Here is a 257706-nt window from a genome sequence, read left to right as displayed (position 1 = left end):
AGATTCCATGTTGTGAAGATGTCAGCTCTCCCCAAGCTGATCTATCGGTTCGACTCAGGCCCAACTGATATTGCAGCAGCCTTGATTGTAGAAGTTAACAAGAAGATTCAAAAGCACATATGGAAATGTAAAGACGCAACTGTGAAAAGAACAAAGGTGGAGAGTGTATATCTGACTTCAAGACATTATAAAGCTTCAGTAATCAAAATAGTGTGGTAATGATGACAAGATAGACAAATAGATCAGTGGGACAGAAGAGAAAATCCAGAAGACCCTCACATATGGTCAACTGATTTTCAACGAAGGTGCAGAGACATTTCAGTGGAGAAAGAACAGTCTTTAAACTAAGGATTCTGGAACAATTAGATATCCATATGAAAAAAAAAGTGAACTTTTATCCATACCTTGTTCTTTATGTAAAAGTTATCTCTTCAATCTATAAAACTTCCAGAAGAAAACATAGGGAAAAAAAAAATCTTTGTGCCCTATGATTAGGTTAAGATTTTTCAGTTATAACACCAAAAGTACAGTTTATAAATGAAAAAAGGATAAATAGAAATTTATGAAAATTAAGAACATCTGTTCTTTGACAGACACTGTTAGAGAATATTTGCAAATAACATATATGATAAAAGACTTGTATCCAGAATTATATGAAGAACTCTCAAAACTCAATAATAAGAACTAACTTTAACAATGGACAAAAAGTTTAAATTTATATTTCATTCAGGAAGATATATCAGTAACAAGCACATGAAAAGATGCTGGGCATCATTAGGAAAATTGAAATTAAAACCATAATGATGACCATGACATATCTGTTAGAATTAAAAAGACTCACCATACCAAAGGTTGGCAAAATGTGGAACACTTACACTTGCTATGCCAATATGAAATGGTTGGAAAAGGGTTTGGTAGTTTTTTAAAAAGTTAAACATAAGTTAAGCATATTGCCTAGCAATAATGTTGAGAGAAACAAGTCAGACACAAAAGAGTTCCATTACTCTACAATGCAGTGTGTGTGTGTGTGTGTGTGTGTGTGTGTGTGTGTGTGTGTATGATGACCAAGAATTGGCAAAATTAATGTGTGGTTAAAAAAAAAAGTCAGAATAGTAATATGTATGGAAGAAGTATCTGCTGAGGAGTACAGGGGAGCCTTCTTAGTGCTGGAAATATTCTATGTTTTGACTGGTGGTTACAGATGTGCATATATTTGTAAAAGGCTACCAAGCTGAACCCTTAAGATTTGTTCATTTTACTCTGTGAAGTTATACTTCAGTTAATAAGGAAAAATAGATGTCTTGCTCCCTGTGCATTTTGAAGTTTTAAAATACATTTGAAATAATTCATTGATCAAAGAGAAAGTTTAAATAACATCTAAAATTCTATAACTTACTAGGTGGAACAATAGGAGTTAAAATCTAAGTCTGATTCTAAAATCCCTGTTTTTAATTATAAAGCTCTCTGCTTCCTGCCTTCTCCTAATCCCAACAAAATTTTTAAAAATGCTATATGCAACAACTATAGCTTTTGAAAAAGAAAAGCAATGAAATAGTTGTATATGGAAATTCTTAAGGTATCAAGGTTGAAGAGAAATGGAAATAGCTAATAGTGAAAGGAGTGTAGTGGCTCTCAGTGAACTTCACAATTAGCTGTTCAAATGAAAGGCAACTTGGTAAGAGATTGGTCTGGCCTACAGTCTCAAAAGAGGAAGGATCGTAAGAGAGACCAGATGATGATCAGGACCAGATGGTTGTTGCCAGGGCCATGCTCAAGTTAGTGTGAAATAAGGGGAATCATGACAAGGTTATGCAACACCAATCCCACGGCAATTACTGTTTTTGAGCCTAGGCTACATTTCCTCTTTATTTATAGGAAAGTGTGTGTGTGTGTGTGGCTGCAGGGAATAGCAAAGAGCAGTTCTGAGAATAACTAATCAACATTTGAGAGTAAGATTGATCTATATTTAGATAAGCATAGTTGTTTTCAGTGGAAAAGTTTTTCTCATACTTTTCTCCCTCCCTTTATTATGGTCTCAGCACTTATCTGTCCACTGTTCATAAAAGACCTACGGAGGGGCAGTGCATTTGGCAGGCTGAATTTGGCACTGGTCAGATTGTCTCAGCAGAGAAAAAGACCAGAGGAAACTAAATTCTGTTCAACCCCATTTATTGAGTTTTTGGGAAATGAAATGGGACTCTTGAGAGCCTGCTTCTAGGGAGTGAGAAGAAAAAAACCACAAACTATACTTGTGCCTTGGTTCTCAGGTGGAAGTCAGAAACTCTAACCCCATAGAGAACAAAGTTGTAAGACTAACCACTTTGCTTATTGGCCTCTTCTCAGTCAGAGAAGAGAGTATCAAATTAAAGGCCCATAGTACTCTTTTGACTAATAGCTATCAGGTAAGCTTTTTTTTGGCCTCATCCTATCCTTGTATTCGTATTCACGCCTTCCAGTAAGTCCCAGGGACTTGTTTCTGGAGCTTCCTGGAATCCTCCAGAATGTGGTGGCAGCCCTTGATCCCTTGCTTGTTCTCTCTGCCCTGCTGTCAAGGGGGCTTAGAGCAAGCAATACTCGAGGGTAGTTTTGAGGTCATATCTAAAGTCCTAGAGCAGAATGTATTTGCTTAAGCAGATTTTTATGGCTTGATGTTTCACTTATTTTCTGACTGCATTATAGGCTAGTTCCTGTGATTCAGCTGCCCCCCCGGGGGCCTTTTCCTGGCCAGTTGTGTGTGGTTCTTGGCCTCATAGCCTTCCTGCTAGGGTTGTTTCTGTGCGGTAGAGGGCAGCAGTTTCAAATGCTTAGCCGCTTAAGGAGAAAACTAGGAACTTGAGTTTGAGAATAATGGGTCATGTATGTTTATCTCAGAATGCCAGCATAAATGCTGCATTATGTTATCCACTCCCAACCCCAGATCAGCATTTCAGGAGGAGTCCCACCACAGTTTGGCCCACACAAACCTGTCTCCTTCATTACCATTCTCTTTTGCAGAAGGCCTAAGAGATCACCTGGTCTGAATACCTCACTTTACAGACAAGGCAACCAAGGGCCAAAGAGAAGTGACTCCCTCAAAGTCACACAGCTAGTTAGTGACAAAATTCACACTAGATTCTAGGTCTGAGCTAGAGTTAGGATCTGGGGCTCATCAGTTTATCGAGAATAATTAAAGATCTCAACGTGGATAAAATGGTAGAGACTATTTAGAGAGTAAGACAAGGGAGAACAGGGTAGGATGGGACCCAGGACCGAGTCCCATAAGGAATACCAAAGGTATGGATTAAAAAATTAGTGAGATTTTCTTATTTTTATGTGCTCTCTCTAGATTTCATTCCAACAAAAGACCTTTTGCAAAAAGTATCTAATAAATTCATTAATAATAGAATGTTACTTGACAAATCTCTCTCTAGATTTCATTCCAACAAAAGACCTTTTGCAAAAAGTATCTAATAAATTCATTAATAATAGAATGTTACTTGACAAATTAAATTTGTTACTTCTCTTGATGTGTTTAGAAAATTAAATGATAGGATTATTAAACAGTACTAATCTTCTGCCCCACTCCTACTCAGCTTCTCCCCAGTTCCTTTCCATAGAAGTAACCACTTTAAATTCTTGTAGTTTCATATTCTGGTATTTACTTCTATATTCCCACATACAGATTTTCCCCAACTTGCAATGGAATTTTGTACTGATAAATCCACCTCAGTTGAAATATCCTTAAGTTAAAATGCAGTTAATAAGTTCCTCTTTATATGTTTGGTAGAATTTGCCTGTAAAGCCATCTGGTCCTGGACATTTATTTGTAGGGAGTGTTTTTATGATATATTCAATTTCATTTCTAGGTGAATTCTACCTAACATACAAAGAGGAACTTATACCCATGCTTCTTAAACTTTTTCAAAAGGTTTAAGGAGCACTCTCAAAGACATTCTATGATGCCACCATCACCCTAATTCTAAAACCAGACAAAGATACCACCAAGAAAGAAAACTATAGGCCAATATCTTTGATGAATATAGAAGCAAAAATTCTCGCAAAATTATAGCCAACCAAATCCAACAACATATAAAAAAGATCATACACCACGACCAGGTGGGATTCATCCCAAGTTCACAAGGATGGTTCAACATACACAAATCAAAGTGATACACCACATTAACAAAAGAAAAGTCAAAAACCACATAGTCATCTCAACAAATGCAGAAAAAGCATTTGACAAAGTCCAATATCCATTCATAATCAAAACTCTTACTAAAGTGGGTATAGAGGTAACATATCTTAACATAATCAAAGCCATTTATGACAAAGCCACAGCAAATATAAAACTCAATGGGGAAAAGCTGAAAGCCTTTTCACTAAAGTCTGGAACAAGACAAGGATGCCCACTCTTACCACTGTTATTCAACATAGTACTGCAAGTCCTAGCCACAGCAATCAGACAAACAAAAGAAATAAAAAGCATCCAAATAGGAAGAGAAGAGGTAAAACTGTCACTGTATGCAGATGACATGATACTATATATAGAAAACCCCAAGGACTCAACCCAAAGACTACTTGAACTGATCAACAGATTCAGCAAAGTAGCAGGATATAAGGTTAACACTCAGAAATCAGTCACATTTCTGTATACTAACAATGAAATATTAGAAGAGGAATACAAAACTAGAATACTTTTTAAAATTGCACCCCCAAAAATCAAATACCTGGGAATACACCTGACCAAGGAGGTAAAAGACTTATATGCCAAGAGCTATAAAACATTAATCAAGGAAATTAAAGAAGATGTAGTGAAATGGAAAGCTAGTCCATGCTCCTGGGTTGGAAAATTAATATTGTAAAAATGGCCATACTACCCAGAGCAATCTATGTATTCAATGCAATCCCTATCAAATTACCCATGACATTTTTCACAGAATTAGAACAAACAATCTAAAAATGTATATGAAACCACAAAAGCCCAGAATTGCCAAAACAATCCTGAGGAACAAAAACCAAGCAGGAGGCATAGCTTTCCCAGATTTCAGGCAATATTACAAAGCCACAGTCATCAAGACAGTGTGGTACTGGTACCAAAACAGACATACAGACCAATGGAGCAGAATAGAGAACCCATAAATAAAACCATATACCTATGGTCAATTAATCTTTGACAAAGGAGGCAAGAACATCAAATGGGAAAAAGTCTTTTCAGCAAGCATTGCTGGGAAACCTGGACAGCTGCATGCAAATCAGTGAAATTAGAACACACCCTCACACTATGCACAAAAACTGACCAGCTTTTGCACAGCAAAGGAAACCAAAGAGAAACCAAAAAGACAACTTATAGAATGGGAGAAAATAGTTTCAAATGAGGCAACTGACAAGGGTTTCATCTCTAGAATATACAAGAGACAAATATTTCTTAGAGAAGACTTCTACATGAAATATGTAGATACATGCTTCTTTAGGAGGCCAAGCTTAATTATCATCTACCTCACCTTGAGAGTGGGCTAGATTTAGCAGTTCACCTCCAAAGATTAGAGTAGGGAAGAGGGACCCTACTAATTTAACAGTGGAGAAACATTACAAACACTAGCTTAACCAAGTGATGAAATTAACATCACCAGTCATCATATATGAATGTCATCTATCATCTGATATGCCAAAAGACAGACAACTTCACCTCTGAGCTGTGTCTTCCAAAAACAATCTCAGTACAATCATGAGAAAAACATCAGACAAATCCAGATATTCTACAGCATACTTAGCAGTACTCCTGAAGACTGTCAAAGTCATGAAGAGTAAGGAAGAACTGAGAAACTGTCACAAACCAGAAGAGATGTGACAAGTAAATGTAACATGGTACCCTGATTTGAATGCTGGAAAAGAAAGAGGGCATCAATGGGAAAACTAGTGAAATCCAGATCAATGAGGGGTTTATTAACAATAATGTCCCACTACATTTGGACAAACTTAAGAAGTTAACAAGGAGGGAAACTGTATGAGGGTCATATAGGACATCTCTGTATTATCTCTGCAACTTTTATAAATGTAAAGTTATTCCAAAGTAAGTTTATCAAAAGGAAAAAAATTATAAGTCGGAAAGAGAAAGACAAATACCATATGATATCACTTACATCTGGAATCTAATGTATGGCACAAATGAAACTTTCTACAGAAAAGAATCTCATGGACTTGGCGAACAGACTTGTGGTTGCCAAGGAGGAGGGGGTGGGAGTGGGATGGACTGGGAGCTTGGGGTTAATAGAGACAACTATTGCATATGGAGTGGATAAGCAATGAGATCTTGCTGTATGGCATTGGGTCATATCTAGTCACTTATGATGGAACATGATGGAAGATAATGTGAGAAAAAGAATATGTATGTATGACTGGCTCACTTTGCTGTACAGTAGAAATTGACAAAACACTGCAAATCAGTTATAATACAAAAAATAAAATCATAAAAATTTTTTAAAAAGTACAGTAGAAAAAATTTATAAAATACTTCTATAAAATTTATACTTCTATAATTTATACTGGAACAATCTGTATGTCTTTTTTCCTCTGCTCTCCTGCTTTTGAGGAGAATTGCTTTTGAAAGGAGTTAATCCGTTTCCTTAGAATTTGCCAAGCCAAGCGCTCCTTCTCTATCTCAGTTTTGTGAAATGCCTACAGGCCTTCCCATTTTTTAAAAAAAAATTATTTATGCTGTGGAGAAAGCTGCCAAATTCATCTACCCTTAAAGCCAGTTCAAGTTAAACGTAATGAGTAAAATACACCTGCCCACCACGGGAGATGTGCTAACATCATCCATGCTTACATTCATCTGCTTTATTCCAGCAGATTAAGGGAATTCAGAGAAACTCGGAAATGCAGAGAAATTGAAAGAATAAAGTCATTTCTCTAATACCGCTGCTACTAATGTTTTGTGTATTTTTCTCTGATTTTTTTTCACATCCTTTAAAGAAAATCTTTACATAATTAACAGGATAGTATAAACATTTCCTTATACTGTTATTTAACATTTATAATCCTAATTCGTATGGGTTCGTTAGTCTAAACTTTTCCTTAGTGTTGAACATTAATATTTTTCTTCTAGCTTTTGCCACTGTACATAATGCTGTGATAAACATTTTTAATAAGAGATTTCCCACATTTATGACTATTTCCTGAGTATATATTCCCAGAAGTAGAATTATTTGGTTAGAGGATATAAATATTCTTGAAGTTCTGATTACGTTTTTTTTTTTTTTTTTTGTCTTTTCTACGGCCGCACCCGTGACATATGGAGGTTCCCAGGCTAGGGGTCTAATTAGAGCTACAGCTGCCAGCCTTCGCCAGAGCCACAGCAACGCCAGATCCTTAACCCACTGAGCAAGGCCAGGGATCGAATCCGAAACCTCATGGTTCCTAGTCGGATTCGTTAACCACTGAGCCATGATGGGAACTCCCTCACATTCTTGTAGTCAGCTGTTGATTTATATTTAAGAGGAAGCAAACTACAGCTGCCTGGGAGCTCTGTGATTGTTTTTTTCTCCTGGCAGTCTTCATTTTAGTAGAGATAGGCAAAGCATAAACTGTTAAACAGTAGTACCTTCCAACTAACGTAATGTAAGTACTATGTGAGTACTGTAGCCTTATAGTAAGTTTTGAAATTGGGAAATGCCAGTCTTCCAACTCTATTCCTTTTCAAGATTGTTTTGGCTATTCTGTGTCTCTAGCATTCACATTGTTGTTGGATCAGTTTGGCAATTTCTGAAAAAAAAAAAATGCATGGTGGGAATTTGATAGCAATTGTGTTAAACCTGCATATCATTCTAGGGAATACTATCAACTTAATGATATTGTCTTTTGATCTATGAGCAAGGAGTATCTTTCATTAGGTCACTTTTTAAGCAACTTTTATTTGCAATTTTCTTTGTACAAGTCTTGCACTTCTTTTGCAAATTTTTTCGTAAGTATTTTTCTCTTTTTGTTATGATTATAAATTAAATTATTTTAATTTCATTTTTGGAGTGTTCATTACTAATGCTTAAAACTACAATTGATATATAATATATAACTACAATGGTATACCATATGCTATTTTTGTATATTGATCTTATACCTGCAACCTTGCTAGCTTGAACTTGTTCCTTAGTTTCAACAGTTTCTGTGTGTGTGTATGTGTGTGTGTATTGTTAGTATTTTGTATATACAAGATCATGTTACATGAGAATAGAGCTGTTTTTTCTTCTTCCATGCTGAGGTAGATTCCTTTTATTTCTCTCTCTTTTTTTTTTTTTTTTTTTTTTTCCTAATTCCTCTGAACCTCCAATGTGATGATGAATTGAAGTGGCAACTGTGGACATCCTTGTCTTGTTTCTGATCTTAAGAGGACAGCTTTCAGTCTTTAACCATCGAGTATGATGTTAGCTCTAAATTTGCATAAATGCCCTTAGCAGATTAAGGAAGTTTCCTTCTAGCTTGCTGAATGTTTTTTTCATGAAAGAGTGTTGGATTTGTTAAATTCTTTTTCTTCATTAATTTGGATGATCATGTGCCTTTTCCTCTATTCTATTGTTGTGATGTATTACATTGAATGGTTTTTATATACTGAATCACTCTTTCATTCCTGGTAGAAGTACCACTTAGTTATGTGTAAAATCCTTTTAGTATACTGTTGTATTCATTTTACTAGTATTTTATTTGAGGGATTTGTGTCTATATTCGTAAAGGGTATTGTTCTATGGTTTTCTTTCCCATGATGTCTTTGTCTCACTTTAATATCAGAGTGATGCTGGCCTTATCAAATGAGTTTAAAGTGGCTCCCTTTCTTTACTGTTTTGGAAGAACTTGAAAAGAATTGATATGAATTCTTCTTCACATGCTTGGTAGAATTCACCAGTGAAGCCATGTGGGCCTGGGCTTTTCTTTGTGGGTAGTTTTTTGATTAGTAATTCAGCTTCTTTGATTATTTTACATCTATTCAGATTTTCTATTTCTTCTTTAGTCAGCTTTGTGTTTTACTAAGAAATTGTCAGTTTCATCTAGATTATCCAATTTGTTGGCATACTATTGTTTATAGTATTCTCATAACATTTAAAAATTATTTTTGTAAGGTCAATAATAATGTCCCTCTTTCATTTCTGACTAGTAATTTGAGTCCTCTCTTTTTCCTCCTGGTCAGTCTAGCTAAAAGTTTGTCAATTTTGTTGATCTTTTCAGAGAACCAACACTTGGTTTTGTTGATTTTCTCCATTGTTTTTTATTCTCTATTTTATTTATATCTAGTATAATCCTTATTATTTACTTGCTTCTGTTTGCTGTGGGTCTAGTTTTCTTTTCTTTTTCTAATTAATTAGAAGTTAGAAGTAGAATTTAGGCTATTTATTTTCAATATTTCTCTTTTAATATGTAAATTTACAGTTACAGATTTCCCTTTAAGCATCTTTTTCTCCTTTAACTTTAATCTGTGTGTGTATTTGAATCTAAAGAGTGTCTTTTGTAGATAGTGTGTATGTATTTACATAAAAAATATATCTATTTAATCTTGGCCTTCTGATTGGATGTTTAATTCATTTACATTTAATGAAATTACTAAAATGTAGGATTTAGAGCTGCCATTTTGTTTTTATTTTTTAGTTGCCTTATTTTTTTAACCCTCTATTCCTACATTAATACTTTATTTTTTGAGATAAACAGATATTTTCTAATATACCATTTTAATCACTGCCTTAGCTATATCACCTTTTTGGCATGATGTGTTTTCATTTTATTACTCTCCAAATATTTTCTATTTTCTTGTGATTTCTTGTTTGATTCATGGATTACTTTATGTAATTTTCACATTTTATGAATTTCCCCAAATTTCCTTATGTTATTGATTTCTAATTGAAATCCACTGTAGTCAGAGAACATACTTTGAATTATTTCAATATTTTTAAATTGAGTAAGACTTGTTCTGTTCTTAACATATGGTCTACCTTGGAGAATATTCTGTGGGCACTTGATTAGAATGTGTATTTTGCTTTTGTGGCATGAAGTGCTCTATAGATGTCTGTTAGTGCTACTTGGTTTTTATTGTTGTTCAAGTCTTACATTTCCTTGTTAGTCTTCTTCTTGGTTGTTCTACCCATTATTGAACATGGAAAATTTAAGTCTCCAACAATTATTGTTCAATCACCTATTTTTCTCAGTTTTTGCTTTATGTATTTTGGAGCTTTGTTATTAGGTCTACATTTATTTATAATTATTTATAATCGTTACATCTTACTGAGGGATTACTCTTTTTATCATTATAAATGGATTTCATCTCTAATAATGTATTTTTGTTTCAAATTCTATTTTTTCTGACATTAGTTAAGCCACTCCAGCTCTCTTTTTGCTATTGAATACATGATATATCTTTTTCTGTCCTTTAACTTTAATCTATGTGTGTGTGTTTGTTTGTTTTTTGTCTTTTTGCCTTTTTCTAGGGCTGCTCCTGTGGCATATGGAGGTTCCCAGGCCAGGGGTCTAATTGGAGCTGTAGCCCCTGGCCTACACCAGAGCCACAGCAACATGGGATCCGAGCTGCACCTGCAACCTACACCACAGCTCACGGCAACGCCGGATCCTTAACCCACTGAGCAAAGCCAGGGATTGAACCTGCAACCTCATGGTTCCTAGTTGGATTCGTTAACCACTGAGCCACGACGGGAACTCCTATGTGTGTTTTTGAATCTAAAGTATGTCTCTTGTAAGTAGTGTTTATACACACACACACATGCAAATATACATATATTATTTAATTTTGATTGGATGTTAAATTATTTACATTTAATGAAGGTACTAATAATGTAGTATTTACGTCTGTCATTTTGTTATTATTTTCTATTTGCCTATGTCTTTTTTTAACATCTATTCCTATATCAATACCTTCTTTTGTAGCTTAAATATTTTTTATTTTTTAAATTAGTTAATTTATTTTTATTTATTATTATTATTTTTTGTCTTTTTAGGGCCACACCCATAGCATATGGAGGTTCCCAGGCTAAGGGTCCAATCAGAGCTGTTGCTGCCAGCCTGTACCAGAGCCATAGCAATTCTAGATCCAAGCTGCGTCTGCAACCTACACCATAGCTCATAGCAATGCTGGATCCTTAACCCACTGAGAGAGGCCAGGGATCGAACCTGCAACCTCATGGTTCCTAGTCAGATTCGTTTCTGCTGCATCACAACAGGAACTCCTGTTAAATATTTTTTAATGTACCATTTTAATTCCCCTTTTTTCCTTTTATTATATATTTTAATTATTATTATTTTTTCTTTTTATGGCTGTACTTATGACATATAGAAGCTCCTGGGCCAGGGATCGAATTGAAGCTGCAGCTGAGGCCTATGCTACAGCCACAGCAACTCTGGATTAAAGCCACATCTGTGACCTGTGCTGCAGCTTGCAGCAACAAGAGATCCTTAACCCACTGAGTGAGGCCAGGAATCGAACCCTCATCCTCACCAAGACAACATCAGGTCCTTTACCCATTGGATCATGACAGGAACTCCTATTTTCATTATTTTTTAGTGCTTTCTCTGGGAATTGCAATGAACATGTTAATTTAAAATAATCTAGCTCAAATTAATGCCAACTTAATATTGGAGAGGATGTGGAGAAAAGGGAACCCTCATGAACTGTCAGTGGGAAGGTAAATTAATGCAACCACTATGGAAAACAGTATAGAAATTCCTCAAAAAATCAAGACTATAACTACCATATGATACAGCTATTCCATTTCTGGGTATCTATCTGGAAGAATATAAGAACACTAATTCAAAAAGATATATTCACTCCACATTCATTGCAGCATTATTTACAATATCCAAAATATTAAAAATACTGAAGTGCCATTGATTGAAGAATAAAGATATTTTATACATACACACACAGAACAGAATACTGCTCATCCATAAAAAGATGAAATCTTGCCATTTGTGACAACACAGACTTGGAGGGTATTACGCTAAGTGATAAATAGTCAGATGAAGAAAGACAATAATGTATGATTTCACTCATATGTGGGGAAAAAAAAGAGAATGAAATGAAAGCAAACACATAGATACAGAGAATAGATTAGTGGTTACTAGAGGGGAATGGGGACGGTGGAAGGGAAAAATGTATAGAGGGGATCAATGTATGGTGACAGGTAGAAACTAAACTTTTCCCAGTGAGCACACTGTAGCATATACAGAGATTACATTATAATGTTGTGCACGGGAAACTTACATCATGTTATAAACCAATGTCGCCTCAGTAAAAAACTACCAATTTAATTTAGTATACAAAATTAAAATATACAAAAATTAATTATATAAGTCCATCAACATATCTTTACAAGTCTTGCTTACGTAGTTATCTTCTAAATCAACAAGAAGAGGATCTCCCTGGTGGCTTAGTGGATTAAGAATCTAGCATTATCACTGCTGTGGCTCAGGTTACTGTTGTGGCATAGGTTCGATCCCTGGCCCTGGGAACTTTTGCATGCTGAGGGCATGGCCAAAAATAAATTAGTAAATCAACTAGAAGGAAAGTGTTTAAAAAAATAGATTTATGCTATTTTCACCTATACCTGTGTGATTACTTTTATCAAAGCTTTTAATTTCTTCATATGGATTTGAGTTTCTGCCTACAGTTCTTTCATTTGTACCTAAACTACTCCCTTTAGTATTTCTTTCAAATAATATTCATTGCTAGCAATGAATTCTTTCAGTTTTAAAAATACTTGATAATATCTTATTGTCTTCTTCATTTTTGAAGGATAGTTTTATAGGACATAAAATTCTTAGTTGGCATTCTTTTTATTTTAGCACTTTAAATATGTTACCCTACTCCCTTCTGACCTCCATGGTATCTGTTGAAGAGTCAGCATTTAATCTTAATTTGTATCTCTTGTTATGGTGAGCCATTTTTCTCTTGATACTTTCAAGATTCTGTTTTAGTCTTCAGTGTTCAATGATTTGACTATAATATGTCTAGATGTAGATATTTTACATTTATTCTTCTTGGAGTTCATTAGTCTTAGATGTGTTGACTAATTTTTATCATCAAATTTGGTATGTTCTTGGGCATTATTTGTTCATATATTCATCTTGTCCTTTTCCTCCTCCTTTTCTTCCAGGATGCCAATTATGCATATGTTGGTACACTTGATAGTGCCCCATAGGTCTTTGAGGCTCTGTTCTTTTTTCTTTATTATTTTTATTTATATTTCTCTGACTGGTTAATCACAATTGGTCTCTCCTCAGGTTCACTCATTCTCACTTCAGCCAGGTCAGATCTTCTGTTGAACCCCTCTAGTGAATTTTTTATTTCAGTTATTGTATTTTTCAACTCCAGAGTTTCTACTTAGTTGTTTTATTTTTAAACCTCTGTCTCTTTACTTATATACTCCATTTGGTAAAATGTGATTCTCATACTTTGGGTATAGTTTCCTTTAGTTCTCAGAAAATATTTATAGTAGACAGAGTTCCCAGTGCTACACAGCAGGATCCCATTGGTAATCCATCCCGAAGGCAACATTCTGAGAAAAAAGAATGTATACATGTAAGTGTAACTGGGTCACCATGCTGTACAGTAGAAAAAAAAAAAATATATATATATATATATAAATGATTAAAAATAAAATAAAAATAAAAAATAAAAATAGTAATGAATAAAAAAAACCCAATTATTTAATCATATAAAATGTATTCACTTAGGTTAAATATACATACTTTCCAAAAAAGGGGAAGATATGGTATATATACACAATGGAATACTACTCAGCCATAAAAAAATAACAGAATAATGCCATTTGCAACAACATGGAACTAGAAACTCTCATACTATGTGAAGTAAGTCAGAAAGTGAAAGACAAAAACCATATGATATCTCATATCTGGAATCTAATATATGGCGCAAAGGAACCTTCCCACAGAAAAGAAACTCATGGACTTGGAGAACAGACTTGTGGTTGCCAAGGGGGACGGGGAGGGAGAGGGGGAAGGAGTGGGAAGGATTGGGAATTTGGAATTAGCAGATGCAAACTATCAACTTTGGAATGGATAAGCAATGAGATCCTGCTGTATAGCCCTGGGAACTATATCTAGTCACTTATGATGGAGTATGATTATGTGAGAAAAAAGAATGTATACATGTATGTGTGACTGGTCACCTTGCTGTACAGTGGAGAACTGACAGGACACTATAAACCAGCTATTATGGAAAAATAAAAATCATTAAAAAAAGAAAATGTTTATAATAGCTGATATAAGATCTTTGACTAGTAAGTTCAACATTTGGTCTTCCTAAAGGATAGTTTAAAAAATTTTTTTTATTATAGTTGATTTTTTTTTTTTTTGTCTTTTTTAGTGTTGCTTCTAATGCATATAGAAGTTCCTGGGCTAGGGGTCAAATTGGAGCTGCAGTTGCCAAGCTATGCCACAGCCACAGCAACACGGGATCCGAGCCGTGTCTGTGACCTACACCACAGCTCACGGCATGCCAGATCCTTAACCCACTGAGTGAGGCCAGGGATTGAACCCGCATCCTCATGGATCCTAGTCAGTTTCATTACTATTGAACCACAGCAGGAACTCCTTATTATAGTTGATTTACATTGTTCTGTCAATTTCTGCTGTACAGCAAGGTGACCCAGTCATACATATATATATATATATATATGCACATTCTTTTTCTCACATTATCCTCCATCATGTTCCCTCACAAGCAGCTAGATATAGTTCCCAGTGCTGTACAGCAGGATCTCTTTGCTTATCCACTCCAAATGTAATAGTTTGCATCTACTAACCCCAAACTCCCACTCCATCCCACTCCCACCCCCTCCTCCTTGGCAACCATAATTCTGTTCTCCATGTCCATGAATTTTCCTTCTTTCTTTCTTTTTTTTTTTGTCTTTTTTTGCCTTTTCTTGGGCTGCTCCTGTGGCATATGGAGGTTCCCAGGCTAGGGGTCCAACTGGAGCTGCAGCCACCGGCCTACGCCAGAGCCACAGCAATGCAGGATCCGAGCCACGTCTGCGACTTGCACCACAGCTCACAGCAATGCCAGATTGTTAACCCACTGAGCAAGGGCAGGGATCGAACCCTCAACCTCATGGTTCCTAGTCGGATTCATTAACCACTGCGCCACGATGGGAACTCCTGAATTTTCTTTTTTTCTGTAGATGGGTTCATTTTTGCCATAGATAAGATTACAGATATAAGTGATAATCATATGGTTTTTGTCTTTCTCTTTCTGACTTACTTCACTAAGTATGAGAGTCTCTAGTTCCATCCATGCTACTGCAAATGGCATTATTTTATTCTTTTTTATGGCTGAGCAGTATTCCATTTTGTATATATACCACATCTTAATCCATTCATCTGTTGATGGACATTTAAGTCATTGCCATGTCTTGGCTATTGGGAATAGTGCTGCTATGAACATAGGGGTACATTTAGTTTTCTGAGGTAGCTTCATACTCTTTTCCATAGTGGTTGTACCAGTTTACATTCCCACCAACAGTGTAGGAGGGTACCCTTTTCTCCACACCCTCTCCAGCATTTACTTGTTGACTTGTTAATGATAGCCATTCTGACTGGTGTGAAGTGGTACCTCATTGCAGTTTTGATTTGTATTTCTCTGTTAGTGATGTTGAGCATTTTTTTCATGTGTCTATTGGCCATCTGTATATCTTCTTTGGAGAAATGTCTATTCAGGTCTCCTGTGTATTTTTCAATTGGGTTGTTGGTTTTTTTGTTGTTGAGTTGTATAAGTTGTTTGTATCTTTTGGAGATTAAGCCCTTGTCTGTTGCATCCTTTGAAATTATTTCCTCCCATTCCGTAGGTTTGTTCTTTTTGTTTGTTGTTTTCATGGTTTCTTTGCTGTGCAAAAGCTTGTAAGTTTGATTAGGTCCCATTGGTTTATTTTTGTGGTTTTTTTTTTTTTTTTTTTTTTTTTTTTGTCTTTTTGCTATTTCTTGGGCCGCTCCCGCGGCATATGGAGGTTCCCAGGCCAGGGGTCCAATCGGAGCTGTAGTCTCTGGCCTACGCCAGAGCCACAGCAACACGAGATCCGAGCCGCGTCTGTAACCTACACCACAGCTCAGGGCAACACCGAATCGTTAACCCACTGAGCAAGCGCAGGGACCAAACCCGCAACCTCATGGTTCCTAGTCGGATTCGTCAACCACTGCGCCACGACGGGAACTCCTATTTTTGTTTTTATTTCTGTTACCTTGCAATACTGACCTAAGAAAACATTATGTATAAGTCTTTGAGTCATTTTGAGTTTATTTTTGTGCACGGTGTGAGAGTATGTTTTAGTGTCATTGATTTACATGCAGCTGCCCAGTTTTCCCAGCAGCACTTGCTGAAGCTACTTTTTCCACTTTATATTCTTACCTCCTTTGTTGAAAGTTAATTGGCCATAGGTGTCTGGGCTTATTTTTGGGTTCTCTATTCTGTTCTGTTGGTCTGTATGTCTGTTTTTGTACCAGTACCATACTGTCTTTATTAATTCCACAGTCTGTAGTCTTTGCATTTGTAGCAGTTGGAATCTGTGCTATATTATCCTAGAGGTTAGTTATTGATTGTACAGAGCTTTCCTTAAATGCTTTGAGCCAAAAAAAGTCTCCCATTCTTTGCTGAGGGGCTTTGTCTTGGACACATCTTCAGTGCATTGGCTAGCACATTATAATTCTTTGCTCCTCAGTTCCTACTTCTGTAGAGCCTTGATATTGGTCAAAGGTGAGAGTTTAAGTCTTTCTCAGATCTTCCCTGAGCATGCCTACATATTAATACATATGTGTGGCCTTCTAGGAATATGTTGAAGCTTTTATTTCCCCCCTTTTTAGGGCCACACCCACAGCATATGGAAGTTCCTAGGCTAGGGGTCGAATCAGAACTGCAGCTGCCACCCTGTGCCAAAGCCACAGCAACAGCCAGATCTGAGCTGCACCTACAATCTACACTGCAGCTTGTGGAAATGATGGATCCTTTAAACCCCTGAGCAAACCCACATCCTCATGGATACTAGTTGGATTGTTAACCCCCTGAGCCACAGCGGGAACTCCTGTTGAAGCTTTGCAAAGTCCACTAGGTAGATAGCATACAAGCTTTTCCTTTTAAGTCTCTTGGCCAGCCTCTTGTTTGTCCCAGCTAGTATTGCTGTCTTACATTACTGCAGTGTTAAACCACTTCCACTGATTGTTTTTGACAAATGTCTTTGGGATAGGGTTTTATTAATGATTGAAATCTGAGTCAGATTCAGCCCTGTGAATGAAACTTTTCTATAGAGTTATCAGACAGGTAAAATAGTGGCAATTTTTTGGGATTGTTGCTTTTTGGAGAGCGCCAAACCCTTCTGCCCTTCTAGTGGCTACTAGGGTGCTGTTTTTCACAGGTATCATGGTTTTGAGGCTGCTGGGTTTTTTTTCTTTGTTGTTGTTTGTTTGTTTTAAACTACCACAGAGCTGGGAAAAACAGGATGAGTCTATAGCAAGTTAAAGATCTACAAAGCTCACTATTCTTACCTGGTTTTAGCCATTTTTCTTCAATAAGTTCTCCTCAGATTGCTGCAAGTCTTTGGTTAATTTCCAGTTTCGAAAAAGTTGATTTTGACATTTTTCCAGTGTTTTGTTTCTTTTTTGGAGTATAATTTTGAAGGTGCTTACTCTACCACTCTGGAAGTGCTTCTCTTTTTCCTAACATTTGGATGCAAACTCAGGTGGAAGAAGGTAGTAATTACATCATCTTTAAATGGCTAAATTAATTTTTGAAAAGTGAACCTCCATATTACTATTCATCTTGTAACATACTGGGATCAACACATCTCATACAGGGAAATTATTTTATAATCATGTCTCAAGGTTTGTGAACATAACTTCAAAACCTATGTTTGTAGCTTAAAACAAAACACATCTCATGACTGATTCAGTGACACTTATTTTTGGAGAGAATACAAACTGAAGGATGGCAATGCCTCCATATGCCTTATTTTTAAAGGATAACATTTAGAAGACACAAATATTTTTTCTCCCTTGATAGTACCCTTAAATATATACAGAAATTTTCCTTAACATTCATTTTTATAAGGGAACAATCTGAAGCATTAAATTTCATGGTTCAGCAGTTCCCGTCATGACACAGCAGAAATGAATCTGACTAGGAACCATGAGGTTGCAGGTTTGATACCTGGCCTCACTCAGTGGGTTGAGGATCCAGCATTACCATGAGCTGTGGTGTAGGTCGCAGACACGGCTCAGATCTTGTTTTGCTGTGGCTGTGGTGTAGGCCGGCAGCTGTAGCTCCAATTAGACCCCTAGCCTGGGAATCCCCATGTGCCGCGGGTGCAGCCCTAAAAAGCAAAAATAAAACAAAATTAAATGAAACCCAAAGCTTAAAAAAAGTATTTCACGGTTCAGGACAGAATAATTTATAATTTATAGTTAGCTAGGAACCATAAATCTTTGAGCCTTTGTTCATCTTACTTGGTTTAGGTAAATGAACCAAAAAGGATCTAGTGAGTAGTTTAAGTTGGACCCAGAATTTTGCTGAAACATTATAGGAATATAAAAGGTAAGACCCAGAGGTTGCCATTTCTGCTGTCCGTAAAAAAATCTCCCATCATGTTGTTTTTCTTACTTTCCATACTTTCCAGAAGATTCTCTATAGGAAAAAGCTGTTTGACTCCTGGAACAAAACTCTGCCTAGTATTTACAAATAAACCCTTGACTGAGAACATAATGAAAATATCAATTTTCAGTTGGCAGACCAAATAAGAGTTCTATTTTAGACACTTTTTTCTATTTTTTCAAGTATATGGCTGAAATTATGATGGTAGTTTCATATTTCTATAATCTTTTTTTTTTTTTTTTTTATATTGGGCCTGTTTAGGTCACCAAACCCAGGATACTAATTTTACTTCCATTTGATATTTTTTTGAAAACTGCAAATTAAGTCCTTTTATATTATTCCAAAAACAGGCTTCCTTTCTTTTCTCCATCCCTGGTTTCTCAAATAATTACTCCTTTGTAAATAACTGAACAATAGCAAACCACTGGTAATCTGTTCCTGGTTAAATCCTATATTTAACCAGCAAGTTGTTTAATCAGAAACATAGTCTGACCTATTGGGTAACCAAATTTTGTTTAATATATCTCAGAATAATATATCTCCATTTCTAACTGAGACATTCTCATCGAGTTTTCCATAGACAACAGAGACTTTTTAGTACAAAACAGGATATATCAAAATTATAATCATTTGACAAAAATTTAAAAGTAGAAAATTAATTTTACTTTTATTTAAAAATTTTACTTTTATTTTTATCACCCCACAGAAGGTTTTTGTGTGGTTGCTTTCTCTACTTTTTTTTTTTTCTTTGAGACATTTTTCTCAAATGAACAATTTGGGATATGATTATCATAATATAACATTGTTTTTCAGATTTGGATACTTTGTGTGTTGTTTCTAGAGACACTGTCTTTTAGACTCATTTCAAAATAAAAATGAAAATGCTAGAGGACTGAAACTGAGAGAAAGGAGGCCCATTCAGTGCAACTTGTCCTCAGTAACCTTCACACCTTAACTTCTGTGTCTCACTCTTATTCTATTGGTAAGTCACTTCAGATCTTGATCAGCTGGTTGGGTCACCTTTACAGCATTTTCAATGAGATGGTTGCTCCATACTAGATTGGAAATCAAGATCCTCAGGTCCTCATCCTGTCTTGTTATTAATCAGAGTGACTTGGAGCTAAATTATTTATTCTTCCCAAGGTTTTCTAATCTATAGAATGGAGCAGAGTGTGTGGCAGGGAAAGAGTTGGGTTCAATGAGCTTTAAGTATATTTTTCTATGACTCAAAAGAGAAATATTTCTAGTTATGCAATATAAGATTTAATAATCCAGTGCCTTTGACTTTTCCTAATTTCCTTGATAGTCATCCTCTTTCTATATATTTCTGTGTGGGTGTATTTCTTTCTTTTATATTCTAGCTAGTAAACATTTTTTTTTTTTTGTCTTTTTGCTATTTCTTTGGGCCGTTCCCGCGGCATATGGAAGTTCCCAGGCTAGGGGTCCAATCGGAGCTGTAGCCACTGGCCTACGCCAGAGCCACAGCAACGCGGGATCCGAGCCGCGTCTGCAACCTACACCACAGCTCAGGGCAACACCGAATCGTTAACCCACTGAGCAAGGGCAGGGACCGAATCCGCAACCTCATGGTTCCCAGTCGGATTCGTTAACCACTGCGCCACGACGGGAACTCCCTAGCTAGTAAACATTTATTGAGTGGTTACTCTGAGGCAGATGCTCTTGTAACTGCTTTACATTTATTAGCTTATTTATTCCTCACAATAAGCATCCAAGCTATGTGTCATGAAAATGGGGCACAGATAAGTTAAATAAGTTGTTCAAGATCACTCTGATGGCAAGTAGCTGAATTAAAATTTAAACTCAAGTAGCCAGGTACCAGAATCATGTTCTTAACCACTGTATTGAACTACTTTTTGTGTAAGAGTCCTATGTAACATCTTAATATAACTTCAAACTCCTATCTCTTTATTCTTTGCCTTTCACTATAAAATTATATAAAATGTTATTTCTCACTCACTGTCCTTCCTTTCCTCCGAATACTCATTATTCAACACCTCGCAAGGCGACTCTTCATTCCCATTTTTAAGAGATGTAACACCTGGAGTTCCCATCATGGCGCAGCAGAAAGGAATCCTATTAGGAACCATGAGGTTGTGGGTTTGATCCCTGGAGTCACTCAGTGGGTTAAGGATCCTTCGTTGCCATGAGCTGTGGTCTAGGTTGCAGATGCTGCTTGGATCTGGCATTGCTGTGGCTGTGGCATATGCCAGCAGCTGTAGCTCTGATTTGATCCCTAGCCTGGGAATCTCCATGTGCCATGGGTGCGGCCCTAAAAAAAGCCAAAAAAAAAAAAAAAAAAGAGAGAGAGAGAGAGAGACATAACACCTTATTCGGTATGACTTTCTCTTCCACATTCTGCTGTTATCTTCTCTGATAATACCTGATTCTTACTTTTGCTCTGCTTATCAATCACAAATGACTTCCTCTCTTCTCTGCTTCGGATGCATATAGAAATAGCATTTTGGACCTTGTCATCATTTCTTTTGCCTCTAGAATGTGGTCTGCACTTTCTGGCCTTGATATCTTTGTCGTCTTAGTTCTATCTACCTGGAATTCCAAGTTGTATTTGTTTTCCAAGGCCTTTACTGCATGAAACCTTTGTGATCTACCCAATAGTAAGTTCTGTCTTCCTCTAAAATCATATAACATTTGCTTTAAATCTCACTAATGGCATTTTTCTACCACGTACTATAATTCTTCTGGCATGGATTGAATTCCTACAATGATCTAGAGATACTGGAGGTATAAAGATGAATAAGGCATAATATTAACTTTCAAGAGGTTTTGAGGCTGATAGAGGAGACATGCACTTGAATATTCAACATGAAAATGTGGGAGGAGAGGGAGAAAGGACTATGACAGGTAGGGATACTGAAACTAAAGCTTCACTGCAAATATGCATCCTTGCGTGGGTTTCCTAGAGTGACTAATGGGTCCCAGTAAATCATCATGCTCTGCGGCTGTGTAGAGGACCCTTCTTCATTTGGGAAAATATCTGGCAGAGACACTTTAGGCTTATTGTAGTCATTTAGGAAAGTAACTGTTGTCATTTCCAGGTGGGATCATTTACACTTGAGAAGTAATTAAGATACTCTTATTAACTTAGATTAATAGGTTTGAAGAAAATTGTAGATAGGAGCCTGGAGTGAGCAGAAAGACTAGAGGAATTGAGTAAGGTTGCATTTAAAAATAATAATCATAGGGAGTTCCCGTCGTGGCGCAGTGGTTAACGAATCCGACTAGAAACCATGAGGTTGCGGGTTCGGTCCCTGCCCTTGCTCAGTGGGTTAACGATCCGGCGTTGCCGTGAGCTGTGGTGTAGGTTGCAGACGCGGCTCGGATCCCGCGTTGCTGTGGCTCTGGTGTAGGCCAGTGGCTATGGCTCCGATTCAACCCCTAGCCTGGGAACCTCCATATGCCGCGGGAGCGGCCCAAGAAATAGCAACAACAACAACAATAATGCCGCGGGAGCGGCCCAAGAAATAGCAACAACAACAACAAAAGACAAAAAAAAAAAAAAAAAAAAAAAAAAAAAAAAAAAAAAAAAAAAAAAAAAAAAATAAAAATAATAATCATAAAGGTAATATATAATTATAATAATGCCTAATACCAAGTGAGGAATTCTAGATCAATTAGAGATTCTTGAAGTATACTAACTCATTTATACCTATTAACATTTACACAGGATAGATGCCATTAATATCCCCATTTTACAGATGAGGAAACTGAGGCCCAGAAAGTTTAGGTCACAGGTAAAATGACTTCCTCTTAAGTTGCATGGAATCCTAGAATGGAAATCTGCCTTGCTCATTGTGAGAATTTTGATAAAAGTCTTGCCCAGATTCTCATGGTTAGTAAGTGGCAGAGCAGAGAAAGAGAAATGAGTCAAGGGGAACAAAGGTCTAGTTATGCAAGGTATATAAGTTCTGGATATCTACGTTATAGTAGTATGAATATAGTTAATAATACTGTGTTGTTTACTTGAAATTTGCTAAAGGCTATGTCTTAAGGGTTCTCACCACACACACAAAAATCAACTATGTGAAGTGATAGATATATTAATTAGATTGATTGTGGTGATTATTTCGCAATGCCTGCATATATCAAAACATCAAATTGTACACATTAACTGTGTATATTTTGTCAATTATACTTTTATAAAGATGGAAGGGAATGGCAGAACTTAGATTAAAATGCAGTATTTCTCAGGGACCAGTCTAGTCACCTGATGGGAGCATGCTCAGGGACCTGGCAGAAGCCACACTCAACCGTATCCCTGGTAGCAGGTTTGCCAACTGCAGATCTGACTTTGGACCCAGCAATAGCTATAAGACCTAGCTTCAACCTCGCTTGAACACAATTCTGTAGACATTCCCATTAGTCCAGGTATCCAGAAGGAAAAGATCTTCCAAAACCAGTCTATAAAGATTGAAAGAGGTGTCTGCTCTTGCAAATGCACAGACACCAATGCAAGACCACATGGATCATGATGAATTAGGGAAGCATAACACCAAGAAAGGAAACTAATAAAGCTCCAGTGACCAAACCTAAAGAAACAGAGAGCCATGAAGTGCTAACAAAGAATTCAAAAATAATCATCTTAAAATGAGCTGCAAAATAAAACAGGCAACTAAACAAAATCAGGAAAACAATACATGAACAAAATGTTTAATTAAGAAGTAGGAACTATAAAAAAGACCAAAAAGAAATCTTAGACACAAATAAATGGAAAGATGTTCTGTCCTTATGGAGTGGAAAAATTAGTATTGTTAAAATGTCCTTACTACTTAAATCAATCTACCGGTTCAATGAATGCAAACCAGGTCAAAATTCCAAGGGCATTTTTCATGGAACAATTTTTAATTTATTTGGGACCACAAAACACCACGAATAGCCAAAGAAATCTTGACCAAGAAGAGAAAAGCTGGAGGCATCACACTTCATGTTTTCAAACTATTTTGCAAAGATATAGTAATCAAAATAGTATGATATTGGCATAAGAACAGATACATAAGAGAATGGCAAGCCCAGAAATAATCCCATGCATTTATAGTTAACTGATTTTAGACAAAGTTGCCAAGAATATACTGTGGGGGAAGTATAGTCTCTTCAATAAATGGTACTAGGAAAAGTGGACAGCCACATGGAAAATAATGAAATTGGACACCTATTTTACACCATACACAAAAATCAACTCAAAATAGATGAAATATTTTAATATAAGACTTGATACCCTAAAACAAGTAGAAGAAAACACGGGAGAAACCATATTTGACATTGGGATGGATGAGGATTTTTTGGATATAATCTCCCAAACAAAGGTAACAAAAACAAAAATAGACAAGTGGGATTGCATCACACTAAAAACTTCTGCACAGCAAACAGCAGAATGAAAAGACAACCTTTGAAATGGGAGAACATATTTGCAAATATATATCTAATATGGATTACTATTCAATAGTCAATATATATAGGAAATTCACACACTTCAATAGCAAAAAACCAAATAACCTAATTTTAAAATGGGCAAAGGATATGAACAAACATTTCTCAAAAGAAGATATATTAATGGCCAATAGTTCTATTAAATATTGCTTAACATTACTTAGGGAAATTCAAATCAAACCACGAGATGTCAGATGACACCTGTTAGTGTGGCTTTTATCAAAATGTTGAGATAATGAGTACTGCTCAGAAGATGGAGAAAAGGAAACCCTTGAATACTGTTGATGGGAATATAAATTGGTATGTCCATAATAGAAAACATTATGTAGTTTCATCGAAAAATTAAAAATAGGAGTTCCCGTTATAGCTCAGTGGTAACGAACTGGAATATTGTCTATGAGGATGGGGTTTGCTCCTAGCCTCGCTCAAGGTGTTAAGGATCCAGCGTTGCTGTGAGGTGCAGTGTAGGCCACAGCTGTGGCTCGGATCTGACGTTGCTGTGGCTGTGGCATAGGCCGGCAGTTGTAACTCCAATTCGACCCTTAGCCTGGGAACTTCCACATGCTGCAAGTGCAGCCCTAAAACAACAACAACAACAACAAAATTAAGGATAGAAGTACCATATCATCCAGCAGTCCCACCTCTGGGTATGGAAAATGCACTGTAGAAACAACTTAAGTTTCTATTGACTGATAAATGAATAAAGAAAATATGAAATGCGTACACACACAGAATGGGATATTATTCGGCATTTAAGAAGAAGGAAATCCTGTTGTTTGCAACAACATGGATGAACCTAGAGAAAATTATGCTAAGTGAAGTAAATCAGACATAGAAACACAAATGTGATCTCACTTATATGTGGAATCTAAAAACGTTGAACTCGTAGACACATAGAGGGTAGAATGGTAGCTTCCAGGGATTGGATGGTGGGACAAATCAGATGTTGGTCAAAGGGCATAAAGTTTCAGTTATATGGGATAAATTATGAAAATCTAATGTATAGCATGATAACTATAGTTAATAATTCTGTATCACATACTTGAAATTTGCTGAGAAAGTAGCCTGGAACTATTCTCATCACACACACACACACAAAAGGTAACTATGTGAGGTGATGTAAATATACTTAGCTTGATTTTGGTAGTTGTTTGACAATGTACATGTAAATGAAAACATCACATGTAAACTTCAAATATACATAAATTTTACTTGTCAATTATACTTCAATAAAGCTGTTAAAAATAAGCTCTATAATTCTCACTGTAATGTTCCTAACTGCTCAGTTCCCTGTACTGTTTTGGACTTTTCCTGCTGCTGGTGAAGTGAGGGGACCAAGGCTACCTAGCCATCGGCTTTTATTCCTCCCTGGTTAGAATGCATTGGCAGGTGAGCAAGATAGGTGGAATTTTAGGAGGCAGAGAAAGGAGAACCGGGGTTCAGGGAGAGCCCTCTTAGAGAAGTATTAGGACCAGGCTGGCCCCTAGTTTGGGTCCCTCCATCACTGAATCTCAGTTACTGGCATAGGGAGAACATTTCCTAAGCACTTCTGGGGTTTTAGGCCCCATCATGTTTTTCTTTAAGTCATTGTGACTCACCCTCCAGTGATGGGGACATAGCAGGGTGAAATGGTGGCTGGAATACTTCATTCCTGAGTGAGAAAATTCTATTCTCGCCTACTTATGCAAGCCTAACTTGTTTTGTGGACTCATAGCTTTCCTGGGGGTGTGCTGGGATTTTTCTGAAGGGGTGAATGTCCTGTTGCCTGCTAAGCCCCAAAGTCTCCATCCCATCCACATCCTGATAGCCTACTGCCCCCATACTGCCATGTACATGCCCCTGCTTCATCCTTATCTTTTAACAAATTGTCCTTCACTATGAGGTTTGTTCCTTCATGCTACACTAGCTCATTTGACTTACTGCAGTAAGAGCTATTAAAAGAACTGGGTACTCTTGACCTCTGCCTTTCCGCTCACCTTGTCCTTTTCAGTTCTCATTCCAGGATGGCCCTGAGGGCTCTAGGAAATTTGATGCTCATCTCTCCCCAGCTGCTCCCAGAGGTGATTTCTAGGATGGGCAAAAGATACTGCCTCTGATTTCTTTCTGACTTCTTTGTTTAGAACACAAATATTTCCAACTCTCTCAGGTCTTATTGCAGGCATCCTTTAATTCATTCATTCAACATTCAATAAATGTATATGAGTTCCTTCTATATGCCAAGAACAGTTATAGACATTTGATAATATGGTATTAAACAAAATGAATAGTGTTTATATTCTAGTTGATATGAAGAATTAAGCACATAAGTGTTAATTGGCTCTAGAATGATTTTAAAAAGAAAGGCAGATAGAGAATATAAGTGAGGGTAAAATATTATGGTGGTCAGAGTTCATTGAAAAGTGGCATTTGAGTAAAGTCTTTAGGAAATTAGGGAGCAATCCAGCTGACTAGATGGAGAAGAGTATTTCATGTAAAGGGAATAGCAAGTGCAAAGGCCCTGGGGCTGGTTTTCTCATATAAGGAGGTACACTGACATGTTGAAATAGTTGAAGCAAGTTGCAACTGCCTTAGAAGGGCCATGGTTTCAGGTTAGGAACATTCTGTGGAGAGGAATGGTGCCTTGTACACTGTACTAGGTATAGCCATTGAAAGATATAGGTGTCACAGCAAAGACTGGCATCTAAGGAGGGAGGACACATGGACAATAATCTAGACAAGACATTGGTAATTAGTGGAGAGTGTGTCCAGGTTGAGGTGATTTGTACCTCAGCTTTAAATCCATTTTTCTATGCTCTGCTCTGGGATGCTGGGATTGGGTCTCTGCAACTACATTCAGGGACTCCCTTACCAACAGACCTCCTTTTAGATACTCCCAATAGGAGGCAGGAGATGAAGATTGAAAGCTGGGAGGAGGAAAGAAGACACATGTTTCCTGGCATCAGTGTTGTTACTCCAGTAGTGACCCTTATCTCCAGCAGTGGCATTTCATGCCACCATAGCAGTTTGTTCCAGCTTCCAGCTTCTTTCCAGACTCCTAGAACCAGACTCAACATGTGGTATCAGTGGTACCTTGAGAAACCAGATTATGAACCACCTTAGAGATGTGAGCTGTAGTTACATGGTGCCCCCTCTTTCCAGCTCCCAAGTTCTCATAGCCCCAAACTTTCTCTTTTTATTCTCCCAGTATTGGGGTGGTAGCTGCTTTCTGTAGTTATTACTTCTGATTGGTCAGTCCTCCAACACCTTTATGATCAATTCCTAATATAAGATCCCTTCTGTTGAAATACCTAGTATGGTAGCTTTTTCCTGATATAGCAGTAGAGCTCACAGCACAGCACTTAAGAAGGAGATATTACTTCAGAATACAGGCAAATAAGTAGTTGGTCAACAAGTAGATAAAAATCACTGGGAATACCTCTGTTATTCTCTGAGTGAGTTTTCTTGTCCATTATAATTGGAATAAGGATACCCATCTTCCATTCTTTTTTTTTTTAATTGTTATTTCCCCCAACACAATTTCTTTTTCCTAATGTACAGCATGGGAACCCAGTTACCTTCTATTCTTACTGAGGTGTTAATTTAGAAGAGATGCCTGTGCAGAAACATAAAAGGAGTGTGACAGAAGCCTACTTGATGAAGTTTGAGCAACATGCAGGAATGCAATATAAGGATACAGAGCATCTTGTGGGAATCCAAGAGCAGAAAATGCATCCTGACCCTGGAAAGAGCTTGGAAATTGGAAGCAGACAACTGCCAGGATTCTCACCTGTCCTTGCATTTTTTGCACATTGACTTTGTTCTTTTCTCGCTGTAGAAAAGCTTTCTCTGCTGCCATGGTCCATTTTATGCAGAGAATATTACCACCTGAGATTTCAGAGTCAATATCTCCTCTTTCTAAGAAACTAATCCAGACTGGATTTGCAATTCCTTGACCCATTTTCAAATTTTATGAAACGATTTCTTGCATTTTATGAAACAGAATTCAAAAAGTAGCTTGGGTCAGCTGTATATTCCCGATCCCTTCAATTATGGCCACTGAAATGGAGGTTATGTAATACAAGCATGGATTCGGTAGTCCACCCTTGCAGGAGAGAGGGCGGTACTGAGGTCACTGTGGATTGAGCAGACCTACAAATATTTACTATCTTGGGCCTCAGGAATGTTGATAAAACTTGGAATCAGGACCATGACCAGATGTAGGTCTATAATTAAAGACAGACCAGCCATGACATCACGATTCCTCCTCCATGAGGCTCAGAGTGATTCTAGCAAGGTGGTGGAAGGGGAGGTGAGACTGAGTCTGCAGGTGAGGATCCAGGGGCCTTCACTGTAAGGAGTGGAAGGGATGCAGAGTCCATCTCTCCATTCACCTCTGCCAGATCTCTCTCTTGTGTATTTGGATTTCCATGAAAAAAATAAGTCTACCTCTAACCTTCATCCTGTTGAAGAAACTGGGACTGCCAAAGGCAACACAAAGAACAAGAAATTGCAGGACTTCATCTGTGTTCTCAGAGGCTGCTGACATCTCATGGGGCGATCTTCCCCAGATTCCGTTCCCATCTGGCCATTCCCTGGCCCTCCATGGTCTACAGATGCTTCATCTACTTTTTCCTTTTTGTTGGCCTTAAATCTTATAAATGTTTAGAGTAAGAGTATTTTGGGACGTTCCCATCATGGCTCAGCAGTAACAAACCAGACTAGTATCCATGAGGACATGGGATTTATCCCTGGCCTCACTCATTGGGTTTAGGACACAGGTTCAATCCCTGGCCTTGCTCAGTGGGTTAAGGATCTGACATTGCCGTGAGCTGTGGTGTAGGTCACAGACATGGCTTGGATCCTGCATTGGTGGTAGTTGTGGTGTAGGCTGGCAGCTACTGATCCAATTCGTCCCCTAGCCTGGGAACTTCCACATGCCATGGGTGTGGCCCTAAAAAGACCAACCCCCACCCCCCAAAAAAAAAAACCAAAAAGTGAGAGAGAGAGTATTTTGTGCTGCATGATGTTTTGTAAAGAATTATGGATAGGGTCTCAAGAGAGGTGAGTTCTATGCTGTGCTTTCCTCTCTGCTTTGCGTGACCTCAGGCAAATCACTTAACTCTGCTGGGACTCAGCTGTAAAATGAGGGCACTATGCTGGTTGACCTCTAAGGCTCCTCCCAGCTTACACTGAACTGAGGTCAGGGTAGAAGACTTGCCCTTGTTTTGTGTTGCCCCAGTCTTAGAACTGAAACTTATCTTGCTGGCTGTGAGAGCTCTGGCAAAAGGCCACTGGAGAATTCTGACGGAGTCTGGCTTGATATAAATGATTCCTCTCTGGGATATGAAGGGCCCTAGAGAAGGCAGATTCCAGCCGTAAGACTAACATCTGAGATTTCCCAGAAGCACACGAGGATTACATAGAATCAGAATCTGGTCTTTATCTTGAAAGGCAATTTGAGTGCTGCTGGACATTCCAAACTGGAATTGTACATGGAAAAATAACATTGGCACTATAAATTCCTTTCTGCTTTGAAATATGTTGTGTATTAGAAACAGAGAGGTGGTGTTTATGGTGTAACTCAGGGCAATGGGATGGAGTTATGCATTGAGAAATGAATGATAGGGCATTAAGCAAACAAAGTCTCTAAAGTGAGATGTTTTAGAGGATAAAATAATATTTAATAATTATGTATAGCCCTCGCCCCTTGGAACATAGATACTAAACTCTCAGGCTTCTCAATGCCCTCCAGAGATACACAAGGAAAGGACGATGAATCCCTAAAAGTGAGACTAAAATAACTAAGAAGTCCTTTGATTTTTCCAAGCTTCTTGGATCCCTAACAGGACAGTCAGTGGGGATTATGCTGTTTCTCTTCCAGACGCCGGAAAAACCCCAGCCCGGACGCGAGGCAGCTGAGGGTCTTCAAATTTCATAAGGAGGGTTATCATTATGTATAAGATGATTGCTCCAAACTGGGCCTGAGCATGGAAAAATAATACTGCTGTTCAAACTCCACTCTGCTCTGAAATATGTGTATGTGTGTATAAGGAGCTGGGAGATAGTTTAACTTGCTGAGGGTTGTTTCCACTGCATTCAGGGAGGAGGCATGAGGCAAAATGGGAGATGAGGAGATTCGGGATAGGCAAAAAGCAGAATTTTTGACACTGAGTGTTGATAAATACTCGAGCTGTTGAGAGATCCTGTTGCCTTGGAGGTATTTAAAAGTAGTTTACTTTCTTATATGACCAGATAGTTTAGGTTTCCAGACTTGAGCCGGGAGAAGTGTTACATTCCTAGGATCAGGATGTGAAATGCATTGTTTTAAAAGCTCTCTTTGTAGCCCTCACTCTCCTCAGGGAATCTAAGGCTGAGTTCCACCTCTGAGTTCTCTGTGCCTATTTTCTCCACCCCTCATCTCAGATTTTCTGCCGAGGTGAGGATTTGTTATTCTTTCTCCACAGTGAAAAAGGAAATGGAAGAACAGCAAAGCAGGCAGGGAAGCTAGATAACCTAGTTCACTAGGATTGGGTGTCAGTCAAGGGTCTGGAGGCTTTTCAGGTTTGTTGTTGATGCCAAAGGGGCAGAAAGCACCCTGAGAATAAGAAATGGATTCAAACTCAGATTCTGCCATTTACCGACAAAAACCTTCAACAAAGTTGCTACTTCCGTGAGCTTCATTTTCCTTATTTGTCAAATGAAGATATTAATATCTGCACTGAGTACACACTGAGGCGGTCGGAGGATCAGATGAAGTCATGTCTGTGAAAGCACTCCTTTAAACTGTGAAATGCTATATGTGGTATTGTTAAAAACACAGACAAATAAGAATCTTATTTTGGCCATTAACCTCAACTTCCTCTTGTCTTGACTTTTCAGCTGGTCCATGGAAGATTCACAGACAGAATCACTTTAATTTTTTAAAAAAATCTCTCATTTCTTTCTCTGATGGAAGTGCTAAGAAGCAGTGACACAAGGATGGGCTTCTGGGGGGTGGGTGGGGGAAAGGATAGAAAGGAAAATAACGTAGATGATTCTCCACATGGATCATAAGACTTCAATCCCTGAAAAACTAAGAACTCTTTCCCACCCACTCTGCATCTTTTCTGTTCACCTCATAAACACACACACACTTTACTATTAAAAAAGCATATATATGTGTGTGTGCATGTGTATACATATGTTATATACACACATACATATAGTCTAACTCATCTAATGTATGATCTTGGGCAAGTTAAGTTTTTTGGTGCATTAATTTCCACATATGGACATTGGGTAAATAATAGTACCTACCCTATAAAGTTCTTTGGAGAAGTAAAATAATAAACATAAACTTCTAAGAAGAATGCCCGACATCAACTAAGCACTTGATAAATTATTCTTTCCTGATCTCATTTTATTCTTACAACCCTGTGAGCTGTTCATTCATATCATCCCTCATTTTATAGATGCACAAGTTAGTGACTTGTTCAAGGTTACTCTGCTCACAAAGGGTTTAAACTTGATCATCTTCCATTAAAGCCTGTCACAGAATAACAGTGTCTAGCAGCATGTGTGAGTAAGACCCAGCCCATAGAAGGGAAAATCTCTTAGGGTTGATATTACCTTTGAGACATTTGAATTGCTCATAAAGATAGTATTCATACTTTTGTGGATACAACTCCATAAGATAACTCTTTTTTTTTTTTTTTTTTTTTTTTTAGGGCCACACCTTCGACATATGAAAATTAAAGTTCCCAGGCTAAGGATCGAATTGGAGTTACAGCTGCTGGCCTACACCACAGCCACAGCAATGCCAGATCTGAGGCTTGTCTGCGACCTAGACCACAACTTGTGGAATCCTTAACCCACTGAGCAAGGCCAGGGATTGAACCTGCATCCTCATTGATACTAGTTGGGTTCGTTTCTTCTGAACCACAATGGGAACCCCTGCCATCAGATAATTCTTAAGCACGCTAAGATTCTTAAATTGTGAGCTAAACCACTAAGTGAAAGTCCATATGCAGCTGTCTGGACTTTAAGACCATTCTGCTTGTGAGAAAACTGAAGATTTTCTGTTGTTTATCAAGACTTCCTCTGTATTGATTTTAAAAATTAAGCCTTTGTGACTTAATATATGTCAATGGAAGTATCTATTAGACAGGTTAACCAATAAAAGACATTTTAAGGATTAGGTTTTAAAACTGGTACTTAAGTTAAATACGTGCACAATATGACTTTATACATTTTTCTCTTGTTTTGTTTGGTGAGGTACAATTACTTTAAAATCCAAGGATTGTCAGCCTTTATTGATGCAGCATAATATTTTGGTCTGTCTTTCAATGTATGACACTCCTTTTTTGAAACTGACCATCTGTGAGCATGATGGAGCAGTATTCATATTACACGATCCATTGTCCTCTGCAGTTTAGAGACAGTGGATGCATACATGAAATACACCTGACCAGCCAAATTCTTCAACTCAGGATTCCAGAACTGAGCTTTAAAAAAACTAGTAACCCTCTCTCATTCACTTTAAGTGAGAAGATATATATTTGAGAGTTAAGACATCATTTTAGGGTAATTAACTTCAATGTGTGAAAAGAAGTAGAAAAGTCTGATCTGCTAAAAAAGAATAGGTTAAAGCAAGATGTGTAGAGATGAAGAGAGAGATAGGAAATGAATGATTAAATGAGAGAGAGAAAGAGGGAGGGAAGGGGGAGATAAAAGAAGGATAAGAAAAAGAAGAAAGGAGAAGGTAACTAGACATTAGGTTACTAGGTGTCTAATTGTTATTTTTATTTTATTTTTATTTTTCTCTTTTTAGGGCTGCACCCACGGCATATAGAAGTTCCTGTGCTAGGGGGTCAAATCAGAGCTGCAATAATCACAGCAATGCTAGATCTGAGCTGCCTCTGCAACCAACACCACAGCTCACGGCAACGATGGATCCTTAACACGCTAAATGAGGCTATGGATTGAACCACATCCTCATGGATGCTAGTTGGGTTCCCACTGAGTCACCATGGGAATTCCTAATTTCTAGTTTTAAATCCTTGTGAAGCTTAAGTGTACCAACTAAGTTTGGTTTCTGTGAATACCATATAGGTTTTTAAGGTGTTTGTGTGTGTATTTCTTTCTTTTTAAAATTTTTATTGGAGTATAATTGACTTAGAACGGACTTTTGCTAGTTTCAAGTGTACAGTGGAGTGATTCAGTTATGCATAATCATTTATCCATTCTTTTTTCCCATACAGCTTATTACAGACTATTGAGTAGATTTCCCTGTGCTATACAGTAGGTTCTTGTTAATTATCTGTTTTATACATCAGTGTGTATGTGTTATTCCCATCCTCCTAATTTATCACTCCCTTCCACAGTTCCCCTTTGGTAAGTTCCCCTTTCAACAAGTTTGACGTTGAAATCATTGAGTTTGTTTCTGTTTTACAAGTAAATTTTTGGTATCATTTTTAGATTATATTCCACATGTAAGTGATATTAAATATTTGTCTTTGACCTACTTAGTGTAATAATCTCTAGGTCCATCCATATTGCTGTGAATGGCATTATTTTATACTTTTTATGGCTAAATAATATTCCACTATATATACATGCACCACATCTTTTTCTCAACAAATAAAAATACATAGAATTGTTTTTATTTTTATCTATTTCATTCCTTTTACTGGTGCATCTTAGCACTGAGAAAATCTTTCTTTTTTAATTTATTTTTTTTGGAGATAAGTTGATTTACAATGTTGTATTAGTTTCAGGTGTAAAGCAAATGAATCAGTCATACATATAAACACATGCATTCTTTTTACCCACATAGGTTATTACAAACTATTGAGTAGATTTTCTTGTGCTATACCATAAGTTCTCATTAAACACCTACTTTATACAATAGTTTGTGTATGTTATTCCCACCCTCCAAATTCTTCCCTCCCCATAATGGTTTTACCTATGGTAACCATAAGTTTGGTTTTGAAATCTTTGAGTTCCTGTTTTTAAAATAAGTCCTTTTGTACTATTTTTATTAGATTCCACATATAAGTGATGTCATATGATATTTGTCTTTGTCTGACTTAATTCACTCAGTATGAGAATCTCAAAGTCCACCCAAATTTCTGCAAGTGGCATCATTTCATTCTTTTTTATGGATGAATAATATTCCATTGTATACCACTGTATATATCTACCAAATCTGCTTTATCCATTCTTTTGTCAATGAACCTTTAGGTTGTTTCCATGTCTTGGCTGTTGTAAATAATGCTGCAGTGAACATTGGGGTGCATGTATCTTTTTAAATTAGAGTTTTCTCTGGATATATGCTCAGGAGTGGGATTGCTGGATCATATGGTAGCTCTATATTTAGTTTTTTAAAGAACCACCTTGCTGTTCTTCATAGAGGTTGCACCAATTTACATTCCCCCAACAGTGTAGAAGGGTTCCCTTTTCTCCACACACTCTCCAGCATTTATTGTTTGTTGACTTTTTGATGATGGCCATTCTGACTGGTGTGAGATGATACCTCATTTTAGTTTTGATTTGCATTTTTCTAATAATTAGTGATGTTGAGCATCTTTTCATATGCTTTATAGCTATCTGTATGTCTTCCTGGGCAAAAGATCTAAATAGCTATTTCTCTAATTTTTTTCCCCATCCCATCTCATATGGAGTTCCTGGGTTAGGGATCAGATCCAAGCTACAGTTTTGACTTACACTGCAGCTGCGAGCGACAACAGATCTTTATAACTCACTGTGCTGGCTTGAGATGGAACCTGCATCCCAGCGCTTCTAATATATTGCCTATCCCGTTGCTCCACAGTGGGAATTCCTTTTTTTTTTTTTTTTTCTTTAGTCAAATGAATTTATCACATCTGTAGTTGTATAATGATCATAACAATCTGATCTCACAGGATTTCCATCCCACAGCCGAGGCACATCCCCCCACCGGGGAATTCCTTTTTTTATTGTCCAATTTTTTCATTGGTTGTTTTCCTGATATTAAGCTGCATAAGTTTGTTTGTATGTTTCTGAGATTAATCCCTTATTGGTCACTCATTTGCAAATATTTTCTCCCAGTCCATAAGTTATCTTCTTGTTTTGTTTATGGTTTCCTTTGCTGTGCAGAAGCTTATGAGTTTGATTAGATCTCGTTTGTTTTTCATTACTCTAGGAGATCTGTGTTTGTTTTTGTGTGTATGTTTCTTAAACTAAGCTAGTTACAATCCTTTTACTTCCATCTTTTATTTTACTTCTGAAAGCACCACAAAGTTGTCCAACCCTTTATAGTATTTGAAGATAGAAATACTGTGGTTAGGAGTTCCCGTCGTGGCGCAGTGGTTAATGAATCCGACTAGGAACCATGAGGTTGCGGGTTCGATCCCTGGCCTTGCTCAGTGGGTTAAGGAGGCGTTGCCGTGAGCTGTGGCGTAGATTGCAGACGAGGCTCGGATCCCGCATTGCTGTGGCTCTGGTGTAGGCTGGTGGCTACAGCTCTGATTGGACCCTCTAGCCTGGGAACCTCCATACGCCTCGGGAGCAGCCCAAGAAAAGGCAAAAAGACAAAAAAAAAAAAAAAAAAAAAAAGAAATACTGTGGTTATTTCAATTCTAACACTTAAACCTTGGTTTGTAGACCTCAACAGAGCTTGGAAAGTCACCTCACACATTTCCTTGCTCCTAAATAATACTGTATCTTGACCATTTCAGCTAAATCTATCTTATTTTTAGTAAAGTCCAGGTAACAGAATCCTATCCTGTTTGTCAGTAACTCATTTTTAGTGTAAAACAGCCCTCATAACTAGGATGTATTACCGCCTATGGAACATAAATAATTCTGATTGCTATGACTCATGTTTCCTAAGCCAGTCCAGGGGGCAAAAGCTGTTCACAAAAGAGTAACAAAATGGTATTTCTCCACATCTGTTCCCACAATTTTAGGAATTCCAGCCTTACTCAAAACTCTGTTGACTAGTTCTGAGAATCTCCAGGAAAAAAATTTTTTTTCTGTGTATTCTGCGAATTACTCCTCTCAGCTTTGAAGTGGCATTTGCCATATTCTTTCTTTTCAGCTGTGGCTTGGTGCAGCAATGGTGGTTGTCAAGTCTGAAGGGGCATTTCCCACTTCCACCCCAACAAGAGCTCTCTTCCAAAATGGAGGCTCAAATCTGAACCTGATGATTCCTCCTAATGCTTTCAATCTCTCTCAAATATTTTAGTAAAATGCTTCTCTCAACTTTTTCTTGCTCTATGTTTGGTAGCCTTCTTAGAGTTCAAGGTTAGACCCTAGATTCGCTTAGGAATAACCTGAGTGATAGACATGGTATTTTTCTTAGAGCTTCTCCTTACCTTTGGCACAGCTTGGCTGCACTTAGGGCTGTCTATTGCCTCTTGGTTCTTTCTTCACTCAGCGAGTACGTCCCCAAAGTCTCCTTGGTCTACATACCAATAGACTCCTGACAGGGCTACCCATTCTTCCCTCCTCACAGAGACCAAAGTGTGTCTGAGTTTTGGAGTCAGCATCACTAGTTCTAGTTATACACACACACACACACACACACACAAAACCCTGACTATGGAGTAGAACCACCTTAAATACTGGTGTTTGAGGACACATACTTTTTCTGTCCTTTATCAGATTTTGGCTTTGTGAAATTATTACCCTTCTCCACATTTGACCTGTCCTCTCAAACCAAGTCTGTGAAATTACAAGCCATGCTACCAGTGCAGTCTTCATGGTAATGCCAAAGAGGTAAATAATTACAGACCTAGATATCTGGGAGGATTCTAGGAGTGTTTCAGTATCCAGATGTCTGTTGTCTCAGGCAAGCTCCCAGTAAAGTGTTTAATAAATGATCAATATAAATGTATTAAGTTGAGCTGAGTTAATCCCCCTCTGCTAACTTTGGGTTCTATCCTTTACTTGAAGTCTTCTTAATAGGTTTATCTCTGCATCATTTCTTCTCCTTATAAAATAACTCTAGTTCTAGCATTTCCTCTTAGGTCTTATTTTCTACCTGCAATCATCTCTGCGGCTGCCCTCTGAACGCTCACCAGGTTTTCGAGTCCCCTTCTGTCCGGGAAGCATAGGTCAGGTATGAAGGCCACTTTCTGACTGAGCTTTAGGGCCCTTTAGAGATTTAACACTGGCAGCTTGGCTCTTCATGGCCACCCCAATTGGAGGTCTCCCTGCCTTCCTGTTCCTCTTGAGAAGTACCTCCCACTCCAAATTTACTATGGAAATGTGCTTCCATGGTCCCTTTCCACTCTCTTTTTCCTGTTCAACTCACCTCTCTTCTTGCTCATCTTCCGGGCTGTGCAATCCCATACTGCCTGTCAAAATACTAGCAGGGAAGAGACAGTGAGAACCTCAGAACCCAGAGGCACCACGTCTCTTGAGGAGTAGGCCATCTCTCAAAGATGAGTTAGGTCTTTTTGACATCTCTTACACCATCTGCCTCCCTCCAACACGTCTCCTGATTTTGAGTCTCTGCATACACTGCATTCTCTGTACTCACAGAGAATCAAGACCTCCAGGGCAGACCAAGCCTGTGCTAGGGAAGGAATGATCCAGGCACCAAAGGGTTAAGGCCAAGAGCCTTGAAGGATAGAAGGGATCATTAGTTACTCTTTTACAGAGCAGAGGAGAGGTTCCTCCTTGTCACTTACACTCCCCTTTCACAAGATCTCTCTTCATTGCCATGCATAGGAAAAAAAAAAGAGTAAAAAGAAAAAAAAATTCAAAATAATTTAGAAAGTCCTTGTAAATGCTTGTGTTTTCATTTAGCAGCATGAATTCAGGACAGCAACAGACCCTCAGAGGCAGCAATCAACTGGGAATTGAGTGGAAAAAAATAGGAATCCTAGACTCTCAAACTGTCCGTTTTGGGTTTTTTTTTTTTTTTTTTTTTTGGTGAGCGAGGTAGTGGGGGTGGGGGAAGGGATTAAGTCAAATCTTTTTGAGGGAGGGCTCAGCTGTGGGCTTTCATGGATAAAACACCAAAGATCAACTCCATGTGTGTGACCCAACTGTCCTGGAAGCTTCAATTGGAAGAGAATCCAAACCTTAAGTTGTGTTCATAGCTTCAGCTCAAGTAAGAAAAATGAGGTGGGGGTCACGGGGCAGGGGCGGGTGGTGGCGAGTCTTAGATGGATGCAGAGGGGTTGGGAATGGATGCGGTGGGGATAAGGCGGAAGGGAGCTATGTCTTTAAGTCTGTCCTACGGTTTTACATATTTTTTCTTCTATGAATGGGTTTTGCTGTAAATTATAGCTTTGCCCGTGGTCCCTTGGGTCAAAAGAAATAGTCTCTAAACAGAAAACAGCTCTGATTGGTGACTTTCCTTCTTCCCTCCCCAACCCCCTTCCTAATTGAAACCAAATGTGCAATATATTGGATGCTGGGATCCCTGGCGCTTTCCCAGGAATCCTCAGAATGTGAGGTTTCTCTCAAAGGCATCTTGCATCAGCCTGTGGATGGATGCCTACCACCGGGCTCCTCCACCGGCAAAGTGGAAAAAGAAGCGTTTCACAACAAATTCTCCCTTTTGGGTTGGGGGAACGCAGTGGATTATAGCTCTGTTTTCTTCTTTCCCAAACTGGGCACTCCTGGATGAACGTAAGTTATGTGTTTTTTTTTTCCCTTCATTTTTTTTTTTTTGTCTTTTCCGAAAACGAAAGCTCTGAGTATCCTTCTCCCGGTGTCTCAGGAAAAGTTTAAAAAAGGAGACAGAAAAGGGTTTCGAGTCCGGCAAGGAAAAGAAGGAACAGGCACCATAGGCTCGAGAAATCTAAAACTTCACCTTTTTGGGGGGGACTGGATTTATGTTGAGAGAAGAATAAAGCACGACTAACCAAAGAAAACTGAAGCAAAATAAACGAATCCATAGCAGCTGCAAGATACAATCAACAGCATTCGCAGAGTTGAAACTGTTGGCAGGCAAGACAGGCCGATCGCAGAGCTGGTTTTGGGATGGAAACCTGAGCAGGGAGCTAGGTTATCGGTATTTAGTAGTGGTTTGAGTGTCCTGAGTTTTGAGTTTTGGAGGGGACAACTTTTTGTGTTTTTGATTTTTCAGAGGAGTTGCTGACTTAATTGTGAGAAGGACAACTTTGGGTGAGGGGTGGCTTCACTCTGGGGTGTGGGGTGACCAGGCAGGGAGCTGGTTCGATGGGGCATTTTTCAGTTGGTGACAAGCTTCGTCTTCCCCACCTTGCTGGCCTGGGTGCCTTTCCCTTTGTTATGGAATTACTTGGGACTGTTTGCAGTTGGGACCTCTGAGTCCTGGCTGAGGTTCAAGAGTCCCATCCAAGGGGAAAGAGAATTTTTCCAAGAGGCTGAAACTCTCAGGCCAGCCATTTGAGGCGGGAGTTTGCACTCTTGGAGCCAGGAGGGGTTCAGCACCATTTTGCTGACTGCTTGCCTTCTGCATCCTTTCCCTAGAAGATCCCCAGCCGCATAGGTCCGTAGAGAGCCTCAGGGATCTCTTCCCACCCTCTCAATTCACAGATGGTGAAAGTGATAGGAGCGGGACATTTAGAATTACACAGCACCTTAGTAGTGAAGTCACAAATGAAGTTGAAAGTCTCTTTACTGCTAATCCAGTGATCTTTCCACTCCAGACCTGTATGTTTATGTTCATTTCACTTGAGGTTGAAGTGAGGGAGAGGGTTTAATGAACAAGTCGCCCCAAGGGTGTTAGTTATCAGCAAGGAGGGATGCTTTGATGTTTATGGTCATATTTGGTTGTGTGTGTGTAAAATAAAAAAAGCAAAGTATTTGCTGTGTGCATCAGGCTCCATGCTCAGAGCTTTATATACATCATTCAGTTGAACCCGTTAGTTCCTATTTCATGAATTAAAGCTTAGAGAAGCTCAGTGTGTTGCTTAAGGAGGTGCAGCTCATAAGGTCGAAACTCAGGTAAGTCTGACTCTGGACTCTGTATTCTCTGCTCTGAGTCACTCTGCAAACACTCCCCTCCCCCACTCCATGCACACATTTAATCACTTTCCTAGTCAAATTTCATGTTTCCCTCGGTGACTAGGTGACTAGGAGGTGAAGGTGTCAGGCTAGGGGAGCAGTGAGGATCCTCTCTTGGAGGCCACTTCTGCAGCTGGCTGAGTATTTATCTGGATACCAGAGAGGGGCTGCGAGTGGGTAGCTCTGTGCATTAATTCTGGGCATTTGGTATACACTTACCTTTGTTAGGCAAAGAGCTTGGGATTTAGATTCCGAAGGACCCCCGGTTCAAGTTCTGGCTCTGCCTTTCACTAACTTGGCAAAGTTGCTTTACCTTTCTGCACCTTGGGCTCTGTGTTTATTACATGGGAATAATAGCAGTACTTTCCAGTATTATTGTTTTAAGAGATATTGGACACAACTGCATTCTGAAGGCTTATCCATCCCAGTTCTTGTGACAATGACCACTGAGCCCTGAAGGAAATGTGAGGCAGTGCCATGCTGGGTCTGGCAGGTTGTGCGGATGTTGGTGGGAGCACAGCTGTGTTGGGCCATGTGTGAAACCCTGAAATGTGTGGCCTTGGTCTTAGTGCCCACCTCTTTTGAATGGAAGCATTCGTTCTCACGGGGAATATTCCCAGGTTTTCTATCTGAAACTTTCCTTTGATGCCTGGCTTGACCACACTTCCTTACCTAGCGAGCTTGGTGGAGGCTGAAGGACACTGTGTGGTTCATGGTTCCCTTGCCTGGGTCTGTGCTGTTTCTGAGCAAGAAAGGTTTAGTTGGGATCAGTGTTTCTCCTCAAAGGAGATGGCTTTTGCAGAGCTTCATATCTAGTTGAGGGTAGATCTTTGACCCTGGACCTTCTCTTCACTGACAGGCACATCTCACTCCATGTTCCCTCCTCTGTATTCAGAAGGAAGGCAGTTGCTCTTGGGGTGGGGGGAGGCCCAGCAGACCTCGGGGAGGCCCCTGCCTCTGCTTCTGGTTAAGATCTGTTTGCTTTACAAACATCAAAATAAGGGAAGTGGGGAAGGCGTTTCCAGATTCTTTTACTTAGAATCCTCAAGTTGAAAGTCCCAATAATCTCCATGTCTGTGACATAATGCAATATCTATATATGTCTCATATGTATGTCTCTTCCCCTGATTCCTGGTGCAGAGCTCCTAAAACCCTTATAGTTTCTTAGGAGCATCTTTTTTTTTCTAATATTTGGTCTCTGGTATGGAACTCTTGAGTCCTTCAGAATTTCCCGGGTGACAGGAATGTCTTTTGTTCTACTGAGGGGACTCTGGGTGGGCTCCTGATGGGAACTGATCCCCAGAAAGGCCAAACCATGATTAATCTTGAAGAACCTTGAAATTTTTAGCACCCCCTCCTACCTTCCAGGAAAGGGAGTGAGGCTGGAGACAGAGTTAATGATCAATCATGCCTCCATGATGAAAATTCCCAAAGTATAAGGTTTGGGGAGCTCCTGGGCTGGTGAGTGCATCTATGTGCTGGGAGGAAGGTGCACCCCGACTCCACAGGGACAGAAGCTCCTGGGCATGGGACCCTTCCAGACCTCACTCCACGTTTCTCTTTGTCTGGCTGTTCATCCGTATCCTCTATTATATAATAAACTAGCACACATGAGTGCTTCCCTGAGTGCCGTGAGCTGGTCTAGGAAATGATTCCATCCAGGGTGGGGGAAGGGGTGGTGGGAATCTGATTTGTAGCCAACTTGGAAAGAAGTTGTAACTTGGGAACCTACTGCTTGTAATTAGTGTCTGCACTGGAGGGACAGTCTTGTGGGCCTGATCCCTTAACCTGTGGGGTCTGCACTGACTCCAGGCAGTGAGCACATGAGTAGAGGAAAACCATGAGTTTTTCCTAGACCACATCCAAGCACAGAGTGGAAGTCCTCCAGAGGAGTCTCACCTCCTCACCCTCCCCAAGCCCCTCTGTTAAGTCCCTGTTTTCTTCCCTTCTCATATAGTCACTACCCAGCTGTTAAGACACATGAATTCTCTGTCACATGTAACAAATCTAGTTTAGACCTTCCCATATGATTGCATTTGGATATACACACTAGAAAATTAGAGTGTGCCCCCACCTCATATATTAATGTCACTCTATTTAAAATTAGTGTTAACTCCCAGGCACTTTTTCCCAAGTTCCTTTATAAGAGCCACTTTCAGGCACTTGACATCACCCACGCCTCAAACACACAACCCAAACACACATCACAGGGGCATCCAGAAGTCTAACACCCTTCTAAAAATGGGCCTTCACAGACCTGCTGAGGTTATGTGGCAGTCTACATAAATGGTGGCCTGCCCACAATGTAGACACACTGGATTCTTTGTACCCTTTGCCCTGTTTGAAGCTGTGCAATGTATGAATATGAATGACTCTCTCCCAACAGTGACTACTCAGTGCAAAGATGCGTCTGACATCCTCAGGCATCCCCAGAACTCCCCTGAGTTCAGCAACGGTCCACGATTGCTGCTCACCATGAAATGAAAAACCTTGGGTAGACCTTGAGGATCAATTAGTATCTTGGGGGGGGATTGGAAATCAGTACTTTGAAGTGTTCCCCACGTGATTCTCACTTGAAGCTCTGCTGATAAATTTCCAAGTGTGTTGCCTCAGCTACTCTTCAGCATGGAGTAAGGGCAGCAGCCTTTACAGGATAACCCTACCCCTGTTGTTCTATACAGAATTTAATGGTAGTCACCTCCCTCCTCTGGCTAGTGTACCTCCCTCCTCTAGCTGGCTTCTTTGAGCTTGGTCAAGACCACATCATGATGTCCACAACCTACCTTTTCCCCTTATGTGGATGCTTGCCCAGGCCTCAGACTCTTTCTGATGTGAAATCACAGACCCGATTTCCTCTCCCAGCTCTATACTTACTGGCTGTGTGACCTTGGTCAAGAGCTTAAACTCTCTGAGTTTGAGTTTCCTACTCAGTAAAATAAGAATTGTGCTTCCCATTCAGATGCTGCTTATGACTACATAGCATAAGGTTTGGCATGTAGTTAATAAATGATGTTGATGATGATCAACCACATAGCACCAGCCCAGTTATTTTCCCATAGCCTCAGTTCAACAACATTCTTCTAGGCTGACAATGTCGTTCACCCACCAGAATCCACTTCTACAAATAAGGCTCATCAGAGCACTTTTGCAGTGGAAAGGACATGGGTTTAAATTCTGGCTTTGCCACCACTTACTAGCCATATAACATTAGACAATATATTTAACTTCTCAAAGTCTCATTTTTCTTGTCTCAGAAGTTTGTTATATGAAATAGGTGCCATTAGATATGCAAAGAGACCAGCATAAAGTCTCATACATAGCAGATGCTCTGAATAAGTGAATGCTCACTCAGTGTTACTTCTTTTACTTTTTCTGGTGGAATCTTCAATATTTTGTGGTCCAAAAGTCTATCATGGGTGAACAATGGAGATTGCCATCTTGGATTGATACCTTTCATTTGAACACTTTGGTTCGATCATGGATGTGATCTACTGGAAATTTGCCCTCTTGGACTTGAAAAGACATCTGTCATTTCATCTTCTCATCCCCACTATCCCAAACACGCCACCTCACTTTTACCTAACCTTTCCTTTAATGCCCAAAACAGACCCATGCATAATACTATCTTTACAGGGGAACTATGCACCATATTGAATTACTTGGATAGGGGTTTATAGAACTCCGGAAGGAAAAAAGAGTTGGCAGTTTGGGGCAGGTAGGGAAGAAGGGATACTATATATTACATATTTGACAAGATAATCATATTACAATGGAAGGTCTTAGAGGGCAATATAAAACAGTATGTGTCGCAGCTGCTATTGCCCTTGTAAGTAAATGCGAAATGTGTTTAGGAAAGAAAGAGTGAGTTAACAAAAGTGCAGTCCATGTTTTATGCTTCTGTAGAAGTTGTCCAGTAACTAACTTGTCCCACCAAGGGCTCCAAGCTGGGAGCACCTCTAGGAGAAAATTGGTCTTGACTTGTTTATATTCACCTTTCCACCCCCTTCTACTCCTAATGCCCAAACCTCTACCCCTTTTCCCCATTTGGCTACATTTCTCAGTAGTTTCTAACCTGCTTCTCTCTCTGATTGTTTTGGGATCATTCAGCAATTCAACTTTATTTTTATTTGGTTTAATTCTATTTAGCAAACATTTATTGGCTGCTTCCTAGTGTAAGACCCTTCTTAACATTTTCTGAAAACAATGGCTAATAACGGAACGGAGATGTCCAGATGTCTGTCCAGAGATATTCACCAAAATACCAATCACCTAATGGCTAAAGTGATGGTCTCTCTAAACCTTCTCTATTTCTTTAATTTTATTTGCATGCATTTGGACCTGTTATGGTTAAGCCTGTGTTATTCAAATATGATTTCAGTGAAAATAATTCTCTTCTTATTTTGATTTTCTTTCTTATTTTTGCTTTCTGTCCTTTCTGTTGCATGTAGAACTATTTGATGTTTCAGAGTTCTGTAATTCTCCAAGCAATGGAGAGCCTAGCATTTGGCAGGTTGTCTACTTATCAGCTGGAATCTCACTTAGGCCTCTAAGCACTGAAAAAGGTTAGGTTTGAGCCAGCCCAAGTATCACTGAGATCTGGAAGAGCAATGAAAAAGCAGGTTCTAAAAGGGATTTAGACTTACTTTGAAGCCTCTGGGTTCAGCTGGGCTTCTCCTGGACATCAGCATTGTTTATAATGGATTCACTCATTCAACTGTCTTGTGGCTTGTGTTGTATGTCTAACAAGACCCCAAAGAAATGTTAGAAGAGTCTCTTGGACCTACAGCTCAGTCATTAATGCTGTATGCTCTATGACGTGGGTGTAACTGGGAGAATGTGTGAAAAATAGAACCTCATGTGCAAAAGGTAGTGAGGAAATATGTAGTAAGGTTTTGGTTTCAGCACCATCATTTTCTAGATTTTTGACCTCAGAAAAGTCTTAACTTCAGTGGTCCTTAGTTTCCTCATCTGTTTCTATCATGAGTTTTAATGCCCTTCTTTTAGGTTCAGAAAAGGTAATGTGTAGGAAACTTTGTAAACAGGAAAGCACAGTGCCCATAAAGATGGCAGATGGGGATGCCCTTTCTTCCTTCCTTTCTTTCTTTCCTTTTTTTTTTTTTTTGGTCTTTTTGTCTTTCTAGGGGCACACCCGTGGCATATGGAAGTTCCCAGGTTAGGGGTTGCATCGGAGCTGTAGCCTCTGTCCTATGCCACAGCCACAGCAACGCCAGATCCGAGCCACATCTGGGACCTACGCTATAACTCATGGCAAATCCAGATCTTTAACCCACTGAGCAAGGCCAGGGATAGAACCCACAACCTCATGGTTCCTAGGCTTCATTTCTGTTGCACCATGAGAGGAACTCCAGGGATACCCTTTCAAGCATATTTCATAAGTAGCTAATCAAGTAAAATTTACCATGTGCAAAATTGTCTTGGAAATCCTCATGGGAGCTACACCAGCCACATGCCTTGCAGCAATGTAATTTCCCAGAGGCGTATAAAACTTAGAGGAGTGGTGAAGGTTACAAAGTGTGCTGGGACTTGTCCTTTAGGATGTACCCTCTTGAGATTCTGGGGAACAAGTCCATCTAGAGAAGAGAGTGGTGGGAGTTCAGTTCACTCAAGAGTAGCTAATTGTTCCTCAGACAGATGTAGTTCTCATTCTAGAATGTGTATGCCATATAGAGTGTTAAAATGGAGATGACAGTGTTTACATAATATCAGAGGAAATTAAAAATAAATCCTAATCCCAGTAAAAATCGCAGCAAGTTTTTATGCAGAGGCAGAAGATCCAGAAGAGCCAACACAGTGCTGGAGGAGAAAAACAAAGTCAGAGGACTAACATTACCCAATTTTAAGACTCACTATAAACTTATAGTAATTAAGACAGTGTGTTATTGGTGAAAGAACAGATAAACAGTTCAACGGAACAGAATGGAGAGCCCAGAAATAGATCCACAGAAATAGAGTCATCTGATCTTTGACAAAGAAACAAAGGCAATACCGTGGAGCAAAGACAGTCTTTTCACCAAATGGTGCTGAACCAACCGACAGCCACATGCAAAAAAACAAAAACAAAAACAATCTAGACACAGACCTTTCGTCCTTCCCAAGAATTAACTCAAGTAGATCATGGGCCTAAGTGTAAAATGCAAAAACAGAAAACTCCTATATAACCCATATACCCCTGTATTGACTTTTTTTTTGTCTTTTTTTTTGCTATTTCTTGGGCCGATTGCGCAGCATATGGAGGTTCCCAGGCTAGAGGTCGAATCGGAGCTGTAGCCACTGGCCTACGCCAGGGCCACAGCAATGCGGGATCTGAGCCGCATCTGCAACCTACACCACAGCTCATGGCAGTGCCGGATCCTTAACCCACTGAGCAAGGCCAGGGATCGAACCCGCAACCTCATGGTTCCCAGTCGGATTCGTTAACCACTGCGCCACTATGGGAACTCCCTTTTTTTTTTAATGTTCACTTTTATAGTTAAGTCTTGCATTATTTGTTCTCAACAGACTGGAAGCAACACATGAGCCCTGGTTTCAAGTGAAATGATGCAAGTGAGGACCCTGAATTCACTAACAATGTTGCTTTACACAAAAGGGTTTAACGCACAGCAGGGGCACCTCCATTTTCTTTCAGAGATTAATTGAAATTTTTGGTATTCCGAAAAAGTGTTGAAATAGTCATAATAAAAAATAGGACCTTTACTGAATGTTCTTAAACTTAATGCTACATATTAGCATTTTTTAAAATAACAAAGTGTTTGGTGAGGGGGGATTGGGAAAGATGTTATAATATTTTCAGCACTTGGAGACTTTAGAGGTCTTAATCCAGCCCTTTGCAGGAACAGAAAGTAGAGTCATACACAGCTTGCTTCTAAATTTACTCAGCCACCATTCCTCAGAGCTAGTAGAAGTACTATGATTGTCTTCAAAAATATGTTTAAATCTATTGTTATGATGAAGAGGTTATTATAGTTACCACTGATGATTCAGTAATAGGTGTTAGGGAAAAATATCCATTCCATTGATGATGGGTTGTTAAAATACTTCCTTGTGAATGTGAAGTTTAGGTGAGAGTGGGGAAAACACTGGGATATCTAGAGCCCTGTCATTTCCTTTCATCAGACCTCAGTAATCCCTACCCCTACCACTAACCACACTTCCTAAAGCCAGGTGAATGGCTTTAAGTGGTAAATGGTATTCCACATTCAAAGGAGTCCTGTCTTGACCCCCACACCCATTATAGCTTTGCCAATGCTGATATAGAGTCACTGGAACTTAATGAGAGAGCTGCTGAGGCTGTATGAAACTGACATCCTGCAGGGATGGATTTGGTCCTGGGTTTCTAAAGAAGCAGATGCTCTGATGCTTCTCTTGGTGAAAGGGTAGGGGCAGGCTTTTTCAAGGGAGACAGAATAGACTCAGGTGCTCTAAAAACCTTCCCTCAGGGTTATCTAATTTGGCGTTACTCAAACCTGAACAATATACAGACCTATTCTATAGGGAATTTTTTTTTTCAGCTTCTTAGGATGATAGGTTATTTGAACACTATTAAAACATAATACTAAGTATACACTTAAATTAGGTTCCTGGACCCAATTTCCTCATGTGAGTTGTGTGTATGGGGGGTCTCCACACAACACCAAATTTCCTGGACACCAGCTGGGTGTCCTGTATTCAAATGAATTCTGACACCATCCACCCAGAGATAGCCTCAGATTCCAGAGGTTAGGGGTTCAGTCTTGCAAGATTATCCCTATTCCCCTTACCACACCTCACTTCAGAAGCCGGTTGTAAATTCAGGCTATTACCTGTGCTTCCGAGCCACTGGCTCAAAATTAGAGGCCACAAGACCCCCTCCTTGGGTTCGATTAATTTGCTAACATGTCTCCCAGAACACCGAGAAACCTTTTTTTTTACTAGATGCCTGGTTTATCACAAAAGGATATATACTTGGGAACAGCCAAATGGAGAGATGCATGGGACAAGGGATGGGAAAAGGGTGAGGAACTTCTATGCCTCTCCAGGCACCACACTCTCCAAATCTCCACGTGTTTGTCAACTTGGAATTTCTCCAAACCTTGTCATTTTGGGTTTTACACAGGCGTGATTGATTGATTCATTGGCCATTGGCAATTGATTCAACCTCCAGCCCCTCTTCTCCCTGGAGGTCAGGAGAGTGGGATTGAAAGTTCCAACCTTTAATCACTGGGTTGGTTTCCCTGGCAACCAGCTTGCATCCTTAGGTGGGGTCCAAGAGTCAGCTCATTAACCTAACAAAAGGCACCTTTACGGCTCCCTTCGCTAAGGAAATTCCAAGGGTTTGGGGAGCTCTGTGAGCCTGGATCTGTGGATGAAGAACAAATATACCTGAGACATATATTTTGATCCTTTGAATGACCAGATCTATTTTCTTATAAATCACAATATCACAATACTTCTTATGCTTTAGTTCTTCTGCAACTATAAAGCCAAAGCAAATTTATAAATGAACTCAAACAAGCTATAAACTCAATAAAATAATTAAACATTATTTTAATGAGTGAGATGATGTGGTTTTGTTGAAACTAACCACTAGTGTGGAGATTAAAGATAGAGTGGACACGTGTGGTCTCAGGGCCTGGTTTATGTTTAATTTGGATCTGTTGTTTAAACGTAATTAATACTCATGTAGAAAACGCCTACTGAAGTCTGCTAAACAGATTGTCATTGATAGTCTCAAGGGTTTATGGGTTCTGGCAAATCAGATCTCACACTTAACCAAGGCTCTGCTAGTAAGCAGTGGTCAAGTACTAGTTTCAATGAGGTATCATTAGTTAATTTGTTAAATTGGCTATTCAGTTGGAGATAAGGTTAGCCTGGGGGTGCCAATGAAATTGCCACAAAATGGATATCTGATCTAATTGCTCATGGAATTGGTGACAGAACCATTGTGCTTGGTGTGTTTATGCCTCAAGTTTTTGCTTTTGAGCCAGCAGGCATTTGTGTGGAAGGTCAGAGTGCACTTCACAGGTCTGCTCGATGCATGGACAGCCCTGGCTCCCAATGTTTGAGCAGATGAAGCCTCCCCAGGCCACTGGGTTGATGACTCAACTCTCCCAGTTTCTAGACTGGTCCTTGACTGGATCTGGCTTTCCTTTGGCCTTTGGACAATCATAAGCACAAATGAAAAGGCAGGCCCTGAAATTGCAGGATAGTGCTTTGTTACCACTACTATTAAAAGTCCCAAATTACAGAATCAAAGATATAAAATTTTAAAAATTCTAGAAGTATTGTAGACTGACAGAATAGATTTACACTGATATTCTGCTTTAAAACTAAATTCAAGCTACATTTTTTCAGAAAAACCTTTCTGATCTGTCCTTTTTAAATTTCATTAATTAAAAATACCTGTGAAATTAATATAACATTGTAAGTCGACTATACTCTAATAAAATTATAAAAAATAAAAATACTTGCCATTTCAAAAAAAGAATATTATCATGAAGTTCCCATCGTGGCTCAGTGGGTTAAGAACCCAACTAGTATCCATGAGGACGTGGGTTCAATCCTTGGTCTCACTCAGTGGCTTGAGGATCCGGCATTGCCGTGAGCTGTGGTGTAGGTTGCAGACATGGCTTGGATCTGGCTTTGCTGTGGCTGTGGTGTATGCCGGCAGCTGTAGCTCTGATTAAACCCCTTGCCTGGGAACTTACGTATGCTGTGGGTGCTGTCCTAAAAAGACAAAAAATAAAAATAAAAAAACCAAAAAACACCAAAAAACCACACAAAACAAAAAAAAAAACCCCAAACTATCATGATAACTTAGTGTTGAGGGCTTACTGTGTACCAAGATTTATGTTAAGCACTTCATGTTCATAATCTTATTGAAACCTTATAATAATTTGCATGAAATGGGTATTTTTCTTATTTTACATGTGAGAACATCTGACACGGAGAGTCACTCACATAGCAATTAAGTCCCAGAACAAGAATTTGAACCCTTCTCACTGCAACACTTCGGTTTTTACCATTACTTTGTTACTTTCCTTGAACCTGCTTTATACCCTGTGGATATCTCTTTTTTTACAAGTAGGCATACTGTTTTATAATTGTCTCCTTATATGGCTGTGAATCTCAAACTTCAGTATGCATCAGAATCACCTGGAGTGCTTTTTAAAGATACAGCTCCAGCTTCCACCCCAGACATGATAAAAAAGAAATTTTCTGCAGTGTCCAGAGAACCTGTTTTTTGTTTGTTTGTTTGTTTGTTTGTTTTTAACAAACTCCCTCCAAAGATTCTGTTGCAGGTGTTCCTCTGCCTGCAATTAGAGTAAAACTACATTGCATTCTGGATGCCTCAAGGACCATGATTGTTTTTATCCACCCTTGTACCTCTTCCCCTTTCCTAAAACTAAGATTAATTGAACTAGAGAGTTTAAAATGATTTTGAGGCCCAGGAAGGGGTTAGTTTTTCTAGGGTTTTGAAGGTATGACAATTTTCTGCTTAACTCTTGGGTCTGAGGCCAAAACGGATTCATTTCTTTCTTTAGTGAAGTCTTTTTTTGAGCACTTACTAAGTGCTTTGAACGTCATAAGGCTGAGTCTTTTCCTGAGTTTATTACCAGTTAGAAAATTCAGGAAATGGTAAAGGAAAAGTAGGGCTCGATGCTCAGTATATGCCAGCAGAAGAGTGCAGAGTAGGGCTTATATTGTTAGGAGACTGGAGCTGCATGCTGGAAGAGGATTAAAGCATTTTTAGACAGAATCAGATCACCAGGAAGCAAAGAGCAGGAAAAGCAGAGGCTGGCTCGTCAGACTGCTTATGGCTCGTGGCTGAATGAACAATGAGGACGTGAGCCTGGGATGGTGGGAAATTTGCACTGGGGAGCAGGGAGAAATAGCCTTATAGATGCGTTTCTATTCCATTAAGGAGAGGTTCGGATGTGTTGTGGGGTTTTGAACATTTTCCTTTATCTTAAAGCAGGTGGCGTGTTGTTTGAAGAAGATTAATGTGCCTGCAGCATGTTAGGGAAATAGGAAGGGAGAAGGGCTTGAGTCAGGTGTCAGGCTGTTCTCAGTCTTCTGGATATGAAGTGACCGGGTTTGGAGCAGGGTGGTGGAATGAGCCAGGACAAGCTAGAGCCACTGGGGACGTGACTTGAAGGACCCTGATGAGATGATACTCATTACTAAGGGTTGGGGCAGAAGCAGAGTGAAACTTGCTTGTTAGTTGATTGTGGGTGTGCTGAGAACCTAGAAACCCACTTTCCCACAAGAACTCCAGGTTGAAGAGGAGTGCCTTAAGTTTACAACCAGAGAGAGTCAACATTTTAAAAATAGCTGTTTTGCCCTTTGGTGCTGGCAGAGCAGACGGCTCTGGATGAGCCTGGGGATCTTCATTGTTTCTCTTTCCTGCTCTCCGCTCCCCTATCTGTTTCTCACAGTGAGGACCTCTCCGTATTAACAGGTATTAACACTTCTGCCTGGGACCTACAAAGGAAATCTTTCTAATAGGACAAAGGTGGTGCTTCCTTGGAAACCTTCTGGGTTTTTAAAAGGAGAACAATAAGGGCAGGACAAAGGCCAGGGTTCTGTGGCCAAATTAGTTTGGAAAATAGTCTTAGAGAATTAAACAGGTTTCTTTATGGCAAAGACTTCCCAAGGTCCTTATTACTATATTATTACCATATGGTAGTGTGCATTTTGACCATCAGAGAGAGAGGTAGTTTATAGCACTCCACAAACTTTTTGAACCATGGAGCTCTTTCTTAAAGGGGCATCTTGAGTAGAGAGGACTACATAGCATACATTTTAAGAAATTAGAGGCAAGGGAGTTTGTCTTAAAAATAAGTCTCTTGCACTATAGGTTGATTGTGTAGTGGAAAGAAACAAGAGGCTGAAATTTTGGTCTGGGGTCAACTACTAATGGATCATCTGGTTGATAATTGAGCTTCTCTGGGTCCATTTGCACAGAGGTTATACTAATACTAGATGAATTCTTAAGTTCTTTCAGCTCCAGAAGTCTGTGGTCATATGCATATTCAGAAGAGGAAAATAATCTGATTTTTTTACTCTATAATAACACTGGTGGTGGAGACAGTGGTGGGGAAAGTGAGGGCAGAGGGACAGTGACAACAAGATGAGTAAGATGTGGTTTGGACCCCTGTGCTGATTATGTGGTTGGGCACAGTCACAGGGCTGGACTGATGGAGCAGAGGTAAGTGAATTCTCTAGTGGGCTCTCAGGCTTCTCTGACTCCAAGCATGTCACATGGTACATGTGCCACTATCCCAATTTCTAAGGCAAGACTCATTCCCAATGGTCATTTAATGCACCTAGTCTTAACCTTGCTGATAAGCAGCTGTGGGGGCTTGGGTAAATCAGTTAACCCTCTGGGCCTAAGGGAGCTGGCTTAGATCAGGGAGTCTGTTTTGTGAGGAGGAACTGTTTTTAAGTTGTCTTGACTCTTACCTGGAAGGCGGTGAGGAAGCAAATGAGCTTCCACCAATCAGTGGAGATAAGCCCCAGGGTTCTGTCTTCTCTTCCATCTTCCTAGATCACCTCATCTGCTTCACACTTCAGTTATTGCCTTGATATACTTGATGTTCAAATATGTACTCTCTTCTTAAATTAATTGATTTTAATTATAGTTGATGTACAATATTATATGCTACATGTGTACAATATTATATGTTACAGGTGTACAATGTAATGATTCATAATTTGTAAAGGTTATACTACATATATGGTTATTGGCTATATTCCCTTTGTTGTATAGTATATCCTTGCAGCTTATTTTATACCTAATTGTTTGTACCTCTTACTCTGTTACCCCTATTTTGCCCTTTCCCCCCTCCTTCTCCTCTCTGATAACCACTGGTTTGTTTTCTATATCTTTGGGTCTGCTTTTTTTTTGTTATATTCATTAGATTTGTATATTTTAAGAGTCCACATGTGATAGTATACAGAATTTCTCTCTTCTCTGACCTATTTCACTTAGCATAATGCTCTCCAAGTCCATCCATGTTGCTGCAAATGGCAGAATTTTCTTCTTTTTTATGCCTCAGTAGTATTCCATTCTGTATATACACCACATCTTCTTTATCCATTCATCTTTTGATGGAACCAAACTCTCTTGAATGCCAGACCCAGATTTCTACTCTTCTGCTCAATATACTTTCCATTGAAAGGAAACCAACTTCTTTATGTTCAAAACCAAACTCATGGATCTTCCCTTATGAACTAATTCCTTTTCCAGTTTTTGCAGGTTTTGTTAATACATAGTGATGAGCCCCTAATTAGGCTGGAAAGGCAGGCTTCCTTGACTCCTTCCTCCATTCCTGCTGCCCCAGTCGCTGGCCAGTCCTCAATCCTTGCTACATGATTATTATCATACCTCCCTATTATTTCTTCCCCCTTCCTGATGTCATGGTTCCAGGTAAGGCTCCCTTTGGTCTTCTCTCTCCTCTAAAGCATCCCACATGCTCTAAGCCCCATAGAGCTTCCCTCAACCTGCCATCCTATTCTTCTAAAACTTTCCTGGATCACCTGTGCTCACCTTTTGCTGGCGTCCACAGCCTCAACCATCTTCCAGCTCTAGATTCAATTACCAAGATGTTTTTGTCCTCCAGCCACTATTTATTGATGTCCTCATTCCCTTACTTGCCTATTCAAATTGTTCCCTTTTCTTGGAATTTTGTCTTCACTTTTTCAAGAGTCAGCTCAAATGATGCCTCGTCCCTCCTTCAAATCTTCCTTGAACACTGCACTAGCTTGATTTCTCCTTCCTTTAGCATCTTATATTTTTCTCTATTATTATCCCACCAACAAAATACATATATATAAAGTCCAATATACCTCATTTTCTTTGATGTAGGAACATGTTTCTTCACCTTTAGCACCTGTGCACCTAGTACATAATAGCTGGAAACTTTATTGCCTAAATTAATACCAAAATACTAAATTAATAAATTAGTAATATATTATTAAAAGTAAAATCTATAAATTAAAACAACCTACTAATCTTAGTAACTGATCTAATCATGGAGTTCCCATTGTGGCTCAGTGGTAATGAACATGAATATTATCCATGAGGATACAGGCTCAATCCCTGGCCTTGCTCAGTGGGTTAAGAATATGGCATTGCTGTGAGCTGTGGTGTAGGTCGCAGATGCAGCTCAGATCTGGCATTGCTGTGACTGTGGTATAGGCCAACAGCTACAACTCAGATTCAGGAACTCCCATATGTTGAGAGTGCACTCCTAAAAAGACCAAAAAAAAAAAATCTATCTAATCAAACATGCATTAAATGAAATAAATAGTCTATGAATCCAAAACAAATTAAAGTATTGCTTTTGGTGTCCTGCCCTTTTACTTTTGTGTCCATTTTAAGGATGATTTTCTGATGACTTTTGATTTATATTTTAGTTACAAATTGGATTAGTAAAACCTCTAGTTTACAGTTAAGGATAATTTATCTGTCTTATGAGACCGTCTCTGTGAAGCTGCTGGCCATGACAGGACTGGTTTCCTCTCTAATTGAAGCATCATTTGAGGATGTGGTTAAAAACCTGCACTTTGGAGTAGAACACACCTGATTTTGAACTCTGAATCTGCCCTCATTAGCTGTGTTACCTTGGGGAATTTACCTAGTGCCTCCAAACCTTAGTTTTCCTTCTCTGTATACAGAAGTCATAATACATCTGTCCTGTAATTATTGCAAGGGCTGTTCTACTCCTGGGAATTGTTAAGAAGTAAATCTCTCCTCATCCTCACCCAAGGGGCTCCCCCAAACCTGGTGGATTTTCTCTAGTTCTATGTGCCTAAAATGTAAACCATGCTACCCTATATAATTTCAGAGGCACACTGGAAAGTTGCAAGAGAAATGAAAGGGATGTTGGTACCTGTTTTCCTGGTTTGTGGGAGGAGAGCAGATCTATATCTCTTATTGTGAATCAGACAGATGACAAACATCTCACAAGGTTCTTTTTATTGGAAAAAATTCTCTATCATCTCCTGCTCCATTCTCTTATAGCTCCAGACTTCCTAAAAGACTAGACTACTGGGGTTCCCTGGAAAGCCAGCTCAGTCCAGGATATAAGATCAGTCCAATATTTAGTTTCTGTTCATAGAATAAAGCGAAGGGGCAGTTACTGAGCATTGAACACGTACTGTGTGGTAGGCACATTTAATAGAGAATTACAATTATTCTTGTTAATCACTTCATGAAGTAGGTATCATAATCTCCACTTTACAAGTTAAGTAGAAGCTAAGTAACTCCCAAGATTAGACAGCTAGTAAATCTCAGAGTGAGGAAATGAACCCAGATGGTCTGCATACATTTTAGCATCTGAAGCCTGCAATGTAATTGGACCAAATTAGCCATATGAGGTGAGGGTTTGCTTTGGGTGAGGCGTTTTCTGTGTCAGGCAAATTGTGATCTAACAGGGCTAACCTTTGCCACCTTCATACCATAGGGAAATAGTTTTCAGAAACACTGTCTGGAGACACTTGGACCCTGATCCTGCTTTCTTCCCCCATGACAATTTGACACGGATGTTAATAGAATATGTCAGGAGAGGTTGATGTTTGTAAACATTCCTATACAGATAGGCACAGAGATTATTAGTGCGAGTTTTTCTGGAACAGTAAGGCAAGCCCCAAGTATAAAGGGACAGTAGTATAGTGAGAGTTTGGATATCTTCTCAAACTTTGAAGACTTCAGCTGCACGCCTTGTTAGGGATCTAGAAGCCAGAGGAAATCTGTACTAATATTTGTGACATGTGTTCTTGCTCTGTGTGGCCACATTATTCCCATTAAGTTCCAGATCCCTCACTGAAAAAAAACTGGCAACTTATAGTAGCCATTCACCAACCCACTTGGACACTGTGTCCTTATGTAGAGTTATAGATCATTACAGCCATTCAGTGGAGTGTGAGAGATCAATGGAAAGGAATGACGTACCTATACTGCTAAAATGCAGCTACCCCCAACTTGTGTAATGGAAAGAAAACCCAAGATGAAATGTATAGGATGCTAATACTTGATTTTTTTAAAATTAAAAAATGCTGCACATCCATATATTTTTGTGTACATGCAGGAGAATTCTAGAAGACTACTCAGGTAACTGACAACTAGTTACTTTTGAGTCTGAAGTGCACGAGGCTTATTTTTGATTGTATGGAGCAGGGGTTCCTGTGTGGTCTGGGGATCCCTCGGAGTTTTTGAGACCCTTTCAGGGGATCCACAAGATCAAAACTATTATGATAATAACATGAAGATGTTTTTGCTTTTTCTTCCCTCATTATCCCACAAGGGTATGGTAGAGTTTTCCAGAGGTTAAATAACTTGAGCTGTCGCAATAAATTGAATCCAGAAGCAGCTAAGAGAATCTGCTTGATTAAGCCAGATATCAAAGAGATTTTTAAAAATATACAATGTCACTCTTCTCATGGAAATATTTTTTGAAAAGTGTTTATAAAATTATTACTTATGTTAACTTGCAATTATTTTAATGAGCTAATAATAATAAATTTAAAATTCTCAGTTCTATGTTTCTAAATTGATAAATACCAATAGTAAAATCCCCATAAACAAAATGTCTTTGAGGATTTGTCAAATTCCTTCAGAGCCTGGGGTACTTGGGAGACTTCTCTTTGATAGAGGTGGACAGAAATGTCAAATAGGAAAGAAAATGTGAATGCAGAAAATGTGATAAAATATTGCTTTCTCTTCCTGGCCCCCAAAGGGAAATCTACAACTGGCCAGAGGTTCAATGCTCTAGGAAGTTCCAAGACTGGTAGCTTGAAGCAAGAGAAGCTGCGGTAATTGAAGAGAAGCAGAGGCCAACTGTCCCTGAATATTCTGCTCCTCAGAGAATGTTCTGCACCCATTGATGTAAGTAGGCCTGGTCGCTGAATCTGCATTACCACAGGAGATTGGGGGTGACATTGTGGCACCCCTTGAGGCCCTTGCTTGCCCTGGCTGATGTCACGGGGTGAGCCGTGGATTCTGTCCTAGCGCTGATATCAATGAAAAGACCATGTCTGAGGAAACTTGATGTTGAATGTCTGTTTCCTCTTTACACTCTGCTGATCTGGTTGTGGCCAGCCCAGATCAGAGGCCCATCCTGGGGTGTCCTGGCTCAGGGTGTCTTCCCCAGGCTCCGAGTGACCCAGGATATCCAGGCCTTCCCTGTCCCTACAGGAGCCACTCGAATCTCTATAGCTCCTGTATCAATCTGGGCCTCCTCTCACAGTACAATTGTATTTATTAATTTTTTAAAATAAATTGCCATCTTCCAGGAATAATTTGAAGTGGTTTAGAGAAAAATAATACTTAATAAAATGACTAAAACCAGGATAAGAGGACCAGAGCCCTGCAAGAAGGTTTGGAGCAGTTAAATGTACAAGAAAACCTACCTCAGGGATACTTACTGCAGACAAGTGCACCACTTAGCTCTGGGACTCGAGGCCAAAAGAGAAGCATGATACACTGCAGAGCTTTCACCAGGAAACCAAAAGCATTTGCCCAGTCCAGGTGGTCTGCTGTAGGTAAATTCTGATCTGAATGGGACTTCTCAGTTCATCCTTTAGCAGACTCGAATACCACCAACAAAATTAGAACGGTAGTAATTTCCTGCATCCGAGACCTTCTCAGCCTGGAGCTCTTTGAAGGCAGAAACCTTGTCTTCTTTGTGCCTGCACCCCCAGCACCTAGTGTGGGGTCTGGCCTGTGGAAATTGCTCATTGTGAACCTAGTGCCTTGACTTAACATTGCTCACAGCATCTGTATACCTGTTGAATGAATGGACAATTGGGTAAATAATGTGAACCATCCTTAGGATGAAGGATGGAGGCAGGAGGGTAAAGTAGTATTTCTTCACATTCCACAGGAGATTACTTCTCACTATCAAATGCTCCTGGAATCATGCATTCTTTTCTGTTTGCTATCTAGGTAACTGCTTACCTCCCCCATTACTCCTTAACCTCCTTGTGGTGATAAAACACTGGATTTCCTGCTGTGCTGTAGTGGAAAGGAATCTGACTAGTATCCATGAGCATTTGAGTTCCATTCCTGGTCTTGTTCAGTGGGTCAGGGATCCAGCATTGCTGTGAGCTGTGATGGAAGTTGCAGACTCTGCTTGGATCCCTGTTGCTGTAGATGTGGCATAGGCTGGCAGCTATAGCTCTGATTCCACCCTAGCCTGGGAACCTCCATATGCCACAGTGCAGCCTTAAAAAGCAAAACAAACAAACAAACAAACAAAAACCTTGGGTCCCCTTCTTCCTATAGATTGCCTTGAAATCAATTTCCTTTCCTCCTTTCCTTTCCTTTCTTCCTTCCTTCCAATACACTCTTGTTATTGAAGAGCTAAGAGGTCTTAACTTGAGCCTTCATGGTGTACATTTCAGAATGAATAACCCATAGCTACATTTAACCACTAACCAAAGGTTATTGCAGAGTTTCCCTATTACATTAGACTTCTCAAACATTATTTATCTGTGACTCATTCTGCTTTACCTTTCAGAAGGGTAGAAGTACCTATCATTGCGGTCTTTTCGTGGCCCGCCACCCAATCTTAAATGACTATTTCTAGAAATTATCTCAATATCCAAGGCATGTGCTATAAATAGCCTTGTCTTGAGAAGCCTAAACTGGATGCCTCCCCACCCTCACCATCATAGTATTATGACTAGAATTATCTCAAGTACTTTGGCTTCCCCAGGAAAGAATCCTTCTGGTTTCTTCTCGTCTCTTCCGGACACCAGTGCAAGCTTCCTCCTTTTCTGAGAATAAGTATTTCAGTCTGTTTAGAGAGTTAATGTCTCAGCTTCCTGTGTCTCTTATTAATAGGAAGAACAAGTAATTTAGCATCTAAACCAGAACACTTGTGAAGGAAAGGGATGGAGGTTATTAATAGAAACTGGACTGTGAGGCTTAGTACGTGTGTATGGTCTCCAGCTTTTTAAAGATCTTGCATCTTTAATGAGGACCAAGCGCAGAAGATTAATACTCTCCTTTGGAGATAGACTCCCTGAATTCTGTTGAGTTGTCTGTTTTGGGCACAGGAGACTGGCATGGACTTGACAGTGCTGAGTATTTCCAATAAGCCAGCAGAAAGCTGGTCCCCCTTGTGGGTGATGCAGCTCCTGGGGGAGACCATCAGGATTGCCACAGAAATGGAGGCTCCCTGTTTGTGAGACCCAGCGGTGCCGGCCATCCTCCTCTGCCCCTTCCTCCCTCTCTGCCTCTTCCACTTTGCCCTCTGCTTCCTTCTCCTCCTTTTTTTTTTTTTTTTTTTTCCTGACCCTCATTCTCTTGCTCTGCCTCCCCACTTCTCACCCCCTCTGTGCCTCCCTGCTGCTGTTCTGTTTTCTCTCTCCTTTTTGTCTGCCTCTCTTTGGCTATTTTCTTCTCTTCATTTGTCTCGCACACTTTCTTCCTCTCCCCCTGTCTCCCAAAATGGCTCTTTCAACACTGTTGGAGGGCTGCTCAGAAGAGCATTGCTGCCAATGTTGCTTTTTCCTTTAAAGGAAAAGCTCGTATTTTCAACTGTAGCTTGATTTTCCTTCATGAGCTACAAGCTTTTCCCATTGCCAGTGGTCTGTTTTTCATGAGCCTTTTTGATGGGAGGTTCTGGTTTCATGTGTCCTGGAGGCCATGTGTGCTAGGACATGAAGACAGCATGGCCTGGGTTGTTGGGTGGGGTGGCGGGGTGGAGGGTGGGTGGGAGTTGGGATGTGGAAAGGAGAAAATCTGGGAGGGTCTGTTTGTCATAGAGTGGATTATGGTTGAGATAAATGAGATGCTGTGATCATGTTACTGCATAAACCTCAATGTCTGAGATTGTGGAATTGGGCTGTGCCAGGATCATTTTAGAGAAGGCAAGATCTGGGTCAGCATCTATGTAATCAGAGAGCCATGGCCGTGGTGAGTGTGCCGTTGCAGGATGGGAGGGAGCCCCTTGGAAATGGAGGAAGCAAGCCCTGCAGAAGGAAGAGGGGGTTAGGTGCGTCGAAGATTGACTTCCACATTTCTGGATGAACAGGGCTCTGAAAACATTCTGAAAAGCAGAAGCTGAGAACGGACTGTTGTGATTTGAAAAAGAACCTGTGAGCTAGACAACAACATACTTTTTCTTTGCTTTTTCTTATGGAATCCAAAGACTTTACATAGTATTTTTATTAACTAAAATAATAACGCTATTTGCTCAGCGCCTGGGATGTATAAGGGACTGTGGAAGTGACTTGGAGGGATTCAAATATGAATGAGAGGTAAGCCACCCTAAGGAGAGGGAAGAACACAAAAAAAGAGGTATGCTCCAGGGAGGTAGGGATGTGTCAAGAGAGTGGGAACGTTGAAGGAAGGAAAGAGCTCTTTAGCTGGGTTGGCCAGAGAATAGATGTCTTGACTATGTAGAGCGTGGAGCTTGGGCCAAACCTTGGAGGCTAGGTAGGGATTTAATACACAGAGAGAAAGGTGTGGGTCATTGTTGGTGGAGCTGACCTAGGCAACAAAATTTAGAGTGACCAGTAGACAAGGACTGAACTGGGCATGTGGGTGAAGGGGAAGGAGGAAATAGCAATCTCTTGGGAGCAGAGGGTTGGGGTTCAGGAATGGTAGAAGATAAAGCTGGAAAGGAGGGTGTCTATCAGCCTTGGGAGAGCACTGCCCTGTGGCTGGGCTGAGACATCTGGATGCCATCCTAGGGATCAGCATCTGCGTGGTACATGTTCTAGGAGGGAAGGATGACTTTGCTTTGGGAGATGCTCACTTCCCATGCCCCCCTTACTGAGGGTGGATACAGTTCTGAACCATATTTTGGGTGTTGTAACAATAGGTCTTCAGGGGCAAATATCTGAGGACATAAACGTATATGGATGAAACACTTTGAGCCAGTATTTTCTAAGATCTCAGCCTCTTGTTTTTTGCTTCAATCTTTGAGGCTTTAAAGAGTAGACTCAAGGGTCAGCTGTACTACCCTCAGAATTGATCTAGGGATACTAGAAAGAACCTTATTTCCTTTGTTTTGATTTTCGATGTGTTATAATTTTTCATATTACATCAACTATTTTATTCTGACATTGTGGCTGTGCTATGTTCCTGGATGGAAATGTTCAGTGAATTTCCCCCTGATCCTGCACCTACTCAAAATTCCTGCTTCCTGGGTTACAGAGACATTCTACTTCCTCCCTTTATGATGAATGAAATGGGTTTGGGGTCTTCCTTCATAGCATTTGTCAGGGTTTTTCACTGATGTTTCATTTTCTTACAAGAGACATTCATACAGCCTCTTGTATTGATTACCTTTTTATGTATATGAAGTTTTTTCCCCCTTCAAAAGATTGTGAAACCCTCTTAGTCAAGTTCTGAGTCTCTGTCAGATATTTTTGCTTTGGCATCACATGTAGCATAGTATTATGCATGCATTATTCTGTTGGGGGTAGAGAAAATGGGATGGGCTGCTGGTAAACATAGGTTTCCATGTTCTACCCCAGTATTGGATTTTTTACAGAATCATCAAAATAGATCTTTGCTAATTAAAGCATCATCCACTGACAACATCAGTATCACCTGGGAGCTTGTTGAAAATACAGGATCTCAGGGCTCAGAATCTGTTAACTTGATTAGTGTTTGAGACATACTGGTTTCCAAATGTACTGCATACAGATAACCTGGGGATCATGTTAAATGCAGGCTTCTAATATTGTTTGAGGTTACTTAGGTAATGGTAGAACAAGTAGGCTGCTTTTGTAAATAAAGTTTTGTTGAATCCACCTATGCTCATTTATCTACATATTGTCTGTGACTACTTTTGTGCAATCATCTGAATTGAATAGATGCAGCAGAGTTCTTATGGTTTACAAGACCTAAAATATTTGCTTTCTGGGCCTTTATAGAAACAAATTTGCTAACCCCAGTGTATCAAATGAATACTAACAATTTCCTTAAAAGAAAGGACAATAACGGTAACTTTTAGCCCTAGTGGCAAAATTTGCAAGTCCATCTTAACCCATCATGAAGGAACTGAATCATTAAATCTTAATTCCCAAGCAGGCAATGAAGGGTCTTTGAACCCCAAACTAAGCCAAATAATGGTACCAAAACATCTGTGGCTTCCCAAGGTCCATTTCCTATCTCCCTCCTTTAAGAAGTGATTATGATTTTATTGAGATGACTATTTCCTCCACAAATTGCTCCCATGAATTGTTCAAAATAAGTCAGACTTTCCTCAAGAATTGGAGGAGCCAAGAAGAAATTCTGAGTAGAAATCTTTGGGACCAAGGAATCAAAACAGCCTTGTGTGGGTTGGGTAGATTCTGCATTTTACTACTGACACAGTAGCCTTAGCCCCGCCCACCCTGAGGCTGCTCACTGGGCAGGCAGATTCAGACCGTGTGGGCTTGGCATCCTTCTTCTAATTCCCTGTGAAAATCCCGCCACCTGTCTCTTATTTAGGGTTTTTGAATTGTGAAATGATGGCACACACCAGCTCCAAGCTTGCTGCATGTGTATGCCAAACATACAAAGACAGAAGGCAGAGATTCAGGCCAAGAAGCAGGAATTAGAGAAGGGGGGTTGCTGGTGCGGAGGCTCCAGGAACCCAGTGGAGCGGGGCAGGGTGGCGGGAGTGTGGGAGGAGAGAGGCGCCCCCACGTATCCAGTTGAGGATGTGGGGGCACTGCTCTCATCTTCAAGTCTTGAAGAACCTGACTCTCCTCCTTCCAGAACCAAATTTCAGAGGAGATGGGTGCTAGAGAATTAGGATCCATTTTCCTCATGCAGAGTTATCTGGAGCTAGAGGGGTTTATTGTGAGATTCGGTGGGAATCTTTGCTGTAGCACTGAGAACTCTGGTGGTCTTAGTTTCTTTTCCCTCTGTCTGCAAAGTCCAGGACACTAGAAAAAGGCTTTTGAGACAGCAAAGTAGACAAAAGTGAAAAGTCCTCTCCTCAATTCTAGATTCTATCAACCAATTCTGAGAGATTGTAGGAGTGAAGAAGGTCCCCATATGTTGAAAACCACCTGCTCTGCTGCCAGGGAGCCCTCCCAGAATTCTCTAAGGTGCATTAGCTGATTAGTTCAGCTGGTCAGAATGGGCTGTGTTATAAAGCCAAAGTTACTGTTTGGTCTGACATTTCAGCCATTCTCTCCATTGGAAGAAGCCTAATGTATTCATTCATTCATTCATTCATTCATTCCTTCTCATTGACTATCCATTGGAAACCTGGCATGTTACAGAATGATGCGAAAAACAGGAATTGGAGACAAACCCGAATTTAACTTCTCGTTTCCCCATCTGTGAGCCAACTACTCATTCAAGTTCTAGTTTAGTTGACAGGTTTCTTCCTTCCTCACCCACTTTCCCTGAATCTTCCTGAATCTGTGGGTTGAACTGGATGATGTATTCTCTTTTCTTTTGGTGCAACTTCTACACAGTCTGTCCTCAAACCATATTATGTGGAAATTACTCATTTAAGTATCTCTCTCTCTCCCCAGATTGTAGTCATTGACGGCAGAGATTTTCATCAACATTTGTTCACCCTTAGTTTCTGGCACACATTAGAAACTAAATGTATGTCTGTTGCACTGAATGGAACTGGCTGTGTGATGTAACTTCCTTAAAGCATGGTTTTCACTTCTGTAAAATAAGGTGATAAGAACATACCCTGTGATTTTGTTGTGAGGATTCAATCATGAGATATTGTGTGAAGAGTTTGGAATATTTGAAAGCATGTCCTGTAAATATAAAGTGCCCACAAATATTGTGGTTGTTCTAATGTTTGGATTGATTGGGACTTGGGAGAAGATGAGTCCAAGAGAATCAGGATGATATATGGAGATGTCCTAGTCCATTTTCCCTAAACTGGATGATTGCGTGGGGGAGACCTGGAGACGTAGGTTTGTGAAGCACAATTTGAGTGTATGAGTTGACATTGGACAGAGGACCACACCTACAAGCTCCATGTTTCCTTCACTAGATATTTGCAACAGTAAGGACATGCCTTATTTATTTCTGTACCCCTTTATGTTTCCAACCGTGACTAGGAAAGTGAAGAAGTAGATAACCAGATTTTGATGGGCACCACAAGGCCAAAATCTTCTGACTCCCACATCTTCCCATATTCTGAGCTTGCATCTCTCTTGTCTTGGCAACGTGGATAGTTGGGCCATTTGACAGAAAGCATAGATTTGGGGAGAGGAGAATAAGTTCTGTTTGAAACACATTGATTGTGAGAGCTGGTGGTCAGATATGCAGGGCTGGAGAACTGGAGAGCCATGGGAGCTGGAGCCTTGTTATTTAACTTGTCACATGTCTGCTTAGCATCCAGAACCAGACATGGAGCTCATTGTATAGATCCCAAAGTGCTATAGAATGGGTTGCAAAATATTGGGCCTTGTTTCCCATGTAGGTAACAAAGAACTGCTACAGATGCCAGAGCAGAGTTGTAAGATGATATGACTTCTGCTCCAGGAACACCTGGCCTTGCTGCAGTGTATGAGAAAGATTGGAAAGTAAAGGAGTGGAGGGGGGTGGGCAGGCCCAGCAAGAGAGCAGGTGGGCAACTGAGGGAGTCGGAAGCAGAGCCAGGAGGAACAGAGGGGAGGGGGTCTGATTATACTGAGGCTGGTGATGGATCCTTCTTCATGCCATGAGCCCCAGAGAGGTCCCCCCACCCCCTTTGGGAGGAACAGTGACCAGCCTCTAGTGTCTTTGGAACAAAAGCCAGTGACTGCATCCAAGGAAAGATAATGAGAAACACACAGGCCATGATGATCAGGAAAGCACCACCAATTTTTTGTTGCAAAACTTTACTTTCCGAGGCCATGGGCAAGGGTGCAGGAGCCTCTGTGTGTGAACTTGGCCTCTTTACTAGGAAATACAAGATGGACTTCCCCTTAATAAATCACAGAATCGATCACATCCAAGCATCTGAGAGGCTGGGAGAGGACAGGGGTGGGGTAGGCTGTGAGAACAGAGGATGTATCCCTGATGAGAAGATGGGAGAAGGCAACAATGCAAAAAGTGGCCAGGGGTGAGTAGACTTTAAATCTCATGTAAGCTTCTCCCCCTTCTGCCACTCAGTCTAATTTTACAGAGAATGTTCTTTTCTTCAAATGGGAAATATTTTTGTGGTTAGAGAAAAGACGTCAAAAAGGAAAAACTGCTCTTATTCAATTAAAAACTCTAGTAATTCTCTCTCTATAAAATGACCCTCAGAATTATAAATCAGTTCCAAAAGATGTATGAATGACCTTAAAAAATTTCCCTGCTGTTTGATGTAGGACTTTAACCTTTATGAATCTGGTCTAAGAAGACATCCTGAAAGAGACAAAATTTATAGACCTAGATGAAGCATTAGGCACACACACAAAAGAATCTAAGAGGCCAGCTTTGATGGTGTAGTTAAGTATATAGGTTATAAACACTTGAAATGATGAAATGAATTTGAGATGAGAATTTTAAGTACTGCAGGAAGGTATTTATGGTTTTAAATTAAGTGAAATTAGAAGTCACAAAGTTATTTAAGGGTATGAGATCAATAAAAATGCTCAGGGAAAAACTTCAAAGGAAATATGCCAAAATATTAGCCACATTTGATTTTAGATGAGGAGATTCTAAGGTTATTTTTGGTTCTTTATACAACTGAAAGTTCATAAATCAGCAGGCATTACTTTTACCTCAGAAAAAGAAAAGAAGGTATGTTAAGTTTTTTAAAAGGAAGATGTTATAAAAGAGTACTTGTTTTCAGAGAAAATAGATGAAAAATCTAAGTACCTTCTTTCCTTTCTTGGGATTCTGAAATTATTTTACTCTTGGAAAGATCTTTCCTCACTCCTAGTTAAATTATCCTCATATGTCAGTCTTTTTGGAGAAAAAAAATAGCGAGTTTGCTAGTTGAACTCTGTTCCAGCATATGTGGTAGTTCTCTGTTACCTTCATGGAAAAAAAGTTGTAACCCCCTTGATATGGTATTCAATGGCTTTCAGAATGAAATCCCAGCTGATCTTTCTAACTTCACTTTCCATCAGTTTCCTATATGTATTTTAATTAATTGAAGTATAATTGACTTACAACACTATCTAAGTGTAATTCTATTGAAGTATAATTTACCTACAACACTGTTAGTTGCAAGTTTACAACATAGATTTAATATTTCTATACATTAGAAAATGATCACATGATAAGTCTAGTTACCATCTGTCATCATGCAAAGACATTACAATGTTATTAACTATAATCTCTATGTTGTGTATGCCATCCCTATAATTCATTTATTCCTATGTGGATTTTCTACTCAAATCAAACCACTTCTCAGACTTGCTATTTCCTGTATCCCCAACTTCCCATTTCTGAACCTCTATACTTCTTCCTGGGGACATGTTCACTGAGCACACGTTAAAGAGTCATGTGGACCACGGACCACTTTCAGCATGACCAGGCTGATACTGCTGTGTGGTCTTTACAAGCATTGTACCTCTCTGGACCTCAGATGACACACCTGTGACACAAGGGAAGGTGATAGTTGATTGCCAATGTCCCTTGCTGCTCTAGGCAGCCTTTTTTCCTCACTGTCCTAGGTGTGCTCATTCATGTTTGAACGTTGTCTAGGGTTGTGGCCACTGCCTTAGGTACCTGCATCCCTCCTCTGCACCTGTCAAATTCTACCATCCTTGTCCTTCATGATGTGTCCCTGGCGGTTCCAGTTAATGGTAACTGTGTATACTAATCCTTTGGCCACTCATATATACTGCCTCTTATCAAAACCAGGATATAGAAGACACTATCATTTCAAAAAAATCAGCTCCATGGGAAAAAAAATTAAGTGAACTTTGAGATGGAAGTGCACACTTCTCTAAATCCGTTATTTATGATCCAATAGAGCCCAACCTGGGATTCCCTACATATGTAAGGAGAGAGTCTTATTTACAATGTTTAGACTACTTACAATGTTTCTGAAAATCCTAAGAAAAACTGCATGTGAGCCCATGGTCTGTGTTTCTTTATTTCCAGCCAGAGCAGTTTTTTCCTGTTTTCACCAGCATATACATGTGACCTTCACGGGAGCCATCAGAGATTAGTTTCCCCCGAATATAAACCAGTTTAACTTTCAGTTCATGTGTAATTTCTATCACAACCAGAGCCATTTACTCGCTCTGAATTTCTACAAATATATGGCACCCCTCCTTTCTCTCCATTACCCGTATGTTCACATTGGTCAAAAATAAGGGGTTGGTTGGGAAAACTGAAGATATGCTACAATGTCAAGAGCATTTTTGCCATGTTCCAGAACAAAGGGCATTTAAGAAGGAGGGGATCAGAGTCACGTTCTGACTCAACCTCACAAGAGTAGCCAGGGCTGATGGACAGTTCCCAACTTTGTACCCTCTCTCTGCCCATGGAGCATTCTTTTTCCTTTGGTTTCTTATAAACAGCAGAAGAAACTATGAACTGCTGAAGGGCAGAAATTTGCCCTTACTCATCTTTGCAACTTTTTCTGGAACCAAGTGTGGTGCTAAACACAGGGTAGGCATTAGTAAGTGTTAGTGGAATGAACGAATGAAGAAATGAAGGGCAGACAGACTCTGATGGTAATAGGAGCAGTGTGAACTACAGAAAGAGTACAGGGTTATAGTCAGAGTGGTGGATTGCTTTGCCTTATTGGTTATGTTACCTCGGACCAGCTCCTTTATGACTGTGAAGTGAAGTTAGTTCCCCAAGCTGCTGAAAAAGTATAAGGGGTGTGAGTGTGGGGTAGTTATTGATGGAAAATGTGTACCTTAAGGAGAATATATGCAAAGTCATGTGGCACACAGTTGCAGCTGAAGAGCAGGCATTTATGTAACATTGTTTTTCCTTAAATATTTTTAATTTAAAAAACCTAAAAATCACTAAGTAAACATAAACCATAATCCCATCACTTAAGAGTGATATGGAATGAGAAGATTTCCCTTCTCAGCCATCTCTTTTAATTCTCCAGAGATATCTACTTTCCTAAACATTTAAGGTTAGGTGCTCATTCTTCCTGATATTTTTCTAAAATTGCATAGGCATATCTACATGCACACATGCCCACATTTTCAGCATGGAACTATTCATAACTATTACCTATTAATTCTCTTCCTCTCTACCTACCTACCTACCTACCATCTCTCATCTCTAAGTTGATTACAAAAGTAATGATAGCAGAATTGTTCATTGTTTGAATATACCATAATTTACCACTACTCCCACAATTCCAACGTTTTGTGATTACAAGCAATACTGCAGTGAGCTTCCTTATTCATATATATTTGTAAGCTTTTAAACATATTTTTATAATGATTTTTATTTTTTCCATTATAGTTGATTTACAGTGCTCTGTCAATTTCTACTATACAGCAAAGTGACCCAGTCACACACATATATATACATTCTTTTTCTCATATTATCCTCCATCATTCTCCATCACAAGTGACTAGATATACTTCCCTGTGCCGTACAACAGGATCTCATTGCTTATTCACTCCAAATGCAATAGTTTGCATCTATTAACCCCAGACTCCCAGTTCATCCCACTCCCTCCCTCTCCCCCTTGGCAACCACAAATCTATTCTCCAAGCCATGAGTTTCTTTTCTGTGGAAAGGTTCATTTGTGCCTTACATTAAATCCCAGATGTAAGTGATATCATATGGTGTTTGTCTTTTTCTTTCTGACTTACTTCACTTGGTATGAGGGTTTCTAGTTCCATCCATGTTGCCGCAAATGGCATTATTTTGTCTTTTTTATGGCTGAGTAGTATTTCATTGTGGATATATATCACGTCTTCTTAATCCATTCATCTGTAGGTTGTTTTCATGTCTTGGATATTTTGAATAGTGCTGCAATGAAAATATGGGTGCATGTGCCTTTTTCAAGGAAATTTTGTCTGGATATATGCCCAAGGGTGGTATTGCTGGGTCATATGGTAGTTCTATATTTAGCTTTCTGAGGTATCTCCATGCTGTTTTCTATAGTGGTTGTACATTCCCACCAACAGTGTAGGAGGGTATCCTTTTCTCCATACCCTCTCTAGCATTTGTTGTTAGTTGACTTGTTAATGACGGCCATTCTGACCAGTGTGAGGTGGTACCTCATAGTAGTTTTGATTTGTATTTTTCTAATAATTAGTGATGTTGAGCATTTTTTCATGTGCCTATTGGCCATCTGTGTATCTCCTTTGGAGAAATGTCTATTCAGGTCTTTGCCCATTTTTAAATTGGATTTTGTGTGTGTGTGTGTGTGCGTGTGTGTGTGTGTGTGTGTGTGTTTTGCTGCTGAGTTGTATAAGTTGGTTGTATATTCTAGAGTTAAAGCCCTTGTCAGTTGCATCATTTGAAACTATTTTTTCCCATTCCATAAGCTGTCCTTTTTTTTTTTATGGTTTTATTTGCTGTGTGAAAGCTTGTCAGTTTGATTAGATCCCATTGATCTATTTTTGTTTTTATCTCTGTTGCCTTGGGAATCTGACCTAAGAAAATATTTGTACAGTTGATGTCAGAAAAGTTTTGCCTGTGTTCTCTTCTAGGAGGTTGATGGTGTCTTGTCTTAGGTTTAAATCTCTAAGCCATTTTGAGTTTATTTTTGTGCATGGTGTGAGGGTGTTTTCCAGTTCCATTGATTTACATGTGGCTGTCCAGTTTTTTCCAGCATCAGTTGCTGAAAAGACTTTTTCCCATTTTATATTCTTGCCTCCTTTGTCGAAGATTAATTGATTGGGTTTATTTCTGGGTTCTCTATTCTGTTCCATTGTCTGTTTTGGTACCAGCATCACACTGTCTTAATTACTGTAGCTTTGAAATATTGTCTGAAGTCTGGGAGAATTATGCCTCCTGCTTGGTTTTTGTTCCTCAGGATTGCTTTGGCAATTCTGGTTCTTTTATGGTTCCATATAAGTTTTTGGATTGTTTGTCATAGTTCTGTGAAAAATGTCAAGGGTAATTTGTTAGGGATTGCATTGAATATGTAGATTTCTTTGGGTAGTATGGCTGTTTTTACAATATTAATTCTTCTAACCCAGGAGCATGGAATATCTTTCCATTTATGTGAATCCTCTTTAATTTCCTTGATTGTAGTTCTTGATTATAGTCTTATAGTTCTCAGCATATAAGTATTTCACCTCCTTGGTCAGGCTTATTCCTAGGTATTTAATTTTTGGGGGTGTGATTTTAAAAGGTATTATATTTTTGTTTTCCTTTTCAAATTTTCCGTTGTTAGTATACAGAAATGCAACCAATTTCTGAATGTTAATCTCATATCGTGCTACTTTGCCAAATTCATTGATCAGTTTGAGTAGTTTTTGTGAGGAGTCCTTAGGGTTTTCTGTATGTAGTATCATGTCATCTGCATAGAGTGTCAGTTTTATCTCTTCTCTTTCAATTTGGAAATCTTTGATTTCTTTTGTTTGTCTGATTGCTGTGGCTAGGACTTCAAATACTGTGTTGAAGAAAAGTGGCAAGAGTGGGCATCCTTGTCTTTTTCCAGATTTCAGTGGGAAGGCTTTCAGCTTTTCTCCATTGAGTATTATATTTGCTGTGGGTTTGTCGTAAATGGCTTTTATTATGTTAAGATTATATTCCCTCTATATCCACTCTGAATTTTTATCATGAAAGAATGTTGGACTTTGTGAAATGCTTTTTCTGAATCTATTGTGATGATCACACGGTTTTCTTTTAATATTTGTAAGCTTTTGTATAGCACTTACTTTAGCAAAAAAGTCCTTAAACAGTAAATACTCTCTTGACTTATAACCACTATAATAAGGAAGAGTGGATATTGTTACTCTATTTTACAGTGAAGAAAAGCAGATGAAAAAGAACAAGTAATTTGCCTGAAACACACGTAGCTGGGTTGTGGCGAGCCAGGCTTTCCTAATGCCTTGAATTCTAGTTCAGAACTCCTCTTATCAAGCAAGTAAAGTGGATAAAGCCCTCATTAAGAGGGAATAGCCACAATTAGAGAAAAGGATCAGTGAGCAGGCAGCTGCATTAAGTTGTATTTAAAAAAGAAAACACACAAAAACCCCCACAAAAAACAAAGCCCAACACATTTAAAAGATATTGCTTGGAAGACACATTTAAAAGACATTGTTAGCAGTGAGTGAGGGAACTGGGTTCTTTTTTTTTTTTTTTTTTTAGATTTGCATTTTTTTAAGTTCATTTTTTTATTTCCCGAATACATTATTATTATTTTTTCTACTGTATAGCATGGTGACCCAGTTACACATACATTCTTTTTTCTCACATTATCTCCATCATAAGTGGCCAGACATAGTTTCCAGTGCTACACAGCAGGATCTCATTGCTAATCCATTCCAAAGGCAATAGTCTACATCTGTTAACCCCAAGCTCCCAATCCATCCCACTTCCTCCCTCTCCCCCTTGGCAACTACAAGTGTATTCTCCAAGTCCATGATTTTCTTTTCTGTGGAAAGGTTCATTTGTGCCATATATTAGATTCCAGATGTAAGTGATATCATATGGTATATTTCTTTCTCTTTCTGACTTACTTCACTCAGTATGAAAGTCTCTAGTTCCATCCATGATACTGCAAGTGGCATTATTTTGTTCTTTTTTATAGCTGAATAGTATTCCATCATGTATATATACCACATCTTCCTAATCCAGTCATCTTCTCCAAGGAAGATATACAGATGGCCATCAAGCACATGAAAAAATGCTCAGAGTTCCCGTCGTGGCACAGTGGTTAATGAATCCGACTAGGAACCATGAGGTTGTGCGTTCAATCCCTGGCCTTGCTCAGTGGGTTAAGGATCTGGCGTTGCCATGAGCTGTGGTGTAGGTTGCAGATGCCGCTTGGATCTCGTGTTGCTGTCACTCTGGCGTAGGCTGGTGGCTACAGCTCCGATTGGACCCCTAGCCTGGGAACCTCCATATGCCATGGGAGCAGCCCAAGAAATGGCAAAAAGACAAAAAAAAAACAAAAAACAAAAAACAAAACAAACAAAAAAAACAAAAGAAAAAGAAAAAATGCTCAACGTCACTGATTATTAGAGAAATGCAAATCAAAACTACCAGGAAATACCACCTCACAACAGTCAGAATAGCCATCATTAATAAGTCCACAAATAACAAATGCTAGAGGATGTGTGGAGATAAAAGAACCCTCCTGCACTTTTGGTGGGAATGGAAGCTGGTACAACCACTATAGAAAACAGTATGGAAATACCTTAGAAAACTAAACATAGAACTACTGTATGACCCAGCAATCCCACTCTTGGGCGTATATCCAGACAAAACTTTTTTTGAAAAAGACACATGCACCCAAATGTTCATTGCAGCACCATTCACAATAGGCAAAGGAACTGGGTTCTTTTGATGCTTTCTTATCTAGCTTTCATCCCTTTTGAGATGTTCTCAAGATGACATTAAATGGAGAGTAAGGTTAGGCTGCATAAATGTGGCAGGAGAACTACAAAGGACAGCCCAACATTCCTAACAAGACACTATCCACCACCACAGCATACCCCAGGAAAGTGTCTAAAAGGACCAGTAGGCATCTGGTTAGGATTGGCCTTGACATCTTCTTCAATTGCCTGCAGGAAATATCAAGTATATTATTAAAATTCACGGGTTCAATCAATTGTCAGAGTCACTGGAGACCAAGAATTATTTCACAGGAGTTCCTGTTGTGGCTCAGCAGGTTAAGAATCCAGTGTAGTCTCCATGAGGATGCAGGTTCAATCCCTGATGTTGCTAAGTGGGTTTTGGATTTGGTGTTGCCACAAGCTGTAGTGTAGGTTGCAGATGTGGTTTGAATCTGGTGTTATTGTTCCTGCAGCTCTGATTCAATCCTGGGAACTGCCATATGTCACAGGTGTGGCCCTAAAAAGAAACAAAAAAGAATTATTTCACAGGCTGGCAGGATGGAGAACAATTCAGCCTGGACAAATGCAAAACTAATGGATACACTGGGAAAAAGCTTAGGGGAGGAGGGCTGGAGATGGGGAGAGGCAGAGAAGCAATTGCCTCCAGTGAAAACTTTAAAGGGGCACTAAAAACTCAGTGATCAAAATAAATAAGGCTTTAATACCATATTAAAATAATCAGATTGGCAAACTCTAGCCCATAGGTTGGTAGCCTGCTTGTAGATACAAGCAGTAAGGGAGATCCAAGCTGATTTCAGCTCCAAGGCTGAAAGCCGTGCTTAAGCATGTGCATGTTAGATCTATCAGACCTCAGCCTGTAATTTTCAGGAAAAAATACTTCCAAATAAAAGGAATATGGAATATATTAGTTCCCCAGTGCTGCCTTAAAATTTGCCACAAGCTGGCTGTCTTAAGACAACAGAAATCTATTGTCATGTAGTTCAGAAGGCTAGAAGGCCAAAAGCAAGGCTTTGGCAGTGCCATGCTCTTTCTACAGGCTCCAGGGAGGTGGATACTCTCTCCTTACCTAGTCCATCTCCCTATGGTTCCTATAGTCACATAGCCTTCTTCCCAGCTTCTTCCAAGGCTCCCTCTTTCTCTTACAGAGATACCAGTCATTGGATGACACCCTAATCTAGTATGACCTCAGCTTAACTTGATAACATCTGTGAAGATTCTATTTCCAAATAAGGCCACATTCATAGGTACCAGGGGCTAGGACTTCATCACATCTTCTTGGGGTGGGGGTAGGGCACTCATTTTGACCAATTACACTAGGAAACAATGGGGGACAGAATTTAACTTAGATGCAGCAGAAACATTATCTATTTGTAGAAGTCTGGCAGCTGAGTCATGGGGCCAGTGTCTACCATGATTTAAATACCTAAGGAAAATTTTTAAGAAATACAGTTTGGTTTCTTTGGGGGGCATATGTTATAACTTCTGCTAATGGACGTGGTGATAAATAGGCACAGGATTTTTTTTTTTTTTTTTTTTTTTTTTTTTAGGGCCTCAGTTGTCGCATATGGAAGTTCCCAGGGTAGGGGGTCAAATCTGAACTATAGCTGCCAGCCTATGCCACAGTCACAGCAATGCCAGATCCTAGCCACACCTGAGACCTATACCACAGCTCAAGACAATGCAGAATCTTTAACCCACTGAGTGGAGATAGGGATCATGCTTGCATCCTCCTGGATACTAGTCAGGTTCATTTCTACTGAGCCACGACATGAACTCCCTAGGCGCAGGATTTTTACGGGTAGTTCTATTTCAAATATGCAAATGATTAGTGATTGGAAAATCTTTTTGCTCAATTTTATATTTTTTTTGGTTGACATTTTATTTTTCTCTATAAAAGCAATTTCTTATGAACGTAACTATAACTTTTAGAGATTTTTCACTCAAATGCCCAAATTAGGGGAAAAAATGTCTTTTGTCACACCTAGCATCCTGACTTTGCAATCATGAAATATGGCTATTATGCCTCTGAGGCCTTCTAGGAGGTGGTGAAACAATGGGGATCATTGGATATCCTTTGAATTTTAAGTAAGTTGATATGTACATGGATACCAAATCTGGTTTCTCCCATTTTTCAGACACATCAGAGCCAATTTCCAAAACATAAATGAGGCAGAGTCCTCTAGTGAACATTGTTATACATATCCTATATACACTATATAAAGTGTAGGTTCAATTAGTTGTGTCAGGAATAATAATAATATTAGTTATTTTGATCGTTGTATCTCTAATCTATAATTATGACGTTACTCATTCAGTAATAATATCTAGCATTTGCATCCTTATTCTGTACGAGGCCTAGCACTAGATCCCTTTTGCTCATTATTTCATTTCCTAATGCAGTAATTCTTTCTTAAGAACGAGTCTGTTTACTTGGGTTTGAAATGCCCTATATATTTTTTCTGCTTCTGGTCAAGGGTCGCCAGCCCATTTAGAAATAGTTCAGTACATGGGCTTTTTTCTGTATGGGTGTATTTGACCTGAACATGTAGGAAGCATAGCTAACAAGGGCTGCTCGAATGGGCAAAGGCATCCTGCTGTGATGAACAGAGAGGGAAAAAAAAAAAAAAAAAGCAAAAAGGCTAAAGTTCTCCCTGCAATATTTTTTGTAGAAGTGATCGATTTGTTTTGTAAACATCTTTTATAGTAGAAGAGTAAAATTGAATTTGTTTTTTATTTCGATTTGGTTTCTCCCTTATGATAAACTGAAAATGAGTAGAAACTAAATAAGTATATCATTTTAGAAAGTATCTAAAGAATGAAATCCAAGAATTTGAATTAACTGACTAAAGGAGTGAATGGGCATTCCATTCCTGTTCAAATTTGAAATTTGTTTAAATACTGAACATTTATCTAATTACTTTGAATATGTACTCGTCTAGAGGCAAGACTATGCCTAAAATAAGGATTTTTAAATCTGAGGCTCACACATGAGTCTATGGGTAGAATTTGGAGGAAGGTGTTCTATAACATTGGATAGGAAAAATAATTCTATATTTATTTTTCTAAACTCTGACTAGAATGTAGCATTTTTGCCAATTAGAAATTCATAGTATTTTTATATCACATTATAATCTTATCAACTATCTCAAAATATTGTATATATTCCTCACCCCTTTGAAACTATAATGTTATTAGACCCTTGACTAGGTCTTGTTATTTAGTGGATTAGCAAGATCTCTTATTCTACATATGTATTTATACCTATGTTTCTAGGGCTGCACTCACAACTAATGGAATTTCCCAGGCTAGGGGTCAAATCGGAGCTGTAGCTGCTGGCCTACGCCACAGCCATAGGCACACCAGATCCAAGCCACGTCTGCAACCTACACCACACATCTCACGGCAACACCAGATCCTTAACCCACTGAGCGAGGCCGGGGATCAAACCTGCATCCTCATGGATGCTACTCAGATTCATTACCACTGAACCATGACGGGAACTCCTGTATTTCAAATATTTTATTTTTAAATTTTATTTTTATTTTTTATTTTTTTATGTCTTTTTAGGGCCGCACCTGTGGCATATGGAGGTTCCCAGGCTAGGGGTCTAATCGGAGCTGTTGCCACCAGCCTATGCCAGAGCCATAGCAATGCCAGATCCGAGCCGTGTCTGAAACCTACACCACAGCTCATGGCAACTCTGGATCCTTAACTCACTGAGGAAGGCCTGGGATTGAACCCGCCACCTCATGGTTCCTAGTAGGATTCACTTCTGCTGCGGCATGATGGGAACTCCTCAAATATTTTATAACCAATATCATTGTTTTTTTGGTAATCTTGTGTTCTTTTTTTTTCCCCCCTGTGTTGTTTATTTTATGCATTTAACAACATTATTCCTGGAAAAGGCTCAGAAGCTTTACCAGTGTGCAAAAAGGGTTCATGGCACAAAAAAGGGGTTAGGAACTTCTGGATTGGAGGAAACTTGTTGAGGCCCCTCTCATTTTTTATTCTGTCTGTGATCGCATGAGGGCATGGGTGTGATCTGTATTAGGAGAGTGTGTGTGTGTGTGTGTGTGTGTGTGTGTGTGTGACAGCAGGATAGAGCCTTATAATAATGGCTAATAGGTCAAGAGAACAAGTGAAGTAGCTGTAAAAATTTTCCATTGCATGATTTCGTACTTAAATGACACTTTGCTAGCCACCTTCACCAACAGCAGTGTGCAGGCATCAGAATGTACATTGAGGTGGAGCAGAGAGGCAGACGTCTGATTGTCACTGGGCTGCTTTGTAAATGTGTGGCCTTAATCTCTTTGGTCAACCCTTCTGTGTCCTATCTGTGAAACGAGATGGATAGCATCTCTCCTCTGGCCTCCTGTGATTGATCTCAGTAGTGGTCAAGTGCAAGAGAGGATGGAAAACTTCCCCATAAACTCTGAAGTGCCCTCCACACATAAGGGAGGCCCTCTGGCAGGGAGCTCGTCTGGGACACTGATCTATTTTGACCCTGCGGCCTCGTGCTGGGGGACAGGCGCAAGGAGCTGTGGGCATCAATCCTGGGATGCTCTTTGGCCTGGGATGGCTGAGAACAGAGGTGCCTGAGTAGGAAAGGGCAAATGGCTTGTGGTGGGAGGAATGATGCCCTCCAAAGCTGTCTATGTCCTAATCCCTGGAACATACAAGGAACCTACTGTAAAGCCCCTTGCATGTGAAACGGACTTTGCAGATGTGATTAAGGTTAATGAGGACCTTGAAATGGACTCTCTCTGATGTAATCACAAAGGGGCCTTAAAAGGGAGTCAGGGGAGACCTGGATGCATATTAAAACAATTGTTCTGGACTTACTGTTGTAGCTCAGCGGTAACTGACACAGCTAGTATCCATGAGTACATGGGTTCAATCCCTGGCCTTGCTTAGTGGGTTAAAGATCCAGCATTGCCTGTTGCCATGAGCTGCAGCATAGGTCACAGACTTAGCTTGGATCTGGCGTTGCTATGACTGTAGTGTAGATCTGCAGCTGTAGCTCCAATTGGACCTCCAGCCTGGGAATTTCTACATGCCGCAGGTACGGCCCTAAAAAGAACAAAACAAAACTAAACTAAACAAAAAGACAAAATAAAACATGATTGTTCTGCTCTTATTTTGCTTAAATTTCAAAGTGTCAGAGGTTCAAGTGTATACCCTCAAACTTATCGCCTCTGAAATATTTGCCTTCTTTGAGGCTAAAGAAAATACACCTTTGCAGTATATCCCCCGCTATCAACTGTAAAAAGGATATTTGAAGGTGTGGTGCGTGGCGGGGTCAAAGTTCCAAGCCTGGTGGTGGAAGAGAGAGTTTGTGTTGGGGGCCCTGCTTTCCCTTTGGGATCCTTCATCCTCTTGTGACTTAGGATCTACTTCCCTGAACCCTGTGCCCAGGACTGCTCTTGGCCACCCCTCCTAACTTCACTGCTTAGAAATTTGATGGTTTTGTAGATTCTCCCTCTTCTTAGGAAAAAGCACAAAGTGAATCCTCTTCCCTAATTCCCTTTAGAGTCCACATCTATGAGACAATTGGCAGAGGGTAGCTCCAGGTACTGTACATGTATTTAAGAGGGTTTGCTGCAACACCAGCACCTAAGGACAGGGTTTCAGACTTGTGTGGGAGGAACTCCTGGAGAGGCATGCATCCTGGCCCCATACATCACAAGATGCAGGCAGCATCCTCTCCTACTCCCACCTCAACTGTTTTCATTCTGTTCTGTAGCATCTCTGCCACCTAGAACAGGAGCAAAAAACATTTACTAACCGAGTGTATCTACTCAGAGGTGATTCTGATTGTGTCATTCAGGATTCAACTAGAAGCAGGACCACTAGGAGGTATGTACGAAGATGTCTGTTGCAAGGACTTAGCTTAGATGATGGTGGGAGATGCCTAGGACAGTCTAAAGTCCACTGAGCAGGCTATTAGGAAGGGCAAGCTGGAACCGCTGTTTCCAGTGGAATTTCTCCTTCAGTGAAATCTCAGCTCTGCTTCTAAGGCCCTTTCAGCTGATTAAATCAGTTCCGTCCAGAATGTCTAGGATAATCTCTCATATAAAATCAACTGATTATGAATTTTAATCACATCTACAAAACACCTTCACAATAATACCTAGATTTGCATTTGAAAAAATGGGCACTGGAGCTTAGCCACACTGATAGATCAAAAAGATGAACCAGTGGTTAAAGAAACTTTTTGCTGTCTAGTTTCCTCTCGGGCATTGACAATATAGTGAATATCAACCCGAATCCTTTAATGATATAGATTGAATTCAGGTTTGCTGCTCCCTCTGACGCCAGTTGCTTGAACCAAAAATGCAAACTCCAAGCTTCTGTCATCTCTTGATGCTCAATGGCTCACGTGGTCTGGAAGGGTAAGTGGCTCCTCTCTGATTTGCCAGAAGTGAGTGGTTATGTTAGCTGAGGAGCCAGCATGCTAATTCAGTGATTTGACTCGGGTAAAAGTTCTGCTGGGCCAGAGGATGGGATGGTGCTTTTCCTTTTGGCCTTGGTAAACATTTTATGATCGTTAACGGTGGTTGAAATGCTGGACTTGATCTTTTCTTTGCGCGCCAGGAGGTTCACAGTAAATGAGGGGTGTGGTCTGTTAGGGGAAAGTGGCTGTGGCTTGGCCTCCCTGCACCCTGTCGGCACACACACATGTTCTGTAACATGTGAATGTGTTGTGTGGGGGCTGCCCCTGAGAAACTGTGGGCAGTGGTCCAGGGGAGGGGAGGTGGTGGAGCATGGTAGAAACTGCACTGGACTGAGAATGAGTTCCCACTGCCAACTAACTACTGTTACTTCTCGTCAGAAGTTTTTCCAATCTTCTACACAATCCTTCAATATCAGGACATATTTATTTAGTGTCAGGCTAAGCCGTAGGCTTTTAGGATTGAATAGTGAACAAGACAGATGCTACCCCTGTCCTTGTAAAGCTTACTCTTGAACAATTTCTATGAGTAATAATCAGCCCATCCTTGGTGCTTTCTGAGGGTTATCCTGTCCCAAGCATGTGGATTATGATGGAGAAAGTAGAGAGATAGTGTAGGTTAAGGTCAGGAGAGACTCTGGAAGGAGATGACCAATTATTAATGCTTTTCCTATCTTGGAATCATGTCCTTTCTCCGACCCTCTTTTCCTTTCCTCTGTGTCCTCTCCCTTGGAAGTCCCCCCCCCCAACCCTGGGCTTGTCTAGTCTCTTCAAAGACCTCTCTCTGATCAGACTCTCTAGCCTGACCTTTTGTCCAAGATCTCCTCTTGAATCTCCAGTGGTATGAAGGACACCTCCTCATGGGAACTCTCAGGCATTTCAAAGGCACAACATCTGTGGAAGAGTTCAACATTGCCATTATATTTGTCTTCCCTTTTCTGTCTCTCTGATAATTTTATAGCAATTCTTTTTTTTTTTTTTTTTTCATTTAGGTCAAAAACTTAGTCGCCTTTGACCTACTCTCTCTATCATATCCGCCAGACACTTGGCTCTACCCTTAGTGCCTTGGGAAAGTTATTAAGCACTGTGCTGCAGTTGTTTCATCTGTAAAAGAGTTGTGATCATCTCATAAGGTTGTAATAAAGATTACATGAGTCAATGCATGTGCAATAAAACGCCTGATATAATATCAGCATTCTATCCAGGTAGATCCTGTCCCCTTGTTTCTCCATATTTTCCCTCTCATACCTTAACTTTTCGCTTTCTAACTCTCATTGTTTATTATATTTCTAAATTGTGGTTTGCAAAGTAATCCATAGGCTGATGGCTGGACCTGCATGAACTACATGATACATGATATACTTATTTCTCTGAAAACTCTCTCTCTCTCCCTCTCACTTTCCCTTTCCCTCTCCCGCTCTCTCTCTCACACACAAATATATATGCATATATAAATATACACATATATGTACATATGCTAAATTATATATGTACACCTATATACACACATATGCATATGTGTACGAAAATGTGCAAACACACACATATAGATTCACATATACTCTCTTCTTTGTTTCTTAATTAATTGACTCAATGTTTTGGTGATACTTTAAAAAGAAAAAGACTTAGGCAAATCCCTACACATTGTGTGATGGTTTTAAAGATTAATTTTTCAAAACTGGCCAGAGAGTAACCTTCCAGCCCACTAGTCATGAGATATAAATTTTTTCTATGTACCAGTCTCTCTGATAAAGCAGATTTGCTGACTGGCCTTAGTGAAAGTTTCCAGGAGGGATGTTCTCAGGGAATGTCTGTCCCTATGAAATGGATTCACTCAAAGACACAGAAAACCTTCTTTAGATAAGCTCATGTAAATGGTTTCTGTGATGAAAATAGCAATTTTGAGATAGTGCCGGGGATTTCAGGTTCACAGAGTGTAGTTTGGATCTTTCCCAATTCATTGCACACTGTAATTTCATCATTATGTACAGCTTTTAATTATGGGCTCTAATTGCCTATTTTAGTTCTGTAATTAGATATAAAGATGTTAATTTTGTAGATATTATAATCAGCTCAAATAAACTTCCAGATTCTTTCCCCTACCCTACATTTCAAAGAAAATTAAAACATCATTAAAAAGTTTGTGCACGGAAGGAGCTTCTCAGAGGGTAGCTTTTGGGAGCCAAGGGGTATTTTCATGGGAGGGGCCCTGGTTCATGAAGGTTATGGGAGCATTGCCTGATTATATTCACTTATACGAGGCAGCTTCATGTCAGAGAGACCTTGCTGGGTCTAGGCCAGTGAGAACTCATTTAATTTATACAGAACCAGTTTCACCTAACGGGAATACTTAAAGCTGACATTAATTCTTAGTGAGTCACAGGAGAGGAAAGAACTAATGTTAGAGCATCTCTGGCTTTTCATTTCTCTTGTGATTTATTAAAGATGAAAAGGCATTTTAGATTCATGGAGTTTGTATTTTTTTTTATTTGTGTATGGGGAGCTGATTATCTAACTATGTTTCTATCCATCAATCTATCATCTGTCAGAGAGAAGGAGAGGGAGGAAGGAAGGGAGAGAGCAATTTTTACATTTTTAATAAGCATAAACCTTAATTAAACTAGAATTAATTTTATAAGTACTCTCAATAACTCAGATCTCTCTTCATTTCTTTCTCTAGCTATAGCATTCTACTTAAAAAAAAAAAAGACTAAAAGACAGAGATTTTTTTTTTCCCCATGGACTATACTACATTCATTTTATCCTATATGTTCTACATATTTATTTATTTGCCCCCATTTATAAACCTCAGTAAAAAGAGGCAGTTGGGTAGAGTAGAGAGAGCCTTAGTAAGTGTCCTGGCCCTTTTATCTTCTCTTTTTGCATATATAGTCTCTGCTTCATACTTTAAATCATATTTGTATGCTTTTGTTCTTTAAATTTGTCTCTAGCCCCAACCTCTCCTCTGAGCTCTGGATTCAGATAACAATCAGAACTCTTGCTGTTTCCACTTGGATGACTCATAGGTATTTTAAGCTTAATGTATCCAAAACAGAATTTACTTTTCCCGCAAACTCTTTGCTCTTCTAGTCTTTCTAGATTTGGTTAATGACAATACCGTCCACTCAGCTGGTCAAGCCAGAACTCTCAAGTCATCCTCAATGGTTCTTCTTTCCATAGTGAGCCATCCGCAAGGCCTTTTCCTTCTCCAGGATATATCTTAAGTCTACCCAGTTCCTTCCTGCTGCGGTACCCTTGTCCCAGTCCAGACTGCTATCATTCCCCACTAGTGGACTGCAGTGGCGTCTCGTTTTCTCCTCTTCAATGTTTGTCCCTCTTCATCTTTGCCCCAGTGCCAGCAAAAGCAGTCGTTATAAAAAATAAATTATTTCATGCCACTCCCCTGTTTAAAAAAATTTATTGATTTCTTTTGTAGACAACTCAAATCTCTTACCATGGTGTATTAGTCATTTCGGGCTGACATAACAGAATGCCACAGACTGCATGGCTTAAGCAACTGAAATTTGTTTTCTCATGGTTCTGGAGGCTGGAAAGTCCAAGATTAAGGTCCAATAAGGCTCAGTTTCTGGTAAGAGCTCCCTTTCTGACATGCAGAGGCTACCTTCTTGCACATGGCAGAGAGAAAGAGAGAAAGTGAGCTCTCTGCTTCTCTTCTAAGAACACTCATCCTATCGTTCAGGACCCTGCCCTTATGGTCTCTCTTAACCTTAATTACCTCTGTATAGGCCCTGTCTCCAAATACAGTCATATTAGGATTACAGTATCAACATATGGATTTGGGGGTGGGGAGGACATAAGTCAGTCTATAGCCCATGGCTTGAAGTTCTGTGTGAGTGGTACTCTCCACTTGACCTGTCATCTCCAAACCAGCTACTCTGGACTCTTTTTGGTTCCTTGAACCGGCTTAATTCTTTTCTGCTTAGGACCTTTATGCAAACAATTTCATTTGCCTAAAACAACTAACGTCACCTCCTGCTCTTGCCCTTTCTCCTGGTGATTCTTTTATATCCTTTAGGTCTGAGCTTTCACCTTCTCAAGTGAAGGTCTCCCTCTCTACAGATACCCTTATTATTCTCAGTCCCTGTGTGCTGAACATTTCTGTCACAGGACTCAGCACTCCCTGTAGTTATTTCCCCCAATGTGTTGTAAATTCCACTAGGACAGCAATTCATATACTCACGGATGAGGTTATCCAGCATATAACACAGAACCTGGAACATGGTCTATGGTCAATAATATATATTGAGTAATGAAAGTATGAGTAACACTCTGCCTCCTAGTATGAATAATTCAGAACAGGACTAGCCTGCTTTCATAGGTAATCAACATCAGATTAAAGTGTGACATTTATCTTTTGGTGAGAGCCGATCATTCCTTCTGCTTTACTGTTTCCCCAACAAATCCCCCCCGCAGTTTATTTTTTATTGTAGTAAAACACACATAACATAAAAATACCATGTCAACCATTTCTAAGCAGATAGTTCAGTGATATTAAGTATGTGTATTTATTTATTTATTTTTTGTCTTTTTGCCTTTACTAGGGCTGCTCCCACGGCATATGGAAGTTCCCAGGCTAGGGGTCTAATCGCAGCTGTAGCCACCAGCCTACGCCACAGCCAGAGCAATGCGGGATCCAAGCTGTGTCTGCGACCTACACCACAGCTCATGGCAATGCCAGATCCTTAACCCACTGAGCAAGGCCAGGGATAGAACCCGCAACCTCATGGTTCCTAGTTGGATTCGTTAACCACTGTGCCACGACGGGAACTCCAAGTATATTTATAATGTGCATCATCACCACCCTCCATCTCTACAGCTCTTCTCATCTTGCAAAACTGAAACTGTATATCCATTAAAAAGTAATTCCCTATTTCCCCTCCTCTCAGCCCCTGGCTACCATCATTTTACTTTGTCTCTATAATCCCACTTTTGTTTTCACTGGTTCTTTTGAACACATTGTTCAGTCAGAAGTCTGAATTTGAGTCCAGCTTCTGCCACTTACTCATATTTTGGTGGAGAATACTGTGCAAAATGTATTATTTGCTAATTATGTTGTAATTCTTATTACTAAAGCTAACATCAATGTTGGAAACCCATATGGAGTTTCCTCTCTAGAACCACTTTAACAGTAAGGGATAGATATTGCAAACCAAGTTTTCACAATCGGGGGCAGAAGAAAAACACTTCTTCACTCAGCAGTCACTTCCTAAGAGCATCTCATGGTCCAGGGATGATGCTGGACATGTGGATATGGGAGGGAATAATACAGGGATCACAGGCTAGTGGGGGAATTGGCATGCAAACAACTGAATGGATGAAAGGGATGCTGGTGTTGGCATAGTGTTCACCACACGGTGGAGTGGATGGGGCTATAGGGACACGTGGTCAGTTCTTTGGGGCGATGATAGTGGGAAAGGGGTATCATGTCAAAGTTGGTGGTGAGTTTAGCAATCAAAAGGAGCAGATAAGCAAAGGCCTGGAAGCTGGAGTTAGGCTGGGGCTTTTAAGAAACTACACTTTGTCTGGCTTGCTGAAATGTGTGCTTCAAAGAGAATGTGCCTGGCCTGAAGACTTGCACAGAGTAGGTACTTAGTTAATTGTCAGTAAATGAATGAGTGGATAAAAGTGGTAGGGGGTGGGGGTAGGAAGGCTAGAGACCCTGAGGGAGGCAAGATCTTGGAGGACCTCGTAGGCCATGCTGGGACTGGTTGTGGGTATGGAGAGGTGGCCAGTGGAGTCTTTTTTAAGCAGGGGAGGGACCTTACTGGTTTGAACTTTTAAAGAATCCCTTTGGCTGCAGAACAGAGGATGGATTGGAGAGAATGAGACTGAAGCCATATGCACAGATGGGAAGGGTAAAAGCATTAGGAAGGAACTGAAAGCGTGGACAAGAAGGGTCTTCAGAGATAGTTATATAATCTAGGGAGGAGTCTGGGGCTGGTCTGGCAGGTGGAATGCCATAATCTGGGAGCTGATCAGAATGTGTGGGCACAATTAAGTAGAAAGTGTGTGTTAGAGAGAGGAAGTTGAATGTGCGTGTGTGTGTTACACAAGCTGGAATATGTATGTGTATATTTGAGTCATTTGGAGACACAGAGTTGTGTGCGTGTGTGTGTGCATGTATGCATGAGTGCAAGTGAGCAGTCGAAAATGATTTCTCCTAATACTTATCTATTTGTCCTAAAGGCTCATGAAGTTCCTTATGCCTTATTCCTGATCACATGCTCCAAGTCACATGCAGAAATGGGCAGAACTACTGAGCCCAGTAATTCCATCCTGACTCACCCTAAGCTGTTTCCAGCCAAGTTAATTAATTGCTCCCCCCTTATGCTCACACAGCACTTTCCTCCATTACACTTGTCACACCACTATTTTTATGAGTTTATATAACACTTTTTCCTTGCTAGCCTGTGAAATCCTTCAGGATGGGGAAGTGTATCATTTGTCTTTCTCTCCCCAAAGCCCAACTTATTCAGGCACATAGTAGGTTCTTAGCTAATGTTTGTTGAATAAAGAAAGGAAAAGCAGCAATTTTGTAGCTTCTTTAGCCCAAAGCTAAAGCCTCCAAAGCAACAGCTCGTTATTGCTTCCCAGATTTTAGAAAACAACACTAAAAATAATAGTTACCAATTTAAAAGAACCTACTATGTGCTAGTTACAATGCCAGGTACCCCATGTGCAATGTTTTTAAAAGTGTTTGGAGTTTAAAAAATCTTAGGAGGTAAATATTATCAACTGCCTTCTACAGATGACAGAGGGTAGCTACTAAGGTTAAGTAACTTGCCAAGTCACACAGGTAGAAAGTTGAAAGCTACAACTGGAAACAAAGCCAGTCCCCTTAGCTCCCGTGCCCTGCATCCTGCTCTTCCCCCATGGTGCCCCATCTCTGCTCTGTTTCCTGCACAATGGCAAAAGTCACTGCCCTTCCTGTAAGAAATAAAAGGGTTTAATCTAGTCAAAAGGAAACAGTGTTTCCTCTGTGCTCAAGGAGGTTTGGTCAATTGCAGAGAGGGAACCAAAAACAATATTATCCCAGAGATGTGGCCAGTTTGGGTTCATTCCAGCTCTGGATGCTGGGAGCTGGTTCCCAGGAGCTCAGGAGGAATGATAATTGTTCAGCTAGGACTCAAGCTCATGGTGGGTTGAGCATAGAGAGCCCACTTCCTTGAATGTTTGTTTTTTTTTGTTTGTTTCTTCCCCTAGGATTCAGGTGGGATGCTCTCTATGCCAAGGGCAGCCACTTCCAAATTCTGCTCTGCTGTGGGTTGAAAACTCCAAGTTTATTGAGGGTTTGCTCTTTCCAACTCTGTGCTAGTTGATGGCGGACTCAATTGAAAAGGCAAAGACCCTCTTTTCTCCTGCTTTGCATACAGTTGGGATTTCTGTTAACATTGTATTTGCTGATCGGTTCTAACTGGCAGGCTAGTCTTTGCAAGCCTCCATTCATGGATGCATCACAGCTGGTCTTTCCAGGCTCCTTAGCTCTTTTCCCAGGGGGTTTCTCATTGTCATGGCTAACCAGGCAAAAAGAGGAAGCACAAAGGAGGCTCTCCTGCAGGTGGGAGGATCCAAGGCAGATCTTTTAGCTTGTTTTCTTTCTGCCTGACTTTTCTACATTCTCCAATTTGGATGACTCATCCACAGTCTTTTCATTTAGCATCCTGGGACTGGATACCACCTCCCAGGGAGCCCTCAGCCCTGGGAATTGGGCAGAAATGAACATGGGAGGTTATGGATTTCAGGGCAGTCAGTGATTTCAGGGCTGCAGGAAGGTGACCTTCCAAAAACCACTTCCCCCATCTTCTGGATATTAGCTCAGTTCCCTCTGCTTTAGGCTTAGCTCTCGACTTGAGATACATTGTTCATTGCCTCTCCCGTTTTATAGTATTTATGCCTGTGTGTTGGGGTTTGGGAAAAGATTTAAAAAATTATAGAAAGGGAAACTGGAAGAGTTTAGGCAACTTGCAGGGAAGGGAGAGGGTTGAATTTACTGAGACCTGAGGTCAGTAAATGTTACTTGTTTGGTAGGACACCGAGTTCTGAGATCTTCCCACATGTAATAGTTATGTATAGTTATATAAAATATATTTAGTTATAACAGTTCAGAACATGGCCTTGCAGCCAAACTGGCTGAGTTCAAGAGTTGACTCTGTTACCTACCAGCTGTCTGGCCTTGGGCATGTTAGAGAGCCTCTCTGAGCCTTAGTTTAGTCATATGTGACTAAGTGATAATCATTTAATAGTCATTTTTTATCTCATAGTGTCGCTGTAAGAACACATCAGACTGTAAACTGCCTGATTATGGATGACTTTTTTTTTGCCTCCTATTTGCTTATGTTTTTCAGTTTCCTATTATGCACATGTTAACTTTTAAGAAACAAATGTTACTTAAAAAACAAAACCAAAAAAACAGCAAAAACAATAAATATATATATATATGTATGTGTGTGTGTGTTTGTGTAGAAAACTAAGTACCTGACACACAGCAAACACCCTTTAAAATGAGCTGCTATTAATAGTTGGTTTATCTAAATAAAGTTTGTTCTACCTGGTAAATCAGTCTCTCTTAAATAAACCCTCTGGGATTTAACATTAGAAACCTCTCCTTGTAGAAAGTTAGGTCTGGAAGGAAGCTTAGAGACACTCTTCTGTCGATATGGAAAGGTAGGCTTGGAGTTCCTGTCATGGCTCAGTGGTTAACGAATCTGACTAGGAACCAGGAGGTTGCGGGTTCGATCCCTGGCCTTGCTCAGTGGGTTAAGGATCCGGCTTTGCCATGAGCTGTGGTGTAGGTTGCAGATGTGGCTCGGATCCTGAGTTGCTGTGGCTCTGGTGTAGGCTGATGGCTACAGCTGCGATTAGACCCCTAGCCTGGGGACCTCCATATGCCGTGGGAGTGGCCCTAGAAATGGCAAAAAGACAAAAAAAAAAAAAAAAAAAAAAGGCACACACACACACAAAAGGAAATGTAGGCTCAAGGTCACAGAGCACATCACTCAGGCGTTAGAAAACCATGTCCTGTCTGTTGCCCAGAACACGTTTCTTCTCACAAAACTGCCCAATCCTACGCTGGAGGACAGGCAGACCAGCCCTTCAGGTATGACCTCATATTCCTTTTTGAAGCCAGCTCCCCTCAAAGAGTGGCGCAGTTTCTACGGGAGTCTCTCAGCTTACATTGTAGTGCAAGACCAGTGAGAGGAAGAAACTGCCCCAGCCACTGGTCTCTGGACTAAACTTGGTGAGGGGAGCTCAGTGGAGGCAGAGGGTCCTAGAGGCCCATGGGTTAAGAAGTCTTTGATATGGAATGAGGAACAGGAAAGGTGTCAGACACAGTTGAACATATTCTCTTTAAGTCGAGGACTTGGGGAAGTTTTTGCTGTGATGGTTCCTGCAGTGCTGAGGCCTGTTTTTAACAAGAATGATGCTTCCTAGCTCATTTCTTTCTTGCTGAAGGCCTCAGGTTACTGGCCTTAGACATAGTTACAGTGACATGGAGGAAAATGGACTCCTGTAAAAAAAAGTATAAGAATAATACAACCCAACCTTAGAGAAAGTTTCTTTTCTGGCAGAGAGGACCTTATTCATAATCCTATCAGTTGAACACATTTTAGTCTTTTTATACAAATATAAAATTTTATAAAATCGAAGTTACAGGGCTAGACATTTCTAAGAAAACTCAGGTCCTACTGTTGGTCAAGGACTTGCTGATATTTTCAGGGAAGTCAGTGCGGCTTCTTTTGTAGGAGGAAAATGTTGCATCCTTACAAAAGGGAGTCTGTTTATGTAATGGATGTGGTGGAAAACAGACTTTCAGCCTACGCTCTGCTTCCTGGTTTGCTGGATGACCTTGAGAAAGTGTCTTCACCTTTTTGGATCTGCTTTCTAGCTTTTTTAACATAGGTTATGGACACAAGGTGATCATCTCAGCTTGTTTAATGTGTTCTGTGTTCAGTCCTGACACAGGCAAAAGATTTCTAGAAGCTCAGGTTAAAAATCTCATCTATGTGACCTGACCTTGACTTCAATTTGGTTGGTTGAGTTACATGGTTTATAACTGCAGATTGACTGAGTGCTTTTACTATCTTTTGTTCTTCTATGCTGGTTTTCTGGGTCTTTTCCTCTCTGTGGTGACAGGGGTCCTTTACCATATCATTCTGTTCTTGTGTTTTCATGAATTAAGCCACTCAAGCCAATCCAGGGCCCAGGAGATCCTGCTTAGAAGAGGGGGCTGGTGGGAGACTGTAGTCTCAGTGTAGGAACATTCACAGCTGAAGGGAGCCATGAGTTGTGTTGCAGAACTCCACCTCTCCGCCCTGAGTCATCTTATTAGCAGCTTCATTTCAAGGGAGGGAGGTTAATTTTGGGTCCCCCTTGGAACATTCAGGGAACACTTGCCAAATCCAGGATAGCCTTGAGCTATAACCTCATGAGGCCCTTGGATGTGTCTGTGTGTCTGCTTTGGCCCAGCCTCAAGGTGCTGCCCCTGTGTCCTATCCAGAGTGATGGTGGAGGGTGGGGGTCAGTGTTTATCTTGGTGGGCCTCACCAACTGGACACTGCTCTTTTGTTGGCTCAGGTTGATGTATACCTCTCTTTCTTTAATTTTCTGGGGACTCTTCCCCAGGCACTTGGTCTGCCAACAGTTTTGGCCCCAGTGGCTCAGGTCCTCTGGGATCATAATGAGAACACTGTTTCTCTCTGCCCTCCCCAGCCCAGCAGCAGCCAGTTAGGACTGGCGTGCATGGCTGCAAGTACCATCAGGTCAAAGATCTGGCCAGTGAAGTGGAACTTCAATTCTCTCCCTAGTGAGGCTGAAGCTCCTGGGCAGGTGGACATGTTAGAATAGGTAAGGCTGTGCCAAACAACTCCTGAGGCAAGAACTGGGCTTTCCCCTGCTTGCTGCTTTACACAGACTGTGAAGCATAGTGGGTCTAGCAAACATGCTGGAGCCAAGCTGGGTTCAAATTCTAATACCACTGCTACGTTGATGTGTTAACTTAGACAAATGTGTCTCTGTTTCCTAATTTGTAAAATGGGTATATTTTGAGGGTCTTGAGAATATTTTATTGAGGATTAAATGAACTAATATATTAGACTGAAGCATATGTAATTGCTGGCAGTTTAACTATTTTAAACTTATCAGTATAATAAAGATTAGCAGAGTGCTTTAAAAACATGGCTCTGTATGCTTTCTAAGAAACTCGCTTCAGGAAGTTACCATTGTGGTATAGCAGAAATGAACCCCACTAGTATCCATGAGGATGCAGGTTCAATCCCTGGTGTCACTCAGTGGGTTGAGGATCTGGTGTTGCTGTGAGCTGTGCTATAGGTTGCAGACGTGGCTCTGATCTGGTGTTGCTTTCTGTGGCTGTGGCATAGGCTGGCAGCTACAGCTCTGATTTGACCCCTAGCCTGGGGACCTCCATATGCTGTGGGTGTGGCCCTAGAAAAAAAAATACTTAAGTATAAATCTTTTAGGCCCATACCCATGCCATATTGAAGTTTCCAGGCTAGGGGTCGAATTGGAGCTGGAGCTGCCAGCCTATGCCACAGCCACAGCAATATCAGATCTAAGCTACACCTCATGGCAATACTGGATCCACCCACTGAGCAAGGCCAGGGATTGAACCCGCATCTTCAGGGATACTAGTCAAGTTCGTTACCACTAAGCCACAACGGGATCTCCCTTAAGTATAAATTTAATAAAACATGTATAGAACCTGTTTGCTGAAAATGATAAAACCCGAGAAAAGAAATCAAAGGGATGAAATCAATGGAGAAGCATTCTATGTTCATGGATTTGAAGACTCAATATATTAAAGATGCCAGTTCTCTCAAATCGATATATAGGTTTAGCACAACTCTTATCAAAATATTGGCAATGTTTTTTTTTAAATGAATACAGAGCAGATTACTCTAAAATTTAGATCGAGGAGTTCCCGCTGTGGCTCAGCAGGTTAAGAACTCAACATAATATCCATGAGGATTTAGATTCAATCCCTGTCCTTGGTCAGTGGGTTAAGGATCTGGTGTTGCTGCAAGCTGCAGTATAGGTCACACATGTGGCTTGGATCTGGTATTGCCATGGCTGTGGTGTAGGCTGGCAGCTGCTGCTCTGATTCGATCCCTAACCAAGGAAATTCCATATGCCACAGATGCAGCCATAAAAAGAAAAAAATTTAGATGGCAAGGGTAAGGAAATATAGTAACTGCAATGACTTTGAAAAAGAATAGTAAATGAGAGAAATCAGTCTACCCTATAAATGGAGACCATCCAATCAAAAAAAAAAAAAAAAAAAAGGAAGAATGGAGAATCATAGAATCAACTGGAAAATGAGGTTTAAAATGGCAATAAATAAACATCTATCAATTATTACATTAAATGTCAGTGGACTGAATGCTCCAATCAAAAGACACAGAGTGGCAGATTGGATAAAAAAGCAAAAACCTTCAATCTGCTGCCTACAAGAAACTCACCTTAGGACAAAGGACACATATAGATTGAAAGTGAGGTGGTGGGAAAAGATATTTCATGCCAACAGACAAGACAGGAAAGCAGGAGTTGCAATACTCATATCAGACAAAATAGACTTTAAAATGAAGGCCATAAAGAAAGACAAAAAGGACTCTATTTAATGGTTAAAGGATCCATTCAAGAAGAGGATATTACAATCGTCAACATATGTGCCCCAACATATATACTCCAAATATAGGAGCACCCAGATACTTACAACAAATATTAACAGACATAAAAGGAGAAATTGATGGGAATACAATCATAGTAGGAGACTTTAATACCCCATTCACATCAATGGACATATCCTCTAGATGGAAAATTAATAAAGCAACAGAGATCCTAAAGGAAACAATAGAAAAGTTAGACTTAATTGACATTTTCAGGACATTACATCCCAAAAAATCAGAATACACATTCTTCTCAAATGCACATGGAACATTCTCAAGAAGTGATCACATATTGGGGCACAAAGCTAACCTAAACAAATTTAAGAGTATAGAAATTATTTCAAGTTATCTTCTCTGACCACGATGGCATGAAACTAGAAATCAACCACAGGAAAAGAAATGAGAATAAAACTACTACATGGAGACTAAACAACATGCTACTAAAAAACCAATGAGTCAATGAGGAAATCAAGAAGGAAACTATTTGAAGACTTAAGTAGCTACAGTGGTACCAGTGGAAGAATAGCCACATAGATCAAAGGAACACAAGAGAAAATCCAGAAATTGACCCAACAAGCATGCCTCTGTGTGGCTTTATTTTGCAAAAAAAAAAAAAAAAAAAAAAACTCTAGACCCAGAGTCAGGAGGCCCAAGAGTAGGTCCTGGGACTACTATTTACTTGCTGTGTGGTCTTGGATGAATGACCACTTCTAGTTCTAAAAGTCTTTGATTCTTTGGATCTAAATCACTTAACTCTTCCTGTCTCAGTTTCCTCTTCTATGAAAAGGGAACATCCTGTCCCCTCTTTTTTCCAAGCCTCTGTTTACAAGGAATGACAAAACAACTTTCTCTTTTATGTATCAAGAATTCTCTAAGACAAAAGACATTGAGTTCATAATAAACCTCAGCACCTTCAGAACTTGACTCTGTGCCTGTAAAGTCAAATGCCAAGAACTTTAGTGTAATTTATTAATTTGCTCTCTTTCCTTCTGATTAACGCCATGACTTCCTCATTCAGGCTACTTAAGGAGCATAGGGAATGGGACTCATTTTTGTGGAGCTGTTTTTGGAGTTCTCTCCAAGGTCCAAAGTTCTGGATTTGGCTATGTGAATTTCTGAGAATGTTTGCGAATAAGAGATTTATAGAAATTTAATAGAGGTTCAAAGATAGATGCTCTGTTTTTCAGTAGATGCTTCTGCTTGTGTGAGCAGAAAGATCTTGAAATAATTCAACCAACCAACAGTCAACCATCCAAAGAAGACTATAAGTCAATTCATATTATGTGGGTCTTTGAAAGCCCCATATGTGGAACACAGACACACACACATGCATGCACGTGAGATGCACGCACATGCACACACACTAGTAGACTCTTAGCACCTATGCCACCTTATGTGTTTACTACTGTAAGTATTCCTGATTAAAAACAAGTAAGGAGAGGGTTTCTGTTGTGGCTCAGTAGAAATGAATCTGACTAGTATCCATGAGGATGCAGGTTTGATCTCTGGACTCACTCAGTGGGTTACGGAACTGGTATTGCCATGAGCTGTGGTGTAGGTTGCAGATGTGGCTCAGATCCTGTGTGGCTGCCAGCTGTAGCTCTGATTTGACCCATGGCCTGGGAACTTCCATATGCCTTGAGGTCAGCCCTAAAAAAGCAAAAAAAAAAAAAAAAAAAAAGTAAGGAAATTTAAAATATATAAATGTTGATAACATGCAGATTTTAGCTAGGCCACATAAGAACTTTCCCCTCTTATGCTAGTGAGTCTGTACTGGTATGGCGGTTAAAACGTATGAATTCTAGAAGCAGACTGTCTCGGTTGAAGTCACAATCTCGTCATTTATTAGCTATACTTTTAGACATACTGTTTAACTACTTTGTGTCTGGTTTGCTATTCAGTATAATTGGAATAATACTCATCTCATAGGATTGCTATGGGGATCTGAAGAAATAATTTATGTTGAGCTTTTATGCAGGAAACACATTTAGAAAAGAGTAAAGCAGAAATAACTGTGTTCTTTCATATAATGTACGAATGGACTGGGGCAGTTGAGGGTCCACTGCCTTGAAGTAATTTCTGCATATATCTTATTGTGGTACTGTTGCCACCATACTCCTATACCATTCATTGTTCATTTCTTTATTTGAGTCACTACAAACATTTTTTTTGAAGAGGGTCAACAGAGTGATTTATAAACTAGCTTGTTAGACTGGGAAGTAGTTTGAAGAGCTGGGCTAGGGGCCTGGGTCTAATCTCAGGGGTCCTGTCCAGAAGGTTTATAATTGTGGAGTAGTCCGTTGGGGTCCCTGAACCTCGTTCTAACCTGTACCCAGAGGCTGAACTGTATGATCACAAAGGTCCTTTCCAGCTCTAATATCTGAAGAAGCAGGATGCTTTGTAGATGAAGAGACTGTTTTACTATGGAAACTTAATCATAGGTAGTTACTCACTGAGTACTTTTTCTGTAGCTGTCACTTTTCTGAGCCTTTTGACCTCTTTAACCCTCACAGCAATCCTTTAAAGAAGGCTTTATCATTATTCCCATTTTACAGATATAGAAACTAAAGCAGAGAGAGGCAAAATGATTTGCCCAAGGTCATGTGGCTATCAAGTGGCAGAACAGGGCTTCTTATCCAGATAATGTAGAACACACACAGTAGGCGTTTTATTAAAGAAGAGGAATTGTGTTCTATTCATCTTGTTTTTCTCACAGACTTGTAAGTATACCTGGAGCTTCGTCTAGGTCCTTGGGAGACATTTATCATTCTTGTTGATGATATCGATACAAATTTATTGGGTTAAGGTGATTTCAGCTTCCTGGCCATAGATTCAGAAGCTGACTATGTTATGTTGTTGTTGTTGTTTTTGTACATGTTATCCATGCAAAGTGAAGATTTTGTTTAGGGACAGAGGAGGGCTCCTGACAGGGGAGACAGTGTGAAGATCTAGAGTGAAGAGAAGGGAAGGGGGCTGCCAGGCTTTGGGCTGGTCTGGTTTCTCCTCTGCCTGCCATTGTCCTCATTTCACATCTGGTAAAGTTCTTGCTGTGTTCCTAACCTGGCCCTCTAAGGTATCCTAGATGAGGTAGAAGGAAGAAGAGGCACTACCTGAATTAAGAATATTGGCAAGGGTTTGCTTTTCCCTTTATGCCCAGTAGCCTCGTCCTAAGCCACAAGTGTGGTCAGCATCGCCATAAAATAGCCCCACTGCTTGGCTTGCTTTCTCTGACCTCTGGAAGTTCAGTGCTAATTAAGAGACTCTCCCTAGTGATGTTGAGAACTCATTTATTACTTCCAGAAGTGACCATGGTAGATGAGTAAGGTTGCTTTGAGATTTAAATTTTTTAATTTTTTTCATATCTGTACCTCATTGAGAGAGCATATCATGTAGTGGTGTTTTCCCAGCTGTCCTAGGACAAGTGCTCTGATCTTGGGCCTGGTGGCCCTGGTGGCCCTGGTGTTCCAGTCTCAGTTCTGGTTGTAGCTGGCAGTGATACTGAAAGGACACTATGACATGTGTTCTCCTATGACCTGGATTTCTGGTGGGGATGGAAGAAATACCCGAGCACTGAACCAGAGGTGACATTGCCCAGGGCCAGATGGGGGACAGGGAAGAGTTTAATTCTAAAACCTTGATCTCATCAATTCTGGCCCCAATATCATTACTAGCCTGATCCCGCAATGAATAATGAGTATTTAGTGTAAACATACCAAACATTAATGTGATAATTGGGTGGATCATTTCTGTGGGCCCCCTTTTATATGTTGGTACAACCAAAGAAATAAGATATGATGTTGGTGGGCATCTGGTGTTCTCATTTACAGCTATTAGAAACTGCAACCCAGTCTACTAAAAGTTTCCAGGCTGACTCAGTGCAAAAGGTGATTGTTTTGGAAAATATGAATGAGATTGGTTTGGTGACTCCAATATTATGCAAGTGAAGGGATGGAGACAGTTGAAAGGATCTTTGCTTTGGACATGTTCCAAGTGATTTTTACCATGGAGAGTATTTGAGCTTGGGTTAAGAGTGAAACAAGTGAGATGAACATATTTTTCCAGTTAGGTGCCAGCAAACACAAACGAATACAGTCTCTTGTACTGTACAACATGAGACTTCTTCTGTGTTTCCACCCTCTTCATTTGTACAGATGCCTTTACCCACCCAGTGTAAGTAGGGTGCAAATCAAAGCCAGTCTGTCTATAGTACTGACCATTTATCAGACACTTCCTAAGTGTTTTACATGTTACTTCTTTTATCTGATGGAAGCTATGTGCAGTAGATATGGTTGTTGCAGTTTATGGATAAGGCCACTAAAGCTCAGAAAGGTTAAGTATCTCACCTAAAGTAGGTGGTTCAGCCAAGATATGAACTCAAGCAGCACTTGGCTCTAGAGTCTAGGCTTTTAGCCACAACACCACCATGTCTCTATAAAATCTATAATGTTACTTAGTTTAAGCTCTGTTAGTTGCGAAGCATTTGTATACTATTCTGTTAAACATCTGAGCTGTGTGTGGGTTATGGATCTGTGAGGAAGACTTTGCTGTGACTCACAGAGCAGGGTGTCCGTAGACATGATAATCCAAAAACTGTCCTGGGTTGAACTGACCTGTTGTGGATGCCAGAACACTGGCTGGAGAAGGTCCAGGAAAGTACTAAGTGTAGAAAGGTAACCTGAGAGTGCTCAGCTCCCAGGGGCCCCTGGGCACCTGCCAATCCATGGTTCTGGCTGTGGTGCTGATGCTTGTCAATGGGTTGGCACCTTGGTAGCTTTGTTTCCGCTGGGATCCCCTCACAGTGTTCTGCCAGGGGATCGCACACACTTTTGTGGTTCCTTAATTCAATCTGGTCCACTGGACCTTGTTCAGTCATCAGTGCTGGCTTTTGCATTATTCTGTGCATCTCTTCAGTCTGGTGTCAGGGCTGCACTATCAGTTGGGATTATGACTCTAGTGCCAGTTGTAATGTGATCAACTGTTGCAAAGATGGCCAGTGGCAAGACAACACTGTCACATAGCTGAATTCATGGCAACGCATGTGAATTCCCATGAACGTCTATTGTATGTGGTGGTGGCTAATACCTGCAGTGCTATCAAAGTGCCAGTCACTGATTTGTCCTCACCAGGACTCCATGTGGCAGCTGTAGTTGTTAAATTCATTTCACAGCTGTAGAAGCAAAGGCACAGAGAGGGTACATGACTTGGCCCAGGTCAGACAGTTAGCAAATGAAGGAACTGGGATTTAAGCCTAGGCAGCTGAGGCCTAGCATATATGCTTTTGACCACCAGAGTAGACCACCTCCCCTCTGCTGGGCTTTATAGGGGATAAAGTGATAAATAACACAGTATCTTACTTCAGAGACTATCTCAGTGGCACCATTTATTTAGGTTTTTGGTAGTCTTTGGGTTTGCGTCAAGTTGATGGACTTATGGAAAAAATGTAAAGTGTCATTATACAGGGAACTGTATCTAGTCAGTTGTGATGGAACATGATAGAGGATAATGTGAGAAAAAGAATGTATATACATATGTGTGTGTGTGTGTATATATATATATATATATATATATATATATATATATGACTGGGTCATTTTGCTGTACAGCAGAAATTGACAGAACATTGTAAATCAGCTATAATTAAAAAATAAATTAAAAAATTTTTAAAAAATGAAAGTATTGCTTCAAGGGCGTTCCTGTTCTTGTGGCTCAGAGGGTTACGAACCTGATTGGTATCCATGACCATGTGGGTTTGATCCCTGGCCTCACTCAGTGGGTTAATGATCCAGTGTTACCACAAGCTGTGGTATAGGTCACAGATGTGGCTCGGATCTGTCATTGGTGTGGCTGTGGCATAGGCCAGCAGCTGTAGCTACAGCTCCGATTCAACCCCCTAGCCCGGAAACTTTCATGTGCCGCAGGTGCAGCCATAAAAAAATAAGTAAATACATAAAAAATAAAAGTAATGCTTCAAGGTTTTATCTTGGGCCAATTTTCCAAAGGGCTTCCCAAGAACACAGAAGACAGTGCTCAGCCATGAGGGGCTAAGCGCACTTTGTCATTTGTGGTTAATAATAACATTGAACACATCCTGTGAACTGGGCGCTTTCTAAACACTTTACATGTGTTTCCTCACCTTATGCTTGTAACTCCTCTCTGGGATGGACTATGATTATTCCCATTTTATGGAAGAGGAAATTGAGGTTCAGGGATGTTTTATAAACTGCTCACAGCCACATCGCCAGTAAGTGGTAGGGCTGGCACAGGAACCTAGGCAGTCTGGCTCCAGAGTCCATGTTTTTAATTAACCACCACTTTAGAGTGGAAAGATAACTGGGGTTAGGACAGTCATGCCCATGCCGCCTCTGCCAAAATGTCAACAACATGGAATGCTGGCCAAGCCCCGCCTTTTCTCCAGCTCTCATCCATTCATTCAACAACTGTTTAAGGGCACCTCTTGCGTGCCAGGCATGGCTAGTGCTGGGCAAATACTGGTGAATAAGACAGACAGACCATGCTCTTGTATGGACTCTACCATTGAATTTTCAGTTTCCCATCTGTAAAAGACAAGAATGAAAATATATTAAAAACATTTCTCATCCTTTTGAAAACCCACGCCTCTTCTTATAAACATAAAACATTATGCCTTCCCTAGTGGTCTTTGAAATGTCCAAGTAAGTGAATTACTGTGACTAAAAATAAATCAAAACAATTAAAATATTGAGTAATTTTTGTTTGGCATCACCCAGGCCCCAATCCCTACCCCTAGGGAGATCCTGATACGCCAGTCTCCCCAGTCCTGGGCATTCTTTTGGTGAAGAATCACTGGGATGGTATTCTTACTCTCACAACAAAGGGTTCCACAGTTAAATTTTCAATTGCTTTGTGTTGGCATGGTTTACTTAATTTGTACTCATTCTTTTGCCAAGTTTTGGTTCTTGGGTTTGTATGGCAAATAAAACTTTACTCATTCCTTTTACTGAAAACCCCTTTCCCCCACTCAGGGCACTGTCCTGAGTCATGAGCTTCCTCACCATCTGACTTTTCCCCATCCTGTTTATGGAGATGAACACCAAGGGACATGCCCATGTGTCTGATGCAGCTGCCCACAGGCTCCTCCTCAGTCAGTGGCCCTGGGAATTATCTGAAACTTTTGGCTCTAGGAAATGTCTAGGCTGTTTATGCTTTGAGATTTGCATGGGAAATGGTACTTTGCAGACCCCTCAGCAATACCAACTGGCTTAGAAGTGCCTCCTGGAAATGGGGCTCTAGAAAGTTTGGCTTCTCTAACCTCACTGCCTCCCTCTTGCCTATGTTACCCCTACTGTCTTCTGATTGTTTCAGGGACTCACATAAAAACTCTCAGGGGTGGAGTTCCTGTCATGGCTCAGTGGTTAACGAATCCGACTAGGAACCAGGAGGCTGAGAGTTCGATCGCTGGCCTTGCTCAGTGGGTTAAGGATCTGGCTTTGCTGTGAGCTGTGGTGTAGGTTGCAGACGTGGCTCGGATCCCGTGTTGCTGTGGCTCTGGTGTAGGCCAGTAGCTACAGCTGCGGTTAGACCCCTAGCCTGGGAATCTCCACATGCCTCGGGAGGGGCCCTAGAGAAAAGGCAAAAAGACAGAAAAAAAAAAACAACAACCAAAAAAAAAAACCTCTCAGGGGCAGTGTCACCTAGCAGACAAATGAGCACCACATACGTACTAGTTATACTGAAGGAGTAGGGAGCAAGATTCTTAATTTTTTTTTTGTCTTTTTGCCATTTCTTGGGCCGTTCCCATGGCATGTGAAGGTTCCCAGGCTTGGGGTCTAATCGGATCTGTTGTTGCTGGCCTACGCCAGAGCCACAGCAACGCGGGATCTGAGCCACATCTGTGACCTACACCACAGCTCACGGCAACGCCAGATCCTTAACCCACTGAGCAAGGTCAGGGATCGAACCCACAACTTCTTGGTTCCTAGTCAGATTCGTTAACCATTGAGCCACGATGGGAACTCCAGGTGCAAGATTATTAAAAACTTTTTTTTTCTAATTTTGATAGGAACATGAGATCTATCCTCTGAACAAATTTTAAGTGTACATTATCGATGGCTAGTAGGTACCGTGATAGACAGCAAATCTCTTGATTGTAATCCTCTTACTTAATTGAAACTTGATGCCTGTTGATCAATAACTTTCCATTTCCCTTCTCCCCTCAGCCCCTGATAACTACCATTCCAGTTTTCGATTTTTATGCTTTTGACTATTTTATATACTTCAAATAAGTGGAATCATGTAATATTTTTCTTTCTGTGTTTGGCTTATTTTACCTAGCATGACGTCCAATTATAAGTGAGAATTTATTTACTTAGGGTTCTAAAAAGTGTGTTAGGTGTGAAAAATGCATTTTAATTCAGTAAGTATTGATGCAGGCACTGTGTTCAGTGACAAGCATGTGGAGATGAATAAGACTAGTGTCTAGTGATGTGATGGCAAATGATTAACATCAGGCTATGTGAGGGTGGGAAGAGCTCTTATTTGTAGCCTTTGCTGATTTCCACAGTGTAAAAATACTCTGGTTGATTTAAAATACCATGATTGATTTCCAGCCACAGATATGTCAATTGGCTTGTAACATTCTTGAAAATTTAATAGTCAGCTCTCATTAGCCTCTGCAAACTGGTTCTAAACTCTGTAGCCAACATCTGCTTTCAAGAAGTTGTCAATTTGAGCTGAAAAAAAAAAAATGGATGTGTGTGTATATGTATAACCGAGTCACTTTGTTGTACAGTAGAAATTATCACAACATTGTAAATCAACTATACTTCAATAGAACCTAAAAAAAAAAAGTTGTCATCTTGGACTGGAACAAAGATAAATTGTAATGCTGTATGATAAGGGCAGAGATAGAAGTGTGTACAAGGTAGGAAGGTATCCTGGGAGATGGTGTTTAAATTCTGTGATGGGCACTTACTCTGAGCTGCAGAGTCCAGGAAAGACATGTAAATAAGGCCTATAGGTAGGTGCAGACAGGATCATAAAGCATCCCCATTGTTTTCAGGTCAAAAGGAAATGTCTTGCTTGGCCTATTTTAAGGTCCCTTTCAGTCTAGCATCACCTTTCCTATCTAAATTCTTTTTTTAAAATGAGTTTTATTTTTTCCATTATAGATTGCTTACAGTGTTCTGTTAGTTTCTACTGTATAGCAAAGTGACCAAGTCACACATACATATATTTTTTTTCCTCAAATTATCCTCCATCATGCTCCATCACAAGTGACTAGATACAATTCCCAGTGCTGTACAGCAGGATCTCATTGCACATCCACTCCAAATGTGATAGTTTGCATCTATTAATCCCAAATTCCCAGGCCATCCCACTCCCTCCCCTTCCCCCTTGGCAACCACAAGTCTGTTCTCCAAGTCCATGAGTTTCTTTTCTGTGGAAAGGTTTATTTGTACCATATATTAGATTCCAGATATAAGTGATATCATATGGTGTTTCTCTTTCTCTTTCTGACTACTTCACTTAGTATGAGAGTCTCTAGTTCCATCCATGTTGCTTCAAATGGCTATTACTTTGTTCTTTTTTATGGCTGAGTAGTATTCCATTGTGTATATATACCATATCTTCTTAATCCATTCATCTATTGATAGACATTTAGGATGTTTCCATGTCTTGGCTATTGTGAAAAGTGATGCAATGAACATACGAGTGCACGTGTCTTTTTCAAGGAAAGTTTTTCCGGATATATGCTGGGAATGCTGGGTCATATGGTAGTTCTACATTTAGTTTTCTGAAGTACCTCCACACGATTTTCCATGGTGGTTGCACCAATTTACATTCCCACCAACAGTGCAGGAGGGTACCCTTTTCTCCACACCCTCTCCAGCCTTTGTTATTTGTTAACAATGCCATTCTGACTGGTGTGAAGTGTACCTCATGGTAGTTTTTATTTGCATTTTTATTACAATTACTGATGTTCAGCTTTTTTTCAAGTGTTTGTTGGTCATCCATTTATCTTCTTTGGAGAAATGTCTATTCAGGTCTTTTGCTCATTTTTTAATTGGCTTTTTTGCTGTTGAATTATATAAGTTGTTTGTATATTATACAGATTAAGGCCTTGTCAGTTGCATCCTTAGAAACTATTTTCTCCCATTCTGTAGGGTGCCTTTTTTTTAAATGGTTTCCTTTGCTGTGCAAAAGTTTGTCGATTTGATTAGTTCCCATTGGTTTATTTTTGCTTTTATTTTTTTATTTTTTTATTATTTTTTTTGGGGGGGGGAGACTGACCTGAGAAAACATTTGTAAAGTTAATGTCAGAGAATGTTTTGCCTATGTTCTCTTCTAGGAATTAGATGGTGTCTTGTCTTAGGTTTAAGTCTTTGAACCATTTTGAATTTATTTTTGTGTATGGGTATTTAACAGTTTCATTGATTTACATAGGGCTGTCCAGTTTTCCAGCACAACTTGCTGAAAAGACTTTTTCCCATTTTATATTCTTGCCTTCGTTGTTGAAGATTAATTGACCATAGGTGTCTGGGTTTATTTATGGGTTCTCTATTCTGTTCCATTGTTCTATATGTCTGTTTTGGTACCAGCACCATATTGTCTTGATTACTGTAGCTTTGAAATATTGCCTGAAGTCTGGGAGAGCTATACCTCTTGCTTTTTTTTTGTTCCTCAGGGTTGCTTTGGCAATTCTGGGTCTTTTATGGTTCCATATAAATTTTGGGATTGTTTGTTGTTGTTCTTTGAAAAATGTCACGGGTAATTTGATGGGATTGCATTGAATCTGTCTATTGCTTTGGGCAGTATGGCCGTTTTTACGATATTAATTCTTCAAACCCAGTAGCATGGAATATCTTTCCATTTTTTTAATCCTCTTCAGTTTCCTTGATTAATGGCTTATATTTCTCAGCATATAAGTCTTTCACCTCCTTGGTCAGGTTTACTCCTAGTTATTTCATTTTGGGAGGTGCAATTTTAAAAGGTATTATATTTTTGTATTCCTTTTCTAATATTTCACTTTTAGTATATACAAATGCAACCAATATCTGAATGTTAATCTTGTATCCTGCTACTTTGCTGAATTCATATTTTTGCGTGGAGTCCTTAGGGTTTTCTACATATAGTATCATATCATCTGCATACTATGACAATTTTACCTCTTCCTTTCTACTTTTTATACCTTTTATTTCCTTTGTTTGTCTGATTGCTGTGGCTAGGACTTCCAATAGTATGTTGAATAACAGTGGTGAGAGTGGGCATCTTTGTCTTGTTCCAGATTTTAGCAGGAAGTCTCTCCACTTTTCTCCATTGAGTATTACATTTGCTGTGGGTTTATTCATAAATGGCTTTTTATTATGTTAAGGTATATTCCCTTCATACCCATTTTGGTAAGAGTTTTTATCATGAATGGATGTTGGACTTTGTCAAATGCTTTTTCTGCATCTATTGAGAAACCATGTGGTGTTTTACTTTTCTTTTGTTAATGTGGTGGATGAGGATTGATTTGTGTGTGTTTAACCATCCTTGTGAACCTGGGATGAATCCCACTTGGTAGTGGGTTATGATCTTTTTAATATGTTGTTGGATTTGGTTGGCTAAAATCTTAAGAATTTTTGCTTCTATATTCATCAAAGATATTGGCCTATAATTTTCTTTTTTTGTAGTATTTTGTCTGGTTTTGGTATTAGGGTGATGGTGGCATCATAGAATGTCTTTGGGAGTGTTCCTTCTTTTTCAAAGTTTTGGAAAAGTTTAAGAGGAGGGGTATAACTTCCTCTTTGTATGTTTGGTAGAATTCACCTGTGAAGCCACTTAGTCCTGGAATTTTGTTTGTAGGGTTTGCTTTTATTACATATTCAATTTCATTTCTAGTGATTTGTCTGTTCCATTGATCTATTTCTTCTCGATTCAGTTTTGGCAGGCTGTAAGTCTCTAGAAAGTTGTCCATTTCTTCTAGGTTGTCAAATTTGTTGGCATGTAATTGTCCACTGTATTTTCTTTCCTTCTTTCTTTTTTTTTTTTTTTTTTTTGTATTTCTGTGGTATCCATTGAGATTTCTCCCTTTTCATTTCTTATTTTGTTTATTTGGGTTTTTTCTCTCCTCTTCTTGGTGAGTCTGGCCAGGAATTTGTTAATTTTGTTTACCTTTTAAAGAACCAGTTCTTGGTTTTATTGATTTTTTTCTATTGTTTTTTGAATCTATTTTATTGATTTTCTCTCTGATCTTTATGATTTCTTTTCCTCTGCTGACTTTACGTTTTGTTTGTTCTTTTTTTTAATTCATTTAGTTTGTGGGTTAAGGTGTTGATTTGAGATTTTTCTTCTTTTTTGAGGAAGGCCTGTGTTGCTATGAACTTCCCTCTAAGCACCGCTTTTGCGGCATCCCATAGATTTTGAGTGGCTTTGTTTTCATCATCATTTGTCTTGAAGTATTTTTTAATTTCTTTCTTGATTTCCTCATTGACTCATTGGGTTTTTAGTAGCATGTTTTTTAGTCTCCATGTAGTAAGTTTTTTCTCATTTCTTTTCCTGTGGTTGATTTCTAGTTTCATGCCCTTTTGGTCAGAGAAGATACTTGAAATAATTTCTATACTCTTAAATTTGTTTAGGTTAGCTTTATGCCCCAGTATGTGGTCAATCCTTGAGAATGTTCCAGGTACACTTGAGAAGAATGCATATTCTGATTTTTTTGGGTGTAATGTCCTAAAAATGTCAATTAAGTCTAACTTATATTGTGTCATTTAGGATTTCTGTTGCCTTTTTGATTTTCTGTCTAGAGCATCTGTGCTTTGATGTGAGTGGGGTGTTAAAGTTTTCTACTATTATGGTACTCCCATCAATTTCTCCTTTTAAGTCTGTTAGTATTTGTTGTAGGTATCTGGGTGTGCTTATATTTGGGGCATATATATTGATGATTGTAATATCCTCTTCTTGAATGGATCCTTTAACTATTAAATAGGGTCCTTCTTTGTCTTTATGGCTTTCATTTTAAAGTCATTTTGTCCAATATGAGTATTGCAACTCCTGCTTTCCTGTCTTGTCCATTGGCATGAAATATCTTTTCCCACCCCCTCACTTTCAATCTATATGTGTCCTTTGCCCTAAGGTGAGTCTCTTGTAGACAGCGAATTGTAGAGTTTTGACTTTTTATCCAATCTGCCACTCTTTGTCTTTTGATTGAGCATTCAGTCCATTGACATTTAAGATAATTATTGATAAACATGTATTTATTGCCATTTTAAACCTTGTTTTCCAGTTGATTCTATGTTTCTCCTTTGTTCCCTTTTTTTTTTTGTTGGATGGTTTCCATTTATTTTGTACTTGTGTACTTTTCTTTTTAGTTTTTGTGAATGTAATGTTTGGTTTTGATTTGTGGTTGCCCTGTTTTATAAGTATGTTAACCCCTTCCTATATCTGCTTGCTTTAGGCTGATAGTCATATTGGCTCAAACACATTATTAAAAAAAAAAAGAGTCAAGATTTTCTTACATTCCTTCCCCACATTCTATGATTTTGAAGTCCCTTTTTAATATTTTCATGTTTGTCCTTTTGTCGTCCCTTGTGTTTTTCATCACCTTTACAGTAGGTTTTTTATTTTTTCCTTTAGATCTGTATAGTGATTGCTTTCCAGTTGTGGTTTCCTCCATCCTATTTCTTCTTACTTATTTTTTATTTAGAGGAGCCCTTTCAGTATTTCTTTTAGAGTGGCTTTAGTATTGCTGTACTCTTTGAGCTTTTGTTTTTGAAGAAGTTCTTTATTTATCCTTCTATTTTAAATGATATCCTTGCTGAGTAGAATACTCTAGGATGCATATTTTTCCCTTTTACAACTTTGAATATATCTTGCCACTCTCTTCTGGCCTGTAGTGTTTCTGTAATGAAATCAGCTGACTGATAGCCTTATGGTGGTTTCCTTATAATTAATGCTTTGTGTTTCTCTTGCTGCCTTTAGAATCCTCTCTTTATCTTTAAATTTTACCTTTTTTATTATAATATGTCTTGGTGTGGGCCTGTTTGGGTTCAACTTGTTTGGGGCCCTCTGTGCTTCCTGTACGTTGATATCTATTTTCTTTAGGTTTGCAAAGTTTTCAGTCATAATTTCTTCAAATGTACTTTCAATCCTCCTTTCTTTTTCTTCTCCTTCTGGAATTCTTGTTATGCATAGATTGGCCCACTTTATATTATCCCATAAATCTTTTATATTGCTTTTGTGTTTTTTCATTTGGTTTTCTGTCTGCTGTCCTGATTGGGTGATTTGTGAGCTGTGATGTAGGTTGCAGATGTGACTTGGATCCTGCGTTGCTGTGGCTGTGGCTGTGGCTGGCAGCTGTAGGTCTGATTCGACCCCTAGCCTGGTAACTTCCATATGCTGCAGATGCGGCCTTAAAAAAAAAAAAAAAAAAAAAAAAAAAAAAAAGTAACTTTGCATTACCAAGCATTGGTGAGGATTTGGAGCAATGGAAAATAACTACTTTGCAGGTGAAAGTTGGAATTAATACAATCATTTTGAAAGCTTTTTGGTAGAATTTATTAAACCTGAACATATACATACTCTGTGGCTCAGCAATTATTTTTCTAGATATATAGCCCCCCCCCAATATATACATTCACCTAAAGGCATGTACTAGAATGTCATAGCAGCATCAGTAGTAATGGCTTTAAATCGGAAACACCCAGATGTTCATCAATTGTAGAAAATAAGTCATGAGCCATTCATAAAGTGGAATCCCATACAGCTACAGAAAAAGAAAGTGTTGCTCCATATAATAACTTGGACGAATCTCACAAATCTAATATTAAGTTAAAAGGGCCAGACACAAAGAATACATATGAAATTATTTCACTTACATATAGTTCAAGAACATGTTAAACTGTTGATAGGGTTGGAAGTCAGTTTACCAGTTATCCTTGGGAAGGAACAAGGTGGTTAGTGATTGGGAGGGTCATGCTGGGAGCTCCAATGATGTTCTGTGTCTTTTACTGCGTGCTGGTAACGTCGCATATTCACTTTGTTATAATTCATTGAGCTATGCATGTATGATTTGTGTACTTTCTTGTGTGTCTTATATTTTTATTGACTGAAAAACAAAGGAGATTCTGAACCAAAGTGTTAGAAATAGAGGTGAATGTGTGTTTTCCTAGACCACTTTTGTGTTTTCTCTTAGTGTTTCCTATCTTTTTGAATTTAATCATTAAACATTAAAAGATATGTTGAGAGTCACCATATGCCAGAAACTATTTTAAACCCTGAGAATAAATAGGGAACAAAATAGAAAAAAAAAAATGCTGCTTTCATGGAGCTCACATTTTCATGGGGACAGAAAGGCAGTTGGACAAATAAATATGTAAAATGTCAGATGGTGGTAAATGCTATGAGGTAATATTAGGGTGTATGAAGATAGTAACGGAGCTGGAATGAGGAATTGGGTACTGATTTTATATAGGGTGAAGAAAACTCTTTGATAAGGCAGTGGTTGAGCGGGAACCTGAATGAGGGGACAGATGAGTCTAGGAAGTATATGGGTGAAGAACATTGCAGAGAAAACAGTAAGTGCAAAGGCCCTGTGGTGGTACCCCTAGCTTCCCAAACCAGAAACTCTGTCCTCTCTCTTGACTTCTCTGTCTCTCTGTCCTTCACGGTCTTGTTCAAACCAAACCACCAATCCATTGAATTCCATACTGAAATATCTCTTAATTTTTCCACTTTCTCTCTAAGCTTACTGTTGTTGCCTACTTGGGCAACAGTTTCTTAACTCTGCCTTCTCCTGTTCCATTTTGTTTTAGTACCCTTATGGGGTGCCCCCTTGTGCTCAGCATAATCCCGCTACAAGACTCCTGCTTTCCTCTCTGTTTTTGTTTCTTGCTGCTTGTGCCTTGTACTCCAGGTACAAACAATAGGAAACCACTTCTCCAGGTTCCCTCTGAGCCTCTGGGCTCTGGGCCTTTCTACACTAGGATGCTTCTGCTTGCAGCATTCTTCTCCCTCTGCACCTATGCATTTCAGGCTTCACACATCCTATAGTTCTTGCTTAGATGTTGTTTATTCTGGGAAGTTTTTCCTGCCCCTTTACTGTTGGCCAGGTGTCCTCTCCAGGGGCTCTCACAGCACCCTGCGTCCCCCCCGTCCCCATTCCCCTCTTAGGTCATTCTGTAATTGCCTTTTATTTTTCTGGACTTCTCCATAAACTCCAAGACACATGTGGGAAGTAATTGTTTTTGTGTCCCAGTGCTGAACGCAGTTCCTGACATTTAGAAATTGCAAAATAAATACTAAATGAATGCGTGTTGAACTGGATCCCTGAGATGTGACAGCAGTCTAGGAATATTTTTATTAGTCACTGATAGAAATGTTTTACAGTCAAAACAATATTCATTAACCACAAGAGCCAGACTAGCTTTGTGTTGAAGTTCTTGTTCCTGGTAACTTTGTCTTCCCTAATTTGTCAAATACATAAATATTATCTTTCAAATTTTAATACTACCTTGTTTCATTCAATCACATGTAAAACTTCAATTCAGAGAGGTTTGAATCTAGTTGTGAAAAAATTCAAATGTTGAGACCCAAATGTCTTGTTCTGGCTGCCGGGCAAAATCATTATTGTGACTTCTAGAGTTGAGAATTTCTAGAAAAAGTTTTCAAGTTAAACTGGATTAGTTTTGTCAAGTTTGGGGCAGGGTAGGTGGACATTTTTTTCAATTTATCACAGTCCTTTCATATGGAAATGAAGCTTTTAATAAGATGAGAAATTGGGAGAGGAAGGAGAAAGAAAAAATAGAAACAGTAAAAATAGCTCTTCTTATGCTGATGGTTTGTACTTAGATGACAAAAGATGCTACTCATCCCTGATGCTGGAGAATTAGGAGAGTTGAGCAGGGACTTAAAATGTGGATGGAACACTGTGTCACAGTCTCTCAAACTGACCTTTAAAAATTGTTTTCATAGGATTATTTGGAGAATTATAAATATTTGAGCATCAGACACACTCATAGCCACCATTTATTGACATTTATTGAGAGCTTGCTATATGCCAAGCAGTGTAATTGCTTTAAGTACACAATTATTTTCTTTCTTTCTTTCTTTCTTTTTTTTTTTTTTTTGTATTTTTAGGGCTGCACCTTTGACATATGGAAGTTCCCAGGTTAGGGGCTGAATCAGAGCTATAGCTGCCAGCCGCAGCCACAGGCACAGCAATACTGGATTGGAGCCGTGTCTGTGACCTACACCACAGCTCACAGCAACGCTGGATCCTTAACCCACTGAGCAGGACCCTCATCCTCATGGATACTGGTCGGGTTTGTTACCACTGAGCCACATAGGAACTCTGAGAATCTTACTTAATTGTAGTAACGCTTGTGTGGAATCAGTACCATTATATCCCTATCTTGGAGATAAGAATGTGAGGCTCAGAGAGGGTGAGTGATTTGCCCTAGGATATACAGCAGGTCAGTGGTCATGCTGAGCTAGAAACCCATTCCCTCTGGCTTGGAATGTGAAAGGCTCCTAATCACTTGACTCTATTGCCTCCCATATCAAAAAATATCCAATCAACTATTTCATTCTAAAGCTCAGTGCATCTTATTTTTAGCTTATCTATTCCTGTGGATTTTCCATGGGATAATCCACTGATTAAAGAGTAGGACAGAAGTGATAGCAAATTCAATATCAGTGTGGCCCGCTAACCTACAGGAGACACAGAAACATCATTTTTTTTTTTTTTTTTTTTTACCAAATAACACTAAAAAAGCTTCACCAAGCAAGAACTTATAAAAGAATACCTCTAAATTGTGGCTGGGGCAGGTGGGTATACTCTTTAAGCAAAAAGAATCTCTCCTCTTTGGGGAGACACTGATCCTGGAGAGAAAGAGAGGAAACAGCTGGCCATCTTTCCCCGAAGGGCCAGCAGCCCCCTCTCTGGCCTCTGGGCTCAGTGCTCTGGAGGAGGGTGTGTTTGTTTGGCTGTGACTCTCTTCCTTCAGTTTTCCTGGCTTGGTGTCATATTGCATGAGCTGGAGGGCCAGAGCCAGCCACAGAGCTTCAGGCTCCCGCCTGTTTCAGCCTGAACCCCTGGCTTTAATCCCTGCCTCCTTGGCCAAAGCAGGGTGAGGGTTTGAAAAATGACACTGATTGGATGCACATTTGATGGGGACGATTGCTGGACAAGCACCTCACCCATCCCCAGCCCAAAATGAAACTGACAGCTACACCCTCCTGGTTGGGGCCCAAACCACCTTATTAAGAGGGGCCCCTTCCTTCTCCTCCCCACCCACACCCTTGCAGCTTGTCCAGCTCTCCCTGCTGAAATCAGAGGTAGGCCATGTGCCTCACAGCCTTCTTTTCTCCTCTGCTCTCTGCCCAGCCCCAAGTTTCCTCTGATGGAAAGCCTCCGCTTGTTTAACTGGGCTAGTCCCTGCTTCAGGCTCCAGAAGTTGCTTCTGAATTGTGGGACCTTGGGTCTCAGTACTTAGCTGCCTTGAATCTCCATTTCCTTGCTGAAATTTCCTACCCAGAGCCCTCTCTTCCTTTTGCTGAATCTTCCATTACCCTTCTGGGTGGGGGGTGGGGTTGGGGGTGATACTGGTGGGGACGGAACACAGGATCTTAGGGGCAAAGCCCAGCAGATAAGAAATAACACATTTATAAGCAACTCTTTCTCTGCTAATTTTTTTGTTGAACTTACAATTCATGGATTAGTATTATTAATTCCAGTGTGTGATTCTTAGAAGAGATGAAAGTAGAGACATTTTTTTTGGCCACCCCCACAACATACGGAAGTTCCCAGGCTAGGGACTGAATCCAAACTGCAGCTGTGACCTAAGCCACAGCTGCAGCAATATGGGATCCTATTATATATAGGATAGGCAGGTAACAGGGAAATTTACTCAGTACTATATGGTAGTTTATTTGGGAAAAGAATCTGAAAAGGAATGGGTATATGTATAACTGATAACTTTGCTATCAGCCTGAAATTAATACAATTTTGTGAGTCAAATATAGTCAAATAAAATAAAAAAAAATAAACTGAATCCTTAACCCACTGTGTTACAGCAAGAACTCCCTAGAGACATTTTTAAAGGAAAAAAAAACAAAAAACAAAGACTGTCTCCCAGGACAGAACAACAGCTCAGCTACTGGAGCCGAGGTGGTCTCCTGGGGAGATCAGAGAACCCAGGTCATGAGACCCCCTGACAAGGAAAAATTAAAACTGTAGAATCTCACACAGTCATTTGCTGACAGCTGAAGTGTCCCAATGAGTTAATAACTAATGTAGCATCATAAATACTTGGAGAAATATATTCCAGGGAGAGGCTACTCTGACAACTTTGCAGGCTAACCTGGACTGCTTTGTGTTAGAGTGAAAGAGCTAGAGCTTTTTGTTTGTTTTTGGGTGTATTTGTTTTCACTGCCAAAGGGTGGTAATGTCATGATGATTTGTTTTATAGGTATGAGCCCTAGCCAGGTACTAGGGATAGTCAAAATATATTTACTATGAAATGAGATAAACTCCAGTTGTTTAAATAGCTCCAGTTGTAATAATAATAGCTAGGATTTGAAGCCAGGCACCGTTCTAAGTATTAGAGCATGATGGTCCTTTTGGGAAGGACTGCTGTTAGTGTCCCATGTTTTAGGTCAGGAAACTGAGGCTGGAGCATTTATAACTTGCTTAACATCACACAGCTAGCAAAGATCAGAGTTGAGATTTAAAGTCAGGTGAATTGGTTCCAGGGCCTGAGGCTAACCCATGTAGCTATGCTGCTTGTTATGATTGATGAAGGAGGGGTTATAGCATTACACTGGCTAGGGTTATCCCTTTCTAACTCTGAGAATCTAGACTTACTGATAAGAAAGATAGCAAGTGCCAATTAAATATTTAACATCCTCTCTGAGACAGAGCACAGGATCCAAGAATTTGTGGGTGATGGATGTTTGTAATTTATCTTCTCATCTGTATGTCTTAGAACGGTCTTCCTAGAACACCTTGTTAAAGGAAATTGAACACTGGGATAGTTGACCAAGGAGAAAACTGAGAAGGTGGGAGAGTTGAGAAGGGGAGAGAGAGCAGACACAGGGTAAAGCTCTGTGGGGAGCGGTGTCCAAGCCGAGCTGTCAGAGATTCAGTTCTCAGAAGCTGTTCAGGTAGATGCTCTGCTTATCAGAGGGAATTAGCCTCTTGCTCTGTGCACACTTGAGGCTATTCAAAGTGGGAATGATATTCAGTATCTTGTGATTACCTGTAATGGAAAATAATCTGAAAATATATGTAGCTGAATCACTTCGTTGTATGTCTGAAATTAACACAATATTGTAAACAACTATATTTCAATTAAAAAAATTAGGAGTTCGCATTTTGGCTCAGTGGGTCAAGAACCACACTAGAATCCATGAAAATGTGGGTTCAAACCCTGGCCTTGCTCAGTGGGTTAAGGATCCAATGCTGCTGTTATCTGTGGTGTAGATTACAAACATGGCTCTGATCTGGCGTTGCTATGGCTATGGTGTAGGCTGGCAGCTGCAGCTCTGATTCTACCCCTAACCTGGGAACTTCCATATGCCCGTGGGTATGGCCCTAAAATAAATAAATAACAAAAATTTAAAAATTAATAATAATAATAAAAAAAGAATCAGGAGAGGCACGATCTGTGACCCATTCAAGGTATCTAGTCCTGCTGCTCCTTAAGCCTGCCAGGTACGAAAATACTTTCCTTTACCCTACCGTCTCCTTTATTTTCACTCTGGATATGCCATGGTGTTTCTTTTTCAAGGGAGAGGGAAGACTAGTACCTATCAAGCTGGGTTAAAGTCCAGCCCTCTGATTAGGGCAGAGTTACCCTCCTCCACCCTAACTCTCCCTTATTCCTGCTGTGTGGACACAGCTTATGATGCATCTTCAGGGCTGGAGAAGTTCATGGTGAGGGATGTTCTCACCAGCAGAAGCTGTTCAGAGCAAAGCTTGAACTACACGGGAGTCCAAGGGACCTGTTCAGAGCGTTCCTCCCTAGTTGTTCCCATTGCCAACTTTGGAGGGCTTCTCCCACCAGTCATGCCCTCTTGAGAATGTACTTTATCCCTAAAGGCCTCTCTTGGGTTTTCAGAGGAAAAGGAAGAATAAGCAGGTTCTCCCAAGCCTGAAATTGCTCTGCTTGATTCACAGGGTAAGGAGCTTTTAATCTGTAATTTTTTTTTTTTTAAGTGTGTGGAGGGGGTGCACTGCGAGGATATTTTCCTTATTTAACCAGAAGTATCTGCAATAGGATGCTCCCTTGGCAGGGAATGTGGGAGAAGGCCAGCCTAGCCTGCTAACTTAAATCTGTGCACCATGATGCCTGGGAACGTGGGGAGAGCACAAAGAGATTTTGAGAATTAACTGGAGGCATCCAGATTTCTCAATGCCATCTCAGAAACCTTTTGCGGAATTGAATCAGAACTTTTCTCATTAGTGTTATAATTCTAAACACTGGCCTTGCTAGGCCATAGTGGTGTAACGATTGCCTTCATCAGATCTATGCTGGTTCTGCTCACATTCTTTTCTATCCCATCATTTCAATTCTGCATTAACTCTGGACATTTCCCCAATGTCACTGGTTTCCAAAATAGCATTTATCCTGTCCTGAACTGCAGATGCAATTTCTGTGAAAAACTTACTTTCACAGTTGTTCTAATTCGGGTGTATTTACTGTTATGGACATTGGCTCTGAAGACTATACTGTATTGTCCGAGAACAGTTCGAGACTAAATCTGGTTATGTGATCTGGTTCCTACAAACTGTCAGGCTGATGGCTGGATACATTCTCTATTGTGTTTGATTCATTCAGAGCATGAGAAAATAAAAGCAAATTGTAGAGTGTCTTCAATGGGTTCAACTTCCCTTAAGTTTGTTTTTATATCCTCTAAAGATCACTTATTATTTCTGCAAATGCCAAAAACTGTATCCAAGTGCAAACGCAATTTTAGTTTCATAACAATGGGGATATAAGAATAAAAATTCTGTGGTAAAATTCTTAAACAAGAATACCAGGAGTTTCAGATGGGCAAAGAGTTTAGATAACACTCAGAAAGCTCTCTTCCTCCTAGCTGGCTTCTCTTCTTACTTTGGCCTGTTAAATCTGTGTGGCTCAATGGGTCAGGAAAATGATATCCTGAACACGCCCTGAGTTCAGTCATAGGCATTTTCAAATAGAGATACTATTATTCACAAGAGAGCTTGTTTAAACTGCCATGGACCACACAGAGGTGGCCTTGGGCACATTTGCAGTATCTGTGATTTTGCTCCAGGCCTGTCTCTCACTGATATTGCAGAATTCAAACCTTAGGATTTGCTTTCCTGTTTTCAGCATTAGCTCACCCTTCACTTGATGTTCATTCAGTAACTACACCCAGGCTTCCACTGGGAACACTATCTTCTGCCACTTGGACAAATGTGCTCCTTCCTATCAGTGTGCATCCTATACCCAGGCTTGGAACCTTGTGAGTGCTATGTTGTACTCTTGTGGACTCCATGGCCATGACCTAGATACTTCTGTATGCCACATCCCTTTTCAGGGAGCTAGGTCAAGGACATCAAGAATCTCATTTGAGTGCCAATTGAAAATTCACACCCAGGGGACTATTTTGTTCCTGGTTAGCCTGAGACTCTAGGACCCCAGGATTATAATGAGAGTATTGAGTTTTCAGAATTTTTATTATAAGATTTCAGCCTTGAGAGCCTTTTGTATATGCAAAACACTACATAAGAGGGAGTATTTGCATAGAAGCATGAGCATGATTAGGTTGGGTCATTCTTTTACTAGAGATGTTTAAATGTACATTCCAACTAAAATTTTAGGAGCAATGGCACTCCAGGGCTCAAAAATTGGGATTTGGGACCATAACAAGCCATTGGAGGAGATACTCTTGAGATGATGCCACTCTGAGGTGTTGCTCAGAGTCATGAATCACTTACAGAGCAGGATGGGGGATAGGACAGAGGCAACATCCTCAAATTGCTTATAGTGACTGGTAGACACAGAAAAGGAAATGATATACTGTGTAATATATCAGTGTTTTCTTTCCTGCAGTCTGTCTTCTGCATGTGATATAGCGAAATGAAATAGGAGAAACATTGAGGAGAGCTGGCTTATATTTCCATGGTATTTAAGACCCTGATAAATAATTCAGGATTTGGGGAGATCAGGACATGAAAGGAGGAACTGAAAAACAAAAGTAATTTACCAGTGTATGTTTGTAGATTAAAACCCTCGAATAACTAGGATTTTATAACTGACTATATCTAATTATTCTTAACTATTAAGTGGCATTAGATATGCTGACCATATTTTCTTGGTAGAATTATCAGCTTTGCTCACTTCTGAATGAAGCTCAGAGGTACTATAAACAATTTGTGAAGTCCTCTGTAGTAGAGTGTAGTCCTGATTTGCCACAGAATCTGGGCCATATGGTATTTACCATAAAACAAAAGGTGACAATGACCAGCTCTGTGACAGAGTTCATTTGTCTACAGACCATGTGAGTCTTGGGCTGGAAGTTATCATTTTGTGAGTCTTCAAATTTGTATCAGCACAAAAAAGTAGTTCTTTCATCTCATGGGTAGCTCTCTGTCCTCTATGTCAGGCTAGTTATCTTGTTTCTGTACTGCGATGGACAGACACAGATATTCTTAAAACTGGAAGGATTTTGGAAGTTAACTAGCCCAGTCTCCTGAATAGAGAAGGACTCTTCTCCTAAATAACATGATTATTCAACCTCTACTTGAAGGAATGCTTCCAATTATGGGGAACTTATATCCTCACAAAGAAACACACCCCAAGTTTAGGGATTTTAACCCTTTGTTTTGGGGTGAAATCTTCCTCTCTGAAACTGCCTTGGTTATGACTTTGCAGTTCTGTTGTGTGGCCAGGATCCTTCTACTTCAGGACAGTGTGTCACACATGCTAATACCACCAACTCCCAGTGGAGTCTTTTTTTCCAAGTTGAAACATTCCAAAGTCTCCTTCCATGAATCCTCTTATTTTCTTTGTAGAGAAATGACTTCTCCCTTCTTCCCACACAGTGGTATATTAAACTTCTTGAACCTGTGGATCCTAGAGATTCTGATTCCTTGGACTTCCATAAAGTCCAATACACCCTTTCTGAAGAAAGTCTCATTCGTATTAGTCCCATGTGTCAAATGTTGCATTCTTCTTTTGCTCCTCTTTGTCTTTTTTTTTTTCCTCCCCAGCATACTTATCACACAGGCATTATTGTGGATAAAGTACTGGGCCATTTTTCTTATCTTTGCACCTTTGCATTTATTGTCACTCTACATTATTTCTTCAATTCTCCTTTGAAAAATTTTAACTTCTTCCATCATCTGGGGAAAAAAGAGACACACTTGATATCCTTTTCTTTTTCCTCCCATTGTGTAACCAGATTATTTTTGCAACTCATGGAACCAATAAGTTCAAAAAGACCAAGAGCAGTGTAAAGAAAGTCTTATATTCACTCTCATTTTGCGTGGATGTTGTCTAACCGACTAGTTAAACATGTGTGACTCTGAGTGTAGGTGATTCATCAAGTGTCTCTCACTACTAAAGTCTCTGAGTATGCAGTTTGTTGATGTGGGCTTAAGAGTAGTAGTTTCGATGGGTAGTGTAAATTGGACTCCCAAACAATTTCAACCTAATGTATTTCATTCTCTCCTCAGTAGCTGCAGCCTTTTACTTTCTACCATAGAAGGTAATCACATAAACTTTGGAACAGCTCATTGTCAAGAAGTTACAGAATAGAGAGAGGGCATGTCCTTGGCAGTCCTCCCCTTTGTTTTGCAGATTATCAGACAAAATCTCAGAATATTTGGCTTGTCCAAGGTTATACCATTAGTTGAGCAGCTGGTCAGCTATTCTTTCTACTAAACCACTCAGCTAGCTAATTCCGTTGGCCTTAATAGAGATAGGGGCTTAAACTGTGGCATTTCTGATCTCTAGTGTGTGTGTGTGTGTGTGTGTGTGTGTGTGTGCATCTTTATCTTTTTACTCCCTTAGCACATTGTCTGGTTTGTGTTAAGTTCTCAGCAAGCACTGGTTAATGAATGTTAAAGTCTTTTTTTGTTGTTGTTTCATTTTGAAAGTTGGGAAGAGTTCAAGGGAAAAAGGCAAGATTGAGGAATGAGGAATTCAGCATAGCTAGGGAATTCATATCTTGAGAGAGACACTATAAGTTTTGCTCAGAGTTAGATAAAGCATCATGCTGGCTACATGATGCCTACCAAGGATGTATAACTCAGTCCCTGATCTCAGTGAGTTTATAAGGAGATGAATGTAGTTGGCATTGTACAAATGGGATAAAGATAGAGACAAGACTGCATCATATGAAAATACATTGATTTCCAGTCCAGGGGAGAATGTAATCAAGATCAGTGAGGAGCTCAGAGAAGGGACAGTAATGGAGGGCTTACTATTATGTTCTCATTGGAAGGATGGTGAGTATGAGGAAGGAAGGGAAACCAGATGGAAAATGAAAAACAGGTGTGCTTCACAATAATATTGTCCATTTAGTACCAGCCACGTGTGGCAAACAGGCCGCAATCCACTTAAATTCCTGAGGCAGAGGGATTAAGAATATAAAAAAAAGGGAATAAGTGTTTATTGGGCACCTACTATATATTAATTCAACAGATGTTTCCTCAGCACCTACTCCATGGTAGGCAGTGTGTTTGGTCTTGGGGATTCAGCAATGACCAAGAGAGATGTTATTTCTGCCCTTATGGAATTCAAGGTGCAAGCCAGGCCATGTGCTAGGAGCCAGGTATTCCAAGTCTTGGTCTTCCTGTTTAATGGATTTTGCAGTATCTTCTTCCCCTCCACCCAACTCCAGCCTTCTCCAGAGTCTCTCTGGCTTTCCTGAACCTAGTTCTAGCCTCTGTGAGCATTCAGGGATCACCACAGACTGGTGACACCATCCACCATTGGGTCCCGTTGCTCAATGCACATTCCTATAGTTACTGTGGGGTGGGATCCTGGCTAAAGGAGCTCAACCCTTCATTTGACTTCTGCCCTCTGCTTCCCTTTTAAAATATCTGACTGACATAGTTATTAGGAAGAGAGCCTAAAGCTTAGGAAAGAGGTGCCCACGTGTGCTTGCTGCCAAATGCAAATCATTGGCAAATCTCCTTTTCACTTCCTTTCCTGGTGGAGGCAGTGTGTATTAGAGGGGTCAGGACATAGGGCTGGTGTGGTGTAGAAAAGGCACCTCCCTGACCTTTAGCCCTGACATCAGTGCCATGTTCCCTAATCTCCAGGGACCATCTTGGAGCAGTGGATTCACACAGCCTGAGAGCTGTAAGGGGTCGGGGGCCAGGTCTGCAGAGCATGTGTGTGGGCCCTGTTCCCATCTCCGTGGGAGGACTGCTTGTGTGCACGCCCTCCACCCCAAATTGACATGTGCCCACCGATGGGGTGACTGATGAATCACGGGCCATTTTACAGAACAGGAGTTGACTAGAGGCTCTTTATGTGAGTTAAACAGCTTATTTCAAGGAGTAGGCCTTGTAGGGTCTGGCAGGTTCCCCTGAGGACTTGCCTGTTGGCTTTGGGGAAGTCCCGAGGGAGGAAGTGTCCAGCTCCAGTCCCCTCCACATGGCCACGGCTCCCTTGCTTCCAATGAATGCTTGCTGTTCTGCTCAGCAGATGCCTCCCAGGACCTGAGGGGAGACCAGCCTCCTTTCTGCGGAGACTTTTGGCTGGACTTTTATGGCTCTCCCAGGGGTGAGAGGCCGCGGCTCCTGCAGCCTCAGGCTTGGCCCCAAGTCATCTCTGGTGGGTCCAGGACTCCACTCTCCAACTTCACTGGGGCCTCTGTGTCCCACAGCAACCTTCAGATGTCGGCTCTCCCTCCATCTGGCTCTTCACTGCCCCTGCTGTCTGTGATTTTCGTTCTAGACCCAAGCCAATGGATTCCTGAAAGGGGCTCCTCCCGCCATCTCAGCCCTGGTCTGGCCTGGCCGCGCTCTTCTCTGTGGTCTGGACAGGGAATGATGATGAACCCGGGCTGCCCATTGTTTTTGTTTTGTGATATTTAAAGCAACCAAAGCTCTTATTACTGTAATACAGTGTGTGCCTGTGCTGGGGGGGAGGAGCAGTGCCCCGCCTTGGTCAGGGGCCATTCTGTGATGTTGCGGTGAGCCTGGAGAGTGTTTGGAACCACGGATGGTAGAGTTTGGAGTGCCAGGGCTGGGAGAAGCCTCAGAGCTCCCCCACTCTCACTCAGCCCAGCCCCCTCATTTAAATCAAGAGACAGAGAGCCCATTTAGGGAAAGGGATGGCTTGAGCAATAGCGTAGCTAGTGGTAGAACTGAGACTAGAACTCAGGTCCTGTGCATTTGCTGAAAATGGTTGCAGCTTTGGCTTCTGCCCTCCTCCTTTGGAGGCCCTGAGTTTAATTTTGTGTTTGTAATTTTATATTTCTTAAAAAAAAATGAGCCCTTCCAATTGTCTAAGCTTTAAGAGCCACGGAACCATTTGCCCCTTCCCAGAACTTTCTACTATACTGTACTGTCTGTGTGTGTGAGGGGAAGGGGCAAATGTGAGCACTGAGCTGTCCCAGAGCTGTGATGCCAAATGCAACTCTGAGATCAGGTACCTGAGAGGTTCCAGTTTAGCCAATGGGAAATAACAAGCACCAGGCAGAGGCAGGTACCAGGTGGGATGATCCAGCAATCCCACTCCTGGACATATATCTGGAGAAAATTCTAATTAGAAAAGATACATGCACCCAGTGTTCATAGCAGCACTACTCATAATAGTGAAGACATGGAGGCAACCTAAATGTCCATTGACAGGTGAATAGATAAAGATGATGTGGTATATATATCCAATAGAATATTACTCAGCCATAAAAAAGAATGAACAATGCCATTTTCAGCTACATGGATGTACCCTACAGATTATTATACTAAGTGAAGTTAAGCCAGAAAAAGAAAAACAAATACCGTATTATATCACATATCTGGGTTCTAAAATAGGATACAAATGAATTTATTTGCAAAACAGAAATAGACTCACAGGCCTAGATAACAGACTTACGGTTATCAAGGGGGAAAGGGAGTGGTGGAGGTAGTTTGGGATTAGTAGATACAGACTACTATATATAAAATAGATAACCAATGAGGTCCTACTGTATAGCATAGGGAACTATTTTTAATATCCTATAATAAACCATAATGGAAAAGAATCTGAATGTAAACTATTTTTAATATCCATATCAGCAAAGAATCTGAATCTATGTATGTAAAACCGAATCACTTTGATATACACCAGAAACTAACATAACATTGTAAATCAGCTATACTTCAATAAAAAAAAAAGGTGGAGGCCGATGGGCACTGCGTCCTGAAGGTAGATTCGCTTGCTGGCAGTGTGATAGAAATTTTGCAAGTGGAGTAGAGCTGAACATACCTTTGTGCCCAATGAGAATGTCCAATGAGACCAGACTGGCTGGGGAGAACAAGGCAGGGCCCAGCCCCTAAATCATATCAACTGCCCCATAAGTCACCATATATTTAATGTTGTTGCACTTGCTACCTCTGTGATTTTGGCATATTATCTCCTCTCTGTGTTTCAGTCTTCTCATCTGCAAAATGTGGATAAAAATAGTAAAAACCTCAGAGCCTTGTTATGAACACCAAATGAGAAAATACATATAAAACTTAGCATACTGTCTGGTATGTACTATGTGCTCCGCCAATGTTTATCATTACTCTCATAAGCACTGAGAGATGAAAAATATTCTTGCCCTTCAGGAGCTCACAGTCTTATTAAAGAGGCAGGATTTTCACACACACATATTTAAGCATAATTAGGAAGCAATATAAGTCACTGTATGGTATCTGTTAAGTTATGAGGTATAGATGAGATGGAGTCAAGGGAGGAGATTCCATTATGGCTTGGAAGAAGTACCAAAGAGGAAGAGAGAGATTAACTGAAAAAGCCTGTGCCCTTCATCTTCTCAGCTATCAACAGTCACTCCTGGACTCTGGACCCCTCTGGTCATCCATCCATCCATCTGCCCAACACATTCACTTCACTGAAAATCTCCAGACTCTGCCCTGGGAATTCAAAGAAGACCATGACAAGGTCCTTCCCTGTCATGAAGGAGCTCACACAGCCCAGCTGGGGAGGGGGCACATGGACAGCTATTACAACTAACAAATGTTCTATTCATGTTTACCTATATCTTCAAACCAATCATCTGAGTCCAGAGGTGGGATGGGGTGAGTCAGGCAAGCATGGATCTACTTGGTGAAGAGGGATGACTCAAAAGCCATGAGATCTTATTCAAAAGAGCTGGTAGGTGTGAACCTTTCTGCAGGAGAGGTGGAGTTATTAGAACATTCTGAGACTGGGGAGGCTCTGCGGCCAGGATTGGACAGGCTTCTGGTCTCTTATTTTGCCCTGGCAACATAGGGTCTTCGAGCCAGGCTAGGAAGTAGCGGGGATTAGGCCTAGCAGGTTGGAAGGAGGAGGCTCTTTACACATCAAGGGTAAGTGCCAGGCACTGGTGACTCAAAGGGAAACTTCCTGAAATTGGATGAAATCTGCAGATGTTTCGTAGCCTTAAATAAACTTATATGTTCTGCACCACTTGGTTCAGAGGCTGCCAGTGAAAGTAAAGTAGAAGGGAGTGTCCCGTTAGTGATGTGAAGGAAGCATGAAAGGAAAGGGTTAGGGGCTGAATTCTTAATCAGTGACGTTAATATTTTGGCAAGGATTGCAGGAGCTGCAGGTGTTGAGGGAGTGACTTGCTTGAAGAAAAGGGTAGGGACCAGAAGAGGAATCCCAAATACTTGGTCCTACCCCCACGGCTGAATGAGGCTTTCAGGCTCTGGGATTTGGGCAGGAACTCCTAGGCCATATGTGTCTAGAGTGGTGGGGCCCATGAGCCTTCACTCTTAGTTTCTATACGACCCCATGCCAACAGTTGTATGAAACCCCATCTTCTACTTCTTCTGCTATCTCTAAATTCAGAGCAGGATGAGAAGGCTAAATTCATTTTTTTTTCAGTTCCTTTTTTAAAAATAAATTTTATTGAAGTATAGTTGTCTTACAATGTGTTTATTTCAGGTATACAGCAAAATGAGTCATATGTGTGTGTGTGTGTGTGTGTGTGTGTTTGTGTGTGTGTATCTCCATTCTTTTTCAGATTCTTTCCACATGTAGGCTATCACAGAATATTGAATAGATTTCCCTGTGATATATAGTAGCTCCTTGTTACTTATCATTTTTTTTATATAGTATTGTATATATGCCAATCCCAACCTCCATATTTATTCCTTTCCCCAGTGTTTCCCCTTTGGCAACCATAAGTTTTGTTTCAAAATATTTGAGTCAGTTTCTACTTTGTAAGTTCTTTTGTATCATTTTAATTAAATTCCTCTTATTAGTGATCTCACATGATATTTGTCTTTCTTTTTCTGATTTAGTATGATAATATCTAGGTCCATCCATTTTGCTACAAATGGCATTATTGAGAAGATGAAATTTGTAACTACTGGTCCATGTCCTTGCCCTGCTTGTTTTTCCTAAGGCTTTTGCGTCTAAGAAGATCTAAGTCCCTGAGAGGGTCCACAAGGTGTCAGAGCTTGGTAGAGATGGCAGACAAGCTGGTCAGCTCTGAATTCCTCTCATTCTCTTCTTCTCTCCCAAACTTGAAGGTCTTCCCAAGCCTTTTGCCTCTTTCATTGGCCAGACCATTCAAATTTTGCAACTTTCCATGATTCCTTATTTTGTATTTTTCCTTCTTGGTCTTTCCCAAAGTCTAGTACTTGTCCAGGCTCACTTGTATAGCCCCTCCTCTATCACACCATCCCTACAGCCATGGCCTGCCACGAACTTGCTTGCCTGCTATCTTTGTTTTTCCAAAGGTTTGCATGTGCCAGTCATGTAAATCTTTTGATGCCTTTTGTTGTTCTGCCTCCAGGTGTCTCAACTAGCACTGGGCTCACAATAGATGTCTTGTATATATGTGTGAACTTGACTGCTAATCTTTTTTTCTCCCCATACACTATTCTATTCATAGTACCACTACTAACAACTAAATGTTAATAATACTTACTGTATCCCAGGTACTAGTGCTGTTAAGTCCTTTATATGCATCATCTCAATTAATTTTAATTGTGATGCCATTTCCTACTTTTACCCATATCTCATACTTGCCGGATCTGTTGAAAAGTGTCTTTCAATCCAGAGACTAATCAGTATCTGGCTGTTTTAGAAGTGCCTGACATGTATCATTGCTGAAGTTTTCACTACAGAACGTGATGGCAAAGAACTAAAACCTTTGCTTCCTCCTTCAGCTGATGGTCCCAGAGATGTGAGAGACTTCCCTTATCTTTGTGCAGTGACATTGGTGTTAACCCTCATATTTGGGAGTCTCTGAATATGTTACTAAAAAGGCAGATGCTGGCTGGTTTCTGGGACAGTGGATCCAAGACTCTCCATGGATGATCTCCTGAAAGGATCGGGAAACAGGGTTCATTGGCATCACACCTAATCTCTTCTGTGATTCAGAAGGGTTTCCTGTGGTTGGATGAGATAGAACTTATTCAGGTGTTGATTGGGTCTGTGCAAACTAGTAAGCAGCCTGATAACGTCATAGGCTCTTAAGAGGCCAGCACTGCAATGAACACCAAGAACAGGGTGGCCCTGCTGGATTTGGGCAGCTGGATTGGAAGATTTCTGGGGTGTGTCCACTGTCACACACAGGGACATAAGAGCACTTGATCAAGCAGTGTGATTACATCACTATCCCTTCAGACATGACCACCGCCCTGCTATCCTCAACCCCAGGCTGGTTTCTGCTGTGCTGGTTCATAGTTAAGTGCACAGGTCTCTTGAGACTTCCAAATAACATAAAGGGTCAAGTCACTCTCTCCCAAGGCAGCATTACTTGTAGGATGCATCCAGCAAGGTTTAGTGTGCTTGTCAAAGGTGAGGAGTTTGTCTTATTGTTCTTGCCTATTTTAAGACCATTGAAATGACCTGTCAATCAACCTGCAAGTGTTCCTCAGCCCCACTATGTAGGTTTAGCTGCTATACGTTTAAGTAAATGCATGGGGGAGGCATGCTTTTTTGCACCTAATTTTCAAACTTATTGAGGAGACAGTAAAAAACAAAATAAATACAAATGCACATGAACATTTATGACCCAGGCATTGTTCTAAGTACTTCCTATGTAACAACTCTTTCCATCTTTACAATGTTCCTGCAAGAGCAGGTGCTGTTCTTACCCTCATTTTACAGGTGAGGAAACAGAGGGGCCATGGTTCAGGTGTGTGGCCAGGTCCACATAACTGATGGAGAGGAGACAGGAGTAAAACCCAGCAAGTCTGGCTTTGGACATAGTGGCTGAAGAGGAGAAGCTGGAGAGGGAGGAGGCAGAGCATGGGGTGCAGGGGCACAGGGGCCACAGGAAGGGGTGATACAGTGATTAAGATGCTGTTTCCAGATTCACTGTTTAGCTCTCAAGGGAAAGGCATCTACATGTACAGGGTTAGTTTTTAAACTCACTTCTGGGTTTAATGAGAGAGCTGTGTCTCTGCTTACCATTGTTTCCATTTGATCCCTTTGCCTTGTGGCCTAAGTCTTTGTTCTCGGCTGTGACACAATGGACAGATTGGTGATGAGTTAAAAACTCAGGCATGTTCAAGACCCAGTACTTAAGTTTGCAGGAGGCTATGCCTTTCCTGTCCAAGGAGGTTGTTTCTTGCCACTTAGTAAGTCACCTCACAACTTAGTGGCTTAACACAACAACAATCATATTACTGTTGTATCTCTTGTGTTTCTCAGGTGACTGGGATCAGCTAGGCTATCTCTCCTGTGGTGGCAGCAGATAGTGGCTGGGGTCAGAGTCACCTGGTGGGGGCGTGGGGTGAATCTTCCTCCTTACCTGCTGCTGTCTGTAGGGACCTCAGCAAGGATATTGGCCAGAAGCCCTCCATGTGGCCTGGGTTCCCTAACTGCATGGTGGTGGGTTCCCAGGGAAACTATCCTGAGAGGGAGAGAGAGCCCAGTGGAGATGTGTCACCTTCTGGGACCCAGCTCTGAACTTTCATAGCCATCATTTTCACTGTATTAATTTCATTAGAGGCAAGTCACTACATCAAGCTGATATTCAAGGAGAAAGAAATTAGATCCTAGTTCTCTGTGGGAGAGTGACACAAAATTTGTGGACACATTTGAGAGCCATCATAGAGATTTTCCGGATAACTTCGCTCTGGTTTAAAGAAATCAGTTACTGAGACGGACAGGGTCCAAAGAAGAATGTGTGCTTAGAGTTTGAGGATAAAACAGGAGAGTGGACCAGGAGAGGTCAGAGAACCTGTGTTTGACTGGAGGCCTGGCCCTGCCTCTGCCCAGCTGTTGCCCATGTAGAGGCCTATACTTTGGGGGCTGCCTTACCTTCTTCTCCTGTAATGAGAGAGGACTGAGAAAGATGAGCTCTTATCGACCATCAAGCTTCTGTGGCTGTGGGTCTGTAATTTTGAGGACGAATACCTTTATTTCATAACTTCCTGAGCAGTGGCCCTCCTGCTGACCTTCCTGTGCTCCAAAAAACATGAAGGCAGCCCTCTGCTCACCAGCACATGGGTCAGGGGTCTGAGGAACCTGGGCTAGAGGGTGGGCTGGGGCAAGAAAATGAGAGGGGAAGGGTGGGGAAGATGCTCAAGGTGGGGGAATAGTGGAAGCCAGGGATGAGAATGAAATATCCCTTTGAAAAGCCAGGGACTGCTAGAGCTCAGTGAGGTTAGATGACCTAACTGAGTTCTTAGCAGGCCCAGGGATACTGAGCTTCTAACAGAGCCTTTTGGGTTTGGAAAATGCTCTGCTTCGCTGTCTTTACTCTCCTTCTTCCTCCCATTAATCACCTGAAAGCCTTAGATTTGGCATCCCTAGTGCTCACACTATAGAGAGGATATCAGGCTTCCAAGGAAATGAAGTCACACAGAGGATGTTCTGCAGTCCATTCTGCCCCTGGTGGGCGGAGGAGTGTCTTCTGTGGCAGTGATCTCTCTCAGCATCCTCTCCTCATCCTGTATGGTGAGTAAGGGGATGATTTAGCTCTCAGGTTCCACTGCCATCCTACCACTCCCTGCCAATTTGATAAACTCTAGTTTTCTCTTACAGATGTAAAGAGTGAGGAAAGTAAAGTGCTCTCCTAACTAAGGAAGGAGCCGAGCTTGCTGTCATATTCCCCACTGAGCAGTGAGGGTCACTTTGGGTCATCTGGGGCACGTCCTGTGTTCTTAAATACTTATAGATCAGGCCCGTCTGGGCCTTTGGCTCAGCACTGAGCTGCTCCGTGTTGAGAAGCATGAGATGGGGACTCCCAGAGGAAAGCTGGGAATGAGGAAGACATCAATACATCCTTGGGAATCAAGACAAAGCAGGAGGATGTTTGGTACAGCAGAGATGGGTGTGTGTGTGCGTGGGTGCGGGTACGCGCATGCCTGTGCGTATGTGTGCTTGGGGGCCTACCTCCTGCCAAAGCCAAACTCATTTCTGCATATTTGTTTGCTGAGTATTAAATACTCCAATGATTGCTCTATTTGTTAAATCTGAAATGAAAATGACTCAGCAGAAAGGAAAACAAACCTTGAGTGCCCTGAATGAAAATCTAGGGTCTTGAAGCAAGTAGCTTTTCTTCTCCCCACCAAGCCCTAATCTTCAACACAAACACAAGCTCAAGCACCACACACAACTGTGCACACACCACATCTTGACCAGACTTCCATTTGACCCAAGTCCTTTTATCTCATTTCTCCTTCCCACTCCAGCCTTTCCAGGGCCCCACCCTTTCCTGTAGGAAGGCCAGTCTGAGTTTAGGTGGAGGGGCCCTGGCTGCAGGCCATAGCTGATTTTCCAGGAGGGCAGGCACTTTCTCTTTGGCCCCCATCACAGACTCAGTGTGAAGATCCCTAGGAGAAATCAGAGACTTTTTATTCTTTGGCAAAGTGGTGGTCACCTCAGATTTTTCTCTAGTTTATGGACCTGCAAAGATGGATTGTCTAGGGAGAGTGACCATCTGCCAGATCAGATGTGCTATGCTTTGTACACAAGTTGTATTCCTTATAATATAGTTTAAGGTATATTACATCATATACTGAATTACTGGGAGGATTTGCTATCAAAGGAACCCAACAGTGGATCCTTTTGTGAAAGTGAAGAACTATTTTGTAATGTGGAGACTTCCTCAATGATTTAGGAGTTTGGTAAGTAGATGGAACATTTTTTTTTTTTTTTCTGTATACTGAATGTTATTTTAAATGTACTGTGTGAAAACATTGTTCAAAGGTACCCAGCACTGGAGGCCTGTTCAAAGAATTATCTTGTAATTGGATAAACATTTCATGAATTATGAGCTTGGCAAGTTCAGACATTTCTTCAAATGGGGTGCACTGCTAGTTCTGCTTGGTAATAATCAGCCCAGGGCAGGGTGGAGGGGGGGGAATGAGAGCTCTACTGTCTGTAAGTTACAGTCACTTCAAAGGGGTGTGGGAGAGACAGAGTACTCAACCTTTCCATTTTATTAGGGCAAAAATCCTAAGGGTTGCCTGCTTTACCTCCTTTTCTTATTATCACCAAGTGGAAATGATGGTGCTGTTTTTCCAAATAAATGCAATTATTTGTAATTTAAAAATTACATTTATAAAAGTCTTTCTTTTTGTGTCTAAATCTATCATCTAAATAAATATCATCCATTTAGAGGGGGTGGTAATCCCTCCTTTTAGGTTAGTTTTAAGGCTTGAGGATTATGCATGTATATTTACCTCTCTATTGTGTGTTATTATCTATCTATCTATCTATCTATCTATCTATCTATCTATCTATCTATCTATCTACCAACCATCCATCTATCTATAAAGTATGTCTTCAATCCTATAGTAAAAAAATATATAGGCAGCAGACCTTGGGTTTGGAGCATGGAAATCTGTTGCTTCACCAGTACAGAGATCTCTGGGTATGTGAATTAGTTGAACTTGCTTCCTGCTCACCCTTTCTCACTCAACAGCTCAAAAGTTGTTTAAACACTCATCTCTCAAGGTTTCTGGCTGTATCCTCATGCATTCTCCTATTGGAGCTCTGGAGGAGAGCTTATTACTGAAATGGTCTGAGTTTTCCCTCTGATTTATTGAGATAGAATTGACATATAACAGTGTGTAAATTTAAAGTGTACAACATGTTTATTTCACACGTTTACATATAGCACAATGATTATCACCAGAGCATTAACTAACATTTTCATCCTGTCATGTAATTACTCTGTCTTTTTTTGTGGTGAGGACATTTAAGATCTTCTCTTCGGTATAAAATACAGTATTATTAGCTATAATCACCATGTTGTACCTTTGATCTCCAGAATTTATTCATCTTATAACCAGGAACTGGTACCCTTTGATGAATCTCTCTCCATCCCACCCCACCCCAGCCCCTGGTAACCACCCCTCTTCTCTCTTTTTCTTTGAGTTCGGCCCTTTTGGATTCCACATGTAAGTATCAGCATAAGGTAGGAAATAGACTGACACATTAAGGCAGGTGGAAGAGAGAAATGCGGTACTTTCTCAGCTGCTTAACCTGGAGCTGCAGGAGACACGGGTCTGCCCAAGAGTGAGCCCTACCTGTGTAACCTGCCACAGGATGGGATGGTGTCAGGCAGGCTATACTGCTGACTTGGTCTTAAATCATCATGTAGCCCTGCTGTGTCTCAGAAGGAGACCTTTGGAAGCTCACTCAAGTACAGAGGAAACTTGTAAGAAGTTTGATTCTGGATTAAAAAAAAATCCTGATCATTTCTGCCTATGGCTGCCACACTTCCATCTTAACCTTCCCTTTGCTCCCTGGTTTTCCTGGTGGGTCTGACCCAGGGCCTATCTAGATTCCAGTGTGGACCATCCTGAGGTGGAGGGTCAACCATCTCCTGTCCAGCCTTGGAGGGCTTAGAGTCCTGGCTCCTATCGGAGTCAATTTGGAGTGTTCCTCCAGCTTGGCTAGGAGAGGGGATTTTGACTGTCAAGAGGGAAGTAGGCTTTTAGTTTCACGACGTGGACTCTCTGAGCTACATATTCATTGATGCTTCTTGGAAACTACTGGCTGTAGATGTGGGAGCACTGACCGTGGAATCAGAGAAACTATAGAAGAGTCTTAACTCTGTTCCTTTCTAGTTTTGTGACCCAGGCAAGTTAGAATTAATCTGATTTTGATATAGAGAGAAACATGGTCCTTCACCTTAAATGTCTCAGGGTCTGGATTGAAAGATAGAACTGTAATTCAGCATGATGAATAGGGACCAGCAGCCAGACGAGGTAAATCTGCCTGGATTGTGGCTAAAGTGACTTAGTGTCTTAGTTTCCTACTTTGTAGAGGGAGGTGGTAATCCCTCATTTCAGTTTAGTTGTAAGGCTTGAGGATTATGCATGTGTAAATATGTACTAAAAGGCAAGTGTTCTGAAAAAGAAAGGTGTCAGTAGCAATTCTCAACTGCTTATTGTTCCTACTGTACTTATCTGAAAGATGTACTAATCAATAATATCGCTCAGAGTTCCCATCATGGCGCAGCGGAAACGAATCCGACCAGAAACCATGAGGTTTCCGGTTCGATCCCTGGCCTCGCTCAGTAGGTTAAGGATCTGGTGTTGCCGTGAGCTGTGGTGTAGGTCGCAGATGTGGCTTGGATCTGGCATTGCTGTGGCTCTGGCATAGGCCGGCAGCAACAGCTGCGATTGGACCCCTAGCTTAGGAACCTCCATGTGCCGTGGGTGAGGCTCTAAAAAGACAAAAGACAAAAAAAAAAAAAAAAAAAAAAAACACCTTTCTCTCAATATCACAGATGATTCTCAAAATATGAGAAAGATTCACTCTACAGCTTGAATTTTTAGGATATGCATAGTTGGTTGGAAAGCACCCCGGGAATTTTTTTTTTTTTTTTTTTTTTTTTGTCAAAGAAACCAATATGAATGACATTACCAAAAACACATTTTCTTTGTTAAAATGTAAACATCACAAATAAGGCTAGAGTTTCCTTTTGATCACCATTTCCAATCTCCCCTGCCAAGCACTGTGATTGCTGAAGGAACTACTGTTATCAGGACTTGCCTTCAACAGTTTCTTGCTCTGTCCTCACATGCCATACCATACCTCCAGCCTATTTGAGCACTAGAGTGTACACTAGATTGATACTTGTTATCAGCATGGTGTTTAACTCTCTAGATCTTTTATGTGCATGTAAATATCTATGAATATGTGTTACATCCATTAAAGTATAGAGTGTCTTTACATAAATCTTGCAACCCACTTATTCACCTAAAACCATGTCATAGACATCTAACCATGTAATTATATGTAGCTCTAACTCATACTTTTAAATGATTTCATGGTATTTCATAGGAGAAATATGCCATAGTTTATAGCATTCCACTATTGATAGAAATTTTTCCAAATTTAAATATTCTTTTTAAAAAATCATAGTTCCCGTCATGGCTCAGTGGAAACAAATCTGACTAGCATCCATGAAGACACAGATTCAATCCTTGGCCTTGCTCAGTGGGTTAAGGATCCAGCATTGCTGTGAAGTTGAGGACACGGCTCAGATACAGCATTGCCGTGGCTGTGGTGTAGCCCTGCAGCCACAGCTCCGATTTGACCCCTAGCCTGGGAACCTCCATATGCTGTGGGTGTGGCCCTAAAGACAAAAGACAAAATATATATATATAAATATATCCCCTGCAATGTTCAAGGGATCCAATTTCCCCACACTCTTGTCTACATTTGTTGACTTTCATTCACTTTTTTTGGGGGGGAGGGGGGATAATATCCATCCTGACAGATGTGAGGTGGATATCTCATTGTGGTTTTGATTTGTATTTCCTGATAATTAGCAATACTGAGCATTTTTTTCCATATATCTGTTGGCCATTTTTAGATCTTCTTTGGAGAAATGCCCTTAGTTCATTTTTAAAGGATTTTATTAGGTTTCTTCCTTGTTTTATTTTGCTATTGAGTTATATGAATTCCTTATATATTTTGGATATTAATCACATCAGATATATGGTTTGAAAACACTTTCTCCTATTTTGTAGGCTGCCTTTTCATTCTGTTGATTGTTTCCTTTGCTGTACAAAAGGTTTTTTGGTTTGATGTAGTTTCACTTTTTTTTTTGTTTTTGATACCTGAGCTTTTGGTGTCATATCTAGTCATTGTCAAGGCCACTGTCATGAAGCTTTTCCCCTATGTTTTCTTAAAAGTTTTAAAGTTTTAGGTCTTACATTTAAGTCTTTAATCCACTTTGAGGATTTTTTTTAATGTAGTGTGAGATAAGCCTTTAATTTCATTCTTTTTCATATGAGTACCTAGTTTTCTAACACTATTTGTTTAAGAAACTAATTTTTCTCCATTGGCATCCTTCTTTTAAAATCTTTTAAAATTTTTAAAAAATATTTTGACTCACCTGAGGCATGTTCTTGGACCAGAGATCTAACCCGTGTCATAGTTGCAACCTGTGCCACAGCTGTAGCAGTGCCAGATCTTTAATCCGTGGTGCCACATGGGAACTTCCATTTTAGCATTCATCATGAAGATCAGTTGGCCATAGCCTCTTTGAAAAACAGTATGGAGATTCCTCAAAAATTATATATTGAACTAACACATGACCCAGCCATCCTGCTTCTGGATACATATACAAAATAATTGAAATCGGGATCTTGAAGAGATACTAGCATTCCCATGGTCATTGTGGCATTTTTCACAATGGCCAAGATGTAGAAACTTCCTAAATGTCTATTGACAAATGAATGAATAAAGAAAATGTGGCTTATATATACAGTGGAATATTATTTTTCTTTAAAAAGAAGCAGAGGAATTTTTATCGTGGCTCAGTAGTCAACGAACCTGACTAGTATCCATGAGGATGCAGGTTTGATCCCTGGCCTCGCTTAGTGGGTTAAGGATCCAGTGTTGTCCTGAGCTGTGGTGTAAGTCACAGACGCAGCTTGGACCCCGCATTGCTGTGGCTGTGGTGTAGGCTGGCAGCTCTGATTGGACCCCTAGCCTGGGAACTGCCGTATGCTGCAAGTGTGGCCATCAAAAGACAAAAAAATAAGAAATAAGCAGATTTTGCAATATGAGACAACATGGATGAACCTCGAGGATATTATGTTAAGAGAAATAAACCTGTCACAGATAGACAAATAACCCATGTCTTATATTAAGTGTCCAAAGTAGATTAATAGAATGAAGAGAGAAATGGTGGTTGCCACAAGCTGAGGGGAAGGGGAAATGGAGAGTTACTAAACAACAGGTATAAAGTTTAAGTTAAGCAAGATGATTACGTTCTAGAGATCTGATGTACAGCATTGTACCTACAGTCAATAATAATGTGCTGTACCCTTTAAAATTTGTTGAAAGTCTTATATATATTATTCTTACCACAATAAAATAAACTAAAAAATATTGCAAAGCACTTCTTTGTGCCTACCTCATTGTGCACATATGTAAATCTTTTTCTGGGGGTAAATAATAAATGGAATGTATGTATAATTTAAATTGTCTCCTAATTTATGTACCCAGTGGCAAAGTATGAGAGTATCAATTTCTCAACACTATTGCTAAATTTCAAAATTTCACACTTAAAATTTTTGCCAATCTGATGAATAAAATTTGTATTCAACTACTGCTTTAATGTTTGTCTTTCTGATTCCAGTGAGGTTGAGTACTTTTAGATGTTTACTGGCATTATAGTATTTCCTTTGTTAAATGCTTTTTATTTACTTGGCTCATTTTTCTAGTGGCTTTTAAAAAATGATTTATTGAGATTCCTTATTTATACCAAAAATGTACATACGCATTGTTTTGTTGTAAAATTTAAAGTATTTATCTTAGACTGTTGCTTGTCTGCTAAGTTTGTAATATCTTTTATCTCAAAAATGTTTTGAATTTTGATGAAAAAATTTACTTTTTTTCATTTGTGGATTTTGCTTTTTCATCTTACTTATGCAAGTCTTCCTTTAGCTCACAGCAGAGTCTCAATATTTTCTAGAAGTACTTTTATAATTCTGTTTTTACATGTTGAGCTCTTTATTTTTGTCTGAGGCATGGATATACTTTTATTTATTTTTGAAGAGGCTATTGAATCATCTGATACTTTTCACCAATTTTAAATGCCCCTTTTCTCATATAGAAATATTCCCACTTATATATGTCTTTTCTTGTATATATAAGTAATGCCTATTCTGTTCATTGTTCTGTTTATCAGTTTCTCTGCTAATGCCATATTCAGGAAGGGCTTCCCTGGCCATCTTCCCTGAAATAGCCCTCATTCACTCTCCATCATATTATTGCATTCTGTTGTCTCCATGGCACATATATCTCCTTAGCTTTCTTATTAACTTGTTTGCTTGTATATTATAACCTCCTTGATGACGGGGCTCTTCTCTGCATTTTTTAGAACCTATCACAGCACAGCACCTAATAGACTTTTAGTAAATAGTTACTGAATGAATGAGTGAAGGCCAATGAATTTTCATTTTAAAGGTGTGAATAATTTTTTGTCAAAGACATTTGTACTGTTAATCAAAGAAGGGGGTAGAGAAGAACCTTCTATCTTCTTGAAATTCTTCCATGTATGTTTATGTGTTCTGCTCACATGTCACATTGCTTAAATATTGAACCTTTGGAAAGATTCATTCAAAGAGGCAGAAAAAGATGTTGTCTGCTTATAACAAGCTTTGGGGATACTTCCTTTTAGGGTATGGAATTTAGAATAGTCAGATGCAATCACTAATGACAATCATTAATTCACTCTGCAACTGTTTATCCAGCACTCTGCTAAGTGCTGAGAATGCAATGATGAGTGAAATAAATGTGGAGCTTAGGGAGGCAGAGACATTAATTAGACAACCCCAGAAATGGATATATACTTAGAAACTATGACCATTTCTATGCAGAAAAATTATGATGTTTCCAGTGCATGTACAGTCAAGTGGATCAGAGAATATATCACTGAAGAAAGAAATGGTCATTGATCTAGACAAAGAGAGGTATGAAACTTTCTGACAGAGGTCCGGAGGCAGTAGGAAATGTAAAAAGGAAATGAAAGAAGTCTAAAAGGAACTGAAGTGGAAAAAGTCAGCAGGGGCATAGCTCTGGTGAGGTAGACAGAGGTCAAATCAAAGGAGAGTATAGATAAAAACCAAACCAAAACAAACAACAAAACAGCTTAAGTGGATTTGGGAGTAATACAAACCCTGGGTTCATGTATGAGTTTTGGTGCCTATCAGCTGTGCAACCAGATCAGTTTTAACCTCTTCCTCCTCAGTTACCTTACTGATGAAAACAAACCTTATTGGGTTTCCATGAATATTACATGACCTGGTCCTTGGTGTGTGTTAGATATCCATGGTATAGTTATAGTAGTTCTAGGTTTGCTAATGGTTCTCTTGTATTTGTTAGCTGCTGGACACCCTAATTTTAAGCAAACAAGTCAGAAATAATCACTGGTATTGGAGATTCACAGCCTGATACCAAGTAACACTTTCCAAAAGAAAATTAAGTCAACCCCTTTTGAGCAACTTGTAAGTTCTACTTAGCTCAGTTAAAAGCCATTTTTGAGCACCTACTTTGTCTAATATATAAAGTATTCCTTTGGAGAGATAAAAAAGAGGTTGGTTTTTTTGGTTTGTTTGTTTTTTGGGTTCCCCCCCCCCCCGCCAGCATATGGAAGTTCCTGGGATAGGGGTCAAATAAGACCTGCAGCTACAGGCCTATGCCACAGCCACAGCGACACTGGATCTGAGCCACATCTACATCATGCACCACAGCTTGCAGCAGTGCTGGATCCTTAACCCACTGAGCAAGGCCAGGGATCGAACCCACATCCTCACTGAGACTATGTCAGGTTTTTAACCCACTGAGCCATAATGGGAACTCCAAGAATGAGCCATTTTGAAGCTAATGATTAAATACATAATTTTATAACAATGCTATGGAGGATCTAGCAGAAGCAAATTCAGTGCGAAGGGAATGAGGTATAGGAGACTCTCCTTGAAGAAGGAACCACTGGGGAAGATATGGAGGGAGAAGGTAATGATCAAGGAAGGAACCACAAGGAAGATGTCAGGAAAGAGAATTGTAGGACTCTTCTTCAAAAGGTGCTAGGAAGGGGTGGTCAGCTAAGGCCGTGCTCACAAGGCTAAATGGCTGCTTACAAGGAGCTCATGTCTTTGTAGGACATCCTGGATTATGGTTATAGGCTAGTGCTAGGCTACAGCCAAGACCGATGTTTCCAATTTCTGCCTGTGTATTTCTTCTTCTGGGCGTGGTTTTTGGTGGACTCATTTATGGAAGCACAGTATTCCTGCTGTTGGCAGTGGTAGCCACTGAGACATATTTTATCTCATCTAAATCAATGCCATGGAACCACGCTCATTACCCTTTTGTGGGCCATGGATCACTTCCTGCCCCTGTTCCCTACCTTGGGGCTATCAAGTCCTTTTTTTTTTGTTTTGTTTTGTTTTGCCCATGCCTGGGGCATGCAAGAGTTCCCAGGCCTGGGATTAAACCCAAGCCACAGCAGTGACAACATTGAATCTTTAACCACTAGGCCACCAGGGAAATCTGTTGCTTTAGTCTTTTCTGTTTGATTAGTTTTGGCTCCATTCTCTTCAGGCAGAACTATCTGAACACCTTTTTTTTTTTTCTTACCACTTTGGGTAGGTCAGGTTTCTACTGCCTAGAAAACATCATAGAAAGCTCTATTTCTTCAAACAAGTATCCTTGCTTTATTATCCTATTAGTTACTCCATTCCCATTATTGATCATTAAAATCTTATTCATCTTTCACGAATCTGGTCAGATGCTGATCTTACCATGAAGCCTTCTCTGATTGCTCCAGCTTAAGTGGATTTCATCTCTCTTTATAATTTTGCACTATATAATTTTTTCTAACAGTGGATCCAATGTTTGTTAATTACTAGTGTTACCAGGAAGAAACTTTCTTTTTTTAATAAACTTTTTATTCTTAAACAGTTTTATATTTACAGATGCATTGCAAAGATAGTATCTAGAATTCTTACTTACCCAATATCCAATTTACCCTATTAACATTTTATATTAGTGTAGTACATTTGTCATAGTTAGTGAGCCAGTACTGATACATTATTATTAACTAAAGTCTATACTTTATTCAGATTTCTTCAGTTTTCCCCTAATGTCCTCTTCCTATTCCAGGTTCCCATCTAGGATGTCACATTACATATTTAATCACTGTCTCTCCTTAGGCTCCCTTAGCTGTGACAGTTTCTCAGACTTTCAAGTCTTTGATATACATGACAGTTTTTTTTTTCATTTTTAAAATTTTACTGAGGTATAGTTGGTTTATAAGGTTGTGATAATTTCTGCTGTACAACAGAGTGATTCAGTTATTCATATATACGCATCCGTTCTCTTTCAGATTCCTTTCCCATGTAGATTATCACAGAATATCAGGCTGAGCTGCCTGTGCTATACGGCAGGAACCTGTTGGCCAATCATTATGTATACCTCAGTGTACATGCCAAGAAACCCCCAGTCCATCCCTACCCCCATTTGGTATCCACAAGTTTTTCAAAGTCTGTGAGTCTATTTCTATTCTGAAAATAAGTTCATTTGTATCCCTTTTCTTTTTTTAGATTCCACATATAGGAGTTCCCATTGTGACTCAGCAGGTTACAAACCCAACTAGTATCTATGAGGATACAGGTTCAATCCCTGGCCTCACTCAATGGGTTAAGGATCTGATGTTGCAGTGAGCTGAGGTGTAGGTTGTAGATGCGGCTCGGTTCTGACGTGGCTGTGGCTGTGGCTGTGGCTGTGGCTGGCAGCTACAGCTCTGATTTGACCCCTAGCCTAGGAACTTCCATATACCCACAGGTGTGGCCCTAAAAAGAAAAAAAAAAAGATTCCATGTTTGAATGATATCATGATGTTTACCTTTCACAGTTTTGAGGGTTACACGTTAGGAATTTTGTAAAATGTCCCTCAATTAGGATTTGTCTGATTTTTTTTTTTTTTTCATGACTAGGCTGCTGTCATGGGTTCTGGGGAGAAAGACCATAGAGGCTAAGTGCCATTTTCATCACATCATATCATACTTACTCTCAGTGTGACTTGTCAAAGCTGATGCCAACCTTGATCACCTGGTTTGAAGTAGTAGTCATCATGTTTCTCTACTGAAAACTTTCTCCATTTCCATGCTGTGCTCTTTGAAGAAAGTCACTGTGTACAGCTCACACTTAAGGGAGTGTGTGTGTGGGGGGGGTGGGGTGGGGGGGGTTGGGGGTGGGAGGGGTGGTTATACACCACCTCTTCAAGAGAAAAGAGTATCTAGATAAATTATTTAGAATTCTTTCGCATGGGAAATTTGTCTATTTGCCCTCATTTGTTTATTCAATCATTTACTTATATCAGCATCGGCTTGTAAATATTTATTTTATACCTTGGGTTATAATCCAATACCACTTGATTTATTTTGTTGCTTAGATTGTTCCAGCTTTGGCCATTAGAAACTCTTTCTGTTGGCTCCTGTGTTCCTTTGCCATATCCCCATCATTTTTATGTGTGTATACTTTCTCAATTTGGGGCACTAAGATTCCTCAAGATCATATTTCCTGCTCCAGTCCTAGAATCAGCAGTTTTTCCAAGGAACCTTGGTTCCTTTGATTGGAGAATGGTATTAGAAATCAAGATTTATCTACTAGATTTGCAATTGGGATGTCATTGCTTCTAGGGCCTCTAGGCTGACATAGCAGGGCATAGCAGGGCAATATGTGTGTAAACATTAACCTATGTATACACACATATTTGTAAACATTTCCATATGCAGCCATCTATATTTCTGTTAAGCCAAACACGAGTTCATATTGCTGTCTCAACTAATCCATTACCACATGGATTATTCTGGGGGAACTTAAAAATACAAAATTCCAGGTACCACTCCCAAACTAATAAATTAGGATTAAATATTGACCTTTTGAAAGGTCAACACAGTAACATCATTTAATGTTTTTCTTGGTTTAATACTGGAATTAATGTCAAAATTATGAAAACATCATAAATAAAAGTTTTACTTATCACCATTCACAATTTGGGTAAGTATTTATCTTACTGAAACTTTGTTACCCACTTATAGTTTTTGCTAATATTAATTCCATGAGTATATGATCTACTAGGGTTTGAAAATTTTTGTATTTCATGACTATTTAATGTCCCAGTTTGAAAACTCTTATATTATGTGACTATTTGATGTCCCATTCAACTATCAAAGTCTATGATTTAAAGTTGTATAGAAATAAACACGTAAGAACACAAAGGTAATCATACAAATTGTGTTCATCCATGTTGACAGTATCTGCCTCACTCATTCCCTCTCCTCTTTCTTGTTTTCTTGCATTTTTGATGGGCTGCAGGCTCAAGTTCTAACACCACCTTCTGAGATGATCCTGATTCCCAGAATGCCCTGGATGCTGCTCCTGCTGCTGACTATCTTGAGTTCTGCAAAAGCTCAGGTTAATCCAGGTAACACAGCCATTGCTCAGCCCTGTGCTGGAAGACCAGTTGAACACTCAAGCCCATCAATGTTCATCTTAGGAAAGGCACTACTAAGGGTTCTGAAGGGTCATTCCCACCATTTTTCTTTAAACCCTTCATGGTGAAACATGGCCACTGCAGGAACAGAAACTAATATACTCTCTTTATATAACATATACTATTTGTTAAAGACTTCTTTTGTAGAGTAGAGTGGAATACAAGTAAATTTTTAAAAATGGGAGGTGGGAGCCATCTTTTGGAAAAGAGAAGGAGATAATTTTTAGATGTCTTGGACAACTTCTGCAGATTGGTTTTCCAGTTATTTTTGGCTGGCTAAGGTCCTTATTTTATTTGAATGTCATGTTATGCTTTGAGGACCCTGATCTTGTACGATTTCAGGCAGTTTTTCTTTCCTATGTGCTCAAAAATAGATATGTTAGCCCTTCCTGTTGCCCCCCCCTTTTTTTTATTACATGTGTATTTTAATTTTAAATTGAAGTATATAATTGTATCATTTGCCAATTAACCATAGTAATGTCTCTTAACAACCTATGCAAAATTGGTGATTTAGTCTGGTTTTGGATGGACTACTCTTCTGGGCTCTTCTGGATTCATGCACATATCTGGGAGTCAAGCATTCACCCCCACACACCCATAGAAAGTGGAAGTTCCCAGGCCAGAGTTCAAACTGGAGCCACAGTTGCTGCCTGTGCCACAGCTGTGGCAACACTGGATCCTTAACCCACTGTGCCACATGGAAACTTCCATCAGCTGCTATTTATTGGCTCATAGAGGATGGCCTTGGCTCTGACAACTGGGGCAACTTCACTCTTCACTCTTCTCTGGCAGACTAGCGTAGATACTTTTTAATGAAAATTTCACAGGATCAAGAGCAGAAAGGGAAACATGCAGCATTTTGCAAGCCAGAGCTTGAGCCATGATCACTGAGATCTCATTGTCCAAAGCAAGTCATATGGCCAAGCCCTGAGTCAGAGTGGGAGGGCACAAAAGATTATATGGGAAAGGTCTGAATACAGGGAAAGGTGAAAGATTGGAGTCATTTTTTTCATTTGCCACAAATATAAATATAGGAAAGTATAAACATAGCCTAAGTGCTCAATTTGATGAATTTTACAAACTGAGCACATCCATCTAAGCAGTATCCAGATTAAGAAACAGAGCTATTCCAGCATTTCAGAAGCTTTCCTCATGCTCTCTTCCAGTCAATTTTCCCCATCCTAACCCCCAAGGGTAGTCGTTATTCTGTTTTCTAACAACATAAGTTAGTTCTGCCTGTTCTTATACTTTATATAAATGGAATCATAGGATGCATAAATACTCTTTTGTGTCTGGCTTCTTTCATTCAGCATTTTGTTCATGATATTCATCCTTAATGTTGCACGAATTTGGCAACTATTTTCATGATTGTGTATTAATATTTCGTTTATCCAGTCTGTACTGGGTGGGAATTTGGATTATTTCCAGTTTGGCCTCATTTTGAATGAAGCTTCTATAATCCTTTTATAAAGGTATTTTGATAAAGATATATACTCAGGTCATTTGGGTATATGCCTAGTATAAGCTGGCTTATATGTTACATGTGATCTATTTTTCTGCATACTGCCAAGAAGTTTTCCAAATTGACTTTACCAATGTACCACCCCATGGCAATATATCAGAGATCCAGTGGCTTCATTCTGTATTTAGATTCCCAAGGGCATTTCCATTTTCTCCTCTTCATATAGCATGAGCATACATTTGTGAAATGCTCACTATATTCCCTTTGCAAAAATTTTATTTCTATGGGATTTTCTTTATACCTCCATAGGCCATATATAGGCCATATATAATCCAACACCTTAAAATCAGTGATTAGTTGGTTAAATAAATCCAGTGCCTTATTACTTTCTTATAATAAACATAGTTGATATATCTCAGATCTGAACTTTGGCACCACTATTTCAGTTTTCTGGTGTGTATTATTCGCACCTAGTTGAAGTTTAGTTGCCTCTATTATGTTTAACAAGCCCCATGTCATTCTCCCTGCTTTGGTCTCTAAGAGTCACTATGAGTGCACAGAATGGCACAGTGTTTTGGGACTAGGCACACTCATAGAGACTGGTATGCCAGAAAGATATTTAAGAGACCAAACCAAAAGAGCTAGCTATCTGTGTTAGACAACACTGCTGTAGCCCTGGAGCAGGCAATGGGCTGTTTGAAGATAGAAAATAGTTAACTTTAAATCATTTCCCTCCCCCCATTCCTGGCATCAACTATTTCTTTTGGCTCTTTCTGTCAAGAAAAAGAAATAAAGTTGTTGTGATGATCTTTAGAAGAACATGGAGTATTTGAAGTATGTTGAAGGAATAAGTCTTCTCTCTACCATTTTTGGTATTTTATCAAGGTTAACTGGAAACAAGCAATGAGACGTTGTCATCGGTGAGTCTAGTCATAAAACTTGGGTTTCATGGAGGCTTAGGGCTTGATGAACACAGAGTAGGTTAATAGTAAATGCACTTTAAGGATGACTTCAGAAGTCCTTATTGGTGTTACTGAAAGTAATAGAGTAAATTCTTGGGTAGTTAGATTTCCCCACAGCCTGGCCATTAGGATAAATAGATGAAATGTTGGAGTTAAGTCCAGGAGAACTGAGCTGTAAACGAAACCTATATACATTCAATTGTTAAAATATTGAAAGATGTTTTAATAGCTCATTAAGAATAAATATTGTTTGACAAATAGCAACTGGGCTAAGCATTAAATTCAATTAATGTATAAAGTCTAAAACAAATATTGATTTAAGCTCACTTGGAAGATTTCACCATGACCATTGGTCAATGAGCCTTCTGTTCCTGGTATGACTTATTAATAGGGATATTGAATATTTAAAAATATCAATCTAGAAAAGTCAGCATAAGCCAACAGAGGGTGAATAATACTGGTATTTAAAGAAATTATCTATAATTTGAGAGCATAGGTCTCCTAAGGTACCACCCCCATGGAGACTACAGAGCAAGCTAGTGATATAGGTCAAGGCATGATGCCCGTGAGACCCTTGGCTCACTACTCTAAAGCACTGGAGTTTTGACAGTGGCAGCAAAGCAGGTGGTGGGTCAGGTGATGTTAGTGTCATTTCCAGTAATGGCAATGTTGAAATTGGCATTGTCACTAGGGGCTAAGTAGAAGGTATGCAGGTTCTCATGGAAAATACTGAAATACAGGTGTGTGTACATAGTCTTGAGGTGTGAGCCTAGTGAACATCCCCTGCAAAAGTACTTCAGGGATTGGGACCTACAGACTGTCAGTTCAAGGAGGAAGTCCCTGGAAAAATGTGAGGCAGTTTCCTCTGTCAAAATCATGGCTCAGGAATATCTTTTACCTATTGGCATCTGCATCAAAGAATCATACCAACAATTTCTGAAAAAACATTTCTATAAATCATCAAATAATTTGGATATTATTAGAACAGTCTAATGAATGATTTGTAGTTCATTTGGAAAATAATGTTTAACTCACTTAGAAAATTATTTTGAGGAGCTCCCGTCGTGGCTCAGTGGTTAACGAATCTGACTAGGAACCACAAGGTCTTGGGTTTGATCCCTGGCCTTGTTCAGTGGGTTAAGGATCCGATGTTGCCATGAGCTGTGGTGTAGGTCTCAAACGCGGCTCGGATCCCAAGTTGCTTTGGCTCTGGTGTAGGCCAGCGGCTACAGCTCCGATTAGACCCCTAGCCTGGGAACCTCCATATGCCACGGGAGCGGCCCAAGAAATGGCAAAAAGACAAAAAAAAAAAAAAAAAAAAAAAAAAAGAAGAAGATTTGAAAAAAAAAAAAAAAGAAAGTTATTTTGAGAACAACCCTAGATACAATCCTGACTTGGTCTTTTTTTTTTTTTTAATTGAAGTATAGTTGCTGTACAAAATTATATAAGTTACAGGTGTACAATGTAGTGACTCACAATTTTTGAAGGTTATACTCTATTTATAGTTATTATAAAATATCTATAGTCCCTCTGTTGTATAATATTTCCTTGCAGCTTATTTTATACTTAATAATTGTTTGTTCCTCTTAATTCTCTACCTGTATCTTGCCCCTTCCTACTTCCCTCTCCCTCTGGTGACCACCAGTTTGTTCCCTGTATCTGTGAGCCTGCTTCTTTTTTCGTTATAGTCACTAGTTTGTTGTATTTTTTAGAGTATACATATAAGTGATATCATAGAGTATTTGTCTTTTTCTGACTTATTTCACTTACAATAATGCCCTCTAAGTCCATTCTTGTTGCCCTCTAAGTGGCAAAATTTTATACACATACACACACGCACACACACACAAACACACACACATACCGCACCTTCTTTATCCATTCACCTGCTGATAGACACTTAGTTCGCTTCCCTTGGCTTGGTCTCAAATCAGTTGTAGGACACTAAGATATTATACACCTCTTTGTACTGTCTTAATCCTTTCACCAATAGTAAAATTAGGTTGGATTAGATAATATATGAGACCTTTTGTCACAAACTTACTGTAATTGAGTGGTGTGGGAGCTTAGCTGTCCGTATTAGAAGATATTGATAGATTTTGGGCTTAGAAATTGGATGGATATTCTTCATAAAAAAGACTGTATATCCCCAACTCCCTGCTAGTTCACAGGCTCAGGGATCTAAAGTCTGAACTTCAGGAGAATCTTGCCTTTTAGGCTAAGCACATAGGAGATATCTTGTAAATATTTTAAAATTTAAATCCTAAAATTCTCCTTAGTGACAAGCTGAGTACAGAAACCCCTGCCCCAATCTGGCCTGCAGAAGTTTCATGGTACTAGAATCCATTTGCTGTAGGGCATCTTTTTCTCTAGAGGTGGAACCAAGAAGAAGCCCTTTAGACAGAAGAAATAGTATATGCAGTGGCTGAGAGGGAGGAAGAGTACACGTGGGACTGCCTGGTGGAGGGTCATGAGTGAAGGACCCAGAGAAGCAGTTTTTCATCCTCCTGTAGGGTCCATGGGTCAAGGACCCTCTTTCCCAACTTGGTCTGGGGCTACTGGATTTAACAGGAGAGTTGAGAGTCCCTCCATGGGAAAGAAAGTCTTTAGACTCCACAAGGAAGTGCAAGAATATTCCAAGCTATAGTTGTTGCTTGATCAGCCACCAGGGTTCGTCTTTACCACAGGGTATAAGACCAGTTTCAGTGGCCATTGAGGATCCAGAAACTTATGGATTTCCAAGTGGGAAACAGAAATCTGATGATCCTGAAAACCTCTCCCAGGTCTGAAGTCCTAAGGACTCACCCAGCCAACTATATGACTGCTTGTGTAAAGAACTGCCAACTGCCCCACTCTCCTGACTTGGTTTGTGATGACTATGTGTGCTTACAAAAAGGGAGAAACGCCCCTCTCCTCCCCAACAAGCAACCTAGGCCTTTAGGATTCAGGGTACAGAGCCAAGTCCTGGGACTTCCCATTTCCATTCTTCATTTTCCCATCCTAGGAAGTAAGCCACTTGCTAGCAGTTCACAGGGGCCACTTCGTGGGGTGGGGAGTCCTCCTTTGGTGTCTAGACCGTCCCCACTTTGAAAGAAGGAACAAAGATATTAAGGGTTTGGGATTCTTTTCCTACTGGTTCCAAATATGTTTTTGGTTCATCACTGTAGTTTTATTCTTTTCAGTATCAGTCCTACATTCAGGATCATATAGAGCTCACACTTGGAATTTGGATCTCATTAGGACACTCAGCAAGCAAAGCTATAGCTGGAAGCCCTTCAGGACTGACTGATCTTTGCAGAGAAACCAAACAGCCCTGGAGATGTTCTGGTTCCCTTCTGCTCAGAGTTGTCTCCCTGTCCCCACTCCCTTATCTCACACCAAGGCTGATACCTGCTACTTTACCTAAATACGTTTCCAAATTGGAAAATCATTTGTGTTTCCCTGGGTTCTCATCATTCCTGTCCCCAGAGATGTGCTGAGAGGGTTTAATGGAGCCTCAACTGTTAATGAGAATGTAGTGCTGGTTCCAGGCTTCTGAAACCAGACCTGAGGTATTAATTAAGGCTATGCATGTTTAATTAAGGCTGTGTGTATGTGTGTGTGTGTGTGTGTGTTTGTGTACACACTTTATATGGCTTGAGAAGGCCCCTGGGAAAAAGATAAAAACGGCTGGGAAGAGACCTCCCTGGTTGAATTTCTCTTAACTGAGCAATGCTAGATGCTGCCCAGATTGGCTCTTTCTTGTTTGTATGTTTGTTTATCAAGTTTAGCCTGAGGGTGGCCTCTGGTATCCTTCCTGCCAGTAAGAGGATCTTCCTCTGGGGATAACAGAAACTCATTTGCCCCTTGAGCACTCTTAGTTGTGCCAAATGGAGAAAAAGAAAATGCAGATTTCAAGGAACAGTACCAACAAATATTTAATGAGCACTTAATATTTTCCAAGTACTATTCTAAGTGGTGTCAACAAATTTAATCTTAACAACCATCTTATGAAGTAGGTAGCATTGTTATTTCACTTTCACAGAGGGGAAACTGAGGCCAAGAAACTTTAGGTAACTCACTCAAGGTTATAGACCTAGCCATGTGGCAGAACTATGATGGGATCCACCTCCAGAAAGCACGGTCTTGACCTCTATGCTCTACTGCTCCTGGAGTGGTAGACTCAGAATGTTTTGCTACCCAATCACATCGAGTCTCTGGTGTCATGCTGGTTGAGATACTAAAGGTACAAGAGAGATCCAGAGATAAAGAAATTTGTCGGGCTGGATGAAAACAGGAAGGGAGAGATTTTGAGCTTAAGTGAAGGCACAGTCACAAAAAGAAAAACAAGGGAGAGGAGATGGTTGCCATAGAAGGGTCATAGGACAAAGATGAGGTTAAGGTGGTGGCAAAAACAGGTATCACATAATTTTGGGATCCTTGATATGTGACAGATGCTTTCTGATCAAAGGCTTTCCCTTCACCCAGTGATAACAAAATGCTGTGCTAGTGGCCTCCTGCCCAGTTTCATGTTCCTTTTGCTATAAGATTTAAACAAATCTGGAGTCAGGACATTCTAAACTTTAAACAAGCAATAAGTTTCTCTGGACCCTCTTTCCAGATTGTTCCCCAAATTGGTGGTTCTTCTTGACCCTGAGGTCACACTACAGGCAGTGTGGAGAGCCTGTGCTGACAGCAGAGTGTGATGACAACATAGATGGTGGATAGAGATGGCAATGGAAATGGAGGGATCTATATTCTATTTCCAGCTCTGTTGCTGTCTTGCTTTGTGATGTTTGGCAAATCTCTGTACCTCACTTTGCTCACTTATAAAATGGGAAGAATAGACCCTGCCTGCTGCCTGCACTTCACAGGGTTACTGTAGGGAGATCAAATGAGATAATGGAAGTCAATGGGCTTTGGAAAGTTATATAAAAATATCAAGGGTTGTGATTTGTTACTTTTGGAAGAGAAAGAAATTAAAATTACCCAAAGACTATAAAACAACAGTTTTTATCAAGCGGATGATGGAGGAGGAAAGAGCAAAAGAGTTCACTAGTGACTATTATGGTCTCTTGTGGTCACCGAGAGAGAGACTCAAGTTACCTTTGGGGAATAGGGGTTTCTGACAACCCTGAACTCTGGCTATCCTAATGCATGGCCCTGTGCCCAGGCCGAGCATATCCACGACAGTGTATTTTTTTCTGGGGAAAATGGTGTGATTGTTGACTTAGCTCTTGGTCTTAGCCAACAGACCTCTGAAGAGCCTGAATGTGGCAAGATAGGCCTCCCAGAATTTCTCAGTGGTTTGGACACATACACAGTAAAGTAAAGCAAAAGTTAAGACATTCAAAACAATGAGGGTTTTTGGAGGGGCTTAAGTGGGAGGTGATGAGTTGTTAAAAAGTATGCAACTTCTTTTTTTCCTGCCTCAGATGATTGTGACTTTGGCCATTGTCTTATTTGGTGTGGTGAGCATCTTCTGTGTCCTCATGGCTTTCGTACTGCTTGGCTTATAGAAGCAATCAATAAATGTTTGAGGAATTAAAAGAAGGCAGGAATGAAGGAAAGTCAAGAAGTTCCCTGGCTTCTCTGTGTATTTCTACAAAAAAAAAAAAAAAAAAAAAAAAAAGGATCTAAATTATGCCACGTGTGTCTTGGTCTTACAAAGATGTTCAGAAGCTGAGCAGACATAAGAATATTATTCCTTCAAATGTTGAAAGTGTTACTACATAGGAGGATGACAGACTGAAGTTCCCTGAGCTGCAGCTACTAATGTGCAGTAAAGAAGTCCAGCGTCTGGTGTCCAAGGGCTGGAAGAGCCCTTCCCCTTGTAGAGGTCAAGAAGCCTCTGTGCTTATTCCTAAAAGCCTAACTTCCCACTTTGGCCTGCGGGCAGAACATTTTAGTGGTCATAAATACAGAAAAAAATGTGCTTAAATTTGCCGAGATGTGTGTAAAGCTCTTACCCTTGGTATTTCAGGCAATGAATTTGTATTTAATCTTTTGAGTGCTGTTAAGTCAAGAGATAAGGTCTAACAGTGAAGTGTATCTTCTATGTATAAGCATTGCTAAGTAAAGAAATGGTTCATCCTGGCACAGGAGAAGCCCTGGCTATGAGGCTAGGCTAAATCCACCTTGAGAAAGCTACAATATTAAATAACATCTAATCTTTAGTAGGTTAGACTAATATTTAGGACTTTGTTACAGCTTTTCTTATTGAGTTACTTGCTCAACAGTGATGAATAACTATGCTACTACTTCTATTGTTATAATGGCTGCTGCTGCTGTTGCTGTTGTTACTGCTGCTGCTGCTGCTACTGCTGCTACTACTACTACTGTACTACGACGACGACTAATGACGATAGTATTACTGACCCAGGTTCTTAGACTCTTTAATCAATAGAAATTGATAAAAAGCCAGAAGGGAAATTTAGGCAAAGTTTTATTGGCACTCATGCTGTAGCATGTGGGAGCAAAACAAGTAACTGTTTCCTTGCTTGCTCCCTGGGGTGGTGAACTGGTTCCTTAAATGGGGAAGAGATAGGAGTGGACCCCTGGGTCGGCTGGAGGGTGGCTTAGGTGGTCCACCCACCCTCTTGGTGGCGCTGAGTGCAGGGACTGTGTGCAGTACTATGCTTTTGCTCACAATACTTCAGAAGGAGGAATTGGGTTTTGGTCTTTTTGTATCTTATTGTTCATAACTTGCCCCAGCTGCACAGGTGTGCAGTTTTTTTTTTAGTCCCTTGTAGTTTCTTTGTATTCTGTTGCTTGGGGAGAAGAGGAGAGTAAGTCCAGGTGCAAGCACTGCAGTGAAGGGTACCAGGTTCCAACTCCTAGCCTGTCTCATTAGCAACAACATGATATATCTCTGGCTACTGATTGTGTTTCTTGATTAAATAAAATGTATCCTTAATTTCTCTTATGAGGATGCATCTGAGTTTCTCTCTTGAAATGCCAAGAACAAGAAATTTATAAATATCAGGATAAATTTGAACACATATTTCTTTCTTTATAACCACTAAGATGCCCTGCATGTGGGTAGATACTGGCTTGGCCCACTTCTCTGTGAGGCTAGGGTGCTCTTCTCTTTAGAAATGTGTTTGGATCTTTGATTTTCTTAAGAGCCTGTGAACCCAAAGTCCAGATTGGTCAACAGTAAAGTCATTGGCTCTGTCTTTACTTGGTAGGGTAGAATATCTTCATTCTGGGCAATTGATAGGGTATAAACTTGGATTCTTTGTCATTCAGTGCTTTTCAAAAAATCCTATGTTTTATCCGTGGCCTCTCTTCCTGGTGGGTCCTGAACTCTAGTCTTTGTTTTGTCAGACTCAAAAACTCAGCTCAGCCTTTCAGAGGGTTTTCCCTTAGGTTTTTATACTGCCTCTCTACACAACTCCAGTATTTGGCAAATGTGCTGAACAGGAAAATAAGCTGCCTGCTAGAAGGATCCCAGGTTATTTCAAAAGCAGTAACCCCCCTACTGGTGCAAAGCCCAGAATCAGTGTCTTGCCCTTAGCCCAGCTGACTACAAATTCTCCCTTTTCTGAAGTAGCAGTGCCTCTGTTCTCACTACCTCAGCAACTATCAGATGCCTTCAAGTAGATGATTTTTTTAAATTTTATCTAGCTCTTCTAGTTATCCTCAGGGGGAGCATTGCTTACTGCAGGCTACTCCATCCCACTTGGAAACAAAAATTAAAGTTTAGCTTTTACCTTGTTGCCCTTGTGATTCATGTTAACTGATTATACTTTGCTTCTTGAACTGGCTAGTAGGAAGCTCAGAGTCAAATGTGAGGACTATCCCAGCAAACAGTAAAGAACCAAGTGTAACATGTTTTGGGATTTATCCATAGCTTTGAATCGTCCCTATTTTTTTCCTTTTCCTACATTCCTTCACTTATTTGCTTGTTTATTTATTTACTTAGTATCTTATACAGCTTTGGAAGCCAACTCCAATATTTTTTTAGAGTGAATTAGAGTAAAATTATTGAAAAATAAATAACATCTAATCTTTATTAAATGTTACTTCTCTAAGCATTGCTCTGCTCTAAACATTACTATCTAAGTACTTGACATATGTTTACTCATATCTCCTTATAGTATTCTTATAAACAAGTACTATTATTGTCATTAAACTGAGAGGCTAAAGGCTTAAAAATCCTTCCCAAAGCCATAAAACCTCTGAATTGCTTAAGAAAGAGTGAATGTAATATTTAAAACAAATGACCCCTCTCTTTCTCTTAGATATTATTTAGTGATTCCCTACTGCCTCTCATGAAGTGTGCTATGTTCTTTGTATACAGTATATTAAATCCTTACAACAACCCTGCTTGGCAGTGTTATTGAGGGTGAGGAGATTGAGGTGCAGAGAGGCTTAGTAACTTGTCTTGGGTTCCACAATTTGGAAGTAGCAGAATCAAGTTTTAAGCATGGATCTATGATGATTCTAAACTATGCAGCAGCTTCTTTCTCAGCTCTTAACGCATAGTTACCCAGCTGTCTCTATCACTTGCCTCCTTGTTGAAGGAAAGGGCACTCTATTTTTACTATGAGGCTTTTATTAACTTTGTTAACCAGGAGTAAGAACTTATCTCATCTGACCCTCATCTCAGTAACAAGAAATCCATTACAGCTTGGGGACCTCTCTTCTGGAGCTCTGCAATATTTGTTTCTGCAAAGTATTTTGGGCTTTTAGGAAAACTGAAATAATAAAGAGCTATTCTTTTTTTTTTTTTTAAACTATGGAAGTATAGCTGATTTACAATGTTGTGATAATTCCTGCTGTACAACAAGGTGATTCTGTTATATGCATCCACATATCCATTCTTTTTCAGTTTCTTTTCCCATATAAGTTATCACAGAATATTGATTAGAGTTACCTCTGCTATATGGCAGGTCCCTTAGAGGGCTATTCTTATATGAAATTTCAAGTTGGGCAAAAGAGGTCTTGGCAAAATAGCCTCTTTGTATCTATAGGAACCCAAATAATTTTCCTTGGCACCTAGCAAGATCCCATCATGTAGATATGTACCTGCATAGTGATCCAGTCTGAAGTAGCCTGCTAATAGAGCTTGTGGAAAGAAGGGGCCCAAATCACACTTTAATCAGACCACCTTATTCCCTCTCAAGCTAGAAAAACTAGGTCAAGGTGGCCAGGCTTGATGAAAGAGGAACCGAGGATCAGGAGATCTGAACTTCAGTCCTGACTACACTAGTCAGCTGTACATCTTTGAGTAAGTCAATTCACCTCTCTGGGCCTCAGAAGTTCTGATATTTAACATGGAGCCATCAGAGGGTTGGTTTCCTAAAGTCTTGGCTCTAAAGCTTTATGGTCCAGATGTTCCTTTAGGCCATGGACTGTCTTGGGTCCCCCAGCTGACCCACATAACTGCACACACAGTTCCCCACCCCCACTTCTGTCGGTCAAATTGTATCTTCTCTGTGCCCGAAGAGGCCCAGCTGTTGGCTCTCCTTGCCCCAGGCCTCATGTGTGCCATGTGTGTGTTTTCCTGGAAGCTGCATATAGAACACTCATTGACGGGGGAGCTTGTGGTCTAGAGCTAACAGTGAGATGGTAAACATTATGGAACAAGCAGCCCTTTCAGGCTCCCAACTTTGGCAGCACAGTGTGAAAGTAATTCTTGGAAGCTGGGGCCTGGTGGCAGCTGCTTCTCCTCAGCCTGCTTGCCAGGCCCTACCAGAGCTCAGGATGGAGCGAGTTTCCGCCTGGGCATGCAGCAGCCAGTGCCAGTAGTTTTCCACTCTGGGAAACTCGAAAAATGAGTTGGCCTCTCTGTCCAGGAGATTGGTGGATAGCAGAAGCGTCAGGAAAGCACCAAGACAACTCAAAAGGCAAAATCAGGTGATACTTCTTTGCTGCAGGGTCTCTTGCTTTCCTTGCTATTTTCTGCTTTTTGATGCTGCTTTCTATCTCATAATGTGGAGCTCAGAGGCAGATTGATGGGCTCTGATAAATGATGAAGTAGACTGGGGGAAAGAAGGGGACCTGACATTTAGGACTTGAGCCTACTTGGCAGTTCTGTCTTCACTATTGGCTGGAATCCCTTCCACAGAAGTTTACCAAAAATAGACATAGTCAATAGGAAAACCACACTGGTACTGCTGAGAAGTGCCACGTTGGTTGCCCTGGGCCAAGGTTCATCCTGGTTCCAAAGACCCACTAGGATGAGAAAGGCCATCCAAGATCAGCTTGCCTCTTTTCCTGTGTCCTTTCTGTGAGGCCTCTGGCAATACTGATTCATCAAGAAACTTTCCTTAATGGCTGCTTTGCTGGCTCTTGTCTCTGAATTCCCTTTCCTCATCCTTGTATTCCTTGGTCTCAACTTGTGGACCACCAACTCTACTTCATTGTCTGAAAAGGGTTTATAACTTGGGGCCCAGAGCCTTACTCTGGCTTGATTTGGAGATCCTCCACTGACTAATATTCATGTCAGAACTTCTCTTCCTCTCATGCAAATGCCAACAAAGCCCTTGAAAGAGCAGAAAGAGCATCCCTCTCTGGAGGTTGTTGTGAGCTGGGAACAAGATGGCATTCGTGCTAACAAATCTTGGCCCTCCTTGGGGAAAGCACTGCCCCCTGAATACCCTGCTGAGAAGGGTATTTTTTTTTTCAAATGTGGGCTGAGTACCTTCTATGCCCAGGCACTTTGGGAGACAGAGAAATGAATCAATCATAGCAGCTGCTCTGAAGAATTCAACATGTGGTGAAGTTCACAGTCTCCATTCATTAATTCTTGCATTCACCCTTCCACCCACCTACCCATCTCTCTACCACTTTGTCTGCTTATTTATTTGGCAAGTGTGTGTTGACCATCTAATGGCTGACCATCTAATGTTGAACATTTATTTGACTCTATGTTGAAGGGGCAAAGGAAGAATCTGAAATGATTGCTATTCTCAAAATTGCTTACAGTTTCAACAAGAGGTAAACAAGTAAAGCAAAGCTTCTGGTGAAGGTTGTAGCCTAAAAGAACTCCTCCTTTCACCCACCATCATTTTTATCCCTGTACCACGTTTTAGTGTTTTCCATAGTTTTGTCACACTACCTGATTTAGTAATAGCTAATAATAGCTAGTGTCAAACAGCCAGTTTTCCTGTTTGATTATTAAAAGCTAGTATCTTTTGTCTGTTTCCCCTACCAGAATGTAGAATCATTTTATTTGTCATGTTCACTACCGAATCTTCAGAATAGTACCTGATACCGAATCTTCAGAATAGTACCTACCTAGTACCTACCTTATGTACTTATTAAATACATGAACAGCTATTAAATACATATACTTATTAAACCATGAACAAAAATATAGGTTGCAAGAAAGTATATAATAAACCAGACTTATAAGGAAGTCTAGCTGTCTGCTCCCTTGTTAAATTTCATTAGTTGGGGCTCTCTTTCCCTAACTTTCCAGATGTTTGTCTTTAAGTCCTAATTATAATGCACAACAGAAAACTCTTCTTTTATCACATTTTGAAGAGATATTTGCTGAGCACTCAGTTAATGCCAGACAGCCTACTAGAAATTGGAGAGACAACAGAGAAAGATAGACAGGCTCCCTACCCTTAGAACATGTACTGTTGAGTGGCGAGACCAAAATTAAATAAACAACTATTTATAGCACAAGTGTGAAAGGTGCTATCAAAGAAAAGAAGTATGTTATAAGAGCATTTAAAAGATATTTCCCTTTTTTTTTTTTTTGGCTTTTTAGGGCTGCACCCACGGCATATAGAAATTTCCGGGCTAGGGGTCTAATCGGAGCCACAGCTGCCAGCATACATCACAGCCATCGCAACGGGGATCCAAGCCACATCTGCAACCTACACCACAGCTCATGGCAATGCTGCGTCACTGACCCACTGTGAGAGGCCAGGGATTGAACCTGCATCCTCATGGATACTAGTTGGATTTGTTTCCCCTGTGCCATGACAGGCACTTCCAAGATTTCTAACTTAATTGGTGCAGAAGAATTCCCTAAGAGAGGGGTGGTCTAAGAGCTAGAGGATGACAGGTGTTATCAGGTAAAGGAGGGGAAAGGAAGAGCATTCCAGGCAAAGGGAGCATCATGTTTAGAGAGACCTTGAGGTTGGAAGGTATGTTGTGCCTTTGTGAAGTTGAAATAAGACCAACTTATTGGAATTTAGAGATCGTAGATCTGGGATGACCCAAGATGAGGCCAGAAAAGTAGGTAGCCTGAGGCCCGATCCTGTAGGCACCATGGGTCACATTATACTAAGAAGAATGGGGAGCTGTTAGAAGGTTCATGTTAGAATAAGGCTTTAGGAAGTTCACTTGGGCTACTCTGTGGAGAGAGGACAATAGCGGAACCAGGAAGAAGAGCTAGAAGGCATTGGAGTAAGTCAGAAAGAGAAAGACAAATGCCATAAGATATCACTTATATCTAGAATCTAATAAATATATGGCACGAATGAACCTATCTACAGAAAAGAAACAATCCCATAGACATAGAGAACAGACCTGTAGTTGCCAAGGGGGAGGGGGAGGGAGTGGAGTTTGGGGTTAGATGCAAACTGTTGCATTTGGAATGGATAAGCAATGAAGTCATGCTGTATAGCCCAGGGAACTATATCCAATCACTTGTGAGGGAACATTGATGGAGGATAATGTGAGAAAAAGAATGTATTTATATAAAATATATATATATATATATATGAATAACTAGTCATTTTTCTGTACAGCAGAAATTGACAGAACATTATAAATTAACTATAATAAAAATTTAAAAAGTAAAAGATAAAAATAAATTAAACTCTCAATAGAAAAAGTATTGGAGTGGTTCAGACAGGGGTTGGGGGGATCAGAAGGTGGAGGTTGGTCTCTGCATGGGAGGAGTGGGGAAGGAGAGAGAGAGCTGTACTGAAGAACTTTTCAGGAGGTAAATTTGTGGGGTTTGCTGATACACTAGATGCTTCTCAGAGCCAAGTTTGCATCCCCCCTCACCTTGATTGCCTCTTAGCAAGAATAACACGTCACCTATTATCCTGAATTCCTCCCCTCCAAGAACTCTTTATTGGTCTCCAGGCAGGGTTCAGAGAACTCCTCTTGATTCAGGGAGAGCTCATCTAGTTCTCATAAGTGCAGTTGCCATGCTGCTGTCCACATACAATGGACTTAAACCCTTTTGTGTGATGGAAGAGCTGGAGGGGATGAGGAGGACACATTTGGCATTTTGTTTATGTGGAGAACTGAAGCCTCATCTCATCCCCCAGTTCCTTTAATTATCAAATATGAGTGTGCACCAGTCGCCTGGAGGGCTGGTGAGAACATAGTTTGCTGGGAAAAATCCTCAGCATGTCTGATCCAGTAGGTCTGGGGTGGGGATGGAGAATTTGCATTTCCAACAAGTTCCCAGGTAATGGTGATGCTGCAGGTCCTGGGAGCACACTTGGAAGACCACAGCTCTCACACAATGATAAATAAGGAGAACAGAGCCTTCAGGAAGGGAGTTGGTACTTTTTCACAGCAAATAGAGTATCCTAGGTAGAATCTTGCCCTCTTGTTCTCTCCCTCTCTCTCTGTTAAATAGCGAACATTCCTGTTTGAGTTTAGTGATAACACAAAATGGGAAGGATTCCTGAGTGCAGGAAATATAAAGGAACTGAAATTTCTCATGAGGGTAGCTATAGCAGCGACAGCTCTGTTGAAACTTCTTGATTGCTGTTCCCAGGATAAGCAGTGCCTTGGTAGGGAAGTTATTTGCAACAGTATCATGATTCACCCCATGCGACCCTCCTTTCCCATTTCTGGTTTACTTTAGATGTTCCGGGAAGCAGTTCTCATTACACTCATAGCTCAGTGACTAGAGATACATGATAGCCAGGAATGTATCCTGTGGGACTGTGAATGAGGATTTCTCTGGCCGTCAGGCATGGCTCGAGAGAATAATCTTGTGTCCAGGCGGGAAGGGATTTGGCAGTAGTGTTGTTCCCAAGACTGGCTGCCCAGCAGAATCACCCAGGAAACCTTAGAAACAGGTTCCTGGGCTCTGCTTCAGATAATGCCAAAGGAAAAAAAATCTCTAAGTGGGGGCTCACACGTATGTATTTAGAACCTTCCAAGCTATTCTAAAACAAGTGATCCACGCACTGGCTTTTGGGATCCACTGCCTTAGAAAACGTCTCCTCCAGATCTTTTGCTCTCCATATGAAGAGGATACCCCAGGAGGGTATGTCATTTGCTCTGATCCCATGTGGTTTAAATGGTAGAGCCAGGAGTGAATTTGAAATCTTTTGGTTTTCAGAGGTTATATGGTTTAGTGAGGTCACAGTTTCTAGAGTCAGAGTCTAATCTGAATTAGTATTTGCTCAATGAAAGGTCTCAGGCAGTTATTAAAACTCTTACTAGTAAAATGGGTAACACGTGGGACACCTGAAATAATGAATGACAAAATGCTTATCTTAATGCCTGACACTTGATGCATGTTTCTAAATGGATGCTATTATTAACGTATTTCATTGAATATAAGGAACTGCTGACGCTAAGATGTATCATTAAAAAAATACTGACAGTTGAACAATATGACTCACTCTTTGCTTGCAAGTTGGCTTCAGATTTTAGAGATATAATGTGAAAAAAAAGTAGGAACTGTGGTATTCCACGACTCTTTCCTCCACTTTGTGAAGATGATTATGTTATTATGTTATTAAATTAAATACTTCAACAATAAATGCTGATTTCTGAAGAAGCACACAATGGGCTTAAGGAACAGCACGGAGGCCAGTGATTGACAGGGTGTCAGGTGGAGACAACATCTGAGATAGTCAGGAGATAGGTTATGTGTAAGGATTTTGAGTTTTATTCTGTGAAGGAGATGGGAAGTTAATGGAATGGTTTGAGCAGAGGGTTGCATGATCTGATTTATATTTTAGTAGAGACTTGGGGCCAGATGGACATTTGAGGGGTTCCTGTCATGGTGCAGCAGAAATGAATCTGACTAGGAACCATGAGGTTGCGGGTTTGATCCCTGGCCTTGCTCAGTGGGTTAAGGATCTGGTGTTGCTGTGAACTGTGGTATAGGCTGCAGACATGGCTTGGATCCCGAGTTGCTGTGGCTGTGGCGTAGGCTGGCAGCTATAGCTCAGATTAGACTCCTAGCCTGGGAACCTCCATATGCCGTGGGTGCAGCCCTGAAAAGACAAAAAAAGAAAAATTATATATTTGACAAGAAGAGGCAAAATGACACCAAATCCCCATGCTCATCTCTTGATTCAAATCTGACTTGGAAAATGCAGTGGACAAGAACAGAGAAGAGTTTCAGTTGGGTAATTGTCGCATTTCTTGCCAAAGCTGACTATGAAGGGTTTTGCTTAATCATACTGTTTCTGAAGGGTCAGCTGGGCCTTGATGCAGAGTCATCCTTCCCTTTCCTAGGGTTGGACAAGAATCCAGGAGCTTTACTAGGTGTAATATGGGCATGAGGGCCTCTTGCCTCAGTTCATCATTGATTATGGTGGATGTCCTTCTTCTCCAAGCCCACCATATTCTTTAAGAACGGCAGTTCAGCTGTTCTATGCCAAGCGTGGGCTCCATGCTCACATGACACCATTTCCCTTTGATGTTTTGTTACCTCTCCAAGGAACTTCTAGGAAAGGAGCTTGGTGCCCGTACACACTCTAATTTGCCTGCCTCTGTCCCCTTCCAGCCTAGAGAAGTCTCACTATCTTTCTGCCACCTCTTCTTCATCCTACAGTCCTTTAATGAGAGCAAGCTTTCCAGGAAGTCCTTTAATGAGAGCAAGCTTTCCAGGAAGTCCTTTAATGAGAGCAAGCTTTCCAAGAAGTTTCTTATTTCTGCCTTGTAAACATAAATCCCCCATGGGGTGACGGAACAGGAAAGCCTTGGATACCTGCTTTGAAAATGGAAGTGAAAATGTACAATTAAAAATCTATTATCTTACTCCAGAGGTTACTTTTCGAAAATAGCTTCATTGAAATATAATTGACATACTCTAAACAGCACATGTTAAAAATGCATGATTTGATCTGCCTTGACTTATATATAAACCCATGAAATCATCGCTATAATCAAGATAGTGACAAACCCATCACCGCCAAAAGTTTCTTTGTGCCCCTTGGTAATTTCTCTCGCCTACTCCTCCCTTCCCCAGGAAACCACTGATCTACATTCTGTCACTGTAGACTGACTTGTTTTCATTTTCCAGAATTGTATATAAATAGAAACATACAGTGGGTACTCTTTTTGCCTGACTTTTTTCACTCAGCACAAATATTTTAATGTTTATCTGTGTTGTAGCATGTATGAATAGAGCATTTTTTTAAAATTACTGAGTAACAGAGATGGGACTAGGGTGAAGCAAGGGAGGTGCCTAGGGTGTAAAATGCAAGGAGGCTCTCACCCTCAGGATCCTGCAAAGCAGTGCAGGCAACTCCATGACCCTGGAAATGAGCACCTCCTTACATTTTGCATCCTGGGCTCCTTATTTGCTTTGTTCTTATCCCAGGCCTGCTGAGTAGTATTTCATTGCATGGATTTGTAATTTGTAATTACAAATTGTAATTTGTTTATCCATTTACCTGTTGATGACATGTGATTACTTCCCAGTTTGCACTGTCTATTACAAATAGAGCTGTTAGGAACATTCTTAAGTCTTTGTATGGCTGTATACTTTTATTTCCTTTGGACAAATACCTAGGAGTGAATGGCTGCAGGATAAGATAGATGCATATATATGTGTGTCTAGTTCTTGACGTTTTCATCTTTCATTGACATATTTCTCTCTACACTGATATCACACTGTCTTGATTTCTGTAGCTGTATAATGTCTTGAAATCTGATGTTAGTCCTTCCCCTTTGATCTACTATTTCAAATTTATTTTGGCTGTTCTGGGATCTTTGTGTTTCCATGTGAATTTTAGAATCATTTTGTTTGTTTATACAAGTATGCCTTCTGAAACCTTGGGTAGAATGGACATCTTAATAGCACTGACTTTTTTGACCCATGAACATCGTAGTATATATCTCTACTTATTTAGATATTTATCTTGGCAATGTTGGGTACTGTACAGGTCTTTCATGTCTTTTGTCATGTTTATCCCTAAATATTTTTTAATTTTTTATTGTTACTGTAACTTGTAATTGTTCACCGCTAGTATATAGAACCACAACTGATAGTTTTATCTTATGTCTGAAACCTTATTGAACTTATTTTTTAGTTCTAGTAGTAGCTTTTTTGTAGATTTCATCTGTTTTCTTATATAACTGATCATATTATCTACAATTAAAGGCAGTTTTACTTCCTTTCTGATCTGGGTACATTTTATTTTTTCCCTTGCCTTATTGCTCTATCCGGAAATACTAATATAATTTTTTAAATTGAGTTGTAATTGACATAACAGTATACTAATTTCAGGTATACAATATATTGAGTCTATATTTTATATTGAGAAAAAGATATATTTTATATTTTGGTAACAGCCATTCTAACAGGTTTGAGGTGCTATCTCACTGTGGTTTTGATATGCATTTCCCTGATGATTAGTGATGTTAAATTTCTTTTCATGTAACTGTTGTCTATCTATATGTGAAGAGAAATTAGGTGAAGAACAATTTAAATCTGCAGCTGTAATTGTGGATTTGTCAGGAGTTCCTGTCATGGCTCAGTGGTAGCGAATCTGCCTGCTATCCACGAGGATGTGGTTTTGATCTCTGGCCTTGCTCAGTGAGTTAAGGATCCGGTGTTGCTGAGAACTGTGGTGTAGGCTGGCAGCTGCAGCTCCGATTGGACCCCTATCCTGGGAGCTTTCATTTGCTGCAGGCGCGGCCCTAAAAGGCAAAAAACCAAAACAAAACAAAAATTAAAAAAAGTTGTGGATTTGTTATTTTTTGTAGTAATTTATTTTTTGCTTCATTTGTTGTAAATCTCTCTTAGTAGGTGTATAAATACTTAAGATTGTGCTCATTATGTGTTCTTGACCCTTTTATCACTGTGAAATACCATCTTTATTCATTCTCTTGAAATATTTTGTGTCTAATATTAATATAGCCACTTTAACTTTCTTTTAAGTTTTTGTTTTTTGTTTTTTGTTTTTGTTTTTTTTGTCTTTTTGTCTTTTGTTGTTGTTGCTATTTCTTGGGCCGCTCCCACGGCATATGGAGGTTCCCAGGCTAGGGGTCCAATCGGAGCTGTAGCCACCGGCCTACGCCAGAGCCACAGCAACGCGGGATCCGAGCCGCGTCTGCAACCTACACCACAGCTCACGGCAACGCGGCAACGCCGGATCGTTAACCCACTGAGCAAGGGCAGGGACCGAACCCGCAACCTCATGGTTCCTAGTCGGATTCATTAACCACTGCGCCACGACAGGAACTCCCTCTTTTAAGTTTTCATGGTACATTTCTTCCTTATTTTCTAACTTAGTCTGTTTTTATATTTAAAGTGTTTTTTCATAGGCCATATGTAGTTTAAACTTGCTTTTTCTTTTTAAATCCATTCTCCAATCTCTGCTTCCTAAGTAGGGTATGTAGACCACTTATATTTAATAAGAATATTTATATGGTTAACTTAAAATCTATATTCTTGCTATTTGTTTTCTATTTGTCCTATGTTCCTTCCTTTTCTTCTGCCTCCTTTTCAGTTAACTGAAGTTTTATGATTCCATTTTATCTTTTGATTTATTAGCTGTAAGTCTTAAAAATATTATTTTAGTGCTCACTTTAGAGTTTGCAATTTACATCTTTAACTGAAGTCTATCTTCAAGGACTATATCATTTCACATAGAGTATAAGAACCTTTCAACAAGATGACTTCCATTTTTTGCCTTTAAACCTTTAAAGCTTTATGCTATTTTTTTCATTCATTTTACTTTTATATATTTTGTAAACACAATATATTATTGTTTTTGTTTAAATAGCCAATTACCACTTAAATAGATATGAATAACATTAACAATCATATATTTATCACATAATTACAATTTTGAATAGGAATTTGCTGTCATCTCTATCTTTAGTCCTTTATTGTTTTCTTTGGCTCTAGATGCTTTTAGGATTTTCTCCTTGTCACTTGTTCTAAGCAATTACTTTATGATCTGCTATACAGCATAGTTTTCTTTGTATTTCTTGTACTTCAGATGTTGCTAAGTTTCTTAGGTTTATGATTTTCATCAAATTTTTAAAATTCCATCTTTTTTTGTTCAAGTAATTTTCTGTCTTCCTCCCTCCTCTTCTTCAAGGAATCAATTTACATGTATGTCTAGATGTTTAAGAATGTTCCATATCTTACTAATCTTCTATGTTTTGTTTATTTATTGATTCTTTTTTCTTTCATCATTCCATTTTGGAGAGTTTCTATTACAGTCTTTATGTTCACTGTTTTTTCCTGCCAATGTATAATCTACTTTTAGTCTCATAGAGTGTATTTTATCTTACATATTCAAGTTTTATCTCTAGAAATTTGATTTACCTATTTTTCTATGTCCTAGATAGCTCTCCTTATATTTTTGAACACAATACAGTTGTAGCTATTTTAATGTTCTCCTTTTCCAATTCTAACTTTTATATTAGTTCTGAATAAATTTTAATCAATTAAAAATTTTCTTATTATAGGTTCTATTTCTCTGCTTCTCTTATAGCCTGGTATTTTTTTTTTCCTTTTTGCTTAGGATGTATTTATATTAAACATTTATTCATTGCTCATCTGAAATTTAAATAGGGATCCTGTTTCTTATTGGAAATCCTGTGTTCTGAGAGCTCTAGTCCTCTTGACTTCTCCAACACTTGTCTTTGTCTTCTGAGCTCTGAGAATCCTCCAGCCTCTTCCTGAGTTCTTGTTCACTGTGTTGTAGCCTAGACACTCTCTCAGGGCAGTAACTTGTGATTGTGGAGCTCATCTTTGTTTTCCATCTCTCAGGGATTGCTGCCCTTTGTGGTCTTATATTTATTATATTCAAGCCTAATTTTTTCATATGTTATTCCTGTTTTTGATTATTTCTCCCAGGAAAGTAAATTTGGTCTTTGTTACTCTATCTTGGCTGGAGGAGGGAGTCCATCTCCAGAGAATGTTATTTTTAGCCAGAGTCCAAAACACGGTGCTGATGGAGGCCCAAGTTGTGTGTTTAATACCTTCATAGGAGAAGTTTTATTTTTGTTTTTGTTTTTGACTCTGCTCCATAGTTTCGTGAAGTCAGCTATTTAGGGAAAAAAACACTATGGATCATAAAAGCTACCTGTTGATTATGAGGATAACTCACCCTGTTGCAAAACTGATTAGAAGAGCATACTGTCTAATAAGGAAATGGGAATGGGACATGGAGTTATTACCAAGCAAAAGAATAAATCAGCACATCATGGTATTTCCAGAGTTTGGACTAAAGGTAGATTTGGCTGAGAATCAATGTTTGGAAAATGAAATACTAATAAATTTGGAGGCGGAGCAAGGAAGAAAAGGCTGAGAGAGTCAGAGTGGTCAAAGTGGGGTCATAGAGGGGTGTAGTCCCTCTTTCCTGTCTAATAATCAATTGTATTCTAGCAAAGGGTCTCTGAAAATAAAAATAAAAGTATTTATTCTCTTTTCTCTTTACTTTCTCCTGGTTCAGCCATATGCCGCTATCCTCTGGGCATGTCAGGAGGCCACATTCCAGATGAGGACATCACAGCCTCCAGTCAGTGGTCAGAATCTACTGCTGCCAAATATGGAAGGTGAGGATGGATACCTCAAGAAAACCTAAGTTCCAGGTTGGACAAAATTATTGACTCAAGGGGCTAAGGAGGAAGGTGGTAGTTGGTGGGAGCTGGCGGGTACAGGGGAAGGACATCAAGTGGGCCTGTCCTGCTCTGCAAGTTTGCAGGTAGAGAATTTGGGGCCTAGCAGCATAGGCTGGTCTAGCAACCTCATCCTAACCACAGAGGCCATAGAGCCACACCACCACAACAGATGGGTTCATTGATATGCAGTGGACTTACTATATCTCACCTTCTCACTGGGAGCTACTGCAGGAAGTGGATTATGTGGTAGATATGGGAAGGCATAGACGAGGTAGGACACTAGGAATTAGGAGACCTGGTCCTCTTTTCAGTGGCTGCCTGTGAAACATCATTCATTGTGTGAAGCATCAAAGCCTTAAATGGGTGGTGAAGCATCCAATGAATCCTTCCCTTCTCTCTAGGATAACTCACCTAGAAGGGTCACCCTCCTCCATAAACAAAGTATGGTGGGTTTCTTGTGGTCTAATATCAGGGGTTCTTTAAAGCAACCAACTCCCTCCTCAAAAATTATTCAGCTTGTTAGGAAGTAACCTTCTTCCTGGCATCTAGTTCTTTTGGTGTTAAATATTGATTTCTGTTCAAATGGAATCATTCATAAGAAAAGCAACCCTGTAAACCTTCTCTGTGATTTCTGTATTAGTGTGTGAAAGATTAGAGTGCTGTTTGGTGGGGCTGAGAGCAACAATGGGTAGGTGTCATCATGAGAGAAGAAACATTCCAGGGAAGAGGGAAAGGGGCAAGAGGTCCCCAAAATAAACCTTATATTGATTTCACAGTGTTGCTTGCTGATAACTCAGCCTGGTAATAAAAGGTAATAAAATGAAACCAGATTATTTACTTTTCCCTGACATACTCTTACCCCTCACTCTCACCATAGGTTTCCAGACTTTTTGCTGAGCTGCCATACTCATCTTGCTGGTTAAACTGCAACTGCATTACCCAACCTACACTGGAGGTCTTATGATTCTTCTCTTCCCACTCCTAAACTTGATATCCAGGCTAGCCTTGTTATGCTGAGACTGAAAATGGGGGAGGGGGAGTAAAATGACTAGATAGGGGGGTAGAGGGTAGGAAGGGTTTCATCACATGGGACCTCCCTTGAGATGTCTAGATAAGGATGGGAAATAAAAGCTACATGTCAACTCAAGGCTTCTAATTCCCTGCTGGTGACAGTCTTTCTGGGTTTCATGGTGCCCCAGGGAGAGGGAACTGACCACAAATGGCTACAATGGTGACAGTCAGACTGGTGGGCAGTGCCCCAAGGGTCCATCTGGACTGTACTTCTAGCCTGCTTCCTCCCTTCAGGACTGGGCAGCTGCTTGCTGGTGACCAGTACATAACTCAGTGGTTACATGGTTCTTTCCTCTCCCTCCAACCCTGTCACTCAAGGCTGGACTCAGAAGAAGGGGATGGAGCCTGGTGTCCTGAGATCCCGGTGGAACCTGATGACCTGAAGGAGTTTCTGCAGATTGACTTGCACACCCTGCACTTTATCACTCTGGTGGGGACCCAGGGACGCCATGCAGGGGGCCATGGCATTGAGTTTGCCCCCATGTACAAGATCAATTACAGTCGGGATGGCACTCGTTGGATCTCTTGGCGGAACCGGCATGGCAAACAGGTAAGAAGTTATATCCCAACCCTGGGATGTCCAGGAGCGTATATTGACTTAGGCTAGAAGTGGAAGTACATAGGTTGTCTAAGTAGGTATGTGCGTCCACAGACCTGGCATGCTCTTGCAAATGTGTGACCCAGGATGAGGGATGGTGGGGTGAGGACACAGAGAGAAGTATCAAGGCTGCTGAGAAAAATGGGTGGATACATTCTGCTTCTTGAATTAAAAAGAGAGGTTCCACCAAAGAATATGACTTGGGGAATGAAGAAGAGTCAGCATAACTTCATAGCATCTCCTCATTCTTTCTCTTCTCTCTCCTCAGGTGTTGGATGGAAATAGTAATCCCTATGACATTTTCCTCAAGGACTTGGAGCCACCCATTGTGGCCAGATTTGTCCGCTTTATACCAGTCACTGATCACTCCATGAATGTGTGCATGAGGGTGGAGCTTTATGGCTGTGTCTGGCTAGGTAGGTGTCTAGAGAGAGAGCGAGCTTGTAGATCTGACTAAGAAACCCCAACCCCTGGGAAATAAAGGCAATCAAATCAGGAAGGGATGGAATTACTAATCATCAAGAAGTGATTCCCTTTGATTAGGGTAAAGTAAGGAATATTATTTACCCTCCTGGGGCTTGGTGCCCCATACCTGGTATAAAGCATTCCAAGTCACTTTGCTGATTGCTGCTGAAGAGTCCTCCTCAGCAGTGCTCCCTGTGTACCCAGATTGAGTCCTAGGTAGACATACTGCTCAAGATTGCACTCTTGAAACCTCATGTAGCTCCCTGGGATAGTTGGTCTGAGCAACAGGCACATCTCTTTTGTAAAGGCACTGACATATCTGTTTCCCTTGGCAGATGGCTTGGTATCATACAATGCTCCAGCTGGACAGCAGTTTGTATTACCTGGAGGCTCCATCATTTATCTGAACGATTCGGTCTATGATGGAGCTGTTGGGTACAGGTAAATTCTGGGAAACTTTAATCATCAGCATGGGAAAATGGCAACCAAAAGAAAATACAATTTTATCATGGCTTGGGAACAATAATCAATGAATCAATCAACTAATCAATTTTTATTTAGACTTTATACTAGGCATTGTGAGATAAATTTAGGTGTAGGTGAAGTAAAATATGTAGTCTTTATTTGGAGGGAACAAAAAGTCTAGTTTGGGAAGAAAAGGTTATATCACAAGAAAAATAATTATACAAATGAAGAACTAATCTTTGTGGTATGGCTCAAAGTATGGTAGCCATATTTTTTTGACCCTCAAAGCAGGACATATGGTCTGACACAAATAATAGCTTACCATGGAGAAAAAGGTCCAGAAGAGTTTAAGTCATAAGTACAATAAATTAGACAGATACATGAGTTCAGAAAGAATGAACCCTATAAATATAAATGCTTTAGAAACTGTGAAAAGAAGGAGACTATTAAGGCTTACAACGGACAAGGAAACTTTCTAGGATGAGATGATAATCAGAGCAGAGGAGGTAGGTAAGGAAGCAAGAATGAGGACCAGAATGGCCTGACTATAGCTGAAGCTAGAACTGAAAACAGCAGAAGAACCAAAAGATAGTCCTGAAATAGACCAATGGAGGGCCATGGTGAGGAAGTATGTTCAGAAGCCATAGGAATGTAGGGTTGGGTTTCCCACCTATCCCAACTCACTCCAAGTCTTGCCATTCTTCTTCAACTCCACTTCAACACATTTCTCTCTTAGGCTGGTCTTTGTCTGCAAAGATTGAGCCTAGCAGAGAGGCCAGATCATAGTGAAGTCCAGATTAGAAGATAGAGGTTGATGATGGTTGATACAGAGAGAGATTAGTGAGTCTCAGGAAGAAGAGTGTGGCATTACAGCACTTCCATTGTCTTAGGTATAAAGAACAAACTACTGCCCTCCAACTGCCATGCCCTGTAGGAAAACCTGACTCATCCAGTCTTCTATTTGTAGTCACTTCCTTTCCATCTACTTAGTCACTGTTCTTCCCCTTTTACTGAATCTGTCTTGGCATTGTTTCACTTAGCCACACCCACCTGGCATAAACTCAAGGCATAGAGGAAGTCAGAGATCAACTAAATTCAGTTTAGTTTAATAAATCTTTGCTAATCGACTGTTACTCTGTGCAGGGAATTGGGTAGGTATTCAAATAAAATAAAGTCATTGATCCTACCTTTAAGAAGCTCACAGTTAGGAAAAGGGGCTAAATCAGGATTTAAATTACTATGACACAAGCATAAGAGTGAGAGGTGTATAATCAGTGCTTTGGGATTCAAAGAAACAAAGAAGTGATAATAGGAAAGCACAGCATTGGGAGTGAAAACACTTGGATTCATGTAGTAAAATTATTTCTTTTTGATATGAGGTTGAAGTGATAAAAATGTATAAGAAAAGCATTTTGTAAAGGGAAAGTCTGTTTACATGTAAGTTATTATCTGATTGGAGGACCCGTTAAAACAAAATAGAAGAGACAAAACCTGAACGGCCCCAAAGGATGGGTAGAACTTTCACAGACAAAGAGGAGGGAATGGTATGAAGACAAAAGATTTATGGTTGTAAAGTTTAGGGAATATCTGGGAAAGATCAACTGTTTAGTTAACCATGGGCCATATTTATGAAGCAAAAGGGTAAATGAGAAGCATAGCAAGTTGGATTATGTCATATTTTGGAAGAACTTGAATGTCAAGGCCAGGAAGAAGAGAGAAGAAGGGGTTGTTCTTTTTCATCAACAGCATCATTGTAATCATCAACACTGAGGATTTTTAAAGCTGAGGAAGAACATGATCGGAGCTGCGCTTTAGACAGATTAATCAAGCTATATTCAAAGGCTAGATTTGAATGGAAAGACAGGAGAGGAGGGGGACATTTTCTAATCCCAAATTCTGTCAGATGAAAAGAATCAAGGACCCAGTTCACAATGGTGATGGTGAAAATAGGAACTAGAAAGAGATATTTATTTAGGGAATATTTTCAGTCTGATCGGATACAGGGGGCAAGACAGGAATATGAGAAAAAGAGTTCAATGAAACATGATAGTTTAGGTAACTTAAACTATAGAGATACATTTATTCATTCATTCAACAAACATATTTTGAATTCTTATCATGTGCCAGGTACTTTCAGTGAATATGGAAGAGAAGTTTAATTGACAAAAATAGGAAACCTAGGTAAAGATTTAGTTTAGAAAGGGATGAAATTATCACAACATTATAAATCAATTAGATTTCAACTAGAACTTAAAAAAATAAAGGGATGATGTTGGATTCGGTTTGGAATACGAGTTTAAGGGACTGATGGGACACTCAACAGAGCAATAAGATGGGTAACTGGAAATATGGCTCTGGATGAACCCCAGAGGAAAGATAAAATTATCACAGAGTTTTAGACACAATCAGGTTCCACTTAATAATTGACGTAATGAGATATCTAGTTGGTATGGCTGTGTGACAAGATACAAAGTTACCTAATTTAAGTTCTCAGGAAATAGTCATAGTAACACATGTTGTTTTTTCAAATTAAAATCTCCTAAAAGTAATATATGCTTTTGTAGTAATTCTAACAATTCTGAAGTAGATGAAGTAAAGGGGGAAAATTTCTTTCCTTACCCCTTCCCTGTTTGATTAAATTTTGATTAAAGAGAAATTGAATATGCATTCCTTTTAATTTGTGTTGCTTTTCTTAAGACCTTCCTGGGGATGTATTTTTCTGGGGACAATGGGAAATATATTTATTGCAAGTAAACTTATGTTCTCCTAGCCTTCTGATCTGTAGAGAGAAGAAAAGATGGCAAAACCTTGGAAGGGAGATCCAGGCTCTGGTCACTGTGGATAAGGCTAGTCAAATTTTATAATTTGCCAAACATATTTTAATGAACAAATATATTTAAAAATGTATCTGTAAGGCTGGCATAATCACTCTTAATCCATTCTTTTGTAATTCACAAATTTTACATATCATTGGTCTGACTGTACTGTCAAGGGTCACATGGATTATTGTTTGAGGGTGAATATCCCAATCTTTTCACTGGGGAGGCTCCTGACATATCTTCCAGAGCTTGAGGAGAGAGAAGTTCCACAGCTCTTATTCTGTCCCTCCATAAAAAGGACAGAGTTGTCTTTATGTTCTTCAAATAGTCAAGTTCATATCAATGCACATACCTCCAACCTAGCAGTCAGGCTTCTGCTAAACTCAGCCATTCAAAACAGAGCCTCACACTCAGAAGTGGAAAGGCTGCCAAGCTAGAAAACAGAACTAAATTCAATGCCAGACGCTGTGTGATCCATGCATTTTACTCCATGAGTCTAGTATTCTTCAAATGTGATGCAAGTTAAATGTAAATTACTATTTTAATTTGGCAGAGGTTGCCTTTTCCCCCCTTTAGTTTGATATTAAGTTAAGTTGTTGGAGATGTGGGGTAGAAGAATATATGACTGGTTTCTCTGGAATCGATTCATTGACCAATGACCACATGCAGTCAAAGGAGAGTCAGAAAAATTTCCAGCCAATTCTGGGACCATTTGCTTGGTGATGAGCAGGTGCCACAATCTACAGTAGTGTTCATTCCATGCATTCATTCATTTAATCATTACTGGATTAATTATTCAAATGCAATGGTTAAGACTGAGTCATCATATAAAGATTTACTGTATGAAGTATATAAGTACAGGTAAGGGTACAATAGAAAGATTTCATAGAAAATGATAAAAAAAATGTTTAAAAGTTTCTCAATTGTAGAGGTACGCATCAAATATTTTGTATGATTCATTTATAATTCTCCATTGAAGCCGGATAAATGAATCAGTACTACAAATATATTGGAGTTTAAGTAATTCTTCAACCTCCAAGATAATCAGCTCTTACAAAATCCAGGTTGAAGAAACTGGGGAAAAGCTTTTCCATGAATGTGTATTTAACTCCAGATTCTTCTCTCCTTTTTCCTTCTCCTCTCCTGGCCTGAGCAGCATGACTGAAGGGCTGGGCCAGTTGACAGATGGGGTATCAGGCCTGGATGATTTCACCCAGACCCATGAGTACCATGTGTGGCCGGGCTATGACTACGTGGGCTGGAGGAATGAGAGTGCCACCAATGGCTACATAGAGATCATGTTTGAATTTGACCGCATCAGGAATTTTACTACTATGAAGGTCAGTGGAGTTAGGTGTGGAATCCAAAATCATGATGTACGGGAAAGGCTTGCTGGAAAGAACCCCTGGGTGGTACCAGCAGAATGGGATTCAAATATATATTCTGCTGCTAACCAGCTCTGTGCATTTCATGAGTTACTCCATCTCTGGGCTTGCTTCTTCACTTGTCAATAGGGATGTTGGACAAGTCACTATTTCTCAATATATTTTGCTGTTGTTGTTTCAACACCAGAATCAACATATCCATTAGGCAAGTGGGTGCAGTGTCTAGGGTAAATGATACTTTTAAGCCCCATGAAAATGGTTTAGCTTCTCTTAATGTTAGAATACAAGAAATGAGTTTTAGGGTCAAAAGTTATTTTCATCCTTTTAAAAAAAACAGTTGTAAAATAAAATTTTAATACATGTTTTATGGAGGGAGGGGCCCACAAAGGCAAAAGTGACTACAGCCCATGGAAGTTATTCCATGGACCTGCCCAACACTCCACAGGGAGAGGACGCACTCTTGTGAGTAAGCATGGCTCATGGCAGCTCTGATTCTCAATGGAAGACTGGGCTTTGTATTTTGAACCACATCCCACCTTTGAGTATTTCCTCCATGCCCACAGCACTGAGAAATCATGATGGAAGATCCCATGCTCTTCTATTCCCAGAGTTCTCTGTTTCCTTATCTATTATCATTTATCTGTGTGTGTGTCTGGTCCTCTTAGGAGACATCAATCTCCTCCAAAGCAGTGACTCTGCTTCCTAATCTCTGTACCCAAGCGCCTGGCATTTAATGCACGCAGGCTCAATAAGTGTCTGAAAATGAACAAAGAGGTATCCTTCATTGCCTACTCTAACTATTTATAGTTATAAATATCTCTGCCACGTAGGGTAGAAGGAAGATGAGATGGAATGGACAGGAACAGGATACTGAAAAAACAATAGAATTTTCTTAACTATAAACAGAAATTTAAAGAAAGACTGGGGCCAAGCAGGAGGAATGGCTGTGACTCCTGGCTGGGCTAAAATCCAGATTCTAGACCTCAGGCCCAGGGTTTCAGTTTGTTTTCTCTATGGGATTTCTTTGACTCTTTGCCCAGTCAGAGGATTCAGTTACCAAATTGGTGAGATTCAAGGCTGGGGGTGGGGTGGGTTTAACCCAAGTCTGTTCTAAGGCGTCAAATGTACATTATTAGTGTTTGCTTCTTTGTTTTGCAAAGAACCATCACTTAAGAGTCTGTATTAAAATGTAAATATTTTACCTGGCAGAGAGTAAACAATACAAAATCAATGTCTTAAACGTAATAGCAGAAGCTATCTTATCAGCTTATTATTGCAGGGTAGTTAAGGGAAATAGGGAAATATTTTTGAATATATGGATAGAAGCTAAAAGATTTGAAAAGGCACAGCCAGGGGTGGGGGTGGGGGTGGAGTTGGGGGGTGATGACGTGTTAAGTGCAAACCCTGAGAAGAGCTGGGGAAGGGATCTTAAGTCCTGGATTTCTGTTTTCTTGGAGGTAAGACCTTTCAGGAGAGCCCACCCTGGATTCAAGGGTTGAGGACATCTCTGTTGATAAATGGTGAATTTCCTGGTACTTAGCTCCAGTGGTAATTTTTCTTTTCTTTTACATAATCCCAATAGAAGGGAGGAAAAGGCCATGTAAAAAGTGACCAAGTTGGATGCTAAACCTGATTAGGAAAACTGGTACTTAAGAGTAGAGAGGAAAATCCTTTTGTTGAATGCAAGAGAGAAATCCTGAGAGCTGTTGTGTTTCACATATAACTCTTACTGGTTTATGAAGGATCATTGGAAGATACCTAGATAACCTCCAAGAGAATGAGCAAGTGACCCACATACAGATCCATGCTTGTCTGTTATTTTTCCCGATTAATAATTGACTGCATGGTATTTGTGGTCAACAAATTGGTAATTCTGCCTTTATACTCAGTTCTCAGTTTCAGTATTGGTTTCCTAAATTCATTCATTTCTCTTTGCTATTAATTTAGCAACAGTATTTGGAGTATCTGTAGCACTATGCTAAGTTCTGGGGGTAAAGTGATGAATAAGAAATGGGGGAAGACACTATTTATTTGCAAAAGGAAGTACATAGAGGGATATGGGGACCCTGAAGAAGCAAAACAAGTTTTATCATTAGGGTTCTTAATAAATAAAAATTTGTCATTCTTGGCACAAACCTGGTGTCAAAAGTGAATGCATGTCTATTGTATCACTCCCACATGTTAAGATGATAATCTCTCCTAATTGGATTCATAGCTGTTAGTTAACGTTGAGAACAGAAGGATTGACTCATGCCCAATCTGCCAGTGTGTTGTTTATGAATAGCTTTTTGGCAGTTGTAAATGTTTGTGTTATTGTAACACTGTATTCTTCACAGGTTTTTTTGTGGGGAAGGAGGAAACAGTACAGTCATTCTATTCTGTATTATTATGCACAGTAAGAAAACTGTATGCTTCAAGAAAAAATTTATTTGCATTGCTGAATAATGCGTACACCCAATAATCACCTATGAACATGTATATTAATCCATTATGATCATTGGGAGAATTTCTAGTCCTACAAATAATAAAATATATTTTAAAGTTCCCAAAAAGTTACAATATTTAGTGAATCAACTTTGATCTTCCTGAATCCCCAGAAGCTCCTGTTTAACTAGCTTATCATGGGTCAAAATTATTCAAAAGCATATTTTGCAATGAGAAGGTGCCAGAAACTTCTCAGGAGACTAGTCCTCTCAAAGCCAAATAGGTTTCTAGCATATTTTAATTTTTCTGAGACAAATGAAAAGTAAAAGATGACTTTCAGATCACTGATGTCTTTTGGAGAGTAGTTTTTTTGCTTCCTAGGCAAATTACTGCCCATTTCCCTCCCCACCCTGAATGTAGTTAAAAATAGCATTTTTTTTTTGTCTTTTGTCTTTTTAGAGCCACACCCACTGCATATGGGGATATGGAGGTTCCCAGGCTAAGGGTCTATTTGGAGCTGTAGCTGCCAGTCTATACCGTAGCCATAGCAAGTTGGGATCTGAGCCATGTCTGCGACCTACACCACAGCTCATGGCAATGCCAGATCCTTAACCCACTGAGCAAGGCCTGGGATTGAACCCGCATCCTCGTGGGTACTAGAAGGGTTTTTTAGCCACTGAGCCATAAGGGAAAGTCCAAAAACAATAACATTTAAAAAAAATTATCCACAGAGCACTTAGAAAATGAAAATATTATGTATATCAAAACAAATGAGATACATAAAAAACTATACTGAATAAAATTCCTGGTTTTAAATATTTTCTTCATTATTAAAGGAGGAAAAAATAAAACAAATGAACTAGACATTGAATTCTAACATCAAAGATAAATGAATAAACCAATTAATTAAAACCAGAAAACTATAGAAATGATCATAAATCCAAGAGCTTATTCTTTGGAGAAAACATAAAATATGATATCACTTGTATCTGGAATCTAATATACCTCACAAATGACCCTTTCCACAGAAAAGAATATCATGGACTTGGAGAATAGACTTGTGGTTGCCAAGGTGGAGGGGGAGCTAGTGGGATGGTTTGGGAGCTTGGGGTTAATAGATGCATTCTATTGCCTTTGGAATGGATTAGCAATGAGATCCTGCTGTGTAGCACTGGGAACTATGTCTAGTCACTTAATGATGGAGCATAATAATGTGAGAAAAAATAATGTATACATGTATGTGCAACTGGGTCACCATGCTGTACAGTAGGAAAAAAAAAAATAATGTATTGGGGAAATAAAAAAAAAAAGAAAAAGAAAAAAGAAAAAAAATTGTAAGTCAAATTGAGAAAAAATAAATTAAAAGAGCTTTTATATATATATAAAGGCATTTTTAAATGTATTCTAATATGTAAGTTTACAGGGGAATGAAATCCTATGCTATTTATTTGCATTCCAGGAGAATCCCCAAAACATCTGTAGGAAAGATTATTACCTTCCCACAGGCTACTTATCCAATACTTCACAGATTTCAAAACATCTGAAAAATCTATTGAAGTTGTAGACAGTATTCCTTTGATTTTGTTCTTAGCCTTGCTCCATTTACTTGTGTTCAATAAACTGGAACTGTCAATTCATCCCAAGGAAGGTATTAACACATGTTTTCATCATTAACATTTATAGGAAAATCCAAATGGAAAAGCTGAGATGATTTGCTCCCTTTCCATGTGGCATATGTGTGGAAAGTGCACTGGACCAAGAGTTCTATATCCTATCCTGGTGTTGACTGACCACAGGCAGGTCAAAACACTCTGAACACCAGTTTCTTCATTAGTAGATAGAGAGCTGGACTAAATGATTTTTAAAGTCTCTAGTCATTCTAATATTCCATGATTCCATTCCTTTAAAGTATTTCTGTCTAGTTTCTTCAGTCATTAAGTTTCTATGATTATTAGTACTTCTTCCTTAGCTCAGAATAAATTCTGACTGGTAATCCTGTGTTGACTATCCAGAAACCAAAGGAGAATATTGAGGACAGCTGAAGGGTCACGCAGAAGGGTCACATTGCAGGGCCTAAGCAAAATGTAAAATGTAAATAGCAAATATATTCCAAGAATGACATCGATGCTTTTCCAACCTATGAAGTCTTTAAATTCAGGGGATAGTGACCAGCAAGTCTCCAATTTTCTATTTAAGACTAAGCCGAAGAAATGTTACTGAACTATCATGAGAGTCTTGACTTAGTACAAACATGTACATTGCATGTTTGATGGATGTTGCACATAGTAAGGTGCTATAGAGGAACTGTTGTGGAATGTTCCTGATGAGCCTTAAAAGCCATACAAATATCCTGGTGAGAGTCATGGCAGCAGACAAGAGAGTGCAAGCTACCTTTCCCAAGACTTTCCATTCTCATCTTGGAAAATATCTATGAAGAAGCCTTGATGCTTTCATCAGAATGGCTTTACCTAAGCTAAATTTAATTAAAAGAGATAATTAAGTCTTTTGTCTCTGGCTGACAAATGCTAAGACTGGAGAACACCAATTATTCAGCAAGAGTGTTGCCCAAAGGAATTTGGCAAGTCTAAGATCTTACTGGGTTAGGTTGCGCTGTGTCCCCAGTCTCACCCAGCAGGGTCAACCTGTCACTCACATGCCTCTTTCTCTGCCAGGTCCACTGCAACAACATGTTTGCTAAAGGTGTGAAGATTTTTAAGGAAGTACAGTGCTACTTCCGCTCCGAAGCCAATGAATGGGAACCTAACGCTGTCTCCTTCCCCCTTGTCCTGGATGATGTGAACCCCAGTGCTCGGTTCGTCACAGTGCCCCTCCACCACCGCATGGCCAGTGCCATAAAGTGCCAGTACCATTTTGCTGACACCTGGATGATGTTCAGTGAGATCACCTTCCAATCAGGTTGGGAGCTTGGCCCCCCTTGGGGAAGTGGGAGCAGGGTGGTGGAAGGAGGAAGGCAGGGTCCAGAGCTTCTCACTGGCAGGTCTCTGAGAGGAGGAGGGTTTGATAGGTGGCTTTTTATGGGTAGATAGAGGGAATCTTTTCTGCAATGAGTTTCCTTGCGGAAGGGCAGGGATGCAGATGTGGAAGTAGAATGTTTACTTGGCTCTCACGTGCATTTGCCTAAAAAAGATGTAAGATAAAAGATTAAAGAAAATGAGTTCAGTGTTTAAAACCTTTATGTAAATTAAGCCAGATAAGGGGAAGCACACCTATGCACTGTTGAAATATGTAGATGAAAATGTCTAAATACACACGAGTAAAGAAAACAATGAATCCCCATCCATCACTTAACTTTACTAACCACTGATTTTATTTTGTCATGCTTGTTTTATTTATTCCTCCCTTTTGCAATAGTATTTTGAAGCAAAACTGTTATGTTATTTGATTTCGTTATGAAAAATTTTAGATACACTTAAGAAAATATCTTCATCGTAATGCCGTGTAACATCTAACAGACAGCATTTATTAATAAATAATTCCTTAATATCACATAATAGCCTGTCCACATTCGCATATCCCCGATTGTCTAATAATGTCTTACTGCAGTTAGCTTAATAGAATTAGGATCTAAATAATAAGGCCCTCTTGGTGTACTTCCCTTACTGTATTCCTAGGTGATGTTTCTTTTAATCTAAAAAAATAGGTATGTAAAATTCAATTCTGGTTTGGCTGTTTTCTTTCTGGGGTGTTATTTTACTGGTGCTTCTATCCTCTGCCATCCTGTAGACTGGAGGTTATATCTACAGGTGAATTTGACTCAGGTTCAGTACTTATTTTTTTGCCAAACATTTCTCATAAATAGTGCTGTGTACTTTATGTTGAAACTCATCATGGGAATGTCATGTTAGAATCTCTCACTTTTAGTGCTGCTAAGATTGATCTCCAGGCTCAGGAAGTTAGACTTTCATGGAAAAGTTCTCCATGAGCTCTCTCCTAGGTTTTACTCTCCATTGATGACCACTGCATAAACTATTTCATTAGGAGGTCTTAAACGGTGATTTTCTAATTATTTTATTCCCTCTGAATTTATTAGCTGAATTTCTTCTGAATAGGAGAACTATTCTCTATATGCTTGTTTACCCTGAAATACAGTTCACATTGATAGGGCAGGATACATAATTAACTTTTTTGGGAATTTTCAAAGTAATGAATTGATACCCTAGCACACTTCAATGGTATCTAAAAAGTTTTGTTTTTCATCCTTGTTATGCTTTTTAGTTTCATTATGCTTCGTTTTAAAAATGTATTCAGTATTTTTAATCAATTGCAATTACTGTTCTTTTAATACTCAGATTGTCCTGCATTGGCCAGAGTACATGCCTTTAAGCTGGCTCTGTCTTCTTTGGGTTGGATCCTATAAATATTTGATAACTATCTTGTTTTCTGAAAGAACACATTGTTCCAAGCTCATTTTGAACATTCGCTGCCCCAGATGTGGAATCAACTATTTCCTCGAGAAATCTTCATTCCTTTTAGTGGGGAATGATATTTAGAGACCACAAAGTGGGCAACAGGGACTGTGCCAAATCTTGAAAAGTTAAAGGATACTTAGGACACTGCCTTTACTATCACAGTTTAGATGGGGATAGAAAACCTATGCAATAATTTTTCATAAGATTTTCAAAGTGGTACCAATAATAAGTGGTCAGGAGAGAGGCCACTAGAGAGTGGATTCTAAGTGGACACTGTCAAAGGATTGAGACTAATAGAAGAAAAGTATAGGCAAAAATGACATCAGCGAAGTAGAGAGACTACTTCTAGTAGATAAAGCAGAAGACACCATGCTTCCTGATTTAATTTTTAGAAGAAGAAAATTTCAAGATGGTTTGTTCATTAAGATGTACTGATAAGGAAATAGAGCATATGTTTAGAAACACAAGTTTGGGGCTTCAATGCCTTCTGTTATTATAAAAAATTATTCTAAGCGTAAATGAACTAATTATTTCATATAAAGTATTTATTAAGGGCAGAAGTTTAGATATTCAAAAGCAGTGTTACATTGTGTTAAGTAGGTTCCCCTCATCAGGGATTCCCTCTGCAGAATATTTGAAATGTTGGCCTAAGGAAATAATAGAAGGTATATTTGCTAATTTTATAACTAAAAAATTTAGAATAACCTGAATGATTATTTTTAAGCCATCTTAAAGTTATATTTCTATCTAAGGGGAAGTGGAATAAGATATGTCAGTGCAATTGTTTCATAGCAAATGGTCTACTAAACAGTGTTGTTTGTGACATAAAATAATAGAAAATGTATTTCTGTATTTTTAATATTTTCTTGATAAGAGTACAACATTGAAAAAAAGTTCTCAGTAAGTGATTATATATATATTGAGTAAACCCAAATCAGACCAACATGTTAGTTATGTTTGCTGTATATAGCTTTCTCACGTACATTACAGAAGACAGATTTTTAGATGTGTGTTAAAAAACTTAACTAATTATAGCTATAGACTATAGTCTTTGATTCCTGTAATGTCTTGAACTTTAAATATCATGATAATATTAGTTTCCCCTGGAGCCTGAGGAAAAGTACAAGTGGATGACAGATATTTTCCTACTTGTATAATAATGCTAAGAAGAAAAATTAGGATTTTTGGAGGGATTCTCTCTTAGAAGGAAAATGCATGCTCTAATTCTTGACCCCCTTGATTAAACAAAGCAGAGGGAAAAATTAGTTAACAGCGTCAATCCATCAAATAAATTTTGGGATCTGTCTTAGAAGCTTAAACATCACAGTGAAGGATATATAATTTATCTTTAAGGATGAAGGCTTAATTTATAAATTAAAGAGCTAGGACAATGAAGCATAGTAAAGACTTTTTTTTAAACAATTTAATTTCCTTGAAGGAAAGAGCATCTTAGCACTACGTCTGTTCCATGTCTACTTACCCATTGTATTCTCTCTACATTTTGCTGAATTGGGGTCTCACTTCCTATGCATGCTTTATGATAATGTGTAGCCATAGCCTTCTGATTCTTTCTTAAACTTTTTTTTTGTACTATGACATGTAATACAAAATCATTTAAACAAACATTTTACAGAAGGAAAGTTGCCCTTAGTATTTAGATAATGGTGATTTTTAAAATTTAACATATTATATGGTTTCATTTATAAGAAAGGCTAGTGGCAACCCATTAAGTTGATTTCACAAAGTATTAGCTTAGAACCTGCCTTCAGAAAAACCACCACCTCGCTGTCTTCTCCTCAGCTCCAACTCACTCTTATTTTGTAACAGATGCTGCAATGTACAACAACTCTGGAGCCTTGCCCACATCACCCGTGGCGCCCACAACCTATGGTATGTGTGATTCTTGCTTACAAAAATTAAGTTGGAGGGACCTCAGAGGGTGAAGAAGCATAGAGATTTGCAAAGACCAGACTGTGTAGGAGGTTTTGGATACAGATTATCTATGGAAAGGTGGGACAGTCCACCTCCAAGGTTAAGGGCCCAAACTCTCTCTCTTCCCTGATGGTTCATGTAATTCTTCAGCTGAGGCAGAATCTGGTGTTGTTCCAACTGCTTTATGGAAATTTGGGAAGCTTGGAGCAGAAATGGGGAAGGAGATATTTCTAGGTGAGAATCTTTGTGGGGATCTCAGTGGATGCATAATAGCCTAGGGGGGAAAAAAGCTAGTCTCTCTGATTGGAGAGAAATATTGAAAGGTGTATCCATTGCTTTGGACAGTCACTGGCTATTTAAGTCAGCTACCTAGGAAACACATGATCAAGTGTCTCCAAACAGATCTCTCAGCTACCCTGGCTTGTCTCAAAGACTTCAGAGTGAAACTGATTCTTCATTTATTTTTCATGAGGTATGATTAGAGCCAGTTAACCCAGGCCATGGTATAAAGAGCAAAATTTGGGGAAGTATGGAAAACCTCTCCATTATTCAGTCTAATACGTGAGGAAAAAGAGGCTGATGTTCCATGGATGAGGACTGTAAAATATAGGAGCAAAGTAATAGAAGAGTAGCAAGACCATGTGTTAAGGTGGCATCATGTGGAATTATCCTGAAGGAAAAAGTTCTACCTCCTTATTGCTCATACAGTCCCTCATGCCTTGCCTTGCCCCATAAGATGATAATATTCTTCATCCTTCTTTTCCTGGTTATAGATCCAATGCTTAAAGTTGATGACAGCAACACTCGAATCCTGATTGGCTGCTTGGTGGCCATCATCTTCATCCTCCTGGCCATCATTGTCATCATCCTCTGGAGGCAGTTCTGGCAGAAAATGCTGGAGAAGGTAGGGAAATGAGGAACAATCATGGGATAGGAAGATGCTCAGTCCTTTTCCTGTGTGGTTATTACCTCAGGAGTAAATTATAAGATTCTATAAATGGTTAGAGAGTTAACTGAAGCTACAAAGAGGCATGGGCTGAAGGCATCAGAAAAGAATAAGCTAAGTCCATTTTCTCACTTTTAGAATGGAGATAGGAAACCTCCCCAGAGAAATCAAAAAACTCTTCCCAGTACATTGAATCTCAACTTAGGCATCTCCCTTGAAGATTCTGATTCACTGGGTTCAGGGGGAGTGAGGCAACTATATTTTTTTAAAAAAAATAGTGATTCTGATATACAACTGATACTCAGCTAAAATTTCTGATAATGTCGTTCCTTCTTTTCCTTTACTGCTTGCTTGTTTATTTTTTGGGGTGTGTGTGTGTGTGTGTGTGTGTGTGTGTGTAGAAAAACACTCAGTCTCGTTAATACCCAAGCCACATCTCTCACAATTCTATTCCTACTTCTTTTTGTACTTGAAAGTTATGGTTATGTATCCTTCTGAGTCCTAGATTTTTTTTGTCTAGGTCAACAGATCTGTACAATTTCTCTTATATTTGCCTAACACTTTATAGTCTACAAAGACTTTTTCTATGATTTTACTTCAACCTCATTGGATAACAGTAAGTTGGGCATGGTAGTTATATTGAACTGTTTTTCTGTCAAGAAAATATGATGTACTTAAGGTCATACAATGAATATCCTGTTTTCTATGCTCATTCTAGTCGTCAGTCTTGAAATTTATTGACTTCTAAAAAATATACATCCCACCATAGATGGAATACCTATGACTTTTCTTGGTTTTTTAGGCCAGAGAGCAACTCTGGGCATTGCTTCTAAGTGTCTGATACTCTTGGGCTTTGCTGATGATAGTGTTCCTACATTTGTCTGTGGACGTCTTCCCTGGTCAGTGAGTTCAAATGGATGTTGACTGTGAGAGGTCACAGGTACTCTGGGCACAAGGCTTGGAGGTGCCCATCAAGGACAGGGATCAGGAGGGAGAGTATAGCCTGACTGTTCACAGCCTCTGTGTTTGAGGATGGGCTCTCAGAGCAGACCAATGCCTATGGGGAGGACATACCAGAAGAGGGGAAAGAGCACTGTGACAATGGACTTGAACCTAACTTTGTGTGATTAGGACAAGAGGAAAAGGGTTAAACTCAAGAGAAGTGAGGGGAATGACCCAGACAAGTAGCTGGCAGTTAGTGCCTTCTGATCTGTTACACATTCAGGTTCTGAGATGATTGAGGCTTATTTTAAGGGCTTTAGGCAGGAGTTTTTCACAGAAGAGAGGGTCTCTTTGCTTCCCACAAAGACTTCTTTTGTTATTCTGAAAATGCTTTAATTAAATAAGTTTTCAATCCATAAATAGTGACTGATGGCTGAAAGGTAGAATCCACAGCAAGCTCACCCACTGTCATGGTGAGACAACATCAAAACCTTTCTTCTTTTAGAATGCTGAAACACACTGGGTACCTAAATTCCAGGGAAAGGGGTAGCAAATGGCGGTGGTGGTGAAAACTGGTGGACTGAAGGGGTCATTGAACAGCCTGAAGCTGTGTTCTTATCGAATAGTCTGTTGTAACTGCATTTTAGCTGGGGGGTGGAGTCTGTGTTCTCTACTCTTTTTCTTTGTGTTTGAGCCAGAAATTATCACTCTTTTCTCTGGGTCTTTCTTCTGAGTCCTACTAGAATATATTCATGGGCTGGGGGAGGAATTTTGGACTGGGAACTCACCAGGTAAAAGGGAGAACAAAAATTTTGCCCTTGAATATTTAACTTGGTTCTTGAAGTTCTTGATTCGAGAAATTCATTCTATTCTTGCACATCTGAGTAAGATAACTCACGATGCTCTAGAATGACATGTGACTTCCTCCTGAGGACATTTTTTGTAGAAAACCTTTAAGCATACACATATATTCTAAAAATAATTACTCAAAATAGCTTTATGCTATAACATTATTTGCAAGATACTTAAAATGGTGCTCTCATAATTCTCTCTTTGGGAAAGTTAACTCATTTATTGAGTACCTGCTAAATGCTGGACTCCATGCTCAGTATTGAGGATATTACTGCAACAAAAGACCTTTCAGTCTAGGGTATGGGGCAGGCATCTAACTTTCTCCATTGAGCACCTGAAGCATATTTGTTGGCGTAGAACATCGCACATCCAAATAGTAAAATTTTAAATCCAAATAGTCTCTATTTTAAATCCAAATAGTCATATATATTGAGATTTAGAGACTGTCCTTTTGAGGAAACAGACAGGTCACATTAGCTAGGGTGTCAAAATAATTAGTTGTTTTATTCTTCTTATTCCTATGTTAAGTATTATTCAATGAATTAGGTACCTAGGGATTCCTTGCTTATTTTGTAGCCATTTAATTTTTGGTTAATGAAAATAAAGTGTCAAAAGGAGTATAACCCTAACTTACAGTGCCAGAGTGATCAGATGAATTATAGATTCATAATGTTACAGCACATCTGTTAAGTAATGAGCTTTTTTTTTTTTTTTTTTTTGTCTTTTTAGGGCCACATGTGTGGCATGTAGAAGTTCCCAGGCTAGGGGTCAAATTGGAGCTCCACCTGCTGGCCTATGCCACAGCCACAGCAATGTCAGATCCAAGCTGTGTCTGTGACCTACACCACAGCTCACAGCAACACTGAATCCTTTAAGCCACTGAACGAGGCCAGGGATGGAACTCACATCCTCATGGATACTAGTCAGATTCTTAACTCACTGAGCCACAACTGGAACTCCCAAGTAATGAGCTTTTTAATTCATGTTTACACATAATCAAACAATTGAATGGTGTCAGGAAAACCCGTTATTTAATAAAACATTGAAAACTCTAAGATTGAGAAGATCTTAGATAGGCTACTGATAAGTTCTTACAGTGTCATATGAAAAATGCTTATTAACTTCAATGGAAGTTAATGAAAGTTGGCAGTACAGACCTTTAGAGGTCAAATTCTGCTTTGAAGAAATGAAGGATTTTAAGATTCTACAGCACAGGTATTTGTGGAATCAGGCTTCATCCTTGCCACTTGCATTGCTTTTGAATATAAAGAGTTATTTCTTCTGAGTGGAAAAGCTGGATTTAAGAAGAGGAGGGAGCTATGATGCCCTGTGTGCCAACAGGTCTTTCTCCCCTGTCCTATTTCAGGCTTCCCGGAGGATGCTGGATGATGAAATGACAGTCAGCCTCTCCCTGCCAAGCGAGTCTAGCATGTTCAACAACAACCGTTCCTCATCGCCAAGTGAACAGGAATCCAACTCCACTTATGATCGCATCTTTCCCCTTCGCCCTGACTACCAGGAGCCCTCCAGGCTGATACGGAAACTCCCAGAATTTGCTCCAGGGGAGGAAGAGTCAGGTGAAGATGAAATAGTGGGCAAAGAATTGAGGGACAAGATTTATGAAGGTGTGATACTGTGGCTCCTACTCAACCAAATCTAGTTTTCACCTAAAGAAGTCCATACTGTCTTTCTAGATTGGGTCTGCTGCTGCTTCTAGCCTAATATGAGCACCCTTCCTCTGCTACTGCACATAGCAGACCTGCATGGCAGAAGAGGGAGGAAATAAATAAAATGCATTACTAAGGTGTTAATGCCAGAAGAACCTAAGCAGCCCAGCTAGTCCTATGTCCTCATTTTTCCTTGGGAGAAAAATGAGAAGGCTTAGATAAGGTATTCACCCAACATCAAACAGCATTAAGGGTAAGTTCATGACTTGAATTTGACCTGGAGGAAAAAAATAATAAAGCAAAAGACTTCTTAGAATCCCCAGTTTTTAAGCCACCTAGATAATTGAGTTACCTAAATTTTGTTGATTTCACTTGGGTGAAAATTTATTAGACTAATACAACGTTTTATTACAAGAGTAAATATTTCTTACCTTTTCTCAATAAAAGCATTGCTTTGGTAAAACATTGCCAAATGATTCACATCTCAGTGTTTTTTAATAAAGGGCTGCAGAGTGACATCAGAGGATGCTGGGTCATCACAGAGGCTCAGGGCAGCTTTTCTGTAAGATCTTCAATCCAAGAGTGATCCCAGCCAGCAGAAGAGGGCTGAGGGTATTCAGGAGAGAGGTGATTGGAGAAGCAGCAGGACTAACTCTGAGCCCACTAGTATTTCAAGGGAGTCCTTACAAAAGAAGAAAGCAAACTAATGTGATATTTACCACTCAGTGGATAGCAAACAGTGAAGGATCACATTGAACTAGAGGAATTTTGCAGAGACAGCAAGAAAAAGCGATGTAATTTATTTCCTAGGCTGAAGTAGAGTAATTTACCTATTTTCTGAAGTCTAAAAACACCCTCCCTCTTACTTTAATGTTTCTTAATATCACAATATATCTTAAGCTGAATCATATAAATTTAATCAGAAAGTTTTTTTAAATGATTTTTATTTTTTTCCGTCATAGCTGGTTTACAGTGTTCTGTCAATTTTCTACTGTACAGCAAGTTGACCCAGTCACACATACATATATACATTCTTTTTCTCACATTATCATGCTCCATCATATAATCAGAAAGTTTTTAATCCCTAAAATAGATTACTAAGTCAGTGAGAATATCTTAAAATTAAGGAACTAGGCCATTAAATCCTAAAACTTTAATACTCCCACCCTAACTAATATAGTGCAAGCCTTCCTGTAGCTTCACCACAATTCCTCAAGATTAGCCAAGGAGCTCGTTGATGATCATGGGGTGTGGGGAGAAGGATAAGAGATAAATGGTGGCCTACATTCTGGAGGCTGTGAGAGAGTCTGGAGGGACCATTCTCCAAGTAAGAATGTCATGGCATAGGCTGGCTGTCTTGGGGGCGTGTTTTAGCCCTCCTCTCAGATTTGTTTTCTTGAAGAGATATCCAGACATGCCCCTTGGAGTGAGGCTCATTGCCCTTGTCTTCCTAGGCTGCAGTGGCCTTGTGAAGCCAGTCCAACCCAGCGGGCCTGAGGGCGTGCCCCACTACGCAGAGGCTGACATTGTGAACCTCCAGGGGGTGACCGGAGGTAATACCTACTCTGTGCCTGCCGTTACCATGGACCTGCTCTCAGGAAAAGATGTGGCTGTGGAAGAGTTCCCCAGGAAACTGTTAACTTTCAAGGAGAAGCTAGGAGAAGGCCAGTTTGGGGAGGTAAGTTGATTCTTTGAGTGGGGCCACCAGTCCTTGCTAGCTCAAAGGAATTAGTTGAATAAATATGGTCAATAGAGTTAAGTGTCCCCTCCAGAGTGGATCCACATTGACTGTCCCTTCCAATTGTCTCTCTTTGCACTGGCCTCTAGAAGATTAGTATTGGGTCAACCTCATCTTTGTCAAATAGCTATGGAATTCATGGGAATCTCGATTTCTATATACGAGTTTTTAAAGCAGGAAAGTCACTTGACTTAGATATCCTGAAAAACATTCAATATTTTAAAAAAAAATTTTTATAATAGGTTACAGAGGGTGGGGACCCATAAGATGTGATCATCTTTTATAAACAGTCCAAGAACATCCTGCTATTTGATAGCCACTTTTTTTTTCCCCCATTTAATGGGAGTTACATATAAAATGGTCAAAAACAACCTCGCCCCTGCCTTGGGTCCCAGAATCAACCACCAGGGAATGAATCACTCACTAAGATAAGGAGGAGCACTCTTCTCAATTGCTCTCGGAGTGATGTGTGTAATATTTGACTTTCCACTTTTACGTCAGTCACATGAGCCTTCTGAGAATTCAAAGCGATGATTTAAGTGGCAATGGAAGCTCTTTAACGCTTCCCTCTACACTCCAAATGTAACTTGTTTTCCTAAGAATATGTTATTGATTCCAACATGGGTGGTGTAGTTTTTAACTTTGGGTAGGTTTGGTGGTGGTGGAGGTAGATAGGTCCATAGCATCTGTTTGTGGTGTTATATGCATTCATTCTCTCTCCTGGGTTGAAAACACAGGCTTGTTATACTGTTACTAATACATAGGGATTACTAACCATGCTAACTAATCACATACTAAGGGATTACCTCAGAGAGGAAATTGTCTTATGTTTTGCACAATCCAGTAACTAAACTTCCTTGAATCAAAGGTCAAGCATTTATACTGAATGACATTTTCTAGGGAGCTATGGTGTAATAAACTACTGTTATAGATATATTTGCATATTTAGTGTTCCAATTAATGTATGGTTCTTTCATAAAGCAGTAATATATACTAGCTGGGTACCTTACCATTGTTTTTTCAGTTATTTGAGTCAAAGATGTATTACCTCTATCTTCTTATTGGTCTTTTGATTATTTTGCCTGAGTTGTAAGAGGTAGTTTATCTCTAGGAAATGCCCAGCAAGAGTACTGAGACATCTTCAGGAGAAATGATGATGCTGAGACTAGATGACTTTTGTCTAGGTTCATCTCTGCGAAGTGGAGGGAATGGAAAAATTCAAAGACAAAGATTTCGCCCTAGATGTCAGTGCCAACCAGCCTGTCCTGGTGGCTGTGAAAATGCTCCGAGCAGATGCCAACAAGAATGCCAGGTCTGTGGTCTGTGTTTTGAATTTTCCTTTATGTATTTTGTCTTCAGGATCAGGAACACTCTGGAAACTTCTGAGTAATTGTTTTCTTTTGAGATGGGAAGGTCTGTGAGCTACCTTACATTTCCATTGCTGTGTTTTACTTTTCTGATGGGTTAGTAGTCCTCATCTTTGTTCTCATCTCTCTCAGACACAAATGCACATTTTGTGTTGGATCTGCCACTACGCATATGAATTTGCTTCCTAACTCCCTTTGCAGAACACTGCACTTCTCAGCATCCACAACACACACAATAGTCTTAATACTTACCTCTTCAGTTATTATGCACAGACATACCCCCAAAGGTCCTCACCTCTTCTTGCAAACTTCTCACAATTGCATACATCTTTCCTGCTAAGCTCCTTCCTTTCTCCTTTTTTTCTGCATGTCTATTTACTTTCTCATCTCTTTTTTTCTCTTTTATGCTCCTTTTCTTCTATGTTCAGCAACTCCCCAAATGAGAAGCTGCCTCTTCTTGGAAAAGTATCCATGGACCTCAAAGCAAAAGGATCCACAGTCTTTTAGCAGTTTTCCAAACTGGCTAATAATCTCTTGGATCCTTTACTACATAAATTGCAGTTTCCAGCCATACTCCGTTGTCTGACAGCCTTTCCATAACAGTAATGGTGAGTTAATCCTCACCCAGAGAGGCATGCTGGTGGTATGTGTCTCAGAGAAATCTGCATATCTGCGTAACATATGCATTTCTCCATTTACGTTGGCTTGATTTGTCTCACTGATATTCACAGTGAGAGAAAGTTTATGATTCCTATTCCTCAAATTATCATCAATGCCAAGAATGCTTGATAGGGTTTCATTAAAAGTCTTGCCATTGACAGGATGTGGAATGAAGAAGAAAGAAAGGCAAGGAAACAGAACTGTGAAGGTTTTTGGAATTTTAACTGTGAGCATTTCAATCTTAAGAATACTGGTATGAATGAAAACTGACACCCTCTGGGTCCCTTAGAGAGAGAGAATATTTCTAATGTTAATCTTAGCACATGATTAGAGAGGGCAGCAGGAAGAAAGGACAGATCTATGTGGTGTGACAAAGCCTCTGCCCATTTTTTTTTTTTTTTTGATGAGGTTTGGGGTCGTACCCTTGCCATTCCAATTGAACAATGATGAACGGCTTACAGTCTGGGCCCCCCGAGCCATGGACCCCCCCTGGCTTGAGGTTGAAGAGGGCATGAAAAAGGAGAGGTGCTACATCAGGACCACATTGATTTCAAGGATTTTATATTGATATAGTATGACTTCCAGTCCAGGATTCCTAGAAAATGCACAGGAGACTTATAATGGGTATGCTCCAATTGTTTTGAGAATGCAAGCTAGTGGTCTCACTAATCCAAATAGTGCAACTGGGAAGGTCATAGCCCACATTGTAACTCAAGGGTGACTGTCATCATCTCCTCAAACAGTTATTAGTTTTTCCCAAATGAGTACTTCTTTTGAAATGACCCCACATTTTAAGCATGAATTTTAAGCAGCATTTTGAACTGGCTATTAAATATGTGTTGTGACTGACTGCTGGTTCACTCTGCATTAAGAGAAGTCAATATGAGAAAACTGAAAATTATCAGATAAACCAGAAGGTGGTTACTCACTTTATAAAAAGACTCTGCTTTGTTTATAGAGTAACTCCAGGGCTTTTTAAAAAAGGTAAATATCCCAGGGCACTTAAAATATGATTTCCAAAGTTTTTATTTTTAAGGCTAGTTAGCTGCATATATTCGATTTTGCAAATATTAATCATTTTCCATGTGGCAGGCCTTTTGTTGGATACTGGGGATGCAGATGTGAATGTTATGGGTCATGGTCCCCCCAAATTACAGTTGAATAAGGATGCATTATATTTCAGGATGAGTAGAATGAGAGTTTCCAGGTACTAATTTCTCTATCCTCTCAAAGGTTACCCAAAGGGAAATAAGAATTTGTATAATGGGCAGGACTAGACTTTGCTATGTCTTCTTCCCCCTCTTGATTCTAACTCTATGCACCTCTGAATTTATCCGTATCTGTGTCCTCCAAAGGAATGATTTTCTTAAGGAGATAAAGATCATGTCCCGGCTCAAGGACCCAAACATCATCCGTCTCTTAGCTGTGTGCATCACTGATGATCCACTCTGTATGATCACTGAGTACATGGAAAATGGAGATCTCAACCAGTTTCTTTCCCGCCACGAGCCCCCCAATTCTTCTTCTAGCAGTGTACCCACTGTCAGGTAAATATACCAGGTCTTCCATCTCTTCTCTGTGTCCATGAAACTAATCAAGGATCTGAAGGTGGGAAGCAGTGGGCCTTAAAGTTCATCCGTGTTCTGGGATGGTGGGGGGAGGTTAGTGTGCAGGTAATAATGGAGCAGGTGCCCTTTGGGGGAAAGCAGAGAGATTCATGAAGAATAGAGAAGGGTTCCCTGCTATCTACCACACAGAACTCTACCCAATATTCTTTGATAATCTTATGTGGGAAAAGAGTCTTGAAAAAGAATGGATGTGTGATCATGGATAACTGAATCACTTTGTTGTGCAACAGAAATTATCACGACATTGTAAATCAACCATACTTCAATAAAAAAATAATAAGAAAAAAAAAACCAACAGTTCCTGTTGTGGCTCAGTGATAATGAACCTAACTATTATCCATGAGGACATGGGTTTGATCCTGGCCTCACTCAGTGGGTTAAGGATCCAGTGTTGCTGTGAGCTGTGGTGTAGGCAGCAGCTACAGCTCTAATTCGACCCCTACCCTAGGAGGCCCTAAAAAGACAAAAAAAAAAAAAAAAAAAGGAGAAAGAAAAAAATAGAGAAGGGATGTTGAAGTTGAAACCCCACTGAGTTGGTACCAACTATGGAGTGTAAACTTTTCACAGCTTCGTCTTTCCAATAGGCTACTTTCTCTCTTCTTTTCTATTTCTTCAGCTATGCCAACCTGAAGTTTATGGCTACCCAGATTGCATCTGGCATGAAGTACCTTTCCTCTCTAAATTTTGTTCATCGAGACCTGGCCACACGAAACTGCTTAGTGGGTAAGAACTATACCATCAAGATAGCTGACTTTGGAATGAGCAGAAACCTGTACAGTGGTGACTACTACCGGATCCAGGGCCGGGCAGTGCTGCCGATCCGCTGGATGTCTTGGGAGAGCATCTTGCTGGTGAGTGTCCTGCGTGTTTGAGCTCTGCCCCAAAAATTGGCATGCAGGCAGGTGTACATGGCATGTAGGGACACACCTGAGACAGCAGGAGACACAATAAATAGACTTTGATATTTTCTCTGACTCAAGATGATTTACTTTGTGTACTAATTATTATTTTTAAACTTCCCTATTTCTGCTGATAAAATGTAACTTGCTTACTAGAGAAAATCTGGAAGGAGGAATTTCTGTTATGGCTCAGTGGAAACAATCTGACTAGTATCCATGAGGACACAGGTTCAATCCCTGGCCTTGCTCAGTGGGTTAAGGGCACAGCTTTGCCATGAGCTGTGGTGTAGGTCAGGTCCTACATTGCTGTGGCTGTGGTCTAGGCCAACAGCTACAGCTCTGATTTGACCGCTAGCCTGGGAACCTCCATATGCAGCCAGTGCAGCCCTAAAAAGAGAAAAAGAAAATCTGGGGGGAAAGTTAAAAATATACACATAATGATAAGAGATTTAGTACCATTTTTTTTTCTCTTGGCCTTTCTGATTGATCAATTAATTTAGAGTATTAAAATATTGTCACTTAAATAACTTTATTTATTTTGGCCACATCCACAGTATGGATGTGCCAAAAGTTCCAGGGCAGTGAATGAACACAGACCACAACAGCAACACAAGTCTCTGCAGTGACAATGCCAGATCCTTAACTCACTGTGCCACAAGGGTACTCCTCATTGGAATTGTTATCCACACAGAAAATTTTTCTTCTAATACAGAAAGTTTATTGATTTCATAACCATGTTTATAATTAATTATTTGGATTGATCCCTTTATTTTAATGGTTATCACCATTTACTTTTTAAGTTCCTCATTCTTTGCTTTCTAATTTTTATTCTGCTCTTGGTGTTCTGGACCATGAATGAATAATCGAGATATGTCTTCTGACCGAGCTTATTGGAGACAATTTATCATTGATTTTATACCACTTAGCTGAATTATAGAATTATTAGACTTTAAACTTTTACTTTCTACAATGCTATATACATGTGGTTTTGCTTTTGTCATTTAATATTGCAGAGAAAAGCTGAGAGCTAGATTTGTTCATTTCTTATTAATCTGTTTATTTCTTATTGATATTCTTATAGGATTCATTAATTAATTTTAAAGTGAAAAAAAGTATAGTTATCCCCCTCTTCTCACGAAGATGACCATTATTAATAGTAATATTTTAGTATATTCTTTTGAGGAGTTTTTTATACATGTATTTCTCTGAATATATAAATTATATTACATATTAGGAAGATACTATGCACATGCAACACATGCAATTCTCTAGCATTGGCATCTCCTATGTCAGTAGTTATTCTTCACAAACGTGATTTTTTTTTTTTTTTTTTTGGCTGCACCTGCAGCATACAGAAATTCCCAGGCCAGGGATCTAATTGTACCCAGGCAGTGGTCTGAGCCACAGCAATGACAGTGCCAGATACTTAATTTGCTGAGCCACCAGGGAATTCCAAAAACATGATTTTAATGGCTGCATAATATTCCATTGTGTGGATATATCCTATAATTTAATGATGTCACTATAATTTGATATTTAAGTATTTTTCAATTTCCTATAATTATGACTAATGCTGTGCTATACATCAGTTCATATAAATCCTTATAAAGATCTTTATTCTCTATATAAGTGAAACACATGTTTTACCTATTTTTTATGTGATTATTAAGCATTGCCCCCTTTGAAGGTATTGTGCGATGTTATAAACAACTGAGTTTCAGGGAGTTCCCTTGTGGCACAGTAGATCAAGGACCTGGTGTTGTCATTGCTGAGGCTTGGGTTGCTGCTGTGGCATGGGTTTGATCCCTGGCCTGGGAACTTCCACATATCATGGTGTGGCAAAAAAAGATGATATTCAGAAGATTTTGGTCTAAATCTCAGTTTTTCCATTACTAATGGTCTTCTTAACCAGAGAATTTTAATAGACATCTCTTGTGTCACCTTTGTGATCTGAAAAATGAGGATAAATAATGTCATTATACTTCAGTGTTGTATTTACTGAGTACATGCAAGTATTTAATGCATGTTGATTGCATCTGAAGTTCATTGCTGTTACTCACAGTTTGTCCTGCAAGACTATGGCAGTCACTGAACAGGGACTACTCCAGGCACTTAAACTAGATTCCTATATCTCTAACATAGAAACCATTGGCTTCTCATTCTAAATTTGCTTTTCTCAGGGGTATTTTCCTGAGGCTCCTGTAGATACCAGAGTCCACCTTCAAACACTCAGTGGGAGAGTCAGATAGTTTACAGCTATGTCGTTTTGAGCCCTTGACTCTCATCTCCAAGAAAAGTGGATGTCAGCTGAGATGCTGAGGATGAGAGAAGGGTCTGTAGCTTGGCATGGAAACAACAGCATGATGTCATTTCTACATCCCCTGTGCATATCTTGACAGTTCCAATATTCCCTGCCCTGGGCAGTGAAAGGGACCTAACTCCAGATTATGAAACTCTAACCTGCTCTTGTTGTGCACAGATTATTCTGATTTTATCTTCTTTTCCATGCTTAAACAGGGCAAATTCACCACAGCAAGTGATGTGTGGGCCTTTGGGGTGACCCTGTGGGAGATGTTCACTTTTTGCCAGGAACAGCCCTATTCCCAGCTGTCAGACGAACAGGTCATCGAGAATACTGGAGAGTTCTTCAGAGACCAAGGGAGGCAGGTGAGAACTTGGGGGTGGAGTGATGTGGCCTTGGGTGCTCTTGGAGGAGAATGAAAAGTTCTGACTGAACAGGATAGGCCTGAGCTGGAAGATGGGCTACCTGGATGACAGTCATTTCTCACTAATTATCCAGATAGTGTCAAAGACCAAAAACTTTTGTCAATAAATATCCAGGTGATACGAAAGACCAACGTCCTCCTTAGGCATCCATACACTAGGTTTCTCCCCAACTCAAAGATACCAGAAAATCAAGCCCTGTCTCTCCTGTTGAATCTATTTCTTGATCTAGACTGTGTGGTTTGTCTTCCTGGTTGAAAAACATAAAAACAAAAACATAAGCTTAAAAGTGAATAAGGAATTTATTTGTTATAGGTTTGGTTTAAACTGTCTAGCAATGTTTCTAGACTTACATGTCCAGGGACCATCAGGTGCATCCTAGCCTTGCTGATCCTGGAAGGCACCTCTGGGCCCAGCTTTTGTGGCCTCTGTAGACTCAAGAAAAGCCGCACTTCCAAGCTTAGAAGGGTGTCAGTTCCTAGACAAGATACTCCAAGATTCCTTTGGGTCGCTCCGTTTTTAAAGTTCCCGTGAGATATGGGATTGAAAGCTTGCTGGTGGCTGGAGCACTGAGCCCCCGTGTGGCCTGACTCAGCACATACTTGGAGTGTGGCATTTCAGGCAGGAAAATAACAGTTGGAAAGAGGGAGAAGGCTATTGTAGAAAATTAAAAGTGGATCCTCTGTGTTTTAAACAGATCAAAGCAAGCAAAAGATAAGGGAATGACTAGAGATAGTGAGATATGTAGGTTAAAAGGGGGGGGGTTCCCTTAAATTTAATTGCTACTCTATAGATATTTTGGTAACAGGAGACCTAAATTATCTATCTTGGTTATGAGATAATTGCTTTCTTACTGTGGCAAAGAACAAATTTACTCATTTGCGCATGAGATAAGAGAGTGGACCAAGGAAAATGCTTTTTTTTTCTCCTGGGTTAATATATCATGGCCATCTGGTTGACATATTAGAAGTCTCATGGCTAATTAAAGGTGTGTTCAATTAGAAAATATAATTCTATTCAGCATAACAATGATTTTAATTTTAGTAGGTATTGGAATTAAAGGAAAGGAGGGAGAGATTTTAGTTTCCCTCATCTTATTATTTAATGTCTGAACTTCTACATGGAGAAAAAAAATTACATGAGGCAACAATGGAGTATCAAACACTCACCAAAGAAAGGCATGCTTTTCTCTCCCCTCTATATCCCCTGTCTTTTTTGCATTACAAATACTCTTGATCTTATATAGCTTTTATTTAGCACTAAAAAGTCACACAAATGTTATGTGTTCAATTTCATAACAAAATACTGTTTCATCATTTAATGCAAATTTAATTTCTAATAATCTCTGGGATTTAATTTTTCTTATTTATTTTTAAACACTCAGTTTAAAAAGGTCCATCATTTTCACTTTCACTAAATATGAGTAGTGGACCAAATATATTTCGACCAACCATCAAATAGCTGAGCAGTAAAGCCAAATATTTGATGGAAGCCAAGGCCAAAGCTAAATATTACCATTATATCGGAGTTAGCCTCTCACCTATAAGCAGAAGTTTAAATTTTTGATAAAAATTATTTAACATATAAACTTATTAAACATAATTTATTAAACTTGTATTTTATTATAATTTATAAAATTTAATTATTTCACATTTTACTATTAACATTTCAGTATTCAAATTTTTAAAATTCAACATTAGAAGAGAGACAAGTAATTTCTCAGCATTATCAGCTGCTAGGTAGATTTTATGATCTCTAGACTGTACATGTGTGATCTAATTCATTTTAAAATGTCACAGTTCATGTCGCCAACTTGTTGAAAATAAAAAATAGAATGCAGGCATACCCGCTGTGGCTCAGCAGTAATAAACCCAACTGCTATCCATGAGGATGTGGGTTTGATCCCTGGCTTTGCTCAGTGGGTTAAGGATCTTGTGTTGCCATGACCTGTGGTGTAGGTTGCAGATGCAGCTTGGATCCTCTGTTGCAGTGCCTGTGGCATAAGCCATGCAGCTCTGATTCTACCCCTAGCCTGGGAACTTCCATATGTCACAGGTATGGCCCTAAAAAGCAAAATATATATAATGCAGGAGAAAACTTTAGAAGATTCTAAAAGGAATATACTTAAGGTTCATAGCTTAAGCTAATCTTAAATCCTTTGTATTTTCCTTTGAAAATACTTCAAAATCTTTAATAATAATTTCAATATTAAAAAAATATATTTGACATTTTTGTCTTTAGTTTATTTTGACAAACTATAAAGAATTCCCAAATAGCACTTTTCTTGAAAGGTCGTGGTCTCAATGGATTAAATAATTAAAAATTAAATACAGGTTTTAAGTTTATTTTGTTTAATGTTATAAAAGTTAAATTTTTACAAATGTAATAAGGATTATTATGAAACATAACTTCAGTTATTTGGCAAGTCTGCACAACTTTGAAAAGCACAAATAATTTAAATTATTTATTATTTCAATTTTATTAATATCTGTTGGCTCAAAAGAGATATATTTTTTTCTAAAATTATCTAATGAGCCCCCAAGAAAGGCCTTTATTTTTTGCATGATGGTAAGGACCACAGAATATCCTATCAGGAAATTCCCCTCCAGAGAACTGGAAAAGAGGAAGGGGATGGGAAAAGGATGGCTATGATTTTGAATTCTCACGAATAGGAGGAATAGACACCTCACTCAGTCAGTTATCAAGTCCAAGAAAGTGGGGAGAGTACAAATGAAATTGCGATGCAACTAATCTTCCTTGCCACCTCCTTCTTAATGGTCTCTCTTTTTGTTCATTTTTGTTTCCAAAGACTTACCTCCCTCAGCCTGCCATTTGCCCTGACTCTGTGTATAAGCTGATGCTCAGCTGCTGGAGAAGAGACACCAAGCACCGTCCCTCTTTCCAGGAAATCCACCTTCTACTTCTTCAGCAAGGGGACGAGTGATGCTGTCAATATCTGGTGACATTCCGATGGCCCAGGTCCTCCTCACAAGACCTACCACTCACCCAAGCCTAAGCCACTCCATCTGGACATTGAATGGACCTGAGAGACACAGGCCTGTTTGCCTTTATCTCTCTCTGTCCCTCATCTCCCTCCACTCCACTCCACTCCCCTACTCTCTAACCCCTGACACATATATACTTTTTTTTTTACATTAAAGAACTATAAAAGAAAAAAAAAAGCCTAGGGCAGATAAAACCTAGTAAAGAACTTACTTGATATACTAGAAGTGTTGTTTAACAAAGGCTAGATCATTTAGATAATTTATAAAGGTTAAATATGCTCGTGTTTATAAATGTGCAGATGCTACAATATTTTTTCCATATTACCTTTTAAAAATGGTTTCAGAAAGAAAAACTTGAAGAATACTAATGTCTTAGGAAGCGTGCGATTAGGCTTAGGAAAACACTTGCTAAGTGTGGAGAAGCCAATGAAATGGTATTAAGTAACTAATCACAGATGGTTTAGTTTCCTAATTTGGCTCCTAGACATGTCCTAAACCCTGCATTTTCCTCTCCTGGCAATGTAAATGTTACTTGCTTGAAAAACTCCAGCTTCTTGGAATGAGTGTTTTGTTCCTTTATGCACAAGGATCGGAGTTGAGGTCTAATTGCATAGGAAATACAGAGGATGTACACAGGAAAGAATATCTACTTCAAGGCTATATGAACAGGAATTGTCATTTGCAAAAAATAGTACCTCGTGCATGGAAGTATTCTTGAATAGAGAATGGACACAGGAAAAGAAGCCTGTGGAAGGCAGATAACATGTTGCTATTCATTTCTGCAGGAGGTCCTCCTATTATCTTGTTCAGACATTTTCAGGTGTATGTTTTGGTGAGAGAGCCTGATTTTGAGTCGGTACAAGCTGTTGTTTTGATATTTTGATCCTAGGCCCTTTGGTTCATCTTCTCCAAATCTTCCAGCTCTTTTAATGGATGAATCCCCAGTGGGATCCATGGGCCAGGGGTTGGATTTCTCAGGCATAAATATGAAGGCTATGTATAATAGGGAATAGATGTGTACTAAGTGTTTCTGAAGTGTTGGACTGAGGACCAATGAGGGGAAGTTACAGGGAGGTTGATTTCTACACGTTATGAAGGAAAACATAACCAGAAACTGAACATACAAGGATGAACGGGCTGCTGCCAGAAGTGGGAAGTTCTTTGTCACTGAAGAGGTTCAGATACAGGCTGAATAGCTGGACAAGAAAGATGTAGGCTTTCAAACACAAGTTGTTGTGGCAGGTGATGTTTAATGTCCCTCTACCCATAAGAGACCTTGAGAGGTGCAGGTAGGGCATGATGGAGGAGGCATCCATTGCTCCTGCTTCGTGTTCATGCTCTTGCCTTGGAGATGGTATGACCAGCAGAAAAGGAAGCCTGAGGCTCTGGCTTCAGAATCCATGGGCACTGATAACACTGTCAAATAAGAGTTCCCTTAGAATGGATTCTGAGCTTTCATACTCCACTAACCCTCAGATGCCACAGGAAGAAGGGACCCTCAATTTCTGCTGAGGAGAAACAAGAAAAGATTACAAAATAAGTTTGCAAAGTTAGGAGAAATAGTCTCAACTACTTGCGTCTGTTTCTGTTGCCTTCACCCCGTCTGCTTTACACACAGTCTCTCAGGAACTCGAGTGTTTCCCCTTGTCCAGACTTTAGGATTTCTCCAGGCCATGGCAGAAGCATAAATCCCCAACCCTCAAGATTCATTTTGCAGGTCATCTTCCTTCCCCTAGCAAATACCCTTTTCCCATGGTTGTCTTATGACTCTGGTCTTTAGTGTCTCCCAGGACTAACTGAGAGCATCACTTTGGGAACTCTGAGGCTATTTTGGCCTCAAGCAGGTGTATCATCTTGGACAAGTCCCTTTACCTCCCTGGATTTGGAGCCAACAGGATGAGATGGCCTTGAAGTGTCTTCCAGTTCTGATACCCGTGGTGCTTCTTGGATAAGTGGGTCTATAAGTGATTTAGACTCAGTTATCTGGATGGCTCCTGCTCTGAAAATTGGGGTCAGCAAAAGAAATCATGTGGGGAAGTTATTATGGTAGCAGTAATAGTAACACCTATTTAGTGCTTTAAAGTTTGCCATGTATTTCCATATACATTATCTCATTTGAAATATGTAGGGCCAGACATGTTTTATTATGGCTCATAACTGCTATACTCTCTATACTCTCAAGATCAGAGTTAACTTCATGTATTATCCAGAGTTCTCAGGAGAAACAGAACTAATTAAAATATATATGTTGTGTGTGTATATATATGTATATATATGCACACACATGTACACATATACAAACACGTATATATATGAATGATTTATTATAAGGAATTGATTGGTTTACACAGTTATGGAGGCTGAAAAGTCCCAGTCTGCCATCTGCAAACTGGGGACCCAAGAAAGCTGGAGGTGGTATAGTTCTGAGAACCAGAGGGCCAACGGGATAAGTCCCAGTTGAAGACAGGAGAAGACTGATATGTCAGCTGGAGCAGTCAGGCAGAAAGGGCGAATTCCCCGTCCTTTTTTTCTTCTATTCTGGCCCTCATCAGATTGGAGAGGGCAATTTGCTTTTACTCAGCTCGCCAACTCAAATGTTGATCTCATCCGGAAACATCCTCACAGAAACACCCAGAAATAATGTGAAATCTGGGCGCCACATGTCCCAGTCAAGTCGACACATTAAAGTCCCTCATCACATATCACTGGAATTAAAGGGACTTAAAATAAGAGCTAATTCTCCTTTACCCACATACCTCTGGCAAGGCTACATCCAGCCCAGGCCATGATTTCCTATGTGGCAGGAGGAAAGACGTAATTTCCCCTTTCTTTGCCTGACATCTCTCCACTTACTTCTTTTTATAAATCTGCCTCCATACACTGCATTTCATGACCCCATTAAAAAAAATCATATTTAAAAATGAACTTAGTATGTCTGCATTTTCCTGGCCTTGAGTCATAGTCTATTTCAAGTGGCTGGCAAATATGTATTGTCCTGTACAGTTATCCTTTTCTGGGGGTGAGGAAGGGTCCATTTTCCAGCACTAAGACTTTTGTATCACAGACACGGGTTTGGCTTCTCCCTTGGTCATACCCACGGAGTTTAGCAGCACAAAACTAAGACATCCAACGGAATGCATGGCGAAGGTTTAGTACCTAGGACTTAAAAGTAGCTGGAGTCTAAATTAGAAGAATGAAGCCAGGAATTATGTAGAAAAGGAGATAGGAAAAGGAATGAAAAACTGTGGGACTTTGTTACCTTTCTAGGAAGTTATCCTTTTCCTTGATAAACATGAAAGATTTTATGTCCAGACTGTGGTTTTGAGTAGTCAGATTTAAGTTTATCCTTTTGCTGGCTAATATGCTGATAGCTAAGTCCAAATCTTGATGTGCTGTCCAGACACATAAGTGCTCAAAAAAGATGTGGAGTAGAAAGAGGCACCCAGCAGAGAAATGTGGTTTCAAGGCTATGGAAGATCTCTCGCAAGTGTACAAGGCTGTATAGCAAAAGGCATTGTATGGAAGTAGAGTAATGGATGAATAAATGAATATTCATGTGACTGGATGGGGAGGCAAGTGGGGTTTAGAAAGAAGGCTACGTAATAAGTGGTAACAGAGTGCATGAGAAGGACTAGAGAGGTCTGGGCAAGCAAGATAGACATGGGGTTGTGGTTGAGAATACATTCTGAAGCCTGAAAGCTGATCTGTCTGAAGACAGAGCTGAGAGAAGATAGAAAAAGTAAGTGCCTTAAGGATAAAAGATCTACGAATAAGGAGAAAGAAGAAATTCTGGAAGATAGAGATTAAAAAAATATTTACTAAAAAATGAAAAGTCAGATGCAGCATATGATATGGAAAGAAGTTAGTTATTCCGGGTTTTAGAGAGGTTGAAATCCATCATGAAAATATAAGCAACCATCTGAAATGACCTGTTGATCTCAGAGGAAATGGGAAAGGGTGGCAGTCTGAACAAACGTGTGTTCCTGACCACTTCAAATGCTGGGGTTTAATGATGATAAGAAGAAATCCACTCTTTGTCTGAACTGGACCTGGTTTTCTAAGTACTGCTTTGGAAATGAAGACCAAGAGAAGCGAAATTTATGGTAGTGTGTGAGGATTTGTGTTCCCTTTCTTTGTTTCTGTTAATGAAATCCATTTTAAATTCATTATTGCTGTGCCCAGAAAGGCCACAGAGAAACAGTGGAACAATGGGGTTAAGTTAGACTAGACTAAGTCTTGGTTGACATCTGCTCCAAGAGCTACATGCCATGTTGGAACCATGTGTTTTTCCAGTTCCATCCAGATATCCCACAAGAAAGCCATGATGTGGGGTTAAACCATATGTTTTGAGTAGAGGCAAACAGAATAAGGGGGGTATCTGAAAGCAGGAAAGATATGAAGATGATCCAAGGAAAGAGTCTAAAACAGAATAGCATCTGTTTTGCTCAAAACTACAAAAAAATGAAGAAAATTACAGTTAAGGCTTAGATTACTCCCAATATGTAGCTATTAAACCTTTGATCCTAAATCGAGTTTATTGACCTGGAACTTGCCATCTTAGTCTTTTCAGTAAGACCTCTGACCTCTGGCATGGCACATGGTAGATGCCTGGAAGATGCAGATCCAGATCTGTGCTGAAATTTCCTCCTGAATTAAAACTTAACATTTTCATAGAAGTAGATGAATGTCTTTCCCACTTGGCAAATGTAGAGAGACTGGAATGGTTAATGGTTATTGGATTTCTGGCATTTTGAGTCCTCTGCTATGATTAACGGCATTGCTTAGCAATAGACATGTGGTGGGTAACTGTTTAGTTGCTGTATCCTTTTTTTTTTTCCCCCAACTTATTTTGAAATACTTTAAGACTCACAAGAAGCTGTAAAAATAGTACAGAGTGGCCTTACCCTAACACCAAGCTTTCCTATTGATAACATCTTACACAACCATAGTCTATTTTCAAAACCTGAAAATTGACATTGGTATAATGCTATTACCTAAACTACAGATCTTATTCAGATTTCACTAGTTCATCACATGTACACATTTCCTTTCTGGATACGTTTAACCCTTGCTGGTTTGTGGCCTTGCTTGAATGCATCAGAAAAGACATTATCTGGATCCAGTTCTATAAAATCCTAAAAACAATATAACAAGTTAATCTATTTTTTTAAATCAATGTACAGTATCCTGCCTAGACCATTGCCACGTTTTCTGACTAGTTTAGCTGTTCAAAATCTGAAACAATCCAAGAACAGCTTAGAAAAATCAGGCAACACAAAGGACAGTAAGACTTACCCATAGCTTGCTAGCTAGAGACTAAGGTATAGGAGGAACTTATAGGTGGTTTCTGCAGTTCCTACAGTTGGTTTTGTGTGGTGGCAAGGAGAGGACTTTAGAATAAGTATTTTGGTCAAGAGCTGAGTAGCATTTCATTAATGGCACCAGAGGTAGCTTGTGGAAGGAATGGAGTACAGTTGGCATAAACCCCTAGTGTGTAATAAAGCACACTTCTCAGAATAGTAGAGAAGTTTCATTTGCCTAAATATCTATTCTTAAACGGAATAACAGCCATATTGGATTGAATTAAATGCAAACACAGTAGCAATCTAGCCTCAGGGATTGGGGCTAGGGATGGGGTGGGGAGTTGAAACTCTGGTTTTGTGGATTACAGCTTTGAGTTTTGTGATGGCATTTTGAAGCTGCCCTGTTTAAGGGTCACAAAATTTTACCTGTCTTCAGCTCTGCATACCCCATGTCCTGTAAACTTCCTAACACATAATGAGCACATGATAAATATTTGCTGAATGTTGTTTTTTGAATGAATAAAAGGTAGCTGCAGAAACTTGACATCTGGCATAACAGGGGTGAATTTAGGGAGACTTGCTTTGCTATAATGTAGAGGGTTTATTTTCATAATGAGGAAAATAAGGGAAAAGTGCCCAGACTTGTACCTAGTGAGGTGATCTTGCATTTGTATATTTACTGATGATGAAATTTATGTATGGAAATGCCTTCTTTGCGGTATTTATATAGAAATGCAAGGTAATTCTCTACAGGACTCATCATCAAGAACTGGCAGAGACTCTGGCCCCAGACCCAGCTCACTTGTATCAAGATTTTTAGTTTGTCCCATAAACACCTTGTCAACAACTTCATGGGCCTTCAATGGAGAAAGATGGGAGCCCCAAGCTAGTCTGTTCTTACCCACATTCACAACTGCATGTAAAGGAAGAATTTGCAAAGAGACTTGAGGGAAAGCATGAAGGGTTAAGGGGATCACTTACAGTGAAAAATAGTTTTTTTTTAAAAAAGCCTTCAAAATAATGGAAAATTGAGCAGATTCCTTCAAAGGCACCAAGGGTTTATAATCTAGCCTATTTATTTTATGTCCTTTACTATTCATGATATTCTATTCTACCCCATTGTCTGGTAACATTTTCTGTGGTTGAGTTTCTGAAGCAATGTGGTGCACACTTCCTATGAGAAGGAAACATCTGGGCTTTATTACACAGGCTTTGGAGGGTGATGTGTCTTGTTAAGGGGTAAATGCAAACTGATTTAATTTCTGCTTAAAACTATCCTAGTCATTCCAAAATAGAATGCATAAAAATTCTCTGTATTAGAAAAAGAAACAAGATACCAATTGTATATTGTCTTTTCTTTATTTATTCTCTGTAAGTCTGTCAGATGATAAATTGTAAATAACAATGATTAAAGAAATATGCTACTGATGGATCCTTCTTTCTGTGAAAATAGGTTCTGGGCTTTGTTACTCTCCCTCTTTACATCCTTTTTGGGGGAAGTGATGGAGCATGGGAACAGAGTTGTGGGGTGGATGTGCTGTGGATGCCTGTTTGTTGAGGGATATAATACAGAGGGTTGTTTACATAGTCCTCTCACATATCAGTTGCCTGTTTCTTAGAAGAAAATCATCCAGGCCCCTGGCATATCCAGACACACTAGAGATTGGGATTTTATGTTTTCACATTGATCTAGTTCTAGGAAATCTAGTCCAGAATTGGGACTCCTTTATTGCTGTTGTTACAAAGTTGTCTTGTTACAGAGAAATCCCTTCTAAATTCAAATATGGTCTGTTTCAAGACTTCCCATGACTACAAAAAACAGCAAACAAAACAAAACAACTATGAACAACCAGAAGACAGAATCAGTCTTCAGAATAGAAAGAGTAGGAAATGACATGTATTTTACCTGGTCCCTGAAGAAGACATTTATATTTTATTTTATTTTTTTAATTTTTTAAATTATTATTATTATTTGCTTTCTAGGGCCACCCCCACAGCATATGGAGGTTCCCAGGCTAGGGGTCTAATTGGAGCTATAGCTGCCAGCCTTTGCCACAGCCATAGCAACGCCAGATCTGAGCCGCATCTGTGACCTACACCACAGCTCATGGCAACGGCAGATCCTTAACCCACTGAGCGAGGCCAGAGATTGAACACGCAACCTCGTGGTTCCTAGTTGGATTCGTTTCCTCTGTGCCACAACAGGAACTCCTATACTTTTAATATTCTAAGTAATATGAAATTTTTTTTTAGTGACCGTATGTTGGATAAGGGAATGGATATAAATCCCAAGAGAATAACCAGAGGACTCCTGAATGTCCTTTTGCCCCCAGAATGTCTAGTTTGATTCCAAGACTAAAAGCCAAGGGGTCTGTGTAGTAGGAGTGGGGTTGGGAATAAAGGGGAAAAAAAATAAACAGGAACAACAGAGATGTTCAGAGGTACATTTCTTTTGTCAACAATTATTGCCAAAATTTAAAGATGACTCACTTGGGATGAGCATTTCCATCCATATGTGGTAAACTGTAGATATATATCATGCATATATCTGAAAATATAATTTGTTACTGAGGACAGAGCAGATTATGTCTGCTCTTTTACATTTTACCTAATAACTTGAAGGACTCCACATTTTTTTAAGTGCTGAGGGTTAGTATACTGATTTATCTACATTTATAAGTTTATATTCACTTTGTATTTGAAAAAGAAACGTACGAGTGTTCCCCTTGTGGCTCAGTGGGTTAAAGATCCAGCATTGCCACAAGCTGCAACATAGGTCATAGATGTGGCTCAGATCTGGTGTTGCTATTGGATATGGGTAGGCCTGCAGCTGCAGCTTGGATTCAGCCCTAGCCCAGGAACTTTCATATGCTACAGGTGTAGCCATAAAAGAAAGAAAGAAAAGGAGAGAGAGAGAGAGAGAGAGAGGAGGAAGACAAAGCAAGGAAGGGAGGGAGGAAGGGATGGGAAATGAAAGAAAAAGAAAGAAAAAGAAAGAGAGAAAAGAAAAGAAAGAAAGAAAGACACTTATCTAATATCTTCTGGTCCTTGAGTCCTTCAGAACAATAAATTCTTAAGTATAAGCAACACATGAGCTTTTACTATCTAATGAAATGGGTAACATCTCACTCAGAATAGTTTTGGGCCAGCCTGGTTGTATAGTAGTGATACAAAAAAAAGACAGGTAAAACATATCTACAAGCAAAGCCACATGGCCTTTTATTTTATTTTATTTTCCCACAGTACAGCAAGGGGATCAAGTTAACCTTACATGTATACATTAATTTTTTTTCCCCACCCTTTGTTCTGTTGCAATAGGAGTATCTAGACATAGTTCTTAATGCTACTCAGCAGGATCTTCTTGTAAATCTATTCCAAGTTGTGTCTGATAACCCCAAGCTCCCGATCCCTCCCACTCCCTCCCTCTCCCATCAGGCAGCCACAAGTCTATTTTCCAAGTCCATGATTTTCTTTCCTGTGGAGATGTTCATTTGTGCTGGATATTAAATTCCAGTTATAAGTGATATCATATGGTATTTGTCTTTGTCTTTCTGGCTCATTTCACTCAGTATGAGATTCTCTAGTTCCATCCATGTTGCTACAAATGGCACTATATCATCCTTTTTTATGGCTGAGTAGTATTCCATTGTGTATATATACCACTTCTTCCGAATCCAATCATCTGTCGATGGATATTTGGGTTGTTTCCATGTCCTGGCTATTGTGAATAGTGCTGCAGTGAACATACAGGTGCATGTGTCTCTTTTAAGTAGAGTTTTGTCCAGATATATGCCCAAGAGTGGGATTGCAGGGTCATATGGAAGTTCTATGTATAGATTTCTAAGGTATCTCCAAACTGTTCTCCATAGTGGCTGTACCAGTTTACATTCCCACCAACAGTGCAAGAGGGTTCCCTTTTCTCCACAACCCCTCCAACATTTGTTATTTGTGGACTTATTGATGATGGCCATTCTGACTGGTGTGAGGTGGTATCTCATGGTAGTTTTGATTTGCATTTCTCTTATAATCAGCGATGTTGAGCATTTTCTCATGTGTTTGCTGGCCATCTGCATATCTTCCTTGGAGAACAGTCTATTCAGGTCTTTTGCCCATTTTTCCATTGATTGATTGGCTTTTTTGCTGTTGCATTTGACAAAGTCCAACATCCATTCATGATCAAGACCCTCGCCAAAGTGGGTATAGAGGGAACATTCCTGAATATAATCAAAGCCATTTATGATAAACCCACAGCAAATATAATCCTCAATGGGGAAAAACTGAAAGCCTTCTCACTCAAATCTGGAACAAGACAGTGATGCCCACTCTCACCACTGCTCTTCAACATAGTTTTAGAAGTCCTAGCCACAGCAATTAGACAAACAAAAGAAATCAAAGGCATCCATATAGGAAGAGAAGAGATCAAACTGTCACTGTACACAGATGACATGATACTATACATAGAAAACCCTAAGGACTCAACCCAAAAGCTACTTGAACTGATTAATAAATTCAGCATAGTAGCAGGATATAAGATTAACATTCAGAAGTCAGTCGCATTTCTGTATACCAGCAATGAAATATTAGAAAAGGAATACAAAAATACGATACCTTTTAAAATTGCACCTCACAAAACCAAATACCTCGGAATACACCTGTCCAAGGAGGTTAAGGACCTATATGCCGAGAACGATAAAACTTTAATCAAAGAAATCAAAGAAGATGTAAAGAAATGGAAAGATATTCCATGTTCCTGGATTGGAAAAATCAATATTGTAAAAATGGCCATACTACCCAAAGCAATCTACAGATTCAGTGCAATCCCCATCAAATGACCCATGACTTTTTTCACAGAACTAGAACAAACAATCCAAAAATGTATATGGAACCACAAAAGACCCAGAATTGCCTAAGCAATCCTGAGAAACAAAAACCAAGCAGGAGGCATAACTCTCCCAGACTTCAAGAAATACTACAAAGCCACAGTCATCAAAACGGTGTGGTACTGGTACCAAAACAGACAGACCAATGGAACAGAATAGAGAACCCGGAAATAAACCCTGACACCTATGGTCAATTAATCTTTGACAAGGGAGGCAAGAACATAAAATGGGAAAAAGAAAGTCTGTTCAGCAAGCATTGCTGGGAAACCTGGACAGCAGCATGCAAAGCAATGAAACTAGAACACACCCTCACACCATGCACACAAATAAACTCAAGGTGGCTGAAAGACTTAAATATGACAGGACACCATCAAACTCCTAGAAGAGAACATAGGCAAAACACTTTCTGACATCAACATCATGAATATGTTCTCAGGTCAGTCTCCCAAAGCAATAGAAATAAGAACAAAAATAAGCCCATGGGACCTCGTCAAACTGAAAAGCTTTTGCACAGCAAAGGAAACCCAAAAGGAACCAAAAAAGACAGCTTACAGACTGGGAGAAAGTAGTTTCAAATGATGCAACTGACAAGGGCATAATCTCTAGAATATACAACCAACTTATACAACCCACATGGCCTTCTTGGTAGCTGTTTTTTTGCCCCTGTTTGCAAACCAGAGGCAAGTTAGTTCTGGAGGGGTTTATGAGGACCCAGAAGAGAGCTTTATTATGGAGACGAAAGATCCCTTCACTCATCTTTTTCTGCATAAGAACTATTTCACGCATGATAAAAGAAACCAGAGATTGTTTCCAGGGTTTAGAGTAGAGGCAAATTCACTATATGAAGTTAATGGACACAGGTAGAATTGCTGTATTTGCTGTTCTGATCATGGGCCCAAGGTTTGTCAAGGATAAATGGGATCACTGTGTACCATGTTTTCTTTGAGTTTTGAGGAAAAGAGCCCATGAGCAATACAAGCTCGAGATGACAAGCTTGGGATGATAAAAGCCATACCTACTTACCTATCAATAAAAATGACTTATTGAGCAGTGTCCTATATGTGATAAAATATTTTTAAAATACAAAATTAAATATATGTCTTCAACAGTGTTCTATTCTCCTGGTCTCTCTGGCACCTCTAGCAGTTCATCCCATCTTTCAAAAGTTGCAGAACCTTGAAAGCAGCAATTTCAGCTGAAAGAAGGAAGAGGAAACTGAGGTTTCCTCACTTGGTTTGGACGGACATAATGATGGAAGGAATCCGTTGGTCTTGTTATGGAGTCTTCAGGCCTTCACTTAACTCACAGTCAGTCCTACACTGGTTGTCATCCTAAAATTGTGAGGATGCTGAATCTCCAGAGTCTGGACCCTCCTTGTTGTAGGAATGAGTTTTTCATAGGATAGCCACACAACATTGTGTCCCCTCTCTTATTCATTTTACATGTCATCTCTGATCTCTAGGACACTCTAAAAGAAGACTTTGGATCTGGATTCTAAAAATTGGAGTGCACTATCAGGCCTGCAAGATGGCTGCTCTCTTGTTCTCTGTATAGCCTTGCTCCACCTGGCTCTGCCTCACCCTTACCTTAGGTGCATGACTGCCTCCCTCTCCTAAGTTGAAAGTTTAATGAGTAACTACCTGCGAGATCAGCCCAACACCCAGATAACTATTGTTCTAGCCCTCAGACCAGAATGACTACAGTATGTTTGGTCTATCAATAAGAAACAGCAGCCCTTGCAGCGGTTACTAACCCAAGGAACTATGGGAAGAATGTCCAGGTTGTCCCTGGTAACCAAGGAGCCCTTCTGACATCATGTCTGCAATTACTGATATTCTCCTTCTCTCCTGTGAAGCAAAAATTGCTGCCAGTGTCCTGCCTGCTGTTGGCCATACCCAGTGGGATGTCACTCCAGGATCTTTGCCTCTGACATGTAAGATTCCCCATATAATAAATCATTGATGCCTCTGTTGCTGACTTATGGTTCTTTCCTCTATCTAGTGACTGGGCAGTTGAAAGGATTGCAAGACTGCAGCCCTGTATGAAGTTTATTTTAGGACTTTCAGAAAATATTGTTAAATTGTGGTCTCTTCACAACAGTTGAAAATGGCATAAGGATAGGAGCTGAGTTCCACCCAAATAATAAAGTATTAATGATTTAGAAATCAAATCTTTAATAATCACATTTATTCTTTCAATCTAATTTTATTGGTATGAGTTATCTAATTCTAAACTAATATCAAATTAATCAAAAGCTCTAGGATATTCAAAAGCCAATATAAATGTCCTGTCTTACATCTTTCAGAGAACAGTACTATTCAAAAAGAAAACTTTGAAAGAGGCTATGAAGTAAAGTATGTTCCATAGTTTGATACATGCAGTAGTGTTCCTTAGTGTGGGCCTGGATTGGTGACAGTCCCACACTAAGGACTGTTACCAGTCCACGATAAATCCAGAAACCTAAACATTAGAAACTTTTTTAACAGTTTGGCAGAGTACTCTTTTTGCTTTTTCTTTTTACAGCGACATCTGTGGCATATGGAAGCTCACATTCTCCCAGAGACAAGGGCGGGTCCTTAACCTGATGAGCTACAAGAACTTCTGGCAGAGTACTCAAGTCTGTTGAATCTAATTAAAAAAAAAAAAAAAATGAGGCTTGTATTTTGTATGCCTTTTTCTTTCATTTTCTAGGGATTTATTTTTATTGTATATTCCAAAAGTACCTATCTGGGATGGCTTGGAAAAACGAAGAGGGTCCTTCAGCACAAAGAGTAGGAGGCACATTAAATAGGAGACTACAGTATACGACCCACTATCTCCTATGGAATCCGAGAGTCTCTGATTCCACATCATATTCCAAGTTTTGGAAATTGGTAATTCATGCATGAATAAAATAATAAAATAAAATAAGGAGCTCTGGTGCAAATATCCTGAGTTCCTGCGGTGAAGTGCCAATCCTAGGGGACAGGGTATGGTCCCTATGCGCTCCTGGTACCAGCGCTCCTATGCCCCCGACTGGACGCAATTCCCAACCACGCAAACGCCAAAGGCCTCCGGCGCGTGTAAGGTCATGGGCGGGACACCTCCGCCCAAGAGGGGCGGGGAGAGCCCGGATTGGCTCGGGCCTTGTGCGACACGAGGCTCCACCCCTCGGCCTATCTCACTCCATCCCCGCCCAGGAGCCGGGAGCCAAAGGCTGGCTGCGACTGAGAAAGGGCCCAGCGGAGTCGATGACGCAAAAGGGAGGTGGGGCCTCGTCAGTCCCTGATTGAAGGGCTGGGGGCGTGGCCTGGGCGGGGCGTGGGTCAAAAGGGCTTCCGAGAAGCTTTGCCGGATGCCTGCTTGGCTTGCGCTGCATTGGTGTGTGAGACGATGCGGAAGGTGGTACTGATCACCGGGGCTAGCAGGTAAGGTCTTTGGTTGCCTGTCGGCTGGGCGGGGGTCTGAGGGAACAGGAAGTATCGCGCCGCGATGACTCGCCCCTGACCGTCCCGGGAGCTCCCTTCTCTTACCTTGCCTCTGTGGGGACTCTGACTGAGACCCTGTCCCATTCTCTCCTGGGTCCTCCACTGCATGGGATACCAGGCGTTCCGGCCTCTTGAAGTGCTCAGTATCTGGTGCTTTGCATTAAATATGACAGCAGAAAGAAAATAGAACGCCACTAAGACATGCGTGTTTCTGTGATGATCCTGTTCATATCCAGGAAAACGGCGCTTCCCACGCAGACCTCGCCCCCTTCCGACTTTCCCATCACTTTTTACCATCAGTGCCTGGGCATTTTGCCTGTGACCAGGTGGCTGTATCACTCCAGGTGTTTTATCTGTGCAGGACTTCCGACCCTAGATAAATTTCAAGGTCCATGAACATTAGAACAGTGGGGGGAGAAAATCACATTCCATGTGCAGATCTAAAAATGTAGTATATTTCTCCAGGAACTCAGAGAAAAGGAACTTTTTCCTGTTAAGGCATGGAAGAAGTGCAAGTAACCATTACTGCCAGTGAGTGATTACTCCAAGGTTGGTCATTTGCATTTCAGTGAAAAAGTGTGTGGAGGATGAAACTAACCAAACCACATTCGTTGTTGTTGCTTTTGGAGTTTTGAGGGAATTAAGACTGAAGCTATGTTAAATGGTATTTAAAATTAGTTCGAAATTATGTCTGAGCTGGTTACAAACCCAACACAATGTCCATGAGGATGTGGGTTCAGTTCTGGTCAGTGGGTTAAGGATCCTGCTGAGGCTTGGACAGAAGATGTGGCTCAGATCCACTGTTGCCCTGGCTGTGGCATAGGCCTGCAGCTGCATCTCCCATTCAACCCTTAGCCTGGGAACTTCCATATGCCACAGGTGTGGCCATAAAAAAAAAAAAAAAAAAAGTAAATACATAAAATTAGTTTATTTTTACTTATCTAGCCACTTCCATGTTAACTAAGCCAAACCTGGTAGGTGTCTGTGATGTACAGAATTTTAGTGTGTCTTCTCTCTTGAGTGATCTTAACACCTGGTATGGTGCTTCCTATGTTGAAGTTGCTCAAATAAGTCAGAATTGATTTTGTGTGTTTGCTTCATTTGTATATATTATGTGTAAATATACACTTATAGTAAAGGCCTGTTCTTAAATGAGAGTGAATAAAAATATATTTGATCCTCTGTTTGGAGGGCCAACTGATTGCTGATGGTGCTAGGCCCTTTGCCTGGATCAGCTTACGTTTTGGAAGAAAACTCATTTACTCAGGTTTCCATTGCCATAAGCCAGCCTGGTCTGACTGCTATCCCCATCTACTGTGTGGTTTCACAATGCTCTTTCTGAAGTGGGTAATTTGTTTTTGACACAAGTGCTCATCCCTGCTTCTCCTTCCCGGTACCTATCTTCTATTTCCTCTTTTTCTGTTCTACTTAATCATGTAGAATTCTTTCTCTTCCTGTTGGTTATTCAGTCATAGTAATTGAGAGGGACTTGTACCCCCTGCCATGTTACATATACCTCTTTCTGAAAGATTCATCCATTCCTTATCAGGAATTCCTAGTGCTCCTGATAGTGGCAATGCTACCAACAGATAGTAGGGCCCTTGTCCTTGAGGAACCTAGACAGCAAAGTAAAACATGCACACAGGAAACTTATAATAAGATGCTCTTTTCACTATTTGCTGGTAATGTACTGAATCACTTTTATGAGTGTCATAATCATTGTAAAATGAAAACCACTGGTGAAATAAACTCTGTCTTAAAAGAAATGCTAAAAGGATAGCTCTCATTTGCAGTCCAGCTATTTGCATTGTCGAGCTTTTGTGGAATGAGAAAAACACATACTGGACATTGTCCTGAGCAAGTGAGTATTAGAGGTGGGGGGGGGGTTCCTCCCTTCTTTACATTATTTTTGAGTCCTTTCTGTCTACCCTGGGCTCCTGATGGGAGCCCAGGTTGACAAAATCTGCCTTTTGAGCCAGAGAGAAATGCCTCTATTTGGCACCATCTCAATTAATGCATATTCTGTAATTGAATTGTCCTCTCAGTGGCGTTGGCCTAGCCCTCTGCAGGCGGTTGCTGAAGGAAGACGATGGACTTCACCTGTGCTTGGCCTGCAGGAATTTGAGTAAAGCGGAGGCTGTCCGTGCTTCTCTGCTTGCCTCCCACCCTGACGCCGAGGTCACCACTGTGCAAGTGGATGTCAGCAGCTTGTCATCGGTGTTCCGGGCCTCCAAAGAGCTCAAGGAAAGGTATGCCTCTTGCTGTCAAATTTTCTCTCACATGATTGGGCAACACAACTGCTCATGGAATAAGGACAGGAAAATCTAAAAAGAAATAGGTGAGTTGTAAGAAGTTACACTGAGAAAATCTGTATAGAGTGACCCGTTATATCTCGGTACCACATTTTCATTCTCAATCATAATTTTGACCAGTCCATTAAGATTAATTTGTGAGTACACTTTGACCTGTGGTCAATTGTGAAGGCATATGTTGGTGTAATTCCTTTGATGTTTGAATGCACTTTTTGCACCTTTCTCTCACATGAGAACTTCATTAAGAAGGTAGGGCAGATACCAGTAAGTGAAGAAACTTCCCCAGACTAATAAAAATTTGTCCATTCCCAGACGGTAATTGGCATATAATAAGCATTTGATAAATATTTAGTGTATGAGAGAATAGAGGCTTTAGATGTATAACTTCCCAGAAAGTGTACAATAAATTGCATAGAGGTGCATAATGCATTTTTTTGGAGAGAGGGATGGCATGCTTTCTTTTTTTAATTCTAAGAGGAATTGAATGATCAAAAAAATAAAACCCCTGTGTTAGTCCATGCTGAGCCCTAGCAATATCTGAAATAATTAATAATTTAATTGAATTAATGAATTATTAAGTAAATTTTTCTAATTGAGGCCCCGAGGGAGCAAGAGCTGCTTTATTTTTTTAGACAATGAAATGAAGTTCACTGTAAATAAGGAAGGCTTTCTTGGTAAAAGCGTTGGCTGAGAATAATAGTTTGCATTTTATTTGACTATTGATAGCCATTTACATTACGCTTTTAAGATGTACAAGTTACAAAATGAAACCAGTTTTCTTCACCCCAGTTCTCTTAGCAGCTTTAGCCCTTTGTAAATATGGTTTCTCCCTCCTCTGCTGCTGAGCTCCTAGAATTTTCTGCCACATTACCTTCCTAAAAACTGAGATATTCTAGGTTCCACATTTACTTTTCCATAATGTGTCTCCAAGTCTGTGAAACTGTATAGTTACTACCCCTACTAAGTTAAAAACCCTCAAGTCAGAAGTCATGAATTTCAAGTCATGTTTGCAGTCTTTCTCTCCCAAAACCTCAACCAGTTGCCTCTCTCATCTGTTTTGTATCAATTAAGCTACATTTGCTTATTTACAGAAAAGAACCTTCATCCTCTGTTAGTAGTAGCCTATTTCAATACACTTGACTTTTGAGATTTTAAGTTGTAACATTCATAGTATTGACTGTTCTCAATTGCCTTCAAAGGTTCAAGATATTTAGTGGTCATAGTTTTAGTAATTTAGTATTTGGTAAGCTATTTAGTAATTTCGCCAAAATTTAAGACAGCAAGGCTGTGGGATGAGAGGGAACATTAAGACAATAAGTGAGTTGTGCCAGCTGTGTGTAGCATTTAAGTACAGGTATGATGTGTTTATTTAAATCCCCAAAACAGCTTTCTGTGAGATGAGTGATATTATCCAAATTTAGGAAATGATGGTGATGGTGACAGTCACAAAGTTGGGAATATGGGACAGTGTCCAGATAGACCTCTTGCTTGTATGAAGGATCTCCTACACTTAATGGCCCATATAGATATCTTTGATTATTGACCTGGAGTTAGAGCTGGAGAGAGCTTGAGAAGGATCCCTTCCAGTTGGCTAAAGCAGCATCATTCCTAACACCTGGTCTTTCCACCTATGATACTCTATTAGCTATGTGCAGATGGAAACTAATAATAGTGGTTCTCTTTTATCCAGAATAGAGTAATTGTGTCAATCATTAATGTTTGCTGCAGGAGTAGTAAGTATGCCACTTTACTGCAAGCAGACCTCAATTTGGAAATTTGCAATTTCCACTCTTGGTTAAATATTTCTTCTCTATTCCCAGCAAACTTTGTTAATATACTTAGATGAAAGTTTGCAGATTTGGTAATGGTATAACCAGCAGTAGATGGACCTGCGCTGATTTTGTGGCACTTACATGGATAACCTGATGGTATCAATGTAAGCATTTATAATTAGGGTCATGTGGCTGTTGATCACTTACAGGATGATCAAGAAACATATGTGATCTGTATTGGTGAGCAGATATGATTCTAAGATGCCAACTTTAGTAGCTATGGCCTGTATTGTCCTGGGCTATACAGAGGACACAGAGATAATGTGCTGCATAGAATTTTAGGAGATGTTTTGAATGTTCATGTTGTCTATAAGTATTATGAGAGCAGGTTTTACTTGTCTTGAAACCAATTTAAAAAGAATACAATTAGATTAAGGCTTATGTTGGTGAAAAAGCTTTCTCCAGTCAGCATCTCACAATCTCTCCGTAATAGGTCATTCTAGAGGAAGGCTATTGCAAGTGCCTTATCCCCATTCAGCTTCAGTAATCTCATTGTATTCTTGTAAGCCTTCATCATTTAATGACTCAGAGCACCTGGCCATGAGCAAGGAAAAGTTTCCACATGAATCTAATGCTTAAGTAGATACCTTGGCGTTCAGGTTTCAGCTTGGATGGATCAGATTGGGTAAATAGTGAGGGAAGAAGTGAATTAAAAGAAAAAGCAAAAAACTTTCTAAGACCGGGAGGGTGGGTTTAATAGAAAGTTGCCACATTGCTTTATTAGGAGAACTAAACTGGAAGGAGCATTGATTAGAGAAGGTTTGACTTCAAAGTCCATGGCAGCTCTCCAAATTCTGTTTGAAGCCACAATAAAAAAAGGAATACTCAAATATTTACCATTGCTAAAGAAAAACTGTTGAGAAAGTGACACTGAGGCTTTAGCTTTCTATGCTTTTAGGTTTAGAAAATACTTTCTGTCCTTCCTTGGCCTCCTTTATTCTAGTTGCTCTAGAGATAACACTCTTTTCTTGGTTTTGTTCACAGGTTTCAGAGATTAGACTATGTATATCTGAATGCTGGGATCATGCCTAATCCACAGCTAAATATAAAAGCACTTTTCTGTAGCCTGTTTTCAAGGTAATTTCCATCTTCTAGATGAACTGGGAGGAAGGTGTTTCTTTTTCTGCCCAGTTTTGCCCTCAGTAGGTTCAGTTGAGGGGATGAGAAGGCATTGAGAAGAATGAGGGCAAAAAGGACATGTGCAGCCCTGTCACAAAAGAAAAGTTTTCATCTTTGTGCAGAATGTTGCAAGTCATGATTCTTATGGTGTTCTAGGTCCCCAGAACATTCCAAATGCTTGACTGTTTAAAAGGTCTGCCTGAATGTGGCTATTAGAGAAATCATTTCAGAACTAGGCAGAGACGTCAGTGAGACCCAGGAAGGTGACTTTAAAAGCATTTCCCAGCTGTATGGCAGGTGGTCTGACCATAGGCTGGGGAAATGTATAGAACTAAAGACCTTTCTGGAAGATTCTCAATACATGTTAGTACAGCGGCTTCTAAAAATGTTTACCCACATCCTACAGTAAGAAATAGATTTTATTTTGTGGCCCAGCATATTTATTCCTAAATAGATATTCTCACACTTATCCCATGCTACTTATTGCACTGCTCTTTTGTTTTACTTTGCCATTCAACACACACTCCTACACACAAAATCCCACACTGGTCTTGACCTACTACATTGATCTCAGAGCAAACCACTGTATTAGTATATTCAATGCTTCAAGAATTCCCAGTGATAAAACAGTAATAAAAATTATTATAAAAATAATTTTTTGTTTAAACAAAAATAAATATTTTGTTCATCAGTTAAACACCAGTTTGTGCAGGGGATGACTTTTTCTTTTTGGCATAGCTGTTAATGCCCCAGAGAAGTTTACCTGTAACCTGATTAGGAAAGAGGTGGAGACAGTTTTTGCACAAGGTTTTTGAGAGACTCAGTTTCCTTTAGGTAGTATGAGCTTAGTATGGAAGGACTTCTGTGAATTGGGGGTAAGAAAGCATTTTTGCATTTGATTTAGTACTCGCATTAAACCATGCTGAGAAATAGGAATTTTTGTTCCTGTTATTCTAGAATTAAGGAAAATATAGTGTTGGGGAGGGAGAGGGCAGGAAAGGGTGTCTCTTTAGTATCTTCCCTTAAAGAAGCTTTAAAAAGTGATGCAATTGTCTTCTGCTGTTTCAGAAAAGCGATTCATGTGTTCTCCACAGCTGAAGGACTGTTGACCCAGAATGACAAGATCACTGCTGATGGGCTCCAGGAGGTGTTTGAAACCAATATCTTTGGCCACTTTATCCTGGTAAAAAGGCTTTGGGCTTAATAAGCCAACACTTAGTGCTATGATCCTAAACACTTGTTAAGCTCATTAGTTTATGGCTAATGTTCAATCTTGAGTTTAAGTAGGGTGATCACTCTACCTGTTGAAACCATTGCTTCCCTAAAGCAGTCTATTGATGTATTTTTTTTTTTTTTTCTTTTGACATCAGCTTTAGAGAGCAGAGAGAAAGTAAGAAATGAACACTCAAATGCCATCAGAAACAATGTACGGAACTGCACCAGTGTTGTTCTAAATGGTCTTTGAAACTGGGCTTGGTATCAGATAGGATGGGGGAATAATAGGTGAGCCATTAGTAAACAGTACCACACAGTTAATCTTTTACTGTTTTGATTTGTGATTTCTTAGGCATCCGGACTTGTGTGTTACAATCCCAGACACATATAAAGTTAAGCAAGGGATGTATCTATGCTGTTCTGTGCTTTTGCCTCAGGATTAATCTTGCAGGACAGCTTTACCATCTAGACTTGAGTAATGCCTGGGTCTGTTGCCAGTTGTTTATTTGTAACTCCTTGGTGTGGGAAGAACTCCTGATGCTGGGTTTGGCTGCACAGAACTTTTATATTCACAATTGCTTTTTTTCATATTAAGCCTAATTTCCCTCAAAATTGGACCTCCTGTGGACTAGCTTGTATATACAGTAATTGAAGATAGATGCCAACTTTGGAATATTATAAAACCACTAGAAGAAATAAGATAACTATTTTGCAATTACATGGGGCAGCCTCCAGTATTTTATTATTGAGACAAAACAGCAGGTTGTAATTTGTATGGTGTGATCTCATTTGTATAAACAAACAGAAAAAAATATGTATCTTTACACACTGTGTATACATGTATATACTATTTCTAGAATGATACCAATGAAGTTTGGAACAGTGGTTGCCTTTGATGAACCAGGTGCCAGGGATATCAGGAATGAGTGGGGGATTCATGTTTCATTCTATATCTTTTAGGGCTTTAAAAAAATGAGATATTACCTTTGTGACAAAAGTTAATTTTTTTAAAATGTAGTCAGGATGGGCTTGAGAGCTGATCATGTTTTATAACTCTACAGAGATCCATTATCTAACATTTCCTTTATCTTTTTATAATCCTCTCCTTTTTCTTTACCCTCTTTGAATTATTAAATTAATTGGCAATGATAGAGGATAAGTTAATTGTTGGTATTAATAGTCTGTTAATTTTTTGATGAATCTAGTATTTATAAAATCAAGTTGTTAAGAAAATCTAGTATTTGGGTAATCTGGCTTGGGGGAAAAGCAGAGGAGAGTTGTGGTCATGGGCACAATTATAACAGGCGTCCTGGTGATGTGACTTATTCTTGTGTATCCTTATATAGGCAGGCATATCAGCAGGGGTTTGGGGATCAAATTATCAAGTAAAATAATAGGAAGGTTTATGATACCTTCTGCTCTCCCCAGATTAGTTTTCAGAATCTTACCACTTTTTAGGGAACACAACTTGGATTCTAGGCACAGGTGTAAATGTATTATGTAATGGATCTTTCTCCTGTTTGGTTATGTATAAAGTGACCAAGCTTTTAGAGCTGTTAAAAGACCAGAGACAATCTCTGTAATACTCAAGGCCCTGTGCAGTAGTACAGCCATGGAACCAGGTGGCTGGTTGAGCATGATTTAATCTTGTGTTTATGAGTTCTCTTGACTGCATTTGACGTAAATGTTCATTGCCCATCTGAAAGTTTTCCTTAGTTTTAAGATAGTTTTAGATTTATGGAATTATTGCAAAGAGAGTTTCTGCATACATTATGCCAGTTTCCTCTATTATTAACATCTTACATTGGTGTGGTACATTTGTCACAATTGGTAGACCAATATTGATACGTTACTGTTAACGAAAGTCCATACTTGACTCAGATTTCGTCTGTTTTGTGTAATGTCCTTTTTTAGTTCTAGCATCCCATCTAGGATACCACATTGTGTTTAGTAGTCACATCTCTTTAGGCTCTTCTTGATTGTGATAGTTTCTCACACTTTCCTTGCTTTTGATGATCTTGACAGCCTTGGGATTATTGCTCAAGTATTGTATAGACAGCTGCTCAGTTGGGATCTGTCTGTTTTCTCATGGTTAGGCTTGAGAAAAGTGTTTAGTGGAGATAGGCTTAAGAAAAATGTTTTGTGGAGATAAAGTGCCATTCTTATCACCCTCCTATCAAGAGCACATACTGTTAATATGACTTAGTATTGATGTTACCTTGATCCTGACTTGATGTAGTACTTATCAAGTTTTTCCATTGTAAAGTTACTTGCTTTCTTTCTCCCTTTACATTCTGTACTTTTTGGAAGAGAGTTACTTATGTGTGGCACACATGTAAGTGGCTGTACTTGACCTCCTTAAGGGTGGAGTAGGTATATAAATTATTTGGAATTTTTGTGCAAGGGAGATTTGTCTATTTTCCTCTATTTACTTCTTTTATCAGTTAATTATACCTCAGTAAAAGCTGAAAAGAATCATTTGTTATATCCATGTGGACTCATGGATGTGTATTTTCTACTTTGAATTATAGGTACTTCTTTATTTTCCTGCTCAGGTTTGGGCCATTGGGAGCTCTTTTGGTTGGAACTTCTGTATCTTTGACATACCATCATCATTATGGCTTTCTGTTTTTGTTGTGAGCATGTCCTTTCTGTCACCACAGGATGTTTCAGGCTTATCTTGTATATTTCTTGTCCTAGTCCTAGAATCAGCCATTTCGCTAAGGAAATCTGATTCCTTCTATTGGAGAATGGCATAAGAAAACAAGATCTGAGTGCTTATTGATGTTCAGATTACATTTGCTTTTATATCTTCTCAGCTAACAGAGCAAGGACATATCTATGTGCATACTAACCCATTTATCTATAAATAATCTATAAATATTTTATATTTAACCATCTGTATTTCTATTAAGCAAAACATGGGTTCAAGCTGATACCTCTAACTCAAGTCCCTTACCACAGGGATCAGTCTAGTCTCCTTCCCTTGCTTTCCTGTAATGCCCCATTCCAACAGTGACCCACCTGTTCAGTTCTAGTTTACATTTATAGTGGTTTCAAAATTGTTATCCCGGGAGCTCCTGGGTGGCTTAGGAGTTAAGGATTTGGTGTTGTTACTGCTATAGCTTGGGTTCAGTCACTGGCCTGGAAACTTCTGCATGCCAAAGTTTGGCACAGCCAAAAAAAAAAAAAAGAAGGAAAGAAATGCTTAAAAAAAAATGTTATCCTGTCCCCCTCCCCAAATATATTTTAGTACACTTTTTGGTCCTTTTTTTTCTTCCCTCATTCAGATTCGGGAACTGGAATCTCTTCTGTGCCACAGTGACAGTCCATCTCAGCTCATTTGGACATCATCCCGCAATGCAAGGAAATCTAATTTCAGCCTTGAGGACATCCAGCACAGCAAAGGCCAGGAGCCCTACAGCTCTTCCAAATATGCTATAGACCTTCTGAGTGTGGCTTTGAACCGGAAATTTAACCAGCGGGTGAGGCCTGTCTCAGTGATATGGAAATGGCAGGGCAGTGATATCTGAACTGCAGTGGATTCCCTAGTAACATGGCTGGCATTCTGTTAACTATTGTAGTTTAGAATATGAAGTACTGTTTCTGGAGCAGGATTGCTATGAGGACAAGACAGGACATGACTAAGATTGATAGTTGTGTCTAGGAAAGTTTTAGGGAAGAGATAATTGTCTCTTGACCTTTTAGGTGTTTTGCAGGGGGCTTCATTCACTATTCTGTAGCTCTTCAGGAACTATAATTTATACAACAGAATGACACTATTAATAATATCAATAGCTACTAGAAAGCACTTGCTATATTTTAGGTGCTGTACTTTTTCATCTGAGTACCTCATTTAATACCTTTCCCATCACAGCGAGTTAGGTCTGAGTATTTTAATTTTCATACAAGGACACTAAAGTTTGGAGCCATTAAGTCCTTTACCCAGAAGCGACACAGCTAGTAAATGGTAGAGCTTGGAGTTGAGCCCAAAGCTGTATGACTTTATAGCTTGGACTTTTTCCTAAGCCATGCTGCCACCCAGTGTTTAGTGTATCAGATGTTATAGGACAGTCAGTAGTTATTTCTAACTACTAGCCTTCTGGATAGTAACTTTTTTTTTTTTTTTTTCAGGGCCGCACCTGCGGCATATGGAGGTTCTCAGGCTAGGGATCAAATTGGAGCTACATCTGCTGGCCTATGCTGCAGCCACGGCAACACCAGATCTGAGCTGCACCTGACGTACACTACAGCTCATGGCAACACCAGATCTTTAACCCACTGAGAGGGGGCCAGGGATTGAACCTGTGTCCTCATGGATGCTAGTCATATTTGCTTCCACTGAGCCATGGTGGGAACTCCTGGATAGTGGATCCTGGTCTCTGTGAGGACCCTGGGTTTAGAGAGCAGCCCTTGTCAGTCATGCTGGCTCCTTGTGGCCTCTGTGTTCTGGAACTCACTGCTTCTTTGTATGTCTCTCTTGCCCAGGTCTAAAATCTTAACTGCAAATTCTAGTCTTTCCCATGGGTATTTCCCTTTGTTTGCTTTGACTGTGCTGTTTGAATGTGGGACTGGGGAGACATTTAATTCCACTAATATTTATAAAAGACTTACCATGTTTTGGGTACTGCCCCAGGCCTAGAAATGAGGAGGAAGAAAAAATAAAAAAAGACAGTGAAGAAGCTCTCTGTCCTTAAGGGAACTTCTTTGATCATGCATTAGATACAAAAATCTAAGCCTTATGTGGTCTAGACCTGATTTATTCTGAAACGGAGACTTTTACCTGATGGAATTCTTGCTTCGGAGATCTGGCTCTTGAAATTAAGCCTCTTAGTGAAGAGGATGGTGTAAAAGTAGAAGCTAAGAGCATATTCTCTAGAACTGCATTTGAATCCTGGCTCTATCACCAGCTTTGTAATCTTGGACAAAGTATTTCATCTCCTTGCACTTCATTTTTCTCATCTGAAAAACAAGGATAATAAGAGTGCTTGCCTCATAGATTTGTTGGGAGGATTGAATGACAGGATTGGTGTGAAGCAGTCCCAGTGGTGCTTCATGCGCAAAATATGCATGTGTGTGCAAGTGTCTGCACACTTGTGGGTGTGAGTAGGTGGGGGTGTGTGTGCTTATGTTCATATATAGGTGCATGAGTGCGCATATCCACATGCATATGTGTGGGTTTTGTGGGCGTGCATGTGTGTGAATGTGATTGTATATGTGGCAGGTATGTGTGGGTGTAGATGTCTATGGGCCTGTGGCCATGTGATCTGCAAATGTGTGCGCGTGTGTGTGTTGGCTGTTATTATTACTGTTGTTATTTGAACCCAGTGTGTTGGTCCCATTGTGAGCCTCCTTCTGAGGTTTCTTGAGATGTTTAAAAATGTGTCAAACTGCTTGCCCTCTGGAAGCTGCCTTTTAAGGGGAAGGCCAGAGTGGATTAGCTTCTCTTTTCATAAAAAGCTCTGAGAATTTTCCTCATCTTGATTGTCAAGAGAGTTTTGGGAATTTTACCTTTTATAAAAAAGGGAGACTTAGCTAATGCTGCTGCCTCCTAACATCTGTGTGGTTGGTTCACAGCCCCTTGTTTTTTTTTTTTCTCCTTGAAAAAAAGAAGAGCCAAGTAGCTAAGAAAGAACTCCATCCCTTTGAGGCCTTGTATTACTGGAAATGTTTCCGGTCCACACAGGCTGCCTGACAGACTCTAGCCAGCCATGAATGACCCCTCCCAGCCATAGTCTTGTGGGAATATTCAGGGTCATCACACTCAACCCCTAGGATTAAACATGTGCAGGGACTGTAGTCTTGGATAAGACGGCCTCCTTGTTTGTGTTTGGTTGTTGTTGTTGCTTAATGTCAGAAAGCCATACATATTGGAAGCCCTGGATTTTACTTCACAGATGTTTTCATTTAGAGCTGAATAGGCCCTATCTCTTCCTGGCTGCTTCCCAGAATTAGAAATTTTCCTTAGCTATCTTTGGGGCAAAACATTCTCGGGGGTAGTTTTCGGTATCTGAGGCTCCTGACATTTTTCAGAGGGCTGTTGGTAAATCAAGGGGACTCTTGGGGGCTGGATTATCCATGCAAGGTACCGCCAGGCCCCCGCAGCACTGGAAAAAGGAAGGAGAGCTGCCCACTGCCCGCCTCTGATGCTCAGGGTGCTTTCGGTCCACTGAACTGTCTCTGTCACACTGGCACTTTCTTTTTTTTTGTTTGTTTTTTAGGGCTGCACCTGGGGACAATGGAAGTTTGCAGGCTAGGGGTTGAATCAGAGCTGCAGCTGCCAGCCTACACCACAGCCACTCTGAGCCACCTCTGCAACCTACACCACAGCTCACAGTAACACCGGATCCTTAACCCACTGAGCGAGGCCAGGGATCAAACCCGCATCCTCATGGATACTTGGGTTCATAACCCACTGAGCCACAATGGGAACTCCCCATTATTTTTGGCACTTTCTATCTTTTGTTTAAAGGAAAAAATAAGATTAAAGGTGATAAAAATGTGAATTAAAATGGTCCATATCAAACTAAGGTAAACTGTAGTAAAAATTTAAACCAAATAAACTAGTAAAACAAATCCCAGTGGCGCCAAGGATTGCTAAAGACTACCCAGGTCCCTTTCTAACTGCTGTGTGCTCTGTGTTAACTGGGCCTCTCTTCAGAGAACAGATCTCTCTAAAATGAGGAATCCTAGGTTAAGGGCCCTAGAGATCTTCAGTTGGAGGAGGTCTTTGTGGAACCACATAGCCCTTTGTTTCTCTCTGATGCCAGGAGCTCCCACCTCAAGCTAGAGTGATGGGCCTTACGTTCCTGTAGGGAAACAAACACACATGAGGTTTTACTGTATTGACTAGATCACACTCTTCTTTCAGGCAAAGATTGTACTGTGTATGTCTTTTTTATTATTATTTTAAAAATCTCAACTGCTTGTTTTGATTGGTTGACTGAGCTTCAATTAAGTCAATAACATGGAAAAGTCAGGTAACTGGTTTCAAGCTTGGCTGTTCTTTTTATTGTAAGTGTCATGAGAATAGAGACATTTTCTTAGACTTGTGCATCCTGTATGCCTCTTATAATGAGTTCTCATGATTCTTAAACTGAAATGGTATAACCAGCTTCAAGGACAACTTAAAGCCTAAATCCTTGATGCCGTAGATTCCTGGCTTATTTGTGTATCTCCTTTATTAACTAGCATGTAAGTGGATTTGGTCAATGTGTATTGAATTAAAATTGATTGCTACCCCTCTCTCTGCTCCCAGGGTTTATATTCCAGTGTGGTGTGTCCAGGGACCATGTTGACCAACTTGACATATGGAATTTTATCTCCTTTTATGTGGATGCTGATCATGCCAATGATATGGCTGGTAAGTGGCACCCACGTCTTTTCTTAGTTTACTTTGTCTGTTTAAGTTGGAACCAAAAAGGTCTGTTTAAGGATTGGGAAATGATTTAAGAAATAGAACCTGAAGATGGCACAATACCATTTCACTCAAGGGCTTTAAATTTACCTAATATGTAACCTTTGCTCCTACCATCTGATATTCCCACTGCACCACCGTCTGAGTGTCCACTTTTCTTTAAGGCAATGTTTCTTTGATTATGCACCATAGATCCCAAGAGTTCTATGATTGCATAATTTGGGGAAAGCAGTGTTAAGCAATATTAAATGGGATTTCTCTGAGCTGTTAGTGTGGTCACATGCATGAAAGTTCCCAAGAAGGCTATGATTGTACATTGTATCATAGAATCATGTTTTTGCTTGTTTATTTTATATTTTGAGCATCTTGCAGGACCTGTGTTCCTCTGGCACATACTAGAAATCGCTTTTAGGAAATACCCCTCCCTTGTAGAGCTCAGGAAGAAATATCCCTACATTATGGCAGGCATAGAAAAAAGAAGAGAAGGAAATGTGCTTTCATGTTAAAAGTGGTTGATTTGGAGCGATAGAGATTAAGTGATATTTATTTTTCAAAACGTAAAAAGTACTATGATAAGAAATGCAGGTTTCTTTTTTAACGTATAAGTGAATAATGCTTTCATGACTTGACTCTAAACCACCACAAAATGACTATTGTTTTCTTTTTCTCAGTTGCGCTTTTTTGCAAATGCTTTCACTTTGACACCGTACAATGGAACAGAAGCACTGGTATGTTACTAGAATTTCGGTATCTTGCCTTTACTTCACAGATGTAAACTGTTCACTGGTTTAGAAACAATCTTAACAGAGAAGATAGGAGAACGAGCTCTGAATAATCAAGGTCCTGTTTTGGATGAAGGTAGCCCATAAGGCTGAGTGCTGAGCATTAGGAGTGAACTTTGAAAGTTTAGTATTTTTCATGGTTGTGAGGACAGCACTTAGGTGGAAGCAAGATATGCCTGCAGCCCGAGAAGAACTGGGCAGTAGGATACTGGAGGGGCAGGCAAAATGAGATGCTGGCTGGGTAGTCAGTGTGAGATTTCCCGTGGAGGAGGTATGTTTTGTGGGTCCAGAGTCGAGGCAGCAGAGTCCAGCTCCACTGCCTTATATGAAGGTGTTCTTTCCCCCGTTAATATTAGAGAATCAAGTTGTCACTTTATTAGAAAATGAGTATGTTTCCTTAAATCACACATGGCAAATAGATTACATGTGTTTCCTCATCAGTGTCAGATTACTAACGGATCATAATACTCTTTTCTGTTCTACACAAATGACATCTCTGAATATTATTCAACTCAAGGTCCCCAAGGCTTCCTCTACTAATGGATCAGAATCATCATACAAGATTAAACTTATTTGACCTCTGTGCTTTACCCCATCTGGTTGAAATTCCGTTGTATTAAAGTCAGTTCTTTGTGAGTCTCCCCTCATTCCACTTAGCTCCTTCAGGATTTTTGCTATGCATCTGGAAAACTTGAGAGCCCAGCACTGTAGTGTTCTTACTTAGCAGAGTCTTAAACTATAGCTGAATTGAAATTAACTAAGGAAATCATTAAGGGAATTGGTTTGGCACTCTCGTTTTGGTAAACATTGCAGAAATGTGTTTATTGTAGGGACACAAATTGATAATAGAAGCAAGTACTTTTATTTATTTGTTGTCTGTTATTTTTTCTTGCTTTATTGAGATGTAATTGACCTATAACACTGTGACATACAATGTGTTGAAATGATTGATACTTCGTATTGAAAAATGATTACCACTGTAGGATTAGTTAACATCTCCATCACTTCATGTAATTTTTGTGGTCAGAATGTTTAAGAACATTAAAATCTACTCTCTTAGAAACTTTAAAGTGGCTATTGTGAATAGAGCTGCTATGAACATAGGGGTACATGTATCCTTTTGAATTATAGTTTTGCCTAGATATATGCCCAGGAATGGGATTGCTGGATCATAGGGTAGTTCTATTTTTAGCTTTCTGAGGAAACTCCATACTGTTTTCTATAGTGGTTATAGCAATTTACATTCCCACCACCAGTATAGGAGGGTTCCCTTTTCTCCATGTCCTCTCCAGCATTTGTTATTTGTTGACTTATTAATGATGGCCATTTGGACTGGTGTGAGGTGGTACCTCATTGTAGTTTTGATTTGCATTTCTCTAATAATTAGTGATGTTGAGCATCTTTTCCTGTGCCTACTGGCCATCCGTATGTCTTCTTTGGAGAAATGTCTTTTTAGGTATTCTGTACCTTTTTCAGTTGGGCTTTTTGTTGTTAAGTTGTATGAGTTGTTTGTGTATTTTAGAGGTTTAAGCACTTGTTGGTTACATCATTTGCAACTATTTTCTCTCATTCTTTAGGTTGCCTTTTTTTTTTAATGGTTTCCTTTGCTGTGCAAAAACTTGTAAGTTTGATTAGGGTTAGGGTCCTTTTTTTTTTTTTTTTTTTGGCTTTTTAGGGCCACATGTTTGGAATATGGAAGTTCTCAGGCTAGATAGAGGTTGAATTGGAGCTGCAGCTGCTGGCTACAGCCACAAACACAATGAATAACTAACCCACTGAGCGAGGCCAGGGATCAAACCTGCATTCTCATGGGTACTAGTTGGGTTTATTACCACTGAACCACAGTGGGAACTACCTCCATTTGTTTATTTTTGCTTTTATTTCTTTTGCCTTGGTAAACTGCCCTAAGAAGACACTTGTATGATTAATGTCAGAGAATGTTTTGCCTATATTCTCTTCTAGGAATTTGATGGTGTCATGTCTTATGTTTAAGTTTTTAAGCCATTTTGAGTTTATTTTTGTGCATGGTGTGGGGATGTGTTATAGTTCCATTGATTTACATGCAGCTGTTCAATTTTCCCAGCACCACTTGCTGAAGAGACTTTTTCACATTTTATATTGTTGCCTCCTTTGTCGAAGATTAATTGACTGTAGGTATATGGGTTTATTTCTGGGTTCTCTATTCTGTTCTATTGGTCTGTATGTCTGCTTTGGTACAAGTACCACATTGTTTTGATTATTGTAGCTTTGTAATATTGTCTGAAGTCTGGGAGAGTTATGCTTGTTTTTTTCCCTCAGGATTGCTTGGCAATTCTGGGTCTTTTATGGTTCCATAGAAAGTGTAGGATTATTTGTTCTAGTTCTGTGAAAAATGTCATGGGTAATTTGATAGGAATCACATTAAGTCTGCAGATCACTTTGGGTAATATGGCCATTTTAACAATATTAATTGTTCTAATCCAGGAGCATGGGATATCTTTCTATTTCTTTGAATCTTATTTTGTTTTCATTTTTTAAAGTTTTGTTGAAGATTAGTCGATTTACAATGTCATGATATTTTTTCCTGTACAGCAAAGTGATTCAGTTATACATGTACACATAAATCCTCTTTAATTTCCTTTATTAATGTTTTTTAGTTCTCAGCATATGTCTTCTACCTCCTTGGTCAGGTTTATTCCTAGGGTTTTTTTTTTTTTTTTTTTTTTGTTCTTTTGGTGTGATTTTAAAAGGTATTGTTTTTTGTATTCCTTTTCTAATATTTCATTGTTAGTGTATAGAAATGTAACCAATTTCTGAATGTTAATCTTGTATCCTGCTACTTTGCTGGATTCATTGATCATATCAAGTAATTTTTATGTAGTGTCTTTAGGGTTTTCTATCTATGGTAGATACATATTTTTTAAGAAAATAGATTTTCTTTGAAAGAATATACAAGCTACTAGCAAGAGTTCTTGCTTCTAGAGAGGAGAACTGGGTGGCTGGAAAATTGGGAGAGGAGGAAGATTTTTTTACATCTTTGATTGTTGTATATATGCATATTCATTTATTAATAAAATGCAGTATTACGTCAGTGACCTGCACTTTGCTGGCATGAATTGAGTACCCACTCCAAATAAGCTCCGGTTCACATGCCATGAATTTTAATTTGGAAACTAAGAGACAGCTAAAATATGAGGGCTTTTGGACTTATTTATTTTTTTGTCTTTTTGCTATTTCTTGGGCCGCTCCCACGGCATATGGAGGTTCCCAGGCTAGGGGTCGAATCAGAGCTGTAGCCACCAGCCTACGCCAGACCCACAGCAACGAGGGATCCGAGCCGCGTCTGAGACCTACACCACAGCTCATGGCAACGCCGGACCCTTAACCCACTGAGCAAGGGCGGGGACCGAACCCACAACCTCATGGTTCCTAGTCGGATTCGTTAACCACTGCGCCACGACGGGAACTCCTGGACTTATTTATTTTTAACCATGTTTCAGATCTATTATATTCTCTTTGGCTGTGTTTTCTTTATATCACTTTTTGCTTGTTTTTTTAAGTTTTGTTGAGTTATAGTAGACATATTACATATTTAAGAGGTATCATTAAAAAAGACAAAAAAGTAAAAAAAAAAAAAATAAAATGTATGATTAAGTTTTGGCATACCTAGACACCAGTGAAACCTTTACCACTATCAAGCTGATGAGTATTTCCATCACTTACCTTTACCACTTTTTCTTTTTTGAGTTCTACAAGTTTTATTGTGGTAAAATAAACAATATATCCTATTTAAACAACCCACTGAAATGTCTGTCCTATGGCATCACTTACCATCATTTTTTTAAAATAAAATTTTCAAATTTAATTTTTAAAATAAATTTCTATCCTGTGGTATCATTTGCCATATTTTTTAAAATAAAATTTTAACATTAGTAAGCAGGCTGTCCTACTTCCTTCAAATTATAGTAGTGGTTTGTGAAGGCATTGCAGGTTGCTGATGCTATTTAGGAGGATTTTTAGAATTTCTTTGGGGCTGTGTAAAGTGCTAATTGTAAACCCCTTCCTGCCTCACTCACCTTCAGCAGAAAAGAAGAATCATTGACACCCTCTTCCTTTCCAGGTCTGGCTTTTCCACCAAAAGCCTGAGTCTCTCAATCCTCTGGTGAAATATCTGAGTGCCACCACTGGTTTTGGCAGCAATTACGTAACGTCCAAAAAGGTGAATGCTTCCTTTGTTTTCCTTTGAGCTTGCTGTTGGGCTGATGGACTGGTCCCTGGGTTCCTGAGCAGCCCCACCAGCTGCCCAGCTTCTCTCCCCTCTTTGCTTGCTAGCATCACACTGGCCTGTTTTCATTTCTGTCTGCTCCCTTCTGACTCTGAGCCTTGGCACACCTTCTCTCCTCCTAAGCTGCTCTTACCCTTCTTGTTTCTGCTGATTCATTTCTATCGTTTATCCTTAAGATCTCAGCTTTTCTCTCAGCCTTCTGTGACCTTTTACCTCAGGTCAGGTGCTTCCATGCTAGGCATCTTTGACCTTTTGTGCAAGTTTTGTGTAGTATTCATCCAGGGGTGGGCCCCTTGTCCCAGGATAAGCTCTATGAGGAGGGGGATCACACCCCCTTTCGTAGCACGTTGCCTTGCACATGGAAGGTACTCAAGAAATGTGTCACAAGTTGGATGAAATTTAAGCTTCTCTCTGAGAGAAGTTAGCTTTCCTTTGAGTATTCAGTTCCTCTTGTGACAGTTATTAGAAGAGGCAGGTGATGGAGTTTGAGGAAAAAAATGAGTGCTTCATTTTTTAGACTCTGCGTAATCTTCTTAAATGAAATTAAACAGTTATATATTAGGAAATGAGAAAATTTATTTCGACCCTGTAAGAATTGCTTTTGTTGTATTATTATGAATAAAGTGTATTTTAGCCTCCCATTTTTTTTTTTTTTTACTGCCTAGTATATTGTGAGGAAGCATTGGCATAACAAAATTAGATTGGAGCAAGTAAGTTATAGTCGTAATTGGCAGTGATCTTATCTGTATGTCAGTAGTTTGAGGTCTAAGGGGAAACATGCCCTCTGCTTCCTATAGTATATGTTTACTAAAAATGAACTGATGAACCTACAGTGTTTTCCAAAATATGTTCTGTGGGATACTAGTTCCTTGAGAAGATTTACAAAAAGCAGTTTGTCAGCCAAATGAGTTTGAGAAATGCTTCATATTATATTCCCTTCTTTCAGAGATGTGCACAATGCACTTTAGCCCAGTAAAGGCTTTGAGCAGTTGATGCAATTAAGCAATATTCCTGACATGTTTAATCCTGGTGTTTCTTAAGTTGTTCTTAACTGTATGACCTTTTTTTTTTTTTCCCCTTCAAATTTTATGTAACGCGTAATAACATCCCAAAGAACACACTTTGGGAACTCTCTTGTAAAATAATAAGCTTACTTTTAGGCTGAGTTTATTTAAATTTGCTAAGTATTGATCTTGAGGGAGTGATTTGTTTCCCAAGAGGAGAAAATGTTTAATTTTATACATCAAAGTATTTTATTAGCATTTCCTGGAAATGCGTTACTGAAAGTGTTTTGACCTTTGATTAATTTTGAGAGTCAGCTTTTTGCTCTGTTAAAAAGGCTGGGTTGAACTAAAGAGATCTATAATACCTCTTCCAGTTATGAAATGGAAAAAACTCTAACATGATTGAATATAAATGATATTTCCAAAATGTTATAAAGCTTAGTTTTTAGCCTTTTCGCTTTGTGGGGTTTAAGCTCTTGTTGTATAGTTTAAGCTCTGTATTGGCCTGAAAAGAGACAACACTTTATTTTATGGGAGCTAAACATTTGCCTTTACAAATAGTGTATCAGTTAAAATTAGATTTTGTACAAAATAGATGAATGTAAAATAAGAGTAGATTAAATAAGATAGAAGCTTAGAAGTTCCCGTCGTGGCACAGCGGAAACGAATCTGACTAGGAACCACGAGGTTGCTGGCCCTGGCCTGCTCAGTGGGTTAAGGATCCAGCATTGCCCTGAGCTGTGGTATAGGTCACAGATGAGGCTCGGATCCTGCATTGCTGTGGCTGTGGCGTACACTGGTGGCTACAGCTCTGATTGGACCCCTAGCCTGGGAACCTTCATATGCTTCAGGTGCAGCCCTAAAAGGACAAAGAAAAAAAAAAAAAAGAGCTTAGATTTCTTGCATGTAAAGCATATTGGAGAGAGGAAGCCTTGTGTTATCCTGGCAGCTCTGCAAATTGTCATGTACCCAGGTTCCTTCCACCACCACTCTGTTGTCCCCAAGGTGTGGCCCTCATTCTTATGTCTCAGGGCAGTGGTATGGAAAAAGGGAGATGGAAAGATAGTCCTGGGTAGTACTGCACAACACTTCCACTTACATCTCATTGGCCAGAACATAGCCACATGGTAGGTACCTCTAGCATCAGTGGAGGCTGGATATGAGAAGGGAATTGAGCCCAGCTGAAATCAAATTAGGAGGTAGGCAGCGGTTAGATTTTTTTTTTCCTGTTTTTTAGGGCTGCACTCATGGCACATGGAAGTTCCCATGCCAGGGGTTTAATCAGAGCTGCAGCTGCCAGCCTATGCCATAGCCACAGCAGTGTGGGATCCGAGCAGAGCCTGCAACCTACACCACGGCTCACAGCAACTCCGGATCCTTAATTCACTGAGCAAGGCCAGGGATCAAACCCACATCCTCATGGATACTAGTCAGGTTTGTTATCACTGAGCCACAATGGAAACGCCTAGAAATTTTTTTTAAAACCTCTTGATTTTCCCGTTTTGTCCTTTCTTCTATCACAGGTGTTTAATGTCTTCGGTTATTGGGTACAAAGGAGTTAGGGGAGACAGCAAAGCTCAGGTCTTTGTTGTGCTATTTAAGGGAAACCTCAGTAGGCTTGGTGAGGGGTGGAGTTTGGACTGAGTTAATGTGTCATCAGGATTCCTAACACCTTGTGTGGCTTCAGCCACAGCCCTTTCCAATTAGCCTCCCTTTTTTGGTTCTCTTACATATGTTCAGTGGCTTCCTCTTATTCAAATACTATTTCACTTTTTCTTTCTGGTTATCACTATCTTTGCTTCTTTTCCAGATGGACCTAGATGAAGACACTGCTGAAAAATGTTACCAAAACTTACTGGAACTGGAAAAGCATGTCAGGGTTACCATTAAAAAAACTGATAACCAGAGCTGATGATGAGGCTCTCTGAAACCTTTCATACCATCTGTGGATTCTGGAGCATGTCGGTTTCTACTGAGGGGGATGATACGCATTTGTGGTAAATTATGAACTCTGATAGTCTCTTCCTTCATTTCAGAATCACCTCTCGGGCTGTGCCTGAGGAAAAGATTGATAAAATGTCAGTTATTCTTAAGAATGGTGTCACATTAAAATTGAGTCACCCAATCAAGTATCTGTTTATTTGCTCTGCCACCAGGAGCCCAGACTCCACTTCGTGGGATGAGGTGTAGACTTGACTAATCATCACACAGGCACACACTGGTTCTCATTTTCACCTGCCCCAGCAGGAGGAAGTAGTGCTCACTCTCCGAGTGACAGTCTTAGCCTTGTTCCCTCATGAGCAGCTTTTCAAGGTTTTGTACCTTACTTCTTCCTCCACATGCTGCTTTTAACAATCCTAACACAGATGGCTGTGTAATTAACTGGTCATGCTAACAAAAGCATATATGTTGAATTATCTTTTTCTTATTTTAAAAGTATCTTTTATTGGGCCTGACTTTTAACACCATTTGCAAATTTGTTTATTAGTGACCAACTTGTTTTCATGACCATATTTTAATGGGTGTAATCTTGCAGCAAAAATGATTTACTCAAATTATTTTGATAAAGTTTTCCAAATGAATAATTACTAGTAGGCTGTCTCTTGGTATCAGTAGGGTTGAAAGCGGTTAAGATTTAGTTTACATGATATGGAGACAAAATGCTAAAATGCTTAGAAGTTTTTACACTAAATAGAACCAACACAGCATCTGGAATATAAAAAATACTCTGAATGAGTTAATAAAAGTGAAAAATTATATGTAAGTATATTTTCTGTACATTTTAAAGTATGGGTTTTTGTTCCTAAAGATATTTTAAAATAAGCATTCTGTATATGCAAAATGAGGGCTAAACACTCTCTACTCTCTTGCAGAAAGAAGGGTGAAGTTGGAGAGCTGAAAGCAGAGCTCATTTTTGCTCTTCTGCTCACTCACTGTTAATTTGGAAGAAGCACTTTATTGTGGATCTCAAGCTCCTCATCTGTGAAGTGGAGTAATTATCTTTATGCTTCTTCTGTTCGTGGATATGAAGTGAGCATTAAATGCAATAATATATGTGAATGAAAGAGAACATTTTTTGAGGATGACTATAAAGTTTTTATTAGAGATTAATAAGCCGGAGTGATCATGTCTCATCTGACTGACAGTTGGCTCTCTTTCCCATTTTTTTTTTTTTTTTTTTTTTGTCTTTTTGCCATTTCTTGGGCCACTCCTGTGGCATATGGAGGTTCCCGGGCTAGGGGTCGAATCGGAGCTGCAGCTGCCAGCCTACGCCAGAGCCACAGCAATGCAGGATCCGAGCCACGTCTGCGACCTACACCACAGCTCACGGCAACGCCGGAACCTTGACCCACTGAGCAAGGGCAGGGATCGAACCCTCAACCTCATGGTTCCTAGTCGGATTCGTTAACCACTGCACCACGACGGGAACTCCCCCATTTTTTTTGAAGTGTAGTTGGTTTACAATTTTTGGGTATATAACAAAGTGATTCAGCTGTGTGTGTGTATATATATATATATATATTCTTTTTCAGATTCTTTTCCATTATAGATTATGACAAGATAATGAATCCAGTTCTCTGTTATTTACAGCAGGTCCTTCTGGTTTGTCTATTTATATATATATAGTTGTATTTTATCTCTTAATCCGAAATTCTTTTTATCCCTCCCTCAACTTCCCATTTGATAACCATGAGCCTGTTTTCTATGTCTGAGAGTTTGTTTTATGAATAGGTTCATTTGTATTTTTTTTAAGATTCCACATATAAGTGATATCATATGATGTTTGTCTTTCTCTGACATTTCACTTAGTATGATCATCTCTAGGCCCATCCATGTTACTGAAAATGACATTATCCCATTCTTTTTTATGGCTGAATAATATTCTATTATATATACTACCACTTCTTTATCCATTCATCTATTGATGGACATTTAGCTTTCTATTATAAATAGCACTGCTATGAACATAGTGGTGCATGTATCTTTTCAAGTTAGAGTTTTGTTTGGGTATATGCCCAGGAATGAGATTGTTGGATTATTATATGGCAACTCTACTTTTAGTTCCTTTGAGGAGGTTTATTATGTTTGTTGATATATATTCCCTCTATGCCCACTTTCTGGATGTTGAATTTTATCAAAAACTTTTTGTGCATATATTGAGATAATCATATGATTTTTATTCCTCAATTTGTTAATGAGTTGCATCACATTGAGTCGGAGATATGAAAAACCCTTGTAGCACTAGGATAAATCCCACTTCACCATGGTACATGAGCTTTTAATGTTTTGTTGCATTCAGTTTGCTAGTATTTTGTTGAGGATTTTTGCCTCTATATTCATCGGTTATATTGGCCTGCAATTTTTTATGTGATATCATTGTCTGGTTTTGATATCAAATTAATGGTGGCCTCATAGAATAAGTTTGAAAGTGTTCCTTCCTTTGCAATTTTTTGGAATAGTTTCAGAAAGATAGCTGTTAACTCTGAAATGTTTGGTTGAATTCATCAATGAAGCTCTCTGGTCCTGGACTTTTGTTTGGACTGTTTATATTCTCTATTTTTTCTGGTTCAATTTTGGGAGATTGTACCTAAGAATTTGTCCATTATTTCTAGATTATCCATTTTACTGGCATATATATTTGCTTGTGGCAGTCTCTTATGGTCTTTTGTATTTCTGTGGTGTGGGTTGTAACTTCTTTTTCATTTCTAATTTTATTAAATTTATTCATCCCCCCTTTTTTTGATGAGTCTGGTCTATCAGTTTTGTTTAGCTTCTCAAAGGACCAGCTCTTAGTTTCATTGATTCTTTTTTTATTGTTTTTTTTCTGCCTCTATTTCATTTATTCCTATCATGATCTTTATAATTTCTTTCCTTCTGACTTTGGGTTTTGTTTGTTCTTTCTCTAGTTACTTTAGCTATAAGGTTAGGTGGTTTATTTGATTTTTGTTTGCTGAGGTGAGTTTGTATTGCTGTAAACTTCACTCAGAACTGCTTTTTCTGTATCCTATAGGTTTTGGATTGTTGTTTACATTTTCACTTTTCTCTAGGTATTTTTTAATTTTTGTTTTATTTCTTCATTGATCCATTAGTTATTTAGTAGCATATTATTTAGCCTCCACATGTTTGTGGTTTTTGCAGGTTTCTTGTAGTTGATTTCTAACCTCTGTAGTTGGAAAAAAATATTTGATACAATTTCAGTTTTAAATTTACCAAGGCTTGATTTGTGGCCTAGCATGTGATCTATCCTGGAGAATGTTCCATGTGCACTTGAAAGAAATTGTTTTCAGGTAGAATGCTCAAAAAATATCAAGTCAGTCCATGTAGTCTAATGTGTCATTTAAGGCCTGTGTTTTCTTACTGATATTTCTGTCTTGGATGATCTGTCCATTGATGTAAGTAGGGTGTTGAAATTCTCTGCTATCAATGTGTGACTGTCAATTTCTCCTTTTATGTCTGTCAACATTTGCCTTATACATTGAGGTCCTCCTATGTTGGAATGCATATATATTTGGGTAGTTATATTTATTCTTGGATCAATACCTTCCATCATTATGTAGTTTGCTTCTTTGTCTCATTATTTTAAAGTTTATTTTGCCTGATATAAGTATTGCTACTCTGGCTTTATTTTGATTTCTATTTGTGGAATATCTTCTTCCATCTCCTCACTTTCAATCTGTATATGTTCTAGATTTAAGTGAGTCTACCATAGGCAGCATATATAGGTCTTATTTTTGTTTCCATTCAGGCAGTCTATGTCTCTTGGTTGGAGCATTTGGTCTGTTTACACATAAGGTAAATATCAATGTGTATGTACTTATTGCAATTTTTATTGTTTTGGTAGGTTGTTTTTTCCTTTCTTTTCTCATGTGCTTTGATGACTATCTTTAGTGTTATATTTGAATTCCTTTGTGTGTGTGTATATCTATTACAGGTTTTTGGTTTGTGGTTACCATGAGGTTTGATGTAGCATTGTGTATGCACATATATATGCATGATTGTTTTCAAAGTTGCTGATCTCAGTTTCAAATACGTTGTAAATATCCTGCATTTGTACTACCCTACCCCTCACAATTACTGTTTTTGATATCATGTTTTACATCTAATTGTTTTGTGTATACCTTCACTACTTATTGGGGATACAGATGATTTTACTGCTTTTGTCTTTGAACCTCCTTTGTGTGTGAATGACTTCCTACCTTTACTGTTTTCCTTCCATAATTTTCTTATTTCTAGCTGTGGCCTTTATTTTTCTGCCTAGAGAAATTCCTTTAACATTTGTTGTAAAGCTAGTTTGGTGGTACTAAATTATTTTTAGCTTTTGCTTGTCTGTAAAGCTTTTGATTGCTTCATCAAATATGAATGAGGGCCTTGCTGGGTAGAGTATTCTTGGTTGTAGGTGTTTCCCTTTCATCACTTTGTACCACATTCTTCTGGCCTACAGAATTTGTGCTGAAAAAAATCAGCTAGTAACCTTACGGGAATTTCCTTGTATGCTCTTTGTTTCTTTACCCTTGTTGCTTTTAATATTCTCTAATTTTTGTCATTTTGATTAAAATGAATTTCTGTGTTCCTCTTTGAGTTAACCCTGTATTGAACTCTCCATGCTTCCTGGACTTGTTTCCTTACCCTAGATAGGGAGGTTTTCAGCTATTTTTTCAAATATTTTCCTTGTGCCCTTTCTCTCACTCCTCTCCTTCTGGAATCTATAATGCAAATACTAGTGTGTTTGATGTTGTCCCTGATGTCTCTTAAACTGTCTGTATTTCTTCTCATTCTTTTATCTTTTTTTCTGTTCAGCAGTGATGATTTCCACTCTTCTGTCTTCCAGCTTGCTGATCATTCTTCTGAATTATTAATTTTATTAATTATTGATCTTTAATTCCTTCTAGTGTACTTTTCTTGTGTACATTAGTATACTAGTTGATTCCTTCTAATGTACTTTTCAATTCTTGTATTTATCTGTTTGGTTGTTCTTATCTAATTCTTTGTCAAAAAACTACCTCTGGCTCTGTGCATACATTCTCCTCTTTAGTTCTCTGATCATCTTTACAATCATTACTCTGAACTTTTTATCAGGTAGATTGCCCACCTTGACTTCATGTAATTTTTTTTTTCTGGAATTTGAGTTTTCTTTCACCTGGAACATATTCTTTTGTACTTCATATTGACTAGGTTGCCATTTGTATTTTTATGAATGTATTCCTATCCTTGGAAAAGGGGCTGTTTGTAGGAAGCATCCTATGCATGCCAGTAGTCTATGCCCTTCTCATCACCCAAATGTATGCTTTAAGTATTCCCCATAAGAGGGTTATATATATCCTTCTGTTGTGGTGGGCTGTGTGGAAGCTCTGGTAGGCTTGGTTGGCTGCAGGCCCTGTCTTTTGCAGATGCTGCTGATTGCCATTTAGTGGGGCCTGGTCATGAGGTGGCTGGTTGTGAAATCCTAGGGTATCCTGGGGCTAGTGTTGGCTCACTGGTCTGAGGGATCAGGGTCCCAAAGACTATGGGGCTGTTGCCCACCCACTGGCAGTAGGAACCAGATCCTTGGGTTAGTGATGTATTTTTGGCAGAGAGCTGGCTCCTGTAGCTCAGCTGCAGGGCCAAGGGATAACAGAGCTCACTTCAGATTATATGGTGGCAGCAATTGGAGGCAGGTGTTCATGATACAGGTAAGTATGAGGTCCAGGGTGTCCAGAAGGTTAGACATTAGATTGCTAGTGGGCAGGGCCAGGGCCCAGCTGGTTCCAGGGTAGGGTCTAGCCTGCATTGCAGGATTGTAATTTTTTTTTGGCCTCTGGTGTCTGCTTCCTGGTAGGAGGAGCTAGTGCCTGTCCACTGGTGGGCTAGGCCATGTTTAGGGTGTTTCCAGAGAAGGATATGGGCTCTTAAGTCTTTAGGCAGCCTGTTTATTAATCAGTGGGATGTGTCCCTAACCAGTTTTTTGGCCTGGGCATCCCAGCACTGGAACCATCAGGCTGTTAGGTGTGGCTAGGTCTTGGTGCTAATGATTCAAAGATTTCAGCTTCTAGGAGTGTTCACATGGCTCAGCGTTCCCCAGTATGTCTTACTCTTGTGTCTGTGTCCCTAGGGTGAGCCATAGCCACCCCTGCCTCTCCAGGAGACTCTCGAATACTAGTCAGTAGGTCTAGCCCAAGTTCCCATTAAATAACTTTTTTTTTTTTAATGGCCACACCCACAGCATATGGAGGTTGCTGTGCTGGAGACTGAATCTGAGACACATCTACAACCTATGCCACAGCTGAGACAACACTGGATCCTTTAACCCACTGTGCTGGGCTGGGATCAGACCTATGCCTCCACAGCAATCCAAGCCACTGCAGTTGGATTCTTAACCCACTACACCACAGCAGGAACTCTACAAATTACTGCTTTTCCCTGGATCCCAGCGCATATCAGATTTTGTATGCACCCTTTAAGAGTGAAATAGCTATCTCCCTCAGTCCTGTGGGCATCCTGCAATTAGCTCCTTCAGTGTTAAACGCTCTGGGGACTCAACTTCATGGTGCCAGAACCCTGACTAGGGAGTTTGACATGGGGCTTAGAATTCTCACTCCAATAGGAGAACCTCCACAATATAATTATTTTTCCATCTTGTGGGTTCCCCCCCACCCGCCCCCGCCGACACACAATAGGAGTATGAGACTTGATTATATCATGAGTCTACCCCTCCTACCTGTCTGGTTGTGGTTCCTTTTTTTTAGGTCTTTAGTTGTAAAAGATCTCTTCTGGTAGGTTTCAGTCTTTTTCATCAATGGTCTTTAGATAGTTGTGATTTTGGTTTGCTCGTGAAAGGAGGTGAGCTGAGGATCTTTCTACTCCTTTATCTTAACCATTCTCCCCAGTCTATTTCCCAAATGTCAAGTCATCGCCTACAAGGAACATCAAGTCAAGTGGGCAGACATTAACCAGCTATATGACTTTTTGTGCAAGTTGGTTCAATTTGTACCTCAGTTTAATTATAAAAAATATTGATGCTTCACAGAATTGTGAGTATATCCTAATGTATGTGCAGTCAATATGACCTATTATTTCTGTCCCATATTAAGTACCCAACAGGAGACTTTAAACATGAACTAAAATCCTGATTTCATATCATTTTTGATGTCAGTAGGTTGGTGCTCTACATATTTTCTAAGCTGTTTCATCTAATTTCCCTAAAATAGAAAACAAGTCATAGGTTCATAGGCCCTTTAGACAATATATCTGATGAACTCATTACTGATGTACTCATTACATTTTTTAAAACATTTTTTATTATAGTTGATTTACAGTGTTGTCAATTTTTGCTGTACAGCAGTGACCCAGTCCTATATATATATATATACACACACACATTTTTTTTCACATTCCTGTTTTATCTCAAGCAATTGGATATAATTCCCTGTGCTGCACAGTAGGACCTCACTGCTTATCCATTCTAAATGAAATTGTTTTTATCTACCAACCCTAAACTCACCATTCATCCCACTCCTTCCTCCCTCCCCCTCAGCAACCACAAGTCTATTTTCTATGTCCATGAGTCTGTTTCTGTTTTGTAAATAGGTTTATTTGTGCCATATTTTATTTCCACATATAAGTGATATCATATGGTATTTGTCTTTCTCTGACTTACTTCACTTAGAATGAGACTCTCTGGTTGCATCCATGCTGCTGCAAATAGCATTACTTTGTTCTTTTTTATGGCTGAGTAGTATCCCATTGTATAAATGTACCACATATAATTCATTCATCTGTGGATGGACATTTAGGTTGCTTCCATTTGTTGGATATTGTGAATAGTGCTGCTATGAACACAGGAGTGCATTATCATTTTGAATTAGAGTTTTGTCCAGATATATGCCCAGTAGTGGGATTGCTGAATCATATGGTAGTTCTGAACACTATCATATGGTAGTATTTTTCTGAAGAAACTCCATTCTGTTTTCCGTAGTGACTGTACTCATTTACATTCTAACCAATAGTGTAGGAGGGTTCCCTTTTCTTCATACCCTCTCCAGCATTTGATATTTGTAGACCAGTTAATGCTGGCCATTCTGACTGGTATGAGGTGGTACCTTATGGTAGTTTTGATTTGCATTTCTCTAGTAATTAGTGATTTAAAAAATCTTTTCATAAGCCTACTGGCCATCCATATGTCTTCTTTTGAGATATGTCTATTTAAGGTCTTCTACCCATTTTTTAATTGGTTTGTATGAGTTGTTTGTATATTTTTGAGGATTAGGCCCTTGTCTGTTTCCTCATTTGCAAAGATGTTCTTCCATTCTGTGTGTTGTGTTTTCCTTTTTTGAATGTTTCCTTCAAAAGCTGTAAAGAAACTTTTAAGTCTCATTGGTTTATTTGTGTTTTTATTGTCATCATCCTAGGAAGTGAATCAAACAAGTTGTTGTGATTCACGTCAAAGAGTGTTCTGCCTATGTTTTCCTCTAGGAGTTTTATAGTGTCTGGCCTTACATTTAGGTTTTTAATCCATTTTGAGTTTATTTTTGTGTATGGTGTTAAAGAATGTTCTAATTTCATTCTTTTATATGTAGCTGACCACTTTTCCCAGCACCACTTGTTGAAGGGACTATTTTTCCTCCACTGTGTGTTCTTGCCTCCTTTTGTCATAGATCAGTTGACCATAGGTGCTTGGGTTTACTTCTGGGCTTTATATCTTGTTCCATTGATTCACATTTCCGTTTTGTGCCACTACCATGACTGTTGATGACTATAGATTTGTAGTATAGTCTGAAGTCAGGGAGCCTCATTCCTCAAGTTCCATTTTTCTTTTCCATTATTGTTTTGGCTATTCAGGGTCATCTGTATTTCCATACAAATTTTAAAATATTTTGTTCTAGCTTTGTGAAGAATGTCCTTGGTAATTTGATAGGGATTGCACTGAGTCTGTAGCTTGCCTTGGATTGCTTTGGAGAGTATATCCATTTTGAAATATTGATTCTTCCAATCACAAGAGCATGGTATATATTTCCATCTGTTTTTGTCCTCTTATATTTCATCAGTGTCTAATAGTTTTCAGATTACAGGTCTTTTGTTCTCTTTTTGTACAGGTATTTTATTCTTTTTGATGCAATAGTAAGTGGGATGGGTTCCCTAACTTTTCTTTCTGCTATTTAGTTATTAGGATCTAGAAATGCAATTGCTTTCTGTGTATTAACTTTGTATCCTGCTACTTTACAAAATTCATTGATGTGCTCTAATAGTTTTCTGCTGGTGTCTTTAGGATTCTTTAGGATTTTCTAGGTATAGTATCATGTCATTTGCAAACAGTGATAAGTTTTACTTCTTCCTTTCCAACTTGGATTCCTCTTGTTTTATTGGTATATGATCGTTTCAATATATAGAAGGTTTGGTTTGCTAATGTTTTGTTGTGGATTTTTCCATCTAAATTTATTGGTGATATTGGCCTATAATTTTCTTTTGTTGTGGTATCATTGTTTGGTTTGGTATCAGGGTGATGGTGGACTCAGAATGATCTTGGGGGTTTTCCTTCCTCTGCAGTTTTTTTGGAAGTGTTTCCAAAGAATAGGTATTAACTCTTCTCTGAATGTTTGATAGACTTTGCCTGTGTGAAACCATCAGGTCCTGGACTTTTGTTTTTTGAAAGTTTTTAAATCACAGATTCAATTTCAGTACTTGTGATTGGCCTATTCATATTTTCTATTCTTGATTCAGTCTTGGTAGGTTCTACTTATCAGTTAAGTCAGTCTGGTCTAAGGTATCATTTAAGGCCTGTGTTTCTATGTTGATTTTCTATCTGGATGATCTCTCCATTGCTTTAAAGTGGGGTGTTAAAAGTCTCCCCTATTTATGGTGTTGCTGTTAATTTCTCCTTTTATGGCTATTAGCTGTTGCTTTATATATTGTGGTGCTCCTGTGTTGGGTTCATATTTACAACTGATGTATCTTCTTTGGTCCTTTTATCATTATTTAGTGTCTTTGTCTCTTATGATCTTTTTTAAAGTCTATTTTGTCTGATATGAGTTATTGATACTCCCTCTTTCCTTTGATTTCCACTTTTATGTAATGTCTTCTTCTATCCCCTCACTTTCAGTCTCTATGTGTCCTTAGATCTGAAGTGGGTTTCTTGTAAACAGCACATATAATGGGTCTTGTTTAGGTATCCAGTCTGTGTCTTTTGGTTGGAGCATTTAATCCATTTACAGTCAGTGTAATTATCAATAAGTATGTAGTTATTGCCATTTTCTAATTGTTTTGAATTGTTATTTTGAGCCTTTTTTCTTCCCTTTCTCTTTTATTGTCTTCCCTGTGATTTGCTATTTTTAGTGTTGTGTTTGGATTGCTTTTTCTTTATGTGTGTGTCCATAAAGTTGGGGTTCCCATTTTTATGTAACCATCTATATATGTACAGAATAATTTTTGGTTGCTGGTATCTTAATTTCAAATGCATTTTCAATGTGTATTTCTTCTCTCCTCATGCTTACTAGTTTTGATATCATTTGTCAATGGGTGATTTCTTACCTCTATATTATCTTTGCCTTTACCAATGAGCTTTCTCCTTTGTAATTTTCTCATTTCTAATTGTGGATTTTTCTTTTCTGCCTAGAGCAGCTCCTTTAGTCATTGTTATAGAACTGGTTTGGAAGGGCTGAATTCTCTTAGCTTTTGATCTCTTTATCATGTATGAATGAGAGCTTTGCTGGGTAGAGTTTTCTTGGTTCTAGGTTCCTCCCCGTCATCACCTTAAATATATCTTGCCACTCCCTTCTAGCTTGAAAGTTTCTAATGAAAACTCAGCTGTTATCCTTATGGGGATTCCCTTGTATGTTATCTGTTGTTTTTCCCTTGTGGGTTTAAATTTTTTTCTCGTATTTAATTTTTGTCAGTTTGATCAGTATGCAACTCACTACTATAAGCCTTATTTTTCTCCTTGGGTCCTCCTGTATGGGATTCTCTGTGCTTGCTTGAGTGTTTCCCTTTCCCATATTATGGAAGTTTTCAGCTATAATTTCTTCAAATATTTTCTCTGACTCTTTCTCTCATCTCCTTTGGAAACCTTATAATGTAAATGGTGCATTTGATGTTGTCCCAGAAGTCTCTCTTCATTTCATTTTCTTTTATTCTTTTTTGAGGCAGTCATTTCCACCACTCTGTCTTCCACGTCACTTATTTGTTCTTCCACCTGGGTTATCCTGCTGTTGATTCCTTCTAGTGTATTTTTCATTTCAGATATTGTACTATTTATCTTAGTTTGCTTGCTATTTAAATCTTCTAGCTCTTTGTTAAACATTTCTTGTAACTTCTTGATCTGTGTCTCCATTCTTTTTCCACTATCTTGGAACGTCTTTAATATCATCACTCTGATTATTTTTCAGTTAGATTTCCATCTCCTCTTCATTTAGTTGTGTTTGTGTGTTTTTTGTGTTTGTATGTTGTATGTTTTATTTCTTTGTTGTCTCATATTGTCTAACTTTCTATGTTTATCATCCCCTTGAAAGTAGGTATGTAGATACAGCAGCTCGTGCCCTTTCCTGGAGTTCTCAGGGGTGGTAGCAGCTCATGTGTACTCAGAGCACGTGATGGGAACAGTGGTATCAATACTACCTCTCCTGGAGCCAGGTGGCTGCTAGGGATGGGGTCTGTGAGGAAGATGGCATGGTTCATGGGATTTCTTTTGAAGTGGAGAGGGGTACAGCAGTGGCTCCTGCCACCTCTCCTGCTACCAGGCAGTTCTCAGGATCATTTCCTGTAGCTGGTAGTGTCAGAAGCTCCTCCTATAGTCCCTCCCATTGTTAGGCTCTCAGGACTACTCTTGGGACAGCTCTGTAGCTTCAGGGGCAGGCATCAAACAGTAACTCCCTTTTTTTGGCCACTTTAGGGAGCACTCTCTGTAGCCCTAAGGGCAGGAGCTGCTCCCCAGTTGTTTCTAGGCAGCGGTTGTTCCCAAGTGTCTCCTGGAACTGGAGCAGTTGGTATCCTGCAGCCTGAGAGCATGCATAGGGAATAAGGCTGTAGTTAGTGGTGGATCCTGCCCCTTCCCTTCAGCACCCCCAAATAATGGTGCCTGGCTTCCAAGTCCAACTGGGTTTGCTCAGCTTACACCCTCAAATGTGATTATAATCCTCCAGGCTGTTTCCATGCACCAACCCATTTTTTTTCCCACCTAGCCAGCCCCAGCTTTCTGAGTCTGATCCCCAAAGCCAGAGTTTCAGTTCCCAGCCCCTACCCATACCAGCATATGATTGGGAAGTGCAGGGCAATAGCACTGACCACTGTGGAGAACCATTTTAACTGTCTTACCCTGATTGCTGTGTTCTCTTCCACTCCTCTAAAGATCCTCCTCTGTCCCAGTTGATCTCCTTGCTTGTAGAGGGACTACTGTGGGTGCAAGAGCTTCTTCTCTTTCAAGCTCACTCCTAGGAGTGCAGGTCCCATTCTGTTTCCTTTCTCATTTTCTCTTTTTATTTTTTTTGTTCTACCCAGTTTCAAGTTTTTCTTGTGCTGTCGGAATCCTGAGGTCTTTTGTCAGTGTTTAGCAAATTTTCTGTGTGAAGAGTTCCATGCAGCCTCAATGTATTTGAGAGTAGGTGAGTCACATCCTACTATACCACCATCTTCTCTCCTCCCCGCTAATGGTAACATTACAATACAGAAATAAAATATACAATTTCCAAAGCAATGGATTAAAAAAAAAAGGAATATTCAAAGCCACCCCCCCAAAAAAATGGAAAGGGTGAGAGGGAGATGGTGATACTCAGAAAAAACCATAAATAATAATCCCAAAATTAGACTTTTAAAATATATTCAAATATTCTCAAATCTAAAAATAGATGTACCATATGACCCAGCATTTCTATTTATGGGTATATATCCAAACACTCCTCCCCCTTAAAAACTAATTCAGAAAGGTACATGAACCTCCAGTATTCATAGCAGCATTATTTACAATTGCCAAAATATGGAAGCAACCTAAATAAAATGTCCCTCAACAGATGAATCAATAAGGAATATGCAATACACACACAATGGAATTACTCAGGCATAAGAAAAAAATGACATTTTGCCCTTTGTAACAACATGGATAGACTTGGAGGGAATTATACTCAAATAAGTCAGATGGATTTTATGTGTGGAGTTTTAAAAATGATTGAACCTAGTGATTATACAAAAATAAAAGCAGACTCACAGATATAGGGAGCAAATTTGTGGTTACCAGTGAAGAGAGGGAAGGGGGGTGGAACAAGATAGAATTAGGGAATTAAGCGATACAAACTACAATGTATAAGATAAATAAGCTACAATGATATATTTACAAGACAGAGAATATAGACAGTATTTTATAATAACCCTATATGAACCTTTAAAAATTGTGAATAACATTGTATACCTGAAAATTATGTGATACTGCACATCAACTATACATTGATTTTTTTTTAAAAAGGCTACCATAATTTAAAAAATATATGTAAAACATATACACACATGTATATATGTATGAAAATAAATCAAGATGAATATAAATAAATAAGCTACTTAAAGGACCAATTATAAGAGCTAGTTAAAAAAATTAGCATAGCCAACAACTTAAGCTTAAGGATATATAAATATTGAAAAAGTAAAAGTATGATAAAATATAGACTTGGCAAATACTAATGAAAGGTAGTAAGTTTGTATAGCTATTTATATACTAGCTAAAGTGCAAAAGAATTGAAGAACTAATGATAAGGTAAAAATACCATGAGGGCATTAATAATTATACATTCATGTATTTATTTAATGCTTAAAATATTAAAAGCATTTTATGGAATTATAAGGGGGAAATTGACAATTCCACATTTTCTGGAGTACTCATCTGAAGGCTGACATCTTGATTGGGTCATTAGCACCAAGACCTAGTCCCACCCATCAGCCTTTAAACTCCAGTGCTGGGACCTCAGACCAAACCACCAACAGGGTGGGAACACAGTCCAACCCATCAACAGACAGACTGCCTAAGGATTTCCTGTGCCCATAGCCAGACACAGGGGTTCTAGACACACCCCTTAACATGGCCTTGCCCACCAGAATATTGAGCAACTCCACCCAACAGTGGAGCATCTCTCCCAAGGAAGCCTGCACAGCCTCTAGATCAGCCTCATCCACTAGGAAGCCTACCCAGAAGGAAGGAATCTATAATCCCAATGTCTGAAGAAATTAGCCTGCAGTGGTCAGAAGCTACCCTGGGACCAATTGGTCCCTGGCCCTTGGGTGACAAGAGGGAAGTTAACTCCTGGGACACACAGCACATCCCCTATAGAAAACCACTTCACCAAGATCAAGGAAAGTAGCTAAGCTACTACAACCCCCTCCCCCCAAATACAAATAGAAGTCTAAAAATTATATGGCAAAGGAATATGTGCCATATGAGTGAACAGATAAAACCCCAGAAGAACTTAGTGAAGTGGAAATTTAATAATCTACCTGAGAAAGAGTTCTGAGTGATGATCAAAAAGATGATCCAAGAACTCAGGAAAAGAATGGAGGTACAGAACAAAAAGTTACAAGAAGTTTTAAACTCAGAGGAAATAAATAACAACCAGAGTTGAAGAATACAGTAAGTGAAATGAAAAATACCTTAGAAGGAATCACTAGTAGGATAAATAATTCTGAAGAATGATCAGCAAGCAGTAAGACAGAATAGTGGAAATCACTGCTGCTGAATAGAACAAAGATAAAAGAGTGAAAAGAAATGTGAACAGCTTAAGAGATGTCTGGGACAACATCAAACACACTAGTATTTGCATTATAGATTCCAGAAGGAGAGAGAGAGAAAGGGCCTGAGAAGATATTTGAAGAGATAATACCTTAAAATTTCCCTAACATGGGAAAAGAAACAGTCACCCAAGTCCAGGAAGTGCAGAGTTCCATACAGGATCGACCCAAATAGGGACACATACTAATCAGATTGACAAAAAATAAAGACAAGATATTAAAAGCAATGAGGGAAAAGCAACAAATAATATACAAAGGAACCCACATAAAATTATCAGTTGATTTTTCAGAAGAAACTGCAGGCCAGAAGGGAGTGGTATGATATATTTAAAGTGATGAAAGGGAAAAACCAACAACCAAGAATACTCTACCCAGTAAGACTCTCATTCAGTTTCTACAGAGAAATCAAATGCTTTACAGATAAGAAAAGCTAAAATAATTCAGCACCACCAAACCATCTTTACAACAAATGCTAAGGGAACTTCTCTATGTGGAAAAGAAAAGGCCACAACTAGACAAGAAAATTATGAAATGGAAAATCTCACTGGTAAAGGCAAACATGCAATAAAGGTCAGAAACAATCCACACACAAGTATTCTATCTAAACCAATGATTGTGAGAGGAGGAGAGTACAAGTACAGGTTATTTGAAACACATTTGAAATTAAGAGACAAGTAACTTAAAACAATCTTGTTGTGTATGTATATATATATATGTGTATTATATGCATTTGTGTATATAAATGCATATATCAAAAACTCATGGTAACCACAAGCCATAAATCTATAATAGATTAATACACACAGAAAAGAAAAAGGAATCCAAGCACAACCCTGAAGAAAGTCATAAAATCAAAAAGAAAGAAAAAGGACCTACAAGAACAAATCCAAGAAAAAAATGGCAATAAAAACATACATATCAGTAATACCTTGAATGAAAATGGAAAAATACTCCTACCAAAAGACACAGACTGCTTTAAGGGATACAAGAACAAGGTCCCTATTTATGCTGTCACAAGAGATTCACTTCAGATCTAGAAAGACATACAAACTGAAAGTAAAGTGATAGAAAAAAAGTATTCTATGCAAATGGAAATCAAAAGAAAGCTGGAGTAGCAATACTCCTATTAGACAAAACAGACTTTATTTTTTTATTTTTTTTTCTCTGTCTTTTTACCATTTCTTGGGCCGCTTCCACGGCACATGGGAGGTTCCCAGGCTAGGGGTCCAGTCAGAGCTGTAGCCGCCAGCCTACATCAGAGCCACAGCATCAAGGGATCCAAGCCACGTCTGTGACCTACACCACAGCCCACGGCAACACCAGATCCTTAACCCACTGAGCAAGGGCAGGGATCAAACCTGCAACCTCATGGTTCCTAGTCAGATCCGTTAACCACTGCACCACGATGGGAACTCCCCAAAACAGACTTTAAAATAAAGATAGTTACAAGAGACAAAGAAGGACACTGCATAATGATCAAGATATCAATCCAAGAAGAAAATATAACAGTTGTAAATATATATGCACCCAACATAGGAGTACTGAAATGTGTAAGGCAAATGTTGACAGACATAAAAGGAGAAACTGACAGTCACACATTAGCAGTGGGGGACTTCCAACACCCACACTTACATCAATGGGCAAATCAGACAGAAAGTCAGTAAGAAAACACAGACCTGAAGTGACACATTAGACCAGATGGACTTAATTGATATTTAGAGAGCAATACACCCCCAAACAACAGTGCACATGGAACATTCCTCCAGATAGATCACATGCTGGGCTGCAAAGGAAGTTTTGGTAAATTTAAGAAAACTGTATCAAGCATTTTTCCAACCACACACCATGAGGTTAGAAATCAACTATCAGAAAGGAAAAAAACCCTGCAAAACCCACAAACATGTGGAGGCTAAACAATATGCTACCAACCAATGGATTACTGAAGTCAAAGAGGAAATAAAAAAACATCTAGAGACAAATGAAAATGAAAACACAATGATCCAAACCTGTCAGGTGCAGCAAAAGCAATTATAAGAGGGAAGTTTATAGCAGTACAAACTTAGGAAACAAGAAGAGTCTCAAGCAACCTAACTTTATATGCTTAAAGCAACTAGAGAAAGAAGAACAAACAATTCCTAAAGTCAGCAGAAGGAAAGAATTCATAAATATCAAAGCAGAAAAAGTGAAATAAAGAGCAGAGCAGAAATAAATGAAATAGAGATGAAGAACAGAGATCAATGATACTAAAAGCTTATCTTTGAAAAAATTAATTGACAAACTTTTAGACTCATTGAGGAAAAATAGGGGAAAGGAATGAAATCAATAAAATTAGAAGTGAAAAAGGAGAAGTTACAACCCACAGCACAGAAATACAAAGGACCATTAGAGACTACTATAAGTAACTATGTCAGTAAAATGGACAACCTAGAAGAAATGAACAAATTCTTAGACAGGTATAATCTCCCAAAACTGAACCATGAAGAGATAAAAAGGATGAACATACCAATCACAAGTACTGAAATTGAATCTGTGAATTTAAAACTCCCAATTAACAAAAGTTCAGGATTAGATGGCATCACAGGCAAATTACATCAAAAATTAGGGAAGAGTTAACACTTATACTTCCTAAACTTATCCAAAATTTGCAGAGGAAGGAACACTTCCAAACACATTCTATGAGGTCACCATCACCCTAAATACTAAAACCAAAGATATTACAAAAAAAATTACAGGCAAATTTACTGATGAACATAAATTCAAAAATCCTTAACAAAATACTAGCAAACTAAGTTCAGCATATTAAAGGATCATACACCCTGATCAAATGGGATTGCTTCTAGCAATGCAAGGATTTTTCAGTACTCACGAATCAATGTGATACACCACATTAACACACTGAAGAATAAACATAGGAGAGGACAAGATGGCGGAGGAGTAGGGGGACACGCTCGCCCTCTCCCACAAACACAACAAAAAAAGCACATCTACAGAATAAATGACTCGAACAGAACAGCAACCAATCGCTGGCAGAGGAACCTAAACTCCAATAACGGCAAGAAGTTCGTGACATTATTGGGCAGAACGGGAGAAAAGAGGAGAGTGAGAGAAGGTGAATCCCAGCGGGACGGGTGCTCCCGAAAGGGAACTGCGGAGGAGAAAGGGATCCCGCACCCTGGAAAGTCACCTACCGGGCGAAAGATCAAATGAACCGGAGGAATCCCCAGATGCAGAGAAGAGTGTAGCAGTAAGTCGGAGTATGGAAAAACCGATCAAGAACCCAATGGACCATCTGAACTACGGGCACAGTCACCAAAAATTGAGACGCCTGGGTGGGGGCTGGGCACTGAATCCTCGGCTCCAGAGGTTAGTCCCCGGGAAAGGGCCGGGGGACGCCTGGGTGGGGGCTGGGCACCGAGACCTCGCCTCTGAAGGTTAGTCCCCGAGAGGGGGCCGGGGGACACCTGGGTGGGGGCTGGGCACCGAGACCTCGCCTCCGAAGGTTAATCCCTGAGAAAGGGTCGGGGGATGCCTGGGGGGAGGGGGCTGGGCACCGAGACCTCGGCTCCAGAGATTATTCCCCGGGCTAGGGGGGCGGGGAAGAGCGGAAACTGCTTGGGAGGTCTCTAAACCATTTGACGGGGCAGAGACTGCCTGGGAGACTAGAAAACAAAGCTGTCGCAGAGGAAGGGAGCAATACTCTAGGGGCGGGGAAGTGGAAAGCCGCCTCAGAGGGAACCTGGGAGAAGAGCCTGGTCTGTGCCCGTGCTGGGGAGGGGAGAGAAGAAGGGGTGGGTCCCCATAGAATACCCCCCACGCCACAGCAAGCTTACAGGCCCGCTAGCTAGCAGAAAGCTGTGCTTCCCAGTGCATTCCCTCCCCCCACCCCCGCCACCCCCGCCACCCCTACGCTCTCGCCGAATCTGGGGCTGCCTGCCATCCAGGAGGGCTGGCCTCAACAATTGCCTGAAGCCTACCACCACAGGGGCTCTCCCTGCACAGGCCTGCTTGCCCTTTGGAGGGGCTACACTTCCACAGAGCAGCACCAAACACCACCAGCCCCCTAGAAAAGGCCTGCAGCCCAGAAAAGCTAGAACAAGCCTAGCCAGGCCGTGAATAGATCGGCCTAATTCTCCGACGGTTTTTCTGAAACGGGCTGCCCTGGGGAGGAGCCTCTTGGGTCTCCAAGGGCCTTGCTACCCGCCCAAGACCCCAGGGGGTGCTAAGACCTAGTGGACCAGCTGCATAGGACTGCCAGCTCCAGGCAGGACCCCCTGCAGCCCAGAAAAGCTGCAACAAGCCTGGCCAAATCGGGAAAAGATCTCAGACGGTCTTTCTGAGTTGGGCTGCCCTGGGGAGGAGCCTCTTGGGTCTCCAAGGGCCCTGCTACCTGCCCAAGCTCCCAGGGGGTGCCCCACTCCCGTGAAATAACTGCTCAGCACCACCAGCCCCCTGGAAGAGCCCCTGCAGCCCAGAAAAGCTGCAACAAGCTCGGCCAGACTGTGAAAAGATCCGCCTACATTCTCAGGCTGTCCTTCTGAATTGGGCTGCCCTAGGGAAGAGCCTCTTAGGTACTCAGTGACCCAGATAGCTGCTCCAGCCCCCAGGGGGTGATGCACCCCTGAAGAGCAGCTGCCAAACACCGCCAACTCCCTGCAAGAACCCCACAGCCTAAAAACACCAGAGCAAGCTCTGCATGACCAAGTGAAATCTGCTACCATCGTGAGGTGGACCTCCCAGTCCAGTCTGCCCTCAGGAAGTCCTCCTTTGCTTCAAAGAAACACTGTTAGTCCCATCAACACTCCAGAAAAGCCACACTGCCTCAAAAAAGATTGACCAACAACGCCAGCCCTCAGGAAATATTCCACGGCAGTGACAAGGCAAACACTACCCGATAACGGAGAGTACAACTCCCTCAGGAGAAAGAAGACAACAAGCAAGATGAAGAAGCTGAGAAACCACCCCCAGTCAAACCAACAGGAGAACTCACCTAAAACAGTCAACAATGAAACAGATCTCTGCAGTCAGACAGACCTGGACTTCAAAAGAGAAATAGTGAAAATACTGAAGGAATTAAGAGAAGATATGAACAGTAATGCAGATACCCTCAGAAAGGAGCTAGAAAATATAAGGAGGAGCCAAGAAAAACTAGAACATTCATTTGCAGAGATGCAAACTGAACTAGGGGCAGTAAAAACCAGAATGAATAATGCAGAAGAACGAATCAGTGATATGGAAGATAGAATAATGGAAATCACTCAATCCGGTCAACAGACAGAAAACCGAATCAAAAAACTGGAAAGCAATATAAGAGACCTATGGGATAATATAAAACGGGCCAATCTACGCATAATAGGAATTCCAGAAGGAGTAGAAAAAGATAAGGGAATGGAAAATATATTTGAAGAAATTATCACTGGAAACTTCCCAAATCTAAAGGATACTGGATTCAAGATACAAGAAGCACAGAGGGCCCCAAACAAACTGAACCCAAACAGACCCACACCAAGACACATAATAATAAAAATGGCAAAAGTTAGTGATAAATAGAGGATCCTAAAGGCAGCAAGAGAAAAACAGAATGTTACCTACAAGGGAACCCCCATAAGAATATCAGCTGATTTCTCTACAGAAACACTACAGGCCAGGAGGGAATGGCAAGAGATATTTAAAGTGCTAAAAGGAAAAAATATGCAGCCTAGAATACTTTATCCAGCAAGAATATCATTTAAAATAGAAGGGGAAATAAAAATTTTTCCCAACAAACAAAAACTTAAAGAATACAGCAACACAAAACCCAGGTTAAAGGAAATATTGAAAGGGCTTCTCTAAACCAAAAAGAAAGGAAGGAAAGGGAAGAAAAAAGAAAAGAAAAAAAAAAGAAGAAGAAGAGGAAGAACTACGACTGAGGAAACCGCAATCAGAGAGCAGTCACTCAAATAAGCCAGCATACAGATTTAATCATGAACATGCTTCAAACAAAATAAAATTAAAAAGAAAAAAATAAAAGAGTCATCAAAACCATAAAATGTGGGCAAGGGATGTTAGGAGGTAAATAACCCTTTTTGTTTGTATGTATGTCTCTCTTCTTAATTTTAATATAGTAATGAAGTGTTTGAACTTACAGGACCATCAGGCTAAAACACACAATTATGGGAAGGGGTTAGCATACTTAAAAAACAGGGCAACCACAAGCCAAAACCAAATATTGCATTTGCAAAAAATGAAAAAAAAAATACACTCAAGCAGATAATAACAGGAGACCATCCAACCAAAAAAAAAAAAAAAAAAAAAAAGAAAAAAAAAAAGAAAGGAAGAATGGAGAACCATAGAATCAACTGGAACACGAGGATCAAATGGCAATAAATAATCATCTATCAATTATCACCTTAAATGTCAATGGACTGAATGCCCCAATCAAAAGACAAAGAATGGCTGAGTGGATAAAAAGGCAAAAACCTTCAATATGCTGCCTACAAGAAACTCACCTTAGGACAAAAGATACATATAGATTGAAAGTGAAAGGGTGGGGAAAAGTATTTCATGCCAATAGACATGACAGAAAAGTAGGAGTTGCAACGCTCATATCAGACAAAATAGACTTTAAAACAAAAGACATAAAGAAAGACAAAGAAGGACACTATTTAATGATTAAGGGATCCATCCAAGGAGAGGATGTTACTATCATCAACATATATGCCCCAAACATAGGAGCACCCAGATACATACAACAAATATTAACAGACATAAAGGGAGATATTGATGAGAATACAATCATAGTAGGAGACCTAAATACCTCCCTCACATCAATGGACAGATCCTCTAGGCAGAAAACCAATAAAGCAACAGAGATCCTAAAGGAAACAATAGAAAAGTTAGACTTAATTGATATCTTCAGGACACTACATCCAAAAAAATCAGAATACACATTCTTCTCAAATGCTCATGGAACATTCTCAAGAATCGACCACATATTGGGACATAAAGCGAATCTCAATAAATTTAGGAGCATAGAAATTATCTCAAGTATCTTCTCTGACCACAATGCCATGAAATTAGAAATCAACCATGGGAAAAGAAATGAGAAAAAACCTACTCCATGGAGACTAAACAACATGCTACTAAAAAACCAATGGGTCAATGAGGAAATCAAGAAGGAAATTAAAAACTACCTTGAAACAAATGATAATGAAGACACAACCTCTCAAAATCTGTGGGATGCTGCAAAAGCAGTGCTCAGAGGGATATTTATAGCAATACAGGCCTTTCTCAAAAAAGAAGAAAGATCCCAAATTGACAACTTAAACCTCCACCTAAATGAATTAGAAAAAGAAGAACAAAAAAGTCCTAAAGTCAGCAGAAGGAAGGAAATTATAAAGATCAAAGAAGAAATCAATAAAATAGAGACTCAAAAAACAACAGAGAATATTAATAAAACCAAGAGCTGGTTCTTTGAAAAGGTGAACAAAATTGATAAACCCCTGGCCAGACTCACCAAAAAGAGGAGAGAAAGAACCCAAATCACCAAAATTATAAATGAAAAAGGAGAAATCACAACAGATACAGCAGAAATACAAAAAACCATAAGAGAATACTATGAACAACTATATGGCAAGGCAACAAGTTTGACAATCTGGAAGAAATGGACAATTTTCTAGAATCTTACAGCCTGCCAAAACTGAATCAAGAAGAAACAGACCAACTGAACAGACCGATCACTAGAAATGAAATTGAAGAGGTCATAAAATCACTCCCTACAAATAAAAGTCCAGGACCAGATGGCTTCACAGGTGAATTTTATCAAACATATAAAGAGGAATTGGTGCCCATCCTCCTTAAACTCTTTCAAAAGGTTGAAGAAGAAGGAATACTCCCAAAGACATTCTATGATGCCACCATCACCCTCATTCCAAAACCAGGCAGAGATACCACCAAAAAAGAAAACTATCGCCCAATATCATTGATGAATATAGATGCAAAAATTCTCAACAAAATCTTAGCCAACCGAATCCAGCAACATATCAAAAAAATTATACACCATGACCAGGTTGGGTTCATCCCAGGTTCACAAGGATGGTTCAACATACGCAAATCAATCAGCATCATACACCACATTAACCAAAAAAAAAGTCAAAAATCATATGATCATCTCAATAGATGCAGAAAAAGCATTTGACAAAGTTCAACATCCATTCATGATCAAGACCCTCGCCAAAGTGGGTATAGAGGGAACATTCCTGAATATAATCAAAGCCATTTATGATAAACCCACAGCAAATATAATCCTCAATGGGGAAAAACTGAAAGCCTTCTCACTCAAATCTGGAACAAGACAGGGATGCCCACTCTCACCACTGCTCTTCAACATAGTTTTAGAAGTCCTAGCCACAGCAATTAGACAAACAAAAGAAATCAAAGGCATCCATATAGGAAGAGAAGAGATCAAACTGTCACTGTACACAGATGACATGATACTATACATAGAAAACCCTAAGGACTCAACCCAAAAGCTACTTGAACTGATTAATAAATTCAGCAAAGTAGCAGGATATAAGATTAACATTCAGAAGTCAGTCGCATTTCTGTATACCAGCAATGAAACATTAGAAAAGGAATACAAAAATACGATACCTTTTAAAATTGTACCACACAAAATCAAATACCTCGGAATACACCTGACCAAAGAGGTAAAGGACCTATATGCCGAGAACTATAAAACCTTAATCAAAGAAATCAAAGAAGATGTAAAGAAATGGAAAGATAATCCATGTTCCTGGATTGGAAAAATCAATATTGTGAAAATGGCCATACTATCCAAAACAATCTACAGATTCAATGCAATCCCTATCAAATGACCCATGACATTGTTCACAGAACTAGAACAAACAATCCAAACATTTATATGGAACAACAAAAGACCCAGAATCGCCAAAGCAATCCTGAGAAACAAAAACCAAGCAGGAGGCATAACTGTCTCAGACTTCAAGAAATACTACAAAGCCACAGTCATCAAAACAGTGTGGTACTGGTATCAAAACAGACAGACAGACCAATGGAACAGAATAGAGAATCCGGAAATTAACCCTGACACCTATGGTCAATTAATCTTCGACAAGGGAGGCAAGAACATCAAATGGGAAAAGGAAAGTCTATTCAGCAAGCATTGCTGGGAGACCTGGACAGCTGCATGCAAAGCAATGAAACTAGAACACACCCTCACACCATGCACACAAATAAACTCCAAATGGCTGAAAGACTTAAATATACGACAGGACACCATCAAACTCCTAGAAGAAAACATAGGCAAAACACTTTCTGACATCAACATCATGAATATGTTCTCAGGTCAGTCTCCCAAAGCAATAGAAATAGGAGCACAAAAAAACCCATGGGACCTCATCAAACTGAAAAGCTTTTGCACAGCAAAGGAAACCCAAAAGAAACCAAAAAGACAACTTACAGAATGGGAGAAAATAGTTTCAAATGATGCAACTGACAAGGGCTTAATCTCTAGAATATATAAGCAACTTATACAACTCAACAGCAAAAAAACCAATCAATCAATGGAAAAATGGGCAAAAGACCTGAATAGACATTTCTCCAAAGAAGATACACAGATGGCCAGCAAACACATGAAAAAATGCTCAACATCGCTGATTATAAGAGAAATGCAAATCAAAACAACCATGAGATACCACCTCACACCAGTCAGAATGGCCATCATTAATAAGTCCACAAATAACAAGTGCTGGAGGGGCTGTGGAGAAAAGGGAACCCTCCTGCACTGCTGGTGGGAATGTAAACTGGTACAGCCACTATGGAGAACAGTTTGGAGATACCTTAGAAATCTATACATAGAACTTCCATATGACCCTGCAATCCCACTCTTGGGCATCTATCCGGACAAAGCTCTACTTAAAAGAGACACATGCACCCGCATGTTCATTGCAGCACTATTCACAATAGCCAGGACATGGAAACAATCCAAATGTCCATCGACAGATGATTGGATTCGGAAGAGGTGGTATATATACACAATGGAATACTACTCAGCCATAAAAAAGGATGACATAGTGCCATTTGTAGCAACATGGATGGAACTAGAGAATCTCATACTGAGTGAAATGAGCCAGAAAGACAAAGACAAATACCATATGATATCACTTATAACTGGAATCTAATATCCAGCACAAATGAACATCTCCTCAGAAGAGAAAATCATGGACTTGGAGAAGAGACTTGTGGCTGCCTGATGGGAGGGGGAGGGAGTGGGAGGGATCGGGAGCTTGGGCTTATCAGACACAACCTAGAATAGATTTACAAGGAGATCCCGCTGAATAGCATTGAGAATTATGTCTAGATACTCATGTTGCAACAGAAGAAATGGTGGGGGAAAAAACTGTAATTGTAATGTATACATGTAAGGATAACCTGACCCCCTTGCTGTACAGTGGGAAAATAAAATAAAAATAAAAAAAAAGAAGATGCAGTATATATACACAATGGAATACTTGTCAACCATAAAGAAGAATGAAATAATGCCATTTGCGGCAACATGGGTGGAACTAGAGACTCTCATACTGAGTGAAGTAAGTCAGAAAGAGAAAGACAAATACCATATGATATCACTTATATCTGGAATCTAATATTTGGCACAAAGGAATCTTTCCACAGAAAAGAAAATCATGGACATGGACAACAGACTTGTGGTTGCCAAGGGGGAGGAGGAGGGAGTGAGATGGATTGGGAATTTGGGGTTAATAGATGCAAACTATTGCCTTTGGAATGAATAAGCAATGAGATCCTGCTGTATAGCACTGGAAGCTATATCTGGTCACTTATGATGGAACATGATAATGTGAGAAAAAAGAATGTATACATGTATGTGTAACTGGGTCACCTTGCTGTACACTATAAACCAGTTATAATAAAAAAAATAAATATCATTATAAAATGAAAAAAATAGAATAAACATAATACAACCATTTCAATTGATATAGAAAAAGCTTTTGATTAAAGTTAACATCCATTTATGATAAAAAATATACTTTCCAGAAAGTGGGCATAGAGGGAACATACTTCAATATAATAAAGGCCATATATGACAAACCCACAGCCAACATTAGCATAGTGAAAAGCTGAAAGCTTTTATTCTTAAGATCAGGAGCAAGACAAGAATGTTTGTCCACTCTTGGCAGTTTTATTCAACATAATTTTGGAATTCCTAGCCACAGCAATCAAAGAAAAATAAATAAAAGGAATCAAAATTAGAAAAGAAGTAAAATTGTCACTGTTTGCAGATAACATGATACTATACATAGAAAACCCTAAAGATGCTACAAGAAAACTACAAAGGCTCATCTATGAATTTGGTGAAATGGCATGATGCAAAATTAATATGGAGAAATCTGTTGCATTTCTATATACTAACAATGAAAGGTAAGAAATATAAGTTAAGGAAACAATCCCATTTACCACTGCATCAAAAATAATAAAATACCTAGGAATAAACGTACCTAGAGAGGCAAAATACCTATACTCTGAAAAGTATAAGATGCTGATTAAAGAAATTAAAGATGACAAAAATAGAAGGAGAGATATATTGTGTTCTTGGATTGGGAGAATCAATATTGTCAAAATTATTATATTAATCAAGAAAATCTAAATGTTCATTGCAATTCCTATCAAATTACCAGTGGCATTTTTCATAGAACTAGAAGAAAAACATTTTAAATTTGTATGAAAACACTAAAGACCCAGAATAGTCAAAGCAATCATGGAAAAGAAAAGTGGAGGAAGAGAAGTCAGGCTCCCTGATTTCAGACTGTACTACAAAGCTACAGTCATCAAAACAGTGTGTTACTGGCACAAAAATAGCATATAGATCAATGGAATACAATAAAAAGCTCAGAAATAAGCCTGTGCACCTATGATAAATTAACCTATGACCAAGAAAGCAAGAATATACAATGGAGAAAAGATAGAATCTTTAATAAGTTGTGCTGGGGAAAAACAGACACTTGCATGTAAAATAATGAAATTAGAACATTCTCTAACATTATATGAAAACAAATTCAAAATGGATTAAAAACCTAAATATGAGAATCTTTACTACAAAACTCCTAGAGGAAGATATAAGAATACTCTGACAAATTGCAACAATGTCTTTTTGAATCTCTTTGAATAATAGAAATAAAAACAAAAATAAGTAAGTAGGACCTAATTAAACTTAAAGTCTTTTGAACATCAAAGGAAACCATGAACAAAATGAAAAAACAACCTACAGAATGGGAGAAAATATTTGCTAACAATGTGACTGACAAGCGATTAATCTCCAAAATATACAGACAGCTCCCACAGCTCAGTATCAAAAAAGCTATCCATTAAAACATGGTCAGGGAGTTTCCCTCATGGCTCAGTGGTTAATGACTCTGGCTAGTATCCATGAGGACACAGGTTTGATCCCTGATCTTGCTCAGTGGGTTAAGGATTTGGCATTGCTGTGGGCTGTGGTGTAGGGCACAGACATGGCTTGGATCCTGGATGGCTGTGGCTGTGACATATAAACTCCAATTTGACTCCTAGCCTGGGAACCTCCATATGCTATGGGTGTGGCCCTAAAAAGACAACAACAACAACAACAAAAAAAACACACAGAAGATCAAAAAAGACATTTCTTTAAAGATGACATATGGATGGCCACAGGTACATGAAAAGATGCTTAGTGTCACTAATTATTAGAGATATGCAAATAAAAGCTACAGTGAGATATCACATCACACTGGTCAAAATAGCATCATGAAAAAGTCTACAAATAATAGATGCTATTTACTTATTATTTGAGAAAATGTGGGAAAATGTGGAATAGGTACAGCTGCTGGTGAACAATATGAAGATTTCTTAAACTAAAAATAGAGCTACTATATGAACTGCCATCCTCCTCCCAGGCATAAATCCTGAAAAAAAATTCAAAAATATATGTGCACCTCAGTGTTCACAGCAGCATTACTTACGATAACTAAGATATGGAAGCATTGTGAATATCCATTGACAGAAGAATGGATAAAGATGGTGTATATACACAATGGAGTGTTACTCAGCCATAAAAACAATGAAATAATGCCATTTGCAGCAACATGAATGGATCTGGAGATTATCATATTAAGTGAAGTAACCCAAAGACAAGTATCATATGATATTGCTTATATGTTAAATCTTTTAAAAAATGATACAAATGAACGTATATACAAAACATAAATATATCCATAGACATAGAAAACAAACTTATGGTCGCCAAAGGGGAAAGGTGAGAAGGGGTAAATTAGGAGTTTAGGGTTAAAATATATGCTCTACTATATATAAAACACACTGTAAAACACATGGAATTATACTCAATATTTTGTAATAACCTATAATGGAAGAGAATATAAACAAAGAAAAAAATATATTCATATATATATGAATCACTTTATACCCCAAATTAAAACATTGTAAATCAACTATATTTCAATAAAACTTTTTTAAAAAAGAAGAAAAATATCTCACATGTACCCTCTGCAAATTGCAAAAGATTATGGACATATACAAAGAAAAACTTACACCTTTTCTACTCTCCTTGCCAACTCTCTCCCCCTTGAGGTATCTATTATTAACAACATAAACTATCTCCTTCCTTACCAGATTTCCAGGCTCACATACAGTTATATTAAAAGGACTTTTTCTTTTTTTAAAAAAATGGAATCAAAGCATGCTCATTGCTATGCAGCTTTCTTTTCTGAATGTGTCTTGGACAAGTTTCTAGGTTAACATGTACACATTGAATAAATTTTTAATAACTTCAGAAGTCTAGATTTTTGACTAACCATAAGAACATGGGAGGATAATGTCCTAAAGGTAAGGGTGATCATTCCCTGTCAGTTCTTGCCACCTCAGTTCCCAGCCCCAGTCTGGATTAACAAAGAGAAACAGCAGCCTCAGTACTGTGGTTCTATTATTCTTCTAGATTAATAGAGGACTGGAGTCTCTCTAC

General features: G+C 39.6%; 2 protein-coding genes across 15 annotated transcripts; both read left to right on the top strand.

Annotated features, from left to right (window-relative positions):
- Positions 38007-200087, top strand: DDR2 (discoidin domain receptor tyrosine kinase 2). Of its 10 annotated transcripts, none has more exons than XM_021089500.1 (18): positions 38007-38144; positions 56770-56918; positions 137997-138105; positions 161169-161271; positions 162727-162958; positions 163275-163422; positions 163807-163912; positions 167912-168095; positions 173237-173480; positions 176822-176884; positions 177700-177830; positions 181033-181243; positions 182788-183011; positions 184256-184383; positions 186454-186645; positions 187343-187577; positions 190143-190292; positions 193159-200087. In XM_021089500.1, the coding sequence occupies exons 3-18, from the start codon at positions 138024-138026 to the stop codon at positions 193291-193293; spliced, it is 2568 nt and encodes an 855-aa protein (XP_020945159.1). In that variant the 5' UTR covers positions 38007-38144; positions 56770-56918; positions 137997-138023; the 3' UTR covers positions 193294-200087. The 10 variants fall into 10 exon arrangements, with proteins under 10 accessions (XP_020945159.1, XP_020945153.1, XP_020945156.1 ...); XM_021089494.1 differs by having other exon boundaries at positions 181033-181291; XM_021089497.1 differs by lacking the exon at positions 38007-38144 and adding an exon at positions 38434-38668 and having other exon boundaries at positions 181033-181291.
- HSD17B7 (hydroxysteroid (17-beta) dehydrogenase 7) lies at positions 206788-229078 on the top strand. Of its 5 annotated transcripts, none has more exons than XM_005655375.3 (9): positions 206802-206944; positions 209122-209253; positions 212133-212225; positions 213336-213450; positions 216773-216967; positions 220741-220845; positions 221571-221627; positions 225781-225879; positions 228760-229078. In XM_005655375.3, the coding sequence occupies exons 1-9, from the start codon at positions 206910-206912 to the stop codon at positions 228859-228861; spliced, it is 933 nt and encodes a 310-aa protein (XP_005655432.1). In that variant the 5' UTR covers positions 206802-206909; the 3' UTR covers positions 228862-229078.

The sequence above is a fragment of the Sus scrofa genome, chromosome 4, assembly GCF_000003025.6.
Source record: "Sus scrofa isolate TJ Tabasco breed Duroc chromosome 4, Sscrofa11.1, whole genome shotgun sequence".
Taxonomy (NCBI): Eukaryota; Metazoa; Chordata; class Mammalia; order Artiodactyla; family Suidae; genus Sus; species Sus scrofa.
The sequence above is the reverse complement of the archived record's forward strand: the minus strand, read 5'-3'. Positions and strand labels throughout refer to the sequence as shown.

Coding starts and splice junctions, on each gene's coding strand:
- DDR2 (XM_013988083.2), top strand. CDS start 109,676: ATGGGGACGATTGCTGGACAAGCACCTCACCCATCCCCAGCCCAAAAT. Junction 184,384..186,453: donor GATGCCAACAAGAATGCCAG/GTCTGTGGTCTG, acceptor TGTCCTCCAAAG/GAATGATTTTCTTAAGGAGA. Junction 190,293..193,158: donor TCAGAGACCAAGGGAGGCAG/GTGAGAACTTGG, acceptor TTGTTTCCAAAG/ACTTACCTCCCTCAGCCTGC.
- HSD17B7 (XM_005655375.3), top strand. CDS start 206,910: ATGCGGAAGGTGGTACTGATCACCGGGGCTAGCAG. Junction 221,628..225,780: donor ACAATGGAACAGAAGCACTG/GTATGTTACTAG, acceptor CTTCCTTTCCAG/GTCTGGCTTTTCCACCAAAA. Junction 225,880..228,759: donor ATTACGTAACGTCCAAAAAG/GTGAATGCTTCC, acceptor CTTCTTTTCCAG/ATGGACCTAGATGAAGACAC.